Source organism: Pholcus phalangioides, unplaced genomic scaffold (genome assembly GCF_987345545.1).
Source record: "Pholcus phalangioides strain wild (caught in Gottingen) unplaced genomic scaffold, Ppha-v1.0 ptg000003l_1, whole genome shotgun sequence".
Taxonomy (NCBI): Eukaryota; Metazoa; Arthropoda; class Arachnida; order Araneae; family Pholcidae; genus Pholcus; species Pholcus phalangioides.
In genome coordinates this window covers 44,153,498-44,441,855 of record NW_028301596.1, presented here as the reverse complement: position 1 = coordinate 44,441,855, position 288,358 = coordinate 44,153,498, and the positions used below count along the sequence as shown (strand labels likewise).

Genomic DNA, 288,358 nt, shown 5'->3' with positions numbered 1-288,358 from the left:
AGAAAGAAAATCCTGAGACAATATTTTTGGGGCATGTAGAATATTGATTCGGGCATCTATGGTTTTAAGTTACATGCCCGACAAGGCAAAGCTTCTTGGATGCACAGAGTGGTTATAATTAAAGTTCCCGTGTGTGTACTCGAGTAGTTTTTCTCAAAAACTACTTATCTAAACTTATTTCTCAAAAACCACTTATCCGAATACAGGCACAGTTTTAGTACTTCTCAGAGATCATGGGAGAGAGATTTATGAAATCAAAAAAAATGTATATAGTTCAATTTTCGACCACCAGGTAAAAAGTGGCGTTTATTTATTTTTCCATGGTCCATATAGCGTATACAACAAGTTTCAGTGGAATACGCCCTCCAGAACGGGCGAGGTCTGAGTAGTTTCAGTACACTTACACTGCTCAGATCAATGTAGAACCCATCAGTATAATGACACTACTCCGACCTATGTAGCGCCCCGTTCTGTAGGACTTATTTCATTAAAACTTGATATATACTTGATTGGCCCCCATGGGAAAAAGGAAAATTTAATTAAAAGCTCCACTTTTTCACCCTGGTGGTCGAAAATTGAACTATTTTCTATATTATAAATCCCCCCCCCCCATGGTCTCATCAAGATATCCTAAAAATTTGGCTGTATTCAGATAAGAATTTTTTGATAAAAACTACCCGGAGTACACGGGAACTTCAATTATAATCACCCTGTATTTCAAGTGATTCTTAATAGACACTCATAGGCGAGCATAGACGTGAAAGGTGCGGGGAGGGGGCACACCATAATGAAGGGGGGGGACAGAATGATCTGGTGCCAAGGACGCTGGACCACGAAGGACGCAGAATTTACTCTTTTCCCGTTTAAAATTACGGGGGAAGAGGTGGTCAATATTGATACTGTGATATTGGTCCTGGGTGACAGAGTAAATTTTTCTTACTGGTTGTAGCCCTGGCAATGACGATAATTCCCCCCCCCCCCCAAAAAAAAAGCTGAGCTGAAAGTACTCCTGGGGGGGGGGGGGACAATGCTCGTCATTTTTTGTTGTTGTTTCACACTATAAATTCACTGTATAGGGGCCTGTCTGACGTCCCGGCCTAGGAATTTTGCTGCAAGCTGTGGGGAGGCTATGGTAAAGATGGGTTACCAATTGGAGCTGTATGTATAATAAGTTATCTAGCGTAATTAAGGATAGTAACATAATCCAAGACCAATATGCGGGGTACTTTCTTTAAAAGCGAGACGTATGGTCACGAATATTTTGTTCGGTAAACAATTGTGTGTGCGGCATTGTAATGAACGAAAACCAGGTTTATCCCAAGGTCACCTAGGCTAATGCCCTGTCAGCCCCCAGCAAGGGGGCTTCTTTGCGGGTGGCACATGGAGCTTTGCACCCGGGCAGGTAAGCTTGAGCCACCCCTGATCTTATGTTTCAGGTCCAAAGAAATGAGTAGATATGTGTGCGTCACTAATAGAGATGTCGTCATAGAGTCGAGAGCATTTTACTAGCTATCTACGGCTGCTCTCATCCATTACCAGTGCCGTCTTAACGCATGGGCTCAACCGGGCACGGCCAAGGGGGCCCCCCAAGAGAATGGAGGCTTCTCAAAAATTAGAACCAGTTGAAATTTTCGAGAATTTTCTAGGTGAGGCCTCAGAAAAACCACATTACGATTGTATGTTATCGGTTACATTAGATTATTGGTTTCATTTGTCATGTTTGTATATGTAAAAGAATTTTCATAAAACTTTTATACTGTTAAAAGTTTTGGAATTATATTTTATAAAACTTGACAAAAAAAAAAAAAGCGAGCTTCTGAAAGAAGGTAAAGAACAAGGGGGGGGGGAAGAAACCAAAACCTGATAAGTTGGCGCGATTTGTTTGGCGACATCCTTTCCCCCCAGACGCAGCAGACGGCGCTCTCCGGCAACCCCGCGCCAATGCTTTTTATTTTATTAACTACCAGCGCGAGCGCCGTGGCGTCTAGTTCTCGTGTCTCTCTCGTTCACGAAGCAGCTACGTAATAACGATAGTAGTAGTAAGCGACGGCGTATATTTACGGAGCGGGCGACACCCACTCTAACTAACTAACTAGACAGTTGTGTATCTCAGCCAGTGGTGGATATCATATCAGTGGAATCGTGCGGAGATAAAAACAACAACGCGCTTCGTATTTAAATTCGTCAAGAATGCCTTGCGCGCCTATCCTCAGATTCGGCGACAGGGCCGCCACTGAATCCAGGGCCGAGGTCGGTGAAGTAATGTCTGGAGTTCTTGAAGTAATCCGAGGTGGCTCGGCCTCGATGACATCGACGGCGGCGACGGCCCAGCAGTTGTCAAACAACGTACACAGGCGTCTCGGATCGACGTCCGCGGCAGTGGCGACGACGAGCGGCAGCAACAACAGCAGCAGCATCAACGGCCTGACGTCCTGCCAGAGAGTCTTCGTCAGGGTCTACCGGACCTCCAGCGAGCATTTCGCGGTCCTGTATCCCGTGAGGGCCATCGTGACGGCCTGCAGGCCACTGGCGAGCCTGAACCTAAAGTCGTGCTGCGTCAAGCCCCTGCCCGGCACGGGGCGCGAGTTCAGGGTGTCCCCGAGGTCCTGCGAGGGCGTTTCAGTCACGTTCAGGGCCCTCGAGGGCAGCAGCGAGGTCCAGATGTCCGAGTGGCTGCAGGCCTTCAGCGACGTGATCAAGGACGGTTCCTCGTCCCTGAGACGGAAGAAGATATCCGAACAGAGGTCTCCTCTGCCTGTCCTGGAGGAAAGCGAAGAGGACGCTTCTGAGGATTGAGGGCATTTCCGCACATGTTTTGCTGCTTCTTTTTGTTTTTCCGTAGATGAACATTCCAACCCCACCATGACTGCAATCATCCATCCTAGGATGGCATTCCCCGAAACTAAGTCAACTTAAAAATGTGGTGGAAGTGAACTGTTTTGTCAACATTCCATGAAATCCTCGCAATTGTCTATATCAATAACTCATTGAACTCGAAACTGTGAATATTGGCTCATCGAGACCCTTGAAATGCTGTAATGATGGCTTGTCAATACCCTTACCGTGCTGTACCAACAACACGTCAAAAACCTCACTGTAACAACTGATCAAACCCCCCCCCCCCAGAAATGCTGTAACGACAACTCATCAGGAACCCTCGCAATGCTGTGATGAAAATTCATTGAAACCCTCGCAATGCTGTGATGAAAATTTGTTGAAACCCTCACAATGCTGTGATGACAACTCATCAAACCCCTTGCAATGCTGTATTAACTTGCCAAAACTTTGCAATGCTGTAACGACACCTCATCGAAACCCTCCTTGCAATTCTGTAACAAAAACTCGTCAAAACCCTCCTCACAATGCTGTAATGACAGCTCATCAAAACCCTTGCAATGCTGTAAAGCTCATCAAACCCTCCTCCTAATGCTGTAACAACTTCTCGTCAAAACCCTTGCAATGCTGTAACAACTTCTTGTCAAAACCCTTGCAATGCTGTAACAACTTCTCGTCAAAACCCTCACAATGCTGTAAGGACAACTCTTGTGCAATAGTAACGAGAACTGAAATATGAGCAAATTACTTAACCCACGCTCGACCTGAAATTTTGAAGAGTTTCTCCTAAAACTTACGTGGAACATTGGCGGCAATGTACAGTAACACCAACGATCCTGTAATTCTGACGGTAAAATACTTTTCAATGCATTTCTAATGAGACTATATAATGATTATAATCCTATATTTTCCACAATGAATCTAACAAGTGCCAGTATATATGTGTATATAGTACAGTATGTTGATTCTGTATCGTAATGTTTTTTTTTAATAGTGTAATTCATGTCTTTGGGAGGGATTGTTCCGATATGGATTTTTTTCATGCCGTAGAGAATCGTTGATTCAAGATTTCCCAATGAAGGTCTTTTCATTGGGATTATTAACTAGTAAAATATTTTGGAGGGAAAAGATTTCTCATGTTCTTCCCTTTCCTGAAACTAATTTTTTGAGAATAGGTGAATGTATTGTTACTTAGCGCAACAGTTACCTGATGAATTGTTTTTAAACTAACAAATGGAAGAGTAATTTTCCAAATTTATATTTTCGGACTCTCGCTATCATGTATCCTAGTATTGACTAGCTCTGTCTCAACAGGTTAGCCGATGGAGGCTCTTTAAGTTATTGGTGCAAGATCGTTTCATGCATCCATTAGTATTGACGAGCCCCAGCAAATAAGCTTTGGTCTCAAACTTGTTGAGGCAGTCCTAATCTAAATGTGTTGGTTTAATTTTTATTCAGTTGTGTCTTATTTTTGTTGCCCTTGACCTTTCAGGCATTAAAATTAAACAATGCCGTAGAATCGAATCGTGGAACCAATGTTTTCTATAATAAATTGAGACGTGTTAGATCCATTTACATTTAGTTAATGTTAAATTTGTTAATAATAAATCTAGGTAATTATTTGCCATTACAAGTTTTTTCAACAGTGTATCAATAGCAAAATTTGTATGACAATGTATCAATAGCAAGATTCTTCCGACAATGTTTCAATAGCAAGATTCTTCCGACAATGTTTCAATAGCAAGATTCTTCCGACAATGTTTCAATAGCAAGATTCTTCCGACAATGTTTCAATAGCAAGATTCTTCCGACAATGTTTCAATAGCAAGATTCTTCCGACAATTGGTTAATAGCAAAAATTCCATTGCCAAGTATTGATAGCAACATCCTTTCTAAATGTATTGATGGCAAAATTCCTTTGGCAATGAGTTAACAAAATTTCATTATCAATGTATTCCCAATACAAAAGTTTCCAACATTGGCAATAACAGAATTTCTCTCTACAACATAGTTGTGAAAAAAAAAAATTAATTTTCAAAAACCTATCAATGACAAAATTTCATCACGATGTGTTTCCTTCAACATAATATGAAGCGTAAACTATGTTTTATTTAACAATGAATTGACGAAAACAAAATTTCTTGAACAATGCTCCTGAAAATATTTCTCTCAATATTTTTCTTGTAAAATTTAATTATCGGTATATTTTATTGAAATATATCTTTGTATAGATAGTCTGTTACATATTTATTGTAGTAGCAAAAAAAACTTATCGATTTATATTGTTGAAAGCATTGTTTCACCACTAACCCCCCTCCCCGTAGAATTTTTTTCCCTTCTCGTAAGCAATGGTTTGTGAAGCTTTTTAGTTTCATGTTTGGCAATAATTATTTTTAAAATCGAATTTTATCTTCCAAAAAAAAGAATCGAGTGTGGTCTGGAATTAGATAATTATCTTATTTAATGGCGCTAAAGCTATTTTTTAGATAAAAGCACGAAATAGAACTTTGTAAATGATAATACTGTCAGTATAGATCACCTTGTATTTATCTCCTTTTTTTAGAAGTGATCATGAAGCTCGTTTGAATATTCTTTCTGTAACATGCCAAAGAACGGTCTGTATGCATGAAATGGTGCCAAAAAATTTGATACATAATTTTCATTTTAAGTAATTTTAATCGAAAATTGTAGTTATGTTTTTGAAAAAAATCAAAGCTAAAATTGCCTCGTGTGTTATATTGTCATTTTATCATTATAATGCGAGACATTGAAACTCGTGAAAAGAATATATATTGAAAATTACATCGAGGACATTTAGGTTTTCACAAATTTTTAAAAATTTATTCCAAATCAGAGTTTCACGAGCATTATGCAAAACATAAATGTTGTCCGTTTTAGCATGTTCTTTTAAAATAACATTTTAATCAAAATTTATAATTCGTGTAATTGTACGTTATGATTTACTTGATTAGTTTAGCATTTTTCCAAGTGCCGTTTTGATACTTTTATAATCGAAATTAACTCGTTTCAAGTCTTCCCAAGTTTTAAAAATTTAAATACATTTCTGAAAGGTCGATATGTATGTTGTATATAGGATTGTTCTTTTGTATATACATATTATAATGTTTTTTTGTGGTGATATAAACAGCTGGTCTGTGCGTGTTTTCTTTTTTTTATAAAAGAAAATATGAGCTTCTCTGTAAATATGTTCATAATTTATGTACTAGTATTAACATTTTTTGTAAATAATATAATTAAAATAAAGGGTCATGTTTCGTAATAAAATCTTGTTTTTTCTTGTGTATTTCAAATGTGTTTTGCAAATATTATGTAGTTTTAATACTCTTTTAAATATATTAAGATATAAATAGATTATAATCTTATATTCTTCTACCATTTACCATTATATGGAATATTTTTTTAGTCTTTTTCCAAAAAAAGGGAATCTCACATACCAGTATAATTATACATGGCTTCAACTTTTCTGGCTATATGATGCTCACCAGCCGCAGATGAAGTCATTTTGATTTCAAAAGGCAGTTTTCAGGTGCTAAAAATCCAACAAAGTACTACTTTATACATTAGTTATTAGAGACGATCAAATATTCCTAGAAATTAATGGTTTCAATTTTTAAAAAAAAGGAACGTTTAAGTTTAAAATTTATTTCCTTTTTTATTCTGCTTTATATTCATTCCTTAATGAGAAGAACATTGAGATACTGATTCAGCAGTTGGAGAATTAAATTCCTAGAATTTTAATGATGGTTTTTAATTGTAATTTTAAAGTATATTTTAACCCATTTTTGACTGACGTTGCGTTTGCGCAACGCTTCATTTAAATTTTCAAATTTTTGTATGAAATTAACATTTTCTGAAATTTAAAAAAGTCTAATGAGCGCATTCAAAAATGAAATTTTTGGAAATTTTACCCTAATTTTCAATCTGGAAATTTTTTTTTTCATGAACAAATATACTGTCACATGCTATGTGAGGTTTATTGAAATCATAATTGATAATTATTTTAATTAAATTAATATGTATTTATTAAAAAGTTAATTGGAAATTTGCATTAGTTATACAAAGAAAAACGTGCTAAATTAATATCCATTTTTTTTTTAAATTCTCAAATAAATGGAGAACAAAGTTCTTGCCAGAAATGATAGTTTAGCGCCAGACCGAGCTACAATATAGTCCGTGTTTAAAGTCTAATTTATATAATCACGATCATTTTTTGGAAACGTTAGTCTGTTGTTCTAGTAATACGCAAAATATTTTCGTTGTTGGAAACTGATACGGGACGTGTAAAAAATCTAAAATTCGTCATATTATTTGGTTCCACCGAAAATCCAAACGGTGTTTTCAGGGCTGCAACCGCGATAAATTCCGTCTTATTAGGTGAATCCACAGTAAGTGTAAGCAGTATGATACTGTTTCTTATGGAACAATCCAGCTAGAAATTGCCCGGTGCGAGGGCAAAAAATCTCCAAACAATAAATTTCTGACAACTTCGCTCCCCACTGTTATTTATTTACCCAGTTATCACATATAGAAAAAAATTTTACAATTTCGTTCTGAGTTGGAGGAGCGGTGATAAAAGTAAAATACATATTAATTTTTCTCTTATTTTTTGCATAAATATCTGCTTTTGCATTCATTTCTAAAAGGATAGATATTGCAAACATGCAATAACTTAATCAAAATATCATTGAAAAATGGCAGAATGATCTCGTTTTTATGTGTATGCTGTATAATCCTTTTTTTTTTAATTAAAACAGGTAGAGTTTTAAAGGTCCGTGAAAGAGATCAAAAAACAACTTATTTTGCTGAAAAAAATTTAATGCGAGAAAAAATAAACTTAAAAATGACCCTATTTCGGGCTTTCAAGGATTGATGGGTCGAATGTCTCGAAAGACATTCAATATTCATTACAATTGCTATTTAATATCAGTTCCAAAATCTTCACGACGATTTATTGCCCAAGTTCGAATTCCAGTTCGTCGATCCGTGATGATACGACCATGGCGAAGCGAGTGAGATGATAGTACAATGAACCATTTATAGGTTAAAAACTTATCAGGTCAAAAAAAAAAAGTGGGTTTAATCTTTCCCATTACAAGGAAAAAAATTCAAGTAAATCCTTTTGAAATGTAAATACTTTTTTATTTCTCGTGGTAAAACGGGTAGTTTCTTGAGAGTTTTTTGATTTCGAAGTAAATTGAAAGGCGAACTAATCAACACCAGGGATGAGAACTCCCATTAGCCTAATAGCGATGAGGTGTAGGATTGCTTTTTGGATGAATTGCTTTCTCTTAAATCTTTCAAGAATCGTCTAATGTGACTTTTGTATCAGATACGTTACGGTCGTTCATCTCGATTGTAATTTCATACATCAGCTAATAATATAAATTAATTTTTTTTCTTAAAGTGTGTCCTTTTTAAGCGTATAGAAGAGTATTAAAAGTAATTACGTTAATAACATATCGAATATCGTTCTTAAAATTGGCGTTAGTTTTAAAATACGTTTGTGTTAAGATTCGGTTATGAACATGTTTTGGAAATGGATTTTGTTTCGAACTAGCTGATACCCGGCGACGTTGCCCGCCCCGTAAAAAATTTAAAAACTTTAATAATAAATTTCTGCATCAAGTAAGAAAAAATTACTTTTATTTTTAAATATTTTAATTAAAAACTTGAGGCAATTGCTTGTGGATACACAATATGTTTTGTTTTCCCATCTGGTGTGTAGATGTACAAATTTTTGGGATTACCAACACGCGAACAGGCGACGAAAAGCTGTCCGTGAGAAATACAGGGCTCAAGTAGGTTGATACCTGCCATTGCTAACGACTGGCCTTGCGCTTTGTTGATTGTCATGGCAAAAGCTAAACGAATCGGGAACTGTAATCGCTTGAAAGTGAATGGCATTTCTTCAGTGATAATTGGGATGCGTGGAATGAAGACGTCTTCTCTGCTTTGGCACATCCAGTTAGAATCGGTGCTTCGATGATGTAATTGTGCAATTTCTTCACGCAGAGTCTGGTGCCATTGCAGAGTCTCGGTGTCTCCAAATTTCTTAAAAGCATTATAGGTGCTCCGACTTTGAGGGTCAAGTTGTATGGTGACATACCCGGAATATCAAAAGAGTTCAAAAATTCTGCAGGATACAGGACTATCTGCGCTGAGTCTGTGACAGTGTCAACCGATTTTAAGATGTGGAGTCCCCTGGAATAATTTTTTCGTTGATCTTGTTCACACTGTCATTTTTCGGTGCCAGAATCGTTCTCTCACAAAGCCACTAATGTTTTCGGTGATTTTGTTGAATGTTTCGGAAGACTTTGCAAGTTCTTGAACTGAATTTAACAACTGGCAAAATCCATTTGGGAACGTAATCAGTCCAGTGCTTCGGTCTACGGGAATTCTTCCATTTCCAAGTTTGATCAACTGATGTGAAAATGATAGCAGTGCTGAGTTATTTTTATTCAAACACCTTTTAAGTATTTTTTAAATTCAAACTACACCTCTACGATGGGCGGTTGATGAGATAAAAGCCGCATTAGCACTTACAGGATACCCTGTAATAGACTAGCAGAAATACCCGGCGCTCTTCCCAGGTTTTCTTCAATTACTGGTAGGATTGGAAAAGTGACAAACAGTTATAAAGGAATAAACTGTTATAATGGCAGAATTAAAGGTGTGACAAACCATTGTAAAGGCATATATATACACGTCTGAAACGCATTGTTGGAAACCACGGTGACCAAAGTAAACGTTCCGAAAGTGATTGTTGAGGCCCCAAAATCATTGTTGCCCGACAGTTTTTCACCCATTTCGGGTATTTGCCCAGCTCTGACGAACTTTTAAAGCAGCCTACGGTTCAGTCCCGGACCTGTTTGGTATATATGCAAAATCTGGCGACGATCGGTCTAAAACTGTAGATTTGTATAAAGAGCATACATACATACATACTTTCACATTTATATATAAGACTAGCTGATACCCGGCGACGTTGCCCGCCCCGTAAAAAATTTATATATGTATACCTTATTAATTACTTCTTAATCAAAAAAATTTCTGCATCAAGTAAGAGAAAAGTACTTTTATATTTAAATATTTTAATTAAAATCTTCAGGCAATCGCTTGTGAATACACAATATTTTTTCTTTTTCCATCTGGTGTGTAGATGTACAAATTTTTGCTATTACCAACACGCGAAAAGGTGTCCGTGTGAAAAACAGGGCTCAAGTAGGTTGATACCTGCCACTGCTAACAACTGGCCTTGCACTTTGTTGATTGTCATGGCAAAAGCTAAACGAATAGGGAACTGTAATCGCTTGAAAGTGAATGGCATTTCTTCGGTGATGATTGGGATACGTGGAATGAAGACTTCTTTTTCTTTGTAACATCCAGTTAGAATCGTTGCTTCAATGATGCAATTGTGCAATTTCTTCACGCAGAGTCTGTTGCCATAGCAGAGTATCGGTGTCTCCAAATTTCTTAAAAGCATTACAGGTGCTCCGACTTTGAGGGTCAAATTGTGTGGTGGCACACCCGGAATATCCAAAGAGTTCAGAAATTCTGCAGGATACAGAACTGTCTGCGCTGTGTCTGTGACAGTGTCAACCGAGTTGTAAGATGTGGAGTCTCCCGGAATAATTTTTAGGATTTTTCCGTTGATCTTGTTCACACTCATTTTTCGGTGCCAGAATTGCACTCTCACAAAGCCACTCATGGTTTCGGTGATTTTGTTGAATGTTTGGGAAGACTTTGTCTGCACGTTCTTGAACTGAGTTTATATATATAATAACTGGCAAAATCCATTTGGGAACGTTATCAGTCCAGTGCTTGGGTCTACAGGAATTCTTCCATTGCCAAGTTTGATCAACTGATGTGAAAATGATAGCAGTGCTGAGTCATTTTGCAGTTGAACTCGCATGTTGGTGGATAATGATAATTTTTTAGCTTCGTGCCAGAGTGTTGATGTCCTAACAAACTCGAGGCGACCACCGATAGACAGAACCTTCACTTCCAACCCATCTCACTAATGGCAGTAAATTGCAATGTAGCGATATGGCCAGAGTTGGTGTTTGGTGAAGTAAAGTGCTGATGATTTGAGGCAAGCATTGAGTTCATCAGCTGGCGTTGAACATTTTTATTCCCTGTTTTATCGTCGTAGTTGTTGTTCTCTGTTGTTAGTGACGTCAGATGTCCAGCTTCTGCAGCGAATATTATTCAAACTCCTTTTAAGCACTTTTTAAATTGAAACTATACCTCAACGATGGGTGGTTGATGAGATAAAGGCCACATTAGCACTTACAGGACACCCTCTATACATGCAAGCAAAAATATCTGGCGCTTCCAGGGTTTTCTTCAATTACTGGGAGTATTGGAAAAGAGCCAAACCATTATAAAGGAATAAACTGTAATGATGGCAGCGTTAAAGGTGTGACAAACCATTGTAAAGGTATATATATTCACGTCTGAAACGCATTGTTGGGAACCACGGTAACAAAAGTAAACGTTCCGAAAGTAATTGTTGAGGGCCCCAAAACCATTGTTGCCCGACAGTTTTTCGCCCATTTCGGGCATTTGCCCAGCTCTGACGAACTTTTAAAGTAGCCTACGGCTCAATCCCGGTTCTGTTTGGTATATATGCAAAATCTGGCGACGATCGGTCTAAAACTGTAGATTTGTATAAAGAGCATACATACATACATACATACATACATACTTTCACATTTATATATAAGATTCGTAATTGCTAATCACAAAACTACGATTGGTTTATCAAAAAAAAAGTTTAAACTAGTTTTGAAAAAAAAACTAAAAATTTACTTTTTTTTTTCTTCAAAAATCGAGATTATATTTATATTTTCCTTAAAAAGTCGATATATATATATATATTCATGAAAGTCGAGGAAAAAAATTCCAAAAAAAGGAGCATACAAAACCTTTTTTGTATAAAAAAAACGTAAAATCATTTGCGAAAATTGGACAAAACAAATAGAAATCGGAGTAACAAATTTATGAAATCAGAGCGAAAAAAATTGAAAATCGGGAAAGAAATTAATAAAAAAAAAATTAAAGTACTGTATAAAATCGGAAAAAATGAAAGAGAAACTTTGGTGTGAATAAAAAGTAGAAAATCTAAAAAAATGCTTAAAAGTGATGAGAAAATGTAAACAATAATTCAAAAAATTATTTAAAAAATCTGAAAATAAATTGAAAAGTTCTAATAAAATTGATATGCAAATATATATACGTGTGTGTGTTCTCTATACAAATCTTCAATTTTAAATCGATATTCGCCAAATTTTGCATATATACCAAATGGGGGCCCGACTTGAACGATAGACTATACTTTAAAAGTTTCTCAGAGCTGGGCAAACTCAACAATCACCTTCGAAATGTTTACTTTAGTTACCGTGATTCCCTTGCAATGCGTTTCAGACATGCTGTATGCCTTTACAATAGTTTGTCACTTCTTTAACGCTGCCAGTATATATTTACAATATTTTATGTCTTTATAATGGTTTGTCACTTTTTCAATCCTCCCAGTAACTGAAGAAAACCCGGGCAGAGCCGAGTAATATAGCTAGTTTTATATAAAAATACTAATAATTGAATTGATCTTGAAACGTAGAAAGACGTTTATCTTTTGAACAGGGGAACAGTAGTTTCTTGTTAAAATTCAAATTAATAATGCTTATAATTTTCTTTTCTCTCAGGTTAGAATCTAGTGCAGTCGTTCTTAACCTTTTCTTCCCCATCCCGCAACCCCAGCGGAGTTTAATTTACTTTCCCGTACCCCCTTCAATAATGAGTTTATTTGTTAAAAATTTATTTTTTGTAATTACTTATATTAATTACCCACTGAGTAACAGTTTGAAAAACTCCAAAGTTAAAAGGTAATTGCAAAACTAATTTATTGAAGAAAAAATGCTCACATACACACACGTATCGACGCAACAAAATTAGAATCACTCTACGTGACAATTTATAGTGACTAAATAATTGTTTTTTCTCATAATACTGAAAATTAGGTGGTTCTTTTGAATGGAGGCTTAACGCTCACGTTCGTGGTTTTTGTTTAAATTTCAGCAAAAGTGATACTAACCCCCATTTTGCAGATAAGAGCATGCAAAAATTTTTCTAAATAAGTATTTCGAAATTCAATTTGAAAATTTGAACTGTCTCGCATTCCAATAAAATCATCTTACGCTGAACTACAGTCGTTCGTTAGAGGTTCCGACATGAAGAAAAACATTTGGGCTGAAAGTTGCTGGTCGTACCGCATATACGGGACTCGAGCGCTTACGCAGGAGAGAGAAGGTGCATTACATTGTTTTTTTCAGAAAGTATTGGGGGCCTCAAAGGGCTTCAGCTCCTAGGTTCCGGCACCCATGTCATTCGTAAAATAAAGAAATGGATCGCAAACGAAAAAAGAAAATCTGTAAAAGAATCTGAAAATTGCATATATGCATGGGTGGAGATACGGGGGTGGGAAGCATGGGCGCATTCCCCCCACCTCCAATCTAATGTATATGCGTATATATGAACTGGCATCATCAACATCGTGCCCGCCCCCAGGACACCCCCTATGCATATCTGTGTGTGTGTTGAGTGTGCTCCCTAAATCACTTCAAGCTGGAATCATTCAAATTTCGCGCAACACATTTTTGAGAGCGAAAACTGAAAAAAATGAGGTGTCAAAATGTAGGTACGATTCATACTTTTGAATTGAAAAATTGAATTTTTCGAATCATTTTCGATTTCTCTGAATGATCAATCAGCATGTTGCATTTTTTTTTTTTTTTTCTTCTCTATCCCGCACCCTCTGGTCAAGAACCACTGATCTAGTGAGAAAGACGGAGCACAGTTGCTGATTTAATAAAGGTATTGATTGGTATAGGGCGGTTTTATATGCCAGTGACATCATGTCATCCGGAAAGAGATTCTAAACTTCCAACCTCAAAACATTTTCCTTATTAATACCACCACCCAAAAACGAATTTCCTCATAAATCTCTTCACTTTTTCTCTTTAATGCCGTCGTCGTAGCGAAACTAATGGCATTTCCTGTTTTTGTTCCAGTGGTCATGTTAACAACTTTCTTCACTGTTTTGTTTGTTTTTCAAGTGGCATCATCACAAGCAATGTGGTCAAGATTCGCGTCTTCTCTCTACATCCCCACATCCACGTTGTTTCCTGTCCGCCTTATAAAGAAGCACCGATTATACGACAAGTTTTCCCATTCCTCTTTAAAAAAAAAATGGCTCTCTCGCGAAAATCTTTAAGATGCCGGCCCAAGATGATGATTATGGGCTGATATAAATAATTAAGTAACTGCCGAAACAAAAGGAAAAAAAAAAGAAAAATTGGTGGTACTTCAGTTTTACGCGCTTTACGTGACGGTAGTCTTTGTTAGTCTTTTTGTTTTGTCGTTCGTCATTTTTGTGTGGTACCAGAGATGATGATGGTGGTGGTAGTGGTTATGATGACTCATATAATGGTAGATGTTCCTCCCGTTGGGAGACAAGGGCCTCCCTCGATTACGGTGAAGTATAAAATGACGCATAGCCCTCTCTTGTTTTGATGCGGTTGGATTGGCCTAAGTTTTTCCTTTCGTCTTTATTTATTTTTAATGCTTTTTTTTTTCTTATTATTACCATTATTATACTGTGCCTAGGACTAGATTTTGGTCATAAATATACTGAGGTGAGAGCAGGTGTTTCTTTTATTCTTTCTTTTTTAAGTAACCTTAGTCTCCCTCTTTTGGAGGTTCCGAGGTAGAATTAGTTCAAACCAAAAATATATATCGGGGACATATCCACAATAACTAGCGTCAGAGAGAAATCACGGATCATTTTGCCTTTTTAATTTGATGCATATTTATTAACAGGCCTACAGAAACATTCTCAGGATCAATTAGACCAGTGTTTCTTAACCTATTCTTTTACTCGTGGGCTCCTTTGCAGTATGTTTTCTTCTCGTGGACCCCTCCCGTCTTATCGAGCCCCCCTCCCACTCGTATTCAGGGACAAGACCCTTTCTACTCATTGAATTGAGTCAAAACCAAATTTATAATGGACAAAGTTTTTTTCAAATAAGTTTGATCTGGACACCTGGGCCCCAGGCACGGACCCACAAAGGAGGGAGGGTGATCATCCTTCCAAGAGCCGAACTGAATTTGAAAAATTTGTCTGTCTCGTAAAATATGGGACGACCCAATGAACCTACACAATAAATCGACCCTCCCACTCACTATAACAAGAAACTCCCGAAATAGCAAGCTTGCAAACCTAATACATTTACAAATACTATTCATTTTTTTAATGAGCTCTGAGTGAAAATTAGCATTATACTGTACATTAAAAGGAAAATTTTTTCTGATAAGGTTTTCGCATTTTCGGTATCCTGATGGGGCTTTCCCAAGAACATTGGATAAGCTGTGACTTTTGATGGCTTTGATTCTGGTTTACCGAAATCTCAATGACTTTTGTGTAGTCCGCGTTCCTAGATTCATGTTCCTGTATTCTATATTCATCACAATAGAAGGTTTTTGGCTGGTTCTCTGAAGGACCACTACTAGATGCTTGGCCAGCCGGGACAAGCACGCATATCGGCACTCCCACCCCTTGGAATGTTGAAGGAGAGATTAAGGGGAGAAATTTACGTTCCCTCTGATCCGGCACCAAGGGCACCAGACTCGACCACCCCTCCCCCTTTCCCAGTTGCGGTCCTGTTCTTTGAATTTAGTTTTGGAAGAAAAATTCTGGAAGATGAACTACAGTTGTGGTGGAAGTCAGGGCCGCAACTAGGGGGTGCAGGCGGGTCTGATGCCCCGGGCGCCGGACTAGAGGGGGCGCCAAAATGCGTGCTTGCCCCCGGTGACCAAGCATCTAGTTGCAGCCCTGGTGGAAGTTAGTAGAATAGAGAAGAAGAGCTGCAAAATTCGTATAACCCTAAATAAATCCTCCTCTGCCGAGACAGTAAGGGACTAGGTCAGTGAGTGATCAAAAGAGTGTGAGTTTGATGAGTGATCAAAACCTAGAGAGTTTGCAAGCTTATGAGGGAGCAAAAGAGTGACTTCAAGCGTGAGCAAACATTTGAATGACTAAAGGAGTTGCCTACAGAGCGAGGGACCAGATCAACGAGTGACCTAGAGCGTATGAAGGGCCAGACTTTGGAAGGTGCGAAGGCCACGTCCGCACCTTTCTTCTAAATTTTAGTGGCCGCAAAACGGTATAAAAATGATTTGATTGCATTTTGACTTGACGAAGCAATTGCTTAAAATATTGTCCAAGACCTCTGGAAAGAATTCATCGAAACCTCTGGCCTAGAGTTTTGATAGAACCTGTTTTAGAGGGCCGCAAAGCTGTTTTTTGCACCCCTGGCTGCAAAATACAAAGACTGACCTAGAGCGTGTGCAAGCATGTGAATGAATGAAAGAGGGACTTTATGGAGTGTGAGTGAGAGCATGAGAATGACCAAAAGACTGACTTAGAAATACGGGTATACTTGCAGGAGTGGAGGGAGGGAGGGCGGGCCAAGAGGATTATTGGACAGGGTGGTGAATTCGAGAAAAGAGAGTCAAAAAATTAGACTAGAATGGGAGAAGGCAAAAACCATAAATCCATCCAAGTCCGTAGCGGGGGGGGGGGGGAGACTTGAGGACTTTCTTTCTTTCAAGTCGAGCACAACTCAGGTCTATGGGCGATTTACTACCTAGTGAGTTGTGCCGGAAGCGTAACTGTGTGTACTAACAGCAGTCGTCTTAAGAGCATCATGGGCCCCCGAGCCAGGTGGTTTCTCTGAGGTCCTATCTGGTAAATTCTAGTAAATTTCAACTGGATCTCATTTTTGTGAGGCCCCCCCCCCCTCTTTTCTTGGGGTCTCATGCGTTAAGACGGCACTGTCTAACTAACAGTCCGAGTGCGTATGTAGTGTCGTGTTTGATTTTTCAGTGCCACCTTCTATATTTCAGAAATGTGAAGTGAGTGATGTGTTATGATTGAATTACATTTGTACTGTTTGTTACCTTGATCGGGGTTTGTTGTGAATTATTTATTTATTTTTCCCCCCAATTTTGCTATTCCCCCCCCCCCCTCTTCACGCAAAAATGTTTTTGTATTTGAAAGCTGTGTTGTCACTAATATGAATTAATGTTATCGTTTTTGATTGATGTATTGTAATATTGTAATGAGCTAAGGCTCAAACAATAAATATTCAATTCATTTGTACTGTTTTTAGGTCTGTTGCTCTCTGTGGTGAAACTTTTTAAAGGGGAGATCAGCTGGCATTCTTGTCTTGAAGTTGGAAACCACAGAAAATCAATTTCAGCCGACCACCACTGTGGTGACGGTGAGGTTCGAAGACTCGGGACCTTTCGACGCGAGTCCGTCAGTATGACCACTCGACCACCTCAGCGGCAACAATTAGGCTTTAATCAATTTTAGCCAAAGTGATAGAACAAATTCATTGTTTTATCACTTTGGTCCCCCCCCCCCCGAAATGAAAGTGGTCCACCCTCCGAATGAAATTTCTGGCCACGGTCCTGAATCCGCCTCTGACCGAACAGTTAGCGTTTTGTTAGAAAAGGCAGCCACATTTGGTTCAAATTTTACTCCATAAAGAGGATGAAATTAAATTGGGAGTATACAGTTTGTTTCCCCGCAGTATCTTTGCACGCGATTTTTCATTTAAACAAAGTCTTACTACGTTTTATTATCTGCAATCTCTCGACGTAATCCAAGAATGACGTCCCGAAAAATATCGTCTATATAAATCCAGAGAATATTCTATTTCCTCAAGGAGTAAATTTCCGATCATGTAGGCATGTTGTGTAATTAAATTCCAGTTGTTTTTTTTTCGCCAAAAGTAAACAACATCGTAATAACCGAAATTTTCTTATCTCACGTCAAAAGCAACGAATAACAGGATCTTGGACTTCTTTTTTGTTTCTTTCGTGGAAAGCAACGTCATTTCGGAAATTAATACATTATATAATTGGTGTTATTTTTCACCCGAATATATTCTCGAACCAGAAAAAATTGTTATTCTTTCTTTTTAGGAATGGAAGACGTCTATAATTTTCGCATTTTCTTACGTGATGTGATATTGTTTCACATGTTTTCGATACGTCGTGCGTGTGTCAATCAGTTTTTATGGCGTGTGCCGTTAGGACCTGTTGTTTTTGTAGGAAGTTATGTGTTTTGCACTTTTTTTTTTTTTTGTTAAATACCAAAGTGTTTTCGATCACGGTATTGGCACTTCAATGGCAACTTCTGTATCAAATTTGATTGGTTTATGAGTAAGAATTGCAATCGCTGTATTGCACAGGAGAGCTACAGACGTGGTTTTTATTTAAATGTTAAATGTCAACTTTCATGAATATCGGAGACTTTTGTCCTCGTGCAAATGTATTTTCTCGTTAAACTGGGAATTACCGTTAAATGATTCCCTGAAGTAAATGTGATGGGTCATGCAATTGACAGTTGTTCTTCTTGGAATTATATTTCGCTGTCGACACACGTCAAGTTCGTAGAACATTTGTTTTACCTTCCAGGTTCTTAACCGAAAACAAAATTTTGCTCGTGGGCCCCTGGGTTGGGAATTTTTTTTAGCCTAAAGGCCAAGAATTTTTACGGTTAACTCTATAGAAAATGCATAGTGTAAAAAATAGTCCTATTCACAGTGCCGTAACTAGCAATTCCAGTCCCTGTCCAAGAATTTGTATTTAGGCCTCTTTTGAGCCATTTAAACCATTAGGGCTATTTCAGGCCACTAGCCAGGTGCACCTATTACACCTGCCTAGTTACAACACTGGTCCTAAAGTATTATACATTGTATAAAGTGTTCGAAAAGGATAAAAATTGTACAATTGATTTTAAAATATTCGTGCAGCATTTTACTCCTACATAAAAATATCGGGAAAAAATATCCATCATAAAAATATGGGGGGGGGGGGCTCTGCTACTACCTGTCAAAAAAAAACTAAAATATCTAGTACAATTTTTTTACGTATCGTTAGTTATTGCTTCGGTATCATGGGTGGAGATACGCCCCCCCCCCCCCAGCGTCCAAGGTGAAGTTGACTGATCTAATGTATATATGCATATATGAATTGACATCATCATCATCATCGTGCCCCCACCCAGAAATAATGACCGTGCCCACCCCCTTCCCCAGACTTCTAAGTCTATCTCCGCTTATGGTTAAAGTACAATGATTGTAGGGCTTCCAATCATCAAAATCTGCAACTACATGATTCCGTCAAACCTGATCATCAAAATTTTACAGGGCTGTCTGCAAGCATGAAAAAATTTGAAATTTTCTTGCCTTCCATAAATGCCTATTTTAACATATTTTCAAGTTCATTAGTGAATTTCAGAGGCCAAATCTGTAAAACTTTGATATTTTGAGCATTGAGAACAAAAGAATCGCTCCTTTTTAAAATTTTCCAACTCTCTCGGTACTAATTATCATCAGAAACCCCTACCCCTTCCAGCCCCGTTTAAACGCGAATAAGTGATCTGAGAGATCGGTGTTGCCATGCATTAACTTTTCTTTGACAGGATGGTAATAAACATGAATGATTTTGTTTCAGGGACAACCCACGCTAGAAAAGCAGAGGAAAATTAGAAATTTTTGCTTCTCTACATGCTTCACATGTCTCGCTCAGACATTGGACTACATCGTATATGTAAAGCTGACCGATGACTGTCTCAAGATTCAGCGCCTTCTAGAGGCAGCGCCATGCTTAACGCATGGGCCTACCCGGGCCTTAGAAAAACGACATGTAGTTGAATTTTTCGGGTAGAGCCAGGGCCGTCATAAGTGCATCATGGGCCCCCGGGCCAGATGACTTTTCTCAGGCCCTACCAGTCGAATTCTTGAAAATCTCAACCAGATCGATTTTTGTGAGGCCCCCGGGCCGTGCCCATGCCTTAAGACGGCACTGGGTAGAGCCTCTCAGAAAAATCACTTGGCTAAAATTGGGGCCCACGATGCTCTTAAGACGGCCCTGCCAAGAGGTCATCAGTTGACGTCAGGGCTCACACAAGCGGGGTAGGAGCAGACAAGGTTCTGGGGCCCATCTCGTTCTGATTTTGTTTTTTTTCTTTTACTGCATAAATGCACTGCAAACAGCCGCGGCTATTTATTTTACATGTGTGTCGGTATAAATAAGAATCTTAATCTCCTTCATTTGTCTTGGTGAACGTTTTAGTTCATGGAATTCATTTCAATCCACTGAAATTTGTTGTAATGCTTCATTTTTCGTCATAGTGATTTTTTCCGTAATTTCAGCAATATTTGGCAACTTCGTTTATTTTTGGTGTCAGTTTTAGAGATAATTGGTGATAACCCGTATTTGGGATGCCAATTTCTCTCGAGGAAATATGGTCAGCGTACCCACGCCTGTAGTCAAGCATGTAACATAAAATCACCCATCGCTTACACAGAACACTCTCGACACCAAGAAACTTGAATGACGTTTCTTTGTTTTCACCCTCAATACAAAACGATGAGCGATGAGAGAGAGAGAGAGAGAAACACAAGGAAAAAGAATCAAAAACGTCTGACAAAACTCTCATCTGTCATCGCCATTAAAGAAGAGAGAGGACATAAAATAATATAAATCGATAATAATTTCATTATTATTATTTTCCGTACGATCTCCTTTTTTTTACCTTGTATAAGCGTCACTCTTGATGCCAATGGACCAGATCGCGGTCACAGAAACTTACACGAGAAAACAGACAAAAGAAAATAGTAGTTGTTGTTGTTGTTGTTGTAGCAATAACAACGTGAAAATTACGCTGAAAGAATTCGTATTCGTCATTTGAAATATATGTGTGCGTGCATAAAAAGCGAGAGAAAATGTCGGAAAACGAGGCCAAGTGGGCGGCCAACACTTTTCATGTGAATTTAGAATTTTATTTTATTTATTTTATATATATATATATCAAAAAAAAAAAATTCCAATGGAAGTTACGCTCGGTTGCCTGGATAGATACGTACGTACCATAGACAGGTTATTATGGCTTAGCAAATAAGAAGTAAATAATAGTCACCTTCGTTTTTTTGTTTTGTATTATGACTTCACGCGTTCCCTTTCTAGTTCACGCTAAGCTGATGAATGGCTGGTGATGAGTAAGAAATCAGATCTCTTAAAGAAATAAAATGCAGAGCAACGGCTGGTTTTTCGGTGTGAGACGCATCATCATCATCATGTTCGTCTTGTTCATCAATCAAAACATGGTGATTATAGATGCATTATGATGTTTGATGATGCTGGTACCAGTTGATAATTACATACGTCCCGTTTTTTTTAACCGATTTTTTTGTGTTTTCTTTACCCTATTTTTTAATTTCCAAGTTTTTTTTTTAAAAAGAAGCTGATTGTTCAATTCCGAAATCTTCACCGATATCGTAAATATCATTATTTTGCAATTAATTACAGTCCGCTATAACAAGTATGACTTATAATGAGGATCTCGCTATCACAAGTAATTCGCAAGTGATTGTCAAAGAGGTAATGTTAAAGATGCAAAAAAAATATTCGCTTATAGCGAGTTATTTAGGAATGAAAATCAGAAAACACATTTTCGCTATAACGATAACTGAAGTTCGAGAGAGAGGGAAAAAAGCATGTTACCCTTTCCCTTTCTTCAAAGGCCCGAGTGTCACGTGTCCAGTTCGAGTTTCCAAATTTCTTAATTTTGAGCAAAATAAGCTAACACGGAAGCTACTTTTGCTTAGGCAAAAACTTTGTTTGGTAAAACGCTATGAGTTGGAACTCACTTTTGAACTGCACCCAAGTAGTTAGCCAGCCCCCACGTCCTCGTGGTTTGGGCCTGGGTGCTTTGCAAACACCAAACAACGGGGAGTGATACAATCGAGTTAGCTTGTCATCAACCGCGACGATGACGCCGAAGAAAAAGCTAACAAAAATTGAGTTAGAACGCGAAGTCCAAACCCTAACCGACAAGGTAGGGAAATCGGAAGAGGACCTCCAGAAGGAGAAACAAAAATTGCAGGATAAAAACAGTCTTAAAGAGTGCTTCCGCAAGTGGGCTTGCCGAGGAAAATAAGAGCCCGAGAGCTAAAAAGTCACAGCTTGTCGAGGAGGTTGCAAAGCTAAAAACTAAGGCTGAGAAGCTGAGGATCTATCTCCTCGCAGTGGACAAATACTATGTGACAAGAGAGCGTGTAGAAGAGCTCGAGAAGCTCTACATTGAGGAAAGCGAGCGAATTCGCGATGCTCTTACTCTAGAGCTCAGAGCAATCAAGAACACATTTTCTGCGTCGCTTGGGAACAGCAATGTCCAGAAGCTATTGCAAGAGGAGATCGACAGGAACGCCAAGCTCCTGGAGGAGAAGAAACAGCTAAGAGCGGCCCGGGTGATGGCTAATGAACGGGAGCGACGACCTGGAATTTGCCTCAGATGAGGTTGAGATACGTAGGCGTCTCACAGACGATGTAGAGAGAGGTCCTTGGACCGATTCTTCCGTGAAAAGATCGATGAACTGGTAAAAAAACCAGTCAGATCCAGGAGAGTTGGATTTGGTGAAGTTTCTATGAGCGACACCTAATCATCAAGCGAAACGTGGATAAACTTATTCACTCGGAGGATCGGACCGAGGACGCAATCCATGCGGCAGAAATTAGAAAGGCCGAGGACGAGATATTTGGTTCAACGAGCTTTTCCCTCACTCGTGGTAAAGCTACTGGCGAGGCCACAAGCAAACAGCAAGACCAGGAAGTGGTCGTGATCGAGGTACCAGCGCAGGTGACTGATCAAAGGTCCTTAACAGAGGTAGTGCGCTCAAAGAGATAAAAGGCTAGAGCGAGAAACCTCGTTGTCATAAAGGAAACTGGCTGTGGGAAGGGCACCTTACCCGACCTGATTAAGAACTACGACCTGGCGAAAGCCAAGGTCAGAGTGAAGGACCACTGGCAGACCAAGCGAGGTGTGGTGATCATCGAGACAGATGACCGAGAGGGGACAGGAAAGTTAATTTCAGATTTTCGCCAAAAAAAATTAACTCAAGGGCAAGTTCCCTGTGAAAGAGGTACAAAAGTTGGATCCACAGGTCATTGTCTACAATGTAGACACCAGCTTACGTGAGGAGGAGCTCTTGGAAGCCGTGAGGGAGAGCGCCGACCTTGGAGAGCGCTCCTGTTTGCGCGTGATTACGCGATTCGCGCCTGGGTCTTGTGGGTGTACTCACGCTCCTTTCGAGTGCTCGTGTAGAGAGGCACAGTTTACGTAGGCTAGCATAGCTGAGAAGGAGTTCCTCAAGTCTTTACAATGATTTAAGTGCTGACAGTTCGGTGACCTCCCACGGCAGTGCAAGAGACCAGAGGTATGTAAAAACTGCGGTGAGGAGGGCCGTTAAAGCTATAATTTGCCAGCGCGATGAACTGTGTTCGAGCTAACCGCGTGCGGCCCTACCAGCGGCCATCCGTTGCAGACTTTCCCCTTTTTTCCAATTTTAGGCCGTTCACCACCCAGGCTCTACAGACAAATGCCAACTCAACCCCCGGTTGAGGGGCTGAGCAGTGTCGTGTGCTTTATTATCTACGCAGAAAATATACATAATTTACATGACAATAAAACACATGTTCAAAAAAAAAGTAAAAAACAGAAAAACAGATTGATAAACAATGACAGAATTTCACACTCAACATGAGAAACAAAACAAAATATTGCATAATAAAAATGAAACTCACAAAGCACAGCACAGGACAGTTCTGTCAGTCAAGTCCTTTGCTTTCTTAAGTGTGTGATGCTGATTGTTGATTCAGCCGCAATCTCTCTGATCGCCTTGGTTCAACCGGCTGAACATTGTTTCTTGTTTCTCCATCCATCGCTTCGTAGTTTTGTGCAGAAATTGAAGATCCTTCTCCACGAACTCAACAAGGGTGCTTATTCTCCCGGTTGCGTGAGTGTTTAGACGCAACATTTTCTAGAATGTAACCAATAACCTTATTGGTTAGATTTTTCAAGTTTTATAAAATGGATTTTATCAAACTTTTATAGTGTAATACCGGCCTTATTCCAGCTTGATTGCTTATACTGAAAATCAATGAGATTGGTATATTCCAGATTGGATAAACTCAATTCCTGATTCTATCACATACAAGGCAAGATTATTCTTTGATTATCTACATAAGGACAGTGTTACGATTACGGACTGATTATCTGTAGATGATGCTATGAGAGATCACAATTTTTACTCCAGATTCTTTATTGTATATATGTATATCGTTGTTTGCTTTTTTAACACAAATTAATAAATTTCCGGATACACCTATCCTCCGGGAAAGCTTCGATATCTCTCTAAGATGGGAAGCGGGGTGTGTCCGGTCCTTCAATGTTCAATGTCAGATGCTTTGCCGGATGACATGTCCATTCCGTCGGTTTGGTCTGGTAATCCCCTGGTCGTAATGTGTTTTCACCAGTTCGTATTAATTGTCTCATTCTTGTTCGTAATATATTTTGATTTTGCCTCTTTTTCTAGTCGTAGTGATAGTAGTGGTAATCCTGTCACAATCTGAAGAGTATTTATCGGGGTGGTTCTGTATGCGCTGATGATATAGATCAACATCCCTCTTTGAGCTGAACCCACTTCTTTCTTCAGCGTTTCTGTTGGGTTCTTATACCATATGGCTTCTCCATACGCGTATACTGGGCACTATTGGTTTCTTCTTTAATAAAAGACATCTTTTCTCTTTAATTGTTTGGTAAGGGCTGCCCTTCGTAGGCATTGTTTTGCCGTTTTTTCGCTGCACAGCCGGAAGCTACTAAACCACACACATGCACCTCGTCCATATTCCTCTGCGGAACCTCTAACGAATTGGTACAAGTTTATTTCTGTGTAATGCTTGTTATGCGTAGTGCTGCCATCTGCCACCAGTTTTTCTAACTATGAGTGAAGTGTAAGGATTGAATGATTTATCGTTGTAGGCCTGATGCTCTCTGTGGCGAGACTTTTTAATGGGAAGATCGGCTCGAAGTTGAGAACCACAGAAAACCAACTTCAGCGGACCACTACTGTGGGGTTCGAACCCGGATCCTCGCGATGCGAGTCCGTCATTATGACCACCGCAGCGGCACAGCCGGAAGCTTTTTTTTTTTCTACAAACAGTACAAATATTCAGTCATTACACATCACTCACTTCACTTCTGAGATATAGATGGCAGCACTGAAAAGTCATACACAACACTAGATACGTACTCAGACTGTTAGGTACACCCACACTTACACTTCCGGCACAACTCACTAGGTAGTAAATCGCCTATGGCGATTTACTACCTAGTGAGTTGTCTATTGCCTATGGCGATAGACCTGAGTTGTCGGAAGCTTTTTTTTTTTTTTTTTTTTTTTTTTTTTTTTCAAGCCGAGCACAACGCTCGATGGCGTTTGTTGTGTGACGCTAGTCGGGTGCTGTAAATATGTAAATATGTTGCCATATTTTTTTTTGATTAAAGACTCTTAAAGTCTTGATTAACTTAAAAGAGTTATACCGGTAGTAATATCGACACACCCGGTAAAGTTACTAACAAAGTATCTATTGAGAGACAATGAGTTTCATGGGAGGGAAATTTTAATTTTGACCCAGAGGGTGGGTGTTTTTTCGGCCCTCCTCTCAGACGCGAACGGTCGGTCAACAAGGCCTTAGATAAACCTTTTGGATCTAATTTTCTTAGAAATATATAAGGATGCAAGTAGCATCTTCTCAGAACCAATAATTGATATATTGATGATAATTGCTTCTCTTGGCTTCAATAAGGTGTTTTTAGGGATAATTGGTGGTAACAAATTTGATTTTTTTTTAAATTTTCTTTCCTATCCACGTCGTTAGGTAATTTGCTTGTTGTAGATCTAGAATTTGTATTTGTGTCAGTGTTCAACCCATGGCACCGCAAACACGACCATCGTCAAGTCTTTGTATATGTCACCCAACTTCCACAATGAGACACTTGGGGTGTTTTTTTCTGCCGAAAATCGACGATCACGTGACTGCTACCATCGCACGTGATTTCTCAAAGAAAAAAAGATGAATGAAAAAACGTACGGACCGTTTCTTTCAACGGTCTACTTCAATATAGATAACGGGCTCAGTCTTTTTCGCATTCCATTGTTCTTGTTAGGCATCGTCCAATCGCATCAAGGATCGTCCCTTGCACGCGACTGCCAAACAGACCGCTATTGCTTCTAAATAAAAACCTCCCAATTACCAACCCCTCCTAAACCATGGCTATAATAACAATAATAACAATTCAAAATATATTATTAAATGTAAATGTTCCCACGAAGGACATAAACATAAGTTGGAATCGTTATTACCAGACCGGACAAAACAGACTATATATATAGGCAGGTTCTGCCATCATTCATCCATCCCCCCTGGGCACATTCGACCGAAAGTAAGCACTCGAAATCGAATAATTGGAATATAAATTGTTCGAAAGCATTCCGTGTGCACGAAGCTTTTAATCAATTACCAAAACTGACCCGAAATCGGTCGAAAGCCATTATTTTGAGGTCAGCAATAAGAGAGGGAGAGGATATCACACAAGGACAATGAGAGGTCTTTTTGTTTCCCCTTGTGTGACCTACAAATCCAGCGGTCAATCATCATCATGATAATTTACGTAAAGAAGCATACGCATGAATTCCTTGTTATTAAGTTAAAAGTAGCGCCTGTGCTTCTGATTGATCAAAATTCCCACAAAAAATAATAATAAATAAAGGCAGCTGTTTCGAAGCACGAATTTTTCGAATGCCCGATGTGTAGTAAATAGGCCTATACGATTGGTTGGGTGGGTGGAAGAGCAAACAGTTGGCCAGAAAGATGGAGGAAACTTCGAAGTTAACAAGATAGATGTCGCAATTCTCAAGTCTCGTCGAGAGAGTTTTTTGGGTTTTTCCTATTCTGAAATTCATACGTTGCTACTGTGTTGTTATAAAAGAACACAAACTAACTTCCGGGAAATTCCGTAAATATTCACCATCTGCCCATACTTGGAAACAAAGGCGTGACGCAATCCATGTTTCGTCGTCGTTGTGATGTACTGGGAATTTTTAAACGCGTGAACGTATTATAATACGCGCGGATTCTTGAAAATTATAAAATAACGTCGATTAAATTGTTTAAAAGGAAAAAATATCTGGCGTGAAATCGTTCTTATTTATTTATTAAGCTATTAATGCAGATCTATTGTTTAAGTCGTAGTTGGGAACAATTTTTTTCCTTGAAAATTATTGTTACAAAATCGTTATTGCGCTATTAATCGACCTTTTTTTTTTTTAAATCATTGCTGCAAAACCAATTTTTTTTAATCGCAGTAAATTTTTTTTTCAATAATCATTGATGCAGAACATTGTTTCAAGACTATTTTTCAAGAACTATTTGAAGCGATATCATTTTTCAAAACCAATTGAAATGATATCTTGTTTCAAAAACCTCTTGAAGCATAAGACTACTGCTAAACCAGCTAAAGCGATGTAATAATTGCGCAACCATTTGAAGCGATGTAATAATTGCGCAACCATTTGAAGCGATAGTATTGTTGCAAAGCTAGTTGAAGCAATAGCATTGTTGCAAAGCTAGTTGAAGCAATAGCATTGTTGCAAAGCTAGTTGAAGCAATAGCATTGTTGCAAAGCTAGTTGAAGCAATAGCATTGTTGCAAAGCTAGTTGAAGCAATAGCATTGTTGCAAAGCTAGTGAAGCAATAGCTAGCATTGTTGCAAAGCTAGTGAAGCAATAGCTAGCATTGTTGCAAAGCTAGTTGAAGCAATAGCTAGCATTGTTGCAAAGCTAGTTGAAGCAATAGCTAGCATTGTTGCAAAGCTAGTTGAAGCAATAGCATTGTTGCAAAGCAAGTTGAAGCAATAGCATTGTTGCAAAGCTAGTTGAAGCAATAGCATTGTTGCAAAGCTAGTTGAAGCAATAGCATTGTTGCAAAGCTAGTTGAAGCAATAGCATTGTTGCAAAGCTAGTTGAAGGAATAGCATTGTTGCAAAGCTAGTTGAAGCAATAGCATTGTTGCAAAGCTAGTTGAAGCAATAGCATTGTTGCAAAGCTAGTTGAAGCAATAGCATTGTTGCAAAGCTAGTTGAAGCAATAGCATTGTTGCAAAGCTAGTTGAAGCAATAGCTAGCATTGTTGCAAAGCTAGTTGAAGCAATAGCATTGTTCAGCAGTCAATTAGTCGATATCATCATTCGATAATTTTTTTATAGCCAATTGAAGTTATCTAATTGTTTAAGAACCAATTGACGTGATATCATTGTTGCAAAACCATTTCAAGTGATATTTTTATTCAAGAACCAATCGAAGTGAAGTCATAGTTGCGAAACCATTGTTCAACATTTAACCGATTGAAGCTATGCAATTTTTTGAATCTACATTAATACAAATACAACGCCACAACAGGCAAAATGCCCAACGAGGTGGCTGAGAAAATTGAAAGAAGAGGAGGCACATTGAAAGAAATGTCTTTACACTTGTTACCGGCAACAGACCATTGTTAGAAAATTCATCGTGCCAGATCATTGTATAACTATAAGAACTCAAAACCACAAAATAATTATTAAAAACTTATCGATCGTTCAAAGATAATTTAACCCCTAGAATGGTACCTATACGTCTAAGAGACGTAGTTCGTATAGGTATCATTAGGTACCATTCTAATGTAAATGAACGATTACGGAGAGGAGCATTATTCACTTCAGTGTGCCATTATTCTATCATTTCGGATAACACAATGTCAAATAACCCAAGTGCACTTGTTGCAAGTTTAATAAAAAGAGAAATAGCATAATTTCTTGTTATCTCTCACGATAGCAAAAAATTCACAAATTCAAAAGCGCCGGATGATAACCATTTTTAGTTTGAGATCACCGAAAAAAAATTCATTGTTATAAAACTGAAATCAATCTGGTCGAAAACATAAAACATCCTAAAATTTATAGGAATGTTTAGTTTTGGCGTCAAGGCGATAGACTGACCAAGTCTAAATTAAGAGATAAAGTTAGACCGATAATTGACATAAAACGTTATGTTCGAGAACTATTTGTGACGATATCATTGTTTTAAAACCATTTGAAGTGATTTTCATTGTTGCATAACTACATATTTGAAGCAATATCACTTTTGAAGAATCTATTGTAAACGAAATCATTGTTGCAAAACTAACTGAAATGATATTCTTGCACAGCCATTTGGTGCGATAGCATTGTTCAAGATCCAATTGAGAAAAGGTTTCATTGTTCAAGAACCGATTAAAGCTATACCATTGTTGTGAAATCGTTGTCTCAAGCAATATGGCTGTTTAAGAATAGGTTGAAGACATATCATGATAGCAAAGTCATTGCTTCAAGGACCACTTGAAAGTATATCATTATTCCGAAACCATTTGAAGTGTTACTAATTTTCATGGAAGTTGGTAAATGTCAGCATTTACCGAAGTGCTAGGTAAAAGTCCGAAATGTATACGTTTACAAGCGTTTTTCGGGCTTTTACCAACTCGACTTGGTTTTTTGGCACTCTTTGGGATTTTACCGTAACATATATGTCATTGCTCTCTCTCTCTGAAGAACCTATTGAAGTGATGTCACCGTTGTAAAACCATTTTATGACCGATTGGAGCTAAGTAATTGTTTAAATCTGCGTTGGTAAAACATTTTTTTTTAAACTTGTTAAGAACTATTATTAGAATATTGATCGTTGCAGACCATTATTTAAGAATCTGAAATAATTATGGAAAACTCATCGATCGTTGAAAGATCATTTAATGACCAATCATGGAGAGAAACATTTCCATATTAGAACGACATTATTCTATCGTTTCAGATAACAATTTCAGATAACCAAAGTACACGTGTAAGTTCAATAAAAGGAAAAATTTTCAATTATTTCTTGTTATCTCTATCTCACGATAGCAACAATTCAAGAGCTTCAGATGATAACCACATTTTTAGTTTGAGCATTAAAAAGAAATACGCTGTTATATCAAACTAAAATCCATCCAGAGGCGGGGATCTAAAACATACTCAAATTCCCCTTTTACAGGATGTTCGCTTTTGACGTCAAGGCGATAGACTGACCAATACTGACCGAGTCTAAATTAAGAAATAAATTTATAGCGAGAATTGACGTAAAACGTGATGTAACGGGACGTGATCTTTCTTTAGTGCCCTTTTATTTTCAGTGGCGTAAGGGACTTGTAAGGTCAGTCAATCTGATCCTCTTCAATCGAATCTTATCTCGACGATTTGTTAACTCATCCGATCACGCGAACGAATCGAAATTCCTAAATGTCTACCGAGAAATTTCTATTTTTAGGAATCAGCTGACGACCTTTATTACGAATAAATTTTTTTTTTCTTCTACCATTTTACTTTTCCTCCCCACAGTAGCGTATACTGACCTAAAAATAGCCGTTTTATTGCGATAATACTAGCCAAGCGTTCCTAGCGGAAATTCGATACCTCAGGGTTTTGCTGGCTATTGCTAATGAGTAAATAACCTGAACCGATTACGGCACTGATGATCGAGGAATTTCAGCTCGAGAGCGACTCTTCAGCGATACGCCCCTGGATGAGGAAATTACCATTTGACAATAGCCTTTTCCACGGATATAATGATCTCTCTTCACTTGAATGTAGATTTAACGGCGGTCATTATTTGCTTTTAGAGAGTTAATTAGGCTTACGATATTTATTGATAGAGACAAGGATTTGAATAATCGATTGTTGATACCACGGTTCGGTTTGGAAACTTCTAAAACAAGAAACAATAGCCGAAAATTCTTCGGAAAACGTAAAGCAAAGTAACCATTAAGAAGTCACTGGTGCGCAGCGTTTAAAATGAAGAATACACAGGGGTTGGACAAAATGATAAAATGAACACCTGTGAAAAAAAAAACAACACTCGAGGGAACCTGCCGTATACTCCCGCCCTCCAGTGTGGAAGAGTGCCACCTAGCGGGCAAGAATGTGCACATATCAGTCTAGTCGTAACCAGTGATGGTAACTCGTGGGAAATTTCCCATATTCGTGGGAAAAATTGGGCAAAATTCACCAAGTGGGAAATTTCTTAGCATTTGTGGGAGATTTTGAGAGTTCATCAAACAAAAGAACTTTTGCAAAAAATTAAAAAATTTATGCAGTGCAATATACATTTCTATTGTAAAATTCTTGATTACGTATATCCCCCGCTAGATGGCAGCACATTTTTCTGAATGCGTAGGGAAAATTTAGCCAAAAGGGAAATTTTTGAGGGAAATTTTGCTGGAAGAGGTTACCATCACTGGTCGTAGCAGTGATAGCGTTCGGATGTGGAACAGTATATTGGGGCGTTAAAACTTCGTTATGGCTGACCATCACAGATTTCGAAAGAGGTACATGATTGTTGGAGCCCGTCTTGCCGGGACCACAGTAACGAAAACGGCCACCCTTGTTGGTGTTGGGAGAAGTACTGTGTCGACGGTAATGACAGCCTATAGCAAACAGGGAAAGACAATCCGCCGAACATAAGTGGCCGAAAGTTGAGGGATCACTCCCTCACTCTCCCGCACACGGACTCTGTAGCTCGTTCGTTCACTCACTCATCCACCCACTCACTCACTCACTCACGGACTCAGTAGCTCGCTCCCCCACTCATTCACCCACAAACTCGCCCGTTCATTCACTCGCTCATTTTTACCCGCTCACTTACTCGCTCATTTACCCGCTCACGGATTCAGTAGCTCCCACTCATTCGCCCACAAACCCGACCGTTCACTCGCCCATTTACGGACTCAGTAGCTTCATGACGAACTGTTGTCAGTGAATTGTTGGTCGGTGAATTTTCCGACGATGACTTGCTGGTCGGTGAATTTTCCGACGATGACTTGCTGGTCGGTGAATTTTCCGACGATGACTTGCTGGTCGGTGAATTTTCCGACGATGACTTGCTGGTCGGTGAATTACGTGGCGGTGAATTGTTAATGGTGAGTTTTCCGTAAACCGTCTGGACACCCCGCAGGTAGGCTACGCAACTCTTTCTACCTGAAAGATTCTCGATTGGAAGGAAATGCGGGAATCGCACAGGTCATGGAAGTCATGGTCTGGGCACCCTCCAGCCAGGCTATGCAAACCTTTCTACCTCACAGATTATAGTTTTAGGTTGACCATTGATCATTTTTGATAGTTTTGTTGCACCACGGTCATTTTCTGCACACGAAAATATATACATAACAAAAATAAATATCTAGGCATCCCATTTAGGCATGTAAAGTTTCGAAATCAGAACCACATGAGCTCAGAACATGGCGCATCAGCATTTCACATGTTCACGTATTCAGATGTGAATTGAATGTGATATATTGTGATTTTGAATAGTGTGATTCACTATTTTCCATGCATTCCTTAAAAATGTTGCAATTTGTGCTATCTTTCGGTGAGATTTTCAACAGAAAAACATCTAGAGTGGAGTGCGTTGACCATTCAGATTATGTGTTGAATGGCGGAAATCTCCAGTTTCCTTCTAATTAGTTTTTGACTACATAATTAAAAAAACATACTTATCTCTCGAAACTTCTTTTCTCGGGACTAAATTATGTAAATTTCGGTATCTGAGCTGATAAAAGCCGTGTCAGAAAAGCCAGTCTATAGTCTTTTTTTCCTGTTATCTATCGATCTCGTCTGAGAGAGAGCAGCACTCAGCAGATTAAAAAAAAATTGTGCGATTTCTGAAGAGAGCGCGTGATAATGGCGCTGATGGCGGTGCCGTTGGCCACTGGGGTTCCATTTCGCTTCTTCGTGATGGCCAAAGTACAGTCTCATTTTTGTTTGGAACAAAGAAAGTTCCGCACAAAATATGTTTCTGAGAATACACAGAAGTTATAGCTTATGCCGGACACGTGTCGAGGGTTACTCGGTGGAGAATTCGGCGGATATTCAATAAGTGCTGCATAGAAATCGCGAGGAAAGAAACGACAAACGCCCATTTGTTTGACGGGCGTCCTTTGAGTACAAAAACCCTTGTATTCTCGAAATTTTCAATTTCAAATTTCAATTTTCAATTTCAATTTTCAATTTCAATTTTCAATTTCAATTTTCAATTTCAATTTTCAATTTCAATTTTCAATTCAATTTCAATTTTCAATTCAATTTCAATTTTCAATTCAATTTCAATCTTTAATTGAATTTCAATTTTCAATTCAATTTCAATTTTCAATTCAATTTCAATCTTTAATTGAATTTCAATTTTCAATTCAATTTCAATTTTCAATTCAATTTCAATTTTCAATTCAATTTTCAATTCAATTTTCAATTCAATTTTCAATTCAATTTTCAATTCAATTCAATTTCAATTTTCAATTCAATTTCAATTTCAATTTTCAATTCAATTTCAATTTTCAATTCAATTTCAATTTTCAATTCAATTCAATTTCAATTTTCAATTCAATTCAATTTCAATTTTCAATTCAATTCAATTTCAATTTTCAATTCAATTTCAATTTTCAATTCAATTCAATTTCAATTTTCAATTCAATTCAATTTCAATTTTCAATTCAATTCAATTTCAATTTTCAATTCAATTCAATTTCAATTTTCAATTCAATTTCAATTTTCAATTCAATTTCAATTTTCAATTCAATTCAATTTCAATTTTCAATTCAATTTCAATCTTTAATTGAATTTCAATTTTCAATTCAATTTCAATATTCAATTCAATTTCAATTTTCAATTCAATTCAACTTCAATTTTCAATTCAATTCAATTTCAATTTTCAATTCAATTCAATTTCAATTTTCAATTCAATTCAATTTCAATTTCAAATTTATTTTACAATTTGTGTGAATACATGTTATATGATACTATTGGTAACCAAGGAGACGAAATGTCCCATACTGGTTGTTACAATGAATAGGTTTATAAAATATAGTTTAGTGAAATTATTTTCAGATATATGATGAGGATGAAAAACAATACAAAAAGATAGTGGTTACGAATAAAAATAGTATAATTAGCAGAAAATAATTAAAATATGTTAAAGATAAATAATAAAGGATGTTCTCATGCAACGGTGGAGGTGCTATAAAAATATAATACACATGAATAATATCGACATGAATTCTTAATATAGACTTAATATTGACCCCAAATACACAAAAGAAAAAAAAATATGAATAACGATATGATTTAATTCCAAGCTCTCGAGTTCAACATTGAAGCCATTGCTGATGTCCGATCGTCACAAATAAAATCAGATGTTCAATTGTTTCAGCTTTTTGTGAGGATTTTGAATGATCAGAATTAATTTGAAGATTGAAAAATTTAAATTTCTTTTGGAAAATTTTCAAGAATCTGAATTTTTTGGTAGATCAGCAAAGATCTGTATTTTTGAGACCGAAGACCTGAATAAGAGCTGAATTTTTGAGATTCCGAAGACCTGAATTTCCAATATATCTTCACAGATCTCAATTTTTCAGAACTCTCAAAAATTAATTTTCAATTGATTTTCAAGGATCTGAATTTTCGGCAGATTCCCACAGTTATTAGCTTTTTGGGAACTCTCAAATTACTCTCAATATTTCCCTCTATTAAATTTTTTGAGAACTCTCAAAGATCGGAATTGACGGTAGATCTTTTTTTCGAAAAATCTGACATTTTAGTAAATCCTAAAATATAAGAATTTTTCAGAACTCTTAAAGGTCTGAATTTTCAATACGCTTTTGGAAAAAATTTATTTCAGTTTCATAATTATTTTGAGAACCCCCAAATATCTGAATTTTCTTCCGTCAATTTTCATAAATTAAAAATTTTGGAAACTCAAAGATCTTAATTCTCAGTAAAAATTAATCTTAAAAATCAGAATTTTTCAATGATTCTCAGAAATAGAGAAACTCAACGATCGAAATTTTTGTATGGACACAAAAAAAAAATTTTTGTTTTCCCAAACTCATCAAAAGAAAAACATGAAAAATTTTGTAAAACTCAAAGCCGTAAATTTTTTTTTTTTTAAAGACAAAATTCTTTTATTTTGAATACTTTAATCCAGCGTTTCTCAGCTTATGGTCCGCGGAACGGAGGTGCTCCACGACGATGTCATTGGGGGTCCTCAGGCAGATGCCATTATTTAGTTCTATAAGAATGAAAAATTAGTCATTGTTGTAATTGGTATTTGTGTAATATCAATATGGGTTCAAATAAAAATTATACATTGATATTTAGGTCCAACATACATCATCAAGTAAAATGTGCGGGAAATTGCGATGCTAAGGACGAGATATTGCTATTTGTAACCCGAAAAAAAAAAGTGCAATTTCGACAAATTTGTCAATTACTGCAACGGATCATTTCTGCAATTCGGACTTTGGCCAAAAGTCTTGACTAGTTCTCGAAGTGACCGGCCCCGTCACGAATTGGCCGCACACTTTGGGCTAGGGTATTCCATCAGGACCGCCCAAACTCTGCGCAGCCAGATTCCTTGCTTGGAGTACATAAAATATGCTCAAACAACTGTACCTGTACGACCCATAGTTTGCGAGAGAAATGCGAAAGAAAAGTATGACGTCATATCCGGTGCTGTATCAAACGGCGGCTTGACGTAAGACGACTTCATATAGTATTAAGGGGGGTATTAAGGAGTTCTAGCTTGACGTCATTCCACGGCGCACGCATGCATGCCTCGATATGCGCGGTGGACATGTTGAACATCCTTCCTCAATAAAGTTTTTTTTCTCACCCCCTTGCACCTGATATGACGTCATACTTTTCTTTCGCATTTTTAACGAAAACTATGGGTCGCACAGGTGCAGCTCTTTGAGCATTTTTCATGTATTCCAAGCGATGCATCTTGCTGTACAGAGTTTGCGTGGTCTTGATGGGACACCCTGTATAAGGAGTCGAAGCAACCAAAAAAAAGCATGAACGAGACGTTATTTGTCTGTTGAATCATTTCACTGGTCCTTAGATTCGAACCACCCATGTCCCTAGGGGGACAGAGCGGAGGCCACGGTTGGTCTAGAGCAGTGTTTCTTAACCTTTTTTTGCCCGTGGCCCCCTTAGAACCATATTTTTTTTCTCGTGGCTCCCCTGTCTTACCCAGAGTTTTCAACTCTCATCTAGAAGCAAGGCACTTTATAAATATTGAAATGATTTTTTTCAGTGAATTTATACTGAACGAAAATTTTGCAAAGAAAATTGGCCTCCAGACCACTAGCCTAGAATTTATTGATCTCCGCGCTAGTCCGAGTTCTATCAGGACCGTCTCAATATCATGGGGGGGGGCCCCCTCCTTAGGCAAAGTGATGCTATGGTAGTCCCATACTTTAGCTGGAAATAAACAGCCTACATATTTCCTCTATTTATTTTCAAAACTAATTGTACTATACAAAATATCATAAGGCGGGGTCACTTATGGGCATGAAGCCCCTTACAAGATTGGGACTGACAGAGCTACAGCCCGGGACCTAATATGGTTTTCATCATTTTTTTTTTGTTTTTCATACAATAAATTTCATATAGGGAAGGGGGTCTGAAAAATTTAGCCGGGAACTTGAGAAAAACCCCATCCTAGGGAACTTACTGCAAAACGTAGGCGGTGAGGCCTGGGTGGGTCCATGCCCTAAAGAAAGCCCTGGTTTTATGGGTAGTTTTGTTGGATTCTCTCTCTCACTGTGTTAGTCACTAATATAAAATCTTTATTTCTTCACACCTTAATTTTTCTTCTCAGCTCTCCAAACCACCTGTCATGGCCCCTTTCTCCATTTCCTTCCGTGGCCCCCTTGAAGTATCCCAGTACCACAAGGGGGCCATATGGCCCTGGTTGAGAACCACTGATCTAGAGGTCCTTGAATTCAGAAAGGTTGGGGGGGGGGGGGGAAACGCTGCTTCAATCCGAACAACCGACGAGTTTCCTCAGACAACGATTCTCAACCGGACATCAATAAATCCGAAAAATCACCGGCCAAACTACTGTATTCATCCATGTAGGTCAGTCCGGACTAGTACGTAATCCAATCAAAAGGAGGAAAAAAACATTCATTAAAAACAATAATTGCAAAAAACATCTTCCTCTTCCAAACACACACACAAGAACCATCCATCCAACAGTGGAAAAAATGAACTCATCCCAAAGGAAACTTCAGTTGTTATGGGCTATATAATAGCAATAATAATAATAATTATTATAATTGTTTTCACCACAAAAGGACGATTCCTTTCATCGTCCGAGAACAAGAGTGTTTTGAAGCGCTGATCGTTAATCCCATTATTATTATCGTTTTCAACAACACTATCATCAGGTTTCGTTCGTTCATTATCACGTCTTTTTTCATTATTTTTCGAAGCTTGAGGTTAATGAACTGAAAACTCTCTCGATAATAATGATGATAATAATGATATAAAAAGAAAAGCATGTTTTTTTTTTTTAAGGATGAGAAAGACTGGACTCTGTAGTACTAAAGCGGAAACGCGCGACTAAATTTAGAGCATGCTATCGAAAAAGTTTAGTTTCTGTCGCGAAACTGCCCTCAGCAATAATGGCTTTTAGGGTCCTCGATTCTTCCATTATCATTTTGTTTATTGTTGTTTTTTCTTTCTTCTTCTTTCTACTCCGATTCCATTCAACAATTAAGAAGAAGAAAAAATTGTATCGGAAATGTAACAACAATATAACAACAAAACATAAATTACTACTACTACTACTACGGAAGAGAACGTAGAGGAATGTGTATGAGTTGTGTAACGGATGTTCAGAAGGTCGTTGCGATCGAGATCCGGAAATTTCGCCTACGACATGTCGCCTGAACTATGGCTGTATGAGTGATTGTGTGAGTGACCAAGTGACTGATGAGTGACCATATAAGTGGGTGACTGACTGAGTGGCCAAGTGAGTGATCGCGTGATGAGTAATCAAGTGAGTGTGCGAGTGACCGTATTAGCAACTAAGTGAATGTGCGAATGATGTTATTAGTAAACAAGTGAGTGCTGCATGACTGATCAAGTGAATGGCCGTAGAAGTGACCATGTTATAGTAACTCGTCCCCCCTCCTCCAGCGTCGAAGACGTAGGCGACTGATGTAAAGTATATGAGCTGACGTCGTCATCATCATCATGCCCCCCCCAAACCTTCAAGAATATCCCTCGCCTATGCGTATGAGTGACAAAGTGAGTGACCATATGAATGACCAAGTGAGTGGTGAGTGATCATATAAGTGGGTGACTGACAGTGTGAGTGATCGCATGATGAGTGACCAAGTGAGTATGCGAGTGACCGTATTAGCAACTAAGTGAATGTGCGAATGATCTTATTAGTAATCAAGTGATTGGCATTCACTGGGTTGGATCATCACTAGATTGGTCATTCACTGCATGATTGATCAAGTGAATGTCCGTAGAAGTGACCATGTTATAGTGACTCGTTTCCCCCCCCCCCCTTCCAGTGTCAAAGACGGAGGTGACTGATGTAATGTATATGAGCTGACATCATCACCATCATCATCATGTCCCCCCCAAACTTTCAAGTCTATTCCTCGCCAATGCGTATGAATAACAAAGCGAGTGACCAAGTGAGTGGCGAGTGATCATATGGGTAGCCAACTGTGTGAGTGGGTGATTCACCGTATGAGTGACTGTACGAGTGGGCGATTGACCGTTTCAGTAACCAAGTGAGTGACCTATGATTGACGGTACGTGAAGTTGGTTTGCGGTGGCTCCCAACTTCGAGGCGCGAATGTGATCTCCCCTTTAAAAAGTCTCGCCACAGAGAGCAACAGACCTACAAATAGTGCAATTGTAATTCAAGCATTACACTTCACTTCTGAAATGTAGATGGCACTGGTTAAACTCTAGATACGCACTCCGCCCCCCCCCCCCCGACTGTTAGGTACACACACACACACTTCCCCTTCCGGCACAACTCATCAGACAGTCAATCCATAGATAGCGATAAACCCGAGTTATGCTCGGTTTGAAGGAAAAAAAGAAAGATTGTCGTTAATATGAGTGACCTATTGTATCGTTATATCGTGTGTAATCGATGAAATATTGATAAAATCTTGATTTTTACTGTATTAAAAAAATTATATGCTTTGTTCACTTTTTTGCCACTTTGTCACTCATACGGTCACTCACTCAGCCACTCATACGGTCATGCACTTGGTTACTCACTTGATCACTCATACGGTAACACATACACTCACTTCGTCACTCACATGGAGAGGGCAGGCGAAATGTCAGATGCGAAATTTCCATTAACTTTCGTGATCGCCTCTTGTGTAGGCTGACCATATTTCCTCCAGAAAAAATATAAATATGGAAAACTGTGAGGTTCTAGATACCGAAAGATACGGGATATTGCAGCACCTCCTAGAGATAGAAGGCCTCTGCACTGTTTGCCATAGACGTCATTCAGACTGCCTAGCAAGTTTGCCACATTTTGAAACACAGCATCCTATTTTGTTTCTTCTTACTTTGGCGTAGAATTTTCCTGATTGGCTCCTGATGAGGAGCATAAAAATCGCCAATTCTGAGCCCGATCATCTCTTTTTCTCACAACGATGATACTGGCACGAGCAGGGGATTTTTTTCCCTGAATATTCCGAGGAAAAATGGACTACTTACTGACATCACAAGCAGACTGCGGAGGCCTTCTATCTCTAGGAAGAGCTGGATATTGTCAATTGCCGCCAAAAAAAGTCGCTGACTAAAAATTGTCAGTTATTGTCCACCGACGAACCTCTTGAATATGCTAATATGATTTCGAGGAAAAAATAGGGCAAATTGGAATATTTAAATACGGAGGCAAAATACGGCCAGAGTTGTCGCCAAAAAAGTTGCCAATTATTGATCAAATCGCCAAGTTATTGCCTCCCCACGGACGAGCAACGAGGAACTGATGCTAATCGCGGTGGATCAGAATGTATTTCACGGGTAACAAAAAAAAACTTTGAGAATGACAGTAATGTGAGATATATATTCATCGTCGTAATTATCATAATATTATTTGTATATTAAAATTGGAAATAATTCTAATAATGACTACGAGATAATTTTAATTGATGATGATTTTGATAAGAGTTATTAAAATTATCTTCATTCCCGATATCAGTGAAGATATCTGATTCAAATGAGGCTTCATTGAAAAAACGGGACATTCGTATTTAAAATTTGAGACAGGAAGTAAGAGAATTTCTCATAACATACGGAATCAAATATCGGTCACTCCTATGTATGACTCACATTTTACGAGGCATTTTACATATTTTTGACTATACCATTTATTTGCCATATAAATGTCCCGTTTTTTTTTCAACAATCCTTACTCGAATTTGCATCTTTATAGAAATCCTGCATGAAGAAAAAATCGGAACTGAAGAATTTTCCGAAATGTCAAATGAGTGAAATTGAGAATTCCAAGAAATGTCAAATGATTGAAAGTGAGAATTCCAAGAAATGTCAAATGATTGAGAATCCCCCGAAATGCCAAACCGTTAAGAATCCTCCGAAATGTCAGATCTTCGAATCCTCCGAAATGTCACAAGACTCTTTCGAAAAATCAGATGATTCAGAACCGAGGTTCCCAACCTGTGCTCCGAAAAGGATTTCATGGTGTTCCGCGAAGAGATTGGAAAATAAATATAAATCGTTTTACCACACACACACACACACACACACAAGAGTACTTCAAAAATTCCCATTTATACAAGGTTAACGCTACGGGCAGGAGCGGGATCTATGAGGATGGTGGATCCCCCCCCCCCCCAAGAAAAGTACGATAATTCAAGTAATTTTACTTCCATATGATAATATTGCATTTTTTTTTCAACCAATCCGTTGGAAAATTACTTGTATGAGTGTTACTTGATACAACACGTTTTTGATTAAATAACAAATTCAAGAAAACTAAAGAACGGGGAGATATCAGGGACATTTTTTTTCCTTCAAAACAGTGGAGACGTAGAAAAAACAGCCCCAGTTTCACTATAAATGAATATATATATATATATATTTTTTTTTTTTTAAATTACTTTCTTTTCCAAAAAACGGGATATTTTTGTTGAAATCGGGTCCGAAAAATCAGATGATTCAGACACACCTAAAAATTCAGATGATTCGACACCTCCAAAACTTCAGATGATACAGACACCTCCAAAACTTCAGATGATACAGACACCTCCGAAAATTCAGATGATTCAGACACACCCAAAATTCAGAACCTCCAAAACTTCAGATGATACAGACACCTCCGAAAATTCAGATGATACAGACACCTCCGAAAATTCAGATGATACAGACACCTCCGAAAATTCAGATGATTCAGACACACCCAAAATTCAGAACCTCCAAAACTTCATATGATACAGACACCTCCGGAAATTCAGATGATTCAGACACATCCAAAATTCAGAACCTCCAAAACTTCAGATGATACAGACACCTCCGAAAATTCAGATGATACAGACACCTCCGAAAATTCAGATGATACAGACACCTCCGAAAATTCAGATGATTCAGACACACCCAAAATTCAGAATCTCCAAAACTTCAGATGATACAGACACCTCCGAAAGTTCAGATGATTCAGACACACCCAAAATTCAGATTATTCAGACACGCACAAAATTCAGATGATAAAGAATCAATCCTACAAAATATAACATCGCTGAAAATTCTTCAAAATACAAGATCGTTGAAAGCCCTCCAAAAATAAATCGTATGACTTGCAATTCTCCGAAATGCCAGATCGTTATATGAATCCTTCAAAAAATCAGATGATATTGAGAATCATAAAAAAATTGTCAGATCTTCAAAAAATCAGATAGTTAAAACTTTCTTTCAAATCTAAGAAAGAATCGGAGAAAACTATTTTAAACACAATTATATAAATGTACGTACAATAGAATTTCATACGTACAAAATATTATAGCACAAAAAATGAAAAAAAAATTAAAAACCATTAATTAATACAAAAACAATGAAGGAATGCTTATAAAAATTAATGTAGGCTTTCTTTCGATTTTTAGCGTTTGCAAAAAAAAATAGCTATGGGGCCGTTCAAGTATTACGTAAGCAAATTTTTAGCCATTTTTGACCCCCCCCCCCCTCCCACGTCAGCAAATTTTCGTCATCAGCTCTGCCAATACCTTCTAAAGCAGAATTGCTCTAAAAGGTGTTGGCTCTGCCCCTGTGAATCCCAACGCATATTGGTGGGATCCGAGGCGTACACGGGAGGGAGGGGGGCATAGGGGGCTCGTGCTACCCCCCCCCCTCCCCCGACGTTCAAAAATTTCTTTTTCTAATGCAAAAAAATATTTTTTTAATTGAAATTTCAAAGGAAAATACGTTAATGTTATACAATCAATTTCTGTTGATTTCAATGCTATTTGAAGGCTATGAACTCAAAATTTATCTTTAATAAATTCATTGCGACCCACCCTCTAAGCCATATAATGATAAATCGCATAAAGGCCCTTGGCCCACGGACCAAATATGATATGGTGTCCCTTGCGTACCCCCGGTGGAAAGTAACTCTGTGTGGAGCTTATCAATAAGGGGAATATTAGTGCCCACAAACATCGAAAGGGTTTCCTCGTTTTTGGCACACCGAGTAAGATGCCATTAAAATTATTTCACGTTTCCCATCACCCAAACCCCCCCCCCCACCCTTCATCGATGCTGACGTAATACTTGAGAATGGCCCCATCCATAGATTATCAGCATAGTAGAATGAACAATCATCCTGTAATGATCTGAATTTTGTTTTTTAACATGAAGTTCTTACGTTCATTACGTATAGATGGCATACGCATATGTATTCTAGTTGCTTCTTTTAGTTATTTCTAGGCTGACCATATTTCCTCGAGAGAAATACGGGACATCGGTATTCCAAATACGGGAAAATACGGGACTTCGCCAATTATCGCCAAAAACGACGCCAAAACCAAAAATAGTTGCCAAATATTGTTGAAATTACGGAAAAATCACAATGGCGGGGAATGATGCATTACTGCAAATTGCAGTGGATTAAAATGTATTCCACGGAAAAAAAAAAAAAAACGTTTACCAAGGCAAATGTGGGAGATTAATATCCCATATATAGTTGTAACTATCATAAAATAATTTGAGTTGAAAAATAATTTCAATCTTCGACTTTAATAAAGAATAAAAATTCAAGTAGGCTTCGCGTGAAATACGTGAAAAACCGGGACACTTTTGCCAAAAAGTCGGGACGGCCAAAAAAAGAGAAAATACCGGGACTGTCCCGGGAAATACGGGACGTATGGTCACCCTAAGGCTAACCATATTTGCTCGAGAAAAATACGGGAAACAGAGCTTAGAAAAACGGTAAAATACGGGACATTGCCAATTATCGCCAAAAATGATGGCAAAAGTAAGCAAAAGTCGCCAATCATGGGAAACGAAGCAGCACTTCAAATTGTAGTGAATTTAAAAAAAAGACATGTCTGAGATGAATATTCTTGTTTGTAGTTGTAATTATTTATATCAATGTAATTTCTGAGATGAAAAAATCATTTTAATCGTTGATTTGAAGAATAAAAAGTCAAGTTAGCTTCGTTGAAAATACGTGAAAAACCAGAAAACAGCCAAAAAAAAGCAGGAAAAACTGGGACTGTCCCGGGAAATACGGGACGTACTTATAGGATGTGTGGTGATAGAGTACCTGCTTGCTACCAGTCACTGTTTTGTCGGCGATTGTGGGATCGAACCCAAATTGTCTGTTTGTGTCACACTTTTTTTCAATTATATTATACAGTGAAACCTGTACAAAACGGAGCAGCATCAAAGAGAGTGAAATAATATTCCACTTTAGACAGGTTTCCGACCGATTCATAAATGTGCACATAAAAGCATTAATCAATGAAGGGACTATTTTTAATTCCGTCAAAAGACGGGTTTCTCCGTCTCTCGTACCGGTTCCGTTCACAGTCCCGACAGACGAAATCCCGACAAGTCAAAATCCCGACAAGTCTCGTACAGTGATATCCGTCATTTTAGATAAGGTCTCACTGTTTTTGCAACGCAAGAGCTTGAGGGTGCCATCTATCTTTCATAAAAGACAACTGAAAAAAAAAATTATTATTCAAGCTGCCGTTTTGAGAGAGAACCATTTCTCCGACTTGCTGTATCCTAAGCGAGGAGGCGAGATCTCTCGTGAATGCCGCTTAAAGGATTAACCATGGTCATGCGACCAACTGTTAGCAGTGCATCTTAACGCATGGGCTCCCCCACCCCCGGGGACCTCAAGAGAAGAGGGCCCTCACAAAAATTAGATTTGGTTAAAATTTTCTAGAATTTACCTGGTAGGGCTTCAGGAAAACCACTTGGCCCGGGAGCCCATGATGCTCTTAAAACGGCCCTGACTGTAAGTGCCGATTGGCAATAATTAGCTGCATGTCCCGTTAGTTTAGGGCAGTGATTCCCAACATGGGTTTTAACGCCCCCTTGGGGGCGCTGGAAAGTTTCAGGGGGCGGTAGAAGCTACGGGTATAACATAGGACCCTATGGGTTAGATTGCGTTGGGGGGCGATGGGAGAAAAAAATATCTGAAGAGGGGGCGATGGGACAAAAAAGGCTGGGAATCTATGGTTTAGGGTAACCATACGTCCTGTAGACACCATATGTAGTTGCCGGAGGTGATAATGACATTTAAATTGAAGTAGCTATTTATCCATAGTTAAATTTTATTTGACTCCACTAAGACTGTTCAATTCTAGATACGGTTAAATATACGGTTTATTAATTAGAAGAAACACACGGCACGTTAACACATATATACGAAATAATAATACACGGACACACAGTCAAAAGACATCTCTACTCTGCAAGAAACCAAAGCCTTCAGATTGAGCAAATCGGGAAAGAATACGTTTCTTTAGAGTCTCATATAAATCGTGTGAGGGAGGATTACGTACTAAATCACTCACGTAAGACAAGATTTTTGTGTCGAGAACGGAAATCACCGAATGAAACTTCGTCTTATCCGCGGTAATGCCTGCCGTGATAAACTGGGATTCCACTTGAAGGAACCATAAATCAACGTCGGCTTCCCAAAATGGAGGCGCACGGAATGAAACACGTGAGACTTCGGTTCCCGAAAGGGAAAGTTCAGTCTGACTAGCAGTTGCTTGCGGATTTGCCATAGCGAAAGAATGAAGACGGCAATAGTCCTACGAAAGAGAGAAATATTCACTCACCACGAAACTGAAATTAAAATCCACATTGCAGAGAGGTATTCATGATTCGTTGTAACGAATCCGATAGTCCTGAGTCACCAGTTTGTAGACACCATATGTAGTTGCCGGAGGTGATAATGACATTTAAATTGAAGTAGCTATTTATCCATAGTTAAATTTTATTTGACTCCACTAAGACTGTTCAATTCTAGATACGGTTAAATATACGGTTTATTAATTAGAAGAAACACACGGCACGTTAACACATATATACGAAATAATAATACACGGACACACAGTCAAAAGACATCTCTACTCTGCAAGAAACCAAAGCCTTCTCCCCCAAACAGCGGAAGAGAGGCTAAGAAAAGGCGCGCGCACATAACGAGGTGTTGGCAGGTTTATGCTATTCGAAACCAACACCTACACACTCTTGCCGACAGCATCGCCACAGTCCCGTATGTCCCGGGACATTCCCGGTATTTTCTGTTTTTTTTGGCCGTCCCGACTTTTTGCCAAAAGTATCCCGGTTTTTCCCGTGTTTCACACAAATCTGAATCAGAATTTTTATTCTTCATTGAAGTCAAAGATTGAAATTATTTTTCAACTCATAAATTATTTTATGATAATTACAACTATATATGGGATTATTAATCTCCCACATTTGCCTTGGTAAACGTTTTTTTTTTTTTCGTGGAATACATTTTAATCCACTGCAATTTGCAGTAATGCATCATTTCCCGCCATTGTGATTTTACGTAACTTCAACAATATTTGGCAACTTTTTTGGTTTTGGCGATAATTGGCGATGTCCCGTATTTGAAATCTCGATGTCCCGTATTTCTCTCGAGGAAATATGGTCAGCACACGTTAGTTCAACAAAATAACGGGCTGCTTTATTTAACAAGTTTCAAACTTGGTAAACATATCATTAGACTTTGGAGCAAGATCTGAAGAAAAATATAAAATATATCTATATCAACGTCCTTCATCTGACCTCCGATCTTTTTATTTTTCCTGCAGATCACACACGCACCAACTAAACAATCGATTATTATTGACGGAATCGGGATCACCCACGGGGAGATTAGACTAGGAAACATTCATTCACGAAACTTCTAATTATCACTTAAAATTCAGACGGGGGAAAAAATAATAAATTATCTCCAAAAATCGGAAAACAAAACAATCCAACCAACCATCCGATAACACGTGTTTTTTTTTTCTACACACAATAAGTTAACATTTTAGTTTGGAGACCCCGGAAAGAGACAACAACAAATAGGGAACCCGAATAATGTTTCCAATCAAAGATCAATATACGAAATTATCAGAGGAGGGTTAAAAGAATTAAACGCTGACCACAAACCCGTAAAAATGAAACAAGTTTCGATACTTTTTCCTTCATGAATACAATACAATACAAAAAAAATGTTATCTTGTGACTTTTTCAATTGAATTCAGACTCATCCTAGCGATGAAGAATTCAAAAAAATGAATGCCAAAAGCATCTGAGAGAGAGAGAGTAAAACCAGGAAGCTCTTTGGCTAAACTTCAAGCATGGATTCTTTTCGAGCGCATTGCCATTACGTAACCCGCAAGCTCACTTGTTACACATGCACACACAGTATGTTGGTTTTTTTGAGCGTGAGGAATTATAAACCTCACTCAAGGCTAAAATGTCTGAATCATAGTCAGTCTCGAGAGTGAATCTTCCTTGACGTGAAGATGTGCAGAAGTGTATCCAGAAAAAGAAAGTCCATAAAACTGAAGATTTGCGAGATTTTTGAAGCGCGTCGTAAATCCTTTAACCACGTCTTTTTAGGCTTAGGAAAAAGGTTATTTGAGGGATAAAAATATTCGTTTTTCCCGTTAGTTTTACGTTTCAAGCACCCAAAGATTCGAAAGATATCACTCTCTTATGGTATATTTTGCTAAATTACAGTGTGTCGAGAGATATTTTTGCTGTAAGGATTATACAGGGTGGTTACGAATAAACTGACACTACTCAGGCGTATGTAGCGCCAGTTCTGGTGGAGGTATTTTGATGAAACTTGGTGTATAGGATATATGAGTAGGCAATGAGAAAAAGCAATATTTAATCAGAAGTTCAATTTTTGACCACCAAGTGAAAAACCTGGCACTTTTTTTTATCGCAGTTATATTTTTCCCATGGTACATACAATGTATATACCAAGTTTCAATGAAATGCGTCCAACACAACGGACGCTACGTAGGTCGGAGTAATGTCAGTATAATTAAGCTGAGTAGTGTCACTTTAATTATTCTGACACTATTCCGACCTTTGTAGCGTCCATTGTGGTGGACGCATATTGTTATCTGAAAATATAACTCTGAAGAGTAATTTCACTCGTATATCCAAAGTTTTTAGGGGGTATTTTTGTAAAAAGAGGAGTATTTTCTTTTTATTAGTAAGAAATAACTCCTGAAGAAACTCCTGAGAGAGAAAGAATTGCCTTAAAACTTGAAGGAGTATTTTCACTTCCCAACGAAATTCGTAGGAGTAAAATTGAATTTTGATGCGTGACTCACGCATTTAGACGCGTATTGGAGAACACTGGGTGGACGCATTTCATTGAAACTTTATATATATATATGTTATTTGTAATATGGGAAAACGATCATTTCTAAAACCATGCGCCACTTTTTCACCTGGTGGTCAAAAATTGAACTATTTTTATTAAGTATTTCTTTTCCCCCCATGGTTCACACATATATCCTACAGACACCAAGTTTCTTCAAAATACCTCCCTTAGAATAGGCGCTACATACGTCTGAGCCAGAGGCACCGACATAAATAAAATATTGGGGGATGCTGAAAGTTACTTGTCGCCCCGTTTATACGGGACTCAAGCGTGTACTCAGGAGAGAGAGGGGGTGCATTGCATTGTTTTCCAGAAATTATTGGGGGGGGGGGGCTCAACCCCTTAGAAAATTTATTGGGGGGGGGGCTCAAATGGTCTGAGCCCCTAGGTTCCGGCACCTATGGACTGAGCCATGTCGTTTTATTTATAACCACTCTATATAGTTTATGTTTGGTAAATAAAAAGGTGACGGAGGGAGCCCCCTGTGTTAAGTCTAGAGTTACTGGCGTGGGCCTGAAAGAAGATATATTTTTGTTTCACTATCCGGTGTACAGTACTGTAAAACCAGATCCACATCCGCTGCGATAAGCGACACCTCAGCGCGCAAAAAACTGATAGCGGCTGAAAACAGAGCAGAAGAGTGCAAAATAACTTTTAAGAGGAGCCGCTAGTACTGATCATTGAGCGATGGGCATAGAAAAAAAACGCCGTCCAAACAGAATGCTCTCGAATGAACCTATTTCTTTGATGTACCGACTCCCAGTGGATCGTGCTCCGATGAGAGCCAGGGCACGAATGTTGCGCTGTTCGCAGATCCACCTCAACAACAGGGTTTCTCCGCCGCGCGATAAAACCAGTTTTCCGGTGACCAACCGATTCCGGTCACCTGAAGCTGGTTTTCTGTGGTTTCCGATTTTTAAACGAAAATTCGAGTCAACTTACTCTTTCGGAAAGTCTTATAATAGCCAAGCAGTAGACACAATTTTTTTGCTTTTTCCTGTGACTTTTGGATTCCTTGATAGACCCTAAACGCAAGTGTTCTTCAACCACTGGTCCATTTCACCAAATTTCCAAAGCCACTGAATGATTGGGGGGGTCTGGTTCCCCCCCCCCCCCGAAATGTGAGAAAATAACCAAAAAAAGGGAAAAAGATGGCCAAATCTATTGTTCTATCACTTTGGTCCCCCCCCCCCACCCCCGAACTGAATTTCGGGCTACGCCCCTGGAACTGGCCATATCTCCTCGAGAAAAATACAAGAATCTGTGATTTCAAACATGGGGGAAAACAAAATAATGCCAATTGTCACTAAAATAAAGATAAAGGGGGGAAGCAAAGCTGCCAATCATGGCTGAAATCACTGAAAAATAGTGAAATGGTGGGAAATGAAACGCTACTGCACAACGCAGTGGATTAAAATGTAATTCATGGGGGAAAAAATTTCATGGAAAAAAATATGAGAGAAGACGATTATTAATATTTAGAATTAAGATTATCATAATATAATTTATAAAAGTTGGGGAAATTTAATTTATCCTTGATTTCAGTAAAGAATGAAAACTTAGGTAGACATCGGGATACTTTTATAAAAGTCTTGATAGCAAAAATTACGGTGAAATATGGGAATTTACCGGAAAATAGGGATCACAAGTTTGTGGAGCCAGAATTTGGTCACAAAATAAAAGTTAATTAAACCATAAATTTGTCATTTAATTTCTTTTGTGATAAGTTAACTATATTATTTCGCATCCCACAAAATTATTCATTTTTACAAAATTAATGACTCCTTTTCACAAAAATAAGGACAAACTTACACAAAAACAGGATCCTACAAAAAAAAAAGTCTGAACAGACCCCTGCATATGGTCACCCAATGTAATAATAGAAGACAAAAATATGAAATATAATAAATCAGGAGGATAAGAAATTTTGACCCACCCCCGTCTTTATTGTCATTATTTTGCCGGTTCGCAAATTATTTCTCCAATTTACACCAGTGTGCGAAATTTTCCATTCAATTCCACCGCAAGTACGAAAGGGTGGATTGAACTATTCAAGAAAACTGGAAAAAAATAATTAATCATTAGGAATGTGTATCTACCTTTTCCACACCTAGACATTGCGGATTGAAAATTTATCATTTGGGAGCATTTATCGAAAATTCCATTTAAAAAAAATCATCTCTATAATAGACGTATCGTTACCCTTATCGACTACCACGAAAGAATTCCGTCTGTGGACGTATATTTAACGAGCTAACGTAAGCACTTTGGTGCCTGGAGGCCAATTTGTCTGCTTCGGATTTACCAAAAATAAAATGTAATGAAAAAGATCACACACAGAAATTTACGCGCTGGTGATTCCAGAACACGTGTGTGTGTGTGTGTGTGTGAACGCTAAATCACTAGTTTTGTTTTGTTTTGTGTTCCCGAGAGCTGAAAAGATCTTGCTCTAACAAATTTGTGGGAACGAGGTTAATTTCGAGCTGCAATGCCAAGGTTATTACCGAGCAACAACAAAGTCCATACAACACTCTTTTTTTAGCTGATTTTACCTTTTTCCCATGGGATAATGAAATCCTCCATTAAAAGAGCCGATCGCTGTGTGACGTACAAAATTCATTCAAACACCATTTTTAATAACTAGAGCCCGGATTACACGCACTAAAAGAAGTGGCGAAATACGCTCTCTAAAAATACGCACTTTGAAGGCAATGATAACAGTCGAATACCGTTATAGCGAAAATCTCGTTTTAACGAACGCTTTTTCTAATCCTCTAGATAAGTTTGCATAAGAACAATGCAAATCCCTTTACAATGAAAATTCGTTATGACGAAGTGATTCCTCCGGTCTCTTGGAGTTGGTTATTACAGGATTCGACTGTATGCACTTGAAAATGTACCAAAATATGCACCAAAAATGAGAAATATGCGGTAAAACTGTCACCCGGGGCAAGTACCAATTTTGGGAGCATCCGTTCTTGTAATTTTAAAGCAAACTTGTCACCTTTCCTTGTCACGGGCCACCAGACCACCAACCCAGTTGCAGCCCTGCCTACAACTGTATAAATATTCAAGCATTACACTTCACTCACAATTCGAAATGCAGATGGCATCACCAACTTCTTCTCACGCAACACTAAATACTCACGCAGATGGTTAGGTATATTAGGTATCAGATATAGGACATATACACACACTTTCGGCACAACTTACTTACCTCTGAAAGGGGGTGAAACGGTTGAAAACTGCCCCAATGATGGTAGACCGAAGTTGTCCTCACAAATTTGCTGATTATTAGAGAGATAGATGTTTGTTTTTTTTTTTTTTCTCAGCTCAAGATATCAAGGAAACAGTCTTGCCTGGTATGCAAGAAGGCCTGGGTTCGTGGCCCGGTGGAGACAAGATTACTTTCCGAGTTCACCTCGGCATAATATCCAGAAAATAACTGTTTCCTCGCTGATTATTGCTAAAATTGCTGAAGGGGGGGGGGGGAAATAAAGGACTGCAGCAAATAGCAGTTAACTAAAATGAAATTTCATGAAAGAAGCAGTCATCACGACTGGTGATTATTTCCATTGAGAAAAATACTGGAAACTGTGATCTGAAATACGACAAAATATGTGGTTTTGTCGAAAACATATGGGATACTGTTTTCTTAAACTTCGCCACAAGTTGGCAAAATCACCAATCGTTAATGAAATGGCTGAAAATTATGAATGAGTGGAAAATGAAGGACTGCTGGAACTCACAATAACTTGAAGCGCAGTTCACGGAAAAAACGTTGATCATACTCATCTCACATATATATCTCTCACTCATCATTCATACATAGCATAACTATCATAGTATAATTTATGAGTTATGAAAGTTATCTTCATTCACCATTTTATATAAGTAATGATAAAAAATTCGAATAAGCTTCGTTGAAAAAAAAACAAAAAAATGGAACAATTCTATATAAAGTCGGAGTGAACAAAAATACAGGAATGTCCCGTAAAACACGGGACACATGGTCACGCAACTCATTCTGCAAGTTGGAGGTCCATCGAATGATCTCGGATATTTTACTACACTTTGATCTTAGCCAAAAGGCCTAGAAGCGATAAGGACATTTTACTGCTCCTTGGGTTCAGAAAAGTTGAGAAACGCTGTCCTTGAATGTCCAGGCTGTTCAGCTTGATGCTTGGAGCAGGGCCGTCATTTCAACTTTTTCCAGAGGGGGCAACCATTTTGCAGGGGGGGGGTGGTAAAACACATGTACTCAATGAATGTATACATATATTTGTGTATATATATATATATATATATATATATATACCATTTTTAGTGTATTTTCAAAAGCCGGGGGGGGGGCCCCCTGCTCCCCCCAAATGACGGGCCTGGCTAGGAGCCTTGCCCTGAAAGAACGCATGCTCTGAAAACATAGGCTACTTTTCTTACGATGTGCATTCTCTATTAGCCGAATCTTTCATTTTACATGAAATGTTCAAAGAATTTCAAAAAGAGAAAGTATCCGACACTACGTTGAAAATTTCATTTTGGAAGAAAATATCGATTTTATTTTTATTTCTCATGAAAAAGCCCTATTCTTTGTAATTCCAAAATAGACCTTGCTTTGTTTATAACTTTGACACTTAGAATCGAAGTTAGATCCAACTCAGTGTTGCATGTTTACATACAAGTAAATACGTGAATAAACACTTTAAACGTGTTTGACGAAGAATGCTATTTTTTGACATTTTACTTGTGCTTGAAACATGATTTCTCTATTCATTGTAGCATTACGAAATTTTAATACGATATTCTGCTACGTATTGTTGAGGTTATAAACTAAAATCTAAGGTCTAATTACACATATCTGTCTAATTATAGGGTTTTATAGACGATATGTAGAGTGAAATTTCAAAAAATGCTCACGTACATTAACATATTTGAGTGTAACTTATGAGCATATCATACAATTCCTCAAGTTTCGGTTCATAACCTACACCCATTATTATCTGATTGTTGTGAAAATAACAAAACATTCTATACATTGTTATCACCATTTTGGCGCACTTTCTATCAAAAAATGGCATTAAAATTCACTCCAGTGCCATTTTATGGGGAAAAGGGCTCTCCAACGTAGTTGGATACCTTTCGGGCTCTAGTGATAGTAATTCTGATGACGATTGGTGCGGAAATTCAGCTCACAACGCGGCTATATTATGCTAGCGCATTCATATGAACAAAAGTGTTCGTTATCTGAATCCGTATTCGTTAGCCAAGGCAAAAAATCATGAAAAAAATTTTCGTTAGCCGAAAAATTCGTAAGCTGAGGTATATATCACTATTTCCAGAATCAATTTTTTTTAACACTAGTTACAATTTTACGTCTAATTGCGAAAATACATTAATACTTGAGAGTAAATGATGGCTTGTATCCGTCACAGATATTCGGCCGAATACCTATCGAAGCCATACCAGCCGAATATTCGGCAAAAGGGCTGCTGAATAGGCCGAATAACGAAAAGCAGATCGAATATTCATCCCATTTTCCATTTGAAAGTGCTTCCCTTAAGAAAATTCAGTGAGGGTTCTAGAACGTTTTGAATTTGAAGAGCAATTATTGAGCATAAGGTCAGCGTGATTTTCATTTGAACCTGGCGAGAGAGAATTTTAATTGAAAGGGTAAATTTATTAACTTTTTTGTTCATTTTTTTATTCAGTAAAGATAATAAGAAACAATAACTGAAAAAGAAGAGATGAAATTACGGGACAGTTATAAGGTCATATTTTCGGACTTTAAAGTCGTATTTTTAGGTCATAAACGCTTGCACATTTTCAAGATTTTTAGGTTATAAAAATCCGAGCCCAAAAAAAACGTCATAACAATATCCGATCAATAACGTTATCCTATCCCTGATTCTAAATTTCTAATAAGCGGCGCCAACAATAGGACCATATTCTGTTACGCTTAAGCTGCCATCTATCAGAAATTTAATGAACTAGATTACTTAGGGGGAGATGATATTTGAAAAAAAGGGACCGGGAATATTTTCAAAATAACTATTTTTTATAGTATTTAAAAAATAGTAATATCATTAAATTGATAGTTGCATCAAAATATCAGTCAATATATAACTGTTGATCGTTTTTTAAAGTGCTTTAACATCACTATATAAATCATTGATGTACAAGTTTCAATTGAGCGGTCCGAAGCTTACAGGAATTCCTCTCTTGAAACTGAAATAGATAAGTCTTGATTTGCTCCTAGTATGCGAAGTCGACCGCTCATCTTTTGCCACTCGCAGCTCCAAAATTGGATTTTCTTTCCGATGTGCGGAAACAAAACAGCGTAGAACCGCGGTTCTCAACCGGTGCTCCGCGGGGGGGTTCCGTGTGCACTTCCCAGGGGCTCCGTGGCCACTTGAGAAAAATAAAATAAATTTGATAAACAAACATAAAAAGAGGCCTAAGGCCGGTATTACACTATAAAAGTTTGATAAAATTTCGTTTATAAAACTTGAAAAAACGCAACCAATAGGCGGATCAAATAAGTTAACTCGAATGTAACAGATGTGCTTATTGGTTAGATTTTTCAAGTTTTACAAAATGGATTTTATCAAACTTTTATAAAATCCATTGATAAAAGTTTGATGAAATCGCTTTTATAAAACTCAAAAATATCAACCAATAAAACTCATAGGTTACATTCGATCAAATGCAACCGATAATCTTATTGGTTGAATTTTTCAAATTTTACAAAAGAAATTTTAAAATACTTTTATAGTGTAATCCCGGCCTTAAGGGTACCGCCATATAAATAATATACTTAAAAGGGCTCCTCGAATTAAACAGGGCTCCGCCAGAGAAATTATTCACTGAAAAGGGCTCCCCGCGAGCAGGGCCGTCTTAAGAGCATCGGGGGGCCCCGGGCCAACTGGTTTTTCTGAGGCCCTAACTGGTAAATTCTAGAAATTTTTTACCGGATCGTATTTTTGTGAGGCCCCTTTTCTCTTGAGGCCCCCGGGTGGGGCCCATGCGTTAATACGGCACTGCCCGCGAGTCAGAAAAGGTTGAGAACCACTGGCGTAGAATGCCATAATCAGCATCACTGAGGGTCAGGGCATAGTGACCCTCTTTCATGTTCGCAGATATGCTGTCTAAATATTCTCTTCTGTAATCCGCTTATATCCCGGAAGGGACAGAGCGGGGGGGGGGGGGGCCATGTTTGGTGTTATGTCCAAACATTCTATACTGTCCTTTAGAGTTCAGTAAGTACACAAAGAAAATTTTAGGTGCCTATACCAGTGGTTCTCAACCTTTGGAAGCCCACGGCCCGGTTGAATATTTTCTTTTGAGTGGATGGAGGCCCGATCATAAACACGACTACGGATAGGTGTTTTGAGAGGTATAGATGGCATTTTCTCAGCCCAAAAAATATATCAAGGAAACATTCATTTTCTAGATATTATGCTGAGGTGAACTCGGAAAGAAAAGCCATCTTGTCTCCGCCGGGACCCTCTTGCAAGAGGGCCTGGGTTCGAGTCCCGACGGAGACAATATGACTTTTCTTTCCGAGTTCACCTCAGCATAATATCCGGGGAAAAAAAACCGTTTCCTTGGCCCACTATTGTTACATTTACCTTTTGTAACAGTAATGGGCAGTACATAGAACACAGTAAAGTTCTATTTTTTACTTTCAGAACACAAGTGTTTTGTGTAGTAGTATTAATAAACTGAATTCTGAACTTGACTAGAACTTTATTTATGCATCAGAGTGTGCTTTATTTATGCACTAGTAGTGTGCTGCTCACTGAGAAGTTGTAGTTGTGCCATAAACATTTTTTAAGGGAATTGTCAGATTAATTAAAAAAGTCTGAAGCCGCAGATATTGATTATACAGTATCTGAGTACTTGTATTGGCCATGGATCATTTCTGTTATCACTTATAGCCGCTGTGGTGGTCATAGTGACGGACTCGCATTGCGATGATCCGGGTTCGAACCCCACCGGCGCCACAGTGGTGGTCGACTAAAGTTGGTTTTGTGTGGTTCCCAACTTCAAGGCACGAATGCGACCCGATCTCCCCGTTAAAAAGCCTCGCCATGGAGAGCAACAGGCCTACAACATCACAAATATTCAATCATTACACTTCACTCACAATTTGAAGTATAGATCGCAGCACTGAAATATACAACACTACGAATGTTTTAACAACTGGCTGTTGCGAAGATATATTTTGGAAAGCAAGGAAATTTGATTCCCCTGCGGGGAATCGAACCCACGTCCTTTCACTTTCCGGGTGAACGCACAGAGGCACCGAATCTCTCAATCTATCCTTGGAGCTCGTGTACACTGAAAGGGACCGTACATGGACGGCTCTGTAGTCCAGTGCGTTCACCCGGAGAGTGAAAGGACATGGGTTCGATTCCCCGCAGGGGCCGCTGAATTTTCTCGCTTTCCAAGATACATCTTCGCAACAGCCAGTTGTTAAAACCTTCGTATGGTAGCGGAGAGTGACGTCATCCTTGTATAAGTCGCCATCTGGTGGCAGCGTCAACAGTTGTGAGCTTGGCCTGAGTCTGGTCCAGCCGTACATGTACGGTCCCTTTCAGTGTACACGAGCTCCAAGGAAAGATTGCGGGATTCGGTGCCTCTAGTGGTCCAGGGCGTTCACCCGGAAAGTGAAAGGACGTAGTTTCTATTACCCGCCTTAATAATGACGCCAAAACCGAACAAAGTTGCCAAATATTGTTGAATTGACTGAAAAATCACAATGGCGGGAAATGCAGCATTGCTGCTAATTGCAGTGGATTAAAATGAATTCCACGAAAAAAAACGTCCACTAAAACCAATGTGGGAGATTAATATTCCCATTTAATAGTTGTAATTATAATATAATTTGTTGAAAAATAATTCCAATCTTTGACTTCAATAAGAATAAAAATTCAAGTAAGCTTCGTGGAAAAACCGGGACGTATGGTCACCTTTCTTTTATATTCGGCAGTGAATTTGGCAACACGTCATAGTCATCAGTTCGAGATTGAGGAAGAGCGGGAATAAGAAACAAGAACAAACAACCGTTGAAGTTGGAAACCCGTAAACAAGGTTCTAAATTCGTGATAATTCGGTGTTGAAAATCTTCATGAAATTATATTTACTATGTTTGATTATTTCATTTTAATGATGCATATAGTTGCATTTGTGTTATTATATACACAGTCGAACCTCGTTAGTGCGTCACCCGGTTAACACGTCACTCCTTGTAAGTCCCAATTGTCCTCATGCAGGAATTGGCACAGCTATGGCTTACTCCGTTTAACGAGTCACTCCGCTTACTAAGTCTTATTTTTTCTCTCCCAAGAGCGACTCATTAACGAGGTTTGACTGTATATCTCATGTTTTCTCGGCTGCCTCGTGGATCATTTTATGTGTTTCGAATTAAATCTAATTTGTATTCTAATCAAAGATATACCTGTGATATATATGCCTTTGATAGCAAAATATTTCATGATTTTGCTTCTCAAATTTCTACTGTATACAAGACTCCTTATTAATTGTCACCCCATTTCTATACATCGAATAAACGAAGAGGACACACCAGTGAAATTTTCATCTACAAACATTAAACATAAATACATGTACCATAAATTTTGCACCTCCCAAAACCATGGTCCTGAGCTCCACATGCCCATGCAGAAAAACTAGGCCCCCATACAATGTTTTCTCTTGTCACAGTGTATCCCAAAATAGACGATGCTGCACTTTTTGGGGAGCTGGAACAGAACCAGGAAAGGTGATAGAAAATTTATTTTGTTTCTGAGGTTTTTCAGCGATAAGAGAATTGCATCAATCAGTTTAATACAATTTTTTTTTAAAGTGAAGCCTATATTTTTTGCACACCAGAGTAAAGAGGTGCATCGCGGATAACCAAGACTCGTATTGTTCCTTTAGATAATGCCCACAAGTTGTTAATATGGTAATGTTATCACATTTAGGGATAAAACATAAACAAGAAATGTTTAGATACAGTAGTCTTGATAATTCAAGGTGAATGGATCCAGGCCAACTCAGATTGTTCAAAGAAATATTAGAGATTTTTTTTTTTTTGGGGAGGGGGGTGCGCGCTAATGTAGCAGTACTTTTTACTATAATCTATTTCGTTCTAAATTCAATAGCTTAGTTAACTGATTCTCAAACTTTTTCCACCCACGGCTCCCTTAGCCTTACCATTGTTTATCCACAGCTCTCCAGAATAGTCTATAAAAGAACCATTTCAATGCACTGAACAATCAGAAATCACTATACCAGAGGTCATCAATGCATGACCCATGAGATACTTGTGGCTTGCCGCGCTCTTTGATAACGCATGAAGTGTAGCTTAGTGCTCGCATGTCTGGCTAAAATGCCAAATGTGGACCACAGTGTGTCAGCGGTTGAAGATCCCTGCACTACCCCAACCAATTGTGGCCTTAGGAGCTAGGATGCACCTGGCTCAGTTCACTAAGATTAGATCTGCCAAGGGCAATAGCTTTTTTTATAAGAAAGGCTGGCAAAGGTGCTCATATCTGACTTGATATGTTATTTTTACACTATAAATTCATAGCTTAGTTGGTAAAGCATGCGTCCGACAAACAAGACACCAGAGGTTCAAATCCCAGCGAGGGCAGAGATGAATTTTCCTTTCCTGAATCATTGATATCTCCTCACTCAGCCAGTTTCCCCGTATCTGTCGTGTTAACAAGGGATAGTGACGTCTTTCGTCTCAAACTGAAATTACTCTCATTCATTTGAAGAATCAAACAAGGTACACTTGAAGCATTTTCAGATGGAATTATGAAAAATTCCAGCACCCCGGATTATCTAGAAATAGAATTTTGAGATTCAAATTGCGACTACTATATGAATCTTTTTTTTTTTTTTTGGAAAATGACAAAGAAATGGGGACAATAGAAACGCGGTAGAGCGTCGATTATTTAAACACAGATCAACCGAAACATTGTGTAACCGAAAGTGTTCTAGTTGGCCAATTCACTGTTTTGAAACGGCAATGAAGTGGTTTGAACAAGAATGTCCAATTTCTGTTTTCAAAATGTTTGTGAGATTTAGTGGTAAAAAAGCAAGTCTCGGGACTAATTTTGGACTTCTGTTCCTAAACTGTAGGCTTACTTTAATGGCCATTTTGAACTTGTAAATTTAGGCTAGTCAGTTCTCTATATTGTTTGTAACACGTGTGACACAAAATGTACGAGTTTAATATCACTGTTTATTTATATTGCTCCTAGGACACTGGTACAATTCCTCCTCCCGTGAATGATCGGTTATCCAAAAACACCATGTCGCAATTGTTTCGGATAATCAATGCTCTAATGCAGCGGTTCTCAACCTTTTTTGACTCGCGGAGCCCTGTAAGACTATTTTACATTCATTCATCAAAGTTACTGATTTATAATTATAAGCATTTTTGAATAATTTTTCCCAAATTTACTGGTTTTTTTTTTTCTGGAGCTGCCGCAGAGCCTCTGAGGAGTTCACACGAAAATAAAAAGCACCAGTTGTGAGAACTGCTCTAATGTAATACATAACAGGGGATACGTGTGTAAATCAGGAACTTATCAAAGGTGGTGCACTGATAAGTTTTAAAAAAAGATTATATGAATATTATACAAGACAAAAAAATAAAGTGAAACATGTCACAGCTGGAACTAGGAAGCAGAAATAAGGGTTGAGTTTTTGACGTCAAAAACTGGTTTAAACTGTCAAAGAGCCTGGGTGTCTCTCGGTTCCTATCACTATTACAATAATTTAAACATTAATTGCAATTTTGAATTTTTTGACAAAAAGTCTAGAACATAAAAAAATATAATTTTATGTTCCATTTTAATCTAAACTACTCATTACCTGTGTTTGATTTACAAGTGAAAAACAGCTTTTATTTAAAATATGTGATAGGCATCTGGGTTAGGTTTCCGAATTTTAACATGTACTTTCAATCAAAGCAGAGCTGGCAGGACTTGATACCCATAGCATTGTTTTGGACTTTTAGATACAGCTTCAATCAGAAAATCATTGCATTATAAATGCTAGTAAATATACCATATCATAGTATAAAAGTAAGAATAACTAAGTGTTTGACGGAGAATAAGTTACAGGAGTTAAGCATCATACATAAGCCAGCACTGCCAAATTAAATGGCATTTTAGTCCTACAATGTAGTATTTTGAATGATAAATGTATTGTAATGTTATTTGCACAATAAGGGTATTGTTTTAAGTATCTCAGTGATTATCTCTCTCGATAATTTAATAACAGATATCATCATTACATATACGGTGTAAAAGAACTTTTTAAACACCTATCTGTTATAAAAAGAATACAGCAGATGTTTATATCTATACACATATATAAGAAGTTAAAGAAATTTTAGAAGGTCGAGAATTATCATGAATTTTGAATACCAAATCATTCAAGTTTTTCCTTCAGCGTTTATGCTAAAAAAAATACAATTTAAATAGAGCATAAGAAAAAACTTGTCCAAAATAATTCTGTAGAGAGTAGGATATTACTTTACAATCATATCAAGTATTAATTCTTTGTATAACATTGTCACTTTAAACATTACATGCAATTAATGTATTAACAATGAGAATTTTTATATTGAAAAGCAGTATTTGAGGTTTTTTGACAGGGGGTTTCTGACATGACAGCTTAAACCATCAAAAACTTGCCAACCCTGGCAGGAATGGAGGAGGGAACCCAGACGGACAATCACCCCAGGCATCAAATTTCAAACAGAGCGAGAAAACTACCCACCATTATAAAATCATTGAATTCCAACCATTTAAAAAATAACCCAGACCGAGTAGTACCCTTACATCAGGTTAATAAAGGATTTTTAAAAAAAACATTTACGCTAAATAAAATAAAAATACATATTGTATTACTGACGATATATGAAATACACTTAAAATATGATACATAATAATTACAATAGTATATAACAATCCAAAATTTAAATAAGAAAAAAAAATACAAAGAACGAATCCAGATACTAGATACTATAAACTGCCTTCATGTGCAGATCAAAAAATCCTACTAACCCTAGTTTGGTGAAAATTGCCAATATGGCAAGACAAACAGTCACCTGCCATCAGTGTTAGAATAGCTTGAATAAATGCAACTTTTCAAATGAGAACACTTTTATAAGCACTGTAAAATATTAAAAACATTGGGTATTTCAGAAAAAATATACTGGCCACAGACCCTTGAGAGAGTTTGGGGTAAAAGTCAAACTCTCTAGTAGTGTATACATGATTAACAAAGAACAATAACATAATACAATTATGATCTAACAATTATTAACCCTGCAATCACTAGGGTCTCAGAAACGTAGGCATACAGACAGTTAGCATTGTTATTTTAGTTAGTATTCTAGGGTTAAAGACATATCTACTACATGGCCTTGCAACAAGTGCGAAAGACAATATGATCAAAAACAAAAAGAATGCAAAAATGACTTCAAAATAAATTGTACGAAAGAATCCCTAACCTCCCTTAAAAAGGTTTCGCTTAGCTCAATGAACAAGTCCAGAACATTTCTGGGATTTCATCATTAAAATGGTTAGTAATGATGAGAACCAAAAAATACAACGATTCCATGACTTATGAACATGATCCCTAAATTATTAGTCATTAAACACTTGCAATTTCATTTTGTGCTCTTAGCAATCACGTATAGAAAATTTTAGGCACCAATGTAAAATTTTTTTTGCCTCTATTCCAAGGTGTAGCTTTCATGAACATATTGCCCTCCTCATGCCAGAAGCATCAATGTGCAAATTTTCACTTTTTGAGTATCACCTGGTTGGATCCTTTATTTTGTTAAGTTTGCCAGAAACAAGAATGTTTAACCTCTTTAGAAATACGTTACAAAGCATTTTAGGGAAATGACACTCAGAGTAAACATTCAAATGCCATTTTCCCCCCGTTTTGGAAATTTGCATACTCATGCTTCTGGCATGAGGGGGACAATATGGTAAATAAAGTTTGTATCCCTTGAGTACCCGTAATTTTGCAATTAAAGATGCATAAAAAAAAGGGGAAAGAAATGTCTTATTGGAAATTTCTTTGGCAAATATAGACAAGCTCAGTCTAAGATTTGCCTAAGGTATCAAATATTTTGATTCTGACATCGTAAGTCAGGGCGCAGATATATAGTCATCCAAGAACAAGACGAAACTTGGACACAATGTCACACGATTTTATTAAATTCTTTTAGATAAAAACGATTGGGCATCGAGAATAGCTCGTCAGCAACTAAGCTTTCCCATTTAGCTGGTCCAAGAAAAAAATAGAATCGTCTAACACAGTGTTAATTTGCAGGCTATCACGTGATGACACATTCCACATCAAAGAAAACATAACACACAAAAGGGAAAACCAGAGGAACTTTTTTTTGGAATTGCAATGGGTGACCATATATGAATCTTGCTTTCTGAGAATGCATTTTTTTGGGCCTGATTTTTTAGCGATAATTGGCCACTTTGCTTTGGCATCATATTCAGTGAGAATTACTGATTGTTCTTACTTGAAATCCTGATACCCCATATTTTTCCTAAGAAAATGTGGTCAGTCTGGAATTGCAAGGACTGAAAGAGTATTTTTTTTAGGGATTTTTCATTCAAACAAAGCACAATTTGAGGACTTATACTTAGGAATTTTTCTATGAAGATACGGAAAATAAATCAGAAGCATTAGCACCTGCGTTTCCCAAAATAGGCGATAGTGCCCCGGGAAGAGAAATGAAATAGTCTCTGGGGCATAGAAACTGCGGGTACAGCATAGGATCTACTTGAGTTGGGGAGGAGAAATAAAAAATAAAGGGGGAAAATTTGAAGGGAGCCATGGAACAAAAAGTTTTAGAAACTATGGTCTAACACAGCGGTTCTCAACTATTTTTGACTCGCGGAGCCCGTAGGCCCATTTTTTAATTATTCATTAAAGTTACTGATTTATTTTTTACTATTTAAAAATATGTATAACTATTTTTTAAATTTTACTGGTTTTTTTTAATTTCCTCGAGCAGCCGCGGAGCCCCTGGAGAGTGCACAAGGAGCCCCAAGGGCTCCACGGAGCACCGGTTGAGAACCGCTGGTCTAACATAACATCACCAAGTCTCATCTTGCAATTGTAAGACTATATTTAGTCTATACAGTGAAACTGTTTCGTTCTACCCAAAAATTAATATAACACACACTCACTGGATTTAGCATTTGAATTAAATATAGAAACACAATACAACATTCACATCTTGAATCTAGTAGCAACTTTCGTGTGATGTATTTCTCGAAATAAATGCCACAGTGAGAATTAAAAACACTGAAAAACAATTGATAGTATTAGTAAGTGGTGCCTCTGTGTATCCAGTGCCGTCTTAATGCATGGGCCCACCCAGGCTTCAGGATAATGAAATGTGATCAAGATTTTTCAGATTAAGAATGTGAATTGGTATGCATGCATTTCTAGTTAGGGGGGGACCTACAGACTGACTTGCCCAGGGGTGCCCATGATGCTCTCAAGACAGCCCTGCATATGTATCTTCTGCATCTTTCTATGGAACTTAGATATATGAAAATCTATTTTCATTTATACTAGAAACAAATATTTATCGAGAAGTACTTGCTATGTGACCAATATTAATTACAAATAGTTGGAATATAATTCCAATAAGCTCTGATGTCATATACAAAACATATAATTTGCAGTTTTTTTTTTTACCGAAATTTTCAGGATTGGCTCTTTTAAAATACTATAATGCATGCACCCAACAATCGTTTTCAAAAACACAAGCACCACAGTACTTATTCAGAGAAATAAGAGTAAAGTTAAAAATACAAATCAAGACATTTGAATTAAAAGCTCCAAAATACAAGCAATTCACACAAATTAAAATTCTGAAGGGGGAAAAAAAATTACAAAAATAGTTCTATGGTGATTGTATCTAAAAATGTGTTGATAGACAAATGTATTAAGGTTGATGCAACCTTACTCAGGCATTTTTTGAAAAATGTTTCTAAATAAATTACAGATAAATTGAGAATGAATATTGTTTTAACCACTGCACATGAGGCACTCATCAGGGTTCTGCAAGGAGCACACAATCTCTTTCATCTTGTCGTCCTCTGTGGTTTCGCCATTCTCTTTGATGCCATTGACTTTGCCAATCACATCACCATTTGTAATAGGCTTTTTCTGCTTCAAAGCAACTCTATCGACTGTGAACTGTATGGCATTTGCAGCTGGTTTCGTTCGAAGGTAGTACATTCCTGTTTTCAAGCCCTAAAAATGGAAACATAAGTTGTATAATTGATTAATGAAATATTATAATTAGCTAATTAACCATAATTTCCATGTACAATATACAGATTATTGGTAAAATTTAAAAACTAATTATATTAGTAAAAGTAGGGGGGCCACAAAATGTTGTACTAAGCGGGAAAACATTCTAAGAGAAATGTTGGTTACAAACTGGATCCACTGCATAGGCTGGTAGCTTACAGGATTATGGGCCTCCTCACACAGGAATACTCAAATTGATCTTGAGTACCCTCAACTTGAGAGTCGAGTTGCCAGTTCTTCCTCGCATGATGCTACTAAACAAAATCTGAAAGCCTGGGAAAATGAGTAAATACGACGGTGTTTAGTTCACCTTATTTTCCTGTACTTCATAAACCGAGATAGAAAAAACAGGGTTCATACAAAATTTTCAAAATGAAAAGTAAGGAGTTTTTAAGGACTTTTTAAGGAGTTTCAAGCAGTTTTTAAGGAGTCATGGCAAACTTCATAACTTACAAGTTTTACAGCAAAAAAAAAAGGGCGGGGCACATATGCAAATTTATTTTGAATTTGCAAACAAACTTTCCCTCTTCTCAAAAATATATATATAGAAGTGGTTCAAAAATTACAAGTTTTGATTTGTTACCCGACATCATAAGAATTCATAAAATAATCAATCCACATACATGCTTTCTGTCATCACCAAAGTGTTCTAAAACCTTCAAGTGTTAGTCAAAAATATAACTCATAACAGCATCACATAAATTCTAAAAATTCTAAAAGTGATATTCATTCTCCCTCCAATTATTCAAAATAAAAACCACAGCCAACAGATTTTTCTTACAAAATTATTTATATTTGCAGCAACTCTTCAGGGCTCATATAAAATTTTCAAAATGAAAAGTAAGGAGTTTTTAAGGTGTCATGGGGCCACGCCCCCTCTGAAAAAAAATAAATAAAAGAAGCCCACAGAAAAACAAAAGAAGCCCACATGTGAATTGATTTTCATTTAATTTCTTTTTCAATGTTTCCAAGACTTCAACTTTCAGAATAAAGGGTATGAGGGGTAGCAATTTCAGCTGAAAAGAAAGAGATATGCCGTGACTGTACGCATGAGTAACAAGCGACAAGAGAACACAAATTTGAACAGTAACAGAGCATGATGATCAAGATTAGGTATTGAGAAGTGTAGTAAGAAAGAAGAGAGAGAGTTGCGGTAGTATATAGTATTAAAATGATTTAACGAAATCGGAAGTGATGTATTGAGTTTGCAATAAATTTTGTTTTTATCTTGCTTGAGCCACTTCTGCCAGAGAGAGATACAAATACAACGCCACAACAGGCAAAATGTCCAACGAGGTGGCTAAGAAAAAGATGCCCATAAAAATATGGATGTCATATTTCAAAAATACAGCAACCCAATTCAAAATGCAATGATCTGCGGCATAATCACAGATCACTTATATGACGTGCGGCACAGCTCCAGAGCATTTGGATCCGCTAAGTATTTGGGAGATCACTAGAGTGGCTCTGTAGGGGACTCAATAGGGAGAATGTTAGTTCAGGTGCCCACAAACTAGTGAAAAGTTTTACTCGTTTTTCGCGCACCGAGTAAGGCGCCATTAAGAATATTTCATATTTTTTATAAAGGGTGGTTGATGACGTAAGAATCATCCAACCCCCCCCCCCTCCACGTCAGCAAATCGAAAATCCCCCATCCATGCTGACGTAATACTTGAATGACCCCTAACATAAAGATACCCGAAAGTTATTTTCAGAAGGTTAAAAGGTTAAAAAAAGTGGGTTCAGCTATAGCGGCTGATCGGCTCGTCCTCCCCCCTCCCCTCCTGTAAAACCAGACGTGGCTCGGGCTGTCACTTGTAAAAGCCGGGTTTTACTAGCAGGTTTTCTATGCAGCGCGCAACGTGAATCACCCAGCGCTACACGCCGTCTATTCATCAATATGAAAAGCAGTAAGACTGTTTTCCTATAGATCGCAATACGGCTCACGACAGCGCTTTACATCGGGCGTGATTGGCAGACTGCTTCTAGTGAGTTAAGCGTCGTGTGCCGTGCGTTTCAGCGATCTTCCCTTCATTTTCGTGTTGTGTCTCTTCCCTTTAAACCGGAGCATGCAGCCGATAGAGTAGATGACGCCAGGGTCATATACTATATAGCCATCCTGAGCCGATGCGCCACGCTTGGAAAACGCAAATGCGTAACGCCATTATGTAACTCATTTCTGCCGACACGAAATGATCCAGTTAGGTTCACGCGGCGCAAAAAGCCTACTCCTAGGAAAACCTGGCTTCAGGGATGAATGCTCGTTACGGGATCCCAGGAGAGATAAACCCATTCTCTCTCATGGAATCTTGTGTGTGGATAGAGCCTGTACCTCTTCTTTTTTTTTTTTTTTGCCTTTTTATTTACGGCAACCAATCTGCGAAACAGATTCGCTTTCCCCACTGGACTTCAGTTTTTAGCATTTTAAGGCGCGGCGGCGAAAAGATACGCTTGTCGTCGTCCCTTACTCGAAATTTTTTTTCCTTTCTTTTTCAGTAGCGAGTTGTAATGTGAATAAAACATGTCAAAAAAACTGCGGAAAGCAGTGACATTTTGCGGTTTCTCGGAATTTTCGTAGTGAGATATTGGCTGTAAGCAAATAGGAAGGAGGGATAAAATAGGAACAGTAGGAGAGAATTGTGGTAAAAAAGAAGACGATTGCGGCGAAAGTAGGAAAATAGTAGGATAAATAGGAAAGCTGCGAGGTCTGCACTCAGTATACTGCGTAATATAGGAGGTTCGAGACATCGTTTCGCCACATAAGTAAAAACTTTCTCACCACTGGGCATGGGGGAATTTTCGGCTACTGGTTCAGCGGAGTGATGTCGTTCTACGGACCATCGATTTCCAACGCTGACCAATTTGCGACATAGGCAGGAAAACACGTCAAAACTAGCGATTCGGTAAAAAAATCACATTTTTAGAAGCAAAAGCGCATAATCGTATTAATTTACTAAATACGACAAAATCGTAACGGTTGGCAGGTATGCACAACCATTGGATATTCCAATCCCATCCCCTGCTTTCACATTTCCTATTATAAAGGGAGAGAGCGTTTTTTTAAAATCTTTTCTTCCTCTTTATATTGGGGGGAAGCTTCCTCTTATTTTTTTAGGCAATGCTATTCATCACCGTGGGGAACGCCTATTCTAAAAAAGATCATCCCTTCAGAGAAAAAAAAAAAAAAGACTTTTTCAGGCGTGGCTGCAAAAAGTAAGGAGTTATAAGGGCCCTTCCAGAGGGAAATGAAAAGTTAGGAGTTTTTAAGGAGTTTGTAAGGATGTGCGAACCCGGAAAAAAGATAAAACCAAATTTCTAGCGATTTCAGCAGCAATGAAGATATTAATATATTACATAGGTGCCAATTTCCAGATATAAAAACTGGTTTGCCCAAGACGAAACATTTCGCTGCCAAAGAAAATATGCAATACAAATAAGAAAAAAAATTGGTATTTATCAGTTTGACCATGAGCTATTTGTCAGGACATTTCCATATTTTCCTGTAATTTCACTCCTCCCGATCTATTTTTCTTATAAAAAAAGTATCCCTTTTCTTTCTGTATTTTCGATAAAGATTACTTTTCATTTTTTACTGAAATCAAGCAGATTATTATCACTAGGAATATTTGTCGCATTATATTGTTTCAGTGTAATTTATTCTGATTCATTGTGATCTACAGCAGTAGCACTTAATTTCCCACAATTGGTGATCTTTTTTAAGATTTCAGCAATAGAAATTTTGCTCAGTTTTGGTATATTTGGTGACAATTGGTAATATTTTCTCGAGAAAACATGGCCACTTTGATACTGTAAGGACTCGGGCAGTGTCTTTGGGGATTTTTAATTTTTGCAAAGCACAATTTAAGGATTTTTAGGGTTTTCTCTTACAGATACAAAAATTCTGAAGAATCTAGTTTCTAACTGGAAGATTTTGATTAGACTAAAAGGCTTCCGGGTAAATCGGAAGCATTGGCACCTATCATATTATAAATAATTATTATTCCTACACTATTATCTCACTATAAAAGGTGAAATAGAAGAAAATTATAGGTGCATCCATACACTGAAAAGATCATTCATTGCAAGCTATTCGTTTCGGCTTAGGGCTGTCTTAAAAGCATTGTGGCACTCAAGCAAAGTGATTTTTCTGAGGCTACCTGACTAGATATGCCTGCCCACAAATAAACATGCTCACTTTCAAAAATTTGATCCAGATTTCACTTTCACAAGGTCTCCTAGCCGTGCCTCTGTGGGTCCATGTAATAAGACTGCACTGTTTCGGCCACAGAATTATGGAAATTATACTCCAAATTCATTGCATTTAACAGAATGAGGAAATATGTTATCCCTCTTACAGGGGGTGGAAAACGGAAATTTGATTTTTGTAGCACTTTAAAATTTTGTAGTAAATAAAATGCACAGTTTTTATATATGCTGTAGCGTACACGGGATTACTTTTTACTTCAATAACAAGCGTTATCTCAGCTCAGAAGAAGGGGGGTGTTTTCCAAGGTACGAAATACATAAATATTTCCTCTAGAAGAAATAATTTTTTTTTCCAATCAAAAAATTTTGACACTTCTTGATATTTATATTTTTACTTTCTCTGCAATATCAACAAATTTTAACATATGGCGTTTCAGATTTCAAAAATAATTTGAAAATAAGTGCTTTTAGATTTAGCTTGTAAACTTGGTAATTACTAATTTTAAAAAAAATTACTACAGGAGAGACTTGACACTCATTAGAAAAGTAATTATTTTTTGTTTTTGCCGTTGATGCAAGTCTAAGTTGTGCTTTTGTTCTCTTCAGTTTCAAGCATTTTTGAACATTTTATATTGCTTCTTTTATCAGAATTTACCCATTTCATATTTAAAATAAGTGTTTCTTTTTGAGTGCTCTCTTGATCATACTTTGAGATAACTTGTTTTGCTGGGTCATTCTTAGAATATTTATTAGAAATTCTAGGAAACTTAAGAGGGATTGAAAGTATAGACTTAATTGAATTTTCTGGATGTTATTCCGAAACTGATATTTGGAAGAAAAGTGATTTGTCTTCTCCGGGAATCGAAAATTAAAGTTCACAGTATATTTCGGACCGAAAAAATACCATATCTTCATGCAAAAATTGCTGTAGTTAAGGGAGGTTGCTATGTCTCCACTCAGCGCTTCACTCTACTAATGTGTGTTATAAGGAATTGAAAAAGTGTGTCTCTGGTGTATTGGTTAGCTCACTTGCCCAATATGCAAGGGGACCCTGGTTTGATTCCCGGGGGAGACAAATCACCTTTCTTTCCAAATATGTTTCAGCATACCATCCAGAAAATTCAATTTCACAGTATATTTCAGGCCGAAAAAATGCAATCTCTTCATAGAGAGACTTGAATTATTTTTTATTTAAACTATAGAAATAAAAACTATAGAATAATGATTAAACTATTAGAAATTTAATAGAATGATTTTGCATCACAACTCCTGATAGTGAAGACTGATTCATCGTTGCTGTTTTTCCAGTGTAATACATTCTTTCACGAACTTTTCCGTTCTGTTAAAGGATACACGAATGTTTCGTCAAGTTTGTCAAGTAGTCAGTCAGTCAGGGGAAATGGATGTAATTTTAAAAATAACTAACATAAGGAACGAATAAATTAAAGGAGTAAGCTTTTTATCGCAAAAAAAAGGTGAAAACTGATTGAAGGTTTTTTTTTTTCATTGTTCTGCAAATGAGCGTGAATTTGCATGGTTTAGCTCTATTTTATACATTGTTGGAATGTAGTGGTTTTTACACGCCTGGGTACCTGGGGTGGGAGCCTCAAGCTAATTCTATTTGTGGCCCAAAAAAAAAATCAAACTGCAGGAAGGACAAATAATGTTATCGAAAACCCAGCTTCTATTGTGATGCAACTTCAAAGTTTCTTAAGGGAAAATTTTGTTTTTGGTGCAAGATGACAAAATTGAAGAATTTCGGTGTTTTGTAACAAAATGTAAAAAACTACCAGAAATTGTAGCAAAATGTAGCAGACGTCCGAAATGGTAGCAGCTTGTAGCAATTGCGACAGATTTTCCACCCCTGGGTATATAAACCCCTTTGTGTCTTCATACAAATAGAAAATCCTATAACATTGCAATATACTTGGTTCAAATCGGCAGATGAAAAAATGGTAATTTTCTTTTTTTTTGCCTGTGTAAACACAGAAGATATCACCCCTGTAGGCTTCCTGGAAAAGTAGATGTCTATTGGAGTCGCAAAGACATTACTTTTGTATGTGCTCAATTTCTTCTATCTACGTTTGTTTTTTAAATCTAGTGTAAATTAGGTATGAATTATACTTAAGTTAGGAAATTTTTTTATTTACTAATGCACGTTCATCCCAATTACAATAGATAATCAAGGTACAAAATACATATCACTGGATACCAAGCAAAGGCAATTGGAAAGAAAAAGTCACATTCCTTGGTGGGGAATCAAACCACCAACCTCAAAACTTTCCGGGCGCATTCTACCATTAAACTAGAGAGGACAGACATTTCTTCCCTAAGAACACTCTGTTCCTTTACGATGAACAGGACTGTGCAATAGACAGCTTCCTAACTCAGCAGCAGCTCATAGCGAAATTAGCCTCCAGATTGCGATAGAACGAAATCATCCTCTCCACTAATTGTGTACTTTCATCTGTATGAAGTACAATTAGCAGAGAGGTTCATCGTTTCGTTCTAGATAATCAAGTTTTTATTTAATTCTAAACTTTTTTTTTTATTTATTAAAAAATATACATATTTCTCTAACAATTTGATGGAATAAAGTGATTTAATTGTATATATATCACGTGAATGGCTGAGAGAAATCTAGAACTCTTACCAATCGCCATCCATAGAAATGCATGCTAGTGAGCTTTCCGTAATTTGGTTCAGCAATATGTACATTCATAGACTGGCTTTGGTCAATGTAAGCTCCTCTGTCTGCAGCCATGTTCAGGATAACTTTCTGCGGTATTTCCCAAACTGTGCGATACAAGTTTTTCAAATCTTCAGGTATGCCCTCCAAATTCTAAGGTATAATACATGCACAAACAATGTTAAAAATATACATATGCTCTACGAGGAACAAATAATACACACCATGGTTTCACTTTAATGCCATTCTTAAAGAATGAAGAAAATGTTCAATGAAGCATTTTGAATTCAATAATATATTATTTCAAGTAGAAAATTAAATCTATCAAAAGCAAGGGCTACCTGAATAGACCCGTTGCTTGCTATGAGCCTATTTTTCATGTCATCATTCCAAACACCTATGTCAGTCAGATCCTTTAGAAGATGATGATTCACCACCTGGAAAATTAAGAAAAACTTTCTATGAACATCTCTCACAATAAAACGAAAACAGATGACATGAATACATTAAAAAACCATAAAATGACAAATCTTTATGCTCATACAAGAAATTATGGTTTGCAGGATTAGCATCCCTAGGTCACTGGAGTTTTTTTAAGAAAGAAAAAAAAAACCAGCCGATATGTGGCACTAAGGTACACAAGTCAAAGGAAAGATACACAAATAACGAACAAAAAAACAGAAAATGCCTCCAAATCATTTATTACAGCAGTATGTGTTCCACATGACCACCACTACAGGGGATAACACATTGCAGATGAGTCACAAATCCAGCAACAGCAGAGTGCAGCAGGTCCCCACACACAGTTTACAACGGTGAACTGGTCGTGGATTACGAGCGCAAGTTCTTATAATCGTCTCTCATTTGCATATTTCCACCAAAGTCGCTCGTACCAGTACCATCTATCGACTGTTTTTTTCCCTTTCTTAAACAATTCCTGTGACCTAGCAATGCTAACCCTGCAAACTATTTTTTATTTGTTATTTTTCCAGTTTTTATGAAGTTTCAAGTTTCTAGACTTTTACCCACCCTGTACTTATTTCCCGCATGGTAAAAAGGCAAATAATTTTTACTTTCTTTGTGAGGAAACTGAACTTTTAAAATTAAACTACAGCCGATGCTCATCTCTAAACCTGTAAGTGCGTGAAAAACTAGTTCGTAAAATCAAAAGTTAGTAAATGGGAAAGACATTTAACAGAATAGCATATTATTTAGGACCAAAGAATAAGTCCATTTTCGCGAACTCAAATGGACTTAAACAAATATTTACGAAAGGGGGTCAAGGAAGATCACCCATTGTGGTAAATGCTAATTAAATTAGTATGGACCACAAAAGTAATTAACAAAAAAAAAAAAGATATAATACTGAATACATATGAAACTGATGGAGACAGAAATGTAATTTAGAAACAAATTCACATATTGCATCAAATAAAACATTTGGTACATTAGAAAAAAATTAAAACATGATATGCCGAATGTAACTAAATTCAAATATTTTTTTTCTAAGTATTCAACTATTAAGCTAGAAAAAAAATTACATGAGCAATAGAAAAACGTTAAAAAAAAATTCTATACCATCAAAGTGAGGTTAAGAGAGTATTGTTTGATACGTTTTTTAAAGAGTGGTCATTTGGTATTGCGAGTAATTTCTGGTGGTTAAGTATTGTGGAATTTTGGACTGGCATAAGTAAAAGTTTCTTTCCAGGCTGTTTCATGAACTAATGATAGTGAATACAAATTATTTAGTCTATTTGAAGATCGAGACATATTTAAAGATAATGAAAATTGACCATTGAATCGAAGGATAGATTTAAAGAAATATAACTGACGTAAAATATATATTCCAAGACATTGATGGTGTCGCGAAATTATTTGTGATGACTAAATATTCTTTTGTGAAGGCTGATTATAGTAAAAAGGGTTGAAAGATGTGAGTATAAAAGATCTAAACAGGCTTTTCTTAAAAAATTACCTGGAAGGTGCCTGAACTAGTTTGTCTGGAATATATATTACTAGTATAAGGTTCAAAAGATTCATTGTTTCCAAGTATTTGAGCTGTAGATGCGGTAGGCATGGGAGCTATGAGAAGACTGTTCCTCAGTCCATGTCTAGTGAGATAAAGAAAAAACTATATTAGATACAACTTAAAATGAGTTATGAACTTGGAAAAACAAATATAAAAAAAATTTGATAATATTGGTTAAATATGAGCGAACATGATTGCAAAAAATTATATATATATATATATTTCCAATTGAAATATAAATCATATTACAATGTATATGCTGTTTCTGGCATATGTGATAAGTTTAATTACTTGGCAATTTTGGCTTTGAGCTCAGTCCAATCCCACAAGTCTGATGGAGTCACATTCCACATATCATACTGCAATATCTAAAAAATATATTTATTTTTATATTTAAAAAAAAGGTGAAATAATGAATTTTTTTCACATATCTTGAGATATAAAATCATTAACTTGAAATGTTTGGAGGCAGCATAAAAAAAATCTTGATATAGATTATGATATATATAGATGTTTACAATTCAATGGCTGTATTTAATCAAGTGTAAGGCTGGGATTAGACTACAAAAGTGTTTGATAAAAGATCTTTTACAAAACTTGAATAAAGCAACCAATAAACCTATTGATTACATTTGTCGAATGCAGCTGATATGATTATTGGTTGTATCTTTCAAGTTTTATAAAACTTTTATAGCATAATTCTGGCTTGAGGGAGAAGATATTTAACAAATATACATAAAACAGAAAATTCAAACGAACAAAAGCTAACGCTTGAATAACATTGAGCATATAGAACCAAAGGCTGAAGCCCAGCCATGCCAAAATTGGCATGAAGTAACGAGATGAACGTTGAGCTTTCATGGGGGGGGGGGGGGAGACCTTCCCTGGCAACCCTATGGGCATACCAGTGCCTTTTTTTGTATCACAGAGCGCCTACTGTGAAACATTCTCAAGAACAAGCTCTGGGAGCATGGTTGCGTATGCTGAAAATGCACCAAGCTCATACAAAACTACCACATACATTATTGCTATGTATTGCTTTCCTTACTGTGTACAGAAGAAGCAGATTGACGCAAGTAAAAAAAAATTGAGGGAAAGTTGCATACAAATGTCAAAACCATCATAAGATTCATACTGCATTTTTTTTTTCATCTTTTTCTTCAATTTTTTTTTCAACTTTCCATGCTTTGGTGCTAAAAGATAAGGCAGATAAACGCAATAAAAATACAGAATGAAAAATTCGCCTTCACTCATTAAAATTCTCTGTTGATTGGTCCTGAAATACGTTGTTTTTGATCTCTGAAATCCAGGACTACCTTTATCAGATGTGGGAACCAGTGTTAAAATAATGGCCACTTCAGAGAATAGGTTACATGCACAGGCATACGCAGAATTTTCTCAAGGAGTGGGGTTCAATTTTTTTTTCTTCTCAAGGGGGTTTAAGTTTTTTCCTGCAAAATAAACTATAATCTTGGGGGGGGGGGGGGGGGAAAGGAGGAAGAGAATTAGAACCTCAACCCCCCCCCCCCCTTTTGCGTACACTAGGTTACACATTATATTCCTCAAAATACTTTTCAGAAATCCCTAGATTAGACACTATATTATTTACTTTATCGTCATGCTCTGGTGCCGGCTGGATTGTGAACTTGTTACTGTATTCCTTTTAATTTGGCCCAAACGTAATGTTGCAACAATCTTAATGGCAAGCAATATGTAAATTCAATCACCGACCCAAGGGTGTTTGTCTTCTCTCAAATTCTCCCATTTTATCACGAGTACACGAATTTGCCATTACACCAGAGCTGATGCGCCCATATTATCTTATTAAGGTTCTCTGGTTGGGGGTGAATATATCACATGTATATATATTCCATATGGGTTGACACTATTTCAAAAAAAAAATTATATGCAAAAAACCCAAAGAGCTCAATTTTTCTTTGAAAAAAAAAATCAGAAGAAACAGTGGTTTTCGTAGTGTATTGAGGTTATCTTCCATAACTCTGTAATTGAGTGCAGCCGAACAAACTGTGGACTATCCATAGCAGTTGACACCTCTGTATACCATACTTTGCATGAGCAGAATACTTATTTATTATCAATAAAAAAATGCCCTGCATGTAACTCATAATTAACCGTATCACTTAATTTTAAGAAAGCACATTTTCCTGAATATAATCAGTCTGCATTTTGAAATTATATCAGAATGCACAAACACATGACTGAGGGAAAGAACTCCCCCCAATGGTTTCCCAGTGGGGACTCTTCCAAAAAAAAAAAATTCTTCCTTTGTAACTCAGAATTTTCTCTGACACAACCATAATTTTTCACAGATGGTATGTAGATCCAAGTAGAAAAATTGGCATTTTTTTCTACAAAAACGAGGCCAACCTTTATCATTGATTCATTTCGTTATTTACGAATAAAATTTATATGTAATGCAGATTTTACTAAGATTTCCTCATAAAGTAGCAAAATTCACATTTGCATAGGAAATTATGTTACTGTTCAGAGGGGGGAATCAATAGAACCCACATTTTCCATGCCGGCAGAGATTATGCATCATTGGGATAAAGAAAAAAAAGTTTTTAAAATGAGATTTAACTGTATTAAACGTATTGAAGTAAAATTTCCACAACATATACATATTATGCAATAAAGTATGTAGAACAAATCTTTTAATCAGTAAATTTCAACGAACAGAAATTCTAAACAAACTACAAACCCCTTTAGAGGCTGGAGAACCTTCATACGTCTCATAAGGTCCATCTTTCTCCGCTAATTCACAGCTGGCTTCAAGAGCAGCGTAATAAATTGTTTCAAATATTTGTCGATTGAGTTTCTGAGCTTCTTCGCTGTCAAATGGGTACCTCAAGAGAATGAAAGTGTCTGCAAGTCCTTGAACACCTATCCCAATGGGACGATGCCTCTTATTTGAATTGTAAGCCTGCAGGGAATGATAACATATTTCAGTCAAGCACACCATAATATTTCATCAACCGTAACTGTACACTCGTAAAAGATAAAGAAAATTTCAGATAAACTTAGAAAGTTGACAAACCTTGTTGCAGTGCCACATATTTTCAGTGAACAACTCTTCCATATAGGAATTATAATGTAAAAAACCTGTTTTAGTGCTAACTCCTTAAAACGCCAACTATTGTTTAGATATATACAAAGTCATTTTCTGAGAATTTACACATTTCTTCTCCCATCATTTTGTATTTTCTTCTCCAAGGGAGTGTCAAGGATTTATGTTTCATTTTTTCCCCTTCCACTGTTATTGTGGGTCAACATAAGTTTAGAGCAAAAGAGTTAAAAAATAATGGTGTGGTCAGGAGGTCTAGAAAGCACATTTCTCATGAATACCTGAATGTGTATTGGGACCTAAAAGATAAACAACCAACCTATTCAAAGAAATGGATTCATTGATAAGGAGAAAGTGTACAATGGGCGTACTGCACCAGCTTGTTCAACGTTGCCAAGTTTTTCTAATTCATATATTTTTTACTCGCTAGTCATGACACTTCGAGTGGCATTAACAGGACTGCAACTAGATGGTCAGCTGGGACAAGGACACATTTTAGAGCATCCTTGTAATGTTGAAGGATAAATTTGAGAGCCCCTCTGATTCAGATCCCACCTGTGCCCCCCCCCCTCCTGGCCATTAGGAAATCATATTCCTCGATTTGTGCCATTCAATCATGTTCAAGAGTTCTTTCAATATCTGAAAAAACAGAAAATTTTTATTAAAAAACCAATGTGTACGGACTAAAAGCCATGCTACCATTATTTCCCGTTGTTTATTTTGATTTTTCACTCATAAAATGGTGCTAAATTTATGCAGAATTGCAATAATTTCAGTGGTATGTTTTTGTCAAGTTTCATATATAGAAATATTCAACTAATTTCAGTGTTTACAGCTTTATCAGTTTTCTCAACTTAAAATTAAATGCAGACGTGCCAATTTTTGAAATCCGGAGATTCTCCCGAGGGGAACCCCCCACACACTCACAGACTTAATCGAAAAAAAAAATTTTTTTAATCAATTAAAAGGTTACATTTCTTCCCCCCCTCCCCCAAGGTAGGTTCTGCATTGCCCCTGAACAGAATATAATTCCATGTCAGTCTTTCCGTGCAGAATAGAGAAATCACATCTACATACTGTTCATAAAATATGTGTTTCCTTTTGTGAATGCTATCAGTGATTCTATTTTGGGTATATGAACTCTTAAAAGCTTTATATTTCACCTTTATTATAGCTTAAAATTTTATATTTTCTTTCTGAACACGTTTAATCGGAAGAAACAATTAGAAAAAAAACTCAAATTACAAAGCTGCCGACGAAAAAAACGTGTTTACGGCACAGCTGTTAATGGCATACAATAACGATTATACAGGAATTTCGGCTACCAAGGTCATGCCCCTGATAAATGATTGCTGATAAACGCCGAAAACGAAGTCGCATCTTTGCCAGTTGCTTAAATGCAGTTACAGAGACTTTTTTAAGGCTGCTCGATAGAAATGACCACAGCTGTCCTCTATGGGTGTTTTCCCTAACGACGACGGTAATCATTGACGCCACGGCAACGTGAAAGCTCGTGTAAAATCTAATTTTCTGCTAAAATCCGGAGAGCGGGAGGAAGGATAAAAAATCCGGAGTCTCCCGCCTAAATCGGGAGAGTTGGCAGGTCTGTAAATGTGTATAAATGAAGGTTATTTTATTCATGGAGTAACATTAATAAAATAATATACTAAGATACAGTAGTTTGTAATAAACATGTGAATTTATGTAATAGTGGTTCTCTGAAATAACTGTTTTAACCATGATCCGTTATAACACCAAAATTCTTTGGGATGGGCAGTGGCGTTAAATCAGGGTTCGACTGTACACTCAGACTATACTCAGTGATTTACATGAGATATAGCGATACTGTGCATGATATATAATTCAGTTGCAGATTAACTTCTACATTGAATTCAGATATTTTCATACAATCCAAAAAAGAATCTATAATGAAATACGAAATATGTGAAAGGTTTCAAACACCTTTATTGGCAATTCATTTTTCCCTTGAAGACAAATGAAAATCCTACATACCAAGAAATTCCAAAAATTAATAGAATTCGGAGCAAAAACTATGAGCTCGAGATAAATTGTTACCACATAATTCTAACTTCAATAGTTACCTCTACAACAGGATAATAATTGACATCAATTATCTTGTTCAAGTTACGAGCAACAACTTTTGCCACTTCCCGAAGTTTTTCGAAGTTATACTTGCCATCATCAACAAAACGGTTCAGACCTATAGATGCAATGTTACAAACAGCCACCTATTCAAGACAGATTAAATAATTGTAATTCAACAATAAACAAATAAGAGCAACATCCAAATAAAAAAATAAATTAAAACAGCATAAGACTTACTTCTGTTGGTGAGCTGTATTCAACGATTTCTGTGCAAAGGTTGCTGCACTTGATTGTACCTAGGTTCTGCTGATTTGATTTCCTGTTACAAGCATCTTTGTACAGCATATAAGGGGTTCCTGTCTCTATTTGCGATTCAATTATTGCATACCAAACCTTTTGCGCCTTAACTTGTTCTCTGTACCTTCCCTCAGCCTCATATCTAGAAAATTTTCAAAAGAACTATCAACTGATCTGCAATGAATGATGGTGATACACTCTCAACACATTATAAGCACATATTGATTGTTTTATCAAATGATGAATAATTTACATGGATTCAAACACACATCGCAGAACAAAACACAATAAATAGAACAATGGCCATGTAACTTGGTATGCATGCCAAATGAAGTCCACATGAATGGATACAAATTTCAGTACCAATGCCATTAATGGACTCGTTCTACAAGGTGCACTCGAAAACTTTAGTGAATGGTCTCAGAAAATAAAGGAAACAGAAGATACCAAATACCTTTATTGGCCTTCAATGTAATCTCGGTTAGCTACAATTCTCTTTGGACAATGGTTATAAAGTTGCTGAAAACTTTCAGCAAAACATTTCTTTAGAATCGCCCTAAGCAACGATGCCACTCTTGCTTAGATGTCTGATACATCTACAAAGTGTAATACTTTCATGACTCCCTTGAACCGGGGAAACAAAGAAGTCTGCAAAGCCTTGCAAATCCCCAATTTATCTCCGCTATCCTTATTAAAGTCAGCTGCAGATCATTTGCAAGCATCTGTCACACTCGTTCGATGATCTCTGGTATTCTGCTTAATGATTGACTCAAATGCAGTGCATCAACAGTTTCCTTTCCATCACCAGTAGTAAACATATTTTTTATTCACTGCTTCTGTTCCGTACAGTTTCATCTGTATTTCATGGGTCTCCATCGCTGCTTTCCCTATTTTGTAGTAAAACTTTATGTATACAAGTTCTTCCGTTGTATTGTGCTTAACACCCTGTATAATTATTGTAAAAAGTTTAAGCTCCTTGGATCTAAAATGCCCTGTATAGCAGTTCTTTGTTACAGCCAGGAGGCTGTGTTTATAAGTGATTCTTGACAGCTTTAAAAGTGAAAAAAAAATTACCAAAGAAAATATTGTATAAATTTTTACGTAATACAATATAATATTATAAACAAAACCTTATTTTATAAACGTGGGAAATTTTAAATAAATTCAATGGTTAGTTTAAAAGTTATTTTTTTTACTAAATATCTGCGAGAAAGCCGACAATTTCCTGATCTCCTTCATGCTTCAGGATTTAAATATTGGACCACATTCAATGAACTTTTTGAGCAACCTTGTGTATAAGCATGAGAACTGTGCATCTTATAGCATTTGGAAGCACTAACATGCTCACTAATGGGCAATTTCTGTTGGATTTTTTGTTTCTGGGAGTTTTAACTGTATACATGAATGTTTTTGCAGTTTGTTCAACTTTGTGTAGAGCGAATTGTAAAATTTTTTGATGAAGGTAGTATCATTACCAGTCTCCACAAAGTGCAGGCAGACCTACAACCCAATACTGGCATAACATGAAAATTCAAGCATTTCCATCTTTACTTCAGAAAATGGAAGACAGATGGCAGCGTGAACACAAAACAAGCGCAACATCGATACGTTAAGACCACACATTCACTCACAACACACATTCCGGCATGTGCCAATTAGTTAGAAATTTCAAAGAGGAATGTGTACAAGATGCACCATGTACGGTTTAGTAGTAATATCATTACCAAGGAGAACCTGCTTGGTCTGACAGATTTTACACAGAGAAACTCAGTTGAAGTGTGTGTGTAATCCGGTTGTATGTTGACAACAAACAAGGCATTTGTTGTGCCCTCTAACGTGCGATACGAGTCTAGTAAATTTCTTCTGCATGGTGGAAACTGTATGGGGCAGGAGTTATCAAACTTTTTCCACCAGCTGCACCCATTTCCCAAATGAACGCTTACCTGCAGCCCTCCACAGAACAGTTTAATGCAGAATCTCTTTTAAAAAATTCTCAGGGAGCAGCATACAGTCTGAGAACCCATAGCAACACTTTCACTTTTTGTGTGCAGTTTAGAGGGAATGTTCGCAGTTAGGGGCTTCTGCTATACAGACAAAAAACTTTGAGAGAATCTAACCATCGGAGAAGCAGCAATGCAATACAAAATTATTTGCAGAGTCTTACACAGCTCATGATATCTCAAAAAATAACATTTACATTTACACATGTCTAGCAGAAGCTGAGATCAGATTCTGTATCCATCAAGGTACATAGGAATTGTATGGTCTCTAGTCATATCAAATAGCAGACTGTAAAGCTGCAAAGAATGGATTCACTATGCATTACCATCTTTTTGTTGCTATAATTTAAAAAGCATTTTCCGCCCCCAAAATTCACATCATTTGCATACTTCCTCATGCACACCAACTTTCACGCTTCCATTCAATTTTTAGGAATGCACATTTATGAATATATATTTTTGCAACAGAGTAATAGCGCAAATACTTTTCATAAAGCTTCTCGAATTCTTCACCCCAACAGTTTTCAAGACCAGGTGATTCATTGGGACACATCAGACTCCACATTTCATCTTTCTCAACCCTCTTCATGAAGAGATCGGGTATCCATAAAGCATAAAACAGATCACGGGCACGCTGCTCTTCTTTACCAGTATTTTTCCTCAAATTAAGGAAATCCAAAACATCAGCATGCCACGGCTCCAGGTATATTGCAAATGCACCAGGTCTCTAAGAAAACAAAAACAAACGTTTTTTTTCATTGAATATCGGCTATTTAAATGAATCAAGTTTTTATTCGCTAAAATCATATATATATATATAGTCAAACCTCTTATTCTCGAAAAGTTTCTCAAAAAATAATTCTTGCATTTACAGTGCTAAATCAATGCATTTTCACTTCTGTCTCGAAGAAATTTTTGAAAAACTATCTCGAAGGCCAAAAGCCCAATGATAGTAAAAACAAAACACTAATTCTTTTCTTTCGAGTAAAATGTGGCTTTTCTTCGGAAGTGAAAGAAACTGATAAGAAATAATTATTCGTACAGCCCATTGTGTTTGATGGATCTTGTCAATCACAGACGGATACTATGATTGACAGAGGGTGAATACCATATGGACAGCTTTTTCAGCATGGCAGAAAGTCAGCCAACAGACAATTTAGAATTGCTTCAAAAAAGCTGCGGATTTGGAATCAGTCACCTCAGTGATGTAGGATCAGATCTGGCGATTCACTTTAATTTCAGTGGTTCTGAGAACAATGATAAAGATGAAATTTCAGAACATTAGGGCATTATTAAAAACACCTGAAGCTAGAAATTTCATTTTCCGATTTTGTAGAAATAAAGTGTTTACGACGAACTTTCAGCACCTTGAATACCACCAAAATTACTGCTGAATGTATGGACGAATTGGATGACGAAAATACAGCAAAAGATGCTCCAGAGAAATTAGAAAAAAGTAGTAGTGTGAAAAATGCTAAACAAATGCTGTAAAAACGCTGCACAATTTTCTGGAGCAAACTAAGATGATAGGGCTTGAAACATTTGCAACTCTTGCTAGTATAGATGAATTTGTAAAGTTTAAAGAGCAAAAAATATGCATTAATGCAAGCTTAACGATTATTTTAAATAAAGTATGTAAATAAAATTTGAATTGTACAAAAAATAAAAAAATCAAACTTATATCAATGTATTTGTATAGTGTGATTGAACATTGTGTAACTTGACCAATAACTTCATTAGTACTTAGTAATTATATAGTATGGTATGGTATTTTTAGTTTTTATCAAAAAATTGTGCCATTTTTTATGTGTTTTTCCTTTCTCACCCAAAAAACTTGGGTGAACTTAAGTCCAAACATTTTTTCGAAAACGAAATTTTTTTCTGCCCTATCAGTTTCAAGATAGAGAGGTTTGACTGTACATATAACATACATAAAGAGTAACATGGTATATTTAGTTATCTTTATATAACTAAGATAACTAAATAAGATATTTTTCCATCACACAACATTTTACAATACTGAAAATTTCAGTTTGTGTCTCTCGCCCCACAGATTCTATTTTCACATCACTGAGGTTTAGATTCGATCTCTAGAAAAGGTGCCACAATTTTTTTAGAATCTCTCACAATGACCTATTTACACTGTATTCTTTTCCCATCCAAGATAACAACTCGTGCAATTTCTGGCAGTCAGGGCCATTTTGGTTTTCTTCAAGGTGCGAATGCAAGCTGATCTCCCTGTTAAAAAGTCTCGCCACAGAGAGCAACAGGCCTACAACTGCAAAATCTTCAATTACATTTCACTCACAGTTCGAAAAATAGGAGGCAGATGGCAGCACTACAACAAGCATTACACAGAAACAAGCTTCACATTAGATTAACAACAAGAACATTGCAACATGTACCAATTCGTTAGAAGTTCCGCAGAGGAATGGAATAGGAACGAGTTGCATGTGTGGTTTATTAGTCAAGGCCATTAATATTGTGCTGTTGTGGCCGGCCTTCATAATGTGTGATGTTTGTGCATTCTAAGTATCCACTGTAAATGGTTTTTTTTTTAAATTTGTAAATATTAAATTTCACCAGTCTTCATTTGTGAGACATCTCATGAGAAGCATAGATGCTCCACTGTTCAACAGTAGTGACTCTGACATGTTTTTTTTGGAGAGGTGATGTTACTCTCTGCTATTTGAACAAAGTATAAAACTAGATACAATGGGGAGATGGATTTTTGGAAAGAAAATGCACACACCTCTGATGGGAATTGAACCAATATCCCCTTTGACATACAGGTGAGTGTGCCAACTCAGCACGAAATGATATGCACTTAAGATTTCATTGTGGGTAAACTATAATGGCCCCATGCTACCATTAGCATAGATGACATACACATCACTATTTTCAGATTGTGTCATAGTGTTGACAAACTTAAACCAGCATTTTTTTTGCTGAAGGACAAGAAGCGTAAGAACACAATTTTAGTTCCATGAAAGCCTACGTTTTCATCATGTCAAAAAGAACAGAACAAATAAAATAAATCTAGGTGATTGGTATTATCAAATTTGATTTTTTGCGATTTATCTTATATCGTCCACCCTCATGCCAGAAGCACAAATGTACACAATTGTCCTTAGAAAAAAGATAATTTTTAAAATATACCTTATTGCCTCCTTGATCCACATATCTCGCTGTATTATTGTACACCCTTAACATTGGAACAAGTCCATTTGATGTCCCATTAGTCTAAGGGAAAAAAAAAACCTACATGTCATATGGAAAAAATGGTGCAAAACTACAACACAATTGAAACGCGAAAGTTGAAATTTCACTTCTCAGAAACTTGACAAAATTAACTAATAGGTGGTAAATACAAAACTATCCATGGGTGATACGTTCAAGCAAAGAATGGCAGCGAAAGAAAAACTTCATAACATTTTTCATTTGTTTTGCTTTAAAGTTTCACTTTTACCGATTTAATTTAGATACAGCATAGAGCAAGAAAATACATACACCGGCAATATAGCTTCCACGAGCCCTGATGCAATGAACATTGAGTCCAATTCCCCCAGCTGATTTTGATATCATGGCACAACGTTTCAAAGTATCATAAATCCCTTCTATGCTGTCATCAGACATAGTGAGCAGGAAACAACTAAAAATTAAAGAGAACAAAAAAAAAAAAGACTGGAGAGAATGTAATGTTACCAAACAGATAAAACATAGGATCATCTACATGAAATACACATTCAGCCACATGTGAAGCAACATATCAAATGCCATCTCTTTTGCCTACGGTGCACGACCACAAAATAATGGTTTTTGCATACCATTCTCAAGCTCTATAACAAGAATGCTCAACCCTTTTATAAGCATGGGCCAAGAGTTTTGCAGCCAGGGGGGAATGCTGGAGTGATTTATTTTAACTTTTCGTGCCATAGCACAGTTGCCAATCTTGGAGAATGAGAATCAGAGGTTTTTGTGCAGATCCAAATTCCTCAAAATACAAAAAGGGATTCGACAAAAATATAAAAGCATCGTTCATACTTTTTGAAAGTAAAAAAATTCAAGGACTATTCAAGCACTTTACCAGGCAAAATTTTAAAATCAAAGGACATTCATATCGTGGTTGATAAAAGTTTCGATTTGAAAAAAAAAATTTTTTTACTTGCATTTTTTAAAATTTATATTCAACATTTACTCATTTTTAATTTTGAGTTTGAAATGCTAATTTATTAAAGATATATAATTTTTTAAAACGATTGTAATGCTCATTTCAACTAGTAGGCCCCTAGACAATGTCAAGTTCTGAAGGGGGTCTTTCATTAAAAAAAAGCCATTGTAGTTTTAGAATGCAAATGACATTTAAGCAGAATGTCATTTTATGTCTGAAACAGTATTGAAATTTGCTTTATATCTAGGGTGACTATATGACCTGTATTTCCTGGGACATTCCCATATTTTCATGTAATTTTGGTCATTCCAACTTTTCATGAAAAATGTACCATTATTTTCAACAAAGCCTATTGAAATTTTTATTCTTTACTGAAATTAAGTATTAAAATTATTTTCCCAATCCTATGAATTGTATTATTAGTGATTATGACTTTAAATATTGTAATGTTAACATTTATCCCCATAGCAGACATGCCAACTTTTGAAATCCGGAGATTCTCCCGAGGGGGGTACCCCCCGACACTCATAAGACTCGATCAAAAAAAAAAATTCATAAAATTTTTTTTTTAATAAATTAAGAAAAAGTTACATTCTTCCCCCCCTCCCAAGGCATGTTCTGCATTGCCCCTGAGAAGAATATAATTCTATGCCAGTCTTTCCATGCAAAATAGAGAAATCACATCTACATACTGTTAATAAAGTATGTGTTTCCTTTCGTGGATGCTATCAGTGATTGATAATCTTTGGTATATGAATTCTTAAAAGCTTTATATTTAGCTGTATATAGCTTAAAGTTTTATATTTTCTTTCTGAAGATGTTTAATCAGAAGAAACGATTTAAAAAATTCAAATTACAAAGCTGCGGACGAAAAAACGCGTTTACCACGCGGCTTTTAATGGAATACAATAACGATTATACAGGAATTCCGGTAACGAAGGTCATGCCCCTGATAAATGCTACGAAAACAAAGTCGCGTCTTTGCCAGTTGCTTAAATCACAAAGACTTTTTTTACGGCTGCTCGATGAAAATGACTACGGCTGTCCTCTACGGGTGTTTTCCCTAATGACGACGGTAATTATTGACGCCACGACGTAAAATCTAATTTTATGCCAAAATCCAGAGAGCGGGAGGAAGGATGAAAAATCCAGAGTCTCCCGCCTAAATCGGGAGAGTTGGCAGGTCTGCCCATAGAACTGATTTTAATCTACTGCTTCAATGCAATGGTGATTCATTTTCTGCCTTTGGGTTTTTTTTTTTTTGGTAATTTTAGCAATAGTCGCCAACTTTGCTTACCTTTGGCATCATTTTGGTGACAATTAAGGTGATTCCCCATAAGGTTCAATGGAGGAAATATGATCAGCCCACATATATGCAACTGACATTCCTTAATTCAATAGTTTAAAATATCTTGAAACAATATCTTAAATACAGTGTTTTACTGCCAGATTTCAGGCAACATCTTTTTAAGCATAGAAATACCTCAGCTATGGGTGACATAGCTGCCAACTTTTGAAAATGAAAATTCGGGAGATTTTCGCGCAAACCCGTATTTTATGCTAAAACCACTCCCTAATAAATACAATAGGGATTTTTTCAAATAAAATAGGGATTTTCCAAACATAAAAGTTAAAGCATAGGGAATAAATTCCCTACTGAAGTCAAATTAAAATAGGGATTTTACACACATGGAAGTTAAACCCTTGGGAATAAAATTCCTACGCAAAAAACAAGTGAAATTGGAGGCCAAAACTTCAATGATGTAAAAATAAATATTGTGTTCAATCAGAAACGCTGTGAACAAACATTCTCCGCGAATGACCCCAAAATCATCGGAAGATGAAGGAAAACACCGTCAATTTTTGAAGAACACTGACTTTTTGTGACACTTGCTTGATGTTTTTTTTTTCACTTCACGAGTGATGATGGCAGTCCTTCCATGACCGATGTTTATGTCCGTAACACAACTTGTACAAAAAGGAAAAGTAGGCCCTCTTCTGGAACGTTTGATGAAAGGAAATTCATCGGAATAAGTATCTTTAAAATTGATTAAATATGTTTTTGCTTATCATTATTCATGCTTTGTTTATATCGCACGTACGTAACTTCAACAAAAGAAATTTTGACCATATACGCGTCACTAGAATCTTCGATTATTATCCAGGACTATTGGCTGCTAAGCCATTTCCCTGCACGATAAGACAAACAACTTTCTTGTTGCCATCAGAGGGTTTGTAAAACTTCCTTAAAAAGGGAATTTCCCCATTTACGACGTGTGACGTCATTTCGAAAGGGAAAAAAAAGAGGCTTCATGCCCCACAAGAAATTCCTTAGGGATTGTTTTCATAAGCGGGGATTTTTTTTAATGAAGTAGGGAATTTTTATGGACAATTAGGGATTTTTGAGATTTTCGTAAAAATTCGGGAGATTTAAGAACTTTTCGGGAGGTCGAGCGATGAAGCTAAAATTCGGGAGATTCCCGAAAAATTCGGGAGACTTGGCAGCTATGGGGTGATCATATGTCCTGTTTTGAGCATTGTGATGTAATCATTGTATCATTATTGCTCTAAACATTTTTGCCCCAGTGGAATATGGGTATAGAGAGGGGATTTAGTTGAAAAGGGACAAAAATTGATGGAAGAAATTGACAAAAAAATTTCAAGCACTTATAAGCACTTGGAAAATGATTATTTTTTTCAAGGACTGCAATGATTTTTCAAGGACTTTTAAAGACTTGAAAATGAACTTTTTTTCAAGGATTTTCAAGGACTGTACGAACCCTCTAAAAGGGATTCTTCCTTAATGAAAAATGTAAAATTGAAGGTATTTTTCAAATTATCAAAAAAACAAAAAGACATTGTTCAAACCATCGCTGATTGGTCCCAAGTTAACAACCAGTAGGTTGAATCACATGCCATTACTACTCTCAAATAAAATCACAATAACACTGGGTCCAAAACAGGACATATGGTCAGAACAGATGCAAATACCTTTGCCAAACTGACACTAGCTGTTTGGCAAATTTTGTGCCCCATCCCCGAAAACAAAATATTTATGATTTAATGCAATGGTGGCAATTTACATTGAGCTTATGATGTCATTTCAGGGACTGAAAATAAAATTTTCCCTTTTTCTCCGGGTAAATTTTAGGAATAATATTTCCCTTGAAAATAGAGATCTTTTACAATCATGATGAAAATTTGGGAGATACAGTAGAATTTCGGGAGCCAGCTATACAAATGTGAAATTTCACATTTTATGACATCCTGAAACAGATGTGCCAAACTTCATATTAAACACGTCATATTTAGAAGAATAAGTAAAATAATATGCCAAAAAATCATGCCATTGGTACTCAAAATGAATGTCTATTTTGATGACAGAATCCTTATCTCAATAAACAGGGTGTCAGCTTGGCCCACCCAATCAGCTACTTTAATTTATGATCAGCCAAATTGCTACCAATAATAAAAAAATTTTTTTGCATTGTTCTGCAACAAGCTCTCGGCTGACTGGAAATGTTCTGTGGTAAAAATCCCCATAACAGTGTTTTCTGCACTTCTTAAAATTCTTATAGATTGGTCTGCAGCAGCACTTACTGTTCTGCGACAAACGTAGCAGATTTCTGCACATTTTACTTTGTGGATGTAATGGACAGCAAAACCAAAACTCGTGCATTCAAAATGAAATGACACTGGTGCCATTCATAAGCAGAGCAGGGTGAATTGACCACATTTAATTTTTGATGGCATAAAATCACATGTCAAAACTTCTGATCATATGAGGAACAGCCATCAGTCTTATTTATTGCATATATATAATACATTGCAAAGGAAAAGATTTTCTCAAGAATCTATCGTATATACTCGTGCATAAACCATTTTTTTTTTGTTCAAAAATACATTTCTATATCAAAAGGTTGGCTTATATACACCAGTTTTCAAGACACAAAATTATGAATTTTTAAGGCAAAATATGCAAATGCATTTGCATATTTTGGAAATAGTGGAATAAAACACGCTCTTCTCGTAAAAAACCGTTTCGTGGCTAGCAGGAACAAAAATTTTTAGGCGTTCTTTCCGAAATTCCGGGCATACTGAAGCAAAATTCGCTATTTGGCGCAGAAAATGTGAAAATACACTATTGGAGCAGGATGGCACAAGATATTAGTTTTGGCTCAGTGCGGCGCAATTGGCGAAGAGTTCCCACCCCTGTATATGCATTTACCTAGATTCTGCAATTGTTTGCAATTCATGACAAAATTGTTTCCCATAGCAATAATTGAGACAAACATTAAACATTGACTTAAAATAATTATACAGAAAATATGGATAATGAATACATAATTTTGGTACTGGATACACAAAATAGCAAAATTTACCTGGAAAGTTGAGGTCTAGGTGTCCCAGCATTAAACAGAGTTGGAGACGCATGCGTGAACCACTTGTCAGACATCAGATTATAAGTTTCAATAGCAGCATCTATATCTTCACCATGTATACCTACAGATACTCGCATCAGCATATGCTGAGGGCGCTCGACAACTATAATGAAGGTGTTTTGATATCAAAACTCTAAAACATTACAAAGAACGTATAACAAATTGTATATTGTGGTTGCTAACTTAGGAGAATGACAATTAGAGAGGTTTTCACATTGATTTGAATATCGCTTATTTTCAGAGATGGAATCAATTTCTATGCGAGTGAGCACATGAATAAAATTTTAAGCTCTCAAAATTAAAATAATGTCTTTCAGAAGTAACATGTTAAAAATCATGAAATACATACCTTTGCTGTTTATCTTCAACAAGTATGATTTCTCTAAAGTCTGAAATGACGATATAAAACACATTATACTCAGTATTAACTTGTATGAGTAATTTCATCATCACAAGAGAAATCAAAGTCCACTTATTTTATGAAGAAATTCTATAAGTATTTTAAAGACACTCTAGCTGGAAGATTAACAACGAAATCCCCATAATGAACCACAGTAGCCACCGTTACACAGCACCTAATGCCTTTTGATAGTTTGTTTCTTTTTCTTTTATTAGAATAATTAAAAACTTAACTATCATTTACCCAATATAACTATCACAGTAATTACATACCCTTTATAATAATTACCATCTATCAAGATCAATTATTTTTCAGGGGTCCACAAGATCCTTAGGATGGGGTTCTTGGAAAGGTTCCAAGAGATTGGTGAGCTTGGATTAGAAAACAATCAAAACTTCAAGTTCTCAATTATTACAGTATGTGCTAAATGTTAATCCGTAATGAGTTTCAGGACCTGTAGCTTATTTGGGAGGGGTGTTTTCCCCCCAGCATATCTTATTAGCACGATGAAACCAAAAGGTTGGTTCCCACACCCAGATAGAGTTTATAATCATGTTTTGGTCTCCAGACATGCGCAATGTAACAAGGATTATTGTATTTATGACACTATTAAACCCTTTGATAATTTGAGCCGAAGTACTCTCATTTGCTGTAACTTTGAAAATGAGTTAAAATAGATCATAGATCAGGCACCTGTCCAGACAAAATTTGGGTTCATTTTTCCAGAACTTTCACAAAAATCTGGATCTGAAAAACAGGCCCTTCACAAAAATTGATCGGAAAAAGATTTTTTCACAAAATACAAATTGATGAAACCATAAATTTGAAATTTCATTTATTTTGTGATAAATTAACTAGATTGTTTCACTTCCCCCAAAATTACTTATTTTTTGGACACTTTTACCAAAAATAAGGAAAATTTTCACAAAAACAGACCCCAGTAGATGGTATTTGACACTGGGAAGAGTTACGACAACTTCCTTATCTGAACATTAATATGGTAAAGAAAAAAACTCACCTTAAAACCAAAATAGTTGTAGTTAAAATCTCTACTTTGAACTATGGCAGAATTCAGCTTCTGCAAAACAAATGAGTCATTATAATAATGATTAGAGTATAAGATTTTTATGACATAGAAAATTTTAGAGATGTGCAAGGGGATTTATGACCTAAAAACACAGAAAGATAACCTTAAAATAAGAAAATAATTAAAAATATGAAAATTCTCATTACTGTATCGCTTCTTTTTCTGTTTATTTTCCAATTGAATAATATTAGAAACAATATTAAGTGTATTAAAATTTAAATGAGAGTTTCAAATGATTTTTAATTAAAACCATTTTGCAAAATTCAAATGCAATGCCCGGTCTATTTGATTGACCGATTGATCGATAATCTTCAGTAGTACACCGTTATAGAGAGAAAAAAAAAATCTTGTTTTAACAAACACTTTTCTAATCCCCCAGATAAATATACATAGGAACAATGCAAAAACCTGGAATTCCTTTATAGTGAAATTTCATTATAACGAAGTGATTTCTTCAGTCTCTTGGAGTTTGTTATATGTGATTCAACTGTGAACAATATTAATTCCGATACTTTCCAGTTCAGCTTCTTTGGAAAAAAAGTAAAACTAATTTTTTCACTGTAATTAAAAATTATTAATTCAATACTTGTAACAGTTTTTACTGCCAATTTGAATTTATATAATCGATATGAAAACAACATTTTTTTTAAAAAATGTGCATATTTTTGGCCACAATATGGCAGAACAAAAGTGATTAAATCACTTTTGTGCTGGAACTGAAATATTTTATGGAATAAAGTCGTACCATCTGTGCTGAAAACATTCTTGCCGAACTTTTGGAAGAAACAACTTTCTCTCTGAACACCCAACTTTGATAGGGCCAGAATTGGAGGGTGGGGGAGAAGGGGTAAACTGCAGCAGGAGGCAATATATGGGGGAATGGGCGAAGAATACAAGACCAAAAAAGAAAAAAATTGGCTCTATCTCTATACTATCTATCTCTAATTGCTCTACTATATAGCAAAAATCCGATATATCTCAGTATTACAAGTGATTTGCAAAGCATTGTCTATAAACAAATGTCAAAGATACTCCTAAAGTTTGACAAAATCAAAAACTAAATTAGGCACTAGCCAAATTTTTTAGCAGCCAAGAATACACTTTTTCCAGAGAAAAACAGCCAAAATATTTTCCTCCCAACTTTCCTGGGCCTTGTTGACCTTTCATGTGGGTGGAAGGCTTACATTATTTCCAAAAATTTTACACTGTCCTCAAACTCCAATTTAGTAATCTCACATGAAATATTCTAGGTGAAGACAAATTTTTTTAGTCACTATGGTGGCCTGGAATTTTTCTAACCCTGCTTCTTTCCCAAAATGAAAAACTGTTATTACATATTTTCACAGGAGGTCGACAAATCCTAGACGTAAGGTTTACATGAAGAGTAAAGCAATTGGCATTGGAGCCAAAATTTTACAATGTACGATAACAGAGTAATTAATTGGCCAGGAAGGCACTCAATTTTTAGATACGTCAGCCTGTCTACTGGAATACAAAGGAGTCCAAGACAAGTCAAAGAATAAGCTATTTTGGACTGTTTTTGTCAAGAGGAAAAAGGCTTGGCTGCTCTGGAATAATTTGGCTGGTTATTTCTCAAGCCCTGCTTTTACTGTACTCAAATAGGGAGAGGATTAGGGATGGGATAAATAGTGATTTAGCTGAATTTTTGACTAATATTTTGGCAGAATACTGAATATTCTGCAGCCAAACATAAATTTTCTTAAAATTCATCACAATAAATAAAATTGGTGGTTTTAATTGAAAATAATATTGGTAATTTTAAATGATTGATATTGAATTTTAATTATGCAGTTCATTATTTAAATAGTAAAAACTAAACAATTGAAATTTTTTTATTGCCATGACACTGGCAATCAAATTTAACAATGATATGTTGTATTTTAATATTTACTTACAGAATAAATCTTTTTTCCAACACTTGTCACAATTTTACATGTAATTAAAAGTGTCTCCACCATTATTTAATCCCAAGTAGCAATGCATTTCAAAATTTACGACTTTTCTTATGTTTCCCTCTTTAGATGTTCTTTGTCCCTTCCAATAGATATCTTGTCTAGGTACAACCTTCAATTAGAATATATGCTCACTTCCACCTTATCTAGGCAGTAGGATTCTATTTGCACTTTCACGTTTTCCTTTTTTATCCTAGAAATTCACCCCGACATAACCTTTCACAGAAAGGGATATACATCACAAAATGAAATATAATAGGTAAATTTTTAATTTATGGGAAAAATTCTAATTAGTATTTTTTAAAATTAGTTTGATGTACTTTGATTCACACAGATATTCAGCAGAGTACCTAAGCATTATTCGGCCAAACAAAATATTTGACAAAAAGGATCAAATGTGAAATAGAAATTGAACATTCATCCCATCTCTAGAGAGGACACAAATACAATATGAATAAAATGCACATAAACTACTGCTGCACATACATGCTTAAAGATGATAAATCAGCTCAAATATATAAAACACAGATTAAAATAGACGATGCATTGAAAAAAGTTGTGCAAAATACAATTACTTACATCAGCATTATCCATGATAATTTGATACGTCTTTTCAGATATCATAGACGTACTCTTACCACTTTTAGAATCAACCATTTCATACAGATCTTGTATAACATCTGAAATGAAATTACAAAAATCCAATAAAACTGAATGAAGAAAAACCCAAGGTGGCAGATTGTGAACCCCTCAAATACGGTCGCCCCTCTTTTAAAGCCAAATAATAATTTTCCCCTTGTATAATAAAAGTATACATTTCAAACCCCTGATCAACAGTCCACCCTCTTCTTTTACGGAATAATTTAAGGAATACGGAATAATAAGGCCACAACAGACAAATTGCCGTGAGGTAGGTGGCTGAAAAAAGATGCCTATAAAAATATGGATGTCAAATGCAACCGAAATACAGCAACCCGATATAAAATCATTATATAGTTGAACAAAAACTAATAATACTATATAATACACTGCCCATAAAAAAGATTATGGTTGTCTTATAAGTATGAATGCATTTTATATTCATAATTAATTTCTCAAAATTCTAATCTGTCAGTTATTTCATATTAAATATTATTCTCTAAGCAATACATATGATGACAGACAACCTAAATGTCTCCTCCTTTCAACTAATTCACGAATTTCTCATTCTATCATGGAGGATGTTATAACATCAATCATAGCTAGAACTTTAACGAGCAAGATGGAAAAGTAAAAATCAAAACATGTAACTTGCTCGTCCGCTTCGAGACAGAGAAAGATTCCACTTACGACTGAAACTTTTCTTAGTTTGTTTATGTAAATTCGAGACAGCTATCCTGGCAGCCAAAATAGCATAATCTGGATGCTTGGTAGTGCGGCTAGCACACTCCTCGGCAGCTAAATTATCCAACTCCACCGTAGATACACCAGCATAAAGTCCTTTGATAACCTTTTGAGAAATAGCCACCTGAAATTTTTAAATCCAATCAATTTTAATGAACAAGTAGGGCCAGAATTCCTTTAATATTTTTTTCTTAGAAAAACAGACCAAAACAATGTTTCTTATGATTTTGCCCAGTCCCGCTTTTGATACTGATATAATTCCCAAAAATTTGCATTGTCTTTCCATTGCAATTTTTTTTAGCCACAATAGCATTCAGTGGTGTATGGGATTTGCCAAGTCTGGCTTTCCAGTACACACCATTCCCTTAGAAATTCCCTAGAAGACCACATGCACATGGAAGTCAAGTAGCACAGTGAAAACTCCTGTTCATGCGAACATTTTTAAAAAATTACATCAACTGGTCTCTATGTATCTTACTTTTCATTAACGGACGCTTCTCATTAGAAGACAAAATCTACTCTCCCAAGGGTGCCTGTTATCAAGAGATTCTACTGTAGTCCCACTCCTGCTGAACAGTACATGCACCTCACAAACATTCCTATCGGGAGTTTCTAATGAATTGGTTACATCAAGGAAATGCAAATGCCAGTCATCCATTTTGAAGGAGCAAAGTTTCATTTTTTAAGCAGAAATTTTTGGAAATAGAGCAGGACTAAAAACTGACTACATCTGCAATATAAATAATTTTTCCCTAACATGCTGAGAATTTTGCCAAAAATGGTTTGAGCAGAAATAAATTTCCTTCACAAATTAAAGCCCATTTAAAATTTTCCTGAAGTATCCGTCGATGCTAAAACATGTATTACTCAAATGACAATATCAATTATAGTAGAATTTCAACTACCCAGCCTAGTCTCTTGGTGCCATGGCATTGACAAATCACCAGAGCCGTCGCCGAACTTTGCTAAGTTTGTTGCCAATTTGAAGATATTTACAGGACTGTATCAATTCATTTTTACATACGATAATGGCTATTTACAGGAAAAAATGACATAATAAATGATAAATAAACTATTTACATAATTTTTATAGCAATATTTATAAATTATTGGACTTCCCCTTGTAATAAGTTTTTAAAATGTACAGTACGTAACAAACATTTACATTATGTATACATTTATGTATGAAGTACTGACCAAGTTTTGTCTTAATGCATGGGCTTGGAAGTCTTAAGAGAAGAGGGACCTCTGAAAAATGAAAAGTAATTGAATTTTTCGAGAATTTGCCACGCATGTCCCCGAAAAAATCACTTGGTCTAGGGCCAAGATGGCACATGCCTGTACCAAGAGGTCACAAAATATGAACAGGAGTGGTTTTTAATATTAAAATGTTTTTGATGGTATGGTGAGGGGTAGGAAGTGAGCATTCATATAACTCCGGCTTTTCAGTTATTTGACCCGCATTTCTGCCACATTAGGCCGGATTATACTGTATTAGACTTTTTCAAACAAAAGAAAGCAAGAATTTTTTTTCTGCTCGAGCAGCAAAATCTTATTCACCTTCCTACAGCAAAAACTGTAGACTATAATAAGGGTTCCATAAAAAAAAATTGCATGTACCTCCACCAATGCTGGGTTGGCTCTTGGACCAATACGGCCGCTCTAAGAAGGATGCCAAATCCAAGATATAAGAGCAAAAAAAAAACTTTGTTGGCCAAAAAAAAAACATGGTTGGGGATGCCAAAACAGACTAGTAGAAATCTAAAACTGATATGTTTTGATTGGTGGCGAATACAGGTCATATGATCAGGTTCGGCAGCACTTTCCATGGGGAGAGAGCTCTTGTATTCTTCTTTAGTCGCTTTCCGTCGAGCGACATATCAGATACCCTTTGACAATATAAAAACCAGAGGAAAAAGAAAGAGGGATGTACAAGGTTATTATATGCATTTTAAGTGCAAAAAAAAAGTGAATACTCATGCTGCCTTCTATGTTCTTTTAAATCCACTACATTTTAAATCTGTTGTATCTCTTCTAAGAATATATTTGAATACTAAATATACATATTTTATAACTTCATCATAGAAATTTATGCACCTTTTAAATTAGAGTATAATATTCAGGCATCTGTCCAGACAGTCTTCGTAGGGTCGTTTTTGTGAAAATTTCCCTTATTTTTGTGAAAAGGATCATTAATTTCGTGAAAAATAAGTAATTTTGTGGGAAACAAAGTAATCTAGTCAATCTACACAAAAGAAATAAAATTCTAAATTTATGGTTTCCAGACGTGCCAACTTTTGAAATCCACAAATCCGGAGATTCTCCCGAGGGGGACACCCCCCCCCCCCAAGGCAGGTTCTACATTGCCCCTGAGAAGAATATAATTCCATGCCAGTCTTTCCATGCGGAATAGAGAAATCACATCTACATACTGTTTATACAAATACAATGCCACAACAGGCAAATTGCCCAACGAGGTGGCTGACTTAAGACATCATGGATCCCCGAGCCATTTTTTGGAGGCCCTACCTACTACTGCTACACCACACATTTATAAAGTATGTGTTTTCTTTCGTGGATGCTATCAGTGATTGATAATCTTGGGTATATGAATTCTTAAAGGCTTTATATTTAGCTGTATATAGCTTAAAGTTTTATATTTTCTTTCTGAAGATGTTTAATCGGAAGAAAAGATTAAAAATTTAAATTACAAAGCTGCGGACGAAAAAACGTTTACCGTGCGGCTGTTAATGGAATACAATAACGATAATACAGGAATTTCGGCAACTAAGGGCTTCCCCCTGATAAATGATTGCCGATAAATGCTACAAAAACAAAGTCGCGTCTTTGCCAGTTGCTTAAATGCGGTCACACTTTTTCTTACGGCTGCTCAATGGAAATGACTACGGCTGTCCTCCATGGGTGTTTTCCCTAACGACGATGGTAATTATTGACGCCACGACAACGTGAAAGCTCGCGTAAAATCTAATTTTCTGCCAAAATCCGGAGAAATTTCAACAAATCCGGAGAGCGGGAGGAAGGATGAAAAATCGGGAGAGTTGGCAGGTCTGGGTTTCATTAATTTTTATTTTGTGAAAGTCCGTTCTTCAGGTCTAGAATTTTATGAAGGGTCCGTTTTTTAGATCTGGAATTTTGTGAAGGATCTGGAAAACAGAGCCCGAATTTTGGGTAGAAGCAGACCTCTGATATTGGAAGAGTATGAATTTTCAAAATTTGCAAAAACCATTGCCGATGGTAACTGCTAAACGTAAATAATGATGCTCAACGTTGACATCACTTAAGCTCACTGCATAATTTTTTTTATGTAAATGCTACGTTGATAGAGCATTATTTTTGTACTGCACAGGTATACAGATAATGTGAACGATAATTTGATAAACAAAAAGTTTTCAATGCAGTGCAATACTTGTACCATTTGCCTAATTGTAATTAGTACATGTACTCAGAGCCAGAACTGGGGGGGGGGGCAGAGAGGGCGATTGCCTGGGCAAAAAAATTTAGGCGACGGCAAGTTTTAGCGGGAAACTAATAAGACAATTATATAAAATTTTAGAATTTTAAATCGGTGGGGACAGCGAAAATCCTAGTTACAGCCCTGCATGTACTTGACTACGTATCATCACTGATAGATGGAGGAATATTTTTGGAAATCTGTACCCCAAACCAAAATATCGGACTAAGAGCTGTGGTGGAGATTTGAACTGATTGCAGCTTTTCTTCAAAAACCCACCAAGCTGAAACGAAGATTAATATTTGGCAATTTTTGGTATGAGCATCAACAGAGACTTCATTCATGAAAGTTAAAAATCAAAGAAAATTTGAGGACTTACCGGATCTACAAAATTCATGTCAAGGTCATAACACATGCTTTTGATCCTGGAAGTGATCTTGTCAAACATGACCTCCTCTTTCCTTCCATCTGCAATGAAAAAATCCTTAATGAGACTGTATCAAATGCATAGCCGCCAACTTTGGTGAGGGAGGTTTTCCCTAAGATACAAAATCTGATCAAAATTCAAGAAAGAAATTTTTGAAAAACAATATAGGGACTATTCATTAATGAAAGTAAAATTACAGGGGGGTTTTCAGAGCCCCAACTGGGGGGGGGGGGAAAGGAAGCAGGCCTCAAAGCAGAATGTGCCAAAATCTGCGACGTACATCGCAGAACAATTAGCGCTACTGCAGAATAATTTGGAAGAATTTTAAGAAAAAGTGAAAAAAAAAACACTATTACATGTATGGGGATTTTTACCGCAGAACATCTCCAGTCAGCCGAGGGCTCGTCGCAGAACAGTGCTAAACATTCTGCTTTGGGGGAAGTAGCACTGGACCAGAGGGGAGGGTATAAATTTCATTCTTCAACCAAGTCACCACATGGATCTCTTCTTCGAACTCGTAAAAAAAATCATTTTTGAATGCATATGGCAGTGGTTCCCAAACCTAAGGCTCTGTGGCTTCCACAGGAAAATAAAACAAATAACAAGCTTAGAGCTTCTTAGTAATGATGAATGTTCAGCTTTGCCATGGAGGGGTTACCTCCCACCCCCACGACAACATAATCGTAGTACAATAAAAATAATCACATAAGCCTACTGTGAAATTTTTTTCTGTGTAATACTTGTTATGTGTAGTGCTGCCATCTGTCATCAACTTCCCTCACTATGACTGAAGTGTAACGATTGACTAATTTTATCTTTGTGGGCCCTGCTGCTCTGTGGCAAGATACTTTTTAACAGGGAGATAGACTTGTATTCGCGCCTTGAAGTTGGGAACCACAGAAAATCAACTTCAGCCGACCACCACTGTGGCCACAGTGGGATTTGAAGTTCGAACCCAGTGACCTCTAAGCTAGGATGTTTGACAGGGCCCTTCAGCAAAGCATTCATAACGTGTAAAAACAAAAAATGATACAAAATGTATTTGGCCCCACAAAATCATTCACTAAAGAGGATCTCAAAACTTCTCGTCTCTTAGATTCGGCAAATTAACCAGTGTTGGGCTGGGATTACACTTTAAGTTTTCTGAAAGTTCTTTTATAAAATTTTAAAAATTCAACCAACAAGATTATGGGTTGCACTTGCTCGAATGTAACCTATGAGCTTTATTGACTGGATTTTTCAAGTTTTATAAAAGGGATTTTATCAAACTTTTACAGTGTAATCCCGGCCTTACATAATTATGTACTTGTTCAAAGTGAACGAGACAAATGCAATGAAATAAGTTAGATAAATAGCATAAAACCGAAACTATGAGATAAGCGGCATTGTATATCTACAGCTTTACAATGTTATCTCATCAATTCGAGAACAAAGGAGATACCCAAAACAAGTTATTTTCACTTTCAAGAGACAATTATCTATATATAAACAAGAAATAAACATTACGAGCACATGCACTAGGCGATACAACAACGGCAATTGTGATAATAATGGTTACCTCTCTTGTACACAAACATCTTGGCCGAAGCAATTGTGGAAAGAATTAGTCAAGAAACAGCTGAAGAAAACGATGTGCTGGTGCGGCCGGCTCAAGTCGGCAAATGGCACAAAAGGATATTTGGCGCTCTTTTGAAACTTGGGGGTCGTTACTTCTTCGTACGATATACGTCGTTTCATGTGCCGCAGGGCTCTCTCTCGGCGTAATGAGAAATACGACATAAGAAAATTATTAACTGCGCAAAAAAAAAATCTTCTTAATTTGTTAATCAAATGTAAATTCTTATATTATAATTAGTTTCTAACATTTTCATTCTGTAAAAAAGAAAAAAAACTAAACTAAACAGACACAACTGGAGAGGGGAGGGGGAAATGGGCACAATAAATTGCCCATAGATGGCGATAGACCTGAATTGTGCTCGGTTTGAAAGAAAAAAAAAAAGAAAGGAAGCACTACACATAACAAGCATTACAGAGAAAAAAACTTCACGTCAGGTTTCACTACACGTACACGCACATTCCCGCATGTACCGATTCGTTGGGGGTTCCGCGGGCGGGGTGTGGTGTAGAAGTAGTAGATAGGGCCTCCAAAAAAATGGCTCGAGGATCCATGATGTTCTTAAGTCAGCCACCTCGTGGGGAAGTTTGCCTGTTGTGGCGTTGTATTTGTAAAATTTATTGGCCATCTGAAACAGCCTCAATCCCCCCCACTTCCCCGGTCCGGAAGCCTATGCGCTCCAAAACGTTTTTATTCACATTGATGGCCCTGAAGCAGGATGTGCGAGCCATGACCATAGAAAGATCAGAGGTTCTTATATAACCAGGGGTTCTTGGCATAGGCGGAGATAGACTTGGAGGTCTGAGGGGGGGGGCACGATGATGATGTCAATTCATATATGCATATATACATTAGATGAGTCAACTTCACCTTTACTCTTGCCCCCACCCCCCACCACGCCCCCCGTATCTCCGCCCATGGTTCTTGGAAATATTTCAAGTTGGTCCATGAGCTTGGATGAATAAAAAATCGACTCATGTTGATAACACGTTGGATAGCTTGAATGCTCGAACTCAAGGCCGTCGTAACAGCCCCTCGTATGACCACGGACGAAAATATTTTTCTGATGCTTCTATCCGACTATAAATGTTTTTTCAGAAATTTATTTCATGCTCATTCTCCAAAATTTTAAGCAGATCTCATTTTTATGAGGCTTGGTTAAAATTTTACAAAACGAGCATAAAATAAATTGGTTGAAAAGAATTTATAAACAGATAGGGACCTCAGAAAAATCATTTCGTCCGGGAACCCGTCATAGTCTTAAGACGGGCCTAAGTTCGAGCATTCCTCGCCCCCTCCCCCTTAGCTCCTTGCCGGTTGGGACCATGTGCTAAGACGGCAGTGCGCGGACTATAAGAGTACCTACAGTTCTCTCGATTTCCGGTGGAAACAATGAAGTATGCTTTTCCAGGTTCATCTCGACTCCAATAGCAAGAAAATTTCTTTCTATCATGACTTGTAGGCTGGAAAAAACATCTTAGGGGTCATTCAAGTATTACGTCAGCATCGAGGGGGAAGGAGTTTTTCGGATTTGCTGACTTTTGATGACAAGGAGGAAGGGGGTTTGAAGGTTGCTTAAGTCATCAACCACCCCTTTTTGAAGATATGAAATATTTTAAGCTGCTGACGAAATTTTGCTGACAGGGGGGGAGGGGTGGGGGGTCAGTGTTTTGCTGATGGGGGGGAAAGGGGTCAAAAATGGCCGAAAATCTGCTTACGTAATACTTGAATGTCCCCTTAATTCTTACAACTCATTGTTTTCAATTGCTGTATACAGAATATTATTTTCTAAAGAGGTCTGTGCCCTTCGTTCTACTAGCACATGGGGAGGGGGTTAAGAAAAGTTGAAACATTTTTATTATGGTATAATGACTTGGACCCAGGGCCATCTTAAGAGCATCATGGGCCCCCGGAAAATTTATTTTCCTCAGGCCCTCTACCTGATTAAAAATGACTGCTTTACGAATCTGCATGCATAATCTCTAGAATCTTTATGAGATTTCATTGTCATTAGCAGCCGTCCCTCCCCCCTGTACCCGAGGCACGGCTTATATCAACAGACAGATCTGGTGCCGCGGGCGAGACCAGAGGGGACGCCAATTTTAATTTTTAATCTCTCCTTCAACATAACGGAATGGGGGGGGGGCGCAACCAAATGCGTGATTGGCCCGGCTGACAAAGAATATAGTTATGCTACTCTGTCTATACAAGAATGGGGCTAATGGGGCTTCAGCACTGGGAACCATTCCAATTTGTTATATATTTCACGCTATAAATTCACCCCGTAGGGGCCCTGCTCCAGGATGAGTGGGGAGGAGGGGCATGAACTAAGACATCATCTGGCTGGTCCAAAGTATATATTCTAGAAACCTTGGGTCCAAAGCTGCTTTAAGAGTGGTAACCGTACTTTCAAGCAGCTTTGGGTGGACCCATGTATTGTCATTTCTTAGGCCTCTAACAAGTCTTAACACAATTTCTGTAACAGTGTTGGCTTAGGCCGCTGTGGTGGTCGAGTGGTGATAGTGACGGACTCACGTAGCGAGTAACAAGGTTCGAGCCCATGGGCGGAGATACGGGGGGGACTGTGTGGGCATTGTTCCCCCCCCCCCCTCCCAGCGTCAAAGGTGGAGTCGACTGATCTAATGTATCTTGTATATATGAATTCACATCATCATCGTGCCTCCAGACTTCCAAGTCTATCTCCGCCTATGTTCGAGCTCCCACCAATATAATATAAACGATTTTATTTCTTAAACCAACGAATTTATACACTGAGAGCACAAACTGAAATATTCAAACAGCTAAAGGCGAATCACGAAAATCTTTGCAAATTTCAGTAAAATATTTTTTAAATTTATCAATGCATTTTTCATAAATTTTAACAATTACGAAACTTTTGGAGTACATATAATACCATGTTATATATAAAGAATAACCCCCTTGCAACCGGGCCCTGTCAAATATGAATTTTTGGGTCTATTATTTTTTGAGGCAGAGGCGTGGCGCGTGGGAAGAGCGGATGGAGCCTTTGAGAAGAAATATTTTATTTTTATTTCTTATCTAAGGATGGAGCCTTTTTCTACAAAAGGCAGCTAATTTTGGAGCCCTAAAGATTTGACGTGCGTCTCCATCCTGCAGTAGACCCTGACACAATAACCAATGGGCAAACAGCACTCTATCACATCAGTCAATTAAGAGTTCCCATGAGCAATCAGTTGTCCGCCAAGAACCAACTACCTATAGAACAAGGCCTCCGCAAGAAAGCTCGTCCCGTCACTGAAGGCCATTTCACCTATTGCCATTGGATACAGCAGGCTGACGCATGCGATATCTTTACCCTTTTTTGCAGTATATCCAATGGCAATAGGAGAAATTGCCTTCTTTATTGACGCCACAAGCTTCGTACGGAGGCCTTGTTCTATAGGTGGTGTTGCAAGAACGCGATCATAACAGCTTGTAATTTACTTTCATATAAATGAATTAAAAAATTTGTAATTACTTCTTTTAATAAAACCACACATTTGAAATGCAATATGTGCGACGAATGATGCAATATGATCACGATCGAAGATTTTTAAAAATGAAATACATTATAAATTTTTTAATGGATTTTTTCTTTTGCTGGCCAGACCGAATTGCAGACAGACATATACCGTTCACATAGCGTACTTTCAAAAAGAAAACATTTAGGGGTTTTCTTGTTTTAAATGCCTCTTTATGTGGTCCAAAAAGAACTTCCTATCCAGTTCAGTTTGTGGCTTTGCTTGTAAAGAATTAAAGTGAAAGAAAAATTCCGGTCCCTTGACCTGCATTAACCATGTACAAAGTGGGCAAAAAGTCCATAGAAACTAATATTCATAAAAACCGGATTAATAACCGAAATAAAAACTGTTTGCAGGGTTAGCATCGCTATAGGTCACGGAACTTTTTTAAGACAAGAAAAAAATCGAAAACAGCTGATAGGTGACGCTGATGTACATGAGTCAAAGAAAAGATACGCAAATAATAAACAGAATGCTTTCAAATAATTTATTACAGCAGTATGTGTTCCACATGGCCATCATCGTCGTGGTGGGCAGATAATACATTGCAGGTGAGTCACAAATCCAGCAACCCCATTCAGCATCTTTGTTCACATACACGGTTTACAATGATGAAATGGTTGTGGATTAGGAGTGTGAGTTCTTATAACCGTCTCATTTGTATATTTCCAACGAAGTCACTCGTACCAGCCAAGGGCGTAGCCAGGGGGGGGGGGGGGGGTTGGACTTGGGGGTCTGGTCCCCCCCCGAAATGTGAGAAAATGACCGAAAAAAGGGAAAAAGATGACCAAATCCATTGTTCTGTCACTTTGGTCCCCCCCGAACGAAATTTCTGGCTACGTCCCTGGTACCAGCATCATATATGGGCTGTTTTTTGAGTTATTCTTTTTTTCATGTCTTAAAAAAATTCCCATGACATAGCGATGCTAACCCTGCACACAGTTTATTATTTCTGTTATTTTTCCAGTGAATTTTTAAAGTTTCTACTGACTTTTTGTCTAGTCTATATTTTAGATAAAAAACACGAGATGTAGTAGATTGAAGGTTTTTTAACAACTGGCTGTTGCGAAGATATATTTTGGAAAGAGAGAAAAAATTCAACTGCCCCTGTGGGAATCGAACCCACGTCCTTTCACTTTCCGGGTGAACGCCCTAGACTACAGAGGCACCGAATCTCTCAATCTTTCCTTGGAGCTCATGTACACTGAAAGGGACCGTACATGGTCTCTTTGAAAGATTGAGAGATTCTGTGCCTCTGTAGTCTAGTGCGTTCACCCGGAAAGTGAAAGGACGTGGGTTTGATTCCCCGCAGGGGCAGTTGAATTTTCTCTTTCCAAAATATATCTTCGCAACAGCCAGCTGTTAAAAAACCTTCATATGGTAGCGGAGAGTGACGTCATCCTTGTATATAGTAGATTGTCCCCAAAATAATTTTGAAGGCCAGAAAAGTTGTAATTTTCACCAAACTTTTTAAATGACAGGAAATGAAGTGCTACTGCAAATCACAGGGTATAAATTTGCAGCTGTGGTGGTCATAATGACAGACTCACATCATGGAGATCTGGGTTCGAACCTCACCACAGCAGTGGTTAATTTTCTGTGGTTCTTAACTTCGAGGCGCGAATATGCGAGCAGATCTCCCCGTTAAAAAGTCTTGCAACAGACTTACAAATATTCAATCATTACATTTTACTCGCTTCACTTCCAGAATATAGATGGCAGCACTGAAAAATCAGACAAAACACTAGATATGCACTCAGACTGTAAGGTACTTACACTTCCAGCACAACTCACGGTTTGAAAGAAAGAGGGTATCAATTTGTGTGAACATTGTCGATTTTCAACCACACAGCTTATTCATAGCATTATCAACCCACTTTTGAAAAAAATCAGACCATTATTAATAAAGAGATCACTTGAGTTAAGTCCTCAGGCAAGGTTGTCTTGACATCATCATGGGTCCCTACCAGGTTGGAGAGAATATCTACCTACTAATTTCAATTTTATTACTGTGAATATGCCAAATCACATTGCTCGGCATCACGTGCAGTGTAATTATTTCTAGTGACAAAAATAATTTATGTTCTCATAACATTGCTTTTTCTTTTTTGAACACACAAATTGCCATTTTTCTTTCAATTTTTTTTCTGCCACCTCATTGGGAGAGGTTGTTACTTATGTATAGTATATGAATTTGTATGCATATTTAGAGTTCTGCTCACTGCGATGAAACATTTTGAAGTTAATGAAAACTTTTAATGGCCCTCAAAACTTCAACTAAGCTACGACGAGTCTAATTAATTACATAGAACAAAAAATGCGTCACAGTTGAGGTCTTATTGCACCATTGACCAAGAGTTCCACACTTGGGCAAGATGATTATTGGCAGCGCTGGGTATCACTATTGGGGGGGGGGGAAATCTGCCACATCACCAGTAAAAAGGAAAAAAAATTGCAGAAAATTTGAAAAAAAAAATTTTGTTTGAAAATTAAAAGAAATTGAAATTCAAACTATGAATGTATTGAATGGAATAATTTGAAGGAGAAACAGAATTTTTGATGCATCGTATCTAGCTAGGAACACAACAAGATAAAGAACAGTTATGTGGCCATACACGAAGAGATATAGGAATATGAAGTCCAAGGCAAAAGTTTAACCACTAAATTGCCAGTGTGCTTTACCATGTTACTTAATGGGGCATAACAAATCTGCAAATTTTCTGGGTCATTTTACTGATGCTGCTTATATGCCGGAGTTGCGGTCCGCAATGCTGCAGCTAACTATTATGTTGGCCCACCAACAGAAAGAAGTTAACCACCCTTCACAGAGCTTCTGTTGAAGAAAAAACAAACAAATAAATTGAAGACAAAAATCTATCATGAATGATGCATTCATTAGCAGAAGCAACATATGGTATGTCTCAAAATAACTTTTGAATGCAGAACTGCCTCTTTTCCAGACATCACCACATATATATATTTATAATTTGCATGATGCTAATTTATTCATATGTATCACAGGAATCATTCTTGATCATTGTGTTGTTTCTTCCGCCTTTCTATTAAATTTTTCAGATAGAACTCTCCTGCAATGAGAGGAAAAAAAGCCTCAGTAAGTTTTATAAATAAGATCATGCAAAATCATATATAAGACAGATTAGCATGGTTTCTGCCTCTGTTTGAAACTTTGAATATTCTTCACCAAAAAATTGAAGGGATCAAATGAAAGAGTATACTCTTCATTTAAAAAATAGTTTTACGTTACCTATTATATACCATTAAACTGAGATTATTTTTAAGGATGGGCCAAATCAGACAAAATTTAATGTTTTGTCCGAATACCGAATATAAATTTTTTTAAAATTCATCAAAAATATAAATAAAAGTGTTTTTTTTAATTGAAAACAAAATTATTGGTGATTTCAAATGATTGATATTGAATCCTAATTATGGAATTTATTATTTAAATAAATATTAAAAAAACTGGTAACAGATTTTTATTGACACGATACTAACAATCAAAATTAACAATGATATATTGTATTTTAATATCAGTGATACCTCGGCTAATGATGATTCATTCCAGAATCATGTTTGTTCGCCGAAACATGATTTCTGGTAGGTTTTTATGGAGGATTGTATGATTCATTTCAGCTTCTGCCAAAATTTAAAGATAAGTATTTATATAAAACACCAAGAAGCAGTATAAAAAAGGTGAAAACTGACAGAATGTTGAAATGAGAAGCTTCAAAATTGGATAAATGAGAAGTTGAAGGTACTGGAGGCGCGCGCACGCACGCACGCACGCACGCACGCACGCGCACGCACACGCACACACACACACACAACCAACCAACCAACCAACACCAGCTTTAGTCTACTAAAGTTAGCTTTGACAACCCAGTCGAGTTCGTATAGTTGTCTTCATTTATTTGTGATTTGGCCAGCTCATATCTGCGTCTGACACATGCAGATGGAGAAGATAAGCTCCTAGAATGTCCAGACTGTTCAGTTTTATGCTTTTATCTTGCACTGAGAGAACACGTGCTCTGAAAACTAAGGCTCCCAATGAATTTTCTAGTTTGACTGAATCTTTCCTTTTATATGAAATGGTTCAAAGAATTTCAGAGGAAAAAGTGTAAGTACGTCTGAAAAAAAAGATTCCGAGGTGGACATGAGTTAATCAGGCTGAAGTGACAGAAATTCTGATCATGATTGGTGCAAAAATTCAACGCGGCTATTTATTTAGTGCGTTCATTCATATCAATGAAAATGTTTGTTAGCGGAATCTGTATTTGTTAGCTGAGGCAGAAAAGTGACGAAAAATTTTCATTAGACAAAAAATTTGTAAATAGAAGCATTCGTCAGCCAAGGTATAACTATACTTACAGAATCAGTTTTTTTTTCCACACTTGTTACAATTTTACATCTAATTAAGAAAATGTTAACTTCTATTTACTCTCAAGTATTAATGCATCATAAAAATTTACAACTTATTTTCCCTCTCTAAATGTTCTTTGAGTAGATCAATACATTTCTTGTCTAGGCACATCCTTCAGTTAGTGAACTTGTGTAATTCATGCTTACTTCCACATTATTGCAATAAGATTCTATTTTCAGTTTCACTTATCCCAGAAATTCACCCTGGCATAACTTCTTGCACAGAAAGCAATGGGTATGCACCACACAATAAAATATAATCAGTAAATTGTAAATTTATTTGAAAAATTACAATTAATATGATTTTTTAAAATTCGTTTGTTGTACTTAGATTTACACATATTCGGCTAAACTAAATATTTAGCGAAAGGGCTGAATACCAAATAGCAGCCGAATATTCGTCCCATCTCTAGTTATTTTGTTATCCGCCTATGCACATTTTTGTCAACATATCAATTACGTGGCAATAAACAGGATTGATAGAAACTCTATAAGTGTTTTTTTTAAAATACAATACAATACTTTATTAGTGAGAAATGAGGAATACAGAAAAAAGGGAGAGAAAAAAATTACTAAAGAGCCAAATGGCCCTTACTGGCGATCACAATTTACGATTTGATATGAAACTTATAAACATATAGATAAATAAATAGAAAGAATAAAAATCTTGATATTTTTCTTGACAATTTCAGGGGACAGGGGTTGCATGATAATTCTCATACCATGCCCCTATAAATTTCAAGACTCAATTTTTTATTTAATAGCAAGAAATTATAATACAGATAAGAGGGTTGGGATGCAAGTCATGGCAATCATACATAGATGCTGGAGCCTATTATTTAACAATGTATGCACTTCGAAAACATTGCTTGGCAAAATCTGATGACTGGAACCTGAAGGCAGGGTTGGTGGAAAAACCAAGTACTATTTGGGTTTAAATAGTATTTATATTAAAACCAATAAAATTTCTGAAAAAATCATTCAAACTTCTGATAATTTTAAAATAAAATGCTTATTAATGCAATAAACACTATTCCTATATATATTTAATGTATAAATATTTCTTAAATTTTAACAAAAACCAACTTTTGCAATTTAGTTAGCTAAACAACTCATTTTACAGCTTAACTGAAGGGATAGTTCTGCGTGTTTGAAAATTCTTATTGTTATTATTAACCATATAATGAAGATGCTTTCTCCAGTTACTGTAACACAGTATAACACAAATTATAACTTTCAACAGAAAGTTAAAGCATAAAGTTTTGAAAAACTTTATTTTGCAAAAGCTGTGATAAGAACTATGTAAATACAATGCATTTAATGAAGTATAATTAATGCATATTATGCTGATTAGCAATGACTTATGACATACAGGGAAATTATAACTGAAGTTCTGATTTCAAAACACTGTGAAATAAGTGATGCTGGTCAGAATGTCTTGAAAAGTTGCATGAATATTCTTGAAGCAATGAAATTTTATGACTAAGGGGGAAAAATACTTAAAAACTTAAAATAGACCATGCTGTACTCATTCAACAGGGAAAATTTGCTCTCAGAATGAAAACAATTGCCAGTCAGAACAAAATGGTTAACTTAATTAGCATTGCATGATTTCATAATTAATGAAAACATCACAAAAATAAAGTCATTAAACGAACAATAACTTACACAAGAAATGTTAAATATGTTGTCTACCGTGTTCTGACAAGGAGGTGGAAGTGCAAAAATGAATGTTTAACAACACATCAGACTATGTCACCATGACATACTCATGGTAATGATGTGGATGTGCTTTCAATGCACAAAAGTTTGCAATCCCACCACTATGCAAAATATTTTGAGGTACCCCTGCCCCAAAGTCAAGTGAACATGACTGGCCAAGGGGGTGCCATGTCATCCTGTTAGTGTCAAAATGTGCATCTTGATAAAAGTTGTATGATCCACACGCTGATGCTGTTGAAGCGTGGAAATGATATAGTTGCACAAAATATGTTTATGCTGGCTATAAAAAAATTATAGGATTCAATCGGGTGGAATTAGTTTTGCCAAAATTTTGGATCGGAGTGAAAACATCGTGTAATTGAAGTTATATGGCCCATAAATGAAATATTTTAACATCATAAAGAATAGAGAGATAATTGAGGACGGACCTAAATGTTGTATAAAGAGGGTTCCACTGCAAATAAGTGATTTCCAGAATTTTCGGGAAATACTATTTCCCATTCCTGATTGTGATGGGGAAATTGGAAACCCTACCTGCGCGATACTATACTACTACATGTAGATGTGTGATGCAGTCCTCACTCATGAATTTGCTAAAAATAGAGCATAAGCATCAGAATGTAGCTCAAGGTAAAAAAATGTGAAAAGAATGAAACGTTTTGGTACTGTATATAACTTTAAGTAGATGCTAAGATACTTTATATGGAAAAAAATTTATACATTCAGGCTACTTTTATGAGATTTTCTGAAAAAAAGCCCACTTATACCATTTAAAGATATGCCATTAGAATGTACTTCCAGGAATTTTTCAAGGGAGAAAAATTATATTTATGCTACTTTTATGTGATTTAAAAAAAAAAACTTTAAGCCAAACAACCCTGCTTACAGGATCAGGGAGGACCCTCCTCCCAAATAACTGTGAGGCAGCTGATTTCTCCAATAGTTCATTAATAGCCCACCACTTCTGTGTATTCCCTCCAACCATGTCTACATATTTTTATACAGAATACAGGACTAGCATGAAACAAATGGAAATATATTCAAGTAGAAGAATACACTATATGCAGTGGAACCTCCCATAACGGACAATCTCCATTAGCAGTCACTTTTTTGAGTTACATTGACAAGCTTTAATGTATTTTATTATCCATTAATGAACAATTCTTCTTAGTGGACAAGAATTTTTGGTCCAATGTATTGACCTTATAAACCATAGTTTCCCAACCTTTTTTGTCCCACCACCCCCACTTTTCAAAAATGTTTTTCTCCCAGCGCCCCCAATGCAATCTAACCCATAGAATCCCATGCTATACCCGTAGCTTCTACCACCCCCTGGAACATTCCATCGTCCCCCAGGGGGCGTTAATGCCCGTTGGGAATCACTGTTCTAAACCATAACATCCTTATACCATGTCTCCACAGTCTGGTATTGTCGCTCTCTCTCTTCATGTTTATACTGTTACTTAAGTAAATTAACATTGCTTTCATAAGTTGTCTCACATCTCCCGCAATGCATGCAGTAATTTCAATAAATAGCAAATGTTTGCAATGAAATTATGGTTTGGACTGAACCATGTTATAGAAACTCTGCAACATCAAACACTGCAAATATTGCCAACAACTGAGACGTCATCTGCCTAAACGATTAGCCTGTTATGTTTGCTTATTTGCAATTTCTGGAGCATTTTTCCCAATATGATGACTAAAATTTGCATGACCAAAGTTTGCCTAATCTCTAGATTTTGGCAGATGCCAACTTTTTATCATTAACAAAAATGCATTCTTTCATTTTCATTTTTTGAAATTTGCTGTACATTCTACATTTTTTCTTGAGGGGGAGTAAAAAAAGAGCTGTTGCCAAGACTTATGTCCCAACCCTCATATATACACAAAAGCATGAATAAAATAATATTTTTCATACCTGCTTTATAAGATGATCTGACTAGAGGACCACTGGCAGTGTACAGGAAACCCATCTGATTACCAACTGTCTCCCAATGAAGGTATTTTTCTGGAGTAACATATTCTCTTACCTAGAAGCAAACAACACATGTAATATAATAAAATATTCATAAAGAGGATATTCTAACATTTCTATACGTCAATGATACAAAGTCTCGATTCTTTGCAAAGTGGTAGCAACTAGTCAGTCACTTCACAAAATAGCCCGCCACTTTGCAGAGTGTCCTGACTTTTCAAGGGGAGATATGAACATGAAGAAAATTATAAATACAGAAATTGAACTAAATATATTACTTTCAAGTGAGTTTTTGTTGGCTGCATGTATTGGCCGAGAGTCAAGCAATCCACATCAGCTTTCCTAAGATCTGTTTGAGAAACATGGATATTAATTCACTATAATTAAAAAATAAAAATCATGACAGTTAATGTTTTAAACTGGCTGGAAGCTTATGCTTTTTCCACATTAAAAGCAACTTTTGTTATTAGATTTCCTATTTTAAAATTTGCAGATTAAACCATGTTGAAAGATATATAGCAGGACAAAGTGTACCTTCCATGGTTTTCTTGACCATGTCGTCTGTTTCTCCAAATCCTAGCATGATCGAACTTTTGGTGATTAAGCTCTGCCTCACATTTTTTGCATGCTTCAAGACATCAAGTGACTGTTCATATCCTGCTCTATGGTCTCGAACAAAACTGAAAAAGGGGGAGGGGAATGATATTCACAATGAGCATAAATTTTACCATACATAATCACAAAACATTAGTGACTGATGACAGAAATAAAGAATCACGATGGAGTTTTTATACTGAAAATGTTGCAACAAAACAAGATATTTATAATTATAAATTAGCATGTTATATGAATTGTTAATTAATAAAACCTTGCTAGAAGAAAAAAAATCTATAACCAACATTGACCACAAGATATCATCCCCCTCATACCAGAAGCATGAATACATAAAGTTCCAAATATGAAAAATGACATTTGAATGTTTATTCTACCCATGTAACTCTGTGAGTGTCATTTCCCTAAAATGCTTTGTAGCATGTGTTTCAATAGGGGTTAAAAATTCCCGTTTCTGGCAAAACTTGGATAGCAAAATAAGGAATCCAACCAGCTGATAAACCTCAAAGAGTGGAAATTTAAACATTAATGCTTCTGGCATGAGAAGGATAATATGTTCATGGAAAGCTATACCTCAGAATAGAGACAAACAAAAGTTTTCATCACTGGAATCAATATTCCCCCTAAGCTGAATGGCTGTGCAGCTGCATATTGAGAAAATTTTTCTGCACATACAAATAAGTAAATACACCATTGGTGTGCATGGCATATTGTATATTACCATGTACAGAAAAAAATATATACATAAATACACTAACATATACAACTACAAACTATCAAAAACAATTATAGAAAATGTTGAATTAAATGGCTCAAACAGTAGGAGGATTCATTAGGGTTATCTTCCTCTGCAGTAGCGTATGCAAGATTTCCTCAGAAGGTGGGGGATCTTTTTCCCTTTTTCTTAAAAGGCCAGTTTTATTTCATTTTCTATTTTAGTGTAAATGTAATATATATATCCTTTAATCTCAGCTCGAGAAGGAGGGGGGAAGGTTCAAACCAATCCTAAAACAACTTTCTATATGTTCAACAGTGGTGACCTGAAATTAAGGAATGCAACCAGACATTTTGGAAAAGATTGCTGTGCACAACTGGAACCAATTTATAAAAAAATACTATGCATAATAGTAACCACAGGTGCAGACAAAACTGATGGTTCTACTCCCAATTTCCGACAATGACTCAACAGCCAAAAAGAATAATCAAGCTGCACGTGATCGGTAGAGGCATGGTGTAAGGCAGGGCCATCATTTCAACTTTTTCCGGGGGGAGGGGGGGGCAAACAACATTTTTTTAAAAATTTTATTTATTTAGCAAAGAAATGTACAAGCATACATATACAAATAGAGACAACTTTTCATCCAAGGTGAACATGGCTGTCACATACTGGATGATGGGTTATGGCTTAAAAAAAGTACAATGTGTGAAGGGGAAAAATACCTATGAACACTTTTACATAAACTTTACTCCCAAATATAAGTGGGGAGGGAAATTGATAGTTAAATATCAAATAATAGATGGGTGAAGGGGGAAAAAAAAAAAAAAAATAATAGTAACGTCATTGTGGCAATGTGTGGTGGGTGCATTTTAAATATCAAAATTAGAGATAAGTATGATTTGAATAATTGAGCTAATGTCAGAAAGGCCAAATATTTAAAATGTTGATAAATATATATAATGAAAGAAAATCAATTACTTTAATTAGTGTGAGGGACGATTTCTTTGAAAAAACAAAAGACTAAAAGTGCACAGAGATATCATCAATAGAAAATAGATATCTTTTAAGGTACTTTTTGTACATGTAAAGAGAGGAACCATTCTTAATTTCAGTGGGTAAAGAGTTGTAAAACTTAGGTATTAGGTAAGAGAAATGAATTTTTTTAATGTTTTTGTGAATAATTGGCAAAGAATATGTAGCATTATGCCTAGCAGAAGATCGAGTAGATATAAATGGTAGGGAGTATTGACGTTTAAAGAGTAACAGGGATTTATAAAAATATAAGTATCTATAGGGTAGAATTTCTATACTTTTGAAGAGAGTGATGGAAGGAGTATAATAGTCATTAAAAATTTGCCTTATAATTTTCTCTGTAGTGATATAATAGGTTTTAAGTTAGTCAAATAGTCACTACCCCAAATAGGTAAACCATATAATAAGTAAGAATGGAACAGTGAGTAGTAAAGGGTGATTACAAAAGAGCGATTAACAAAATATTTTAGAAAATAAAATTTATACATTGTAAATCTTAATTTGATTTGTAGATATGAACATGGGATTTAATTTCATGTCAGAGTCAATATAAATACCCAGATATTTTATAATATTAACTTGTTCTAATTTATGACAGTTACAATCAGTGTTAATGTTACATACAGGTTTATGAATTATAAAGTCAATATTCAAGGCTGGAATGTATTCAACATCTACTCAATGTACGTGTATATACATTTATATATATTTGTATACATGTATATGTATATATATACCATTTTTAGTATATTTTCAAAAGCCAGGCCTGACCCTCCCCAAATGACAGGCCTGGTGTGAAGTGCACATGGACAAACCACGCTCAACCAGTCTGGGTTCGAATCTGAACTCTGCAGCCATCTCTTATCAAGCAATCAGTACAGACCTAAATTACTGTTGATATTCAACTTTTTCTGACAACCACACTGCTTTGAGAATAAAAAAATGACATTCGTTATAAATACTTCAAATTACCTTTGAAATTCTTTAACTGTCTCTATGTTGTGAGCATATACATCTAACCCGCTATCAGCTACTCTTCCAATCGCTTCATGATCACCTCTAAAATCTGGCGTTAAGCACTCAACTAACAAAGAGGGCTTCCTGTGTCGAAATGAAAGGAAAAATAATCATTTAAAAGAAATTATCATATATTCTTCTATATATGCATATAAAAAAAAGTCACCCATTGGCATAATTACCTTTTTTTAAGTTCTCTTATAGTTTCTGCAATATGACAAGAACCTCCATCTGGAAGATCTAGTAAAAGAAAGTCTATATCAGATATTTTTTGGTCGCGAAACTGATACAAAACATAAATAAATGGCATAAAATAATTTATAACTGAGGGGTTTGGCCGAATAATGATTTATGTGGTTTTTTCCCAAAGTTTACAGGAGATGCAATACAAGTCATCACTGAATCAGGGAAACAATTATTTTTGCCTGTAAGTAACATGAATCATTATTCTGTCAAATTACTATGATAGTGAATACAATGAATGGTAACATAGATTGTTGTTTCAATTATGGAGCTCATGATTGCAACTGCGTAAAGTGCCATAACAAGAACATATGTTGGTTTCTGCAGGAACTTGATTAAGTAACATGTAACCATTTGTAACGTGTAACATGTAATATGGTTTTTAACAGCTGGCTGATGAGAGGATGAATTTAAGAAAGAAAGAAAGAAAACTGCTCTTGAGGGGAATTGAACCCATGTCCTCTCACTTGCCAGTTGAGTGCCCCACATCACTAGACTATAAAAGCAACAAATTTCAATCTTTCCTTAGAGCTCATGGCACTGAATGGGACAGTACATGGGCAGTAGAACGTAACTCATGCTAGGCTCATAATTGTTGACACTGCAATCAGATGGTGACTTATCTAAGGATGATATCACTCTCCGCTATGCATATGAAGGTTTATTTTTTGAATAAGCCACTATCTAGTGGCAGTGCCAGCAATTATAAGCTTGGCCTGAATTAGGTTTGACCGTACATGTATGGTCCCGTTCAGTGCACACAAGCTTTAACGAAAGATTGAGATATTCGTTGCCTTTGTCCTCTAGGGCACTTTCCCAGCAAGTGAGATCAATTGAATTTTCTTTCTTTTCTAAATTCATCCTTGCATCAGTCAGCTGTTAAAAACCTTTGCAGGAATAGCAAAGAATGTCATCATCCTTGGTTGGGTAGCATAAACCGTCAGCACAACCCTTCAACTGTAGCAGTACAAAGCTATTTTTGTTCAATTTGTAAATCACTCCCCCCCCATATTAAGATAAAAATATTATGAAGTTGCTTCATTAATATTGCTTCTGATATAAAAGAAAATCACAGACAAAAAAAGAAAATGAAATATTGCATAAAAGTATCACCATCTCTGTCAACGGATGTCAGAACTACATAATCAAGATGCCAGTTTGCAATAGCTTCAGCTGTATTTGCAGGTTCTTCTGGATCAAGTGGAGGAGGTTGCCATGAAGTCTTCACTGAACAAAAACGACAAGCCCTAGTGCACGTGTCACCCAGAAGCTATAAGTGATTAAAAACTGAAAGACATTTATTTGAAAAGAAATTGTGTTCTCAATAAGCAATTAATAAAAAAATAATGTATAAATGACTCAATAATTATAAAAAAAAATTTTGAACACACAACACACTAAAATACAGGTATGAAGGTTTTAACAGCTGGCTGATGTGAAGATAAATTTAGGAAAGACAGAAAATTCAACTGCTCTTGCAAGGAATCCACCCACATCCTCCCACTTGATGGGTGAGCGCCCTAGACCACTAGACTAAAAAGGCAACAAAACCTCAATCTTTCCTTAGTGCTCATGCACACTGAACAGGACCGCACATGGAAGGTCAGACCTATAACTCAGGCAAAAGCTCACAATTGCTGAACTGCCACAGAATGGTAACTTATCTGAGGTTGATGCCACTCTCTTTCCTAAATTAATCCTTGCATCAGCCAGCTGTTGAAAACATTCATACGGAGAGTGACATCATCCTCCGATAAAATACAGGTGTCGCTTTCTTAAAGCGATTAGTTAATTCAGCAACATAAGCACATAAGACAAAATCATCAGGGTTGGTAAAAATGTTTATATATATATTTTTTGAAAAAAAAAAGCATTTTATACATAGCATTTACACCAAAAAATTTTAATTCCGAAAATCAATCAGGTTTCATGTTGACTTCCAATAAAATTTTTATCAATTATTCTTATACTAATTGACCTATAAATATTTGACATTTTAAAAACAAGGATTTCTTATATTAATTATTCCCCATTTCTGACTATTTCCACAATTTTCTTTTCTTATCTCATCATTCTCAACTAAATTCTGGTTGGACATGCATGTAATTTACATGAAATGGTTTATGGAAAATTCACCACCAACAATTCACAGCTAGAAAAATTCAGTTAAGAAAATTTACTGACAACAGTTTGACATGAGCCAGTAAGTGAGCGTGAAATGACCAAGTGAATGAATCAATAAATGGTACAGTAATTAGTAAGTGAGTGACAGAGTGGTTAGTGTTGGTGAATGAGCAAACTAGTGAGTGAGTGACCTAGAGACAGAGTAAGTGACCTAGTGAGTGAGTGGGCGACTTAGTGAATGAATGTCACGATGAGTGACCCAGTGGTAGACTAAGGGATCTACTGAGTGAGCGAGTGACAGAATGAGAGACCTGGTGAGTAACTGCATGACCAGGCAATTGAGTGTGTGTGTGTGTGACAGAGTGAGCAACCTAGTCAAGGAGTAACAGACTGAGCAACCAAATCAGGGAGTAACAGACTGAGCAACCAAATCAGGGAGTAACAGACTGAGCAACCAAATCAGGGAGTAACAAACTGAACAACCAAATCAGGGAGTAACAGAATGAGTAACCTAGTTACTAAGTCAGTGAGAGTGAGCAACCTGGTGAGTGAGCGATAGAATGAGCAACCCAGTAGTCAGGGAGCAACAGTTAGTGAGTAAGCAAGTGACAGAGAGAGCAACCAGGTGATTGAGTATATAACACAGTGAGAAACCTACTGAGTTGATCATAGAATGAGTAACCTAGGGAGTTATTGAGCAACCTAGAGATCAAATGAGTATCGGCCTACTGAGCTAGTGACATAATGAGCAACATTGAGAGTGAGTAGCCATTGAAGTAAGTTAACCTAGTTAACAAGTGAGCCAGGGAGTGAGTGACATAATGAGCAACCTAGTGAGTGAGTGACAGCGGGTGCGACCCTGAGAGTGAGTGATACAATGAGATACCTAGTGATCAACTGAGACCTTGTGAGTGAGTGGACAAGAACGAGTTAGCTCTAGTGACAGGCCGGTTTCACTTATTCATTCACTTGCTCACACAATAATTTATTCACTTATGTCAGCTAAAAGTTTTTCGGAGAATTTTCCATTTCATGAATTAAATATTGAAAAATAGGTTGGTGAATGGCATGGTGATGAATTGTTGTCAGTGAATTTTCTGGAATTAACCTCGATCCTATTTGTGTTATTTGAATGAGATTATGTAGAAGAGATAAAATTTCATACACACACAAAGAAAATGTCACCAGGGACAAACCAATACAAATCATAAAAATTAATAACTTACCATGATAGTGGCAGTTGCAGTTCCATGTTCACCTCCGCCCCAGCATTCACCTATATTAGGACACCTTGCTTCTTCACATACCTGAATGGGGAAAAAAGAAAACCTTGTTATCGATTAACTGCCAATCAAAAATCGCAGGACTTGACAGACAAACATGTATTTACACCGAAAAACTAAATGAGTACCAATATCAGCAAACAAAACCACTAGTATACACAACATGCTGCATATGCATATATCTTCATCACACACATATCTTTCAAATTTTAACACTTTGACTACCTATTTTTTATTTTTTGACCTCATTTATTATGAAAATAGACAAAATAGGTCACAAATATAGTAAATTCAATATTTGGTATTTTTCCACCTATTCAAATCAATGTTGGGACACATATGTTCCAGTTGCAGTCAATGGTGCTATATAAATGAGAGGACAGTATACATATGATTTTGAGCAAGGCAACTGCACCGCCATCTGAGTAACTAAAGATAAAATATGAGCACTGGTCTGGCTAGATGAGTGGGATACATTACAATTAGTTTCCAAACAATCTTTGCATGTCTCAGTAGTCATTTTGAAATCTTAGTGGGACATATATGTCTCATTAGTAATCAAAGGCCACGCATATAGTGTCACAGCCAAAAGGTATGGGAGTGTATGATAGAAACTACCAGATGAAAACAATTGTATTGTTTTGTTCTACACTGCACATACTCGAGAAGTGAGATGAAGGAGAGAAAGAGGCCACTGAACGAGGTGCATGACTTGAACAAACTGGTTTGTTTCCTTTGATCAGCTGATTGGTCCGTTTCTCAATGTTTTTTCTTTCCCTCTTTTGTAGAGAGATCATCATCATCATCACACCCTTACATTTCAGAACCCCCTCTAGTCATTTTCTTTATGTTACTCCTCCTTTAATATGTGCAGACATTTTTTGCCCCACCACATGCAATTTTAACTTTTTAGTCTCAATTCTTATGCAGTCGAATCCCATTATAACAAACTCTAGGAGACCAGAGAAATCACTTCGTTGTAACAAAGTTTTGTTATAAAGAAATTCCAGGTTTTTGCATTGTTCCTATGTAAACTTATCTTGGGGGTGGGGGTTAAGAAAAGTGTTTGTTAAAACAAGATTTTAAAACGTTAAAACAGGTTTTGACTGTGTTGCATACCTTTACATTCCACTGTGTGCTCGGCCAAAGAGTTAAATAAAAATGGCAGGTGTATGAATTCAGTGTTTTGTAGTATACAAGGACAAACGCATAGCATCAAAATCATGCAAAATAAATGGTGGTACGAAATCAATCATAGGAATCAGAGGAGGGGGGAGGGGACAAAAATTGTATTATTGGCTAGGTGGGAGGGCGGAGGTGGAAATTTCACCACCCTTCACTTTGCATAGGGGCCATTCAAGAATTATGTCAGCAGATATTTAGCCCTTTTTGATCCGGTCAGACAAACGCTGGTCCCTCCTTTATAAGCAAAATTTTGTCAGCTCTGCTCCCGCCCCCAACCTCCTAATGCATATTGGGATCAGAGACCTATGCAAGAGGAAGGGGGAGTAACCACTGAGCTATAGGGAAACTGGAGTGAAGACTCCCTATACAATAACAAAGATGTGCGTGAGCCGACGTGGAGGAATACAAAAGTGGGCGTGATGGAGAGAGTCAGGCAAAACATTGCCTGCTACAGTATCGAAACTATGGAAAACTTCCATCTTCAGTATTTTTTTCAGTTGTTTTCATATTATTTCATTAGTATAGTTGTCCATCCGCACACACACAAAAGGCGATATCGTTTTCTGCCTATAATTGCATCAACCAATGGGGAAAACTAAAGGAAGATGGAAATAAACTCCAGTTTCATAAGTAACTGTGCACATAGTTTTATGTTAAAAGTTGCATTGATTTTTATACCGCAATTGTAAAATTAGACGCATATAGTTTTCATTTCACATTCAATTTCTGTTTAATGAGCATAATTCAAAATAACAAATTAATATTTCATATGAATTTTAAATTTCATAAATATTTTTTGAAATCGTCTAGAAATTGCTTACTATTTTTTGGGTTACAATTTTTATTTTTTGTTCGATGGAAAAACTGACAAAATATGCTTCATTAAAAACTGCATGAATGTCCTAAAAAAAACTAAAATTATCCCATGTAAATCAAACAAACAAAGGACCTAAAATTCTCTATTTCTGGTAAAAATAATTGCGGGAAAATAATGTGAGAATGAGGAGTAATAAAATGCAATTAATACTATTTATATCATCAGTTTTCGCTTAAATATGAAAAGCAAAATACGCAAAATGATAAATGTGTCATAATCATCAAAGTCATATAATTATATATTACCAACATAATTATAACATCAATGTATTTTAATTATCACACAACTATCATTTTAATATTCCAAATTATGATCTAGTGGATGTGTTTGTAAATTGTTTATTGAAAAACTTGCATGTGTACATTGTTGTATATATAATGGTGGAAAAAATATTAATTATTAAATTAAATATTAAATATTTTTCTTGTACGAAAGTAAGTATTCAGTTTTATTGATTTTTCTTAAGATGAAGAATGCATAATTATTGGCTGAAAAGTGAAAAAAAAACAACCCCCATCCAATAATTTATAGGTCTCATATTTGAAATTTCCGCATTGCGTTAACACATTCAGCAAATGTTTGCCCATTTTGCTCCATAAGGGTGTGATGGGGTTGTGTAGGGACAGCTCCCAAAGTCCTCACTCCACTTCTCTTATAGCTAAGTGGGGGTAACGAGCCTCTATACCTCCTACCCCAGACAATCGAAACTTTACTTTGCAAACTTTATTATGCAAAAAATGTTTTTTTGAAAAAGTTAAAATATCGGAATAAAACACCTTTATATATGTTATAATCAATTTCTGTTAATTTCAATGCTGTTTGAAGGCTAAGAACTCAAAAATTTTCTTTAAAAAAAACTCAGAGATCCCACCCATTGTTCCCCCTCAATCCTGCGTATGCCTCTGATTGGGATTGCCCATTGAGATTATACATAGGGTGGCAGGGCGAAAGTAGACAATTTTCCCCCGATCACCATGCACACTCGTTGTGAACCCTCCCTTCCTATTTGAAGCGCATGTATCTGCTTATGCCTGAGAGTCCAGCAAATAACTCAAGGACAACAAATGAGTGACACACTGAGTGGGTACAAAACTGTTTAGTCAATCCATATTCCCCCTTATAAGTGAGACAGTGCATTGTGGGAGGGGGCTTCTTTTGAGGTCTGAGAGGTCTATTAGAAAAAGACGTCTTTTGAGGACTTATCAATAATAGTGGGACTGTTAGTTCAGGTGCCCAAAACTACAGAAAGATTTTTCTTGTTTTTCGCATTCCTAGTAAAAAGACACCATAAAGAATATTTCATATTTTTATAATAGACAGTTAATGACGTAAGCGTCAGTCAAACCTCCCCCTTTGTCATCAAAATCAGCAAATCTGAAACCCCCCTTTTCCCCAATGTAGATGCAATACTTGAATATGACCCCCATACTCTTTGTGATCCCCATCCTCGTTCAAGTAGCCTGCATCCACTTATATAGTACACATTGTGTGTAAATAACTTCACTCGCATGTTGATAATGTAAACCCATGTGTAAATTTAAATGCACAGAAATAGAGAAAATGATGATTTTTTATATAAATCAAGCATTAGATTTCTCTGCGAAATAACCTTCAAACTACATTACTCTAAAGATGACAGTCATAGAAACAGTCATTCAACTTACTGTATGAAGTTTCAGCCCTCTCAGTGTTTCCTTCAGTCGATGATAATTTTTACCAACTGGAATTTCGCTTCTAATCCATGGCGGCAGACGTAATCTCCTGAGAATAAAATGATTTTTTCATTGATTCAAGAGATTTCGGAACACATCTTTTTCTTATCCAGAAATGTGCATAGTGATTCACTCTATTCCCACGGATACAACATTAAGTTGATCATCTTAATTTACACTATATCATCTGGGAACATATATTTTTTTTACACTGAGAACCCCCCTACTGAGGTCCCCAGATTTTGTCTAGGTAGGTCTATGCATTAAAACACCCCTGCCACTCATGAAAATACTTTTTGGAAAGGAAGACTGGTTCCCATTTGCACCTAGAAATTGTAGCAAACCGCAGAAAATCAACTGCAGTCTTTCCCAGCATGACCTAACGCAACTGGATAAAGGGCTCAAATCCTGGAAGGGACAGAGTCCAGGCCTTCCACCACCGCAGTGCCTTGTGGACTGAATGGTGGTATATTGTGAAGGCACTATTTATTTTGCTGCCACGGATTCTAAAGAAATCTCTTCTTTTTGTCATTCTCCATCACCAAACCCTGATGATTTAAGGTGGCAGACGCCCCAGCTTATATTCCAATAAATGAAATTGATGTTGTTTTCTTCATGGAAATAATGTTTCCCACCAATGTAAATTGCTAGAGGAAACAAAAGGAAAAACTTACTCTTTGCGATTTTTAACATCAAGCTTTATCTTTCCTTTGTAATCAGAAAATTTGGAACCTCTCGGCACGACACCAGCTATGAAATCATCAAGACCAGGTCCTTCTAATCGTTCAGACTTGTTACCACCAGAAGCAGTTGAACATGTTCTGAAGACATTCTAGAGAATCGATGAGTGATAAATAGAGATTCAAACAAAAGCCAAAAACTTTAATCATTTGACATTGTAGTACTATGAAGGATTTTTCTAAGAAGAGGTGAGGGTTGACTGTCAGTTAACATGGGGAAGTACCAGAGTGGTGCAGTGGTAAGATGCTCGTCTTTTTCCCGTGAAGGTTACCGCCAGGGTCCATTGAGAGAAAAAACTTAGAAACCAAGTTCTTTACCTACCGAGCCTGTGGGACAACCACAGATAGATGACACCTTCATTGCCCACTCAACTTCATCGATTGGAAATTGCCAAATGGCGATATGACCAGATTTAGTGTGATATAAGGTAGTAGTACATGGGGATTAATCATTGGTGTTCAAAATATCGAAGACAGATGGCAGCACAAAATTCTACCAACATGAATACATTAGCGACTCGCATACAACTCAGGATACACAGCCTTCTGCTTGGTTAGAAATTTTGTGGAGGAATGTGTACGAGCTATATGGTTAATTTGCAGTCAACATGGATGCCGCAATGTAACATTCATTGCATATTTTCACTATCTAAATTCAAATCAGTGATACATGTTATGCACTGTGTGGCAAGCCTTATATGCGATTTGAAACAGTGTATCTCTGCAGCAGCATATTTAATAACACCTCAAATGCTACTAAGCACTCGGCCAGGTGCGGATAGAGGATGATGTGACGGGAGGGGCAATTTGTGCAAAGTTTGTTTAATTCCATATTATCCCCCCCCCTCCTGAGTGGAGGCAGGCAACCTCAGCTGTGAATAGAGCGGAGGTAGACGTATTCAGCTGGCAAATGAAGCTGAGGCAGGTTGGATTCAGCGTAATCTGTCTGAGAAGCCACTTATTGTGTAAATGCATCAGCTTATCCTGTATTTTACGAGACAGACAAATTTTCCTCATATTATTATTATGCTCTAGGGAGGTATGTGATTGCACTCTTCATTTGAATCTGTGCTTGCACTTAGCAAGAGATCAAATACCGTTTCGAGAGCGGGGAGAAGAGCAAATGAAAAATTTTGAAAGACCTAAAGTGCTACGGTAATCAGTTGGTCACAAAAAAAATCCCAAATTTGGCACAACCTTGCTCATGGAATCTCAACCAGGGGAGGGAGGGGGGAATCTGTCCTCCTATAATTTATTCGGGGGGGGGGGGGTGGATGAAACAGGCTCAGCCCCCGGTTTTGTCGTCTACGGTAGGCTGGTATTTCCAGTTAGGGGTTGAAGGGAGGGGGCAGTGCCGTCTTATGGCAAGGGGCCGGGGGGGCCTCACAGAAATGAGATCTAGGTGAAATTTCCGAGAATTTGCGTGTAGGGCCTCAGAAAGATCACTTGGCCCAGGGGGGGAAGGGGCTATGATGCTCTTAAGACGGCCCTGGAGGGGGGAACCATGATGCGGTTAAGGCGGCCCTGGGTAGAGGTCCCCCCCCCCCAACCCCCAAAAATTGTGCTCTTTTAAAACAATTTAAATTCAATCGAAGTCATAACGTTATCTTAAATGAGGCTTGATATTTACACATCATGGCGCAATATAAATCCTACAAAAAATAGGATTAAAAAAATATATCAATGGGATCAACACAACTTCATAAATAAATTATATAGGTCAGTGTAAATTAAAATGTCCAGCAACGTACCTTCTTCTTATTGATGTTTACAATCGCCGCACGAACGTAAACAGCGGCGGCCATCATCATCATCGTATCTGCTTCTGACGTCACGTAGGACGCAAGACGCGCTCACCGCGCCATCTGTCAGCAGTAAATGATAACGCAGGGCGGCAACGAAAGAGGGGGAAATAAAAATTAAAACAGTAAAAGAGAGAGATGCGCGAAAAGCAGTGCGCGCGGTCTGGGTTTGATCCGTGATATAATAGTAGGAGAAAGTGGAGTATATTGAATACATACTATACACAAGCGTGTGCTTTCCTCTCCTCGCTCCTGGGATCTTCTCATTCATTCAAAAGAGAAGTAAAAGAAAAAGAAGCAAATATGCAGTACAGGAATATTTCTTGCTCAAACCACAGCGTGAAGGATTCACGGACTTATCTGGGATTTCCGCTCGAAAGGTAAGCAGCAATTTTCTTTTGTTAAATATATATATTCATATCCCATTGACGGAGGAGAATCAATTTTTCCTAGCTGTATCCCTCCCGGCTGTCACAGCGCTTTACTTTCCGCTTCTTGTCGTCCATTGCGGCGAAGCCTGACTTCGTATTTTCATTCCATTAGCACGGCGATGGGGGAAATGAAAAATTGCGGGGACGAATCTCAGAAAAATGCAAATGACACGGAACGGTTACGTTTTTTCCTTCCCGCACACAATCTTCGTTGTAATAAATGTTATTATCGATATGAGACCAGTGAATGTTTGTACAAATATATGCGCTATATCGATTCAAAATATACAGTATTTAAATTAATTTCTTAAATAAGAAAGGAGTATTTTTCAAATTTTTTTTTTGTTTAGGGAAAATGTCTTCTCTCATCCCATGAAATTAATGATTTTAATCGAAATAATCAATTCAATTTAAAATGAGAACTGAAATAGGGGATATAAAAATCCACGTGGGATTAACACTGAAATGCATGGGTTTTCATTTCCGAGCTCATCATTTTCTTTTCATTGTTAATGACGCATAGAAAGCGGGAAAAAGCATTAAAAAAATATCTCTCTGGAATTGTACTGCTTATACAGGGCCTTAAAGAGGACATACAGATAGTCAAAAATAGTCATTAAAATTGTACAAGTAGTATGCAACTTTGTATACTACTTTTCCAAGCAGTATGCAACTACCTTCTTAGTAATTCAAATTATAGAAAGAAGAAAAAAATTCCGGCGAAAAAAAAAAGAAGAAAGCAAACAAATGAAAGAGTAAAACAGTATAATAGATAAGTTGATAACAGTGTACGTACAAAGTAGATTTCTCTTTTCATCCTCACCATACCTATTCTATTTTACTCTTATATGTATATAGTAGAAAGATACATCATATGTGGAAAAAAATCACCATCAGGGTTTTGAAAAAACGAAGGGGAGGAAGGGTTACAACGGAGTTTCGCGATGATGAGCAGAGAGAGAGGAAAGAAAACAGAGAGAGAACTTGTTTGAATTTATTCCAGTTGCGTTTGGACTCGATATTACGTTCTTGATCATCACCAATCACCAAGAGCAACAGTTTTAAATCTTTTTCGACTCGGGGGGGGGGGCAGCTTTTTAATATATTTATTTTTAATATCAAATTTACTGATTTATTTTATTTTCCTCAAGTGGCCGCGGAGCCCCTGCGAAGTACATACGTAGCACCGGTTGGGAACCAGCGACCTTGAGTGTTATTAGAGAAAAAGGGGGGAATCGCCCCTATCAGCCCCCTTGTAGCCAGGCCGCAGGGCAAGAGCTCTGTCATCCATAGGCGTAAGCCCTCTTAATATTTCCCAGAACTTTACGCTCATGCTGTCAGTCCCCTCCTTGCTGACACCCCACGAGTGCTCCAATTATTCATGTTTCACGCGTGCGTGCGTTTTCAAATCTCATTATTGAGTACAGTGAAACATCGCTACAACGATACTCGATATAACGATAAATCTCTCTACAATATATATATTTTTCAAATAATTTTTGAATCGCTTATAGACTAATGTTAAATTCCTCCCGATACAATGATCGTATTCCTTCACTCTCAATCCCTCTATAATGATATTTTTTGGGGAGATTTTGAAACACCTGCAACACGATATTTATTTATATTTCACTCTATATAAATTCTTCAATATATTTTTAAACTCGTCACATATTTTAGTTCTAAGAGGACGTCTAACACAGCTGGACAAATTTATTGCCGGGGCATGTAAAAATTTGGACCTAGGCATGTAATTTTTTTCGACTTTTTCCTTCTTTATATTCTTTCAAACCGAATACGGCCCAGGCTGTATCGGCTGTAGCCAATTTCAGCCATTGCACTTGTCGATGGGGGGGGGGGGGGGGGGCGTGTCGGACAAAACTTTATTAAACACAATTAAATGTACATGCATATATATATACAAAATACTATAACACAAAAATTTAAAAAATTCAAGAACAGTGAAGAACTACAAATCACCTAGAAGTGCAGAACTACAAATCACCTAGAAGTGAAGAACTACAAATCACCTAGAAGTGAAGAACTACAAATCACCTAGAAGTGAAGAACTACAAATCATCTACAAGTGAAGAACTACAAATCATCTACAAGTGAAGAACTACAAATCATCTACAAGTGAAGAACTACAAATCATCTACAAGTGAAGAACTACAAATCATCTACAAGTGAAGAACTACAAATCATCTACAAGTGAAGACAAGTGAAGAACTACTTCTGCATCTTCGTTTATCCTCCAGCTGATCAGGTTGGGGTTTCCGGCCACACATTCCTATGTGATTCTGTTTTGTTTTTGTGTTTTCTACCTTCCACTAAAAGTTTGTACGTTGAGTTTTGAATGACTTTGTTTATATTATGTGTGTTTTAGTTTACATATAAACTAAAACATATAAATATACATATTTAACCACTACCATTTGTTTTTTTGTACCGATAATTTTTTGTACAGAAGAGGGAATGCACGTAAATATTGCTTAAACGCTGGAACCCCAGTTGTTACTTATTGGATAAAAACAAAATTAATTGTTAAATTCTTGAAATAAAATTGTTGTTGGTTTAAACCGATGTGCAGCATGAAAATTAATAACATCTGGTACGAGACTATTAATTTTTTATTTTTATGTTGCATAGCAGTGTAAATCTTATGTGCCGAAGTATCGGTTACTATATATTTTTATTTGCTGCAGGAATTGATTTTGCTGCAAACTTAAAAATTATAGTCACCGATATTGAGATGCATAGAGTTTATACCGGTATGCAGCATAAAAGTAAGTAATTTATAGTTTCGTGCCATATGTTGTTCATTTTCATGCTACATATAGGTTTAAAACTTACAACCATTTTATTTTAAGAACTATAACAGATAGTTTTGTTTTTATTCAATAGGTGACAGCACCGGTCCTAACTTAACGCGGTTTCTCGCATTTACAGTAAAGTTTAAATATGAAATATAAAAAAGTTGAGTCAGGAAATTTCCCTCGTAATAGCTTTTTTACCCTCGTAATAGTTTTTTTTCCCGACTGTTCGCAAATTATTTTTCCCGTTTATGCCGGTTCACGAAAATGGTTCCGCAGTCTGCAATGGGAGAAAAGTAGAAAAGAACACCGAACTCTAAACGCCTCAAATCCCCATAGGCTTTTTATAGTCAATAGGTAATCTTATCCATTGCCTTGCGATTCGACACTATAATACCCTCTTTGACACTCAGCGATATTTCTGACATTTATCCAGCCATAACGTCTAATAATACCGGTTTTGGTACCACCCGATCACCGAGTGTTGATGAAGTTTTGGGTATCGCTACTTCTGATGGCACGTTGATATAATGTTGTTACCTCTCGATATAACGCTAATCTCTCTACAACGATTTTTTTTCTTGGTCCACTGGATACCGTTATATAGCGAAGTCCACTGTATTTTCACTGCATTTGCACTGAAGTTTCGCTGTATTTCAATCCTTCTTAAATGATTTGCCTATAAAAAAAAAGGCTTTTAGGCTTGATTTTTGTTGGTGGGATCATAAACTAAGAATTTTAGAGAGGGCTCTTCTGTAAATTTATGGTGAAAAAAAAAACAGCTGAAAATATTAATGTTACGGTAAATGTGTGATAAATCCGGTCATTATATATAATAAACTGGCTATTATGAATAATCGCCGAGCATTTTGGTAAGTTTGGTAAATTTCTCTGAATTTATCACTTTTATCGGTGATTATGCTTAGTACCCACGAGCAGTGCGGCAGCTAGGCACGTGCACAACGGGTGCACCCGCACAGGCCCATTTGGAGGGGGAGGGGCAGAATAGAACTAAATGGGCCATTCTGGGCGCAAGAATAGGCCAAAAGGAGCCTAAATGCGAATTCTTGCACAGGGCACAGGAACGGCTAGTTGCGGCGCAGCCCACAAGCGTCGTCGGTAAATTTAATAAGTAGTGGAAAAAATATCACTTTTACCGGCGATTATGCATAATACCCAAGCGTGGCGTCGTTGGTATGATATACCATATATATATATATACATACATATATATGCTTGGGTATTATGCATATTCGCAGGTAAACGTGATAAATTTACCAAACTTACCAAGACGATTGGTAAGTATTCATAATAACTGCGTCATTATACGTAATACCCGATTTACCCCATTTACCGTAACATATAGCCTATACACATTTAAGATCACGGTATTCTTACCATTGTTGGTTAGGACTCGCATGTTGTAATTATTCGAGTTTCTATTAATTAATGCTTTCTGTGTAAAGGATGCTTCGTCTGTAAAGGATGATTGTTACATGAATTCTACCATAGCAGTGTTTCATAAAGTGGGCGATATCATCCATTGTGTGTGTGTATGGGGGAGGGGTTAATCGAACGAAGAGAGGGTATGCGTATGTAGTTGAAGCTCTGAGCACAATACATTTTGGACAATATGAGTTCAAGGAGGAATAGGTTGCTTAAAACAATCGGAATGACTCTGTAATCTTGACAGACATTGAGAAGTTTGTTGCTAAGCAGAGTCATTTACACGAAGGAAACATTGGAAGCTGCCTTGGGCAAAACCATCTATAGCAAAAGGCTTCCGTGCGAAGCTCGTGACGTAACTGAAGAAGGTCATCTCACTTATAGTAATTGGATATAACAGGCCGACGCATGCGATATTTTTACCTTTTTTGCAGTATATCCAATGACTGTAGATGAAATGGACTTCTTCAGTGACGTCAAGAGATTTGCGAGGAGGCTTTCTGCTATAGATGGTGTTGCATTGGGTAATTAGACGTCCCGTACAAGCGGTTGATTATATAACTACTGCGTAACCGTACATGCACCTCGTACACATTTTTTTGCGGAATTTCCTAATGAGTCATTACGTATCAGAACGGCTTTGTGTGAGTATGTATATGTTACGGCCAAAGTTTGAAGTCCGGCCAATCCGTGAACTGTCCTATTTCAGGCTCTGGCCGCAAAGTATATGCATGGCCTTAAAGTATTTATGTTGTCAGAGTTGTGCTTGTTTCCGGTTCTTGCTGGTGCTGTCATCTGACTTTCATATTTTGAATTAAGTATCATGTTGATGGACTGTTTGTTCTCTGCAGAGAGACTTTTTCAAATAGGAGTCCGGCTCGCATTGACACCTCGAAGTTATGATAATAATAGGAACCGAGAGACACCCAGGTACTGTCACACTTGGTGATAAAAGCACATTGTCCCTGGAGACTCGGGTGCCTCCGGGGAAACCTAACCATTTATTGAGTTTGAAGTTGGAAAATCGCAACTTCAATCAAAATCCACTGTGTCGCAAACGTGGTTCGAACCTGGATCCTCACGATGAGAGTTCAGCACGACTCACACACAACCCCACAGCGGCGTTAGATTCTATACCAATGAGTTATTGGGAAGGGAGGGCTCAAAGGTCCCCCCCCCCTGTACTACTCACGAAAGTTATTGAGAGGGTTCAAGTACCCTGAGCCCCCCCCCCAGGTTTCTGTATCTATGTTGGTGAGAAAAAAATGTCTGAGATGCATGTGGATTGTCCTACAGCGATGGATCACGAGTCCGCGTGTGAAAACAGTGAAGGCAATCAAGATACGATGGTGGTCAATGCCAGAAATGATTTACTACGTAATATTGTCTGAGGCTTTCATGGCCGGCGTTAAATGACTTGCAAATGGTTTCCGGGTTATTAGGCCATGGTCTAGGAGATTTTCTTCCTGACGTTTCGCCCACATCTGTGGAAGGCATCATCTGAGGTAATTTTCTCTCAGGCATTAATCGGGAGTCGAGATGTGCTCCCGATCAATGCCAGAGAGAAAATGACCTCGACAACCAATAGCCGCCAGACACCACTTGCAGCGCACAATAAATCAACACAAGCCAACCAATGCGGTCCTTCGGTGGCCGATCAAGTCTTAGAAGTGCATATAAAGAACGGAGACTTAGGTCCAAATAACCTCAGATGATGGCTGCCACAGATGTGGGCGAAACGTCAGGAAGAAAATCGCCTAGATCATGGCCTAATAACCCGGAAACCGTTTGCAAGTGATTTACTATGTATTTGCATATTGTTTTTGATTTCATTTTTTATTGTAATCGAGAGGGATGGGTCGCACATAATATGTAAGTGGTTTCTTTGACTAAATATATTCGAATGGATTTGACTAAATTCATTCCCGGTATTGATCCACTTTTAAGCCGCTATCTTTATTAAACCTTGTATAATCTTAATAAAGATTCCATACAGCAGCGTAATAGGGATGGATTAAAATAACAATCCCCATAACGTGGGGAGGGGGGGGGGAGGTCAGTCACCAACATGATGCGTAATAATGTTCAATTAACGATATAAATTCATGAATTGCTAATTAAGCAAGTATTATAATTGGTTTTTTGAAAGTTTAACTGTTCAATTCTTTTGATGAAGTATTAGTTCTTGAGAGCATCTCTAGGAAATTCGAAAGTTTAATTATCCCTCTTGTGGGAACTTCGTAAATGATGAGGAAATGCGATATTTTGAGAACGTTTTCTATACAGTGATTAAAGATATATTTGAAGTTGAAATTTTAAATTACAAATTAATTCCCAGTTCGAAGTGGAATTCGGAATTGGCATCCCGCCAACGAAAATAACTGGATTTGGCACTTTAATTTTGCGCATTGTATGTTGTTTTCTAGAGAATGTGAAACGAAGCCGTATTTTTTTTTTCCTTGTATTTTACGGGAGGAATAGATTGGATTGTGCGTTTTTACGCTGACGCAATCCATAAGAAAGATGTGGAAAAACAATCCATTAGTATTCTTTTTCGTTCTAAAAGACATTGAAATAGTAGTTTTATTAGGACTGTTTTAAAATCGATGTACAGTAAAACTAGTTTTTAACGGTTACCCTTCTTTTACGGCCAAATAAAAATTTCCCGTCAAAAGGGCTATTTAAATAATGCATTTCGAACCCCTGTTTAACGGGCTTCCTCAGATACGGTCACGGACACCATTTTCATCATTCGTTTCATGGGGCAAAAACCTCTGTACGGACACTAAAAAATTGAAATTTTGGTTTGAATTTTGCTCACTAGATGACAGCAAAAGTTTTAATATATTTGATATAATTTTTTTTTACTTCCATTGAGAGAACATGAATGATAGTAAATATTCAAGAAGAACGAAATTCCTTTGCTTGAAGTTGGTTAATTTTTGGAAACAGATGTCCCTTTAGAATCTGAAATCACGAATTGCTAGTTCTGCTCGTATATTTTACATTATTCCGCGCTATTTAATGTGGCCATCTCTAGCATAATCGTCACCCTCTATAACTAAGAGAAAAAAAATTGATGTCTAAGATACAGTGGGAAAACGTAAAATTGGAGTTCATTCTCTTGCAAATGAATTCAATGCATTGATTAAATACTGTAAACACAAATGACGGGAAGTCATTCGATTTAATCTCGCAGTTAAAATACATTTGGAAGTAGTTAAAATACTCAGCAAAATTTACCAAAAATCGCTTGATCAGTTTTTCCCAAAAGATGTAAATTCAGTACGCGTAAACTTTGTGTAAAATATATTTCTTTTGTAATTTTAATTTCGTATCTATGCAATAATTCTGTATTTTCATGACTCATGGCATCAAATGCATCTCATATTGTCTGTCGCATTCAAATTAAGAACCATTTCAGTTATTGTTAATACTGTATAATGCAATTTAAACAGGAACACTCAATATGGTCATCCCTCTTTTACGGACAATTTTGTTTTTATCCCACGAGTGAATGTCCGCAAAAGAGGGGTTTTACTGTACTACGTATATCAAGTGAATGGAGTCTTGTGTGCGATCAGAAATGAACTTTTCTGTGCGATGGTAGGAAAATAATATTTCCTCTTCACACCTGGGCCAAAACTGACTATTAAAAAGTAAAAAAAAATTTTGATTGATTGATTTGTGTTTATTTTATGCCAAAATGCCCTTTAAAAAGATATTTTTAAATTATCCAATTAATGAATTAATTGATTTGGGTTGATATATTTATTAGGAATTAGGTATCTAATTCCATTCATTTGAATTATGTATCCATATGTGCAGCTAAGGTGTTAACTTGAAAAAGAATGGATGAAAACCAATTTTGAAACCATTAAAAATGAAGTAAGTACACATAATGTGAACTTCTGGAGCGGAGAGGATAATGCTTTCTCAATAGAATTTTTGTCCCATTGCACTGAAAATGTGACGAAATATGATTTAAAAATATGCGAATTCGTACTGAAATTTGCCAAAATATCCACTAAACATGCCAAAATATATACTACAAATCACCAAAAAATAAAAAAAAAAGCCAAAATATGTACCAAAATCATAATAAATTCCAAAACATGAAGACCTATTAAAACTGAGAAAATATGAGCTAAATGTGCTCCTCAAAAAGAGCAAACATGTTTTAAAAATGAATATTTTCTATTTCTTAGAGCATAGTTTCCCAACCTCTTTTGTCCCATCGTCCCCTTCAGAAATTTTTTTATCTCAGCGCCCCCCAACGCAATCTAACCCATAGAATCCTATTGCTGTACCCGTAGCTACCACCGCCCCCCTGGAACATTCCATCGCCCCCCAGGGGGCATTAACGCCCACGTTGGGAATCACTGTCTTAGAGCATATTCATTTATAAAAGTAATTCTCATGCAAATATAGGTTTCACGTTTTTTATTCAGAACTGTGCAGTAGCTGCTCCCAAAATTAAAAAAAATAAATTTAATTTTGCTCTGAAGAGAAATGAAGTACTTGCGCACCAGTATCAAAACAGAAATAGCTTTCAAAACTGTAAAAAATAGTAGGCTAATAATGTATAAGTATTCGCTAAAAGTGGCAAATTTTCCACCTAAGATTTAACATAAAAAAACAACAACAACACAACACGCCGACATTCGGAAAACAAATGAAGTACCCAGCCTCTAGCTTTAACTCGCTCATTGTAGCAAAAAGTTGCTGAGAGTTGAGTGCGGCGGCCTTAACTTCAGCGCTCAACACATTTATCAAACCATTACTTAAAAAGTGTACCGAATTTTCCGTTCTCTTACATAAATACACTGCTGGCCACCCAAATTGCAACACCAAGAAAGACAAGAGATATCGCAACAATATTTATTTTGTAGATAACATGTTGACCAAGCATCAAATGATTAAATTTATAGACTTCTGTGAAGTGTGGTTCCTGCCAAAATCAGTAGCCAGAGTAGCCGCCATTGTTGGAGATCACCGCTGCCACACGCCTCGGCATTGATTCAAAGAGACTTTGGATGTGTTCTTGGGGTACAGCAGACCAAGCAGCTTCCACGCGTTGCCAAAGTTGATCTGGTGTGGCAGCTGGGGATGTAATCTGGGTCAATCGTTGAGCAACCATGGACCACATGTTTTCTATCGGCGAAAGATCCGGAGAGCGAGCTGGCCAGGGAAGCAATTCAATCTGGCGATTGACGAAGAACCTTTGGACAATGCGTGCCACGTGTGGTCGCGCATTATCCTGTTGAAATATGGCTGTGGGCAAGCCCTGAAGGTAAGGAAGGACAACTGGCTCCAACACCTCGGAGATGTAGCGCTGGCTTTTTAAAGTACCGGCAATGCGTACTAGAGGAGTGCGAGAGTGATATCCAATACCGCCCCATACCATGATACCCGGTGCAGGACCAGTGTGGGGGTGCATAACGCAGCTGTTCAGCATCCTCTCTCCACGGTGTCTCCAGACTCGAATCCGACCATCGTGGTGTTGCAGACAGAAGCGTGACTCGTCAGTAAAGACAATTTCATTCCATTGTGCCGTCCACATCCTTCTTTCATCGCACCATTGGCGGCGGAGACGTGTGTGGTTCTGCGTCAAGGGTAGACGAAGCAATGGACGTCTTGCGGACAGACCACTCTGCTGTAAACGGCGTCGAATGGTACGCGCAGACACTGGATGATGCGGTACAGACTGAATGTGCTGTGCTATGGTTCGTGATGTGGCTGAGCGATCCGTCACTGCCATACGCACAATAGGCTTGTCATCACGTGAAGTGGTGCACTGAGGTGGATGCGATCGAACACGTCGGTCCGTCGTACCCTCCTGCATCCAACGATCACATATCCGCATTACAGTTGTTTGGTTTCGTCCAACACGACTACCGATTTCCCTGAAAGATAATCCCCAATCTCGATAGGCCACTATCCTTCCTCTGTCGAACTCGGATACTTGATCAAAAGATGATCGCTGTTTTCTACGAGGCATAATTGATCGTTTTTTTGAAAAAACCACAAGAAAAACACAATTGCCGTACTTCAAATCGTCGAAATCTCCAAGCCTTAAATAGCGCTTTGAAGTGGCGCCACAGGCGCGCGTGATGTGCGTCTGCGCTGAAATTCTAATCATTTGCATATCTCACCTCCGCTAATGCATGTTGTAAATTTCATATTATTTGCATGCTTCCTTCAGGGTGTTGCATTTACGGTGGCCAGCAGTGTATTTCAACCTCGTACGTACAGGGTAATTACTTAATTCCCCTTGCCGCATTTGTACTGGCGAACCGTTGATCCTAGAGAGTAAATAACGTATTGACCTCAGATACGTCAATCATGTTTGTTACAAAGGGTTGTATAATTATTAAAATATGGAAACACTAATTAACTTTTTATACAGTCCCCGTGTGCCCCAAAACCAAGTTAAAAAGTTGTTGTCCTGTCTCTTCTGAGGAAAAAAAAAACGCGTTTTCAAGTGAATATTAACTAAAGTATTCGAATTCGAAAAACGAAGGCAATTTGGGGGGAAAAAACGTTAAATGCGGGTAAAACGGTTTGTTCGCATTCAAAGCTGTTTTTTCCCAACTTTCCTCCGTTTTTCGAATTCGAATATCTTGAATATTGCACTTAGAAACATGTTTTCTTCCCCTTCCTTTTTTACATCGGGAGAGACAGGGCAACAACTTTCTAATTGGGTTTTGGGGCACACGGGGAATGTATAAATATATATATATTTTATTTTAATAACTATGCAACCCCTTGAAACATGAATGGCATATCTGAGTACTACACGTTATTTGGAAACTTTTTATAATTGGAAGTATACATCTGGGATAAACGGTTCGCCAGTAAAATGCCATATCCCCTGTTTGCTATATTATATGCACCCTGTTTATATATAATTATAGTATTTTAATTTTTATGTTATTAGTGCTATGATAGTGCTAAAATGCGAGATTTGGAAATGGAAAATAAGGGTGAGTTGGGGTCACCCAAGTACTGGTGTGCATTATTAATAATGTGGTGTTTATTCCATTCCTTTGTCTGTTTAATTTTTGTGTGCCTCCCCCCCCCTCTTTGTGATGCGCCACCCTGCCATTAAAAAGTAATGTAAATAAATAAATAAATACAACTTATCAATTCCTTATACAGTAATTGATTCGTCTTACGTTGGTTTAAAAAAGAAAAACTGTCAAAAATTCTAATTACAGCTCTCTCCAATAAGGATGAAGATATTTCTACACCCGACGTCTAGGCTACCACAGCTTGAGTAACGTATACTAGTAAAGACATCTTTAGTGATTACATTACATCACATCTTTGGTGATTACATTACATCACATCTTTGGTGATTACATTACATTACATCTTTAGTGATTACATTACATTACATCTTTGGTGATTACATTACATTACATCTTTAGTGATTACATAACATTAAATCTTACATTACATTACATCTTTAGTGATTACATTAAATCTTTAGTGATTACATTACATCTTTAGTGATTACATTAAATCTTTAGTGATTACATTACATCTTTAGTGATTACATTACATCTTTAGTGATTACATTACATCTTTAGTGATTACATTACATCTTTAGTGATTACATTACATTACATCTTACATTAAATTACATCTTACATTACATTACATTTTACATTAAATTACATCTTACATTACATTACATCTTACATTAAATTACATCTTACATTACATTACATTTTACATTAAATTACATCTTACATTACATTGCATCTTTAGTGATTACATTACATTACATCTTTAGTGATACATGCAAACATCTCTTTAGTGATACATACAAACATCTTTAGTGATACATACAAACATCTTTAGTGATACATACAAACACCTTTAGTAACGTATACCAGCAAAAACATCTTTAGTAACGTATACCAGCAAAAACATCTTTAGTAACGTATACCAGCAAAAACATCTTTAGTAACGTATACCAGCAAAAACATCTTTAGTAACGTATACCAGCAAAAACATCTTTAGTGATTACATTACACATTACATCTTTAGTGATTACATTACACATTACATCTTTAGTGATTACGTTACACATTACATCTTTAGTAACGTATACCAGCAAAAACATCTTTAGTAACGTATACCAGCAAAAACATCTTTAGTAACGTATACCAGCAAAAACATCTTTAGTGATTACATTACACATTACATCTTTAGTGATTACGTTACACATTACATCTTTAGTAACGTATACCAGCAAAAACATCTTTAGTAACGTATACCAGCAAAAACATCTTTAGTGATTACATTACACATTACATCTTTAGTGATTACGTTACACATTACATCTTTAGTAACGTATACCAGCAAAAACATCTTTAGTAACGTATACCAGCAAAAACATCTTTAGTGATTACATTACACATTACATCTTTAGTGATTACATTACACATTACATCTTTAGTGATTACATTACACATTGCATCTTTAGTGATTTACTAAATTCCTCTCTATCTCGCAATTTTTGTTTACATTTCACGCGTAGAGAGGGTATTAGCCTTTTAACATCTTTAAGCGGGGAAAAAAACCGATGCTATGTTACGGTTCGTAGTAGAGAACGGTAACTTGTAAAAAATGCTCCAAATTTGTTCAAGAAAACACTTTGCACCAGATTTGAGCGTGAAAATATAGTATACCGTAAGTGCTAATGTGGCCTTTATCTAATCAACCGTCCATCGTAGAGGTATGATTCCTGTTTAAAAAATGCTCAGTTTTGAGAGTGAAAATACAGTATTTAACAAAATAAAAAAAATCTAAATTTTTATACGATCCCCCGGTCTTCTAACTTACAACAAGAAAGTTATTGCCCTGTCTCTGAGGGCAAAAAAAAAAGAAAGAAAAGAAAACCCGTGTTTCTAAGTGATATATTTGAATGCAAAAATCAGTTTAAATGAGTACAGCAAGCATTGTCCGTTAGTTTTTGTGTTGTTCTTTCTCAATTTTTCTCCGATACTCGAATATCTCAGCGAATATTGCACTTGAAAACGTGGAACCTTTTTTTGGTTGTCTTCAAGCGATACAGGGAAACAATTTTTGCCGATTCCGAACGGCAGCTTTTTTTATACTCACCGAGAGGTTGGTGCACTAACCCCCCTGCGGTAGCAATCTTTTTTCTGTGGTCATGTCGTCGTTTCTGTTGTACCCCAGCGCCAGTGAAGTTTCTGACAAGGATGAACCGGGTGTCGAACTCGCGACACCTCTAAACATCCTTTGGTACTTTAGGCGAGTATCTTATCGACCGCCCATTATAATTTGTTAAAAATTATTTGTGACACACTGTATTTAAATATCAAAACTGGTACAGGGTGATTTCTGAACACATTTTCAGAGGTTTTTTTTTGTAATTGGAACCATAGCCCTCTATGACTAACGGTTGATGAGATAAAGGCCGAATTAGGACTTACGGGGTACCCTGTGTAATGAGAAATGTTCATTTGAAAAATTGCGAAAATATGATTGAACTTTCGTGAAAAATTGCGAAAACGTGATTGAGCTTTCGTGAAAACTTCCAAAAGATGCACTTAGTCTGAAAATTCTTCGATTTTAGGCAGTCCTGAAAAAAAAAAAAGGCAAAATATATGCAAATGCATATACACTTGCATATATAATGATCATTGAGAGGAAAAGAAATGTTTTTGTGATAATACATATGCCGGATGACGTTGGCAATACACCAGGAGAAGCTCGTTTTTCAGCGTATAATTGAATACGATCTCGATGGAAGAGATTTTTCTCCCTCGTCTTTTCTTCTATCCAAGGGGGAAAAAAAAACGGTAATTTTTCATGTTTCGGACGCACAGCTTAGCTATTAAGGTTATGTGTAATTCCGATCCACACAAGGGGATATCGATGGTACTCCGACGTAGTCGCTATTGCTGTGCAACTAATACCCAATTACGGTGAATTACAGTGGTGCATTTTGAAGTGCCGTGACATCCACTGGTTGGGAATCGCAGTTCCACGTAACTTTAAATGTAATTTTATCCCTTAAATATCTCGAAGAACACCGTTCGATCTGGCACCGTTTTGGGAAATTACCGGTTTTAGAGTCTAGAGTGAATTTGTGCGTTATGTCCCGGTTTTTATCAGAATATTTTTTCCGGTTTCTCTCGCTCTCCTCATTCTTATGATTTGGTCGGCTCCTGCCCAAGTCCGGTCCCGCATAGTGAAACGGCTGTGATTCTATAAGCGAGGTGAATGGTAACTTTAGCCCCGTTTACATGTGCAAATATTGAGGTAGCATTGGAAGTGCTAGCACCCGCTTGACGACTTTTTTCCTTCGTATAAATAGAAATGGAGAGCAGTCATTTAGGTGAAAATTTTTTTCAAGTGGGGTTTTAAACCCGCTTTTTTTTCCTTCTATTTCCCATGTGAACGGGGCTTTTGTGACTTCATCTCCGACGCCAACAGCGCGGAACATTGTGATAAGTGGTTTGACTAATTTTAGATTTTAAATTGGTGAACAAATTTTTCTTTAGAATTTTCATAGTTCTTTCAAAATTTCGATTACTAATGAAAGTTCTGATTTTAAAACATTTAAAAGAATGGTCTCGAACTGAAGAGCTTTTATCTGCTCTGACCACACTCTGCCAGCGTGACGGAACGAAATTTATCTCAAAGACTCCCCCCTCCATAAAGTACCCAAGGGCAATTTTTCCTTGGAAACGATCTTTTCTAACAAAGTCTCAAGTTTAAGAGCAATGCATAATACGTATATAATATTTTCTCTCTCGGGAAATCACTTAAATGTGTGGAAATTCCGTCCGCTCTCGGAGCCATTTCACACTACGGGGGCGGCCCGTTTAGAAACGAGGACACGCGGAGGAGCCTTTCTTGAGAAAGCTTTTACAACCATTTGAATAATAATAATATTATGATTATAGAGGATCTTAATGGACAAATTTTATGAGGTCTTGCTCTGTCATATAATGGCTCTCCCATTCCTTTCGAAAAAATCCCCTTCTTGAATGTTTCTTCGGGTAATAACGAAGCAAGTTTATAGAAATGAAGCGGAGTTTTCTATCTTAAATGTGTAATATAGCCATTGTTCAGATTAGCCTTTCAAGTTTGGCCAGATGTGATGTTTGGTGGTGGTGGATAACTGGATATTGACGATGTTGAATTCTGTTCAAAGATGGGGTTAGTTTCATCATGAAACTAGAAGAATGTCGCAGTCAGCCTTACTTAAACGAAGAGAGAGAGAAGTTAACGCCTGAACCTTGATGCGCTTGAAATTTATTTCATTTCGATATTAAGATATTTTGTTAAAACTGCATCGATTAAGATTACAAAAGATTTTTTAAATATGCCAAAAGGAAGTATGAAACTGCTGCCCCCTCCCCCAAATTAAGGACAGCCAAGCAAGAAATATTTGAACAAGAAGTTAAAGTGAAACGAAATCGAATTGTCTAACAAATTTACATTAAATTGGAACCTAAATAATACAAAAGAATTATTGAAAAAATTACACGCAAATGAGAGATAATACAGGGTGCATAGGGCCTTTATCCTAGGATAATTCGCGAACCGTTGATGACAAATGCATACTTCCAATTGGAGAAAGCATCCAAATAATCTGTAGACCTGTCATTCGTATTGCACGGGGGGTTATATAATTATTAAAAAAAATGAACTTTTCATATGATCACCTTGTTCTAAAAACATACAAAGTTGTTGTCCTGTTTTGTTCGAAAAAAAACCCCCATCTTTTAAGTGCAATATTCTCTTAGGGGCCGTTCAAGTATTACGTAAACAAATTTTTAGCAATTTTTGACCCCCCCCCCCTTGTCAGCAAAATTTCGTCATCAGCTCTGGCCCCTCTGAATCCTAACTCATATTTTCATAAGGGGTGGTTGATGACGTAAGCATTATGCAAACCCCCCTCCCCCTTGTCATCATCAAAAGTCAGCAAATCGGAAACCTCCTCCCTCCCATCGATGATGACGTAATACTTGAACGGCCCCCTTAGACATTTTTTAATTCGAAAATCACTGGAAAATGAAAGAAAGAATCGCATAAATGAACAGGCAAGCTCACATTTTACAACTCATACGCTTTCCTTCATTTTCAGTGATTTTCGAATTCAAATACCTGATTGGCAGCCGAAAAATAAAAAAAAACAGGATCAAAATACATTGACTAGTATACAGAGAGTGATTCAAAAAAGGTGGAAAAAACTTTAAGAGGTGATAGTACACACCAATACAAACAATTGCCATCAAAGAATGCACGCTCCCCTCAGTTATAATACGATTTTCTGCACTCCCAATGTCAAAGATATAGCATAATGATGCTATTCAATTATACGCCTCTCTCACTTATGGGTCTTTCTTCCTCTTGTCCCCTTGCACCGACGAATAAGTGAAAAACACTACTTTAAAAATTTGCTATCCAGAGGTTTTTTTCGGTCCCTAGTTGATACAGTTCGTACTTTGTAACTGCCCCATCCCAGTTCCCACAATAAAGGTGGTCTCTAAATGTTAGGTCTTTCGTTTTTTTGCATAGCTTGTAAGTTTTACGAAGAAGCAAAACTCACAGGGGCCTTCCTGTAAGCGTAAGAAGGCCGTTATAATAATGAAGTATAGTTTTTCCTGATATCCAATCCATCTGGACGTAGGACCGCAAAAGGTTGATACCGTTTGGCGTCCCTTAATATTTTGCAGCCCTTCGTACCTACCGTAAGTCCGGCCCTGATAATTTCCTTTTTAGAAAGAAGAGGCAAATTCTTCTTCAAAGTGCTATTCACGAATGTGTTTTCCATGTCACGTAGTTGAAGATGTTCACGTTTTGTTATAAGTATTTTCCACGTAGGCTGTTCTTGATACGTATCAAGATCACGTTTGAGGTTTATTAGATTTCTCTTATTTTTCTAAGGTAATGATGAGAAAACTTCCAAAAAAGAGCTCAGTGCTCTTTACTTCGCACCAACTGGCAACGGCATGTAGTGCCGATTGTCGTTTCAGTATTCTTAGGGTCTCGGTTATCGTAGGGGGGACATACCTTTCAACCTCACATACAATGATCACAGTTGCTGTGATCTATTTCGTTAATATAGATGGCAGCATTTAATAGACCTTATTCTGTGCTTTTATGATGTTCAAGTGATTTAAGATTGCTGTCTGTTCTGCTTCTGTGTCTCTCGCTCTCTCGAGCATTCGCTATCATGTAGGCAACGAGTTAACGCACACATCTATTTCTTTCGTGCTTCTTCCTTTATCATGTGTGTTGTGTATTAAATGTAATAATTCAAAGAGTTCACTTCGTCTTCTATCGTCTTCCACTCGGACGAATGTTTTAGCGAGTAATGAAACATAAAAACAGTCTTACTTTTCCTTCACAGGCTTTGCCTCGACTACATACACTAATCACGGTTTTGAGGTTTTCACGTAAATTGAGCAAAGTTTTCAGCAGATTATTTGCATCTGAAAACCTTTTGTGACAGTAAACGTAACCGCGAAAGATAGGTTATTGTCTCTCATCTCTCATCCTCGAGCGCATACTCTGCAACATCCATATGTCGAATGTCCTACGCATTTTTTTTTGGTTTTTGCGGCCGCTACGGTCTCTTATATCGGCAAAATCATTTTATGACCACACTGTATGTGACATTTGCTGAGAATCTTTTTTGCTTCTGGTGGTCGAGAACGGCAAGAATTTTTTTTTTCGGTTCCTTTATGTTTTGATACTTTGTATCAAGACCATATGCAAAACAGCGATGTTGCGGAATGGCGCATTTTCAAACGCTTATGCGTGATCGATCAGAGGTTGAAGGAACGAAATGCTTCAAAATATTGAAGGGTTATTTTTAAACTGTGTGATTTTTTATTTTATTTTACTGTTATTATTTACTTATTTCTTCTTCTTCAGCGGCACAGACTAGTGGAAGATATCATCGGCGTTCAAGGCACGTCTCACTGGTAATGGTTTCTGTTCCTACCGGAAACGTTTTTCGAGCGTTTCCTATTTCTCGGTATTTCATTCCTCTGTCGCGATGCCAAAGAATTTTTTTTTTCCACATATGTTTCTTTAACGTTTATTTCTTTGCCAGACATGGTTGATTTTTTGGCAGAAACGGCCAACCACCAACACATTCCGTAAGGGAGCGACGAAATACAAAAGAAAATAGAGGGTTTTTTTCCCCCTCTCCCTTTCTAGTCTGTTTCTGCTCCTAGATCCCATCACGCAACACTTTTTTTGGTTCTTACGAAGCATCATCATCCTGATTAAATACTACTACTACTACATACGTAATAAAGACATATGTTAACTGACGCGACTAACTGACCATGCTGAGAGTCAAGGATGTTCGAATCATGGACTATTAGGCCACTAGTTGCCCTTGTGATTTGCGACTGCAGATCACTGAGAGAAGTCTCCTACTTTCTTTTAAGTATGAAAAATAAAATGCATTTCAAATGAGTTAATTCAAAAAAATAATAATAATAAATAAATAAAAAATTACGCGCTAAATTTTTTTTTGAGAGCGGGGTGCATGTGTGGTGTAGCAGTAGTAGGTAGGGCTCGTAGGTAGGGTAAAAAAGGGCTCGGGGATCCATGATGTTCTTAAGTCAGCCACCTCGTTGGGCAATTTGCCTGTTGTGGTGTTGTATTTGTATTTGTATATTTGTAAGTTGAGTAGTCATTACCATTACGGATTTTCATGTCGACATTGTTCTCGGTATTGAATTATTTCGAAGAAAAAGAGAAACTTTTCTCCTTTTTAAATGGTATCTAATAGTTGTTGAACTTGATGAAGACGTTGTTGTCCAATGGTTGGAGCATACGTGTGGTCTTCATGCCAGCTTCTTCTTCTTCTTTCTTGCCCACAAGTCTTTTCCACATTTCTTTCGGAATCTCAGGCTGCGGTCTTCGGCCCTTCTGTGCCACTGGGCGCACGTGCAATTTTTCTCCCTAGTCATTGGATTCAGTCACCCATTTTTGTCAAATGGCTTGTATGTTGCATTGGTTGATGGCTGTCTTCATGGGGAGAACGACGCGAGTAATTCGAAACTTGCGAGCACGGGGCAAGGGGAGCTACCACTATAAATCTTTGCTAATTTTTCCGACACAACTCTGCCTCTTATGAGGTAACGGAAGTAAGGTGCTTTGCATCAGTCCGGGGTTGTGAGCGGTTCTATCTATCTATCTATCTACGTGTGGGCTTAATAAAGCTTTTTGTGTTTGAATCCAGCGCAGTCTAGCTTTATGAGTAAAAAATTTGGCAAAGAGGTATTACTTCTCTACTTATGAAGCATTCGGTGATTTCTCCAGCTTCAGAATTAACGAAAAAAACTATTCCAGTATTAATGAAATAAATAATTTAATCTTTTTTCACCTTTTTAGGTGAGTTCTCTATCCTTTTTTTTACTCTCTGAAACGCAATATTTAGCGACTGAACTGTACATTTCTATGGGGAAATCGCTGAGAAAGAACTGTGTTTTCACCGAGTCATTTCCTTGCATTTGATGTCGCTGCCGTCGCGGCGGCTCGAGGGAACTGAACACCAAATCTTTATTCACTAGTTGAGTTGTTGTATTCTACCTTCAGGAGAGTTAAGATTTGGTATCCAACCCAAATGGGATTCCCGGTCAGCTTAGATAGTGGTTATATTATATTTATCCCCTAAAGACGGCACCCATAGTGTGTTGAAACGCATTAGGAATTTATTCCGTATATTCGATTTTTTTCCGTTGTTCTTGATTTTGTGGTTATATCAGGCAAAGGATTATTTACTTTTCTTTAGAGAGTGCAGATGTGACTTTTCCTCTAAAAACAGTGTCACCCAAAGTGCTTTAACCCTTTTAACGACAATGACGAGATATCTCGCATCCATAAAAGTCTCTGACTCACAACAGAAATTTTACATTCACGCACACATTGTCAATTTCTCACTCAGAAGTTGGGTGGCAGTGCCCTTTTGAATATAAACAAAGCTGGACACTCGAAAAAGTTGTAGTGTTTCACCTTCTAGGCAGTACCACTTTCGCCGAAACGGAAGAGATAAACTCTAGCGGCAGATCACGTAGAAGACGAACATGACTACAGACAAGAGAGATGGAGAAATTGACTGCAATGCCGCTATACTCTCAGTGCATTCTAATATAACATGAACTAGGTTATCAACCTGGGGCTCCCTCCTGGTGGTCCTGGGATGTTCTCAGGGGACCACGGTTGTAAATCAAACGGATGGGGAAGATATGACAGATGGTTGGGAGGGATCACATGATGTTAAGTAATAAAGCTTCCAACCGAAACATGGTGGAAAAATCTGTGACTACTTTCAGAATACAGCAGAAACTATCCATAGAACCAGGGACATGTTAACACATTTGGCCCATCCGGGCTTGGTAGAGACCCTCGTGTTCAATGGGGCTTACATTATGAGATTTGGTAATAGTATTTTCGAGAGTATGTAAATCTGTTATTTCAAACTGAGTACAAGGCCCCAGAACATCACTTTGCGGGGTTTCATGATGTTGTGATAGCTGTGCATAGAACTTCCTTCCTCCAAGGGAAAAGCTCTCTGTACCGTGGCCTAGAGTTAGGTCCAGATATCAATCGAATCTTATTTATACAATTTTTATTCACTCCATATTTACAAGAAAAACTATTCAATAAGTAGGGAAGATATCGTTCTTGGGTAAAGGTGGTGGGGTCCTGGAAAAGACAGAGAGACCTTGAAAGGAAAAAATGGTCCAAATACATTCAAGCATCATCGAAAAAAAAGTAAAGAAACGCTAAGAGCCGGACCATCACTTCTACTTTTCTTTCCCTAGTCCATCGCTGTGCAGCAATTACTACCTCTGTCGAGAGCTCAGACCACGTCAATTTTAATTGTAGACACCCAATGTTCTCCGATTCGGGTATTTTAGCTGTTTTTTAGGAAATTTATCGAATACGAAAAACGGAACTAGAATTAGCATTTCCATCAAAGCAGGCCTATCTGAAGAAAACGTATGTATTGCTTAAAGTAAAAATTCGATTTTTTTTCCGTGTATTTTTCGATACTTTGATTATTCACATCACCTTGATTCTTTCTGCCCCTGTCATACTCTTTTTTACCCCGGCGGTGACTTCTCGGTTAGAAATTCTTCGGAATATGGACTGGGTTGCCGTTTCGGTTAGTAAGTAAGTAAAAATTCGGTTATTTTGGCGTTGAAGTGGCATATAAAACTTACGCCCCTTTTATATTCCATTTTATATATAGTTTCCCAAAGAACAAAAACTCATGACAAAATACAACTTTCATTGTGCAACTTTTGTAAGAACAATGGCAGCCGTTAAGACATCTCAAAGAAAAGCCAGTGAAAACAAAAATTACTGCTGTCTCTGCCATTGTTAAATTCACAATTACTTAAAAAGAAAATAGAAGAGGTAAAATAAAAACTTAAAGAGGATATTAAGAATTATTGACCAATCAGTCTCCTATCAGTAATTTATAAAACTTTCACTAAAGTGTTAACATATTAGGTTGAAGCTACATTGGACGAAGCCCAACCAAAAGAGAGCAAGCAAGGTTTTGAAGTGGATTTAGTACGATGGATCACATTCAAACACACACACACACACAATCAGGGAACTCATAGAGAGACACAAGGAATATGAATTATCATTGTGTATATATACACAATCAATATCAATGAAGGATATACCCTTCAATGATTTTGAAAACATTTTGAAAAAACACAACTTTGAGAAAGCGTTTGACTCTGCTTTACGTCTGCTGTTGTTAAAGCTCTTGATGTGATTGTGGTAGAGGAGACATACATCAATATCATTAAGAAAATATATGACAGAGCAGCTGCAACCATTCGTTTGGATGAAGGAAAAGCAGAGATTAAACTTGGGAAAGTGTCTGACAGGGTGATACAATCTCACCAAAGCTTTTTACCACTGTTTTAGAAGACGTATTTAGAAAACTGGATTGGGATGAGAAAAGAATTAAAATGAATGGAGAATTTCCCAACCGTTTGCGTTTTAGCGAGAGAGATTGATGGCTTTTTCTCAGCCCAAGATATCAAGGAAACAGTTATTTTCTGGATATTATGCTGAGGTGAACTCGGAAAGAAAAGTCATCACGTCTCCGCCGGAACTCGAACCCAGGCCCTCTTGCATACCGGTATGCAAGAGGGCCTTGTGATGATGAGGGCCCAATGATACAAGAACTTGCTAGGGCAATTCAGGTGGATTTGAAAATGAATCTGCAAAAAATTAAAGTTATGTTCAACTCCTTTGCTTTGAAGAAGATCCTGCTTAACAACACAGAAATAGAAAAAGTAGAAAGCTATGTATACCTGGGACAAGAAATTACCATGGACAACAGAATCATTAATGAAATAAACAGAAGCATCAGGATCGTATGGAGCACTTTTGGAAAAAATTGTGCAATTCTGAAGAGCCACATGCCATTATGTCTGGACAGCAAAGTGTTTAACCAGTCTGTGCTGTCAGCACTGACTTACGGAGCTGAAACATGGATATTCACTAGCAGACAGCACAAAGGAGCATAGAAATATATATGTTAGGAATCACAAGGAGACACAGGAAACGAATCACTTGGATAAGAAGCCACACAAAGATATATGATATCATGGAAAGAATTAAACTTTTAAAATGGAAATGGACTGGAAATATTACAAGAAGACAGAACAAGAGATGGACCACAAGAATTCTGCTGTCGGTGTTCCCGTGGTGTTAAGCGTCTGAGAAGGCGTCCACACACGCAAGATGGATGGACGAGATCCGAAAAGTGGCTGGAGTCAACTAGATTTTCAAAAGCATCAGACAGAGTGAGATGGAAAAATTTAGAAGAGACCTTCATTTTCTATCCAGCAATGGATAGAAAATGGTTGATGATGATAAAAAAGAAAATAATGGGGATTTTTTTATTTTATTTTTTAAATTAGTTAAAAAGAAAATAAAATTTTCAGCTAAAAACACAAAAGAAATTCCCCGGAATTTTAAGGACTTTTTGTCACTTTTTCTAAAATCTGGAATTTTTAGGAAAACATTCCTTTTCTATTTCGAAGTAAAAAGGGGGGGGGGGAAAAAGGCTTTTAACTTTTGAATATTATATTATACATTTTCTTTTCTTATCAAAAACCTGTCCATGGGAAGAGCTTTGGTAAATGGAAGAGAAAAGATACTTTTATGACAAAAGAAAAGGAGAAGTTGTCGCTTCTACTTTCGATATTTCTCTTGAAAAAAACTACTTTCATGTTTCTTTTCTCTCTTCTATATAATATATATTATTATTTTATTTTTTAAACTTTTTTCCCCCTCATCCTAAAGTGAATTGCTCTTCATCTTTTTGATATTTTCCCCGTCCGTTTTCTATTCTTTTCCCATTTTATGAATCAAAATGAGCGGAAGAATTTGCGTTGACAGCGTTTCCATTCCCAGCTTCTGTCACGCAAAAGAAAAGGAAAGAGGTCCTCAAATTCAATCAAGTTCTTTGTTTTGCTACGAGAGCCTCAGGAACGTGACGATAGACATGCGCCGTATTGCACCATATATAATATGGCATTATATAAATATTGATTGTCCACTAAGTTGTCAGAGCGTAGTATATTGAGTGCGATCCAAAGGGATTCGTGGGATGCATCCTACGCGTTTTCAATTATTTTAAGTGGTCTGTTATGCCGCGTTTAAGCTTGTGCGATATGGATTGGGAGAATGTCCTGTCACTCAACAGTTGACTTATTCCTGCTGGTTGTGAATGCATCACATCGGACGTTAGATTTAGAATAGCACAGGATCATAAGCGCGTTACCATGGCATAAGAGGCTAATTAAAATGCGGTGGCAATTCTGTTAGGCCATGTGTGCTCCTGGATGCCAGACTGGAAATTGATACACAGGGTTTAGAGAGAGATTCTTCTCAACCCAAGATATCAAGGAAAAAGATATTTTCTGGATATTATGCCGAGGTTTAACTCTGAAGAAAAGTCATATTGTCTCCGTTGGGACTCGAACCCAGGCCCTTTTTGCATACCGGACAAGCATGCTACCATCTACACCGCTGGAGACACGACCTTCCTTATTTCACGCATTGTGATTTTCCTTCCGATTTCACCTCAGCATAATATCCAGAAAATATCTGTTTCCCTTAATACAGAAGGTGATTGCATTATTCCTCTTGCCGCATTTTACTGGTGAACCGCTGATCCTAGAGGCATTCTTCCAATATGACAAAAAAGTATCCAAATAACGTGAAGGACTCGCATACGTCATTCATGTTGCAAAGGGTTGTCTAGTTATTAAAATATAAAAATTAACTTTTTATACGGACACCCTGTCCTCAAAAACCCAATTAAAGTATTTCTCCTCAGGCCACAAAAAAAAGGAAAAAATAATTCCGCATTTCTCTAAGTGTAGTATTCACTATTGACTGAGATATTTGAATTCCAAAATCGGAGAAAAGTTGAGAAAGGACAGCGTAAATGAGGGAAAAACTGTTGTCCGTTAGTTCGTGCTGTTCTTTCCCAACTTTTCTCAGATTTCTGAATTCAAATATTCCAGTGAACATTGCACTTAGAAATGTTGAATTTTTTTGCTGGCCCCAGGAAAAATCATGCAACAACTTTTCAACCGGGTGTTTGAAGACAAAGTGTCTGTATAAAAAGTTATTTATTTCATTTTTTGATAACTATACAATCATCCCTTGCAACATGAATGACGTATATAAGTTTTACACGTTATTTGGATACTTCTTCTAATTATCAGTATGCCTCTAGGATCAACGGTTTGCCAGTAACATGCAGTAAGTGGGGGTGGGGGGGAATAATGGAATCTCACCTTGGAAATATACATATTATCCGTATTTTTGTCAACCTCGACCCCATTTTATAAAAATGTCCCTTTTTTTAAACAAAGCCAACTCGAATTCATCATCTTCGTCAATGTTGTGAAAATATACAATTTGTATATGACTTTGTAATTGCTGAGATGAATATTGTTTTTTGTATTTTTCTCGATAAAATTTACATTAGTTATTCCGTGTATTATGTACAGGGTGAACCAAAAGTCAGTAAACATTTAAAAGTTAAATAATTTAAGGAATAATGTACGAAGAGGGATAAAAATTGGCACACATGGTGGAAACGAATACAGGGTTTTGTTGAAACCTTAAAAAAAATTACTAAATTTATCCAACAGATTTCTTTAACTTTGCTAACAACTGTGTGTGTTAGCAATGACTAAATAATATATTCATCAAAAGATAGATTGAACATAAGCAGATACGAAATCACATTCGAGGTGTGAGAAATGCAAATCTATCTTATATGTAAATGTGAAAATATTGTATGTATGTATGTATGTTTGTTCTTTATGGAAATCTACAATTTTAGACCGATCGTCGCCAAATTTTGTAATATACCAAACGGGATGAAGATTGAATCGTAGGATACTTTAAAAGTTCGTCAGACCTGGGAAAATGCCCGAGATGGGCAAAAAACCGTCGGGCAACAATGGTTCCTGGGCCTCAACTGTCACTTTCGGAATGTTTACTTCGGTTACTGTGGTTCCCAGACAATGCGTTTCAGACATGCATATGCCTTTACAATGGTTTGCCTTTTCTTTAATGCTGCCAGTATATTATAGTTTATTCCTTTATAATGGTTTATCTTTTTTTCAATCCTCCCAGTAATTGAAGGAAACCCGGGAAGCGCCGGGTATTTTCGCTAGTATATATACAGTTGATTTTCCGTGTGTAATATATATTCTCTATACAAATCTACACTACACTTTCAGACCGATCGTCGCCAAATTTTGCATACATACGAAACAGAACCCAGATTGAACAACAGGCTACTTTAAAAATTCATCAGTGCTTTGCAAAAATTCGAAAATGGCCTCAACAATGACTTACGCTTACTTTGGTTGCCGTGGTTCTTTAAAAATGCGTTTGAAAAAATTTATAAATGTATTATAGATTTATAAATGTATATATGTAAACCTTTAAAATAAAACCATTTTCGGAGAGAGAATATGGATGATCTATATAGAGACGGTATATGTGGGGAAATCCAGACAGCGCCGAGTATTATAGCTAGTCAATAATAAAGTTATTATCGCGTATACTTACATTATTAGTAAAGTATACGCGTGTCCTTATTGGCACACAGGGCTTGAGTTATGAAGAAAGACTTCATTTTTTGAATATGTTTACATTGGATGAACGCAGGTGTCGAGGAGATATGATCGAAGTGTTCAAAATTTTCAATGGGATGGATAGGATGGACCATGAACTTTTAGTACACCGCCAATCGACTGCTTTTACAAGGGGACACCAGTATCGATTGGTGAGGGACAATGCAAGGTTATGGTGTCGCAGGGAATTTTTCTCCAATAGGGTTGTTAATAAATGGAATAGCTTACCCCCGGAGGTAGTAAATTGTAACACAATTGACACGTTTAAAAAGAAATACGATAAACATGTTGGGGTAAATCGAGAAGCTCGATCCATACTTAGAATAAGACAACCATAAGTATTCTTTATGGGCATTGTATAATATTTTATCATGTGTATATATTGTTTGTAATTTGTGTTAATTGCATTTTTAATTGGGTTGCTGTATTTTTGAAACATATGACATCCATATTTTTATGGGCATCTTTTTATCAGCCACCTCGTTGGGCATTTTGCCTGTTGTGGCGTTGTATTTGTATTTGTAATAATATATTGAATAAAATAGGAAAATAAATAAAAAAATTGAAGCAAAATTCAACGCAAAGATTAATGGCTGCAGACTATATTGAAATATTGAGAATATATGAATTATCCCAAAAAACTAGAGCCAATTCGGCGAAACCGACACCAGTTTTAGAATCAGCAGCGCCAATATACCCTAAAACTGTTAAACTTTCCTTGGGAATATGAACTTTTTTGTTCTTGTTGTTGAACCGTGTTGCCGTTCCGACACTGAAAAATGACCGTGTTTCCGCCAGAATTTCAAGCCAATGGAAACTCCACATTAAAGTAAAGACGGAAAATAACGTTGTTTTTTTAATCCAATCGTCCAGACGAAGACGTAGATAAATAAATGTAAGTCAAACAAAGTGGCCGTGACGTATCGGGAAATTTCTCCGATCCCTTTGGGTATAAATGGAGTTTTATTCTTTTCTTATTAGTATTTTCGACCACAGCATAGATAAAGCCATTTATTTTTTATTCTACTACATCCCATGTTATCTAAAGCAATAAATTCTGTTCTCGGGACTAGAGAAGAGAAATTCATTTAGACTGTTCGAATTCTCCAAGGAACCGGGGGCTTCTCCACCGAGTATCGACAGAATCATTTTTTCGATGGAGAAAGTCGGATCAGGAAATAACAGCACCGATAAGAGAAACATCTCTTTAATTAACTTAGTTCCGGGTATTAATTGATTGCTTGGATTAAGTCGATGAAACGCGGGCCATTAGTTATTGGGACGGAACGCAAAAACACACAATCCAAATAAACCTAAATTACCTAATGACGTACGGGCATTGACCTGATGACGAGTGTCTTTGTACAGCCTTTAAGATATGTCTTTGAGATTAATTAATACTAGCATGTAATCTGAATTCATTAAGAGATGGAAAGACCCACATGATACGAAAATAGGACAGACGTTATCGTGCTTCAAAGGGAATCGTTTCGGGTTTCATTTTTATCCCAGTTCGCCATCTACGTCAGTACAACGAGGGCCAAACTTTCTAGGAATGAAGTGATACCCGGTAAGTGTCGGGATACGATTTTGCATAAAAGACATATAAGTATCTGTTAATTGGGACCAGATTTTATGAAAAATGCCTATAGTTTGGTAAGAAATAAAATAAAATAATGCAGATTCCCTGCATAATATAATTTTTGAATGGAAAAATAATAAAATGTCAAATGCTTTATGATGATGACTTACATACAGGGTGGTTATAAATATATTGACATTACTCAGACGTGAATAGCTTCCATTATTTCTGATGGAAGTATTTCGATGAAACTTGATATATAGGATGTATGGACCAGGGGGGGGGGGGAGGAGGGAAGAAAGATTCAGTAAAGAAAGTTCAATTTCTGACCACCAGGTGAAAATGTGGCGCTTTTTATCACAGTTATCTTTTTACCATGGTCTAAATCAGTGGTGCGCAACATTTTTGAAGCACGACTTCCCCTTTTGACCAAAAAAAAATTATTGGCGACCGCTACATAGGCTGGCCATATGTCCCCCCATTCCGATAGGCCTTTTCGGAACACTCGTTTCGATTTTAATTTGGCGATATTGATTTCCAAAGATATTCAATTTAAAAAAAAAAAAAATATCATATAAGCATTTACTTTGCTTTTCGTTGTACTTAGTGTCCCTTATGCAAGTGCAAGATGGAAGTGCAGCAAGGTGTGTGGTCCTTGATTTTTGTATACAGGGTGATTAAGAAAGAATCACCCGATTTCAAAATGATTCTACACTTGAAAAATTGCTCATAAAAAACGTAGGCACATTCTCCCCCCCCCCCTATATTCACATGTTACTTATCATTTGTGTTTTTAATTTTTAAGAAATATACAATTTTGAAATCGGGTGATTCTCCCACGTACTTTTTTTTTGCTAGGACATCGCACATTCGGGATACTGGCATGACGGAGCCGATATATTGATTATTGTACAAGTAGAATTTGATAAAATCACATCGCATGATACATGGTAATTAGCTCAGCTGAATAAAGGCATTCTAGTATACAAGTTCTAGTATATTTTTTATTAAAAATGAATTTCTTATTTGGAACTTTTTATTTTGGAGAATCTCTCGCTACCCACTGTTTGTGCACCACACTGGTCTAAATAACGTATATACCAAGTTTCAATGGCATACGTCCAGCACAACGGGCGCTACGTAGGTTGAAGTAGCGTCAGCTTAATTATACTGAGACTACTCCGATCAACGGTAAATGATCATGTTTTGGGTATATAAGAGATATTGCGTTTTTTTTGTTTTGGTATTTAATTTTCAATGTTTTATGTTGTCTTTTTCCACTGAGGAGAAACTCCGACATCGATTTAGCTCTTGTCTACGTCACATTTGGGGAAAACCTTGTTGACATCTTGTCATTTCATACATTCACCATTACAAGGTGTTTTCCCTGAAAATCACAGTTCTCATACCAATTTTTTGCAAGTTTATAACCAAATGTATCAAGCTTCATAGCAGAGTATCTAAACATTTGCCCAAAAAAAAAAGTGTTTTTACTGGCGTCATCTGCTGTTGACGTAAATACTAATTTCTGAATTGATACCATATTTTGCCAATATGTTCATCTCTCTTCTTTTGGAGAGATTTATGCTGTAAGTTAGTGTTTTGTGTGTGTGTGTGGTTAAAATTATCAGAATTGAGATCAGTTAGTGAAGTTTGAAACAGTCAAATATTGGTTAATGCAATTTTTTTATTTTGTTCTCGTGCACTTGAATTATGAAAATTTGGGCGAAAAATGGGTAAGAAACACTGGTCTGTTACATCATTGTTGTGATATATGATATATTACTGTATATTACAGGATGTCCTGTAAGTGCGGGCTTTATCTCATCAACCGTTCGTCGTAGAGGTATGGTTTAAATTTAAAAAAATGCTCAAAAAAAGGCATTTAAAATTTACTTTGCACCAGTTTTGAGAGTGAAAATACAGTGTGTCACAAAATAGGAAATCTGAATTTTTATATGGACTCCCCGTTCTCTAACTTTGAATTAGAAAGTTGTTGCCCATACTGCTCCAAAGCTGAGACAAGTGTATCACCTGTATATTCGCTAGGCGTAGATCCAAAGCACAACGTTATGCTAGAAGTATAGCAAAGAATGCAAGAAGGGTACAATATAAAAGATATATACGGCAAGTTTTTTTAGCGTGTCTGCTGGATTTCATACTTTTTCAATAGGTATGCTATGCTATATAGTAAAAAAAAAAAAAAAATCCAAATTTTATATGCAATTTTTACTGAGATATTCGAATTCAAAAATCGGGGAAAGGACAGCATAGATAAGGGAAAGGAGCGTTGTCCGTTAGTTTTTTCTGTACTTTCCCAACCTTTCTCCGATTTTTGAATTCAAATATCTTAGCGAATTTCGCACTTAGAAACATGGAATTTTTTCTGTTGGCCTTGGGAGAAACAAGGCAACAGCTGGGAGGACCGTATGAAAATTTAGATTTTTTTAATTTCAACACACACTGTATTTTTACTCTTAATACTGGTACAAGGAAATTTTCGAACGAGTTTTGAGCATTTTTTAAATTGAAATCGTACCTTTATGACGGACGGTTAATGAGATAAACGCCGCATTAGCACTTACAGGACACCCTGTATATATCAGTGGCTCCCAAGCTATGGGCCAAGAACGCATGGAACTTTCGACGAGTGTTACGGGATACAAATTTCCGAATTTATCTATTCTACTTCATTAACTGTGACGTAGTGACTCGCTAGTCATTACCGGGTGCCATGTTGCCAAGTTGACGGACCATTGCTGCATATTATATTAATATCGGTATAAAATCCTGCACCCATGTACATACTCATTTTCTACAACGACAGAAATTTTACTAAAATTTTCGCAATCAATGGCATTAGTTCAAACGATTCGGTTTAATGGTGTTTGTGTGTATATGTGTCTGTGGGGGGAAATATCATCTTTCCTCACCAACGCCATTAAACACATTTCTCATACCACCATTTAGTCTGCTATTTGAAAACGCGCCACTGGTGCCAAGCCAAAAAACTTTATGAAAAATTTATGAAAAATTACGAGCTATTAACTTCTATTTACTATTTTTTTTTGTCTGTGTGGGGGAAGAACGATGAGAGGACGTGTTGGAAGGGCATATTTCTCTGGGAAATGCCATTCTGGGTTAAATGGAATAAGTTGGGGAGGAGAAGTATAGTGTGTGGGTTAGATGGATAGACATTTACTCTTTCTGGACAACGGCCAGGGATCGTGTGTCGAAAAAAACATATATTAAGTGTTGATCTTTTTCTAATATTTATATGAGGTATAGGTGACGATATGTGCCGAATTTTTTGTTCCCTCCTTCTGGCCTTTATGAATGCCGAGGGGAAAAGTTAACCTTTTCAAAGTATTCATCAGCAATAATAATTCAGTGCCATTCATTAACGATAACCTTTAACGGATCTTTTACCAGGAGAACTTTTCTTTTCACATATTTTGGAGCTTTCACGTGCATATTTTCGAGCTATGATGTGTTTTATGATTGTGAATCTAGTTTTGTCGAAATCACAATGTGTTGAATATTTACAGCAAGTGTTCTTAACTTATGGGTCACGAGGGTTTCCTGACATGGGTCGTACTAACCCGCGTATAATCCGGTTTTGTTGTGCCACTAATTTCGGGGGAGAGGGGGTCTTAAAATTTTTGTCCACATTTCTTTTCACGTTGCTCAGCAGACAAAATACAAATGCAACGCCACAACAGGCTAACTGCCCAACGAGGTGGCTGACTTAAGAACATCATGGATCCCCGAGCCATTTTTTGGTGGCCCTACCTACTACTGCTACACCACAAAGTCAAGATTGAAAAAACCGAAAGATTTCGGTTGTCTGGGCAAAGATGCCGATATTTAAAAAAAAAAACCTGTTTTTCAACGATGGAAAAATTTCCACATCTTAAAAACTGTTTACTCCTTGATGCATTTTCAAAAAAACGTTTCGATTTCAAAACAATGTTTTGATTTTAAATGTGCAGAAAGTACGAATTTTCTAATTATGGATCTGCAAAATGACTACAAATCGTAACTTAAGCATCAATATTTTCACATAGGATAATAATTATGTATTGTTAAAATTTGATCATCAGTTAAAAAGCTGTTTACCAAATTTTAGTGGTTGATAACTGCAATTTTTTTGTACTTTCTGATACTTTCCTTACTCTTAAAAACGACGATAAAAAGTTTCAGATTTTCAATTGAACACCTTGATTCATAGGTTCAATAACGTAATTCCTATCAAGTAATTATATATCTGTGTTGTCACTGCTATGAATTAATGTTATCGTTATTGGTGCATTGTAATATTGTAATATGAGCTAATGCTCAAATAATAAATATTCAATTTAGCTCCCATCAAGTGGTAAACATTCTCGATGTACTCCATGTGAACATTTTAAAATTTCTTTTCTTTTCACGTTGCTCAGCAGACAAAATGTTACCATATCAGTTCGAGACAGAAGTCAAGATCAAAAAAACGGCATCCACAGTGTACTGAAATTACGTCAGAATTTTCAAATCATGTATTTTTGGCCTTCAAAGATTTATTGTATGGCAACTTGATTTAGAGAAACGAAGTCTGTCTGCTTATAGAGTTTTTCCAAACTAAATCTGCTCATGAAAAAACCACAATTTATTTACCTCAACTTCGAATTATCCAAAAAATTTGAAAAAAATTCGAATTCAACAAGAAATTTTAACAATAAATTAGGTATAAAACTTCGAATTGCACTGTATAATACTGATATTTTTTCAATAACGTATTTTTGTTAATGCATATTTCGATTTCAACATGCTTTTTTTTCAAGAATGCTCCGGCAGTAGTCTTGATTTCAACATAATGCTTCTTAAACAGTGCATTGATCCCGAAATTCCTTTAACAATCTTCCTAATACCAAGTGTTTCTGGCTCATTTGCTGAAGAATGCATCGCTCACGCAGCAGCCATGGTGAGGAAAAACCACCAAATAATAACAAACTAAAAACAATCTTTTTATTTAGAGAACTTTCTATCGTATTGACAGTGGTGAGAGAAAAATGTATTTTACACTCGTAATATTTTCCCTCGCAGTTAACACGAGCCAATAAGTTGACGGATCAGCAGAAAGAGGCCAATGCAGACTGATGCCGATTTGTGACGTCAAAATTTGACAATGATTATAAGCAGTGTTCTACAGAGCATTTTAAAAGATTCCAGGCTAAAAGAGCTGAGGACTAGAGCAATTATCATTTCCAATAATTACACTGGACAACAATGAAATCACGTCCAACATCAAAATATAAAACTCCGAATGATTTTGACGTGCTGAATACGAATAGCAATATGAAAACGTTTAATTGGTTCTTATTTTTGAGATATTGCCCAGTAACGTGTGAAAAATAGTGCTTTACCAGCGGTATCTGTGGACAACAATTGAAAGTGCGTCCGACATGAAAATACGAGATTCTGAATGGGTTTGACCTGCTGAGTATGAATATCACGTTGAAAAAGTTCTATCGTCCTTTTTTTTGGACATATCATCATGAAAAGTGTTACAAAAAAGTGCTTTATGAGCGGTGTCTGCGGATAACAGTGAAACTGCCGACATGAAAGTCCATAATTCCGAATGGCTTTACCCTCTTAACATGAATATCACCATGAAAAAGTTTTGAGTTCTGATAGCTTTTTTTAGAGATCTATTACCATGTTGAAAATAAATGAACTTTGCAGTGTTGCAATTATATTTGTGTTTCTCGATTTGCTGACTTTTGATGACAAGGGGGGGGGAAGGGGGTCAAAAATGGCTAAAAATTTGCTTACGTAATACTTGAACGGCCCCTTATTAGAACTGAAATTTCCTGCGAAGAATATTTCGTAAACATGAAAAAGTCTGAATCAACTGCTGGTGAAACCTTCAATGACCTGCGTATAGATAAATGTACTTTCGAAATCCACGGTGTTTTTAATTGGCCGACCCGACTGGCAGACAAACAGTAATAAAAGTAATAGAATGATTTGAATGTTTTTTTGGCACAGATGCATCTTACCTACGGGGGGTTTATACATGTCTGTGTGTGTGTGCGAGTGTAGGCCAAACTTGTTTTTACAGCCCCGAATCTTGAGTAATGATATTAGATTTTGCTGCGGCTAGTTCTTCCGAACTAATCTCGATATCATCGTAGACCACATCGTGCCAAGGACCCTTTCATTTTTTTCTTTATCACCGCCTCGAGGAGTTTTCTGTATTTGTGCCAAGCCGTCCGTGTGATGAGCATAGCATTGGTACATTACTTGGGTTTGTTCGCACTACCCACCCACTTACTTCTCAGTCGTTGTCCGATGATGAACGCCAACAACCATTTTTTTTTTTTGGTGAATTTATTAGATTTTTATTTCAACTATCACAAAACCTTTGTGTTAAAAACCCACGCATTATATGGAGAGTTAGTCGGTTTACTGGTATCTAGACAAAGAAAACAGAGTGCTAGAGAGCTTGATGATCGTTATTTTTATCTTGTGTGTGTGTGTGTGTATGGGTTTCACCCACGCAAGTCTCCTTGGAGACTAGACGTCCAGCGAATCATCTTCGGCCACATCAAAGTCTGAATTCACGCTCGAAATGAATCGTCACTTCATTCTAGTCTGTTTTTTTGATATTTTTACCCACGCGATTACAGCCTTGCGCCGTTGCCTGCTTCCAACTTAATGAATTGCGATCTGTTTTGTTTTTTGCTCTATCTTATACGTGAGAGGCTGTATCATTATATACTGACCATCCAGATGAAATAAATCTCATAAAAAATAACGTATTGAGAAAGGGAGGAATGAGGGAAAAAAAGGGTTTTTTTTCATGGATGGCCTGATATCACTTACACGAATGACATATTTGTGTGGACGTGTCAATTCTTATAATCAAGTTATATCATTGGTATTACTGTAAATGTAGTCTTTGTTTTGTTTTATTCAACGGTGGTGGACATCGGATAACATTTGGAATGGTACCAGAGTAATTGCTGAAGGGTGATTCTTTCCCCTGGAGGCTCTAAAATTGTATCTAAGGAAAAAATATACTGACATTATAAAAGCTTGTGAAAACTTATTCGTACATATTTACATTCAAATACGCAGAACAAGAAATGCTCATAAGCGACTTCTAAAATGGTCTAATTTACTATTTAGATTTTTTTTTCCAGCCATGGCTCCCTTGACTTGGTTATGGTTTTCGCGAGTCCATGTTAGTGATATTAGATGCTGGGAAACAATTTTAACAAACCTAGTAGGCATTAATCTTTTTAATGTATATAAAGAATATCGATAGAATTTGGTATCATTCATAGAATGAGGTTCAAAATTTAAGAATTATATGGTATTGGCTATCTATTGCTTGATGTTTTGGGATGCATGGCCATATCGGTATCAATAACGGAAAAAGTTCAGGTTTGGCTCGAAGAAGTATTGGAAGGGAATTTGAAAACAAAATTTGAATAGTAAAACAACATATAGAGGAAAAGGAGTGTAAAATAAATACTTAAAATAAGCTAATTACTTGCAGAAAATATTGATTAACATTTCTGCAATGTTCTATTCATATATTTTTTTTACTATTAGAAAAGTATTTGTTTTTCGATGTAATATATAATAAAAAGTTATTATTTATTTATTTATTTATTTAAAAAAATAAAAAGCAACAGGTTGAAACGCAACTACTATTATTAGCTTTAAGTAAAAATAAAAATTATCACAGAATACGAATAAATAATAAAATACACAAAATAAAATTACAAAAATTGCATAAAAATGCAAAAACACTACACAAAGATGAGAAAAAAAAATGTGCAATATGTAATCACTAAACAAAAAAATCTTCTGAAATCTGTAATAGATGAATGAAAAAATATGAAAAACTCAAGAAAGCTCTCATTATAAAATTTAGACAATCTGTTTACAGCACAGTATTTATAAATATTAGTATTGATTGACTTGATAGCAAATTAGCAATTTGATCTTGTATTTTGGGCACTTAATATTGAAACTTATTTCGCTAAGAATGGATATGCAATCAATGTAACAGTTCCATGAAAAAAATAAAGAGTAAGTAATCTCCGTTTATGTAAACTAATGACATTGAAACAGTGGCGTAGATGAGTGGTAGATGAAATATTGTTACGAGGACCATGTTTTTCGTAACATAAATACCTTAGAATTACTTTCAAGACTCAAAACTAGAGCTAATTACTGCTTTGAATAATTTCAAGACTCATAATATGGTATGTGTGAAATGGGTTCGAAATGATTGAAGCATATTCCAGTTTAGATCTTATAAGGGTATCAGAGAGGGGTATACAGTATTAATATATTAATATCTCTCGATGTTATTTTAATCAAACCAAGATTATATATGACTCAGAACAAAGATTTCTAATGTGATAAACAAAATTGAAGTTGCTGTTGTAGTGAAACCGGTATAAAACGGAAGATCAAGAAACTGAAATTATTTTCCGTTCAAGACAGGTTTCCGTTTCATAGAGGTGCGCATAAAAATATATGCAGTGATTTATTTACATCGTATACGGAACTTGAGTTTTGAGAGCATCACCCTAACTTCTATAAACCAACGAGTGTTAAACAGAGACATGCATATTATTATTTTGAATTTTTTCATGTTTGTGTTCCAAATAACTATACATTTGAAATTTCATATGTAATGCGCTAATAGTTAAACTTCAATGTAGAACGTTCTTATGAATAGCAATAGAATGAACGCTTACTTTTGTCAAAAGTGAAATTTTTTTTAATTCGATATAATGATATTCTGCGGACCAAGAAAAAATATCGTTGTAGAGGGATTATCACGCGTTATATCGAGAGGTAAAATTATCCTTGCATGTGTGATCGAATTTATGCTGTTGTTGTCATCTTTTCTGCATCGATATTGTTAATACCATCAGAAAATGCGCTTTTATGTATTTATTTGGCGCAAAAAATTGTAATTGATTAATTTATTATAAAAATTCACCAAGATGCATTGCCCCTGTAAGGAAGCTTACCGCATTGTACTTTTGTGTCTTACACAGAAAGTAGTATTAACTTCCTTCACCTTTCGGTGATTTTTTTAGTCCAAAATATTGATGTTACCAGATGCCTTCAAAAGAAGAAGACATCTTCAAAAGAACGCAGGGGGGGGGGGCCCGGCTCGTGCCACCCCCCCCCCCATGATCAAAACAATTTATTTTTTAATGCAAAAAATATTTAAAAAAAATTAAAATATCGGAATAAAATACCTTTATATGTTATTATAATCAATTTCTGTTAATTTCAATGCTATTTGAAGAACTCAAAATTTCTTTTTGAAAAATTCATTGCGACCCACCCTCTAAGTTATATATGGTAACCCATGGCCCGTGGACCATATGTGGTGCTGAGGGTTATCTGATGTGGCCTGCCCCTCAGACCTAATTTTGTAGAAATGAACTAAGCAGCACATTTTTAACATATAATTATGTTATTAATTATATAATTATAATTTAATCACATAAGTGACCCGTGGCACAATTCCAGAGCATTTAAGCGATCCGTGGCACATTTAGAGATTCCTTGAGTGACATGCGGCACAGTTTTAGAGCACTTAAGCGGCACCCAGTGCGGTTCTACATCACTCAAGTTACCCGCGGTCCTTCCCAGATTACTTAAGTGATCCGCGGCACAAATACGGATCAGTTGAGTGATGCGTGACATAGTTCCAGAGCGCTTAAACGTCTCGGGCACATTTCCAGATCACTTGAAGGATCTGTGGGACATTTGAAGATCACTGAAGTGGCCCTATAGAGGACTGATGAATTGGAAGAATGTTGGTTCAAGTGCCCACAAACTATCGGAAGGTTTTTCTCGTTTTTGGCGCACCGAGTAAGAGGACATTAAGAATATTTCATGTTGGGGTGGTTGATGACGTAACCATCATCCAAACTCCCCCTCTCTACCCCTTGTCATCAAAAGGCAGCAAATCGGAAACCCCCTTCCCCCATCGATGCTGACGTAATACTTGAATGACCCCCATTGTGGTACTATCATCATCCTGCATGCACCTATAATAAATGATCACGTTTCGTGCAAAGGGTGCAACAGACATTTAATCCAGTCGGATTTAATCTTCGCCATTCCGTAATCTTCTCCCGCATCGTGCTCATTTATTATACCAATTATTATTAGATATGTGATATGCACGCATCTCAATATCCTGTTCAGTGCTGCTGCTGCCAAAAAAAAAAAAAAAATCTACATTAATTTACCGTAATAAGCCGCTAGGATGGAAAAAGTCCATGAAAATGACTGGAGGTAAAAAAGAATTTCGTGGAAATGTCACTCGTAATGTTCATTCAAAATTAAAATTTGGAGAAAATTAGATTTTCCGTGTTTGTGACTTATCTCCTAATTTTTCCTTAAGAATTTTATAGTTTTATTAATCATCATAATTTTAAGATTTATCAATCATTAAATATTATAAATAATTAGCTTCTTTGAGTAGAAAATTATTATCATTTTTAACTGTATTTTAGAAAGAAGGGCAGTAATACCTCGACTTACGTCATCCGTCTCATGCTAAGAAAAATACATTTTTTTTCTCATTACGTGCACTTTAAGTGAAGTTTGAAGGGTTTGACATCACGGTCTTAAAACAAAAATGCTTTCCCTACTAATTTGGCACTATAACGGTTATTTTTAGCAATTTCAGCCATAATGTTTTCACGTTCTGCATTTTTTTTGGCGCGAATTAATGATGATGTATCGTTTAAAAAAAAATAAAAAGAAGAAAAAAAAAAGGTATGGGTAAAAAATAATTCGATTTTGAAACTTGTTGCCTCATTATTTCAACGATATATCATATGAAAAACTTACCTAGACTTAAACTGAAGAGCCAAAAAACTGGTACAGGCATGCGTATGCAAATGAAGAGATATGGAACCAATGAGAGTACGGCGCTGCGGTCGGCAACGCCTATGTAACACAACAAGTGTCTGGCATAGTTGTTAGATCGGTTACTGCTGCTACAATGACAGGTTAACGAGATTTAAGTGAGTTTGAACATGGTGTTATGGTCGGCGCACGAGAGATGGGACATAGCATCTCCGAGGTGGCGATGAAATTTGGATTTTCACGTACGACCATTTCACGAGTGTACCGTGAGTATCGGGAATCCGGTAAAAAATTAAATCTACGACATCGCTGCGGCCGGAAAAAGATCATGCAAGAACGGGACCAATGACGACTGACGAGAATCATTAAACGTGACAGACGTGCAACCCTTCCGCAAATTGCTGCAGATTTCAATGCAGGGCCATCAACAAAGCTTTGCGCCTCGCCTGGGCCCGACAACACCGACATTGGACTGTTGAGGACTGGAAACGTGTTGCCTGGTCTGACGAGTCTCGGTTCCAATTGCTTCGAGCTGATGGACGTGTACGGGTATGGACAGAACCTCATGAATCCATGGACCCTGCATGTCAATAGGGGACTGTTCGAGCTGGTGGAGGCTCTGTGATGGTATGGGACGTGTGCAGTTGGCGTGATATGGGACCCCTGATACGTCTAGATACGACTCTGACAGGTGACAGGTACGTAAGCATCCTCTCTGACCACCTGCACCCATTCATGTCCATTGTGCATTCCGACGGACTTGGACAATTTCAGCAGGACAATGCGACACCCCACACGTCCAGAATTGCTACAAAGTGGCTCCAGGAACACTCTTCTGACTTTAGACACTTCCGCTGGCCACCTAAATCCCCAGACATGAACATTATTGAACATATCTGGGATGCCTTGCAACGTGCTGTTCAGAAGAGATCTCCACCCCCTTTTACTCCTACGGATTTATGGACAGCCCTGCAGGATTCATGGTGCCAATTACCTCCAGCACTACTTCAGACATTAGTCGAGTCCATGTCACGTCGTGTTGCGGCACTTCTGCGTGCTCGCGGGACCCCTACACGATATTAGGCAGGTGACCAGTTTTTTTTGGCTCTTTAGTGTACGTCGTTAGTGTTAGAACGAATTACTGACATAAGTCGGGGGTATGAATGCATGTGAATCATGTTAGAAAAATTCATTAGAATGCTTCGAAACTAAAATGTCACCATGAATGGAAGACGCAAGTCAAAAATTAACTTCAAACCTGCGTAAGATATTTATTTTATTGTGCGAGATTACGGTAATGTCTTAGTATGTATTCTTTTCCTTAGGCAGTCATAAATGCTTTAACTTAATTGCTCCGTATAAATCGTCTTGTGTCCAGACGCTTACAGTTTCCTCAACGTATATGTATCTGCCATCTGTGATAAATACAAGGGAACTGTGTTCAAGTGCATCTGAGATAAAAGTGAGGGACTGTTCAATGTATATGGCGAAATGAACAATTAGGTAGATTGTCCAACTAATCTTGAACAAATCTCTGTGAGGCCATCTATCCCCCAATAAAAGAGATACATAGTCATGTTACTTATCCCATAAAGACGGCACCAATCACAATCTATCGGGATTAGTCGTACGAATACGAGGCTTAGTTAATCGTTTTAGCGCACTTGCAAACTTGAACATTTAATAAATCTTAATTACTGGTGTCCAAGTTTACTGCGTGAAGCAAAATTTTTGGGAGGATGGAAATATAGAACAACATATTATATATGTATTTAGAATGTTTTTGCAGCTTGTCGTCACAAACGCCCCTCTTGAAAATTTCAGAATTCCTTTTTGTGACTTTTATACTTATAATATCGTATAATGTTTTATTCCCATTTATATGATGGAAATTTTTTTTGTAAACTTTAATAATTAACTTTTAATTAATTTTACTTTTATGTCTATTACAGCATGACTTGACTCCTCCGAGACAGGTCATACATTTAAAGAAAACCAGTAACAATAAGGGTTGGGAGAGATCCAGAGACCTACGACGCACAACAACACCAACAACAGCTGTGGCAGGCTATCAATGGCCCCCGGGGAATCGGACCCGCGGGAAGAGAGGCAGGCCCGTTCCCTGGCTCTAGAAAAAGCCTACGTTCACGACGTCTACGACCAGATCGCACCGCATTTCACGGATACTCAGTACAGAGCCTGGCCTAGGGTGAAACAGTTCCTTCTTGACCTTGAACCCGCGAGCCTAGTAGCGGATGTCGGTGAGTATGATGCTGACTAATTTATGATAATTACTGAAAATGATTCTGAATGGACCGTGCAATTGGGGGGGGGGGGTGACATTGTATCACCGACACGGCCGCAAGTTTAAATGTGAATACGTCTATTACAGCTCGTTTCAGTGTAGGATTACCAGACGTCCTCCTACGTTTTGGAAAATTCACTCTTTTGCTCTTCTTTTCGGGTTTCTGGAATTATTCCTCCTTTTTTCCGGGGGAAAATTTGTTTTCACTCTGAAATATATGTATCTCTTAATTGATATGAGAGCTTTTGTGTGTGTGTGTGTGTTTTTTTTCAACGCGTCATGCACTTTGACCAATCCATGTAGAAATTCCTAGAATATAAGAGCCCAAGTTGCGTCCAAATAGGGCAAATGCTGTTCTAACCATGTCCTAGCTTGCTCCTGGATGATATTAAAAAAACACAGTCTAAACAACAGCTCTTGCAGTAGAAAACTGCAATATACATTTTGAGAATACTATTGTTTGCTCACCAACGGTAGATGCCGTGTTCTGAACTAGAGAAGAGGGGGAGGGGGTAGGGGTAACCTCTTCTATTCAGGAAAAAAAGAAAATAGGATGCAAATATATAACACTGATTCCTGTATGATACATCCCTTCTGGCAAAAAAGAACAAACAAAACAATGCTTTCGAAAGAAAAAGAGGAACCTTCTGAGGATAGAGCTTCACAGGACTGCGAGAGCTGTTTTTCCCGAAAGGCCAATAAATGTAACAAAAGACAAAATACTTGGCCGAAGGAAAACTCCCCATGCTCCAGACAACAATAAAACTGATCAGACAGTGGAGAAATTCCATTATAACCGAACGGAGACGGATCGTTATTTGTCCTTTTGTTTCCTGTTTTTGGATTTTTTTCAGCAGTTCTGTTTTAGTTGTCGAAAATTTTTGTGGTGACCGGCATTTTTTGTCAGTATAGTTGCGTAAATCTGTTGCGAAAAGTAGGAAAAGCGACATTACTAAGGATGCGTATGCAATCGTCCTCCTTTCTCAGTTTTAGAATCTGGTAATTATTTTTCAGTGTAACTGAGGCCTATATCTGGTAACCGAACCAGAAAAAAACATATTCGTATCAATGGGATATGGTTCAATTTTTACGAGATTTATACGTAAATACAGCGAAAACGTATATCGTTCTACATACTTCTCGAGATGCTTCTTCTTTTTCAGATCTACTTCTTGAACTTTTAAAGTACGGAGTACGTGTCGAAAGTATATGACATAATTCAAAAACATTAATTAATTAAATCAATCTATTCGTACACGAGAGTTTAGTCTGAAGTGAAATGCATGATATATTCGAGTTTTCTTAAGGATAAAAAATAACTAAAAGTTTCATACATAGATAGCGCTGCGTCAAAGACAAAAAATTGTTGACACGCAACATAAGGCACGTTTACACGCGTCAAGTGTAGTTACTGAATTTTAAGTCGTCAAGAGCACAGAAAATTGTCGCAACGTAAGTCACCAACTTGTCGATTCTAATTGAATAATACAAAGCAGCGCCTACAGGCACTGCTATGCGTAAGGCCCATGTATAAGCATAGGACCGAAAAAAAACGGACACCGGCTTATCTTCTTGAATACTTAATAACTTGACAACTCATCAACTAAACGGCGTGTAAACGTCGGCCATTTTTTCATACATTTGAAACTATGGCTACTTGAAATTTAATTAACTAATAAACTACTTGTAAACAGGTCAGTGAATAGGAGTAAACATTTACTCAAACAGTCCATGCATTTGCCAACGTAGATAAGGTAGAGGTAGTCTCCTAACTTCGCATGTGTGTGCTTAAAGTTCCTTCCCCACCCACAAACTACGTGCGCGTGCGCTAATAACGCTTTTTTTAACGTTAGTGATTCAGCTTTTAAAATGCGTCGGAGGATTTTCGTAAACGACTAGAAATGCGTGGGTGGCTTGCGTAACTTTTGATATGTTGATGGGAACTCTGGAAATGTGTGGGAGATGTGTGTAACCATTGAAATGCGTGGAATGTTTGTGAAGACCTAGAAAAGTGAGGGAACCGTGAGTATGAATAGAAATGCGCAGGAGGCGTTCAAATATCTCAAAATGTATCAGAAGGGTTCGCACTGCTGGAAGTGATAGCGTTTCCTAGAAATGAGTAGGAGTCGTACATTCTACTAAAAATGGAGTGGAGGCGTTCGTACTTGACTGAACGCATCAAGGCCCCAAGGTCAAGTGATGATCTTAGACCCCCACTGCACTACAAGACCGAAAGAGTATCTATCTATGAATTTAATTTTTATTATCGGAAGTCATAGTACAGATTTTGTTAAATCTTATTACCAAATTATTGAAAATCGTTCAAAAACAATTTTTTACTACTGAATTATTCAGTATAAAACACTTTAAATTTTCTCATTCAGAACTCTAATGAAATCAATTGATGAATTTCACGCCAAGACCGATTGATATCTGCTCACCACTATAGTAAGGTCTTTTTTTTTTTTCAATAATTTTCGCATTGCAGTGAATCGATTACACGGGCTTTACAGGGATAGATACAAATTCCAATTCAATACAGGGCATTAATAAAATAAGTTGGTCTGTTCAGATTATCTGCAGATACATTAAATTGATTTTTCTTGTTTGCACAAATACTATTTTAAAAAGAAATGAGCAGAATTTGTCCACTATAAAATAATTACAAGAAATTCCAATAGATCGCGCCCATCCATTGGAAAGGGTCTAAAGAGGTCCATCTGAAGCCTTGCGTTATTATTTGGTTTAAAAAAAACGATTTCTGAACCTGAAAACCATAATTGGTGATACTGGGGTTCCAATGGGTAGCAATAACCCATCAAACCTCCTTCGTCGTTACTCTGCCGATTAAGCAGCTTTGCCATGACTTTTGCATTCATTAAGGGGGAAAATCCATAGATTCACCTGACACCCTAACGGGCTCATTTTCAGGAAATGGCTTTTATCATACACGTGCCCGACTAGGACCCGTGGATAGAATACTTCCCAAGAGGACATGAATAACACATAAATGTGATTAAATATGAGAATAGATGCGATTAAATATGTGTAGATGGGACTAAATGTATATAAAATATGTATTTTTATTTACACTAACCGGAATCATCTCCAGACAACAGCAGCATCGAAAACCAAAGCTGAGGCAGCTTATACTCATCATTCATTATTATTATTTTTTTAAAGGAACGAAATCTTATCAGGGGCCAATATGGAGGGCAAACCACCATGAATCACAATCAAGTACAATTCAGTTTTAAAGGATCATAATAATTGCCACACACGCAGTATTAATTCGACTTCAAGAGAGCGCTGCTCACTTTTTCTTTTCACTTGATGTGGATCATATACGGGCCCCGGAACCGCTGGTTCGGGCATGTGCAGATATTTCTTGGGAATCGGAGTCTCGTTCTGCTGTCATACAAAGCAAGCGAGATGCTGAAATTCATACCGAGACAGCCTATCTTAGAATATTTTAGCCAGCGTCTTGGTATAAGCAGTGATGTTCAATGCACCGCAGTCCTTACGAATGTTCACATTCCTGACAGACCAAGGAAGACCAGTGTATCGTCTATCGATCTTATTCTGTAATGGCCCAAGAGCTACTAAATTTGGTCGACGAACATATAGCCACACTGGAGCTGCATAGAGCATTATCATTGGTGTAGTAGGACCAGACCAGACCAGCATCAAAGTTTGCCCCCATTCCCAGTGCCAAAGTGCTGATTGTGGGATTAAAGACAAGCCCAGTTAAGTCTATAAAGATAAGTAGAGAAGGTGATGGGTGTGTATGCATGTGGAGGAAAGAAAAGTAAATTCCGGGAGTTTTAGTCGATGCTACAGAAATGCCCCTTGCCTAGTTTTTTGCAGGTTGGTAAAAATGCCGCCACTTCTTCGGGTATAATGTTTCTGAAATGTAAGGTGATTGCACATGAACTACAACCTCAAGTGAATCCTCACAAGCATTATAATTCGAGCTCTAATAATCAAAGTCTATCAATAAGTCAGAAATATAAATATGGTGTCAAGGAACGCTGTCATTCAAATAACACCTCAACACAATTGCCCCTCGGTAGGGGGTTTCTCCCCCCCCCCCCATACATTGAGGTGAATATATGATTAATTTCCAAGGTTAATGTAAAGTAAATGTGATTAATATGCAAGGTTAAGGTACGAGAATGTTTCACAGTACAACTCCAATCATCATTTCTAGCGATCATATTATCCACCATTGCCAGAAGAGAAATGATTAATTAGGTGCCAGTGAATAAATAGGTGCCAAACGGGGGGTATAAATATATCACACAGTATATACCCCAAGACATATCAATGAATATATTCCAAAATGCTAAAATAACAATGATAACATAGGTGCCAGTGAGTAAATAGGTGCCAAAAATATATAAAATTCAATAGAAAAGTTACCAAATGAGACATAAAACATTTACAAGAGGGTTTACAATTTCCTTTTTCCCTCTTATCTTACTTTCTCCCACGGGAGATGAAAAATTTGCTTTGGTCTCCAGCAAAGTGGCTAGAGATCTTTATTACAGTTTTGGTCTTCTATACCTACTACATTTTCGATTTAGATATAGAAATAATCAATAAAATAAATACATGGATTTTAGAGGGATAGATAAAAAAATTCAATCGAATGCAGGGCCGAAAAAAAAAGTTTGTGTGTTTAGAATTATCTGTAGATACATTCAATAAAACGGAAATTTTCACAAATACTATTGAAAAGAAATGAGCCGAATTTTTCCACCATAAAATAGTTACAAAAAATTCCAATAGATGACGCCTATCTAGAGTTAGCTTCGCATTATTATTTTTTTTAAATTGGTTAAAAAAAACACCGCATTCATTTCGAGTGCCTATATCGTCATGTAGCGAAGGTTGAATATGCCCGCTCTCCATTAAAATTGGTGATCTATGCAACCCGAACCGTGCCTTGTCATTACCTCCTAGAGATGCAGGAGGTAATGTATCTCTAGGAGGTAATGGTCTTGTTGGGCTCATTCGTACTCTGGAAAATGCGTAGGAATCGAATGCACTCCCTTGCATACTATGTTAGAATTAATTTTTGAATTTTTTTTCTTACAAATACAAACATACAATACGCAAATACAAACAGGTAATACACAAATACCAATATACACAAATACACAAATACCAATATACACAAATACACAAATACCAATATACACAAATACCAATATACACAAATACCAATATACACAAATACACAAATACCAATATACACAAATACACAAATACCAATATACACAAATACACAAATACCAATATACACAAATACCAATTTACACAAATACACAAATACCAATATACACAAATACACAAATACCAATATACACAAATACACAAATACCAATATACACAAATACACAAATACCAATATACACAAATACCAATATACACAAATACACAAATACCAATATACACAAATACACAAATACCAATATACACAAATACACAAATACCAATATACACAAATACCAATTTACACAAATACACAAATACCAATATACACAAATACACAAATACCAATATACACAAATACACAAATACCAATATACACAAATACACAAATACCAATATACACAAATACCAATATACACAAATACCAATATACACAAATACCAATATACACAAATACACAAATACCAATATACACAAATACACAAATACCAATATACACAAATACCAATATACACAAATACACAAATACCAATATACACAAATACACAAATATCAATATACACAAATACCAATATACACAAATACCAATATACACAAATACACAAATACCAATATACACAAATACCAATATACACAAATACACAAATACCAATATACACAAATACACAAATACCAATATACACAAATACCAATATACACAAATACACAAATACACAAATACCAATATACACAAATACACAAATACACAAATACCAATATACACAAATACCAATATACACAAATACACAAATACCAATATACACAAATACACAAATACACAAATACCAATATACACAAATACCAATATACACAAATACCAATATACACAAATACCAATATACACAAATACACTCACATATACAATACAAACAAACACTTTGTGGCCTCAAGGGACTGAAAAGTCCTTCCAGTAGGCTCAAAGGAATCAGTTTATTGAACATTTTTAGCGCACACATAAGAGCACTATTATATTTATTATAGACATATTTTACTGCATTTTTGTTTTGTACATTTTTGAATAAAATTTCGGAATTAAATTACTTACTCTGAAGCTCAATAGAATATATAATTTCTCTTTTTGATTATTGTTGTACTTTGCGCAACATTGTTTTTATATACGCTTACAGTTTCATCAAAATGGTCCCGTAATCTATACTTCCAATGAAGTTAAGTAATGTATTATTAGGTTTTGGCATCTGATAAACTCGACTATATCTACTTAGAGTTCTATTTTGATTTTTCGTAACGTATTTTTGATTTAATTCCAAAAATTTGATAAACTCCGTACAAAAAGTTTTGTCGCAAGCATAAAGTATGGCTTTGCACTCGTATTTTATAACTGTTGTGTGATTTGGGATCTTATACTGTTATATACAGAGTGCCATGTAAGTGCTAAGGCATACTTTATCTCATCAACCGTCTGTAGTAAAGGTACGGTTCCACTTTAAAAAATGCTGTCGTTCAAAAGTTACACTGTACCAGTTTTGAGAGTGAAAATACAGTGTGTCACAAAATAAAAAAAAATCTAAATGTTTATACTGCTCCCTTGTTCTCTAACTTCCAGTTAGAAAGTTGCTGCCATGTATCTACCTGAAGCCAAACCCCCCCCCCCCCGCGCCCCATTTTCTTAAGTGCAATATTCGCTGAAATATTTGAATGCAAAAAAGCGGAGAGAAGTTTGGAAAAGGACAGCAAAAAGTAACGGACAACGCTCTTTTCCATCATTTATGCTGTCTTTTCCCCGACTTTTATCCGATTTTTAAATTCGAATACCTCAGCGAATGTTGCACTTGGGAACTTCGAATTTTTTTTTTGTTGGCCGCAGGAGAGACAGGGCAACAACTTTCTCGTTGAAAGTTAGAGAATGCGGGAACAGTATAAAAATTTAGATTTCTTATTTTGCGACTCGCTGCATATTCATTCTCAAAACTGTAGCAGGGTAATTTTTGGAAGCCTTTTGAGTAATTTTTAAATTAAAACTACACCTCTACGACGGACGGTTGATGAGATAAAGACCACATTAGCACTTGCAGGACACCCTGTATATGGCCAACTTCTTCCTGTTCACGGGCCAACATAATGGTAAGCTATAGCGTCGCGGGCCTCATCAGTGGTGTATACGCCGCACCATTATTAATTGAATTAATTAGTTATTAAATTAATTTCATCACTAGAAATAAGTTTGTAAGCAGTTTGTTAATCAAGAAATCTGCTGTTGGAACCCGGTAGTTCAAATAATGATCGTAAATTGAACTTTTTCACGGTCCTTTTACCTTGTCGCGGGCCGCACAAAATCACTTCACGGGCCAGCTGTTGGCCACCCCTGCTGTATATTAATCTAATTTAGTACTCATGAAGGTTTTAACAACTGGATGTGACGAAGATATATTTTGGCAAGAGAGAAAATTCAACTGCCCGGCGGGGAATCGAACCCACGTCCTTTCACTTTAAAACCTTCGTATGATAGCGGAGAGTGACGTCATCCTTGTGTAATTTAGTACTTACTACATTTTCAAGACTTTCCAAAAAAATACGAATTCCACTTCGGAAATCTTCCGTACAGAAATCCACTCTGAAATATAGAAATATTCACAAGTCTATAGGGCATTTCACGCATGAATATTTAAGCATAACACGTGTGTATATTTCAATGGGAAAATATATTACCCACCGGCCAACCACTGATAAAGCAATGAGGGTAACTACTACGAAGCGATCGAATCTGTTTTATCGCGTCTATATATATATATATATATATTTTCTCCCGATCACAAAATGGTTGACGGAGCGGACGGAAAATGTTCTTATTTCCGAAAAAAAAAGGGATTTTTTTTTTATTTTTTCATTTCCAATTTTTTTCCCTTATAACGCTTTCCGCAATCGTGACTTTTTATCGCCCAGCAGAGAAGCTAGTCGGTAAATTAGACTCGATTCACAAAGTTCCCACGGAATCGATACGGACGTGTTTTTGAACAGGAGTAGGATAAGATAGGACACAGTAAAGGGGGAAAAAAAAGTTGGAAACATAGTAAAAAGGGAAAAAAATCTTCAACGGACGTAGAAACCGGAAAAAAGATTCCCTGGAAGTGTATTCCATTGGATTTTTATTTCACACTTTTTCCTCTCCCGTTGTTTTCCCTTCTGTATCGGGTTTTTATTTTATATTTTTTTCCCGTTTCTTTCCGTGATATTATTGTGTATCTTTTAGAAATGAACTTTGCACTTTACAGTTCTGTGAACTAAATTCGTGGACTGAAGCACGTACTTTGTTCAAGAGGAATTGAGTTTCAATGTGGGAATACGTTTTGAAACTTGGTGCTAATTTGATGCTTTTTACCAGCTCTTTTTTTTTTAAATCCCCCTTTCATTACCACGTTATGAAGAAATGGGATAATTATCATCTATAGTTCTTGGTAGATAATTTACATTATTAAAGCCTACAAATAATAATAACCATAATTTTTTTTTTGAAAACATTATTTAGTGTACGACAATTTGCAGTCGGTTCCCGTTTTAACGATTAGCGTTATATCGAAAATCTTATTGTAACGGAAACTCTTCGAATACTCAGATATGTTTACATTGTAAGAATGTGTGTGTATTGCAAAGTCCGATACTGAGAAATGAAAAATCCGTTTTAACGAATGAGAAAACAAGTTTCTGAAAATAAAATAACGTGATGAATCGTGCTATATGATATACATACTTACCATACATTACAGTTCGTGCATGTATTGCGTCATTGTATTGGGGTGCGATCGTAAAATTTATCATTGTATCGGGGGTCCGTCTATATTCATCACACATACTAGACTCATTTGGAATTTTTTTTTTCATCTTTATCAAATTCACCAATTACACTAGGGTATTATGCATAATCACAGATAAAGGCGAAAAATTTCAAGTATTTATCAAATATACTAACGATCCTTGGTCAATTTGCATAATTGCTGCCAAAAAATTATAATGTTTTCGATATTTATCAAATTCACCAACGACGCTTGGGTATTATGCATAATCACCGGTAAAAATGATAACTTTTTCGGTACTTATCAAATTTACCAATTATGCTCGGGTATTCTGGGTATTCGCTTTTAAAAGCGGTAAATTTACTAAAACTAACCAAGACGATTAATAAGTATTCATAATAACTGGGTTATTATATGCAATAACCGATTTATCACACTTTTCGTAGCATATATATATACACACACACGTAAGATCACGGTATTCTTGCCATTGTGGGTTAGGACACGCATGTGGTTAATTATTCGAGTTTCTATTAATCATCTTTCTGTGTTTTAACGTCTGCAAAGGATGCTTGCACACATATTCTTCCAAAGCAGTGTTTCGTAAAATGGGGGCGATATCATCCATTGTGTGTGTGTGTGTGTAAGGGGAGGGGATGTAATCGAACGAAGAGAGAAGGGTAGTTGAAGCTCTGAGCACAATTTATTTTCGTTAATATGAGTTTAAGGAGGAAAATACACATAGATCGCCCCCTACATATCTTTGATGTTGGGGGTGGGGGTTGCTCATTAATAAACCATAGTATCAGATGGGGGGGGGGGGGCTTATGTACTTGAGCGCCCACGTGAGCCCATACGTTAAGGCGGCTGGATTAGAATCGGATACGTTCGGAGAACACCACCGTTTCTGTAACGTTTTTCTCACCCGGTAATAAGTCGTAAAAAGGGGTTACACTACACTACATCTGCTGCGACCTAGCGTTCGGCGATAAGTTACTATTTCATTTGAGGAGATTACCTGCCTTACTTGAGGCATGCGCATTTTCTGTGCACCGAAAAGCTCGTTTCTTGCTTCTTAGAAGCATTTTTCGGTTTCTCGGGATCGGAGAGGATAAATATTTCGGAGAAACTAAGGATATTATCTGTATATCGCTACTAAATTACGCACATGCGCCTCGTAAACACTCCTCCGAGAAATTTGTATGCCAGAAAGCGCGTGTTGTCCACGTTTTCTCTAGCGAATACATGTGTTATGTGTGATGCCATCTATTTCCAAATTGGAAGTGACGGTAACCTACGGCATCTCCTAATCAGGCTCACGATCAATGCAAGCGTGAAACCATGTATATACGTGAAAATACAATACGTATACGGGGTGTCCTGTAAGTGCCAATGCGGCCTTCATCTCATCAACCGTCCGTCGTAGAGGTGTAGTTTCAATTTAAAAAATGCTCAAAAAACCGTTCAGAAATTACCCGGTACCAGTTTTGAGAGTGAAAATACAGTGTGTCACATAATGTAAATCTAAATTTTTATACGGTCCTCCCTATTCCCTAACTTCTAATTAGAAAGCTGTTGTCTTTCCTGAGGCTAACAAAAAAAAAAATTCCAAGTTATCAAATGCAATATTCGCTGAGATATTCGAATTCAAAAATCGGAGAAAAGTTTGGAAAGGACAGCATAAACGAGAAAGGAGCGTTTTCCGTTAGCTTTTGCTGTCCTTTCATAGCTTTTCTCTGATTTTTGAATTTAAATATCTCAGCCAATATTGCAGTTGGAAACTTTGAACTTTTCCTTTTCACCTCAGGAGAGACAGGGCAACAACTACTATCTCATAAATCGCAATCAGCTACATCAACTAGTTCAATATCATCATCAGAGGGTTTAAGGAAAATTCACTGCCATGAACTTCACCGACAATAGTTCAGTAATTGAGCGAGGAATGGCCGAGTGATGAATCAGTAAATGATACAGTAGTTAGTGAGTGACAGAGTGGTTGGTGTTGGTGAGAGAACAAACCAGTGAGTGAGCGACCAGGTGATTGAGTGCATAACAGAGTGAGCAACCTAGTGAGTTGTTGAGTAACCTAGTGAGTCGTGAGTGACATACGGAGTAAATGAGTGACCCAGAGATCAAGTGCGGGACCGGCCTACCGGGGGAGTGATCGAGTGATATAGTGAGTGGCATTGTGAGTGAGTGATATAATTAGCTACCTAGTGAGGGATTGGCAGAAACGGCTATCCAGTGAGTGAGCGATATAATGGGCTACTTGATGATTGACTGAGTGACCTTGTGAGTGAGTGAGAGCGAGTTAGCTCTATATTGACAGGCCGGTTTCTCTCATTTATTCACTTAGTCGTTCACTTGCTCACGTGATCATTTATTCATGTCGAACTGATGTCGGCGAATCAATCATTTGTCGGTGAATTTTCCCATCAATGGCTTTTACATTCCGTGAATTTTTGGTCGGTGAATTTCCCTTGCGGTGAATTGCTGGTGTTGAACTTCCCGGACACACTCATCAGAGTCACTCTCACCGTAAATTTCATCATTCTCAATACCATCCATGTTGTTGCTTACTATCAATATATATATATAAGAAACTACCCTCCCCTCCTTATTTCTGGAACCAAATTTTTGGCGGGGGAAAAAAAGGGTTCGTCATATATGTTAAAATACGGTACTTCCAGTTTATGCGTTGCTTGCAACAAAACAGCACCCATGCATTAGAGATATAGCGATTTAGCTGCTCTCTATACAATCTATAGATTGGGGATTTTCGAGTAACACAAGTTTCCTCAGATGGAAATAATGACACCATCTCTATCAGACAAAATTTGTATGACACGTACTTCTATACCATAACCCCTTTTCTAGTCATTCAGTTTCAAAGTGTTCCGTTGTCATTTTCCTGACACCCTGTATATATATAATGCTGACTGATAGTGACATTATGAAAAAATAATATTGATTACGTTGAGTGTTAAACATTTGATCCATTTAAAATACAAAAATAATATCTACTGTTGAAAAAAAAAATCTTCTGTTGAAAGTAATCGCATCAAATGAAGCAAAAAAACCCAACTTTTTACAAGGAAAATATGTGTTGCCACACCAAGGTTAGAAAAAATTTTCCAAAAAATAATTAAATTCACTAAAAAGTTTCAAAATAATAAAAAAATATCCATTTATCGAAGATTCAGTTCAAATAGAGAAAAAAAAATCTTATTATCTGTAAATTTTCTGGACATAGTTTTCTCTTGGCGGAGATGATAAATCGAATTATACGTAGATGCTTACGTATTTCGAAAGCAGTCAGAAACCTTTACCCTTTGCTCAGGAGCGACGCGTCGCGGAAAAACCGTGAACTATCAGAATGAAAGGCAGGGGGATGGGGGGGGGAAGGGAGGGTGTTTAATCGATCGGACGCCACGGCAAAATGTGAATGAATGGACGGGAATTTTACGTCTAGCCTGGGAAAAACGTCCACGCGGCAGGGCACGCTCATTCACAAAAAAATACCCAATGACATTTCCCCCCCCCCCCTCTGAATAGCCGACTTTACGATTTTATCGTTGAACGATATTGACGGTAATCGATATGACGATAATGTTTTCAAATTATACAGGGTGTCCTGTAAGTGCCGATGCGGCTTTTATCTCATCAACCGTCCGTTGTAGATGTATGGTTTCAATTTAGGAAATGCTCCAAAGGCGTTCGGAAATTACCCTGTACCAGTTTTGTCACTAAAAATATGGTTTGTCTCAAACTAAAAAAAAAAAAAATACATTTTTATACGGTCCTCCTGTCCTTCTCTTGGCTCACGTGGTCATTTATGGGAGTTACATGATTTTCTGGACTTGCATCTCGAAGATCCTTTCCTGAATAATAGAAGGATATAAAAAACATTAATATGCAAAATAATATGAGAACATGGGCAGACAGCGCCTTGGACGATGTAACGTAATAATACTCAAGAGAAATAGCATTATAAACAGAATTACAACCAAAAAAAACCAAAATTCTTCTAATTAGAAAGTTGTTGCTCTGTCTCTCCTGAGGCCATCAGAAAAAAAATCTATGTTTTAAACTGAGATATTGTAATTGAAAAATTGGAGAAAAGTTGGGAAAGGGCAAAAACTAACTGTATAAACGCTTCTTTCCCCCCTCCCCCCAATCATACTGTTATTTCCCAACTTATCTCCGATTTTTCAATGCGAATATCACAGCGAATATTGCGCTTAGAGACTTAAAATTTTTTTGTTCGCTTCACACCCACCCACACACACACACACACACACACACACACACACACACACACACACACACACACACACACACACACAACTAACAGTATATTCAGAAAGGCGCCATCTATCGAAATTTTTCGCAATTTTTTTTCCAGAAAAATTAAGAGTTTTTTAGAGTAGCGTTTTTGCAAATTTTAGTTTTATTGAATGTACCAGCAAATGTGTGAGTCTGCACATGTAAATTTATAAAATTCCCTCCTTTTATTGAACTGAGATTTATAATTATCTCCTGTAAAACCCGTCATTGATTCACTGCAATATAACTATTATTGCAGCAAAGCCAAACTATAGGCGTGGTCAAATATCAATAGACCTGGTATGATATGGCCATACATTGATTTCATTGGAGTCCATTAAGTTAGAAAATTAAAAAAAAAAAAATTGAACGATTTCCATTAAAATAAAATGAATAAATTTAGCCCATGAACTGGACTGGGGGGCCCAGATATAGGCGAACAAAAGGGGAAGTGTGATCGACCTCCATTCACCTAAAAATTTATTTATGTATTTAAAACGCAAAGCAACAGGTAGTTGAAACCCAATTAAAGCTTGCCACAGAATACAAATAAATACAAACACACACAGTGAAAATCTTTTAAAGTCGGTAACAGACGCATGAAAAATATCCAGATGTCGAGGAACCTCATTATAAATTTCAGAAAATCTGTTGGCCAAGGTGGGAAGGCTGAGATGGATAATCGACGACTCCCTCCCCCCGTTCACTAGGCATACTTTGGTGATCTATCCCTCCGATTAGAGAGCCTGTACCAGCTTAAGACCCCGGCTGCAGGATGTGGGTGACGTGGTCTGCAATGATTGTAATCTACAGGGTGGGCAAAAAGTCCGTAGAAACTTTGAAGATTCATAAAAACCGGAAAAATAACCGAAATAAAAAAACGGTTTGCAGGGTTAGCATTGCTAGGACAAAGGAATTTTTTTAAGTCAGGGAGAAACTCCAAAAAACAGCCGATAGGTGGCACTGACGTACACAAGACAAAGAAAAGATACGTAAATAACGAACAGAATGCCTGCAAATCGTTTATTACAGCAGTATGTGTTCCACCACCCACAGGGGATTAACACATTGCAGGCGAGCCACATACACGGTTTACAACGGTGAACTGATTGTGGATTAGGAGCGCAAGTTCTTATAATCGTCTCATTTGCATATTTCCACCGAAATCACTCGTACCAGTGCCACCTTACGGCTGTTTTTGAGTAATTTTTTTCCGTCTTAGAAAAATTCCCGTGACCTAGCGATGCTAACACGCGAACCGTTTTTTATTCATTTCTAAAGTTTCTGTGGACTTTTTGCCCACCTTGTATATATATACATAAAATTGATTTTCTGCGTGTGTCTGTATAAATATCTACAATTTTAGACCGATCGTCACCAAAAAATTTGCATATGTACCAAACAGGACCCGGATTGAACGACAGGCTGCTTTAAAAGTTCGTCAGAGCAGGACAAATGACTGAAATGGGCGAAAAAATGTCGGCAACAATGGTTTTTGGGCCTCAACAATCACTGTCGGAATGTTTACTTTGGTTACGGTGATTTCCTAGCAATGCGTTTCAGACATGCCTTTACAATGGTTTGCCAATATATGTATAATAGTTTATTCCTTTGCAATGGTTTGCCACTTTTTTAATCCTCCCAGTAACTGTCTAAGCTGGTACAGTATAAAAACCGATTACTACTAAATCTTGAGCACGTCTTGATTACGTTCTTATGATTTTTGCGATTTCCAGGTTGCGGCAACGGCAAGTACCTGGATGCGAGCCGCGACGTCATGATGATCGGATCAGACCGGTGCCTGGCACTGACGGAGGCAGCCCGTGCCAAAAACCACGAGGTCATCAACTGCGACAACCTGCAGCTGCCCTTCAGGGACGAGACTTTCGACGCGGCGTTATCGGTGGCCGTCATCCACCATTTCGCGACGACCGACAGGAGGGTCGAGGCACTGAAAGAGCTTGCCAGGATACTGAGGATCGGTGGTAAAGTCCTCATCACCGTTTGGGCCATGGAACAAAGGCACAGAAAGGTCAGTATATAGTGCTCTCTTTCCTGCTTATTATTACATTATTTTTTATATTTTAAGAAGCAAATAGATTTAGTTGGGATAAAAGACTATGAATATCCCATTATTATTATTTTTTCAGTACAAGGTTTGTACAAATGAATGGCACGATTTAAAAAAAAATTATATTTTCAAAATCATTAGGGGAGAGTGGGGTAAGACGGGATACCTAGTGTCGCAGGCATCCGTGACAAAAGACTTGCATCATGAGAAAAATAATATGCCGCCTTTAAAATCTGCAGCCTGTTGCCCCACCTTTAAAATTTTAATTTTATTTGCTTAAACTTCTCATAGTTCCCTCTGATAATTAATCATAGAAGCTGCCATATTCAAATATCAGATCGCCACTAATTACTCTCACCCGCAAGGGCATACCCATGATCTGAACGAGAGGGGTCCAACTCACCGATACTAAATTGATGTCTCGGCTGCGTGTCAATTATTACACTTTAATTTCTCTTCTGGGGGCAGCTGCCCCTCGCTGGGTACGCCCATGCTCACCCGCCTACATTAAGTATAACAATGGCAAAACACAGAGAAAATGGGGTCACTCACCACCGAAGCCGCTTAGTAATCTATATGGACATCATCTCGGTGAGGATTCTTTGCTCCCGTATAATCCCTAGACGCCCATCATTTTCCTAAGCTTCGCGTATTCGAGGGACTTTAAGAAATTAACTCGTATGGCCCCGGAATGAACACTCAAGGTGCCCAGACGTGGATAAGTGTGTCTCGATGAAAACATCGGCCATTTCGCTAAGTGATCATTTTCTCTCTGGTATGAAAAGCACGCGAGAGAGCTATATTTTGTTCGACGAAAATCCCTCTCATTGGTTAAGTACGATCATCTGACTACCAACAGCGTTTCTCATTGGTTCAAACAAAGAGACTTTCGAGGTCACGACAATAGTGCTTTTGGGTGCAAAATCACCAATGATGCTTGGAAAATTAATATTTATAATAATATACAGAGAAACTTATTTTCTAGTTTTAGTTAATTTAAAAAATAGGTTCTTCGGTTGAAGAATAAAACTTCATCTTGCCCCACTCGGGATCGCTGGTGGGGCGTGATGAGACTAATCTTGGCATAATGCACAAAGATGAACTGATTCTTCATCTTCGTCTTCTGCATAGAAAAAAGAACGACTAAGCATGTGTGAGATGGGTAAGCAAGGTAAGCTGGGTTACTATCCCATCACGTCACACAGGGGAAGTCCCGTCTTGCACCACCGACGCATTAATTGGTGAGTAATGCTCGTTGTTGGTTAGGTTTTTACCAAGAATATTTAGAACTACAATTTTACCAGTATTTATGAAGTTATAAATGAATGAGTATACGTTGCCCTTTATTCAGCACCAAACTGTAACGATGTAAATGGACTATTCAAGAGAAATCGGACCACTTCTTTGAAGAAATTTTGCACAAGCTAAACGACTCATTCAAAATGGCTACTATTCACACAAAGGCTTCTTCTACGTAGAAGGACAAACGTAGTCAGCTCGCTTGCTGGACTGGGTGTGTCAGCAGCTAAGCTATCCCCCGTCGTGCCCCACTCTCTTCTACATATAATGTAATCTGTGATACATAAAAATAAAGAAAACCATTTAATTTATTTTACCCAACATCACTCAATAGATGGCAGCAGTTCCGTAGAACGCAGTGACTGAAGTTGACTGAACCAATCTTTTTCATTTTTTTTCAGGTACAAATTTCTAAATGCACGCTGCACAGTAGCAGCACGAAACAACCCTTGTGCATATTCTAATGCACAAAAACTTTTCGTTCACATTATCACCATTTTTGATTTCAGCACTGCGTTCTACGGTAGCAGACATCTACGTGAAAGTTTTTCTTTACTTTTATGTATCTCAGATTATATTACGTGTAACAATTTTGAAAAAATAAATTTTTAAAATCGTGTCATTCATTTGTGTGAACTCTTTACAGCAATTGTACCTAGACTAACGAAAATAGTTAGTTCTCTCCGGAATCACGTTCGCTAGCCGGAACCTTCGTTAGCTGAAACGCAATTTCCCATTGGTTTCTGTAGAAAATCGTTTAATTCGTTCCAGACACTGCCCAACATTTGAAGATAAGGTTTTTTTTAAACACAAAGAAGCATTACAAAAAAAAAAAAAAACCTGACGAAGGACTAAAAGGAACAGTTTCAAAACTAGATAAATGAGAATCTACAGGAAGATGAGATGCTGAGGATCAGTACCACTAAATCAACTATGTACACAACCAACACCATCGTGTTGACACAACTGAGAGAACCACACACACTCCCACGTTAACATTCCAACAGGAATCTCTAACGCATAGGGAGCATGTAGCAAAGTAGTTAAACCTCCCACGGAGTCCCAGAGCACCCCATTAGGCGCAGAAACCCAACAATTTCTCCCATCGCATCCGCCACAAATCCCACCCGAAAAGTACGAGAAAGGAAGAGGTCCCAGGCGTGTAACAATTAGGGAAATAACTGTAGGTGCAGGACTTGCATCTCGCAGATCCTTTCCGGAATAATAGAAGGATATAAAAAACATTAATATGCAAAATAATATGAGAACATGCGCCTTGGACGATGTAACATCACTATACTCAAGAGAAATAGTATTATAAACAGAATCACAACCAAAAAATAAAAAAATGTGTGAATCAATTGGAGAAAACAAAAAAAGATTACTGCAGATACACAATAAGAAAATGCTAATTCGAGGGTGGAACAAAATAAAAACGTAAGGCACAGTAACATAACAAAAGCAAAACAGATATGGTATAATATGGTGAAAATTGAGTGCGGTGCTTACCGGCTATGGAAAGCGGAGCTCATTAAAGCCAAAGCATGCGCATACATTAGCTTAGCTTTTTCTTAATTTATAGGGTGAAACATCAAAATTAAATAGTATAGCACATACCACAGCACACGAAAATAAAACTTCAGTCAAGAATTCAAGAACATCCCCAAACAAACCCTCATTGAAAGATGCTACTTCACCAAACACCAACTCTGGCCATATTGCTCTATTGCAATTTACTGCCATTAGTGAGATGGGTTGGAAGTGAAGGGAGAATTTACTGAACATTGAAAGATGCTGGCACTGATGCCCTAATGTCCGATTCATTCATTCCACAGTAGGCCTTTAATCTTACACAGGGGGAAAGTTGCACCCACTCCGTTAGGCCTTAAACCAGAGGGCATTCCTGCGAGAAATTGAGTCTGTCGAAGGGGATTCGGGCATCAGGGCGAGCATGTTCTGGAGGATTTCGGCATTGTACAGGAGATGTGTATCAGATATGCTCATTTTCAAAAATTTTTCACAGTGGAATCATAACGACTTGTATCAAATGATGCAATAAAAAACAGTGAAGTTTGCAAATCAATATAAGCAGAATAAATACCCAGATTACATCAATAGCATGCAAAGACAAAATATGCTATGTCTAAAAGAAAAAGAAATTATTAAATGGTTGGACACAGTTTCACAGCAAATGAAAAATAGCAAGTAAGAGAAAAATTAAAAACGTGACTACAAATGACAGAGTGTGCTTGTACAATCAAATAATGGTAGAGACAAGGCAAAAAGTGCAGCAATCAGCTGAGGGAAGTAGAACAGCACATCAAAGTCTGACACCGAACGATGATAACAATGCCATGGCCATCAAAGCACGGGACCGAGCTCGCGTTACTGGAGGTGAATACGAGCCGTCAGTGTCTTGATCGGAGACTTCAGTTGAAGAAGACGGATTAGAAATAAAATTTCCGTATACAAGTCTTGAATTAGTTTCCAAAAAGGGAACTAAAACTGTGACACAATTGAAGGTTGAGTTCACAGATGTCCCCATTCATTTGTAATTTGGTCTTACAACACTTCTGTGTCTGACACATGCAGATGGAAAAGATAAGCTCCTAAAATGTCCAGAATGTTTATTTCGATGCTGAGACTTGCGTTGAAAGAACGTTTGCTCTCTGAAAACATGGGGCCCCTTTTGTTTTATATGCCTTTTCTATTTGCTAACTCTTTCAGTTTACATGAAATGATTCAAAAACTTGCAGAGAGAGAAGTGAAGATACATCTGAAAAAAAGATTCCGTGGGGTGTAGACATGAGTTAACCGAATTCGAGTGACACTAATTCTGATATGGCGATTGGTGCTAGAGTTCAGTTCACGACGTGGCTGTTTTATGTCAGCGCGTGCATTAATTTCAACGTAAATGTTATTTAGCCGAGGCAGAAAAATCACGAAAAAAATACTTTCTTAGCCGAAAAATTCATAAGTCGAGGCCTTCGTTAGCCACGGTATTACTACTTCACCGATCACTAACTCTGGCCATATCGCAATTTACTGCCTTATTAATGAGTTGGGTGGCAAACGAAGGCGCCATCTATCGGTGGTCGCCTCAATCCCGTTAGGAAAAAAAAAATATTAATTATATTCTCTCCTGGGTTCGAACCCGGGACCGTGACAACAACTTTACGGTGGTAGACGAGCATCTTACCACCAACTCGGACACTTAGCGAAAGTATGACTGTAATCTAATTGGAGTATTACAAATATTCCAGAATTATTTTAAGTCCTTTCTTCTCATCAATTTGAATTTGTTTCTTAACAGTTTGATTCCCAAGACGTACTAGTTCCCTGGCACGAACCAGTCAAGAGCAGCAGCGAAGGTGAGAATTCGTTATTTTCTTTCATTTGATGTAATTGGTACGAGTTTCAATGAAACTGTTTCTCACGAGAAAATATCGTTGAATGGTTAATGGTCCAGCCTCTTCCGTATTAAGAAGAAAACACATAACCACTATCGCGGTAACCGGGGGAATCCCACTTGAGTTGGCCGCTGAGGAACCAGGAGAAAATATTTAGTAGCCAACCCAATTGGGATCCCCGGTAAGCGTGATGGTGATTATTAGCGCCTGGATTTCTATGACTACATTTCTTTACGATTTCACATGTTTCGCTATTTTTACACGTACAGCATTTTTCAATAATTTTGCGGCATTTTTTTCCGAGCATCATTTTAGACAATGATTGGCGATTTCCGGCAATTTCCTCGGGGAAATATGGTCATCTATATAAGTACAGTCATATAAAAGCATATTTTTAGGGTTTTGTGGCGTACTTCAAGTTTTTTTGGGGCGTAAATGCATTTTTTATGGAACATACTCTGTGGGTTTTTAGGTAATAAAAAGCCTAGTCCTAGTGATTACATTTTTCCTCTGAGACAGGACCCATAGTGTACCGAAATGTATTCGAATTTTTCTGTGTATTTGCCTTTTTCGTTGGTGATTTTTTGAGTATTATTGGGAAATGTTCATTTTTACTCTTCCATACAATTGTTTCTCTCTGTAAAACAGTGCAAATTTACGCCCTCTATCTTTTCTACTCGTCCCAGATCGCACTTCATCAGTGGAGAGAGAGGTGACGAGCACCACCACCAGTGACGATGACGTTCTCGTATACCACGCATATTCGCATATATCGGATAGCGAGGCTCATCAGAGGTTGCAGCAAGATGGCAACAGTGGTGGTGGAGGAGGAGGAGGAGGAGGAGGAGGAGGTGGCTGTTCCGCTACTAGGCGTAGGCAAAAGTACAGAAACGGCCGTGGAAGATACCGCAGTACCGGAAGCTTCGAACACCGTCATCATCACCACCACCATCACCACCACGGTGGCACCAATAACGCCGGACCAAACAGTAGCAGGAGTAGTTCGGAGTTGTCGAGCCCGAACGAGACGTGCTATAGCTTCGTTAAGAGGGCCTTACAGAAGTTATCGAGCTCGGCCTCGAACTCCCCGTTTCCAGCCTCTTCTTCGAAAAAGTCGAATTCAAAGCCGTATTTCTACAGAAGCTGTCGTAAACCTTGGACTTCGAACAGCATGGAGTTTGGGCCAAATTTACATGGTCCAGACCTTGGTTCACCAAGACACGAATTCTATCATCAGGTAAGATTTTTTTTCCCTCCAATGATAATCTTCCCATGTCCATGGAAAAATTCCGCAGTTGGAACTCATGTCATTTCCTGCCATTTTATGATTGCAGAGTAGCCTAGATTCCGAGTTTCCAGACCAACCAAACGATGACGACGTCCCGATCGAGTTGCGGCATCTCGAGGGCTACGAACCTTGCATCAACTGTGGCAGCCCCGTGATGGAGTCGAGTAAGATGAATCACTGTCAGATGAACGTCTGTGCGTCTTGCTTACCCATAGACTCCTCGGACTCGGACGGGAAGAAATCCAGATCTCTCGGGGACTTCTTCAACATGATACCAAAGCTCCTCCGAGTCAAAAAATGCGAGAAAGAACCACCACTGAGCGACCTTCACAAGAGGATATCGACAGCCAGTGACCCCAGGGAGTACGCGGTGAGATCTCGTGGGAACCAAACCAACGGGATCGTACGGTCAAAGTCCACCCTGTCTTTCATGTCCAGATTGGAAGAGATAATGTCGATGAGCATATCATCAGACAAGGCGGAAAACGGCCCGGAAAAAGGCTCGTCGTGTTCAGACCTTAAAACGAAACCTAGTTGCAATAAGCTGTCGAAGATGGCTTCTCTTAATTCGAGCAGCCTCATGAGCAGCGACTGTTCCTTGATTCTGCAGGAATCCGACAGGTCGACGAATCCAAGAAGGTACAACAGCCCGGCCGATGCTCTCAGGAAACTCCGACAAGATGTGTCCTTGGACGAGTCGTCGAATCCGACTGATGACACGGACGAGATGGTGAAAGACTCTAATGACTCTTCGGTGACCGGTAGCGATAGTCAGCAGCAAACGGCTTCGTCTGCTTCCCTGAAAGCTGACGTCGCCAAGGACTCGGAGAAGTGCAAGAAAAATCGAGCTAAATTCGCCGAAAGAGACAAAGGGAATTTCGGGAGTGACAGGTCCCAGAATTCCCACAACGCACAGGGCAAAGAGGTAAGTGGCAAATTTTCTGCGCAATAAATTTTAAAATGCATTTGAATTTTGTGAATCGGTATGATTTCTAATTCGATATCACCGAAGATATCTTGATCCGCCGGGGGATATCATAAAACGTATTTTATGCTCCGAATCATAGAATCGGTAATCTACTTTGCATCATCTCGATGAACAATCTTCAGAAGGTTTTAGCACTTTATCCTCATCATCCCAAAATATATCTGGCAATCCGCATACATCAATGAACTGTTGCCACTAAATCATTTTTGAAAATGTTTTATTCGTCCGCGATGTCCCCAGATTTAAGAGAAGATAATTGACGTATATGTCAGTTTGACCAACTAGTATACCACTTGAAAGAGAGTATAAGGAGAATTAATACAAACAATCCAACCCAAACAGTATACAGAATGAACCGAGCACGTCCAGGCTCTATCGCTATTGCAATTTAAGCACAGTGATCATAAGACCGCGGACGTACCGGGAAAACCTACTGGTGTATCAGCCAAGCGAAGCCAACCCAACCCTCTCAGGGCGCCCCTCACCAACTCTCTCGTCACCCTGCCTCCTTCACATTCCCAACCCAACAATAGCCCAGCATCTCCGCCCGGCACCACCAGGACGTTCGCGTCCCCAACCCCAACTAAACATCCTCAGCCAAGTCCCCCAACAGCCGCCACCCGACCACCGGAAAATCCACATCACACCCCACGACCGAATTCTCCAGCCACCAGAACCATCACGCCTCTTCCGGAGCTTCATGCTAAGTCAAAACAATAAATAGTTACACACAAAACATATTTGCAGACATCTGGATGATTCACGACACTTGCCTTTACGGCGCATCCGTTTCGTTGTAATGTCAATTCTCAACAGTTCCTCAGATATTCATTGCATTGCGTGTAGGGTCTTTATGGCCATCCAACCCAAACAGCTCTTTCTTCGGACTGAAATTTAATTTTACGCAGAATTCGATCCTCTGCACTTGATGACTTCCAATAAATAAACAAGGCAATTCCACCTCAAGGCAATTCAAACAAGAACACCAAAGCTGCACAACACACATCAGATCTAGTCGCGAATCCTACTCTCTTGAAACGCCAATGTTCCATAATTAGAACATGCATTTTTTTGAACGCATGCAGCATGTTCATGTGTAACAGTACAAAGAAAATAATTAGTTCACTTCGATTGATATATTCAGCGGAAAAGGAACACAAAATAATTTTGAATTTACTTGAAAATGAGAATTTTGGCAAACTTTAATCGAAGATCCGAATAGACGTTGTCCGTTTGAACTTAACGTCCTCAATTCGCCGCCAGCTATAGGATCAGCTGATCAATCCCAAAACAATAGTGTAAGCCAAGTCACTCAAAGGCATAAATAAATACAACCTGAGACTCCGGAAAACTTGGCTTTTGTTCCACTTTTAGCAATTCTTCTGAAGATGCCAACCACTAGTGGCTAGGGAAATGTTGAGAACTAACTCAAGAGGACGACGGTCTTCGAACCCGAACAGACAATTTTAACTTAATCGAAAAGAAGAAGCCAAAAAATGTCAAATTTTAAAATTGCATCAAAAAAGTTTACATTAACTTGCAGCTTTCAAACTTATTAAAAAATACCTTAAATTTCCCTCTTCATACGATGATAAACTGAACATGTTTGAATAAGTTTTAAGTGAAATTTTCGCAGAGATAAAAACTATGTTCCATTGGCAGTTAAATGATTATGTAATTCAATATCGATTTCTCCCCGCAGGATATTGGTGCCACTCAAGATAGCCATCTGTCATCGTATTATTCCATGCCGGAACTTTACAAACTCAATGAAGAGCAGATTCCAAACGATTCCATGTTCCCAGCACATCACCAGAAGCACATGAGTTTCTACGAACAAGCCCAAAATGTTCTCGGTAGCGACGGTCAGTCGACGCAAGATCCGCAGGCAATAATGCAAACACAGAGACACGAACAGTGTGCTAATGGCGAGGGTTGCTGCTCTTCAACGATAGCACCCCTGAGAGCCCTGGTGAAACGTAGCCTCAGCGTCGATAACGGGGACAACTCTGCTTCCTCCCACCAGTGCCCGAGGAGGTTTTCGGCTTCGGCCGCGCAGGGCGTGATGGCGTCAGCACTCCGAACTTACAATCTGCCGCGGAGTTCAAGCCGTGGGAGCTCCGTCAAGAGCGACACTAGCGTGGACAGTGAAGAGTCGATAGTCTCCGTCATACCCCGGAAGAACAACAGCATCACGAGTGATACCAGCGTAGATAGTGAGGAGAGCGTCGTTTCAGTCATCCAGAGGAGCACCAGCGAGATAGAGACTCTCGTCAGGGAAAGCGGTCTGAGGAACAATATATCCAGACTGGGCAGCAGGTCTGCACAGGCTTCTCCGGTTACGGTCCTCAGTAGCCAGACATCTTCGGCGGAATCCTCCCCACCCCAGTCTGGAAAAAATGATGGAAAGTTTCCGGGATCGGGTGGTGTCATCGACCAACTCATGCAGCACCACCAGATGACGATGCACTCCGTGGATGGGGTGCACTTGCGTCAGGACGGATCGGACCACACTCAGAGGACTCGGCGCTTCCTACTGAGACCTATATCAGACCCTAAAGTTGAAGAGAGGATATTCTCCAGTAGTTTCGACGAGTGTATATTCAGAACAAGTTCCGGTGGCAGTAGGCAGAGCGCGAGTTCGAACAGGAGCAGTCTCGAGGCCGACGATCACGTGATCAAGGAAGAGGACGAAAAGAACGATCCCAGCGTAACAAGTCCTCCCTCCGAATCACCTTCGACCGCAATCACCTCATCTGGTACTTCCCACTGCGCTACGAATTGGACTTCGGGGTGCAGTAGGAGACAAGATGCTATCATATTCTCGAGGACCCCTTCTCCTATCGGGCCGATAAAATACATCTACGACCCTCTATTGACAGGGCTCGAACTGATGGACGACCCCTACAGTTTGGATGCAACTCAGACATCGAACTACACGACCGACTGCAAGAGACCAGACCAAGCAGAAAGCCCGGAAGTCTCGAGACTGCTTTGTGGCACGGAACCCGTGTCTAAGCCACCGGGATGTTGTTCCGAATGCCCGGACTCTTCCTCGGAAATGAAAACGGTGAACTCGCGAGACGCAGAGAACGGTGAAAATCTTCCAAATGAGGAAATCGAATCGGACGCCAATGAACCTTGCACAAATCGACCAAACACCGACACTGATCGTTACGAAAGGCTCCGGAAACTTAGCCAACGCCTTGAAAACTTGGGACTTAGTTCCGAACTGTTAAAAAGTTTCTATACTTCTGAAGATGACCCCGATGAGGATGTATACGTCGGTGATCCGGAAGAAAATGTCCAGGAGATCAATTCGGGAAGGGATGAAAAACCGAGCCAAGGTGAGTCCACGCATGTTGACGGATGTAAGAATGAGAATGATGAGGTAGATGGCTCGTGCCCTGATGGAAGCAGCCAGCGAGACAACGGAGTCAAAAACAGCGAACGAGGTAACTCATCTACAAATAAGAGCTATCAACAGCATGATGAAAACATCGGGATTGCCTTGAACGAACGAGGAGACGACTTCAAGACTGATTGCGTCACATTAGACGCGTCGAACGAGAAATCGGATGAAGACTCTTTCGTGGATGAATCTTTGAGGACTGTGATACATGACGTGAAAATCGGAAAGTTGTCCTCCACTAGAAAAGCAGAGGACGTAGAAAATGTGACGCCGAACGAAGATACGTCTGCCGATCAACTACATAAATCCATAGGATCGGCGAATCATTCAGATGTAATGGATAACGCTCCGACTGAAGATGGTCCAAAAGTAGCGCTACCGAACTGTTCAACCGATTCCCAGTCAGATACGGGAAAGAAGGATTCTCAGAACAGTGCGGCACAGAAAAACGGTCCATCAGCAAGTGTCAGTGGAAAGAAAAAGTTGAAAAGGTGAATATAAAAGACGTTATATATAATTATTTCAGATTATTAACGATTAAAATTATGTTATTTTAATGATTTCTTTGAAATGCATAATTTAAATGATCTGGGAAACTAATGGCCCATTCAAATTCTCTCGGTCTTTATAGTTATAGAAAAGTTATAAAAAAGTGTATGTAAAAAAGCAGTTAAAATAGAAACACAGACATGACCATAATTGAATTAAAAGAATACTTAAATAAAGGATTCAACAAACAACGATAAATATTCTAGAATAGTCTTTCTGGATTTAAAAAGAGCATTTGATTTTGTGGACTTGGATATACAGTACTTACCGGAAAATTATCAGTATTAGGAATTAGGGGCAAAACGTTAAAAGGGTTTGTTACCTATTATCATAATAGACAATAGTCGGTAAAAATTAATCAAAAAAATACAAATACAATGCCACAACAAGGAAAATGCCCAACGAGATGGCTGAGAAAGTCAACAAGGAAGCACAGGAAGTCAACAAGTCAAAAGAAGAAATTTAGGAAGTCAAAAAAGACGTACCGCAAGGATCATTATTGATTTATAAGTATGATTTATGGTAGGTATGATATATTGCTGATGATACTGTGCTATACGTTGAAGACACTGAAATGGAAAGTCTCGTAAAAAAAAGTACAAGAGGATGATTAAAATACATTTATGGCTAGTCAAACAAAAACTAAAATGCAAAAACTGAATGCATGTGTTTAAAAACCAGAAACATAAACGCTAACACAGGCATCTACATTAAAATACACAACCACTTCCAAACAGCAACTCAGCGTAACTGAAATGTATAGAGCATCGGTTCTCAACCGGTGCTCCGTGTGCACATCCCAGGGGCTCCGCGGCGACTCGAGGAAAATAAAATGGATTAGTAAATTTGATAGATAAGTAAATAAGAGAGTCCTACAAGGTTCCGCTATAAAAATTATGTACAAAAAAAGGGCTACTCAAGTCAAATAGTGCTCCGCCATAGAAATTATATACTGAAAAAGGCTCCGCGAGTCATAAAAGTTGAGAACCGCTGGTTTGGAGTATCTAGTAATAGTAATCTGTTGAAAAGTCTCACCACAGAGAGCGACAGGCCTCTCTACAACGGTACAATTATTCAATAATTGCACTTCACTCACAGTTAGAAAAATTGATGGCAGATGGCGACACTAAGCATAACAAGCATTACCCAGTACAAACTTCACGTTAGGCTCACAACACGTACACTCACATTCCAACATGTACCATTTCGTTAGACGAATGTGTACGGGGTGCATGTGGGATTTAGTAATAATAGTTATTTGAATATTTGGGAAAAATGATACAAGATGATATGAAACGGACATTGCATTGCGAGAAAGAAAATGAGAAAAAATAAGATTTTTTACACCTGCTTTATATAAACTTTAATAAAAACTTCGATAAAAACTTTCTTCAAAGATGTATTTTATGCATGGATATATTGAATTGAGAATTATGGAATTTTCTTTTTTTTGCTTGGGGAGGGTGTGGGGAGCATACGATAGCAAAATATATGAATTGGGCAACACATACAGTAGAATATGATCCCAAACAGTACATACTTCTAACCCAAATAAAATAGAATGTCGTACATTAACACTTAGACAAAATTACATGTGCATGATTTTGATATTTACATTATTAAATAACAATTTGTTGATAAAAAAACCAAATTGGAGAAATTCGGCTAGACATATAAACAGTCGAATCGCGTTATAACGAACTCCAAGAGACCGGGGAATTCACTTCGTTATAACGAAATTTCGTTATAAAGGAATTCCAGGTTTTTGTATTTTGTTCTCACGTAAACTTATCTGAGGGATTAGAAACGTGTTCGTTAAACCGAGATTTTCGCTATTACGGTATTTGTTAAAACGGGATTCGACTGTATATATATCACGTTCCGAAAACAAACACTTTTTTTAAAAAGGTACTCCTATACAGCCCTAAAAATATTGAACTATTTCCATAGCATTAAAAATACAATTGTTACAAATTCAATAAAAGACATTCTGTCAAAAAATAAAATTATGCAGTGAGACTAATTAACTAATTAATAACTAATTAATAACAAGTTCACATTATGTATCTCATTTAGGCCGGGATTACTCTATAAATGTTTTAGAAAAGTTGCCTTATGAAACTTGAAAAATGGAATGAATAAGCTTATCGGTTACGTTAGAGCGAATGTAATCAATAGGATCACTGGTTGATTTTTTCTTAAGTTTTGTAAAAGATATTTTATCAAACTTATAGTGTAATCTTAGTCTTAGACCTGATGGAAGGATTGGGAAAATCCTTGCAGGCCAAAAAGAGGTGTATTGTTTTTTGCTTTGTATTATAGTGTTTTGTATTTTGACTTTCAAAATGATCGAAACGTGTTGTTTCAGATCTTGCGTGACTATTGATGAGGTGGAATGCAGAGAAGTCGCTTCCTCGGAAGACACTTCACCGTCGTCGTCAACGTCCCTGGAATGGAACGATTTCGATAAGGTGGACAGCGGAGACCTGGAAGCGTCTTCACAGGGAGCGGCGGCGTCCTCTTGCCGACCTACGACAACCGACAACGTCCAGCTTCGAGACGACGAAGGGGCCACGGCCCCCACGATGAATACTCACCCCGTAGACGTGAACGTCGCCGAACCAGAGACGAAGTTCAACGTGTTTCTGGACAAGGAGATCTGTCTGTTCTTCGAGACTCCTTCCTCCTCGTCGATGGGGAAGTCGGCCTCGTCGTCTTCGAACGCCACGGACTTCTCGACGACGTCCGACCGGATGATACGGGGAGTCATGCAGAGGGAGAAATCCGACGACCGGTCCTCCAAGGAGAGCGACAGCGACAACCTCAGCAAGCTGTCCGACCTGGAGGCCAAATCGGATTCGGCGTTCTCCGAGGATTTCGCCCGGAGGACGGACCTGGCGTCTTCGTCGTCTTCGGCCTCGCTCGACGTCTTCGACACCCACAGGGTCGCCAAGCTCGGCGGCAGCGATTCCTCCCAGCAGAGTTGGACCGATTACGACGCCGGGTCTGCGAAGGAGAAGCAAGCGTGGATACTGGACAACATCGACGAGATTCCGGATGACGAAAAGCACTCGGACGTCGCGCAGGGCGACGGCTCTTCTTCTAGGTCGAAGATCCAACGGCAATGGTCCGATGACAACAGGTCCACTGATCACGCCCAGAGGAGGGAGAACTTTTTCAGTTGCGCCGCGGACTGCAGGGATATGTACAGGCTCAGTTTGGACGACTCGTCGGCGAACAGGAAGCGCAACATTCCCGACGTGGTAAACATAGACTTAATTTTTTTTTTGATAACAATATTAAGTTCCTACAACGGTACAAATAATCAATACAGGGTGGTCCAAACGTCACGCAACCCGTTCTAAAATATTTTATTTTCAAAATGCTATCAATAAATAAATAAAAAAACCTATATAGTTCGAATAAGGCCGGGATATTACACTATAAAAGTTCATTTATAAAACGTGAAAAATGCAACCAATAAGGTTACCGGTTGCATTTGCTCGAATGTATCCGTTCACTTTATTGGTTGCATTTTTCAAGTTTTATAAATGAACTTTTATAAAAATTTTATAGTGTAATTAAATATAAATTACAATACTGATAACAATTCTTTTATAAAACTTGAAAAATGTAACTAATAAGCACATCTATTACATTACAGCGAACTTAACTGATCTGCATGGTTGAATTTTTCAAGTTTTATAAACGAACTTTTATCAAACTTTTATAGTGTAATGCCGGCCTAAGACAGCATTTGTGGATACAAAAACAAAGTTTGTCTCAAAATGTTACAACATGTATTCGAATTACGAGTCAAAAACTGCTAAAAATTTTGCTTACGTAATACTTGAACGCACCCTTAGACTTATGGCAGGTTGCTCTCTCTATTCTGTTGCAAAAAAGCAAAAAAGTTCATTTTCATCCCAAAAGTGCAATGAATTACCGGAAAATATTCTCTTGTACGGTTTTCCATCCACTGTTTCTTAATATTAAAGAAAATGGACCCCACATACTTTCCTACGGAGTGAAATTGAGCACCTCACACCGATTTTGATCGAATACCGAGGCTGTTCATGATAGACGTGTGGATTTTCAGTGCACTAAATTCTGACGTTTGATCTGATGTGATTAACTTTCAACTCCAGAACAACCCGAACACGCCAGATGCTAAACTCCAATTTCTTCAGGGCTGTGTGAACAGTACAACATTTTGTACTTCAGTTCACGCATTCCATGCTGGCTCAGTAGAGTATCAGTGAGCATGGAGGAAAACAAAAACCCCAACAACTTTCCATCTTGAACAGTATAGTGCTGTTGTCTTTGAAAACTATTCAGTAGGATTTCAGAAATTAATTTTTTTATATTGGGTTCCTTGACTTTTGGATTACCCTGTATTTTACTCGCAATATTAAATATAGATTTCAGCACTAAAAAATCAAGATGTAACACTAGATGTGCACTCAGACTGTTACACTTAGGTACACACACTCACACTTCTGGCACAACTTACTCAGTAGTAAATTGTCCATGGCGAGAGGACCGGAGCTGCGCTCGGTTTAAAAAAAAAGTGTGCCAAATAGAGCAAGGGTGCCCAACTTTTAGGAGATTGCGGGTCACTTAAGTGATCTGAAAATGGGCCACGGATCACTTAGGTGATATGGAAATGCACCACAGGCCACTTAAACTATATATAAATAAATGTGTTGAGGGCCACTTAAATTTAAGTCGTACGGAAATGTGCCGTGGGCTACTTGAGTGATATAGTAAATATGCCACGGTCACATCTGGGAACGTGCCGCTGGCCATTTCAGTCTTGTGAAAATGTGTCGTGGGCCGCTTGAGTGATCTGGAACTGTGCCGTGGGTAACTTAAATGATATGGAACTGTAACACATTTTAATTAAGTAATCTGTAAATGTGCCACGGACCACTTGAGTGATCTGGAGTTGAACCACGGCCACTCAAGTGTTCTGAAACTGTGTCGCGGGTCGCCTAACTGTATGAAGGTCACTTGAATGACTTCTAAATGTGCTGCTTTGCTCATTTTTACAAAGTTAGATTTGGGTTCGCGAGCCACATAGAATGACTCCGAGGGCTACATTTGGTCCGCGGGTCATGGGTTAAGCAAATATGAAATAGAGTTTAGAATTTAATGGCCTATCAGTTACATGAAAAGTTTAAGGTCATGGAACCCTTGTAAACAGTTTTTGTTTTGCTTCTGTGTCTTATCATTAATACGCGTGTGCTCCTATTTCTGCAGAAAGATCTTCCAGTTCCAATCAGGCTAGAAGAAAGAAAAACAGAAAGTCCTACAGAACCTTCAAGAATCGCATCGGCGTCGAATCCTGGGGAATCATCCAGTGGTCATCAGTCGCAACAGCAACACCATCCAGCGGCCAAAGAGGCAGAGGGAAGTGAAGCCAGTGATACATCGACGGACATCTTGGCTGCTTTCGTAGAGACCATTTCGGACCTGACATCCGTCTTTGGTGAACTTTACACCAGGCATGAAGCCAAATTCGATGACGTAAGCTCCGACGACTCGCTGGAAATCTCATCTTTTGAAAGAGTTCTCACTGCGCAGGATTCCAGGTCATCACTGACCACGACCTATCCACAACAAGCATCCGAAAACTCGTCAAGGAACGTTGGCGGATCCAATCCTTGGTTAGTTCAGTTTGAGATTAACTTCAATTTTAGAGAGAATACGTACAGTACTAGTTTGTCGCGTACTTAATATTTTCAATTAATTACAGGTTGGCGAACAGAAAGACGTCACAGAACGAGAGCGGCAAAATGACTCGTTCTTCTGGCCAAGGGCATCCTGATGGGCCATCTCCCGATCCTTCGAGTGACTCGGACAAGACAAGCGGACCCTCACCAAAGAGACAGGTGCCTCTGTGCCCGAACGGGCCTAAGAAATGTAATACCAAAGATGACAAACAGGTTAATCAGAATAACCAGTCTAAGGGAACTCTGCAGAATAACAGTAGAGCATCACTGAAAAAACAGGATAGTGACGACAGTTCTGGACTATCCGACATCCCACAGCAGCAGCATCACCGGAACCCTTCTTCTCTACCAGGAGAAAAGCTCTGCAAGTCTACCAACAAGAAGTTAGTCGAGGACCTCAAACTGAAGACCGCCGCCCCTCGGCAAAAACTCCTGAACCGTTCTTCTCAGAGCGTCTGCACGGACAGGTTCAAGCAAGACTCTCTGGAAGCTGACGACGACTCCGGTTCTCGGACCCAGTCGGCACCCTGTTCGCCCAGGGTCAAACTACCGCAGCAGAAGTCAGTCGAGGAGGTCTTGACGAGCAGCAAGGCCGAACTGAGCCGCAATTCGTCTCTGTCGCTATCGACGTCGCAGGAGAGCTTGACCGGCGGGAACCAGGGCGGCGGAGGCCTGATGGCCTACCACAGGTACTACCATGTCTTCCGACAAGGCGAGCTTGAGAGCCTGATCGAGAACTACGTGGACAACCTCCACATCATCGCGTCTTACTACGATCACGCCAACTGGTGCGTCGTGGCCGAGAAAGTCCAGGTCTGGACCATCTGAGCCCTGTAACTACCGAGGCTTAACTAATACTAGTCTGTTAATATATACATTATGTACAACTATTATATATACACGTATTTCGATTAAGAGAGTCTATTTTTTAAAAAAAGAATGGCTTATTTAAAAAAATGCAGTTACCCTTATCCGAATATTATTCCAGTTGTGTAAAAAGACGTTGTTTTAGTATTAATATGTAAATACATATGTAATTAAGTACGAGCTCGTTTTTCTCAGAGCTGTATCAGAGCTTTTCTCTCCTTGAAATATCGTAGTTAGGTAGAAATTCGAATAATTATTACGATGTATCAAAACATATGCAAAGTCATAGCGTCATTAAACTATTTCAATTGCCACAGTGAGGGGCTATAACTGAAAAATAACTACTAACAATTATTTCAGGTTGAAATGATTGATCAGAAAAACTTTAGATTTACAAGTTATGTCACAGAAAAAAAAATAAGATTTTACTGAAACGGGGAAAAACATTATCTACCATAAGAAATTACAATAAATATGAAAGTGAAAACCATTTATAGAAACAATAACGAGAAAACTACAGGTAATAAAAATTGAATGAAAATTAAATGAAGAATATTAATCATAATAATTAATGAAATCCTTCATCGTAAAGTCGACTAAAAATTAATAATAATCATTAAAATGACGAAATATTAGTAAAAATTGCTAATTTTGAAAATTGACTGAACATTATAACAAAATTATTGCCAATAGAAATTGATTGAACATTGGCAAAAAAAAAAAGAGTAAAAAATTAAACTTGAAAACAAAAATACAAACACTGCTCCAATAATAAACTAAAATTATACACCATAAAAATCTAATAGAATAATTTTCGGACTTGAATTAATAAAAAAAGTAGTGACAGTAAAAATTGACTTCAAAAGTGAAGAGAAGAACTATTGGTAATAAGATTTGACAAAAAGTAAATGAAAATATTGTTATTAAATTTGACTAAAAATAAACAAAATAATATTAATCATAAAAGTAATTTTGAAAAAATTGCTAAAAATAAATATATAGGCCTATATGAATCACGAGAATTGTTGAAAATAAATAAAAAGTATTGATTAAAAATCGCTAAAAATAAACAAAATTATTGAAAATAAACAAAACCATAAAATCAAACAAAAAAGACGTTGATCATAAAAAATGCTAATAATAAACAAAATATATTAATTATGAAAAGTACTAAAAATAAACAAATTATATTAGTCATGAAAATTTCTAAAAACAAACAAAAACATTGATCATGAAAATTTACTAAAAATAAAAAAATGTGCTAAAACAAACAAAAAAATTATGAAAATTGTTTGAAAATAAATTAAAAATATGTTAATATTTTATAAACAACCAAAAATATTAATCACAAAGTTGATAAAAAATATTACCATATAAATTATCAAAAAATGAAAATAATAATAATAATGACACAAAAGTTACTAATCACGAAAATTTTGAAAAATAAACTATATTGACAAATTTTGATATTAATCAAAGGTTATTAATTATATTAATTTAAACTTGTCATGAAAATATAACAATAATAACAAAAACCTAAGAAACCGATATTATCATGAGCAATAACTTATCCACATAACGATAAGAAGTTAATTTAAAATTTCATCAAAACTTAAATTTTCCTGAATTTTATATTTTTGAGATAATTACAAGTAAAAGCCCCCCCTCCCCAACGAGAAAAATATGATTTAAATAAATTATTGAATCTTCTCTGACTATATAATAACAATATCTTCCTCCGTCGCTCAAAATGTATATGATAAGAAAAAAATGTGTATTAATTGTAAATATTATATTCATCGTTTATATAAATGGAAAAAAACTACAAGAAAAAGTACTTATATATAACTGTCTGTGTATAATAATGACTTCTATGTATAATATTGAAAAATCTTTACGAGATATACCTACATCCTCCCTCCCTCCCTTCCCAACAAAAAGTGTTTTTACTCATAAAATGTGACGCCCATAATTAGAAGCGGCTGATGATGGAAATAATGTTAATTAAGTGCCACTATGTTAGTCGGAAAAAAAATTAGCAGTTATAATAATATATCAGAAATTATATAATTGTAAATATTGTTTTTTTTTTGTGTGATCGAAGGTGCTGAGAGAATATCAAATAATGTTAATTGTCGTCAGAATCGATTGAAGTCACGTGATCACGTGAGGATGAAAGTGTATGAGTTAAGGTTGCAAGTTTACATATTCCAGATCCCGCGACCATTTCACTTTTCATTTTTTGGAATTTTATAAATGTTTTCGCGTTTTTGATACTCCAAAAATGCATTAGGCTGGGATTACACTATAAAAAAATGATAAAATTTCTTTTATAAAATTTCAAAAATGCAACCAATAAGCGTCTCGGTTACAGGTTACATTTGAGCAAACGTAAACGGGACGCTTATTGGTTGAATTTTTCAAGTTTTATCAAAGAGCTTTTACAAAACTTTTATAGTGTAATGCCGGCCTTAGAAACATTAATGTCAGCAACATGTGATGCAGGGTATATTCATCTTCACATACAATTTTTTTTCCAGAATTTTATTGCAAAATTTTATGTAATAAATCCCACTTTTTCCAGAGGAACTTTCTCCTGAGTAACCCTCTGAGAGTTCAACTTTAAGTGCTGCCCTCTAGTGAAAGCCCCCGAAGTTCATATTCACCATATTTCTATCTCAAAAGTTACACATTCCTTTAAATAAGGGATATACTCTTTGAGATCGAAAGAAAAAATTCTACAGTGAGAGAAAGCAACCCATGCATTTGTGTCACGAGGATCTGAAAGGATTACAAAAATAAAATACGGGACGAAACAGCGTCCTGAAGAAAGACATCGAGAAAAGGATATTTTTTTTTGAGATGCAGGGTGATTCCATATGTACAGGACATCTGGTAATCATATATTCCAGAGTCAATACTGTAATTATAATAATGACGTTGATGGTCAACTCTAAGTGACAGGCGGCTCGAGGAAAAATGTCTGCACGTGCGGGACTTCAAATTATGCCTATCCCAACAATTCCTAAAGAAAACGAAAAGCAGTTTTTTCCCGCTCTTTTTACCCTAGATTTGGTGCCCTTCCTAGAGAGGACAGAAAACTACTTTTTTAATAAAAAAATTTTTTTTTTGCCCTTCCATTCTCGCATTTGGCATCTCCCTTCGTTCGTGGATTTGGCGCCTCTCCTAGAGTTGACACAAAAATCATTTTCCCTTATTTTTATTTTTGGTTAAAATATTTTCCTGCCCTTTCAGTTCGAATTTGGCGTCTATCCTAAGAGTGGGCAAAAAATCACTTTTTTTTTGTCGTTTTACTGTGGATTTGAGACTCTTAGAATGGTCAGAAATGACATTCCCTAGTTGTTTTCTGTCATTTCACCCCGGCTTGGCGTCCTTCCTAATTTGATCATTTTTGTTGTACCACGGTCATTTTCTGCACACGAGGACTAATTAGACCGGGACCTACAATTTATTGCCGATTTCGAACGGCAGCCTTTTTTATATTCACCAAGAGGTTGGTGCGTTAGCCCCCTCGATGTGGGGCTCCCTGCAGTAGGTATATTTGTTTGTGGACATATCGCCGTTTCTGTTGTATCCCTGTGTCAGGAAAGTTTTCTGACAGGGACGAACCGAGTATCGAACTCGCGAAAGCTCTAAACATCCTTTGGTGCTTTCAGGGGGTGGCTTAAGCGAGGGTGCAAGGGGTGCGGTGCACCCGGGTGGCAGGTTGTAAGGAGCGGCATCCTTGGATTTTGTTGGACTTTTTTCCCGTAAATTTTCAAATTTTGGAATAATAATAATTAACGAGACATTACGCACTGCGTGAGACTTTGAGCCTTACCTAAGATGAGAAAACACAAGGGAACAGACAAGGCCTCGGGCAGTGAAGTAACAAGAATAGACTCACACGGCGCAAATGGGCATTTTAGTGCCCCCACCCCGTAATTTTTCAGGAGTGGTTGAAAAAGGGCAAAGAAAAAATTTGGGTTCTCATTTGTCCAGAGCCTGTAGCACAAAATCCCACTGGCTCAGTAGTTTGTGGCCTGGAAACCTTGGTGTAGGTATTTTAGCGTGAGCAAGGTTCACCTCCATGTTGAAGATTTGACTCAAAAAGTAGGAAAATATAATGGCTCATCAGTAATAATGGTTATGTGGGAAAAGTTCTCTTTCATAATTAAAAACAGGACAGCTGCTTTGAAAGCGGGATGTATGGTCAATGGTATTTTCTGTGTAATGATGGTGTGCGGCTATGGACGGATAAAAAAAATCAGGTTGATCCCAAAGTTCCCCTGTTGAAGCCCTCTCAGCTTTCCCGTAGGGTCGTATTTAGGGGCTGCATATATGAGGCTTTGCACCCGGGCGGCAGGTGAGCTCGAGCCGCCTCGGGTACTTTAGGTGAACATCTCATCGACCTGGGCTACCGTTCCCGCATCCCTCCTATAAAACGGACATAATTCCCTAATTTTTTTTTCACAATTTGATTTCGGATTTGACGTCTCTACTAACACACACAGTGGACAGAAATAATTTTTATCAGATTTTTTTGGTCAATTTATTTTTGTCATTTCACTGTGGATTTGGTGGATTTCCTCCTAAAGAGTGGACAGAAATGATATTCTGTGATTGCTTTTCCCCCTTTCAGTCTGGATTTGGCATCCGTCCTAGAGTGGACAAAAATCATTTCCCTAATTTTGTTTTTTGGTTAAATGTTTTTCCCCAGCTCTTTTACTTCGAATCTGCCGTCTCTCCTAGAGTGGATAGACATAATTTTTTCTCTTTTTTTGGTTAAATTTTCTTTTGCCATTTTACCTTGGATTTGACACTCCTATAGAATGGGCAGTAATAATATTCTCCAATCGCTTTTCGCCCTTTCACTTCGGCTTGGCGTTCCTCGGGACAGAAATCATTGTTCCAAATTATTTTTTTCGCCCTTTCACCTCAAATGTGACGTCCGTAATAGAGCGGACCGAAATAGATTTTTCTAATTTCTTTGGCCAAAATTTTTTTTCTTCCCCTTTTCCTTAGGATGTCTTGATCCCTTTCTCTCCCCTAGAGTGAATAGAAATGTTTTTCCAATTTTTTTGGTCAATATTTTTTTTTTTGCCCCTTTTATCGTGGATTTAGAACTCCTAGATTGGTTAGAAATAATATTCCCTAAAAAGCCGGGTTTTTCTAGGAGAAGAATTTCTGCTCCGTGTGCAGCGTGAAAACGCTGATTGGTTAAAAACCTGAAATTCAGGTTTTTTTCCCCCCAATAAGCGTTTTCACGCTGCGTTGCAGAAACCTGTTCCTAGGAAAACCCAGCATTAAGCTGGGTTTCCACCCTTTCACCTCGGATTCGGCGCCCTCCTGGAGTGGATGGGAATCAGTTTCCCTAAATTATTTTGGTCAATAACAAATTTTTTTTTTCGCCCCAGTGGTTTCGGATGTGGCAGCCTGGCGTCCCGTGTGGACACGTGGTTCGCACGGCCCCAGAGCCGCACCTGCTAAGTGATTCCATCTCCGCTCTCTATATCTGCTATCGAAGACACTTCCTCATGGTATGATCACCACGCACTCGATTCTGACGACACATAAGGGCTTGCTTGTTGCAGTTTCGATATTTAAGAAGAAAGAAATCAAATGTATAAGAACACGAACAAATTTTATATCCGGCTTATCGCGTTATTAGAGGAAAAAAAACAATTTATCATGCTTATTTTGGATGCGTATTGTGAAATAATTTCAATGGGAAATTCTCGTATGTTGTTTCGTGCAGTCGATAAACAAAAGGCGATGACATGAATCTATATCCGTGTCTCCAACGTTATCGATTCTTTCATTGTCACGGTTGTGTCCATTCGGGGGGCGATTTTGGCGTTGTTTCTAAATATCGATTCCGTCGAGCTATTTCAAGAAAACGTTCCGTTCTATTTTTAGTTGTCTTTCTTTTTTTCGCGGAGGCACTTGTGTTATATAAATAAGGGGAAAGTTCGCATGCATATCGTAATTAGAGCGGGGAATCGATTACCATTGTAGGACATAAGCCGATTTTTCATTACTTTTATGTGAAGGGAATTGCAGTTATAATCAAAAATTACGAGTATAAATGATGTAAGGATAAATTATCAAAACCCAAAATATATTTGGGATTCGTCCTTGTGAATTGCGGGTGGTTAACACAAAGACGGGTTTCAGTTTGACTAGTATTATGATTTACGTTTCATACAGTGTGTCCTATAACTCCTAATTCGGCCTTTATCTTATCAACCGTTCAACATAGAGGCATGGCTCCGGTTTGAAAAACGCTCAAAATGCGTCCAGAAATCACTCTGTAGTAATTTTGAGCTCTAACTTTTAATTAGAAAGTTGTTATCCTGTATCTTTCAACCCCCCCCCCTCCCGCTCCCAAAAATATCCATGTTTTTAATTCTAAGTGCAATACTCGCTGAGATTTTCGAATTCAAAAAATCTGAGAAAAGTAGGAAAATAACAATATAAATGAAGGACAGAAGCATTGCCCGTTAGTTTATACTCTTCTTTCCCAACGTTTCTCCGATTTGAGTTCAAAAATAGCTCAGCGAATATTGCACTTAGAAATATAGATTTTCTTTTGGTCTCGGGCGAAATAGGCAACAACTTTCTAATTTGAAGTTAGAGGAGAGGAAGGCCGTATTAAAATTTTGATTTTTTTTATTACACACTATATTTTCACTCTAGAAACTGGTAAAAAATGATTTCTGAACGTATTTGGAGCATTTTTTAAACAGCAAGCATACCTCTACGACGAACAGTTGATGAGGAAAAAGAGGAATTAGGAATTTACGTGACACCCTGTATATTCGAAACTTGTTGCTTTCATTGGTAAAGGCTATCATTTCCGCGTGATATAAGAAATTTTTAAATTTCACAAGTCATGAAATTCATCAAGGCTTCGGAGACTTGCGTTTTTCCTTTGTCGGTGGTATTCTTATAACGTTGCGTCCACATTGCATTACCATAAAAATCTATGACAAAATCTTTATTCAAACTATGATGAAACTCTTTCAATATTCGATTTTATTTCTGTCGAAAAGCTCCTGGAAAATGAATTTGGTCGAGGATAATCCTTACGGAGTTGGTCCATTCACACGCACATTGACTTTCGTACTTTCTTCCGGCACAACAGCGTCAGTACATGATGTAAGGGGACTTCCATTTTAAAACTCTAATTTCTCCAATTTGTCCCAAGTTAAAAACCACTAAATGCATTTATACGAGAACGCAATTACTAATTAGGAGACATAATATATGGCACACACACAATAATTTTGTGGACATTCCTTAATTTTTTTCGTTTCCTTGCACATTTTTGTTATTCATTTAAAGCGAATATCGTGGTTAATGTACTTACTGTGTTTATAACTTTGCCATGAAAGTCTGTGAGAGAATAAAAATGGCACACAGTGTCGTATGTCGGAGAGAAACGGAAATGAGAGTGTATGAACCGTTGACGTGGAATAATAATATTAATAATATGTTTCAGTAATAAAGTTTCTTCTATGTTTTTATTTCTGCCTGCTTGATCTCATTATGTCAAATACAACAAATACAAATACAAATACAACGCCACAACAGGCAAATTGCCCAACGAGGTGGCTGACTTAAGAACATCATGGATCCCCGAGCCCCTACCTACTACTGCTACACCACACATGCACCCCCTCCCCCCCCCCGCGGAACCCCCCAACGAATCGGTACATGCGGGAATGTGCGTGTACGTGTAGTGCAACCTGACGTAAAGTTTGTTTCTGTGCAATGCTTGTTATGTGTAGTGCTGCCATCTGCCCCCAGTTTTACTAACTATGAGTGAAGTGTTATGGTTGAATGATTTACCGTTGTAGGACTGTTGCTCTCTGTGGCGAGACTTTTTTTAACTGGGAGATCGGCTCGCATTTGCGCCTTGAAGTTGGGAACCACAGAAAACCAACTTCAGCCGACCACCACTGTGGGGTTCGAACCCGGATTCTCGCATCACGAGTCCGGCACTATAACCACTCGACCACCACAGCGGCTAATGACCACCACAGCGGCTCACATGACACAACATTTCTCATGTCTCGACTTACACAAGTAAAGGAATATTTTTACCTTAAGCTAGAGTATAATTTCGATAACTGTGACCGTGCATAATTTCAAACATTGGCGCTCCAACTTTATTAGTATTGTTTTTGTTTTTGCTACAAAAACACATACTTTGTCCAAGTACGGCGCAACTCTTCTTGGAGCTCGGCTTTGAAATCTATGACGTATGACTGATTGTCACCACATGGCGACTTATTTGGTAGCAAAGTTATATGAGCTATTAGCTGAGATAGGTCTAACTGTCTTATATATATGCGTGTCTATAGTTATTCGTGGGCTCCCTTCGTGGCCTGCTGGCGACGTGCGTATGCACCTGCCCATGTAACCTCAACTTAGTGCTCCGGACGTTGCATCGCTCTTCCACCATGGCCCAAACTCTCTGGGTGACCAGCTTATATCCCCTATAGGGAACAGAACGGGGGTCATGGTCGGTTTCGGGTCTGACTGTCCATCAGGGCTTGACAAGTCTTCAAAAATTTACATACCCGGGCGGCTTTGTAACTTAAAATAAAAGATGCCCGAATCAATATATCTTCGGAGAAGAATTTACTAAGTTATACAATTCACTTCGTAGTAGAATCATGGTCAATTCACGGTACGGGACTGGACTTGGGAGAGCTCTAGCCTGGGGTAGGATTGATCATGATCATGTCATCCTAGGATAGGGATAGTGATCATATCATGCTACTGAGAAGCCGGAGCATAACGAAAATTCACTGATAAAAATCGGGATACCTTGAAAAAAAAAAAAAAATTCAGCGGCCATTATAGTGTCGAATTGCGAGGCAACGACTAAAATTATCTATTGGTTATATAAAGCCTAGGCCTTATACTGTTTAGTTCAGTGCTCTTTAACCTTTTTCCTCATTGCAGAGCACTGAAATTAAGTACACATTTTCGTGAGCCGCCATAAATGGGAGAAATAAGTGGTGAACCGATGAAAAGAGGAAAATTTCCCGACATTCGATTGATTTATATTGCATACAGCGGAACCTCTCCTAACGGACACTCCCCGCTAATGGTCACTTTTATGATCCCGGGTCCTGTGGAATAGGGCTTTAATGTATTTCGCTCTCCGTTCGTGGACACTGTCGATAGTTGACAGTAAAATCAGGCAAATTATAATTTTTTTTCTCACAATCTAAACTAATAATTTTTGGTCATAAACAGGGAATTTATCATTTTCAACTAAGATTATGCTTAATCCAAAACTCGTATTTGTAAATATGATAAATTGTTAAATAATTACTTAAATTAACTGAATATAACTGGCCCACGTATCATGTACGGGTAAATATAATTAATTGGTTTAATGAAGAGAAGAAAGGTTATAATTTCTTTCATATTTATCATATTTTCAAACTTTATATTTGGGAATTATGCGTAATCGCTGGTAAAAGTGATGCATGCAGCGAAATTTAATCAAACTTCCTTTATCGAGACGATTGATGATTATGCATAAGTATCGGTGTATCACTTTTACTCACAGTAACATATACATTTTAACATTAAAATATATAGGAATCAATTGCGACCGAAAGCATACGTCGTATAAATAGGAAAGTCGTATAAACGAGGTCCCACTTGTATATCGTGCCTCCCCATTAGTGGACACATTTTTTGGTCCCATGGGTGTCCGTTATCGGGAGGTTCCACTATATTTATACTTTGCTATAATAAATACGAGAAATCGCTTTGAGTCAGGACTTCTGATGTCCTTTGATGAATAAAAATAAAACTATCTGTTATACTTCTAAAAATAAAATGCAGTAGTTGTTGACTTTAAACCGACGTGCAGCACGGAAATGAGCGACGTGTAGTACGAAACTATATTTCTGCGGTTCCCAACTTCGAGGCGATCTCCCCGTTAAAAGGTCTCGCCGCAGAGAGCACAACAGGCCTGATATACAACATTACAATTACCCATTCACTACATTTCACTCACTACGAGTTGAGAAAAAACTCATAGTTTAAAAAAATAGATTGCAGAAGGCAGCACTACACATAACAAGCATTACACAGAAACAAACTTCACGGAAGGTTCACTATACATACACACACATTCCAACATGTACCAATTCGTTAGAAGTTCCGCAGAGGAACACTGACGAGATTGTGTGTCTGGTTTAGTAGTATGAAACTATAATTTTTTATTTCTATGCTGCATAGTGGTATAAATTCCATGCGCCGTATGATCGGCCACTATATTCGAAGCAGAATCAATTCCCGCATCAAACATAAATACATAGTAACCGATATCTCGGCGCATAAAATTTTCAGCGGTAGGCAACATAAAAGTAAAAAATTTGCAGTTCCATATGACATGGTGTCTATTTTCTTAGTGTGCACATTGGTTTAAAACCAACAACCATTTTATGTTAACAATCACAACAATTACTTTTGTTTTTATTCTATAGGTAACAGTAGGGTACCCAGCTTTTAAGCAATATTTATGAGTTACTTACCCCTACCCGGTGGATGTGATTCACCATACGGGGGTTCCCCGGAGGGAGCATTTATTTCCTCAATTTAAAAAAAACAAAACAAAAAAAAACACCACCATATATAAATATATATATATATATATATACATTCTACCCCCGGGAGCACCATTTGCCCCCGAGGTTAAGAATTCACTTTACAAAACAATTTACATTGTATTACAATTATAATAGAACAAAAATTACTACTACTACTATTGCAGCGCTTACATTATACCTCGGGGGGCAGCACCATTAACATACCGCGAGCAGGAATTCGATGCACCTGAGGTTAATGTATTCAGACACTCTTTATACGTCATTATTACTTAAATAAATATACATTAATATACATGCGTTTTATCAGTCTTCCAAATGTTGAATATATGATCCATTCATATTATTCTAACATCGACTGGAACATACTGACGCAAACCAGTTCGAAACAATATAAATTTACTCAAGAATATGACATGAATAAATAAAATTTCTATAATAACATGAATACAGTCAAACCTCGTTAATGAGTCACTCTTGGGAGAGCAAAAATATGACTTGGTAAGCGGAGTTAAACGGAGTGACTCGTTAAACGGAGTAAGTCATAGCTGTGCCGATTCCTGTCTGAGGACAATTGGGACTTCCAAAACGTGACCTGTTAAGCGGAGTGACGTGTTAACCGGGTGACGCACTAACGAGGTTTGACTATATATATATATATATATATATATTCAAAAATTAAAATAAAAATTAACAAAATTTTAACATGTTATTTGTTACTATTTACACAACACTTGCTATATGCACACTGTCATATAAGCAATCTTTATGTGTATTTCTCTTCCGTACAAAAATTATCAACCCCCCCCCCCCCCCCACCAATATTCGTTACACCTTCCATTATATTTTCTTAAAAATAATTCCATTTTAATGAATCCTCGATTAACGAAGAAAAAATCGGGACGTACCGCTATCCCGGAAGCATTCTTCGAGATAGCACTTTTACTCGTCAAAAAATGGGAATCTCCCTGGAAAGCGGGACGTTTGACCACCCTAAAATAGGATGAATCGCATCATTATTATTTTTACCAGAAGGGTCGAATTTACTAAAGAGGTGAAATTAGAAGGGAAAGGCCCGTAAAAAATACTGGACTGAGGACCTGACAAAGATTCCAGCCTATCAGCCGAGTTTCAGGGCACATGACCGCACCGGGCTGCTGAACATTAAGCTGGGGTTTCCCATGGAGTAGAATTTCTGCGCCTTGGAACATAGTGTAAACGATGATTGGTTAAAAACCTGAAATTCATTTTTTTTCTTGCCAATCAGCGTTTTTACTCTGCACGCGCCGTAGAAAACTACGCCTAGGAAAACCCGGCCGTAAAAATAGATCGAAATATGTTGACTTCATATTCGCATCATGGTTGCCAAAAAAAAAGAGAATTTCTGTGAAATTGCACTCATATGAGAAGGAACACCTGCATTTTATATGTCTGGGTAGGCAACACCAATAGCAGAAGGCCTCCACGCGAAGCTCGTGGTGTCACTGAAGAAGGTCACCTCACCTATATTTTCTAGAAATAGCTTATCCAGTCACCTATAGCCATTGGATATACTACGAAAAAAGGGTGGAGATAGCGCATGCGTCGGCTTGTTATATCCAATGGCTATGGTTGAGATGACCTTCTTCAGTGACAACCAGTTTCAGTCAGTTGTCCTCTGTGTAAAAGTTGGCATCGCGTTCCGACAGTCTTTGTTGTTTAGGTGAGCGACCAAAATGTGTCAAAAATTGAGCGTGCCGCCCTGTATGAAGTAAGGTCCGTAACTCGTTATCTGAAAGCTAAAAATGTGCGGCCAAGTGAAATTTTTAGAAAAATCATAGACGTGTACGGTAACGTGATAGATGAGTCAACTGTGCACGTTCATCCAACACCATCTATAGTAGAAGGCCCCCTGCCGCTGTGGTGGTCGAGTGGTCATAGTGACGGACTCGCATCGCGGGGATCCGGGTTCGAGCCCCACCGTCGCCACAGTGGTGGTCGGCTGAAGTTGGTTTTCTGTAGTTCCCAACTTCGAGGCGCAAATGCGAGCCGATCTCCCCCTTAAAAAAACTCGCCACAGAGAGCAACAGGCCTACAACGATGCAATTATTCAATCATTACACTTTATTCACTTTCGGAATATTGATGGCAGCACTGAAAAAAATCACACATAAAACTAAATATGCACTCATACTGTTAGGTATACACACACACTTACACTTTCGGCACAGCTCACTAGGTAGTAAATTGCCAATGGCGATAGACCTGAATTGTGTTCGGTTTGAAAGAAAGAAAGCAAGTAGAATGCCTCCGCCAGCACCATCTAAAGCAGGAGGCATCCGCGTTGTCGTCACTGAAGGAGGTCATCTCACCTATAGCCATTGGACATAGCAAGCCGACGCATGCTCTACCTTTACCCTTTTTGTATTGTGGTATATCCAATGGCTATAGGTGAGAAGACCTTCAGCGGCGTCACGAGCTTCGCGCGGAGGCCTTCTGCTATAGATAGTTTTGATTCATCATCACACTGAAGATACAGAATCAAAGGTGGTTAATGCTGTCTAGCATAACAACGTGCTTCTACAATGCGCAGCTTAACGTTGCTGAGAAAAGGAAAGTAGCTCTAGAAATGTTTCGTTGCGAAATTATCTATTATCCCTCACATAGTCTTGACCTAGTCCCTAATGCAGTCCCGTCGCCAAAAATTTCGTTCCAAGACCAGACCCCTAAGCCCCCCCCCCTCTCGCTACGGCCTTGCCCTAATGACTTTTTCACCAATATTAGAAAGTTTTTGGGATAAAAAACGTTTTCAAAAACGATTACGAGCTCAAAGAACAGGTCACGGCTATTCTTCATGGAATGGCGGCCAAAGACAATGATGCTGGATAAAAGCTCGTTACAAGATACGACAAATGTTTGAATTGAAAATGGGAACTATGTAGAAGAGCAACATATAGCATGAAAATGCAAAATGAAAAGTTCTGTGAAAAAAACTGCAAGTAAGTTCGTTTTTCCTTTTAAAATGCGCATTACGCACTTTCCGGACGACCTACGTATCAATTAGTGAAATTTCGGTTGTTTTTTTCCGTGCTTGAAAGACTAGTGATATTTGAATAGACGTTCGTTCAGTTTGTAAGCGATTGAAATTGTCGATTTCTGCCACTTTGCTCGTCATTTTTTTTTTCTGTCTGACAACTATAACTCATCTGCATTTCTTGGACACCTTCCCATATTTTTGCAATCGATTACGAGATTTAGTAGTAGAGTCCGTTTATAGCGAACGATTAGCAAGCGATTTTCAAAGAACTAATGTAAAAGATACAAAAGATATCAAGTTATGGAGTGAAAAATTAGAAAGCTCTCGCTATAATGTTAAAAAAACGCTCGAAAATGCGAGTTTTTGTCTTTTTCCTCCAAAAGTTGAACTTAAGGCCGAAACGCACTACAAAGACATTGTGAATTACGATTCGTAGAAATTCCTCAACGTTGAAATTACGTATATGACGTGATCTTGATTATCGTATATATGACGTGAAATTACCACATCACAGAATTTCCACGAATCAGAATTTACAATGTCTCTGACGTGACGTGAAATCACGTTACATCAGTTTAGTGTGTTTCAGCCTTGAGAGTGACATTCATCATCGCATACTCGTAAACATTATCTTGAGGTACTAGGCACGTCTATATTAAAAAGTGGTTACAGAAATGTTGAGTGTTTTGGCCAAGGCTAATTTCATTGAAACCAGCTGTGTTTGAGGTTGTTTCCAAATATCTGAACTAAGCGTGCTAAAAAACTTTTGAATTGGTAGAAAAATGTTAGCCATTCCATAAAGCAATGGAAGTGGGCAGTGATATAATAATTGAGAATTTTAATTGCTTGGTTGGATGATGAAATCGCTTTGATGACTATACGAAAACTTTATTCGAAAATGTTCGTATTACATCACAGGGAATCACTGCTGAGACCAAACATCAATTTCGCGATTACAGCACTGAAAAATCAGACACAACACTAGATACGCACTCAGACTGTTAGGTACACACACACACACGTACACTTCCGGCACAACTCACCAGGCAGTAAATTGCCCATGGCGATAGACCTGACACTCGGTTTGAAAGAAAGAAAGATTTTCACGACTAATGCTCTGTTCACTCACCGATATCACTGAACAACAGATTTTGACAGTTTCTGCGTCCGAAACAAAAAAAAGAAGTTATTTCTTATGTACTTCAGTGTGGCGAACACGAATTTCTCCATTGAAAAGCTTGATTGGCTACAGTTTCTCTAAAACTGGACATTTAATACATACGTAATAACGCAATGTAATACATTGAAACATAACATACACTGCTTGATAAATGCTAAATAACAGCGCTATTTTTCCTTATACCTAACGTTAGACACCGTTCATAGAAATGAAACTTGGCACATATTTTACATCCTGTTGCAAAAAAGTGTAGTGGTATAGTCACGGTCCCCACAAGGCCGGGGCTGACAGGGCTCTAGCCCTGGGGCCCGAGACAATTCTCATAATGTTTTGCTTTTTCACGTTATACATGAACTATAGAAGGGCCCGTGAGAAGTTTGAGTAGGGGGCCTGCGAAAGATCCGATCCTGGGGCCCTACTCCTGGATGTGGGGGGCCATGAGTATAGTAGCAAAATATAGGACAGATATCACCGCAAGGCGAAAGAAGATAAGCAAAAGAAAATAATATGTTCCTTACAGCAATTGCAAACAGTTACGAAAATTGTTCGTTCCGCTGGAAATAAGGACAGATACGAGATCGTCAGTATGAAGTGTGACCTCCTCGGACGCTCATGCACGTTTGGTATCGGTTGCGCATGGGCTCCCCACTGAATGGTTGAGCCTGAGGGATTTTGCCCCCTTCTGTGCTTTAAGACGATTTTGAATTCCTGTATGGTTCGAGGAGGGATATGTCTTTGCGAAATATGGTCAGAAAGTTCTGAAAAGTTTTTCACAGTTCCAGAGCACTTAAGAACAACCTGTGACCCATTTTCAGGTCACTTAGTGACCCACTGCATATTATCAGAACACTTTGGTAACCCTCGGCATAGTTGCAGATAAATTAAGTGTTAAGCGATACATTCCCTGCAAAAATGACCTGCAAAACAGTTCCATACCACTGGGTATCCAGCGGCCCAGTCTCAGATTATCGCAGCTTCCATAGCTCTTAAGCGACCCATGGCACATTTAGGGGTCACTTAAATGACTCGCGATATATTAGCAGATTACTACGGCACAGCTCCATATCAATTAAGCTGCCCGCGCCACATTTATGGGTCACTTAAGCGACCTGCGACACATTTAAAGATCGCTTGAGTGGATCACTTGATCTCGCAGAAGTATAGAAATGGGCGCTATCGTGTTCTATTTTTACTAAAAAAAGTGGGCGCTCTCATGATACACTACTTTTCGCATATTTTTCATGTTTTCAATGTTTTTTCAATGTGACAAGTTTCCAAACCAAAAAAGTGGGCCCCCCCCCCCACTCTCTCAAAGGTTGAACACCATTGCTTTAGAGCAGTGATTCCAAACGTGGGCGTTAACGCCCCCTTGGGGGCGATGGAAAGTTCCAGGGGGGCGGTAGAAGCTACGGGTACAACACAGGATCCTATGGGTTAGATTGCGTTGGGGGGCGATGGGGAAAAAAAGGTTGGGAAACTATGCTCCCCAGCGCAATCTAACCCATGGGATCCTGTGTTGTACCCGTAGCTTCTACCGCCCCCCTGGAACTATCTATCGCCCCCAAGGGGGCGTTAACGCCCACGTTGGAAATCACTGTTTTAGAGGGACTTTAATTTGCAAATGAATGCGAAATTAAAAAAAAACTTCTTTAATTAACGAATGAGGAAGCTCTATAATGAATTTATTCCGACAAGAAAATGAGGTTTCGTTTACAGCGACATCTCTTAAGTTCACAGCTAGTTTCCATCGCTTATATTCATGTTCTTTTTTCACCGCAACCGACTACGCATGTTAAATTACGAAATCGTGTGTTGTTACTACGTATATAACGTGATGGAAATCCGGAAGAGTAAAATTAAAAAAAAAAAGGAAACGTGTTGTTTTTTTTTGCGTGCTTCTCGGCCAGTGTAATGAGAGTACGAAAATCACGCTCCGAACAACGAGAAGTGCTTTCTAAATGCTGAGAGAATAAATGGTGAGGCATGTTGAGCATGTTAATCGCTTGTCAAGGCGCGCGACTCGCTTTTGTTCACTTAACTAATTCATCTTTCGTTTAATTGCGGAGAAAAGTGTGTCAGTGGGGACTCTTTGAAAACAAATCTAATCATTTTAATTTCACCGTTATCAGTGTTAAGGATAGTAACAATGATAACAATGTAACAATATTTGCGTACCGTAAACGCGCGCGGGCTACTTTCGAACAATTTTTTAACATTTCGAATTCGCTTTACAATAAAAACCCAATGTTATTAGTACTTTGAAGTTCTTGTAGCCTTTTAATTTATACTATGTAAACTTGAGCTAATTAAATAAATAAAAACATTTTGATTCAATGTTACCGTTTGTATGAGGGCGACTTCGGCCCTCTTCACTTTTTCCCATCTTAAAGCATTAAATGAACAGCTAAGGTATTTCTTAAACCCGGGTCCATATGACTCACCCCACTGTCGCCACAGTGGTGGTCCGCTGAAGTTTTTCTGTGGTTCCCAACTTCGAGGCACGAATGCGAGCCGATCTTCCCGTTAAAAAGTCTCGCCACAGAGAGCAACCGGCCTACAACGATACAATTATTCAATCACTACAATTCACTCGTGGTTTCGAAAATTGACGTCAGATGGCAGCACTATAGCAATCATTACACAGAAATAAGCTTCACGTTAGGGGTTCACAACACATACACGCGCATTTCCCAGCATGGCCCAGGTCTTTGACCACCAGCCAAAATCTCGTCATTTAGATCAGTGATTCCCAACGTGGGCGATGGACTGTTCGGGGGGGGGCAGTAGAAGCTACGGGTTTAACATAGGATCCTATGGGTTAGATTGCGTTGGGGGCGATGGGAGAAAAAAATTTCTGAAGAAGGGAGTCTACCCCAATCTAACCCATAGGATCCTATGACCCGTAGCTTCTACCGCCCCCTGGAACATTCCATCGTTCCCAGGGGGCGTTAACGCCCCCGCGGTTGGGAATCACTGATTTAGATAGGGTGGCGGTCTATGATCTGGTTAGGGGGAGGAAGGGTTCATATAATCAACCTTCATTTTTTTTAAAGAAAACTTTTTATTTCAACCTGTACTGAGATCATAAAAATACAGTCGAATCCCGTTTTAACGAATACCGTTATAGCGAAAATCTCGTTTTAACGAACCCCTTTCTTTAACCCCCGGATAAGTTTACACATTACCGATGCAAAAACCGTGGAATTACTTTATAACGAAATTTCGTTGCAACGAAGTGATTTCTCCGGTGTCTTGGAGTTCGTTATAACGGGATTCAACAGTAGCAATATTTACATGTTTTTCTTTTTAAACTTTGTTAAAATTACTTAATAATCTTATGTCTTATAAATTGACCAAAAAAGACCTCTTTCAGAAGGCTTAACAACCCATAATCACACATTTTGCCAACTTGATTAGCAAACGCTAGTTCTTCGTCGGCACTAACAAAACTTGGGATGACCTGGTTTGCTAGTAAATGCTACTTTACGTTTGTTTTTAATGGTGCTTCGAGGTAAGTTATCTGCGGCTTGCCTTTGGTTTATAGCAACGTATCTAATTGCACCTAAACAGTTTAGAAAGTGGTCGTTGGTGTAGTCTGCATAACTTCGACTTCCAGGCGTACGCTTGTATTTATAAGCCATCTTTCTCTTTTCTGGAAACAAAAACTTGAAATAGGATTAAACCAGCGTTTCTCAACTTTCCTGAATTCGACCATTAAAATGTCTGAAAGAATTCGACGGACCACAGACGTGCAGCATGAGTTGCGTGAATGTCCCGTAAAATACGGGACATTTAAAATGCATTTTAACAGGAATTTCAAGTTCCAAGTTTTTCGTTAAATTGTCCAATTTTCTTCAACGAAGCTTATTTGAATTTTTAATCTTTACTGAAATCAGAATAAAAATAATTATCATAAGTTATAGATTATATCATCATAATTATGGCTATATATATAAATACAGACGAATCCCGGTATAACGAACTCCAAGAGACCGGAGAAATCACTTCGTTGTATCGAAATTTCGCTATAAAGGAATTCCAGGTTACTTGCATTGTTCCCGAGTAAACTTATCTGGGAGATTCGAAAAGTGTTCGTTAAAACGAGATTTTCGCTATAACAATATTCGTTAAAACGAGATTTTCGCTATAACAATATCCGTTAAAACGGGATTCGACTGGTATTTATCTCGCAGAAGTATAGAAATGGGCGCTATCGTGTTCTATTTTTACTAAAAAGTGGGCGCTCTCATGAGATACACTACTTTTCGCATATTTTTCATGTTTTCAATGTTCTTTCCTTGAATATATTTCAGCTCACTGTAATTTCCAGTAGCTGGTATTGCCCGAGTGGCATGGTGGTAAGATGCTCGTCTACCACCGTGAAGGTTGTTGTCAGGGTCCCGGGTTCGAATCCAAGGGAGGATATAGATAAGATATTTTCCCTTAAGAACTCGAGGCGACCACCGATAGACAGCGCCTTCACTTCCAACCCATCTCACTAATGGCAGTAAATTGCAATATAGCGATATGGCCAGAGTTGGTGTTTGGTGAAGTAGTAGTAGCTGGTATTGGTAACCTCTCAGCAATTTCAGCATCAATTGGTGATGTTGACAACTTTGGCTACATCTTTATTGAAAATAAACTATCGGAATTCTCGGTATTTTCTTGGATAAAATATGGTCAGTCAATCATAGTGAATGTTTTTTTTCGTCGTAAAAAAGTTTTTAACGACTGGCCTCAGGAGAGACAGGGCAACAACTTTCTAACTGGAAGTTACTGGACGGGGGCTCGTGTAATTATTTAGATTTTTTAGATTGTTACAAAATTGGTACAGGGTAATTTTTAAACGATTATTGAGCATTTTTTAAATTAAAAGCCACACCTCTACGACAAACGGTTGATGATGAGATAATATATTTTAGAGCCCTTCAAAGCTTTCTTTCTCTCAAACCGAGCGCAACTCCGGTCTATCGCCATGGGCAATTTAGTACCGAGTGAGTTGTGCGGGAAGTGTGAATGTGTGTGCCTAACAGTTTGAGTGCGCATATAGTGTTGTGTCAGATTTTTCTAGTTCTGTCATCTATATTGCAAAAGTAAATTGAGTGAAGTTTACACTTCACTATGATTGAATATTTATACCATTGTAGGTAAAGGCGGATGTAGTGCTCGGTGTTGGAAGGCGTGATTTTAGAAATCGTAAAAAAAAAATTTGTCTCAGCATCTGGTAACCATATGACCGGCATTTTGTCCCGTTTTTTCCGTGACAGTCCCGTTTTTCGGTGTTTTGCTCCATCCCGACTTCTTTTGAAAAATCTCCCGGTTTTTTTTATCTGTTTTTTAGTCAAAGTTTATTTGAATTTGTTGTTGCAATATTATCATATAGATAGAAGTTCCGAAAACTTCATGAATATCATTTCGCTTGGAGGCCGATTTATTTCCACATTATTCACGTTGATCATCATATAATATATCTTCACACTTCTTATTTTGCATAACCTATGATAATATTGTACCTGGTAGGGGGCGTGGGCCTACCCCACCGTCCAACTTGATTTTGCTGGATCCTTCGTATTTTTCCAGCCCAAAAAGGGAGCCAGAAAATTTAAAGTATTTTTTATTATACCCTATGAAAAGGGGCTATAATAGATATATCCGTTTTCATTTGTTTAGCGCACTAGATATGGCTATCAGCTGAGCCTACCTTCAGCTCGTTCCACCATTCAAGATTTCACGATTTCAAAGATGAACTAATCATGATTTATAATAATTATTATTTAACGATTGAAATTTTCAGTTTTGTTGTTTCCAGTCCTTTTGTTTTCAGTATGCTTCAAGGTCAATCACAAATACCCTCAACTTCAATTATTATTGGCGTTTATGAGTTTTAAACTTTTTTTACTGCCATCTGTTGACAGAGAACTGAAAGTGTATCATGACCGTGATCTTCTGTCGCCATCTAGTGAGCAATTAAAACAATTTCTTTTTGTCCAACGAGTATGTAGATGGCAGCACAAATTCAGATCTACCAAGGAAAAAATTGGTAAAAATTTGTCCACGAGGGAAATCTTTCTTTCTTCATATGAGGGAAATTTTGAGAGTTCACCAAAGGAGAGAATTTGAAAAAATAATTAATGTAGTATGTAATATTTTTCTCTTGTAAAATTACTTGATATTTTCATCAGTAGATGGCAGCATTTCATGTATTTCCCCAGTAGATGGAAGTATATTTTTCTGAATGTGTGGGAAATGTAGATTTACCATATCGGATACTGAGAAAGGAGGACTGACCATACATCCCGTATTTCCCGGGGCAGTCTAGGTTTTGTCTGTTTTCTGGCCGTTCCCACTTTTTTTGCAAAAATGCCCAAGCCAACTTGATTTTTATTCTTCAAATCAACGATTAAAACTATTTTCCCAACTCAGAAACTACATTACGATAATTACGACTTTAAATAAGAATGTGAATTTTGCATATTTGTCATGTTTTTTTTATATTTCACTGCACTTTGCTGTAGCGCTTCATTTCCCGTGATTGACGACTTTTTCTGAACTTAGCAATAGTTCGCAACTTTGCCTACTTTGACATCATTTTTGGCGATAAATGGTGATGTCCTGTATTTGAATGCCCGATGTCCCGTATGTTCCTCGAGCAAATATGGTCGGCCTATGTATTGTGTAATATGAGCTCGACGACTCTATATCAGTGATTCCCAACGTGGACGCTAACGCCCCCTTGGGGGCGATGGAAAGTTCCAAGGGGGGGGGCGGTAGAAGCTACGGGTATAACATAGAATCCTATGGGTTAGATTGCATTGGGGGGCGATGAGAGAAAAAAATTTCTGAAGAAGGGAGCGATGGGACAAAAAAGGTTGGGAAACTATGCTCTATATCAGTGATTCCCAACGTGGGCGTTAACGCCCCCTGGCGGCGATGGAAAGTTCCAGGGGGGCGGTAGAAGCTACGGGTATAACATAGAATCCTATGGGTTAGATTGCATCGGGGGGCGATGAGAGAAAAAAATTTCTGAAGAAGGGAGCGATGGGACAAAAAAGGTTGGGAAACTATGCTCTATATCAGTGATTCCCAACGTGGGCGTTAACGCCCCCTGGCGGCGATGGAAAGTTCCAGGGGGGCGGTAGAAGCTACGGGTATAACATAGAATCCTATGGGTTAGATTGCATCGGGGGGCGATGAGAGAAAAAAATTTCTGAAGAAGGGGGCGATGGGACAAAAAAGGTTGGGAACCTATGCTCTATATCATAGTTTCCCAACCTTTTTTGTCCCATCGCATTTTCACGTATTTTCAATAAATCCAACTTGACTTTTATTCTTCAAATCAATGATTAAAATTATTTTCCCAACTCAGAAATTACATTACATTACAAAAAATAAGAATATTTATTTCACTTATTTTTCTATTTTTTTTAAAATTTACTAGAATTTGAAGTGGCGCTTCATTTTTCTCGATTGGCGAATTTTCCGTGATTGTAGCATGAGTTGCCGAATTTGCTTACTTTTGGCATAAATTTTCGCGATTATTGCCATTCTCGTATTTTCCACAATTCGAAGCCAAATTTCACGTATTTTTGTCGAACAAATATGGCCAGCCGATGACACACTAATTTTTCCCAACTAAAACAGAACCGCAAAAAAAAAAAGATTGGAAAAAATTCTGGGAATTTCGACGGCTATTAGTAAATATTAAGAAGTCACCAACGAATAAGGCAAATATATACAGTTACAAAAAATCTTTTAAATTCATTTCGACACATGGCTTACATTCATTACGATCGGGAATTCTCAGAAAAATTCGAATAGCCCAATTGGGTAGTTCCATTTCGCAAGCGTCCAATCAAGACGTGCATTAGCCTTACACGCAGGGGTTCTCAGTTTTATTCTAACCATGACATTTGAAGTGAACAGAAACACTTTTTTTCTCCGCTGAGCAACCGAGAGTTAGGATTTGATATCCAATCTAAGGCCGGCCTTACACTATAAAAGTTTTATAAAAGTACTTCTATAAAACTTGAAAAATGCCACCAATAAGATTATTGGTGACATTCTAGTAAATCCAACCGATGATCTTATTGGTAGCATTTTTAAAGTTTTATCAAAGGACTTTAATAAAAATTTTATAGTGCCATCCCGGCCTTAGCGGGATCCTTGGTCAGCGTGATTAGCGGTTAAATTTTTTCCCCCTCTGAACGACGCACAAACTGTGTGTCAAAATGCATTTAAAGGAATTTTTGCAATTTTCGTGTTTTCCTTATTCATTGGTGACTTCTTACTATTCTTGGGCAGAGTCTATCTACTCTTCTATTGGTCAATGGAAGAAACCACAAAAAACATTTATGTCAATGAAGAAGTATACAAGTGTATTTCAAAGTGGGAAAAATAATTCCTAGAAAAAAAAAGATAAGAAAAATAGTTCCGGAAAAACGTGAAAAGGAGGATAGGAGGACGCTTGAAATGACATCAAAAAAGGACAAAAGAACGAATTTTCCGAAAAGTACGAGGACGCTTGAAATGACATCAAAAAGGAGGACGTTTGGTACCCTTAGTGAAATCTCGCCTAAACGGTACTCGATATAACGATAAATCCCTATAAAACGATATTTTCAGAGTCTAAGAGGTTTCAGAGGTGTGTAATTTCAGAGAGAGCATTGTTAATATAGTACTTATATTAGAGGAAAAATATTATTCTCTCATCCTACACTGCAGATACCGAAACCTTTGCATCCAGTGTATGCCGCTCAATGTGATAACATCGAAACTCGGGTTTTTTTTTTTGCAATTCTTGGATAGGTCTTCCGACTAAATATTATGTCAGAAACGTTGGACAGGCTAATGTGATAACATTGACACTCGGGGTTTCTTGATTCAATAAGCAATTGATAACATCCGAAGCAAATCCGGTATTCGATGAATATACACGTCCAATTTTCCTAACGGGACAACACTGTTTTCCTTTTTCACGCAACTGGTTGCAAAATGTTCAGTCGTGCAAATTTATTTTTGTTCCGGAACGGGGTATTTTTCCTTTTGACTAAAATCTTAATTTTCCCCCCTTATTATTTAGCCATTGTGAAGAAGTTCGAATGGAAATGTCGAATATGTATTATACGGATTACGATAATCTTTTTAACGTATGAACGTTACATAGATCCATTGAGAAAGTCATTCGTCCAAATAAGAAGGACATTTCTTTCATTTTGCATTTTTGTCTCAACCCATGGGGGAAAGCCATTGCAAAATAATCTTTGCGTGCACATGAATCATAGCGGCTATTACGATTCGATTACGACACCGCGAACCAAGTACGAATATGTAAACAAAGGCAGGGCATACCTTCTAACGTTCTTCATATAGTCTTGCTAGTCTCTTGCTGGTTGCACCTATAACTTATGAGCGAAAAATAAATTTGTTTCGACATCAGCTTTAAAATGGGCGAAAATACACTTTAGAAGAAAAAAAAAATCCTTACATCAAAATCCCGATAAGTATTGTACACCCACGCTGAGTTGGCCTCTGGCTACGTCATGAAACGTCACGATGGGCGATTCCATTTATCTTCTTTCGGTATGAAGGTCGCAGGGAAAAGGCGCAGTTTGACATTTTCCGTTGGCGTCTTTTGCGCTATTTTAGAGAGTTTTTTCTTCCCTTCCCTCCCTCCCCCCGTTTCTCCTCCTTGGAAAATGAACCCACCCTTCGCGTGTCAAGGTCAGAGGCCAACTCAGTATGGGCATACAATATTATTAAGTTTTTCCGTATGTTATGATATTGGTCCGTTCTTTCCTTTCAAACAACACATAACAATAACAATACCCGAATGATGACATAATGCGTGATTCTAATAAGCGGCGTCTAGTACTATAATTACCTATCATTCTCTACGCATAAAATATCAACATCTGATTAATTTAATGACGATATGTCCTTGTGAATGATAAGCACTTTTTCTTTTTGATAAGCACGGTTTCTAATGTAATGCAACAATGACACAGCTCTATGCGTAATAATGACTGAATCACCGCGTTGTGGTATTTCTATACGAAAGATATAGATAGCATGCACTGGTAAAGAAAATTTCATTATAAGAATTTTTCCGTATATCGATATCTGTAATTGAACCTGTCGATAAAATGATGGGTGGCAGATTGATTTTGATTACGATGCTGTGTTGTCTCGTAGGGAGTAGCATTTGTGCCATCACATACCCGATACGTAAGTCTCTTTTGCAAGCCTTTTAGTGCTTTCTTCACTCACATATTCACACTTCAACTTTACTAAAATACCAGAGTACTTACTCATTTGAAAACAAAAGCGGTTACAATGGTAAGGTTCGTATGCTAAGTATTAGATAGTTATATATACAGGGTATCCTGTAAGTTCTAATGCGGCCTTTATCGCATCAATCGTTCGTCGTAGAGGTATAAAGTATTTATATGTAAAATACGTATAAACTCCAGTTTAAAAATGTTCAAAATGTGTTCAGAAATCATCCTGTGCCAGTTTTGAGAGCTAAAACAAAGTGTCAAAAGAAAATCTAAATTTCTAACAATAGAATTTTTTTTTTAAATAATGTAAATGTTTGCTTGCCAAGTTTGGTGTAGTTATATACAGGGCAGTAAGGAAGATCCCTAGGCCACATTTAACTGGTGAACCGTTGATCCTATTAGAAAAAGTACCCAAATAACGTATAGAACTCAGATATATCAATCATATTGCGTATTTATTGTTTTTTACGCTCTAGGACGGACCAAGTGGTTCCCTGAGAAATTCATAGTGTATTTATTGTTTTGTTGTGCTGTCTTTCATTTGTATCTTTGATTTATATTGTATGGTATGGTGTCTTTTCTGTTGTGTTGTTAAATAAAACAAAATGTTGCAAGGGGTTGTATAGTTATTGAAATGCGGAAACTTTTAATACGGACACGCTGCTCCCAAAACCCAGTTAGAAAGTTGTTGCCCTCTCTCTTCTGTAGCAAAACTAAAAAAGATTCCATGTTTGTAAGTGCAATATTCACTGAGAAAGATGAATTTAAAAATTAGGGAAAGAATAGCATAAATGAGTGGTGGGCAAACAAGAGAAGAATAACAAGACAAAATACAATAGAGCCTCTTTTACACGACGTTCAAGAGTCCGGAATGAAGACGTCGTATAAATGCGTAAGTCGCACAATTGAGACTTTGAAAAAAAAAGGCCCTTACTTCAACAGACATACGAAATTATTATAAAACTCAATGTGTTCAATTGCGTCTCCAATTCTGCGTGAAAAAAAATCATTTCAATCATACCCGAGGAAAACAATTGAATTTTAATATTTCGTTTCAAATTGCTTAGAGAAATGAAAATGTCAGAGCATGTGAAAGATGACTTTCGCTTTTATCCCGATTGCTCATATAATATTTCTTTGAAGATACTTTTTTGACGCAACCAGCAAGTAAAGCACCACAATAAAAGAAAATTACACTGGAAATGATCGACAAAAACTAACTGTGTACGGTACCTGTCTCTTATCAGCAGACCTGTCCTCGCAAATGCTTACACACGATGTGTAACATTCTTACCTTTTGAGGGATAACGCTGAAAACATTTGGAGAAGTGAAATGCTGAAAGGACATATGGCTGTCTTTCAAATGTTTCAAACCCGTTTCTTTGGAGCTCGCCACGTCTGCGTATTCTCTGAAACAAGAAATATAAACAAATCATTCAAGTGTCTACTCTAAATGGACATCAGCTCAATGAATATTTCTATATACGAGAACAATCGTCCTAAAATTTATGGCTTTTGTGGTGACAATATGTAGGAACAACTGTTTCAGAAACGCGCTTTCACTGTCTAAAAAAATTACGCGCATTAGATGGATATAAAATGACGTTGTTTTAAAAAGATTTCGAGTTCGAGTCGAAGTGGAAACGCCGAATAATTGAGGTCTTGCGTTGAATAAATGAATTATTTTAACATTGAAATATATAGGAACCAATATATTTCTAAGATGGATGGGAAATCCGGGTTGTAGCTCACGCATGCACTGCCCACCCAATGACATGTCCCCGTTGTCAACTAGACCTACAATTAAATTGTAACGGAATTATTTAAATACCAAAATATCATTTAAGATCAGTCAAGTTCAAGTTCAGATAGAGATTAAAACCAGCAACTCAACCCCTATAGCTTAGGGGAATCCACTCCCAAACCATATAAAATGCATGGGAGCTCCGGTTCTTGCTCACACATGCGCTCCCAACCCAATGGGATAACCCCGTTGTCACCTGGACCACGATGCTAAATGAAAACTGAAATTTAAAAATGAAAAAAAACAACAACTAAATAATATTTCAGAGGGCACGAAATGCCAATGGAAACTGCCTGTAATTTTTCAGTTAGTTCTATATTTCTTAGGCTCACAGGGCGAGGTGTGTGATTATGGAAAACATCGATTGAAAAAAGAAGGCCTAAAAATGCATAGCAGATCTTCAGATTGATCCTGAAAGTACTTATTGCGATGCATATGGTAATAATAACTCTCTACCTCGTGAATCTAATCTAAAATTCTTACTTACGTAACCGATGGGGGCCAATATTGTCATCTGAGTTATGGAAATTACGCTTTCGTTTATACGCAGACATACATCTAATTTTAACAATTTTAAACCCCCTTATGAAGAATATTCACGGCTTCATGTCAACTAGGTAAATGCTATTGCCCACACGTTTTTCGGTGGACTTATTTCGCTTACAATATGATTTTCGAGACATCAGACGGTGCCAGGAGGGTATGGACATGTCCAATACTTCCCTTTCTTGACCATAGCGGAAGCTAGTACAACTCCTTCGTCGTCTGGCTTGGAAACCTTTAGTCCTGGATAAAACTTTCCACAATGTTTCACAATAAGGTATATATTTTCATCTTTTTGTTGTGCATCACCTTGTACATTCTCCTCTCTATTAACAAATAAGTGGACACTTCATCTCGACTTTCAACCCGATTAGCGAAAAAAAGAGATAAAAATATGGAAATTGGGAAATTGGAAAACATTGGTGGCACAAAGTTGTGACACGAAGTTCTGATTATTGATAACAAGTGATGCTACTGGTAAACAAACAAACAAAACAAAAGAAAAAAAAAACATTTAGAAACACCAAATGCACCAATTTGTAGTAGATAAGGGGTCATTCAAGTATTACGTCAGAATCGAGAGGGATTTCGGATTTGCTGACTTTTGATAACAAGGGGGGAGGGGGTTTGAAGCTGCTTACGTCATCAACCACCCCTTTTTGGAGACATGAACATGAAATATTCTAAGCTGCTGACGAAATTTTGCTGACGGGGGGGGGGGGGGGCAATGTTTTGCTGACTTTTGCTGACGAGGAAGGGGGGGTCAAAAATGGCTGAAAATCTGCTTACGTAATACTTAAATGGCCCCTAACATAGAAATGAACACATACTCTTACCAGATCTCTCAGCAGGCCCGTCATTTAGGGCCCCCCCCCCCGGCTTTTGAAAATACACTACAAATGGTATATATATATACAAATATACATATATGCGTACCTTTAGTACATGCTCTTTGCTCCCCCCCCCCCGCCCCCCCCCCCGGAAAAAGTTGAAATGACGGCCCTGTCTCTCAGGAAACCCTAAATGGTCTAACCAAAGGAGACTCTTTTCAATTTCTCACGAACACCAAAAACTTGCAAATCACAAATAATTTTCTGATAAACACGTGGGATAACTCTGGGAAGGTTATTATTACCCTTTACATATATGTACCTTCCTACCAGTATTTTTCCGAACAGATACTTTTGCAACCGTTCACCGCTAGAACGCTTTGACGTTTGGGAATCTTGTGTGGCCCAATGTTGTAACCTTGGCACAAAGTTGTACCATTTTACGGTAATGGAATGTTAAACACTTGAAAAAATTCTACGGCCAAATGACAAAATTCCTTCATCGAAAAGAGAGTTCATTATTATTAAGAAAATCTATATTTATAAGCGACTAATATAATAAAACAACATGGCGTCATTGCTTGATTACAATTGAGACTGGAATCAAACGTTGTATAAATAAATATGTAAGTCGTATATTATGGAAGAATAAAAATATTAGACAAATTTTTAATGTAAAACCTATATGTCTAAATTGATTGTAGGCACGATCCCCAATAGCGCAATAACGACATAGTACAATATCTGGTCCATATCGTTATATATCGGAGGAATATCAGATGTCATAAATTATGATATATATAGAGCGATCTCGCCCTATATGGTGCAAATTATTTATGATATTAATTGATCAAGTCTTTAACTTTTGAGTTGAATACGTATTTGATTCCATGTGAATAATCTTTACTTTGAAGGACAACAACTTGGGACAATAAATTATTTTAGTATAGTTTGAAATACATAGATCTATATCGTGGACCTGACAAAGATCTATATCAGATAACGATATAGACCTGACAAAGATCTATATCAGATAACGATATAGACCTGACAAAGATCTATATCAAATAACGATATAGACCTGATATAGATCTATCTTAGGACACATAGCGCTATATCCTGAACGTGACATATGATATATCAACATATTGTGTGCCTTCAAATAAAAATTTGAGAAAATTTAAAGTCAAGTGTACAATTTTTTGTTAGAATGAAAATTAAAAATGGCTGAATGAACAATTGTTCATATGAAATTTTGATTTTAATAGGATAAATTATGTTGATATATCAAAATCATTTCATCAGTTATAATTGAATCCTTACTGAGTATGTTTTACATCGTAGATGTAGGTATTTTAGGAGGAGGAGAGCAAGAACTTATCCATCGTAAATTTAATTGCCATTTTATAATTGCGCATAATTTTTAATTTAGAAAAATTTGCTCTTGTTTTTGTTGTGTATGTGTGTGTTTTTCTTAAAATTATTGACAAGTCAGTTTTCTAACTGTTACTTACGTGTCGAACACCCAACGAGAAAATAACTTTCCCCCATGCAGCGAATTGCCGCTAGTTGAAATATCACACCCCATTAAAAGGTCAAGTTCAGTTGTTTTCTTTCCCGATTGGCTCTTTTTCTTTCTTCTTGTAGAGTGATGTTAACCTTGTTATTACGTATTACCGTCGTCTCACTATATATTGGCAAATTTATCACCAGATTTGTAAAGCGTTAGAAATTTTTACTGGAAAAATTATTTTTCCCAAAAATAAACACTTTTTTGCCAAAATGTGATCATTTTTTTTCTTCACTGTGAAGTCAAATTTTTTGAGGGAAGAAGCAAGGAAAAAATGGTTGCACAGCTTTAGCTTTTTTGGTTACGCTCAGGGTTTTATTACTGCTATACGCTCGTAAGCTCAAAAACGTTAAGTTATACGTTTGGTGCACGTTCGGGGAATTTGGCAGGATTCGAAAGTGACGTCATCAATTTTTAATGCGTTATGACTCCATAATTATTGGTCAAATAAAAAAAACCGAAAATTGTTTTCCATACTAGTTTTTCATAGCTAATCTCTGGTGTAATTATTGGGCAGTCGATAGTATCCACTTTGTATACGCTTTTGAACTACACAAAACAATAGCTTAAAACATAGGTTTAATTCTTACAAAAATTATTTAAACTCATTTCACTGCCCAGTCATGTAAATGTCAAAAGGAAGGCCTAAGATGAAAAGTCAAACCCCACAGTTTTTGGAAAAAGTCCTTGATAATAACTTCTCACTTTCATCCCTCTTCCGCTCCGCAATGCCCTAGCACTCATGCTCTAACCCCAGAAAAAATCGGTTTTGAGGTGTGGATAAAAGAGAGCTGGTGAATTTTATGGTCGATTATGCGTAGCGGAACCTCAAAACCGGTTTTAGACCATATTTGGAATCGCACAGAATTGTTACGTATGAATTTTTTATTAGGCCCCATAATACGTAGGCCGGATAGTCGAGAGTCTTCAGTTTTCAAGAAATATGCAAACTTCAAATAAACCTACTCGAAAACATTGTTGAGGTGAGAAACCATTTTTGTCAAACCGTTTTACAGCAATAAACGTTGATTAAAGAGCTTCATCACTCGTTCACACTAATTTTAGACAGGGTGCTTAGCTAACTCCTGGAACAGCAAATTACCGGCGAACAGTTGATCCTAGAGGCATACTTCCAATTCGAAAAAGTACGCAAATAACACTTGAATCTCAGATAAGTCATTCATGTCGCAAGGGGTTGTTTAAATATTAGAAAAAACCTTTTTATATGGACACCGTGTGAATTGAAACCCACTTAGAAATGTGAAATTATTTTTTGTTGGACTCATGAGAGACAGGGCCATTTGTCGCAACAACTTTGTAACTTCGGATTTCTAATATTTATAATATCTTTCATGAAAGGTTAATATTTGTAAATAAAAGCAAAACCCCTGGCAGCATCGGTTAGTAAATGATACAATTTATTATTTATATGTAAAAACAATTGGTTTCGGCTAACGAATTATAATCCATTCATTCCGTGTATTCATCCAATCACGATATATTTTTATCTATTAGTTTACACACAACCCCAGAAAGCACGAGTACAAATTTCATTTCACCTTTTTATCTCTAGAGCCACCATGTCCTGCAAACAGTGAAGAGGACGATTGCGCAAGTATATGCCCTATCACATGTGAAGATCCAGATAAACCGTACGCTTGTGAATCATGCAGTCCTGGATGCCTGTGCAAACCCGGCTACGTTGCGCGAGGAGCCGCATGTGTCAGCCCCGAAGACTGCTGAATAAAAAAAAAAAATGTAGTAATACTATATCTGCTCAAGTTTCATCTCGTTATTAGAACTAAAAGACTTATAAAGCACTTAAAAAATGCTGTACTAATTTTTTTTTTCTAGTATATGAAAAAAAGTATATCATGGCGCAATAAAATTGAAAAAATGTATTGCGATGCAAAAAACGTGTTATTAAGTTAAGCAAATGAATGAGATGAGATGGCCGTTTTACCTGAGTGGTGGTGAAATCTGAAATAGGGGGAAAGTAAAATAAAACAAAGAATGAGACAAAATGTAAAAATAAATTAGGCCGATCGGTAGGGTGGTTCAATTTCGTTTAAAACGGCCGTATTCACCAACACAGTTTAAACTGCAATCGCAGGTGAAAGGATTGAAGATCGAAACGGATTGGTTAAATTTTGAGGATTTTAACCAATCCGTGTCGAAAGCTAATCCTTTAACCTACGATTGTAGTTTAAACTCTGTCGGTGAATATGACTATTAATCATTCAATAAGTGATTTTTAATAAACGAAAAGTCATGTTGGAGTACAAGAAAACGCCCGATATTGTTTTACTATCATATTCATGTTGCGCATCGTTACTAATCTCCTGTTGAACTTGTTTTCACCATACAATTTTGCAAGTATTTGTTCAGATTTAATATTCTCCCCCCCCCCCGCTTTTGCATATAATAAACTAATAGCCGTAGTCACCGACAGAGTTTAAACTACGATCGTAGGTTAAAGGATTAGCAATCGACGCGGATTGGTTAAATTGAAGATTTTAACCAATCCGCGTCGATTGCCAATGGTGCTAACGCTAGGTAAGTGGTTTTTCCTCGACCATTTCACACATTGGCGATGGTGATCTCACCATGCTGGCGTACGTGCGTGTCCCGTTAATGTTGGAGCGGTCACTCAAACCGGTGATTTCTGGGTGTTACAAAGCCTATAAAAAAGCCCTGGCGTTTAATCGACGAAGATAGTGCGCCTTCAGTTAGTAGAAGGTTGGCAATCCCTATTTGCTGTGGAGACAGAAAGTCAGGGCAATTGTTGAAAATTTGAGAGCGATGTATTCAGAAGAATGACCTTCTGCCGACAAAAGTACCCCACGTTCTTTGCAGCGACCACACACACATTCTTGGGGGAGCGGCGAATGCGCCGATTTTGCGACCGGGGTCCAGTACAAAGAAAATATTTTCAAAAATTGCAAATTCATGCCTGTGATGGCATCACATGTATATTCATGGATAAATAAATTTTCTATCATGGGTTTCATGAAAATTGTTCCTGAAATTCATTATGGTGAATTTTTTGCATAAATAATGTCTATAAAAACGCGATACAATAAAAAATGCATTGATATTAGTCTCAAGGAGGTGTTTATACTTTACACAGGGTCTGATGCTTACCTGATGCGGTCTTTGTCTCATCAACCGTTCGGTGTAGAAGAATGGCTCCCATTTAAAAAATGCTCAAAATCTGTTCATGAATCAACCCCTGGTGTTTTGTTACAAATACAAATACAACGCCACAACAGGCAAATTGCCCAACGAGGCGGCTGACTTAAGAACATCATGGATCCCCGAGCCCCTACCTACTACTACTGCACCACACATGCACCCCCGTCCCCCCCCCCCCCCGCGGAACCCCCCAACGAATCGGTATATGCGGGAATGTGCGTGTACGTGTAGTGCAACCTGGCGTAAAGTTTGTTTCTGTGTAATGCTTGTTATGTGTAGTGCTGTCATCTGCCCCCAGTTTTACTAACTATGAGTGAAGTGTTATGGTTGAATGATTTACCGTTGTAGGACTGTTGCTCTCTGTGGCGAGACTTTTTAACGGGGAGATCGGCTCGCATTTGCGCCTTGAAGTTGGGAACCACAGAAAACCAACTTCAGCTGACCACCACTGTGGGGTTCGAACCCGGATCCTCGCATCACGAGTCCGGCACTATAACCACTCGACCACCACAGCGGCAACCCGTGGTTGTAAGTTTTGCAACCCGTGGTTGTAAGTTTTGAGAGTGCGTCACAAAATACAAAGAAATCTAAATTTCTATATGAAACTCTGTTAAAAAAAAAATCCAATTAGAAAGTTGTTGCTTTGTCTCTCCCGAGGCCCACAAAAAATATTGCATGTTTCAAAGAATTCATTCGAATTCAAAATGGGATGAAAATTGGGGAAAACAGCATAAAAAAATATGGCAAAGATTCGTTGTTTGTGCTATTTTATGTTGTTTAGGACAGGGGTATCCATATAAAAATTTAGATTGTTTATTTCGTCACACACTGTATTTTCGCTCTCAAAACTGGTACAGGGTAATTTCTGAACACATTTTGAGCTTTTTTTTTTTTTTAAAACTTCAAACACTTTATAACGGTTTATGAGATAAATAGCAAATTAGGACTTACAGGACACCCTGTATATATTTTTAACGGATCCTGAGGAAAATTTACGACCATCTCGACTTACATTTACAGTATAAAGATGTTTTATTCACTTCTTGAATTCGAAAAAGACGCTATTTACTATAAAAAGCATTTTTTCCACTAAACCTATGGTGACGCTGCTTAGCGATATCAATACTTTGAACAGCTGTCATTTAATCGAATCAAGGATGAGATTTCAGTGAAAAAAAATGTTCATGAATCAGCAAAGTTTCTGCAAACTACATGAAATGCATATTCGTCGTGTTTTCAGGATGTTCTACGTCATTCAAATTCCTATATATACAGTAGGGGTAGGGATTAGAAATTCTTGTTGACTCTCGTTTCTTTTGCCGCATCAGTTCCTTGGAGAGATAAGATTATTTTTCCACAACAAGATGACTACACAAAAGATATTTGTCGTCACCATGATCTGCCATTTTCTATGCGTTTCGTACATTGCCGCAGACATAGAATATCCTATACGTAAGTAAATGAATCTTGCCAATTTTAACGTTGGAAGAAAAGCTGTTAATCAAATTTCATTGATCGAAACTGCCATTGATTTATATATATATATATTTTTACGAGGATCACTGTTGAACATTGCCTTGTTTCTGGTCTACATATTTTTCAGTTATTTAAATATATTATAGTCATGGAAACAATAAGTACGCATTTGACGGTCACGGTCACGTTCAGAAATCATATGCAGTCGGCCATGCTTAATCGGACATCAACGATTCCAGCACACAATATTCGATTATGCGGGAAACTATTGAATTGCCATTTTACAACGTTGGTATAGTTTGTATATTGAAAACTGAAGGATCAATATTAACCCCAGAGCACGCGCGCTACAGGGAGGAACACGAGAACGCGCACCCGACTAGTTAATTTCTTCTGTGAAACGCGTTTTTTATTTAAATTTTAGTACATATATATCTTGAAAACTACATTTAGTCAAAATGAAAGAAACTATGAGTAAATATCTGCATTTATTTGATATGAAAACTTACATTCTTCCATACACTCCGCGCGAAGACTGATAGTGTATTCTTGACAAATGGTCTTGCTGTACTTGGAGCAGCTCGTTTTTGTTTGTCTTTTTCTCATGCACATAAAAAACAACGTTTTTATAAAGTCTTTAGCTTTTTCGTGCAAATGATTTGGAAGCTGGAAAATTTGCTTAGGATCTCCCTTTAAGTTGGAGTGCAGACTGTTTTACTGTTTGGGATCTGATTAGTTAAAGGGCTAGGGTCTTTTTAGATGAAAGAGCGCCTTCTTTTCTTGAATTGTTTTGGCAGTTTTTTCGTCGATAACAAGAGCGCCTTTGCATTAAATTGCAGCGATGGTCAGCAATGCAAAAAATATTATCATAGGCCATCTGTTTCAAATTTTAGCAGTAGAATATGGCCGGAGATGCCCTGGACCTTCTTCCGTTCGGAGGGGGGAGGGGGGGGGCGAAGAGCTTACGCTGCTTCTTGCGACAGAGCCTGGGTGTCTCGCGGTTTCTACAGTTTCTCCAGTAGAATATGACACGCCTATTTCATCTACAACATCCACGGTATCTTCGCAAGATTTTTCTCTGAAGAGGGAGTACGACACATACCAATCTGACTCATTTATTGATTTTTCATCCGTAGAAACATCTTCAAAAACTTTTGTAAGCATTCGATCTCATTTTCGTAACTCAAATTGAGAGCCATTTTCGTAGAAGTAAAATAACACCAGGGCGCACAAGGGGGTGTTTAACGCCCTAGTAGCAGCATTCAAGAGAACAAAAGAGGAAATTTCGCGTCTGACACGTTCTCCTACTAAAAGATGACCTTAGAAGCAGCTACACTAGGTTATACTCATTTAAAAAATAGCAAAGTTAGAAATTTCGCAATATATATTCGCGTGGGGTGCGAAACACCCCCATCCCTCCGCCCAGTGTTTCAGACCTACACCGGTCCGCGAACAAGAGCTTGAAGAAGATTGCTTGAGAGCAGTAGTTTCCAAACTGTGGGTCGCGTAAATGAGCTGGAAAGGGGATCATTGCGAAAGTTTTTCCAAAATTTAAACCTCTTAGAATAAATTTATTTTATCTTTCCACAAAGTAAACAAATTTTAAACCTTAAACACACCTTAACTCTTAGCTAAGCTAATTTTTATAAGCTTCAACATTAAAACTGAAAATCTTGAAAGCGGTAAACGAAAAAAAAAGTCATTATTTTTTCATGCCTGCAAACAGCGCTGTAAAATTTTAATTATCAGGTTGTTGGATGAAATCATGTAGTTGCTGCTTTTGATGATCGGACGAACCTACAGCCATTCAACTCTCAGTCTTTGATACAGTGCTTCTAAGATGTTTTCATTGAATGATTGTGTATAAATTACGAGAAACTCTTAAACTTTAATATATTTTTAATTAAAAATAAAAGAAAAACTCCCAAAAAAAAATTTTTCCATTAATTTTCACTATTATTTCTTTTTGCATGATCTCGATTCTATTATAAACTGAAGAGCCAAAAAACTGGTAAAGCATGCGTATGCAAATAAAGAGATATGGAACCAAGCAGAGTACGGCGCTGCGGTCGGCAACGCCTATATAACACAACAAGTGTCTGGCATAGTTGTTAGATCGGTTACTGTTGCTACAATGGCAGGTTATCGAGATTTAAGTGAGTTTGAACGTGGTGTTATAGTCGGCGCACGAGAGATGGGACATAGCATCTCCGAGGTAGCGATGAAATTTGGATTTTCACGTACGACCATTTCACGAGTGTATCGTGAATATCGGGAATCCGGTAAAAAATTAAATCTACGACATCGCTGCGGCCGGAAAAAGATCATGCAAGAACGGGACCAACGACGCCTGACGAGAATCATTAAACGTGACAGACGTGCAACACTTCCGCAAATTGCTACAGATTTCAATGCTGGGCCATCAACAAGTGTCAGCGTGCGAACCATTCAACGAAACATCATCGATATGGGCTTTCGGAGCCGAAGGCCCATTCGTGTACCCTTGATGACTGCATGACACAAAGCTTTACGCCTCACCTGGGCCCGACAACACCGACATTGGACTGTTGAGGACTGGAAACACGTTGCCTGGTCTGACGAGTCTCGGTTCCAATTGCTTCGAGCTGATGGACGTGTACGGGTATGGAGACAACCTCATGAATCCATGGACCCTAAATGTCAATAGGGGACTGTTCAAGCTGGTGGAGGCTCTGTGATGGTATGAGGCGTGTGCAGTTGGCGTGATATGGGACCCCTGATACGTCTAGATACGACTCTGACAGGTGACAGGTACGTAAGCATCCTGTCTGATCACCTGCACCCATTCATGTCCATTGTGCATTCCGACGGACTTGGACAATTTCAGCAGGACAATGCGACACCCCACACTTCCAGAATTGCTACAAAGTGGCTCCAGGAACACTCTTCTGACTTTAGACACTTCCGCTGGCCACCTAAATCCCCAGACATGAACATTATTGAACATATCTGGGATGCCTTGCAACGTGCTGTTCAGAAGAGATCTCTACCCCCTCTTACGCCTACGGATTTATGGACAGCCCTGCAGGATTCATGGTGTCAATTACTTCCAGCAATACTTCAGACATTAGTCGAGTCCATGCCACGTCGTGTTGCAGCACTTCTGCGTGCTCGCGGGGGCCCTACACGATATTAGGCAGGTGACAAGTTTTTTTGGCTCTTCAGTGTATTACGATTGCTCAAGCTTGGAATACATATTCCTTCAACTGCAAAAGAGAAAAAAGAAAGCAGTCATGTAGTAATTGATCATTATTACTATAAAATGTATGTGTGCACTAACAGCGTGCTGTAAATTGCACTGGGATACAAATGCAACGCCACAACAGGCAAAATGCCCAACGAGGTGGCTGAGAAAAGGTGTGATGTAAGTCATTTATCAATGTTTTCAACACGGGCTAGGACGGCACAAACATTTCAACTATTCAAATATGTTTTTATAAATACAAATACAAAATCGGAGACGCAATAGGGGAATTGCTGAACAAGTTGGCTGGGAAAAAATTCAATAGAGTAAATAAAAAAATGTAAAAAAATTGTAAGAAGTATAAGAAAATATAAATAATATATAATCATCACATATTCTTACGAGCTCTTTGCGATCTGTCCAGGGAATTGGTTAGTGTTAGCAGACATCCACGCCCGAACCGGGATTCGTTTTTTTTTCGATTATTTTGCTTCGACCAGGGAACATTTTTGCTGATAAGGGGTCATTCAAGTATTACGTCAGCATCGAGGGAGAGGGGGTTTCGGATTTGCTGACTTTTGATGACAAGGGAAGGGGTGGGGGAGGGTTTGAAGGTTGCTTACGTCATCAACCACCCGTTTCTGAAGATATGAAATATTCTAAGCTGCTGACGAAATTTTGCTGACGGGGGGGGGGGGAAGGGTCAAAAATGGCTGAAAAGCTGCTTACGTAATACTTGAATGGCCCCTACGGATGCACGCGGTAACATGAAACAGCCGTGTCGTGAGCTGAATTTCAGCACCAATTATCGTCAGAATCCCTGTCACTCGAGCCCGATTAACTCGCTCATGTCCACATCGGAATATTTTTGCAGATGGAACTCTAAAATCCTCTTTCTGAAAGTTTTTGAATCATTTCTTGTGAAAGGAAAGATTCAGCTTACGCACTGGAAAAAGAAAAGAGCCCATGTGTTCAGAGCATGCGTTCTTTCAGACCTATGAACTCGATTGGGACGTGTCAACACCAGCTGTACTAGACTAAAGTTGGTGGTTCGTTCTGTACATGGTGTAAAATAAAAAGATCTTCAGTAAGCCTACCTCATTTTTCCTATAAATTCTATTTTTTTTTCCAATTTGAAGCTGGTCATTTTGGCTTTCGGTCACTTTTGTCCTTTTTGCAGCACTCTTTGGAGTTTTAAAAAAGTTTATGTTCAAATTTCGGGTCATTTCTGGAACGAATCGAATAATTTTCCATAGAAACCAATAATGAATCACGTTTTGACTTACGAAGATTTCGTTTAACGAACGTGAGTCCAGAACGAATCATCTTCTTTAGCCAAAGTATCACTGTGTTTAATTTTGCGAAAATTGGAGTGAATTTCCGTTTTAAAACTAGATCTTTTCAGATATTTTCAATGGTTGATTGTGTCATTTTTTCTATTTTTTTTATTTATCTCTCTTTATTCATCCATAACAAAGCAAAAAATTATGTTGAAATTAGTATGAAACCCAATCGATCGAAAAATTTACTGTGAAAAAAAAAGTTTTAAAAATGAAGTGCCAAGAAGTATATAACAGTCTCCTCTACTCTGAAGAAAGTCCACACTATGACAACATGATATAATTAAATATGCAATCGATTTTAATTTTTATGTATTTCATTCCAGAACCGCCATGTCCAGCGAATAGTAAAATATCCAGATGTGCACCACCATGTCCTTTAACATGCGAGAATCCCAACAACACAATATTCTGCGATCCTTGCCGTTACGGTTGCGAGTGTAACAGCGGATATGTTGCGGAGGGTTACGAATGCGTTAAGCCAGAGGACTGCAAGAGGACCAATCAATAATGTTGTGATGTAAAGAAATTTAATTTAGCCGAATTTAAAACTTGTTTTCGGATACTTGGTGTATTCTTATCGTATTGAAACGGAAATAAAATATTTTCTGTCGAAAACCTCTTAATTTTTTGTAATGTATGAATATAAATATAGAGAGAGAAGTTCAGAAACTAATCACCAAGAACTACTGACGTTTCTAACACAAAATCTTGCCGATACCTATTTCGTAGCCATCATGTTTGTTTAACGACGTCGACATATGAACAAGTATCATATCCGTAGATGTCATGAGCCTTTACGCGAATTTAGTATAGAGAACTTCACTTTTTAACCCTAGATTACAAACTAAAATTACTACTACGAGTTACCTATACTACCGGCTATGTTTATGAGACGTATGGTTAGCATTCTAGGGTTAATAATGTTCGTGCTCTGTGGATCATGTTCGACTGCACTATTTACAAATGCAAAGGCCACGCCACAACAGGCAAAATGTCCTTCGAGATGGTTGCAAAAAAAGATACCCATAAAAAAATATGGATGCCACTTATAACTAGACCACAGCAACCCAATATAAGAGTATATATCTCAAAAGTACATAATTAATAATGTACAGAATAATACACTACCTATAAAAAATTACGGTTGTGTTAATCTAAGTATTTATAGCTTCTCGATTTATCCCACTCTCTACGTCTATCGTACTTCTTTTTAAACATGTAAAGTTTTGTAGAATTCATGACCCTCGGAGGTAAGGTATTCCATTCATTAACAAACGTATTAGAGAAAAACTCTAATAAAGGTGGGAGAGGGGGGTTGCGTCAAGCGCTATTCGGACATAGATAACGAAAGCGAAACGAAACAATTCGGTCGCCACGACTACCTTCCAGTGAAACTGACCCTATCTCTATCTCTATCCTATCCTATCCTATCCTATCCTATCCTTTAATAGGACTGATTCAGCACCTCCTAGAGATACAAGGTCTCTGCACGGGTTGCCAAGTTCCTCTGAACCTCGCGAGAGTAGTCCGGTAAGACTACCTAGCAAGTTTGCCACATTTTGAACCGCAGCATCCTATTTCGTTTCTTCTTATTTTGGCGTAGAATCTTCCAGGTTGTCTCACAAATACCTTTGAACTTTGGAAGCGGGGTGTGTCCGGTCTTCAATCTCAGAGAAATATCGAAGCATTCCCGAAAGATGGGTGTACCAGGAAAGTTTTATTATAAACAACAAAACATTGTCGCCTGAGACGAAGGCAACAAAAAATAAAAATGAAAATATATAAAAACGATCGTCTATCTGAAATCATATAGCACATGATTAAAATCGAAACAACAAACGCCAATAGGCAATAAAAATTATATACAAGATTATACGATGATGGCACATAGTCCCTTCCATAAGAATCTAGCCCTCGTCAGTTAATCGAATGATTGTCAATAATTGAATATAAAATTTCGAATTGCAGTAAATCAGCTAATCACAGTCATCCATTGTCCAGCTTCCATATATCAGTTCGATTGCCGGCATCGGTCTTCAGTAGTTATAGGTCCACCGCCGTCTAGGCCGCAGGTTGCTCTCTCGCGAGGGTGGGTACGTGATGTCAGTAACTCCTCTCAGTCTTGGCCGCAAATCGTACTTTATCACTTGACTGCTGCACTCCGTTGATGGCACATAGGTCGGGTCGGTGCCTCCTCTCGGTTCGCCTGCTTCTCTGATTTTGTTGTGCATATGATGCAAGTTCTGCTCCAGAAACCTGACAAGATCTATGAGGCGGCGGAAGTTCGTAGGACTACGAAAGGTCCTTATCTTCCAAGCTGGCATCTTACCTAAGTGGAACTGAGCCGTCTTTGGACACTGCGTTGCATAGTACCAGAGAGACCCAGAAGCTCCACAATCACAAGTAGAGGGAGTTGAGTGCTTAAACCGTTCTAAATAGACCGGAAATGGACCGTGCTCCATTGGACCCCCCAACGACAGGTCCGTGGTGCTACCGGACCCGTCGTTGGGATTTATAGGCGTCTTTGGCCGCATTGAAATTCCAACAACATTGCCACGTCTTCAATAGATCCTGGCGGAATAAGTGTTGGCCAATGCTCCTTGGCCATGGATGTTCACCTGGAGTTTAAAGATTAGTGGCATCCTTAGCAATTGGGTCAGCTTGCTCGTTGCCAGCTACTCCAAGGTAAGCCTTCATCTAGGCCAATTGGCATCCATTCCTGGACTTCTACAGAGGATGCGGCTCACAAATACCGCACGGTGATTGCGGTGATTGGATGTGGGGCATAGAAATCGCCATCTCTGTGCCCGATCGTTTCTTTTCCATATAAGTACTAGCACGTGCAGCGGATTTTGTTTCCTCTGAATGTTCTGTGAGTGAGGATGGAATAGTTGCGTGAAGTCACGAGCAGCGTGCAGAGGCCTTCTATCTCTAGAAGGTGCCGACTGATTGCATATTGATCATGTGAAGGTTGAAAAGTTTTTGTACAGGTACAGTAGCGAGACGTATCATTAACTACCGGAGCTCACAGCCAGTTACATAATAAAACATCAGATTTTAAGGATCTACCAAAATATTACAAAATAAAGCATTATAAAGGAAATGTCAGAGTATAGAATATTGCATAAAATGAAGAAAAACAATGCAATAAATTGTTGTGTAAATCAACCATGTCTTTTAATTAGTAAAACACTGTATCTGCGAGTCATTCCGTGACTTCGGGAAAAGTGCGACGCATTCACACACACTCATCTCTATTGTAACAGCTGCTTTTTTTTTGGTGAGGTTACTTCCCTACTTATGGTGACACCGTGAAATATCCAAATATGAGACACATATGGTTGTCCTTGAGTTGTGACGCGTCATGGGTTTTATTACTCATAGTGTTTGATCACCTGCATCTTTGCGATCTATTGATTTTGAATATGCATTACCATTATGCATCGATGGTTCGATCTCTGCGTGTTGAACCTGGACCATTTGGAACTAATATACAGTAGACAGAGCAATTGGCGAGCGCTTGTACGAGAAAATTCATATTTCAAATATTACAATATCCTATAATTACATATCATTTTCTATACATGAAGTATGATCACTTTATTAATTCAGTGATATCTTCATATAAATCAGCGTATCTTTACTAGGCTGAATTCAATTATCATTATAAAATGTCCGAAACAATCCTACGGGCCAACAACTCACAGCCTGAATAGAATGACCATATGACCCGTATTTTAAGGGACGTATATAGTAATAATTATGGCTATATATTCATCCTACATATGTGTCACGTTCAACGTTTCTTTCGTGAACTACATTGCAATTCGCTGTGATTTTCAATGTATTTTTTTTTCTTTTTCCCCATTAGTGCGTTTTCAGCAGATCCATCAATAATTATTGATTTTTTCCGACATGAGACAACTTTTTGTTGCATTTGCAATGCATAATGGCCGGTAAAAGTGATAAATTTTAAATTTATCAAATTTAGTAAAATGCTCGGCGATTGTGCATAACAACCGGTTTATTATTCATAATAACCAGATTTATCATATTTACCGCGTAACAGCTGCATTGCGAAAAGAGCGGCACGTGTCAAACCCGAAGACAACTGAAGAAAAAAAATGTAGCAATATTATAGCTTAAAAGTTTCAGCTTGGTATTAACCTCTTTACGATCAAGGACGTAATATTACGTCCAAGCACCAGTGGAATTAGTTCAAGCAAGTTCTCTGTATTTTCTTTCCCTCTTTCTTCAATATCACGAAGCCTTATAGCAACCCTATTATCTACGGAAAATTTCCTCTCCCCACACACATATAGTGCATCATACATGTAAGAGTGAAAGAGAACACGTGAGGTTGATGGTGAAAAGAGGACTCCAACAAAAAGAAACTCTCTTATAACTACCTCTCTTACCTATCATACTTTTTTCTTTCATACCTTTTTTCCTTCTCCCCTTCCTCGTTTTTCTAACGTGCAGTTAGGTCAGCACAAGGTTACCAGATTTATCGCCGATCCGTTAAATAGAGATAATCCAAATTTCTTACCACACAATTGTACGTGAAGCGGTTAATATTGAAAATGTAAAAAAAAAATGTAATACTGTATCAATTTTTTGCCATTACTGTACATAAAAAAGTTACTGCAATAAAATTGTAAAACAAATAATTTTCATTGTTTTGTTTCAAAATGTTTTTCTCACAGTTCATTTTGGTTGATTTTTGAACATGGCTATAAATACGTCCAACACAGGCAGTACCATAAAAAGGTGCATTGATTGATTTCAATCCATGCGCGGAGATACGGGGGGGGGGGGCATGTCCCCCCCCTCCCCTCCCAACGTCAAAGGTGGAGTCGACAGATCTAATGTATATGCGTATATATGAACTGATATCATCATCATCGTGCCCCCCACCTCCAGACTTCCAAGTCTATCTCCGCCTATGTTTCAGTCTCAAAAAGGTGTTTACTTTATATATTTATTCAATGGATCACGAGGAAAATTTATAACGCAGTCCCAACTTCCACTTATAGTTCAACGCATTCAAATAGGGCATAAAAATGTTTTATGCCCTATTTGTGATGCGAAAAAGACTCGTTTTATTATAGAAAGTATTTTTCCTATTAAACCTATGGTGACGCCTGTTGCGACATTGATACTTAAACAGCTGTCATTTTATGGGTACTACGATGATATTTCAGTGAGAAAAATGTTCACATGTGAATCAGCGAATTTGCTGTTAACTACAGGAAATTGGTTCGTTGTGTTTCCGGGTGGGGGGGGGGGGTTACGCCATTCAAATTACCATGTATATAATACAGGATGGGCTTGGAAACTCTTACATTTTCGACTTCTTGTTATTCTGCATCAATTCTGTAGAGAGGAAAGATTATTTTCAACAAGATGACTCGACAGAGGATACTCGTTGTCATCATGACCTGTTATTTTCTATGTGTTTTGTACATTGCCGCAGAAACTGAATATCCTATACGTAAGTAGATGAATCTTGCAAATTTTCAACGTAAAAAAAAAAGATGTTAATCAAATTTTATGAATCGCAAAAATTACCATTAATACATAGATTTTATTTTTTATAATGCTCATTACTGAACATTGTATTGATTCCCTATTTAAATATCTTTCACAGATATTTAAATATTATACACGTTTGTTTCAAAAAATTAGAACGTCCCAAAATTTCACGAGCGCACTTTAGAAATGCTCAAGTTAGAAACAAGGAATTTACAGTATGGGTGTAATTTGTATTTCCATCTTCTAAGAGGTTCTTCTTGAGCATATCGGTGGAAAAAAGAAATTTTGCATAAAGTCGATTGAATGCGTCCTAAAATGCAAAATTACTTTTTCCTTGATATATGATGATTTTTGTGGTAACTGATTATTGTCCTTGATGTTGATCCTATCAAAAGATTGTGGTGCCGTGCTAATAATAAAAAAGCTGATTATTTTCAAACCAGTTGCTATCGGCTCTTCAACAGTGACGATGAGATTAATGCTTTAGGTACATTCCGGATCTGTGTCGGAGATGTATCAATTCAATGTCTTGGTGCATAAAATCCATGTTCAAGACAGACCAAAGATGGGACTTGATGCAATGTATTTGCACGATATCAGCACACGTTTTCTTATGCTGCCTAAGCAAATACACAAGCGATTTTGCATTTGCAGAAATGTCCCGTTTTTCTACGCATGATCCACAGATTGAACGTTTACATACATAAGGGGTCTTCAACGCATAGCCCGAGACCACATTTGGCCCTCGGAGCTTTTTGTCGTGGCCCGCCGATCATTTTCAGAAAATGGTTGAAATGGTTGAAAACATTGAAAATATATTAATTATAGAATTAATATGTAGAAAGTAATAATTTCGAAATCGGTAAGAGAAATAATTCTAGAATGATTGAAAGAAATAATCCCGGAACAAATTGAAAGTTCAGAATTACTGAAAGAAATAATTTTAGAATTAGTGAAAAAATATCTTATATGTGAGAAACTAATATCACTCCAATGATAGAAATAATTTCGTAATTTCTGATAGAAATTATTATTTTCTCCACAATTTATAGAAGAATAATCGCATAATTATTGAAGAAATGATTTCAGAATGTATTGAGAAGGAAAATAATTTTTTTCAGAATTACCGAAATAAATGTAATAAAGAATCGTTTGAAGAAATCATTTAAAGTGATTCCAGATTAAAATTAATCTTAGCATTAATTAATTTAATGAATAATTAATCAAAACCTTTTTCAGAATTAGTGAAAAAATCATTTCTGAAATGATCAAAATTTATAATTAACAAAAGAGATATTTTCAGAATGAATAAAGGCCTTCAATTATTTTTGTGCCCTATTTAACTCGGGGGACCAATTGGCCCCCCGATTTCTTGATTTGGTGGTCCGCGGCTTTTTTTGGGAAGTTTCAATTTGGCCCCTGCTGAGTATAAAAGGTTGAAGATTATTCGATAAAGTTGATGTAAATTTGCATGAAAATATTCATGCAATAATCCATTTCTCTTCAAATCTTCTAATTTTTTGAAACAAAGACGGAAAGTAATTCGGCATTTTAGGACGCATTTTTGCAACCGATATACTCGAGAAGACCCTCTTAGAGAAGATGGAAATGCAAATTGCAGCCATAATGTAAATTCCGCGTTTCTAACTTGAGCATTTCATGAACTGCGCTCGTAAATTTCCGGGATGTTCTAATTTTTCGAAACAAACGTGTAGTCTTGAAACCGAGTACGCAAGTGGTGGTTCCCAAATAGTGTACCGTTGGATCGGACAGGATGGCTGTGGGATATTTATTATTCTAATATTATTTTCAAGGGTGCCACCGAAATACGGGGGAGGGGGGCCCAACCAGCGTCAAAAGTGGAGTGGGCAGATCTAATGTATATGTGTATATATGAATTGACATCATCATCATCATCGTGCCCCCAGCAATAATGACCTTGCCCCCCCCCCCCCCCCCAAGACTTCCAAGTCTATCTTTGCCTATGTATACCAGGGAATCTTAACTTTCTGTATCTCACGACTCTGTAGCAATGGGGTGATTACATGGCCCCATTTCAAAGTAATATCCAGTGTATGCCAATATAAATACAACGAGTCAATGCTCTATCATTCAATCCAACAGAGCCTCTGAAATTTTTCAAATTATTTCTGATTTAGAAGCTCTGCATTAGACAGAGCATATTCGTCTTGCTGTGCTGCGTATAGCAGAAACCGTTGTTTCTAAAATTTAATCGTTGTCCTGGAACAGTTTGTGCATAATTTTAATGAATACATATGATTTTGATTTTTCGCACTTAGAGCCACCGTGTCCCGATAACAGCAGTGAGGACAACTGTACATCTTCGTGTCCTGAAACATGCATTGGCAAACCAGAAGCCTGTACGGCGGATTGTAAATTCGGATGCGCCTGCGATGATGGTTACGTGTGGAAAGAAGACAAATGCGTCGAGAAAGATAATTGTTGATTTTTAATCGTGAAGTATCCAATCAGAAATATTAATCTGAAAGGAAACATATCTTTTTAGATATTTCTGTATTTTTTTAAGTGAAAAAAAAATAAAATAAATAGAATGAAAAAAAATTGTTGCACTTTTGAAATTTACGTATGGGTTCATTTTCTTAGTTTTACATGCATATGTACAGATTGTCCAGCAATCGACAGACGGTTTTCAAAATGGGAATAGCAAGAAAACTGTGACAGATATTAATGCCATTCTTGTGGAATATAAACGTGCGAAGTCAGGAGTTTCAGCTAATATGTCATTCATGTTGTATAGTTATTAAAATAAAAAAATAACTTCTTATATGGACGTCCTATGACCAAAAACCCAATTAGAAAGTTGTCGCCAGTCCCTCACGATGTCAATAAAACATTTCCACGGTTCTAAGTGCAATATTCACTGAGATATTTGAATTGAAATGCGGAGGAAATTTGGGAAAGAACAGCAGAAACTAACGGACAAGCTTCTTTTGCTACTTTTCTCCGATTTTTCAATTCCGATATCTTTGCGAATATTGCACATAGAAACGTGGAAATTTTTTTTTTTTGGCATCACGAGAGACATGGATACAACCTTCTAATTGGGTTTTTGGGCACAGGGTGTCCATATTAGAAGTTATTATTTTTTATTTTTATAACTGCCATAACCCCTTGGACCATGAATGAAGTAACTGAAATTTCTGACTTCCCAAATTTATATTATGCAAAAATGACTTATTAAATTTTTAAAACCGTCAGTCGATTGTCGGGCACTATGTATGTACATATGACTAAAAAAAAAAAAAAATCTACGAAGAAGTTTTACCGAATATTTTGCCTATAATATTGATTCACTTAATTCACTCACATTATTGATTGACTTGAGTGGGTTGGTGCACGTTCTTTTCTTCCCATGCTTTCCTATGGGAAAAATCTCCTTTCTTTAAGAAACATTGAAAAAAATATTCTTAAATGCTATGGATAGTTTTATACAATTTAACGAGAGCATTTAAGATTTTAATTGTTGGTTACATTTTCTTCGAATTTTAACTTCAACAACATGCGACTTTTTCAAAAATAACCAAAATTTACCCATATTTTGCGACATAGAAATTCCTTTAAAGCATTTTAATAAGAAATCCACTCACTGAAAGTGTGTTACATCTTAGGCCGGTATTACACTGTAAAAGTTTGTTAAAAGTCCTTTTATAAAACTTGAAAAATGCAGCCAATAAGGTCAACGGTTGCATTTTCTAGAATGTAACCAATAACATTATTATTGGTTAGATTTTTCAAGTTTTATAAAAGTGATTTTATCAATCTTTTACAGTGTAATACCGGTCTTAGCGTTGAGAGACACACGCAAAGTTTCAAGACATTTGGACGATTGGTGTTTGAAAAAATGTTTCTTATCTGACAAAAAACTCAGTTTTGGGAAAAGGGCATTCCAATAGAAAATCTTAGCATATATAATGCCTGCCAGCAGTTTATATAAAAAAATATGTTAAAAATGCTTTCAGTAAAGGTTGATGCAGAAAATTTTATAGTAATTGAAAATTAAAAAATTTAAAAAAAATGTGTTTTTTCAGAAAATTTGCGTACTTCAACTTCGTCACATGTAATTTTAGAGAACAATAGCTTTATAGAAATTCAATAAAATCACCAAAACCATGTATAAGGTTTTTGCTAGGATGACGAACTTTTCCGTATTTCCTGGGAACTACATCGACTAATTTTTTGGATGCTCTTAGCTCCCAAATGAATCTGAAAATATATTTATATCCGTAATTGCCAATAATTAAAAATGTATTTCGTCGAACCAAATACAATTCAGAACTGATATTGCAGCAGTATTTATTGTGCAAATGACTGTTTTCGTCCCGTGTATCGGAGTTTATTTAAACTTTGTTTTTTTCGGTGCACACTGAACCACATTTCCTTCTCGTGGTCCAGTCTTATTTAGGGCCCTTAGGGACCGTTCAAGTATTACGTAAGCAAATTTTTAGCCATTTTTGCCTCTGAATCCCACCTCATATTTTCATAAAGGGTGGTTGCTGACGTACGCATTATCAAAACCCCCCTCCCCCCTCGTCATCAAAAGGCAGCAAATCGGAAACCCCCCCTCTTCCCCCCCTCCCCCATCGATAACGGCGTAATACTTGAACGGACCCTTATTCACAAACGAGACCCTACTTTTTTGAGTAAATGTCTCGATATCATGAACAAAAATTTTATATGTAATGCCGGGATAAAGTTTAGTTAGCTTACTTCTTCAGGAAATTCTACACAGAGCCATCTCAATATCAAGAGCCACTGATAATTGTGATATTGTGGGCTTCCTACGAAGCTTGAAGTAACATTATTTGGTTTCATTTCATACCGCACACCGCCCATACTCTATCGACAGTTGTCAATTTTGGCCATTGGCCTGGATGAGGGGCTGCGTGGGTGGGTGCTTTTCAGCCAAGTTTTCACGTTGCTGACCAGCTACTATATTCCCGAGTTGCAGGCCAAAAGGACTTACTGTTGTGGGCTTTCAGTTGAACCCTCTGCGCTCGTTTGAGCTAATCAGTCACGTCTCGACGTACGTTGCCGACCGGCCCAGGTGCATGCCGAAGTAGTAGTTTGTTAATTTGTTTCATTTCCTAGTCGCGAAAAGCATAGCACCAAGATCTCATCATATAGAAACCCCTGGGCCAAACCCGGATAGTCCTGAAGTTTCTGTATCAAAAGAATCCATTGATAGTACCAATCAGGTCCGTAACTGCCCCGGGTGACAAAATTTAGGGGCGGTAGTTTTAGGTGGGAACAAAGAACACCATCACAAAATTGTAGAATTTTAGAGCTGTGGGGGTGACAAAATAATGTTTGCCATGGTTTGCAAAAATCCTAGTTACGGCCTTAGTTCCAATAGTCTAGGAATTGGAGCGAAAGTTTCGTGAAACCCTCTCTTTTATCATAAATTGCATCATTTACAAAAGGCGATTCTCCGTGCTACGTTTAAAACATCAAATTGTTCAAATTGCTGAAATCTGTGTGACCATCCTATTGAAGGAGGAAAATTTTCACAGTTTTCAAAATCTTTCTTTCCCAGTTTTCTGTGCTTTTTGCTAAATCATTTTTGGCTGTTTCAGCATAAAACCACTGCAATATACAAATTAGTGGGGACACACTACCAAAATTAGATTTTCTTCTCCGTTTTCTGATCAAGCTTTCGTTCTTTCGACTAGCTTTTTGAATTTCATCGGCATTTTTCATATTCTTGACATCCGAACTTGAGAAATTCTATACTCTTTGGCAATTTCAGTTTTTTTAATTGCAACAAAAACATTTAATTTTTTGCAAAAACTAAGATAATTTATTTCCGCTTTCACTTTTAATAATTTCAACACATTGCATGATGCCATGGCATTTATGCCGATTTTTAAGAATGTATACTTTTATTAAGAAAGTAAGCGCTCTCTATCGGCTCCACACAAAGCATGTATAAAATAAAATACAGTGGAACTTTTTCGTTAACAAGCGATTCGGTTAACGAGCAATTCGCATATCGAGCAAAAAATTTAAACTCGGTTAACGAGCGATGATTCACACTACGAGCAAAAAATGTTGGTCTTTATTCATTTTCACGTTATCACAACTGAGCTGATGGTTTTTTTTTGCTTGCGGTCACACACGTACTACTACTACTACTGAACCACGTATGCACCTCATCGATATTCCTATGCGGAACATCTAACGAATTGGTACATGTTGGAATGTGCGTGTACGTATTGGGAACCTAACACATGTACTGTGGAATACCCCTTACAGTCTCGATCAGCGCAACAACCCCCCAGAAAAGAGAACCCCCCCCCCCCGCGACATTGTCACAGCTCTTCAAGAAAGAAACGTTGAATATGAAGGAAATCCGAGATGAATATGTAAATTTATTTTCATAAAAATTCGAAAAAAAACGGGACATTTTTATAAAGATGGTTGGCACGGCCAACGTAAGGGAAGAAAATGAGAAAATGACCAGTTATAAATACTGTTAATGTGGTCACCTAACATGGGGACTGAAAAATCATATCCCCAAAGGGCGGCTAGATATCAGCTAACAGGAATCGAAACAGAAATTTTCCTTTTCTTACACAAGATTCCAAACTATGTCCACTGCGGGAAATGCCCGTTATGGGTAATTTCCTTGTTTTAAGAATAAGAGAAAATGTTCGTAAACCGTTAAGGCCCCCCCCCCCCCCGCGTCTAGTAAGGGTAACCCTGGTGGAGAAATGGATCACGCATGCATGGCTAACGCAAATAGTGCCTTCCCCTCGGTGATAAGACAGATTGGAAACGTGGCGTTATTAATCCACGTGCACATGAAATGACCATGATGTGTCAAAAATGATGAAATAATCAATCGTTCTATTTCTTCTTCATAGAAATATCACGAGAAATTGATGTATGGATTTCTAGGTATGACATTTTGGGATATCTATAGATTGTTAGGCGAGTCACATTCTTTGTTCAGCAATAGATGATGCGCGGGTTCAGAATTTCTTAATAGATTGCGTGATTGTACAGCCTGGACTATATTCTGTTCGAGCAGCTGAATCGTATAACTTTTTGCTGCTTACATATTATAATCGGGATGTGTAGGTATATATATATAGTATTCGATTATTCCTAATACTTCGAATTCGCAAGATCAGTACCGTCGAGATGAATTTCAAGATTATAGTTTTCGTTTCAATGCTTTGCTGCTTCTTCGGGAGTTCATACGCTCAATTCCGATACCCGATTCGTAAGTATATGTTAATTTTTTTTTAGATCATCTTACATAGGTAAATAAGATATCATAATAGCCATTTTGGTTTAACAATAGCTAAGAATTGTTTTTACGAGATGAATGAAGACCGTTACCGCTATAGGGATCATCCAGTCGGGTGGCTAACGAATACATATTTATTACATGCATTCAATTCGCAATGAGTCGAATTACGATAACTCGAACATCTGTTTAAGTAGAAGATTTCATTCAGCCCTAAAAACTTTTCCGCATTTTAGTGTTAAAATTTTCACTTACCTCGAAGTTTTCGGGAATGAGAGAATTTTAAAAAATCGCATTTAGCAATAGCATTTATGAATATTATTCATCATTTATGAGTATTATTCATCATTTATGAATATAATTTAGTACTTATGAATATTATTCATCATTTATGAATATAATTTAGTATTTATGGATATTATTTAGCTTTTATGAATATAAATTAGCATTTATGAGTATTATTTAGCTTTTATGAATATAAATTAGCATTTATGAATATAAATTAGCATTTATGAATATAAATTAGCATTTATGAATATAAATTAGCATTTATGAGTATTATTTAGCTTTTATGAATATAAATTAGCATTTATGAGTATTATTTAGCATTTATGAGTATTATTTAGCATTTATGAGTATTATTTAGCATTTATGAATATAATTTAGTATTTATGAATATAATTTAGTATTTATGAATATAATTTAGTATTTATGAATATAATTTAGTATTTATGAATATTATTCATCATTTATGAATATTATTCATCATTTATGAATATTATTCATCATTTATGAATATTATTTACCTTTTATGAATATAAATTAGCATTTATGAGTATTATTTAGCATTTATAAATATAATTTAGTATTTAACAGTAGAATTTGGGAAATTCATTTAGCGGATTTATTTGTCTACTTGCAAAAAATGTCCGACTTTTTCCTCACCAAAGGAGGATAAAAAAAAGGAGAGTCAAAGAGAGAGTCAAAAATCACTGTATTTTTGTACAGAAAATAATCACGTGTATGCATTTTATTTATAATTCGTTTCAATTATACGAGTACCATGTATACGTCCGTTTCCATACAAATGCAGTATGTACGTCTAGTTTATTTTTGAATACATATTATCATTCAATATGATTAAATTAGAATAACTTATCTTTTCGCGTTTCTTCATCTCCAATAGCTTGACATGTTTTGCTAATTCGATATTCGTAAGTAGAGAGCTGTTATTTTTCTTTTTCCCACTCTGACATCGGAATTTCCGATAAGTTTTTTGTCGGCCGCTGCAATTAAAAAAAAAATTAGTAATAGAATTTGGCGTTTCGCAATAGAATTTATTTATTTAGCAATATAATTTATTTAAGAATCTTAATTAATTTATTAATTAATCTTGAAGAATTATAACAAATATAGTTATGTTTTTATTTGGCCGGTGGCACCAGAAGTACTAGCGCAATAAGTGGAAGTACTAATGTGGTTGAGCTTTCGTAAAATCTCAAAAATATGCGCTTATTCTGAAAATTATCCATTTTTAAGCATTTACTGTACATACATTAACACTATGGAGGCCAAAATATGCAAATGCACATGTAAGTGTGTATTGGCATTTAATCTGCATTTACTCTATAATATAAAATCACAAACTCGAAAAGGGCCTGTTTCTATGCAACCGAAATTAGTGACGATTTTATGTTACGGAAGTGGGTGACGTTTTTGAGTGACGGAAATCTGTTACGTTTTTGTGTTACGGAAGTCGGTTACGATTTTGGGTCAAGTTTTCATTTAACTCTAGCATATATCGGGACCTATTTGACCCATCGGGACCATGTTATGTGCATGTACCGAGAGGCTCCCACATCCCACAGCAGGGCCCCTAGGCCGGAATTTAGATGGCGAGCCCTCAAAAACAGCTTTTCAGGGGCCCCCTCTGTGGTTAATTTATAGTGTGAAAAATCAAGAAGTGATAAGAATCGTTCCGGCCCCTCTCAGCCCTGTCCTTGGGGGGGGGGGGTCATGCCGAGAGATATGTATATGTATAATATACATATAACACCAGTGCTCCCAATACACAGGGTCGGGTACACGGAGGGGATTGCACGTATACCTTCATGGGGAAGTTAAACGTTTTCATTTCCAGGGGCCCTCGATAGATCTCATTGTTTTCTTGCTGCTTAACGTTGAAAAATTTGAGATAGCGGAAGCCCAAGATATATCCAGTCTGAAGGCCCCATAAAATGTGCGAATTTGGTCACGGGCAGTTGCGTGGGTCAGCCTGGACTTTATTCGTTGGTAAAACGAATACAAATGAAAATTTTTCATGGCACTCGCAGCGGGGGATGACCGACAAGCTTCCAAGTCGGGGGTCCCATGTTTACAGGTTTCATTTTGGGGGCCGTGGATGAATCTCATTCTTTTCTGTTGTAGAATTTGCAGCAGCGGAAGCCCGAGATAAAGCCAGTCTGGGGCCCCACTAAAAGAATGCGAATTGGTGTCCCGGGTGACTGGTTGGGGCCCCTGGATTTTATTCGTTGGTAAAATGAATACAAATGAAACTTTTTCACGGCAGACGCAGCTGGGGATGAGCGTGAAGCTTCCAAGTCGGGCCCCCCATATTTCCAGGTTTCATTTTGGAGGCCCTGGATGAATTTCATTCTATTCTGTTGTAGAATTTGCAACAGCGGAAGTAAAGTATGCGGATTGGTGTCCCGGGTAATTGGTTGGGGGCCCTGGATTTTATTCATTGGTAAAACGAATACAAATGAAAATTTTTCATGGCAGTCGCAGCGGGGGATGAACGACAAGCTTCCAAGTCGGGGGCCCCATATCTACAAGTTTGATTTTGAGGGCCCTGGATGAATCTCATTCTTTTTTGTTGTTTACCATTGTAGAATTTGCAACAGCGGAAGACCGTGATAAATCTAGTCTGGATTCCCCGCTAAAAATCTGTGTATTGTGTCCCCGCTACTGGATGTGGGGCCCTGGATTTTATTCGTTGTAATATTGATAAAAATGAAAAATTTTCGTGGTTCCTGACAGGGTGGTGTCCGACAAGCTTCCAGGTTAGGGCCCCCATGGAAATGTTGACAGGTTCTAATTCGGCAACACATCGGTAGCCCGAGATGTATCCAGTCTGGGGCCCCACTAAAATTCAGCGAATTGAATCTGGGGAACCCCCATGGGGAAGTTATCTGGGGGTACTTGATGAACCTCATTCGTTTTTTGTTGCTTTATTATTGTAAAATTCGCTTCTTCAGTAAGCTGGTGCTTTCACACGTCCCTTTCCATAGCACGCTGATGAAGTGGGACGAAATAAACAAGATATGTTGTGAAGAGAAAAGGGGAGGGGGTTTGGCTGCCAAAGTGGCTGGAGGGGGGGGGGGGCAGAGCCAGCACCTGCTAGGGATAGAAGACTTCTGCACTGTTTGCCATAAACGTCATTCAGACTACCTAGCAAGTTTGCACATTTTGAAACACGGCATCCTATTTCGTTTCTTCTTATTTTGGCGTAGAATCTTCCTGATTGGCTCACAAATACCGCATAGTGATTGGATGTGGGCCATAGAAATCGCCAATTCTGAGCCCGAGATCATTTCTTTTCCTCACAACGATGATATCGGCACGAGCAGGGAAATTTTTTTCCCTGAATATTCTGAGGGAAAATGGACTACTTACTGACGTCACAAGCAGACTGCGGAGGCCTTCTATCTCTAGGAGGTGCTGGCAGGGCCCCCCCCCCAGTATTATAATAATAACAATATCTGAGTCATTTCTTTCTGTGAGTTGGGTCAATTCGTATTTATTAATGATATTATTTTATTACTGTTGTTTATGTTAATTTTTATATTTTTTTACTTCCAGAGAAAGTGAACGGCAAATGTCCAGCTAACAGCTATTATACTGAATACGCACAAGTCTGTCCCCAATTATGCGGTAATCCTGATGGACCCAGGTGTTATGCACTTGCGCCTGGCTGCGAATGTTACCCAGATTACCTCCCTAACGGGAATTTCTGCTTCCACAAAAGATACTGCTCCCCACAACAACCCCCAGGACATGCTAGACCTGGGTAATTTTGCTACTACAAAATTTCATTTGTCTGAAATTTCGATTGACACGAAATTATATAATACGAGAAGAGACAGAAATATGTAAAAATATGAAATAAAATAAATTTAATGCGTCACATAAATGATGTACAATTTTGACTCTTTTTCTTTTTTTGCTTTGAATGATTTTGTTGCTTTGTACTCGAATGGTTAATGCGCTAGAGTTTATCATGGACATGGGGTTTTGAATCTAATCACTAAATGATTATGTGAGGAAAATGATTATGTAGCTAGCTGACATTACTGGTAGTTTTACATGAGGATAAAAAAAAGTAGTTGCTTGAAAAATGAGTAGGTAATTAGATCAGTGATTGCTTCAATTTCGATCATCGACAAAAGCATTGAGATTTGTTCTTGGAAATTGATTTCTACTACCGTTGCTGCATGACTTGGTTTTCAATAATCATTTCTTTAATTACAAGGGAGAATAGCAGCATAACAAAGCAGATCATTATGAAACGCGGAGTATCACTCGACCCATCCCAAACAACGGGTACTTCTGATGGAATGAATATGATTTCGTCATTTAGAAACTGACAAAAATTTGCTATTGGTATAATTTTCATGTTTGAGAAGATGTAAATAAAAAGTTGAAATCAATGAATGGATATCCTACTGAAATTCTCTGGGTTTCGTATGTCTAAGCGAACTCCATATTTCAAAAATCGAGAATAAATTTCAATTTTTAAAATTATTGATGTGGCGGAAAACCCCCACTAAATTTCCGCATTTCCACAGTAAAATCGGCAACTTTAACACTGACTTGTATGGATATCATCCTTCGTCTAACCCTCAAAGTGATGCTGATACGACGTATGATTATGACGTCTATTCAAAAAGCCTCATTACAGATTAATAACCCGAAACTATAATACACACTCTGAAGCAGTGGTTCCAAAAGTTTTGAAGCGTGACCCCCTCTTTTCACAAGAATTTTATAGGCGACCTTTTTCCCCGTTTTTCCAACTTCTGTTGAAGTTTAATCGATAGATGGCACTGCACCGATACTATTCATAGGTACATGGTATAAATCTGCATTTTCGAATTTTCAAAAATCCGACATCCTGAGATACGGTACTGCTCGTGCTAGTTTATACAGCGGATATACATCACATGTTTCACAACTACTGAAAGTTTAATGATTGATAGGGCATCCTATTACTAAAATCAGCAATTTACTACATGACTTTTTCGAACCTGATAACTAAAATTATGCAGGGCTGAATGAATGAACGCCAGGACTTTGCCACTGAACTTATCCCGTTGCCGAGATCTCTTCCAGCCCAGCTTCGTAGCAGAGCCCGGAACACATTATTTTGAGTCAAAAAGAAAAAACAAATTTACAACATATTTTCCCCGGACAATTGGGTACCGTCGCGATTTACAAATTTTGTGGTGATTACAAACGAGATCGGGGTTGGGCATTGAAGAAAAGTTTCTGGGTTTCGTTAAGACAGGATGAATGAACGTATATTAGGATGGAGGTATATTTTAGAAGCAATTGGAGGGTGGCACATGCCATCTGATCTGTTATCTATTATCTGTTACACTTGCCATGTTATATACACAGGATACAAAAGAAACCACACCAACACGAAATGAGAATCTTATTGTGAAATATCTTAAATCTCGCTTATGAATGATGATGATCCCTCTATACAAGAGGGAAAGAAAAAAGAGAAACGAACCCCAATCAGCAGACGGAAGTGAAATCAAACATGTTTGTTCGACTTTCGCACCTCACACTGCGTGTCCTCTCTCCCTTCTTGAGTATGTGCAGTGTAGGACAGAACAATTCAATTTCTCTCTCCACTAGTCCCTATTATGCACTCCGGTATCTCGTGGTCACCTCACCATGTGTTCGGCCTCAGAGACAATGGTAAAGTTCCCCCACTTAAAATGATTATTTAAACTTTTCCCCGTTTTTAATCGCATATTACGCCTCAAACCTCAACTATTAATACACATCCACCACTACATACATAAGGTTTTTGTTGAATGAAACATTTGGGATTAATGGAGAATATGTTGCACAAAGTCAAGATTAAAATATATATATATATCTGAGAGCAGGTGCTGGCCTCCAAGTAGTGAAGTTGGCTTCTCGATACACACATTTACTTATCTTATGTTGTTCTCTGCTAAGTCTCCAGTAGCGAAAAGTAAAACTCTTAGGTACAGTATATATTAGGTTATGATATTTATGATATATTAAAAAAAAATATCCAAGCACCATTGATAATTGCAATTAAATATAATTTTCGTTTCATTTTTGATGTCTGATTTATTCGATGAGCATTATTAATATTGATCATTCAGTTTTTAATATACAAACTATACCAACGTTGTGAAATGACAATTCAATAGTTCCCCGCATAATTGGATATTGTGTGCTGGAATCGATGACATCCGATTAAGCATGTCCGACTGTACATGATTTCTGAAAATGACCGTGACCGTCAAATGCGTACCTGCTTTCACAGCTGTAAATATATAAATATTTAAATAACTGAAAAATATTCAGACTAGAAACGAGACAATGTTCAACAGACACAGACAGACATGGCCGCTGACCGCCCAGAGAGACCATCTTGGGATGGTTAGCGCTCTTTCCCAGTGATCCTCGTAAAAAAAATTATGAATTAATGGCAATTTTGTTTGGTCATATTCCTAAAATTTGATAAACAGCTTTTTTTTGTAAGGTTTCCAATTTAAAAAATCGCTCAAAAAAATATGCTCAGAAATCACCATGTACCAGTCTTGAGAGTGAAAATACAGGGTGTGACAAAACAGAAAAAATCTAAATTTTTATATGTACGTTGGTTGATGACGTAAGCAACCTTCAAACCCCCCTCTTCCTTGCCATCAAAAAAGTCAGCAAATCTGAAACCCCCTCCCCGATGCTGACGTAATATTTGAATGACCCCTTAGGAGAGACAGAACAAAAACTTTCTAATTGGGCTTTTCCAAACAGAATTCCATATAATTATAATAACAATTTTAGATTTTTTTATTTTCTGGCACACTCTATTTTCACTCTCAAAACATGCACGGGGTGATTTTTGAGCACATTTGGAGCATTTTTTAAATTGGAGGCATTCCTCTACGTCGAACATTTGATGGGAAAAGACCGCATCAGGACTTAAGAGACACCCGGTATAAAGTTTAAACACCTCCTTGAGACTGATATCAATGCATTTTTTATTGTATCGTGTTTTTGTAGACATTATTTATGCCAAAAATTCACCATAATAAAAATTTCAGGAACAAATTTTATGATTTTTTTTAAATTTTATCGTCGTAATACAAATCTTTTCCATGCAATGGAAAAAAATCTGTACAGTATATTTTTTGAATTTTTTTTCCGTTATAGTCCTTATACCGAGCTGAAACTTACATGATTATTACATTTTTTATTTTATTTAGCAGTCTTCGGGTCGGACACATGTCGCTCCTTTCGCAATGTAACCGTATTTGCACATGCATCCAGGTTTGCATGCTTGACAAGCGAACGTTCTATTTCGATTATCACATCTTGCAGGACATACACTTGCGCAAGAGCTCTCTTCACTGTTCGGAGGACATGGTGGCTCTGGAAATAGAAAGATGAAATGAAAAGTGTGCATTCATGCTTTCTGGGGTTGTGTGTTAATAAATAAATAAAAATATGTTGTGATTGGATATGAATACACGAAATGAATGGATTATGAATCGTTAGCCGAAACCAATTGTTTTTTACATATAAACAATACATTATCATTTACTAAACCCTGTAACCGATGCTACGAGGTTTGCTTCTATTTATAATACAAAAATTAACCTTTTGCGGTCTGAATAAGAAAGAAATGGAAATCCGTAATTTTAAAGTTTTTGCCCTGTCTCTCCTAAAGCTAAAAATAAAAAAACATCCACGTTTCTACGTGGATTTTTGAGCACAGTACGTCCATATAAAAAGATTTTTTTTGTCCATTTTGAACCCTTTTAAATATGAATGACGTATCTGAGATCCACACGTTATTTGCATATTTTTTCGAATTGGAAGTATATCTCTGCGATCAACGGTTCTCCAGTAATTTGCGGTTCCAGGAGTTAGCTATGCACCCTGACTAAAATTTGTGTGAACACGTGATGAAGCTCTTAAGTCAGTGTTTATTGCTGTAAAAAGGTTTGACAAAAATGGTTTCACACCTGAACAATGTTTTCGAGAAGGATTATTTAAGGTTTGTGTATTTGTTAAAGAACCGAATAGAACAGACTGACAACGATCAGGTTCTCCTTCGCTAACGCGATTTTAGCTCATTGCCCCGGAGGGTCGTGGTCATGCCGGAGAATATTCTGAAAAGCAAGGGGGAAAAATAATAATTGGGGTCCCTATCATGGGATCTAAATTATCCCTAATCATGTATGTGTGCTCAAATTAACAATGCACCTTCAAAATATACGCTCGCAATGTACATTCACTAACAAAAACGTCGAAATGTGTGTGCAATGCATAAATATAAACATATCACTTATACACGCACAGAAATGGGAAACACTGAACAAAGAAAAAAGAAACCATAGGCTCTAGCACATGGGACAAAGAGGAGTCCGAGGCCTGTTCATGTTCATTCACATACAATTTCAATGTTATGGGCATCTTTTTCTCAGCCACCTCGTTGGGCATTTTACCTGTTCTGGCGTTGTATTTGTATAAGAAATCACGCACGAGGTTTACAACGATATTTTTTACTACCATAATTTCGTCTATAGCGTTATTTTTTGAACCCCCCCCCCCTGCCCGCTACAACGACATTTTTTATATTTCACTCAGAACCATCTTCAACATATTTGCGAATTCCTCACCAGGGTTTGTTTTTTCGAGGGTGTTTACTAACATCGGAAATTTGCACTACCTCAAAAACCCGATGCGAAAGTTGTTGCCCTGTCTCTGCTGAGGCCACCAAAAGCATTCCACGTTTTCAAATGCGATATTTGCTGAGAAAGACGTAAAAATTGGGAAAGAATAGCATAAATTAGTGGTGAGGAAACCACGAACCGCGGGCCAGACGCGGCCTGCTCAGGAGTTTTATCCGGCACTCTAAAATCTATTTTAAAATCTGCGGCGGAAATTTTAAAATAGATTTTAGAGTGCCTAAAAAATTAGTTTTAGTGGGGGGGGGGGGGTTTGCTTATGCAAAATATAGGTGTGAGAATTGAAATAGAATTTGGGTAAGAAAAGGCATAAAGTAACGGATAACGCTTCTTCCAATTGTTTACGTAGTTCTTTCTCAACTTTTCACCGATTTTGAATTCAAACATTTCACCGAATATCACACTTAGAAACGGGGAAATTTGTTTGTTGGCCTCGGGAGAGACGGGTAACAACTTTCTAATTTTGTTTTGGAGGACAGGGTGTGTCCGTATAAAAAGTTAATTTTCATTTTATTTTGATATCCATGCAATCCCTCGCAGTATGAATGACTTATATGAGGTCCACACGTTATTTGGATACGTTCTCCAACTGGAAGTATGCCTCTAGGATAAACGGTTCGCCAGTAATTTGCGGTGCGTGCATTTACCTATGGACCTTGTATACAGGGAAGTAAGAAAAGTGCGTACGCAACATTTTACTGGCGAACCATTGATCCTTGAGGCATAATTCCAATTAGAAGAAATATTCAAATATATATAACGTGTAGACCTTATACATATATATATCTGCCCAAACTGTGCACAGCCAGATTCCCCGCTTGGACTACATAAAAAATGCCAAAAGAACTGTACATGCACGACCCATAGTTTTGGAGACAAATGCGAAGTATGACGTCATATCCGGTGCAAGGTAAAAAACTTTATTGGAAACATGAACACATCGCGGTATTTGCATATGCCCAAAATGTCCACCTCGCATATTGAGGCATGCACGCGGGGCTAACGAGAAAGAGTTCTCGTTCCAATTGGAGAGACTGTTCCAATTTGGTATATATGCTAAATTCAGCGACGATCGATCTAAAATTGTAGATTTGTATAGAGAACATACACACACAGACAGACAGAAAATCAATTTTATAGATAGATTTACCTATGACAAATGTTCCCAAAAATAAATAATTTAAGCATGTACTTACGAATCGGGTATTGCATTTGAGCGTATGAACTCCCAAAGAAGCAGCAAAGCATAGCGACCAAAACTATAATCTTGCTATTCATCTTGACGATATTTGATGTCGTGGATTGCGAATTCGAAGTATCAGGAATAATCGAGTGTTATATATATATATATATATATATATATATATATATATGTACTTACACACCGATCAGAATGTAAGACAAAGTAATACAATTCAGCTGCTCCAATGGAAAACAAGCCAGGGTGTACGTGAGCCCACGTAAGCTATTCCGAAATTCTGAACGTGTGCGCCATCAAATATTGCTGAACAAAGAATAGACTCACGCGTATGAATCTATAGATATCCCAAAATGCCGTATCATCAAGTTCTCGTGATATTTCAGAGATGAAAGAATTAAATGGAATAATTATCACTGTGAAAATGTTTTTTATTTTTTTACCAAAATGGAAGTAGACACTTTTTATGAATTTTTTGTCGCTGAACACGAAAATAACCCTTAAAATTCTCTCCTGACTCAGAGTTTTCAGAAATTTCACTGTTTACATCTAATATATACCGCTGCAGGACGTTATAATTACGATAAGTGAAAGAAAAAAATAAGGGAAAAGAAATAAAATATGTATAGGCATTGCCGCTCTGGATAAAGCTGCTATCGACGCGGTATAAAAAGGAAAGTTTTTTAACTGTTATTAATATATATATATTATATACTCTGCTCAAAACAATTAGGGGAGCAAGCAAAAAAGTGAAGAAAACCGTGCGAGACAGCCACGTATTGGCATACAATGGATAGTACACGCGTATAAATGCGCAATACAGAAAAAAGACGTAAAAAAATTTGGAATTAAGCTTTAATTCTTTGAAAATATGGAAAAAACATGAAAAAATGATTTAGGGCAACAATTTGGTTACATGTAAACGATAAAAAAAAGTACTGTTTAGACATGATGCATGAGTTTTAATAGGGCGTGTGGTCTCCTCGAACAGCTAAGACTGCTGCACACCTGTTTGTCATGGATGCGATTAGGTTATCGATCAGACTTTGGGGAATACTGTTCCACTCCTCAAGAAGTGCAATCTGCAAGTCTCGGACAGTAACAGGCGGCCTTGGTCGCGCAGCAATGCGTCGTCCGAGCATGTTTGGGACATGATTGGATTCAGTTCAGGAGAGCACGCTGACCATTCCATACGCTGTATTGTTTCAGCTTCAAGCATGTTCTCCACCAGACGAGCTCTATGCGGTCGGGCATTATCATCCTGGAAAACAAAGGAATCTCCAATGGCTCCAGCGTAAGGGATGACATGAGGTCGCAGTATCTCGTGTGCGGCCGTCAAAGTGCCATTCCGAATGATATGCAGGTCCGTACGTCCGCCTATGCTGATTCCACCCCATACCATCCAACCAGCTCGTCTGTATTGTGACCTTTGACGAACGAATGCGGGGTTATTTCGAGTGCCCCTGTCCCTCCATACCAGAACACGTCGGGTGTCGCACTCCAGACTGAATCGGGACTCGTCTGTAAACAGCACTTGGCTCCAATCATGTTGCTCCCAATCTCGATGTTCAGCAGCCCATCTTCTTCGGGCAGCACGGTGGCGGGGGGTCAACGGAATGCAGACCATTGTCCTACGTGCATAGAGCCCTCCCTCACGAAGCCGATTACGTACTGTTTGGCTGGACACTCTTCGTCCTGTTGCCAAGAGCAACCGTCTTTGCAGCTGCGTAACATTCTCTGTTCTGTTTCGACGGGTTGTTAACCGTATATACCGGTCATCAGTTGCTATAGTGGCGCGTGGCCGACCTTGCCCTGGTCGACGTCTAACATTTCCTGTTCCTTGGAATCGATTCCACAGCCTTGCAACGACACTTCTGGCGACTCCAACAGCGTCCGCGACACTACGTTGTGGTTGCCCGGATTCCAGTCTGCCTATAACACGTCATGCCATGGATTCCGGTAAATCACGTTGTTGAGACATCCTCAAGTCACCTTGTCTCAAAAAAAAAATACTGCGCAATCGAATTTCACAGTTACGGCAGTAAAACAGACGTTTCTGCAACATACCGATTTCTGCCCTTATCTCCTTTTTCTGGTTTGTGACGTCATGAACTTTTATTTGCATATGAAGTTTTCTTCTTCCGTTTCCTGCTAGGCTTTAAATTATGGATGATTCATTTTATGTTACTTATCGGTATACATCTTTGCGTAATTTTGTTAAAACCATGTGCTCCCCTAATTGTTTTCAGCAGTGTGTATATATATATATTATTCAGATACCCGATCCAAGAGGCAATTTTAAGCGTAATTTTCGTGTTTCAGTGGCCTGAAATCAATGAAGGACGGATATTTCCACCTCTGTAATATTTTCACTATTCAGCATTCATTATTTTTGACACAACATGGTCATTCCATGTGCACGTGGACTAATAAGGCCAAGTTTCCACATCTGTCTTATCACCGAGGGCGCTAGCCATGCATCATTTGTGAGGTCATATTGGTATTATCCACCGCCCCTCACCATAAGGACCACCCTTTAAGGGTCATTCAAGTATTACGTCATCATCGATGGGGGGGGTTTCCGATTTGCTGACAAGGGGGGGGGGGAGGTTTAGATAATGCTTACGTCATCGACCCCCCCTTTATGAAAACATGAGTTAGGATTCAGGGGGAGATGACGAAATTTTGCGACAAAGGGGGGGGGGAAGGGGGTCAGCGTTTTGCTGACTTTTGCTGACAAGGGGGGGGGGGAAGGGGGGGGGAAGGGGGGTCAAAAATGGCTAAAAATTTGCTTACGTTATACTTGATTGGCCCCCTTATCAGACATTGGGCCTCTTAACAGTTTACGGACAATTTTCTCTAATGCCTAAATATCTGGGGGGGAGGGCCCTTCAAAGTATGGCCACTGGCCAAATTCGCCCCACGAAGCTTTTTATTGTGGCCTGCCCACCATTGTTAGAGAATGACTGAAACATTGCACACAGACGATTAAGAAAAAAATATTAATTTGATTGCGCCCGTAGACCAATGAGAGACGGAGCACACATAATAGTAATTCAGGAAAACAATTTCGACTATATTCATGGGACTACATGTGGAAGTCGAGGCGGTGATAAATTTTCTTCAGGATACGTTAAAAATATATACAGGGTGTCCTGCAAGTTATAATTTGTTATTTATCTTATAAACCTTTGTAAGGTTTCCAATTTAAAAAATCGCTCAAAAAAATATGCTCAGAAATCACCATGTACCAGTCTTGAGAGTGAAAATACAGGGTGTCAAAAAATAGAAAAAATCTAAATTTTTATATGTACGTTGGTTGATGACGTAAGCAACCTTCAAACCCCCCTCCTCCTTGTCATCAAAAGTCAGCAAATCCAAAACCCTCTCCCCCCTCCCCGATGCTGACGTAATACTTGAATGACCCCTTAGGAGAGACAGAACAAAAACTTTCTAATTGGGCTTTTGCAAACCTGATTCCATATAATTATAATAACAATTTTAGATTTTTTTATTATCTGGCACACTCTATTTTCACTCTCAAAACTTACACAGGGTGATTTTTGAGCACATTTGGAGGATTTTTTAAATTGGAGGCATTCCTCTACATCGAAGATTTGATGAGACAAAGACCGCATCAGGACTTGCGAGACACCCGGTATAAAGATTAAACACCTCCTTGAGACTGATATCAATGCATTTTTTTATTGTATCGTGTTTTTATAGACATTATGTATGCCAAAAATTCTCCTTAATGAATTTCAGGAACAAATTTCATGAAACCCATGATAGAAAATTTATTTATCCATGAATATACATGTCATGCCATCACAGGCATGAATTTGCAATTTTTGAAAATATTTTCTTTGTACTGGACCCCGATCGCAAAATCGGCGTATACGCCGCTCCCCCAAGAGTGTGTGTGTGGTCGCTGCAAACAACGTGCGGTACTTTTGTCGGTAGAAAGCCATTCTTCCGAATACATCGCTCTCAAATTTTCAACAATTGTCCAGACTTTGTCTCCACAGATACGTCTAAAATACACCACAATAAATTTCAGGAACAAATTTTATGATTTTTTTAAAATTTTATCGTCGTGATACACATGTAACTTTTCCATGTAATGCAAAAAAATCTGTACAGTATATTTTTTGAATTTTTTTTTCGTTATACTCCTAATACTGAGCTGAAACTTACATGATTATTACATTTTTTTTTATTTAGCAATCTTCGCGTCGGACACATGTCGCTCCTTTCGCAACGTAGCCGGTTTTGCACATGCATCCAGGTCCGCATGCTAGACAAGTGAACGTTCTACTTCGATTATCACATCTGGGAGGACATGCACTTGCGCATGAGCTCTCTTCACTGTTCGGAGGACATGGTGGCTCTGGAAATAGAAAGATGAAATGAAAAGTGTGCATTCATGCTTTCTGGGGTTGTGTGTTAATAAATAAATAAAAATATGTTGTGATTGGATATGAATACACGAAATGAATGGATTATAATTCGTTAGCCGAAACCAATTGTTTTTTACATATAAACAATAAATTATCATTTACTAAACCCTGTGACCGATGCTGCACACACACAAGGTTTGCTTCTATTTACACAACAAACATTAACCTTTTGCGGTCTGAATAAGAAAGAAGTTGGAAATCCGTAATTTTAAAGTTTTTGCGCTGTCTCTTAAAGCTAAAAATAAAAAAACATCCACGTTTCTACGTGGATTTTTGAGCACAGTACGTCTATATAAAAAAGGGTTTTTTTTCATTTTATTATTTATAAAACCCCTTGAAATATGAATGACGTATCTGAGATCCACACGTTATTTGCATATTTTTTCGAATTGGAAGTATATCTCTGCGATCAACGGTTCTCCAGTAATTTGCGGTTCCAGGAGTTAGCTATGCACCCTGTCTAAAATTAGTGTGAACACGTGATGAAGCTCTTCAAGTTCTTCAATGAGTGTTTATTGTTGTAAAAAGGTTTGACGAAAATGGTTTCTCACCTGAACGTGTTGGAACGAATGGTTTCTCACCTGAATGTTTTCGAGAAGGTTTATTTAAGGTTTGTGTATTTGTTAAAGAACCGAATAGAACAGACTGACAACGATCAGGTTCTCCTTCGCTAACGCGATTTTAGCTCATTGCCCCGGAGGGTCCTGGTCATGCCGGAGAATATTCTGAAACGCAAGGGGAAAAATAATAATTGGGGTCCCTATCATGGGATCTAAATGATCCCTAATCATGTATGTGTGCTCAAATTAACAATGCACCTTCAAAATATTCGCTCGCAATGTACATTCACTCACAAAAACGTCGAAATGTGTGCAAGGTATAAATATAAACATATCACTTATACACGCACAGAAATGGGAAACACTGAACAAAGAAAAAAGAAACCATAGGCTCTAGCACATGGGACAAAGAGGAGTCCGAGGCCTGTTCATGTTCATTCACATACAATTTCAATGTTATGGGCATCTTTTTCTCAGCCACCTCGTTGGGCATTTTACCTGTTCTGGCGTTGTATTTGTATAAGAAATCACGCACGAGGTTTACAACGATATTTTTTACTACCATAATTTCGTCTATAGCGTTATTTTTTGAACCCCCCCCCCCCTGCCCGCTACAACGACATTTTTTATATTTCACTCAGAACCATCTTCAACATATTTGCGAATTCCTCACCAGGGTTTGTTTTTTCGAGGGTGTTTACTAACATCGGAAATTTGCACTACCTCAAAAACCCGATGCGAAAGTTGTTGCCCTGTCTCTGCTGAGGCCACCAAAAGCATTCCACGTTTTTAAATGCGATATTTGCTGAGAAAGATGTAAAAATTGGGAAAGAATAGCATAAATTAGTGGTGAGGAAACCACGAACCGCGGGCCAGACGCGGCCTGCTCAGGAGTTTTATCCGGTCCGCCGCAGATTTTAAAATAGATTTTAGAGTGCCTAAAAAATTAATATGAGGGGGGGGAGTGGGGGTTTGCTTATGCAAAATATAGGTGTGAGAATTGAAATAGAATTTGGGTAAGACAAGGCATAAAGTAACGGATAACGCTTCTTCCAATTGTTTATGTACTTCTTTCTCAACTTTTCACCGATTTTGAATTCAAACATTTCACCGAATATCACACTTAGAAACGGGGAAATTTGTTTGTTGGCCTCGGGAGAGACGGGTAACAACTTTCTAATTTTGTTTTGGAGGACAGGGTGTGTCCGTATAAAAAGTTAATTTTCATTTTATTTTGATATCCATGCAATCCCTCGCAGTATGAATGACTTATATGAGGTCCACACGTTATTTGGATACGTTCTCCAACTGGAAGTATGCCTCTAGGATTATTGGTTCGCCAGTAATTTGCGGTGCGAGCATTAACCTATGGACCTTGTATAAAGGGAAGTAAGAAAAGTGCGTGCGCAACATTTTATTGGCGAACCATTGATACTTGAGGCATAATTCCAATTAGAAGAAATATTCAAATATATATAACGTGTAGACCTTATACATATATATATCTGCACAAACTGTGCACAGCCAGATTCCCCGCTTGGACTACATAAAAAATGCCAAAAGAACTGTATATGTACGACCCATAGTTTTGGAGACAAATGCGAAGTATGACGTTATATCCGGTGCAAAGTAAAAAATTTACTGGAAACATGAACACATCGCGGTATTTGCATATGCCCAAAATGTCCACCTCGCATATTGAGGCATGCACGCGGGGCTAACGAGAAAGAGTTCTCGTTCCAATTGGAGAGACTGTTCCAATTCGGTATATATGCAAAATTTAGCGACGATCGATCTAAAATTGTAGATTTGTATAGAGAACATACACACACACAGACAAAAAATCAATTTTATAGATAGATTTACCTATGTCAAATGTTCCCAAAAAATAAAATAAACTAAGCATGTACTTACGAATCGGGTATGGCATTTGAGCGTATGAACTCCCAAAGAAGCAGCAAAGCATAGCGATCAAAACTATAATCTTGCTATTCATCTTGACGATATTTGATGTCGTAGATTGCGAATTAGAAGTATTAGGAATGATCGAGTGTTATATATATATATATATATGTACTTACACACCGATCAGAATGTAAGACGAAGTAATACAATTCAGCTGCTCCAATGGAAAACAAGCCAGGGTGTACGTGAGCCCACGTAAGCTATTCCGAAATTCTGAACGTGTGCGCCATCAAATATTGCTGAACAAAGAATAGACTCACGCGTATGAATCTATAGATATCCCAAAATGCCGTATCATCAACTTCTCGTGATATTTCAGAGATGAAAGAATTAAATGGAATAATTATCACTGTGAAAATGTTTTTTATTTTTTTACCAAAATGGAAGTAGACACTTTTTATGAATTTTTTGTCGCTGAACACGAAAATAACCCTTAAAATTCTCTCCTGACTCAGAGTTTTCAGAAATTTCACTGTTTACATCTAATATATACCGCTGCAGGACGTTATAATTACGATAAGTGAAAGAAAAAAATAAGGAAAAAGAAATAAAATATGTATAGGCATTGCCGCTCTAGATAAAGCTGCTATCGACGCGGTATAAAAAGGAAAGTTTATTAACTCTTATTAATATATATATATATATATTATATACACTGCTCAAAACAATTAGGGGAGCGAGCAAAAAAGGGAAGAAAACCGTGCGAGACAGCCACGTATTGGCATAAAATGGATAGTACACGCGTATCAATGCGCAATACAGAAGAAACACGTAAAAAAATTAGGAATTAAGCTTTAATTCTTTGAAAATATGGAAAAAACATGAAAAGGTGATTTAGGGCAACAATTTGGTTACATGTAAACGGTAAAAAAAAGTACTGTTTAGACATGATGCATGAGTTTTAATAGGGCGTGTGGTCTCCTCGAACAGCTAAGACTGCTGCACACCTGTTTCCCATGGATGCAATGAGGTTATCGATCAGACTTTGCACTTCTTGAGGAGTGGAACAGTATTCCTCTCCTAAAGAAGTGCAATCTGCAAGTCTCGGACAGTAACAGGCGGCCTTGGTCGAGCAGCAATGCGTCGTCCGAGCATGGCCTAAACAAGCTCGATTGGATTCAGGTCAGGAGAGCAGGCTGGCTATTCCATACGCTGTATTGTTTCAGCTTCAAGCATGTTCTCCACCAGACGAGCTCTATGTGGTCGGGCATTATCGTCCTGGAAAACAAAGGAATCTCCAATGGCTCCAGCGTAAGGGATAACATGAGGTCGCAGTATCTCGTCTGCATTCCTTCGGGCCGTCAAAGTGCCATTCCGAATGATATACAGGTCCGTACGTCCGCCTATGCTGATTCAACCCCATACCATCCAACCAGCTCGTCTGTATTGTGACCTTTCACGAACGAATGCGGGGTTATTTCGAGTGCCCCTGTCCCTCCATACCAGAACACGTCGGGTGTCGCACTCCAGACTGAATCGGGACTCGTCTGTAAACAGCACTTGGCTCCAATCATGTTGTTCCCAATCTCGATGTTCAGGAGCCCATTTTCTTCGGGCCGCACGGTGGCGTGGGGTCAACGGAATGCAAACCATTGGCCTACGTGCATAGGGCCCTCCCTCATGAAGCCGATTACGTACTGTTTGGCTGGACACCCTTCGTCCTGTTGCCAAGAGCAACCGTCTTTGCGGCTGCGTAGCATTCTATGTTCTGTTTCGACGGGCTGTTAACCGTACATACCGGTCATCATTTGCTGTAGTGGCGCGTGGCCGACCTTGCCCTGGTCGACGTCTAACATTTCCTGTTTCTTGGAATCGTTTCCACAGCCTTGCAACAACACTTCTGGCGACTCCAACAGCGTCCGCGACACTACGTTGTGTTTGCCCGGATTCCAGTCTGCCTATAACACGCCATGCCATGGATTCCGGTAAATCACGTTGTTGAGACATCCTCAAGTCACCTTGTCTCAAACAAAAATACTGCGCAATCGAATTTCACAGTTACGGCAGTAAAACAGACGTTTCTGCAACATCCCGATTTCTGCCCTTATCTCCTTTTTCTGGTTTTTGACGTCATGAACTTTGATTTGCATATGAAGTTTTCTTCTTCCGTTTCCTGCTAGGCTTTAAATTATGGATGATTCATTTTATGTTACTTATCGGTATACATCTTTGCGTAATTTTGTTAAAACCATGTGCTCCCCTAATTGTTTTGAGCAGTGTGTATATATATGTATACTAGGGGGGCTCTGCCCCCCTGCCGCCTTTGGCGGCCAACCCCCCCCCCCCACTTCTCTCCCGGACATATCTTGTTTATTTCGTCCCACTTCATCAGCGTGCTATGGAAAAGGGGAAAGGGACGTGTGAAAGCACCAGCCTACTGAAGAAGCGAATTTTAATGAAAATAATAATAAAGCAACAAAAAACAAATGAGATTCATCAAGTATCCCCAGAAAACTTCCCCCATGGGGGTCTCCAGATTCAATTCGCTGAATTTCAGTGGGGCCCCACACTGGATATATCTTGGGCTACCGATGTGTTGCAAATTTTACAATGTTAAACCACAAAAATCAATGAGATACATTCAGGGGCACCGAATTACAACCTGCCAACATTTCCATGAAGCCCTGACCTGCAAGCTTGTCGGACACCCCCCTGTGAGAATTTTTCATTTTTATCAATTTTACAACGAATAAAATCCAGGGCCCCACATCCAGTAGCGGGGACACAATACGCAGATTTTTAGTGGGGCCCCAGACTGGCTATATCTCGGGTTTCGGCTGTGGCAAATTCTACAACAGAAAAGAATGAGATTCATCCAGGGCCCCCAAAATGAAACCTGTAAACATGGGGCCCCCCGACTTGGAAGCTTGTCGGTCATCCCCCGGTGCGAGTGCCATGAAAAATTTTCATTTGTATTCGTTTTACCAACGAATAAAATCCAGGGCCCCAAAATGAAACCTGTAAACATGGGGCCCCCGACTTGGAAGCTTGTCGGTCATCCCCCGGTGCGAGTGCCATGAAAAATTTTCATTTGTATTCGTTTTACGAACGAATAAAATCCAGGGCCCCCAAAAAATTACCCGGGACACCAATTCGCATACTTTTGGTGGGGCCCCAGACTGGCTTTATCTCGGGCTTCCGCTGTTGCAAATTCTACAACAGAAAAGAATGAGATTCATCCAGGGCCCCCAAAATGAAACCTGTAAACATGGGCCCCGACTTGGAAGCTTGTCGGTCATCCCCCGGAGCGAGTGCCATGAAAAATTTTCATTTGTATTCGTTTTACCAACGAATAAAATCCAGGGCCCCCAACCAATTACCCGGGACACCAATTCGCATACTTTTGGTGGGGCCCCAGACTGGCTTTATCTCGGGCTTCGGCTGTTGCAAATTCTACAACAGAAAAGAATGAGATTCATCCAGGGCCCCCAAAATGAAACCTGTAAACATGGGGCCCCCCGACTTGGAAGCTTGTCGGTCATCCCCCGGTGCGAGTGCCATGAAAAATTTTCATTTGTATTCGTTTTACCAACGAATAAAATCCAGGGCCCCAAAATGAAACCTGTAAACATGGGGCCCCCGACTTGGAAGCTTGTCGGTCATCCCCCGGAGCGAGTGCCATGAAAAATTTTCATTTGTATTCGTTTTACCAACGAATAAAATCCAGGACCCCCAACCAATTACCCGGGACACCAATTCGCTTACTTTTGGTGGGGCCCCAGACTGGATATATCTTTTGCTTCCGCTATCGAAATTTTTCAACGTTAAAGCGGCAAGAAAACAATGAGATCCATCAAGGGCCCCTGGAAATGAAAAATTTTTACTTATACGTGAAATCTTCCCCGGGTACCCCGACCCTGTGTTGGGAGCACTGCTGTTGTGTGTGTATATTATACATATATATACCTCTCGGCATGGACCTCCCCCCCCCCCTCCACAAAGGAAGGGCTGACAGGGGCCACAACGATTCTTATCACTTTTTGATTTTTCACACTATAAATTAATCACAGAGGGGCCCCTGAAAAGCTGGTTTGGGGGCTCGAAATCTAAATTCCAGCCTGAGGGCTCTGCTGTAGGATGTAGGAGCCTCTTGGTACATGCACATAACATGGTCCCGATGGGTCAAATGGGTCCCGATATGTGAATATCGACCCAATATCGATATATGATATCATATCGATATATGAATGTGAATATCGATATATGAATCGAACCCACTTCCGTAACAGACTTCCGTCACTCGGTTGCTTAGCAACAGGCCCTTTTCGAGTTTGTTTGTGATTTTATATTATAGAATAGATAGATATATATATTATTCAGATACCCGAGCCAAGAGGCAATTTTAAGCGTAATTTTCGTGTTTCAGTGTCCTGAATGAATGAAGGACAGATATTTTCAACTCTGTAAAATTTTCACTATTCAGCATTGATTATTTTTGACACAACATGGTCATTCCACTTGCACGTGGACTAATAAGGCCAAGTTTCCACATCTGTCTTATCACCGAGGGCGCTAGCCATGCATCATTTGTGAGGTCATATTGGTATTATCCACCGCCTCCCACCATAAGGACCACCCTTTAAGGGTCATTCAAGTATTACGTCATCATCGATGGGGGGGTTTCCGATTTGCTGACAAGGGGGGGGGGAGGTTTAGATAATGCTTACGTCATCGACCCCCCCTTTATGAAAATATGAGTTAGGATTCAGAGGGGCAGAGCTGATGACGAAATTTTGCTGACAAGAGGGGGGAGGGTTCAGCGTTTTGCTGACTTTTGCTGACAATGGGGCGGAGGAGGGTCAAAAATGGCTAAAAATTTGCTTACGTTATACTTGAACGGCCCCTTATCAGACATTGGGCCTCTTAACAGTTTACGGACAAATTTCTCTAATGCCTAAATCTGGGGGGGAGGGCCCTTCAAAGTATGGCCACTGGCCAAATTCGTCCCACGGAGCTTTCTATTATGGCCTGCCCACCATTGTTAGAGAATGACTGAAATATTGCAGACAGACGATTAAGAAAAAAATAATAATTTGATCGCGCCCGTAGACCAATGAGAGACGGAGCACACATAATAATAATTCAGGAAAATAATTTCGACTATATTCATGGGACGACATGTGGAAGTCGAGACGGTGGTAAATCTTCTTCAGGATACGTTAAAAATATATACAGGGTGTCCTGTAAGTTCTAATTTGTTATTTATCTTATTAACCTTTGTAAGGTTTCCAATTTAAAAAAATCGTCCAAAAAAATATTCTCAGAAATCACCATGTACCAGTCTTGAGAGTGAAAATGCAGGGTGTCACAAAATAGAAAAAAATCTAAATTTTTATATGTACGTTGATTGATGACGTAAGCAACCTTCAGATCCCCCTCCTCCTTGTCATCAAAAGTCAACAAATCCGAAACCCCCTCCCAGATGCTGACGTAATACTTGAATCACCCCTTAGGAGAGACAGAACAAAAGCTTTCTAATTGGGCTTTTCCCAACAGAATTCCATATAATTATAATAACAATTTTATATTTTTTTATCATCTGGCACACTCTATTTTCACTCTCAAAACATACACGGGGTGATTTTTGAGCACATTTGGAGCATTTTTTTAAATTGGAGGCATTCCTCTACGTCGAACATTTGATGAGACAAAGACCGCATCAGGAGTTACGAGACACCCGGTATAAAGTTTAAACACCTCCTTGAGACTGATATCAATGCATTTTTTATTGTATCGTGTTTTTATAGACATTATCTATGCCAAAAATTCTCCTTAATGAATTTCAGGAAGAAATTTCATGAAATCCATGATAGAAAATTTATTTATCCATGAATATACATGTCATGCCATCACAGGCATGAATTTGCAATTTTTTAAAATATTTTCTTTGTACTGGACCCCGGTCACAAAATCGGCGTATACGCCGTTCCCCCAAGAGTGTGCGTGTGGTCGATGCAAACAACGTGCGGTACTTTTGTCGGTAGAAACCCATTCTTCTGAATACATCGCTCTCAAATTTTCAACAATTGTCCAGACTTTGTCTCCACAGATACGTCTAAAATACACCACAATAAATTTCAGGAACAAATTTTATGATTTTTTTAAAATTTTATCGTCGTGATACACATGTAACTTTTCCATGTAATGCAAAAAAATGTGTACAGTATATTTTTTGAATTTAATTTTTGGTTATACTCCTAATACCGAGCTGAAACTTACATGATTATTACATTTTTTATTTATTTAGCAGTCTTCGCGTCGGACGCATGTCGCTCCTTTCGCAACGTAGCCGGTTTTGCACATGCATCCAGGTCCGCATGCTAGACAAGTGAACGTTCTACTTCGATTATCACATCTGGGAGGACATGCACTTGCGCATGAGCTCTCTTCACTGTTCGGAGGACATGGTGGCTCTGGAAATAGAAAGTTGAAATGAAAAGCGTGCATTCATGCTTTCTGGGGTTGTGTGTTAATAAATAAATAAAAATATGTTGTGATTGGATATGAATACACGAAATGAATGGATTATGAATCGTTAGCCGAAACCAATTGTTTTTTACATATAAACAATAAATTATCATTTACTAAACCCTGTGACCGATGTTGCACACACACAATGTTTGCTTCTATTTACAATACAAACTTTAACCTTTTGCGGTCTGAATAAGAAAGAAATGGAAATCCGTAATTTTAAAGTTTTTGCCCTGTCTCTCCTAAAGCTAAAAATAAAAAAACATCCACGTTTCTACGAGGATTTTTGAGCACAGTACGTCCATATAAAAACGTTTTTTTTTGTCAATTTTAATATTTATAAAACCCCTTGAAATATGAATGACGTATCTGAGATCCACACGTTATTTGCATATTTTTTCGAATTGGAAGTATATCTCTGCGATCAACGGTTCTCCAGTAATTTGCGGTTCCAGGAGTTAGCTATGCACCCTGTCTAAAATTAGTGTGAACGCGTGATGAAGCTCTTCAATGAGTGTTTATTGCTGTAAAAAGGTTTGACAAAAATGGTTTCTCACCTGAACAATGTTTTCGAGAAGGTTTATTTAAGGTTTGTGTATTTGTTAAAGAACAGAATAGAACAGACCGACCACAACCAGGTTCTCCTTCGGTTACGCGATTTTAGCTCATTGCCCCGGAGGGCGTGGTCATGCCGGAAAAAGTTCTGAAACGCAAGGGGGAAAAATAATAATTGGGGTCCCTATCATGGGACCTAAATGATCCCTAATCATGTATGTGTGCTCAAATCAACAATGCACCTTCAAAATATTCGCTCGCAATGTACATTCACTCACAAAAACGTCGAAATGTGTGTGCAATGTATAAATATAAACATATCACTTATACACGCACAGAAATGGGAAACATTGAACAAAGAAAACAGAAACCATAGGCTCTAGCACATGGGACAAAGAGGAGTCCGAGTCCTGTTCATGTACGTACAATTTCAATGTTATGGGCATCTTTTTCTCAGCCACCTCGTTGGGCATTTTGCCTGTTGTGGCGTTGCATTTTTTTTTTTTTTTCACGAGCGAGTTTTACAACGACATTTTTTACTACCATAATTTCGTCTATAGCTTTCTTTTTTGTGAACCCTCCTGCCCGCTACAACGACATTTTCTATATCTCACCAGGGTTTGTTTTTTCGAGGGTGTTTACCATCATCGGAAATTTGCACTACCTTGTCCTCAAAAACCCGATGCGAAAGTTGCTGCCCCGTCTCTGCTGAGGCCACCAAATGCATTCCACGTTTTTAAATGCGATATTTGCTGAGAAAGATGTAAAAATTGGGAAAGAATAACATAAATTAGTGGTGAGCAAACTACGAACCGCGGGCCAGACGCGGCATGCTCAGGAGTTTTATCCGGTCCGCCGTAGATTTTAAAATAGATTTTAGAGTGCCTAAAAAATTAATATGAGGGGGGGTGGGTGTTTGCTTATGCAAAATATAGGTGTGGAATTGAAATAGAATTTGGGTAACACAAGCCATAAAGTAACGGATAACGCTTCTTTTAATTGTTTATGTAGTTCTTTCTCAACATTTCACCGATTTTGAATTCAAACATTTCAGCGAATATCACATTTAGAAACGGGGAAATTTGTTTGTTGGCCTCGGGAGCGACGGGTAACAACTTTCTAACTTTGTTGTGGAGGACAGGGTGTGTCCGTATAAAAAGTTAATTTTCATTTTATTTTAATATCCATGCAACCCCTTGCAGTATGAATGACTTATCTGAGGTCCACACGTTATTTGGATACGTTCTCCAACTGGAAGTATGCCTCTAGGATAAACGGTTCGCCAGTAATTTGCGGTGCGTGCATTTACCTATGGACCTTGTATACAGGGAAGTAAGAAAAGTGCGTAAGAAACATTTTACTGGCGAACCATTGATCCTTGAGGCATAATTCCAATTAGAAGAAATACTCAAATATATATAACGTGTAGACCTTATACATATATATTTGCCCAAACTGTACGACCCATAGTTTTGGAGGGGTGTAATGTGATAGGCCTCCTCGTGGTGCACTCTGGGTAACGCCAAATCTATCACACGTCATTGTCATCGCTTTTTGTGCTCATATACTTCACCTTCAATAGCCCAAATTACACGTTTATTTCTACACATCTTGCAGTACATGTCTTGCGTCTCGTTTTGTCCTGTACATGTTTGTCTTCTGTGTCCAACCCCTCATTGTGGGCCCCGCTCAGGCGGGGAGGGGTCCTCCCGGATGGGGCATTGCTTCTAGCGTATGCTCCATCCGGGACGCTGTCTACCTGCGTGTTTGCCGTGCGTGGAGACCCGTAAGGCTGGAGATGGGGATCCTGGTTAGCCTGATGCGCTAGCTTTGGCCTCGGATTCAGCCGAAACGGGAGGCCTGGATTAGCCCCGTCTGGGTCAATCGGCTGGTCGCCTCGGTGGCTGAAGGGGTTACACTACTGGGCAGGTAGAGGGACCGGGCCTGCCGGACTTCGTGAGGTTTCTTGGTGCTGCTTCACGTCGCTCTTGGATCTGGAACGCGTCTGCTCGTCTGTTTCGGTGGTGTATAGTTCCTACCTAACCTGGCGTTGCCACTAACCTTCATCAGTTACGTGTGCGCGTCCCCTCGTAGGGCTCCATGGTGGGCATGGTCGGTAGGGGCCGAACAAACTATCTCCAAAATGGGGAAAAATACAAATGCACCAAAACGTCAACGTATAGCTATGAGCGAAACAATTGTCACTGAACCTGCTCCTACTGTTTCATTTTTCTTCTTGCATTCTACTGACACCGATAAACCTCTGGCCGTGCGTGGCATCACCATTCTTAATAGACAAAGCTCTCTACGGCACAATAGGCACATTAAAATCAGTGAAGGCTCTTCGTTCAGGAGACCTTCTAATTGAAACTAACACACCGAAACAATCCGAACTTATTCAAAAGCTCACATCTCTTGGGAATATTCCCATAACAGCAAAAATTCATCCCACGTTGAATTATTCACGTGGTGTCATTTCAGATACTAACTTGATTAACATGGATGAAGAACTACTAACAGAAGAGCTGGCGTCTCAAGGCGTAACATCTGCCAAACATATTATGAGCCGCAAAGATGGCAATCCAGCTCCATCACGTAACATAATCCTGACATTCTCATCACCGACATTGCCGAAAGATATTAAGATAGGCTATTATAGCCTCAAAATCCGCCCATACATTCCTAACCCTGTTAGATGCTTTAACTGCCAGAAATTCGGTCACTCACGAACGGCGTGCCGAAGTCAACCCACCTGCGCAAAATGCGGTGAGAAGGACCACATTTCGGACAACTGCACTTCAACATCATTCAAGTGCGTCAATTGCGGTGGCATTCACCCCGCATTTGACAGAAAGTGTCCGAAATGGAATGAAGAAAAAGAGATCCAGAAGATCAAGGTCCTTAACAACATCTCATATATCGAAGCACGCCGTCGTATAACCTCTAACCAAACTCCAATAGGTACTAGATCATACTCTAATATGCTAACAAATCCATCAACAGCTAATAAGACTAACAATGTCACCAAAGCATCTGTAACAACTCAGACTGAACCAATAGCTGACACATCAACTCAAACATCATCATCTAACCAACCGTGCAATAGTTGTGGCTGCTGTTGCTCCGCTGGATTCCGGAGGGAGTCCACTACCTCCGAAGAAGAAGCGGGAAAAGCAACGGCTAACACATTCATAATAACTACAGATACTAAACCAAAAATCAACTCTGCAAACAAATCAAAAAAGAAACCATTCAAGACCGGATATTCACGAAAAGCTGTACAGAGAGCGCTGAAATGTCCATCCATGAAGAATGTGTCACTTCTTGATGACAAATCAATTGGTGACATGGACCTTGACAATAAATCAGATTCCGGTACTACTCGCCGTAAACTAGACCGGAATAAATTTAAAGATCTTGAACCGTCTAATTCTACTTAATTTATGGCCAACATAATTCAATGGAACATTCGTGGTCTTAGATCCAATTATGAAGATCTCAAGGATTTGATCAATCGTTATCATCCTGTTTGCGTGGCACTCCAGGAAACTTTTACGAAGCCCTCGGAGACATGGAACATCAGGCGACATTCCTTGTTCCGTATTGATTACGATGACGGGAGTAGAGCTTGCCGCGGTGTTGCTCTGCTGGTTCCACATCACGTGTCGTCGCGCGTTTTAACGCTGCGCACGAACCTGCAAGCCATCGCGGTAGAAATCTCTACAGGCCTAAGAATTACCATCTGTTCTATTTATTTGCCACCAAATGACACCATCTTACAGAGAGATCTAGAAAATCTGATTGATCAATTACCTCCACCATTTTTTCTTCTTGGAGACTTCAATGCACATAACATGATATGGGGTTCTAACAGCAACACCCCACGTGGCGAAATGGTTGAACGGCTGTTAGAAGACATGGACCTCACCATCATGAATGATGGCAGTTTCACTCATTTCCATGCCCCAAACAATAGTTTCACTGCAATAGATCTATCCTTATGTTCACCCTCACTCTTGCCCATCTGGTCCTGGTCGGTTGATCCGGACCTCCACGGGAGCAATCATTTTCCTCTAGTGGTTAAGTGCCTTGATCGAAGCCATAGCATACCTGAGGGTCCTCCTCGGTGGAAGCTTGTGGCCGCCCGATGGGCAGACTTCACGGTCAAGGCAGAAATCACGGAGGATATGGTTTCGCAACCCGACGTCGACCACTGTGTTGACCTTGTCACCAGTTGTATCATCTCTGCAGCAAATGAAACAATACCTAAAGTCTCCTCGAAACTTCCTAAATTTCCTAAACCTTGGTGGAACCACGAATGTAATCTCACGATTAAAGCACAAAAGAAAGCATGGAGTAGGTTCCGGCGGTATCCTACCCATGACAACAAGTTGGCATTTTTAGAAGCAAAGGCGATAGCAAGAAGAACCAGGCGCCAGGCTCAACGTGAGTCCTGGCAAAAGTTTACCACGGGAATCAATTCATCTACTTCATCTAAAGTCATTTGGGACCGGATCCGAAAAATCAATGGTCATTATCAGTCTCATCCCATCACTATTTTAAACACCAATGGCACTATCATCAGCAATGTGAGGGATATTGCGGATACCATCGCCGCCCATTTCGCCACTGTCTCCAGTGATGCGAATTACCCCCCATCGTTTCATCCCATTAAATCATCAGCCGAACATACATCGTACACCTTCCGGCCTTTTACACCGGAGGGGTACAATTCCTTGTTCACCCTTCATGAACTGACGACGGCCTTGCAGCGAAGTCCTGACTCAGCTGTAGGGCCGGATGCCATTCATTATTCCATGATTCGGCATCTATCACCAGAATCACTGTCACATTTACTCATATTATTTAATCGGATCTGGGTCAGTCATTCATTTCCTGACACCTGGCGAGCAGCCATTGTTCTTGCATTCCCGAAGCCTGGCAAAAATCCTCAACAACCTAACAGTTACCGACCCATTGCTTTGACCAGTTGTTTATGTAAGCTCATGGAAGGCATGGTCAACTATCGCCTTATGCACTACCTTGAGGTTAACAATATTTTATCGAAACATCAAAGCGGCTTTAGACGGTTCAGGTCCACAACATGCAATATGTTACGCCTTGAGACATCAATAAGACAAGCATTCGTAAAGAGGGAGCATATGATAGCTATATTTTTCGATATAGAAAAGGCCTACGATCGTACATGGAGGCACGGAATTCTTTCCGACCTCTATAATAGCGGCTTGCGGGGCAACTTGCCCATTTTCATTAAGAACTTTCTTGCTCGCCGCATCTTCCAGGTACGGATCGGAAGCACATTATCAGCTCCCCAAATTCAAGAACAAGGTGTACCTCAAGGTAGCATTTTAAGTGTGACACTTTTTATTTTGAGACTCAACGGTGTGTTGAACCAACTCCCGTTGTCAGTCACTGGCGCACTTTACGTGGATGATCTGTTAATATCATATCAATCAGTGAATATGAGGTCAGCCGAGAGACAATTACAAACTGCTCTCAACAAGATCAGCAAGTGGGCTCATGATAACGGTTTCTCTTTCTCCGCTGACAAAACCGTCGCTATGCATTTTTGCCGGCGTCGTGAGCTTCATGATGACCCACAATTATTTTTAAATAATAGTCAAATACCTATTGTGGAGAATACAAAATTCCTCGGCATTTCATTTGACAAGAAACTTACATTTAAACCTCAAATTGCGCAATTAAGAGCTCGTTGCATGAAGACGATGAACCTCTTGAAGGTCATCTCTTCTACATCGTGGGGAGCTGACCGTAAGTCGCTCCTTCACTTATATAAAGCTTTAATAAGATCGAAGCTCGACTACGGCTCCATTGTATACGGGTCGGCACCTCGGAGCTATCTGAGTGTGCTCGACCCAGTCCACCATCTCGCCCTGCGGATTTGTTCTGGAGCATTCCGGACGTCTCCAATGGAGAGCCTGTATGTCGAATGCAACGAGCCATCACTGACATCAAAACGCCAACAACTTTCTTTGAAATATTATATCAAAATGAAGTCTTTACCAGGTCATCCACTTCATCGTGTCATTTTTAATCCCTCATTTCATAGACTTTTTGCTGCTCGACCTTCATGTGTTCCATCTTACGGTCTTCGTATGAGGGCACTTGTGGAAGAACTAGAATTAGACATCAGTCGTGTGGCCCCAGTTGCTTGGCAACTGGCACCATGGGAGCAGTCTCTGCCAGATGTCTCTCTTTCATTATCATTATACCCTAGAGCCACCACAGCAGATGTCATATATCGACAGATATTCTTTAGGCACAGGGGTAGGTACAACAGGTACTTCCCCATATATACCGACGGCTCCAAGAGCCCTGGCCATGTCGGTTGTGCCTACATCTGCTGTGAGGAGACATCTTTCAAACTTCCAGACACATTCTCTATTTATTCGGCAGAACTGTATGCAATCCTTCAGGCTCTACGTCATATACGACGCAAACGCCACCGACGATGCATCATTTATAGTGACTCTCTCAGCGCGTTACAAGCACTGTGTTCCGTCAGTTTCCACACTCATCCATTCATTCATGCCATTTTTCATGAACTGCATTACCTCATTCATCATGGTACCACAGTAAAATTATACTGGGTACCAGGTCATGTAGGAATACCGGGCAACGAAAAAGCAGACACCGCAGCTCGAACAACAACTAACATTGACAATAACCTTTTGGTACCTGCCAGTGACCACTTCTCAATCCTCCGGGAAGTGATGCATCACCGCTGGCAGGATCATTGGAACCATCAGATAAATAATAAACTTCATGCCATCAAGCCCACACTTGGCCTTTGGCGTTCGAGCTGCAGAACTAACAGAAAGGAGGAAGTTCTGCTTGCCCGGTTGCGCATAGGACACAGTCGCCTAACACAATCATATTTGTTATTACGAGAGAGTCAACCAGAGTGCCCTCATTGTCAAAGTCCATTGACCATTGCTCATGCTTTTACTTGTTCACATCATCGTCATCATTTTACGACCACTTTTGGTCATAGTCATCTTTCACTTCATGATATTTTAAATGACAATAGCGATGCATCTCGCATTTTTAAATTCATCAAAGCCATTGGTTTTTATGACAAATTATAGTTTTTAAAATTTATGTCATTGTTTTACGTTTCATGTTCCGTTTTATATGTTTTAGTTTTTTGACATGACAGAAGGACATTTTTCTCATTTTTATGTCTTGCTTTGGCGCAGTTTGACCAAATTGGTCCTTGCGCCAAAAAATTCAAAATCCAATCCAATCCATAGTTTTGGAGACAAATGCGAAGTATGACGTTATATCCGGTGCAAGGTAAAAAATTTTATTGGAAACATGAACACATCGAGGTATTTACATATGTCCAAAATGTCCACCTCGCATATCGAGGCATGCACGCGCGCCGTCTGGGCTAACGAGGAATTCTCATTCCAATTGGAGAGACTGTTCCAATTGGGTATGTATGCAAAATTTAGCGACGATCGATCTAAAATTGTAGATTTGTATAGAGAACATACACACACACAGAAAAAAATCAGTTTTATAGATAGATTTACCTATGACAAATCTTCCCAAAAATAAATAAACTAAGCATGTACTTACGAATCGGGTATTGCATTTGAGCGTATGAACTCCCAAAGAAGCAGCAAAGCATAGCGACCATAACTATAATCTTGCTACTCATCTTGACGATATTTGATGTCGTGGATTGCGAATTCGAAGTATTAGGAATGATCGAGTGTTATATATATATATATATATATACTTACACACCGATGAGAATGTAAGACGAAGTAATACAATTCAGCTGCGCCAATGGAAAACAAGCCAGGCTGTACGTGAGCCCACGTAAGCTATTCCGAAATTCTGAACTTGTGCGTCATCCAGTATTGCTGAACAAAGAATAGACTCACACCTATCAATCTATAGATATCCCAAAATGTCGTATCATTAATTTCTGGTTATATTTCAGAGACGAAAGAATTAATGGAATGATCATCACTGTGAAACATTTTTTCATTTTTTTGGTTTTTTACCAAAATGGAAGTAGACACTTTTTATGAATTTTTTGTCGCTGAACACGAAAATAACCCTTAAAATTCTCTCCTGGCTCAGAGTTTCCAGGAATTTCACTGTTTACATCTTACATATACCGCTGTAGGACGTTACAATTACGATAAGTGAAGAAAAAATAAGGAAAAAGAAATAAAATATGTATAGGCATTGCCGCTCTGGATAAAGCTGCTATCGACGCGGTATAAAAAGGAAAGTTTGTTAATTGTTATTCGCACTATTGTATTCCCATAGCGTTATGTGTAAAATGCTATATATTATTCATATACCCGAGCCAAGAGGCAATTTTAAGCGTAATTTTCGTGTTTCAGTGGCCTGAAATCAATGAAGGACGGATATTTTCACCTCTGTAAAATTTTCACTATTCAGCATTCATTATTTTTGACACAACATGGTCATTCCATGTGCACGTGGACTAATAAGGCCAAGTTTCCACATCTGTCTTATCACCGAGGGCGATAGCCATGCATCATTTGTGAGGTCATATTGGTATTATCCACCGCCTCCCACCATAAGGACCACCCCTTAAGGGTCATTCAAGTATTACGTCATCATCGATGGGGGGGGGGGTTTCCGATTTGCTGACTTTTGATGACAGGGGGGGGGGGTTTAGATAATGCTTAAGTCATCGACCCCCCCTTTATGAAAATATGAGTTAGGATTCAGAGGGGCAGAGCTGATGACGAAATTTTGCTGACAAGAGGGGGGGAGGGTTCAGCGTTTTGCTGACTTTTGCTGACAAGGGGGGCGGAGGGGGTCAAAAATGGCTAAAAATGTGCTTACTTTATACTTGAACGGCCCCTTATCAGACATTGGGCCTCTTAACAGTTTACGGACAATTTTGTCTAATGCCTAAATCTGGTGGGGAGGGCCCTTCAAAGTATGGCCACTGGCCAAATTCGCCCCACGGAGCTTTTGATTGCGGCCTGCCCACCATTGTTAGAGAATGACTGAAACATTGCACACAGACGATTAAGAAAAAAATAATAATTTGATCGCTGCCGTAGACCAATGAGAGACGGAGCACACATAATAATAATTCAGGAAAATAATTTCGAATAATGTGATTTTTCTAATAATTGAAAGAAACAATTTCGGAATAATTAAAAGAAATAAGAATTTTCTATAGAAATAATTGCGAAATTTATTAAATTATTTCTTATTAATCGGTGAATAATTCCAGAATTATTGAAAGAAATAATTGTTGAAACATATATTTTCGGTATTAGTGCAAAAATAATTTCGGAAATATTTTTACCTATGCAAATTATTTCACTATTTACAAAAAATAATAATTCCAGAATAATTAAAAGAGAGATATTAAGATTAAATATTAATTACAATGCAATCAATATTTAATAAGTAATTACAGTAAATAATTAAAAATTAATTAATTAAATTATTTCCAGAATAATTAAAAAAATATTAGAAATTTCCCCAGAAGAAAGAAATTATTTCAGAACTAATAAAAGGTGTAATATTTCAGAATAAATGAGGTATTCAATTATTTTTGGCCATTCTGTTACGATAAAACACTGTAAATCTGAATTCCATCTTAAAATTCTAAATCAGCGTTTCCCAACCTTTGTTGAAGTTCGAGGCACTAACATTAAAAACCTGGGGCACCCTTCCTCCTTGAATACAGAATACAGTTTATACTACAACAAAAATCACCGAGTAAAAATATATCAATAAAGTTTTGTCCGATAAATCATTAATATGAAACTTGTGATTGATGCTTAGAGCACAGATACTTGAAATCAGGCCTTACAGTTTGGCAACGAAACACGTAAATTGTCCTCGCGGTCTTCTTGCAGTCTATTTCTTGACAGATGGCAGCACTACACATAAGAAGAGTACAGGAACAAACTTCACAATATATATACGCACATTCCGGATGTATAGGCTGACCATATTTCCTCGAGAGAAATACGGGACATTGGGATTCCAAATACGGGACATCGCCAATTATAGCCAAAAATGACGCCAAAACCGAACAAAGTCGCCAAATATTGTTGAAATAATGGAGAAATCACAATGGCGGGAAATGCAGCATTACTGCTAATTGCAGTATCGCCCAGCCCCTCATCCGGGCAATGGCTAAAATTGACAATGGTCGATAGAGCCTGGGCGGTGCACGGAATGAAATGAAATGAAATGCTAATTGCAGTGGATTAAAATGAATTCCATGAAAAAAAAAATTTCAAAGACAAATGTGGGAGATTCATATACTCATTTATAGTTGTAGTTATCATATATAATTTATAAGTTGAAAATAATTTCAATCTTTGACTTCAATAAAGAATAAAAATTCAAGTAGGCTTCGTGCAAAATACGGGAAAAACCGGGACACTTTTGCTAAAAAGTCGGGACAGCCAAAAAAACAGGAAATACCGGGACTATCCCGGGAAATACGGGACGTATGGCCACCCTACGGATGTACCAATTCGTTAGAGATTCCGTAGAGGTATGTGTACAAGCTGCATGTACGGTTGAGTAGTAGTAGTCTATTTCTTGCTTTGCAATTTGTTGTCGCCATAGCAGCAGAGAAGGCTTTCTCACATACAGTAGATATGATGTGGAGGACGAAAGCGCGTTAAGGAAGTTGGTGCACGCAAATTTTCCAATTTTTAAATACTATGAAATTTTCTGCGCCTATCTGTGTTTAAGTTTTTGTTCTACGTGTATTAAAAATATTTTTAATGTATTTTTACATTAACGGTGTGCTGGCAGGCATTACACATGCTAATGTTTTTCACTAAAATGCGTTTTTCTCAAACTGTGTTTATTGTTAGATAAGGAACATTTTTCCTTATTATATATCCAATCACCATGCGGTATTATGTGAGATAACGAGGAAGAAGAAACAAAAGAGGATGCTGTGGTTCAAAATGTAGCAAACTCGTTAGGTTGTCTTACTGACGTTACAGATCAGATGAACTTGGCAACCCGTGCGGAGGCCTTCTATCTGGAGTGGAGTGCGGAGTTCAACCCGTGCGGAGTCTCTAGGATGGTGCTCCTTCAACCGATGGCCAGCGGTCCAAATGTGGCTCGCCATACTTTTTGCTGTGGCTCGTCAGCCATTTTTTGAAAATATCTGCTTTACGTAGAAAGCCTATTAAATTCCAAAAGAATAAATAAATAAAATCGTTAAAGAGTCCTATGGCCACTGAAATCTTTACTGCTGTATTTAGAATTATGAGATACTTTATAGGTTTAATTGTAATGTTGTGTATGTGATACATTGAAGGGGCGTCGTAACGAATTCGGGGGGGGGGGGCGACCCTGAGCCAAAAATATTTTTCAGGGCTATGATTTCATATATATGATAAGGTAAATGTGATGATCTGGTTATTATATATAATAATCGGTTATTATGCATATTAACCGGTTATTATGCATAATCACAGATAATTTTGGTAAGTTTGATAAATTTCCCTAAATTTATCACTTTCACTGGTACCCGCATAGTACCTGTCTTTGCTAAATTTAATAAATTTCCCTAAATTAAAGTCACGGGTGATTATGCATAGTACCCGTCGTTGGTAAATTCAATGAGAGCCAAAAAAATTGTCACTTTTACTGGCGATAATGCATAATACCGAAGCAACGCGTCGTTCGTAAGCATGATAAATCGCACTATACGCTCTACCATACATGATAATTCATACATATATTGTATCATTACATCGGGATACGACTGTAAAATTTGTTGTCAATATATCGGGGTTCTATATTTATTACACATACTCATTTGCGAATTGTTTCATATTTATCAAATTCACCAATTACACTGGGGATATTATGCATGATCACAGAAAAAAGCGAAGAATTTTAAGTATTTATCAAATTTACCAACTACGCCTCGGTATTACACATATTCGCCAATAAAAGTTATAGATTTATCAAACTTACCAAGACGATTGGTAAGTATGCATGTCAGATTCATCCATTTACCGTAACATATATACATATTTCGAGAGGCCAAATGTAGCATCCAAATACGTAATTACAGCAATTGACTGTAATTACAGCAATTAACGTAATTAATCACCCGCAATGCCTGGAAGATTGAAGGCCCCCCCCGTTCTATTACTAAACGGACTGCACGCACGGCATTTTACTGGTGAACCGTTGATCCTAGAGATCAACTTCCAATTAAAAAAAGTAACCAAATAACGTGTGGACCTCAGATACAGTCGAATCCAGTTTTAACGAAAACCGTTACAGCGAAAAATCTCGTTTTAACGAACACTTTTCTAATCCCCCAAATGAGTTTACATAGGAACAATGCTAGGTTACCTGGGATTCCTTTATAACGAAATTTCGTTTTAACGAAGTGATTCCTCTGGTCACTTGGCGTTTGTTATAACGGGATTCGACTGTACTTCATTCATATTGCCAGAGGTTGTAAAGTTATTAAATATAATAATTATTTTTTATACTCTCCCCATGTGCCCAAAACATAATCAGAAAATTGATACCCTGTCTCTCCTGATACCAAACAAATTCCACGTTTCTAAGTACAATATTTACTGAGATATTCGAATTCAGAAAATCGGAGAAAAATCGAAAAAAAAAAAAAACCAGCATTAACACTAGAAGGACCAAACCAATCATTTTGACCGCTTCGGTCATCTCGCTCAATTTTCCTGATCAACCAGATCGTTCAGAACGTTGAAATTCCACGAATTTTCCTAAAATTGCCTGACCGTTACTTCACGTTCAAGCTGTTAACGATAAATTTGAAGGATGTATTAGACGTATAGACGATAAATGTGGTAGCCTTGTTCCACGTTTGAAAAGTTAAGAAACGAAAAAAAAAAAAGAAAAGAAATAAAGGTGGGGAAGAAACAATACAGTCGGATCCCGTTATAACGAACTCCAAGAGACCGGAGGGATCACTCCGTTACATCGAAATTTCGTTATGAAGGAATTCCAGATTACCTTGCATTGTTCCTATGTAAACTCATTAGGGGGGATTAGAAAGCACACAACTTTCATATGGTTTCATATGG

At 37.8% G+C, this 288,358-nt stretch overlaps 10 protein-coding genes across 11 annotated transcripts; 5 read left to right on the top strand and 5 right to left on the bottom strand.

The window, feature by feature from the left end:
- Window positions 1–60,550: 60,550 nt before the first annotated feature.
- Window positions 60,551–99,517, bottom strand: RnrL (Ribonucleoside diphosphate reductase large subunit). The gene is made up of 18 exons (XM_089248484.1): window positions 99,356–99,517; window positions 97,750–97,838; window positions 93,845–94,022; window positions 93,095–93,195; window positions 90,474–90,533; window positions 89,405–89,444; window positions 88,996–89,158; window positions 83,953–84,094; window positions 83,602–83,685; window positions 80,928–81,169; window positions 78,383–78,584; window positions 78,142–78,288; window positions 75,677–75,898; window positions 73,246–73,322; window positions 72,901–73,036; window positions 71,267–71,362; window positions 70,890–71,078; window positions 60,551–63,970 (listed from the first exon to the last, which is right to left on the bottom strand). The coding sequence occupies exons 1-18, from the start codon at window positions 99,372–99,374 to the stop codon at window positions 63,743–63,745; spliced, it is 2,415 nt and encodes an 804-aa protein (XP_089104610.1). The 5' UTR covers window positions 99,375–99,517; the 3' UTR covers window positions 60,551–63,742.
- Window positions 99,518–105,829: 6,312 nt separating this feature from the next.
- On the bottom strand, window positions 105,830–124,497 carry Las (lipoyl synthase, mitochondrial). The gene is made up of 11 exons (XM_089248473.1): window positions 124,389–124,497; window positions 122,572–122,729; window positions 121,850–121,946; window positions 118,067–118,147; window positions 115,830–115,986; window positions 114,656–114,713; window positions 114,429–114,557; window positions 111,629–111,774; window positions 111,373–111,443; window positions 111,038–111,149; window positions 105,830–106,040 (listed from the first exon to the last, which is right to left on the bottom strand). The coding sequence occupies exons 1-11, from the start codon at window positions 124,449–124,451 to the stop codon at window positions 105,979–105,981; spliced, it is 1,134 nt and encodes a 377-aa protein (XP_089104599.1). The 5' UTR covers window positions 124,452–124,497; the 3' UTR covers window positions 105,830–105,978.
- Window positions 124,498–124,680: 183 nt separating this feature from the next.
- Window positions 124,681–199,583, top strand: LOC149088649 (uncharacterized). Its single transcript, XM_089248460.1, has 11 exons — window positions 124,681–124,819; window positions 165,783–166,091; window positions 181,203–181,498; window positions 186,150–186,207; window positions 186,933–187,041; window positions 187,117–187,483; window positions 187,581–188,459; window positions 190,225–192,425; window positions 194,852–195,746; window positions 197,746–198,152; window positions 198,242–199,583. Exons 2-11 carry the CDS (start codon window positions 165,905–165,907, stop codon window positions 199,044–199,046), a joined length of 6,204 nt encoding a protein of 2,067 aa, XP_089104586.1. The 5' UTR covers window positions 124,681–124,819; window positions 165,783–165,904; the 3' UTR covers window positions 199,047–199,583.
- A 24,427-nt stretch (window positions 199,584–224,010) lies between these two features.
- On the top strand, window positions 224,011–231,956 carry LOC149088648 (cysteine-rich venom protein 1-like). The gene is made up of 2 exons (XM_089253065.1): window positions 224,011–224,145; window positions 230,519–231,956. The coding sequence occupies exons 1-2, from the start codon at window positions 224,064–224,066 to the stop codon at window positions 230,686–230,688; spliced, it is 252 nt and encodes an 83-aa protein (XP_089109191.1). The 5' UTR covers window positions 224,011–224,063; the 3' UTR covers window positions 230,689–231,956.
- A 1,471-nt stretch (window positions 231,957–233,427) lies between these two features.
- Window positions 233,428–238,797, top strand: LOC149088647 (chymotrypsin inhibitor-like). Its single transcript, XM_089253064.1, has 2 exons — window positions 233,428–233,592; window positions 238,506–238,797. Exons 1-2 carry the CDS (start codon window positions 233,505–233,507, stop codon window positions 238,688–238,690), a joined length of 273 nt encoding a protein of 90 aa, XP_089109190.1. The 5' UTR covers window positions 233,428–233,504; the 3' UTR covers window positions 238,691–238,797.
- Window positions 238,798–243,528: 4,731 nt separating this feature from the next.
- On the top strand, window positions 243,529–246,295 carry LOC149088646 (chymotrypsin inhibitor Ani s 6-like). Its single transcript, XM_089253063.1, has 2 exons — window positions 243,529–243,676; window positions 246,018–246,295. Exons 1-2 carry the CDS (start codon window positions 243,589–243,591, stop codon window positions 246,182–246,184), a joined length of 255 nt encoding a protein of 84 aa, XP_089109189.1. The 5' UTR covers window positions 243,529–243,588; the 3' UTR covers window positions 246,185–246,295.
- Window positions 246,296–250,834: 4,539 nt separating this feature from the next.
- LOC149088645 (zonadhesin-like) lies at window positions 250,835–255,194 on the top strand. The gene is made up of 2 exons (XM_089253061.1): window positions 250,835–250,984; window positions 254,873–255,194. Exons 1-2 carry the CDS (start codon window positions 250,903–250,905, stop codon window positions 255,082–255,084), a joined length of 294 nt encoding a protein of 97 aa, XP_089109187.1. The 5' UTR covers window positions 250,835–250,902; the 3' UTR covers window positions 255,085–255,194.
- Window positions 255,195–258,307: 3,113 nt separating this feature from the next.
- On the bottom strand, window positions 258,308–261,361 carry LOC149088644 (chymotrypsin inhibitor-like). Its single transcript, XM_089253058.1, has 2 exons — window positions 261,231–261,361; window positions 258,308–258,712 (listed from the first exon to the last, which is right to left on the bottom strand). Exons 1-2 carry the CDS (start codon window positions 261,310–261,312, stop codon window positions 258,543–258,545), a joined length of 252 nt encoding a protein of 83 aa, XP_089109184.1. The 5' UTR covers window positions 261,313–261,361; the 3' UTR covers window positions 258,308–258,542.
- A 3,660-nt stretch (window positions 261,362–265,021) lies between these two features.
- Window positions 265,022–268,286, bottom strand: LOC149088643 (chymotrypsin inhibitor-like). Of its 2 annotated transcripts, XM_089253060.1 has the most exons (3): window positions 268,167–268,286; window positions 265,430–265,622; window positions 265,022–265,266 (listed from the first exon to the last, which is right to left on the bottom strand). In XM_089253060.1, exons 1-2 carry the CDS (start codon window positions 268,246–268,248, stop codon window positions 265,453–265,455), a joined length of 252 nt encoding a protein of 83 aa, XP_089109186.1. In that variant the 5' UTR covers window positions 268,249–268,286; the 3' UTR covers window positions 265,022–265,266; window positions 265,430–265,452. The 2 variants fall into 2 exon arrangements, with proteins under 2 accessions (XP_089109186.1, XP_089109185.1); XM_089253059.1 differs by having other exon boundaries at window positions 265,022–265,622.
- Window positions 268,287–274,041: 5,755 nt separating this feature from the next.
- LOC149088642 (chymotrypsin inhibitor-like) lies at window positions 274,042–283,017 on the bottom strand. The gene is made up of 2 exons (XM_089253057.1): window positions 282,870–283,017; window positions 274,042–274,630 (listed from the first exon to the last, which is right to left on the bottom strand). The coding sequence occupies exons 1-2, from the start codon at window positions 282,949–282,951 to the stop codon at window positions 274,461–274,463; spliced, it is 252 nt and encodes an 83-aa protein (XP_089109183.1). The 5' UTR covers window positions 282,952–283,017; the 3' UTR covers window positions 274,042–274,460.
- Between the last annotated feature and the right edge of the window lie 5,341 nt (window positions 283,018–288,358).

Excerpts from the sequence above, each read along its gene's own strand:
- LOC149088644 (XM_089253058.1), bottom strand. The coding sequence starts at position 261,312 with ATGAATAGCAAGATTATAGTTTTGGTCGCTATGCTTTGCTGCTTCTTT. Across the intron at positions 258,713-261,230 it reads TCAAATGCAATACCCGATTC|AGCCACCATGTCCTCCGAAC; the intron begins GTAAGTACATGC and ends TTCTATTTCCAG.
- LOC149088646 (XM_089253063.1), top strand. The coding sequence starts at position 243,589 with ATGACTCGACAGAGGATACTCGTTGTCATCATGACCTGTTATTTTCTA. Across the intron at positions 243,677-246,017 it reads AGAAACTGAATATCCTATAC|AGCCACCGTGTCCCGATAAC; the intron begins GTAAGTAGATGA and ends TTTCGCACTTAG.
- LOC149088642 (XM_089253057.1), bottom strand. The coding sequence starts at position 282,951 with ATGAGTAGCAAGATTATAGTTATGGTCGCTATGCTTTGCTGCTTCTTT. Across the intron at positions 274,631-282,869 it reads TCAAATGCAATACCCGATTC|AGCCACCATGTCCTCCGAAC; the intron begins GTAAGTACATGC and ends TTCTATTTCCAG.
- LOC149088649 (XM_089248460.1), top strand. The coding sequence starts at position 165,905 with ATGGCCCCCGGGGAATCGGACCCGCGGGAAGAGAGGCAGGCCCGTTCC. Across the intron at positions 188,460-190,224 it reads ACAACGCACAGGGCAAAGAG|GATATTGGTGCCACTCAAGA; the intron begins GTAAGTGGCAAA and ends TTCTCCCCGCAG. Across the intron at positions 195,747-197,745 it reads AGCGCAACATTCCCGACGTG|AAAGATCTTCCAGTTCCAAT; the intron begins GTAAACATAGAC and ends CTATTTCTGCAG.
- LOC149088645 (XM_089253061.1), top strand. The coding sequence starts at position 250,903 with ATGAATTTCAAGATTATAGTTTTCGTTTCAATGCTTTGCTGCTTCTTC. Across the intron at positions 250,985-254,872 it reads TCAATTCCGATACCCGATTC|AGAAAGTGAACGGCAAATGT; the intron begins GTAAGTATATGT and ends TTTTACTTCCAG.
- LOC149088648 (XM_089253065.1), top strand. The coding sequence starts at position 224,064 with ATGATGGGTGGCAGATTGATTTTGATTACGATGCTGTGTTGTCTCGTA. Across the intron at positions 224,146-230,518 it reads TGCCATCACATACCCGATAC|AGCCACCATGTCCTGCAAAC; the intron begins GTAAGTCTCTTT and ends TTTTATCTCTAG.
- LOC149088643 (XM_089253059.1), bottom strand. The coding sequence starts at position 268,248 with ATGAATAGCAAGATTATAGTTTTGATCGCTATGCTTTGCTGCTTCTTT. Across the intron at positions 265,623-268,166 it reads TCAAATGCCATACCCGATTC|AGCCACCATGTCCTCCGAAC; the intron begins GTAAGTACATGC and ends TTCTATTTCCAG.
- RnrL (XM_089248484.1), bottom strand. Across the intron at positions 75,899-78,141 it reads ATTATTATCCTGTTGTAGAG|GCTTACAATTCAAATAAGAG; the intron begins GTAACTATTGAA and ends CATTCCCTGCAG. Across the intron at positions 71,079-71,266 it reads CAAGCAACGGGTCTATTCAG|AATTTGGAGGGCATACCTGA; the intron begins GTAGCCCTTGCT and ends ATTATACCTTAG.
- Las (XM_089248473.1), bottom strand. The coding sequence starts at position 124,451 with ATGATGATGATGGCCGCCGCTGTTTACGTTCGTGCGGCGATTGTAAAC. Across the intron at positions 121,947-122,571 it reads GATGTTAAAAATCGCAAAGA|GAGATTACGTCTGCCGCCAT; the intron begins GTAAGTTTTTCC and ends TTTTATTCTCAG. Across the intron at positions 114,714-115,829 it reads GACATCCGTTGACAGAGATG|ATCTTCCAGATGGAGGTTCT; the intron begins GTGATACTTTTA and ends TTCTTTTACTAG.
- LOC149088647 (XM_089253064.1), top strand. The coding sequence starts at position 233,505 with ATGACTACACAAAAGATATTTGTCGTCACCATGATCTGCCATTTTCTA. Across the intron at positions 233,593-238,505 it reads AGACATAGAATATCCTATAC|AACCGCCATGTCCAGCGAAT; the intron begins GTAAGTAAATGA and ends ATTTCATTCCAG.